The following is a 288,358-nucleotide window of genomic DNA, read 5'->3' on the forward strand; positions in this document are numbered from 1 at the left end:
TCTTTATAACAAAAACAAAAGTCTAGTTACTCAAATTTATAAGGAGCTAAATCAATTGTATAAAAAATCATGCCATTCTCCAATTGATAAATGGGCAAAGGACATGAATAATCAATTTTCAGATAAAGAAATCAAAACTATTAATAAGTACCTGAAAAAGTGTTCAAAATTTCTTATAATCAGAGATGCAAATCAAAACAACTCTGAGGTATCACCTCACACCTAGCAGATTGGCTGACATGACAGCAAAGGAAAGCAATGAATGCTGGAGGGGATGTGGCAAAGTTGGGACATTAATTCATTGCTGGTGGAGTTGTGAATTGATCCAACCATTCTGGAGGGCAATTTGGAACTATGTCCAAAGGGTGATAAAAGACTGTCTACCCTTTGATCCAGCCACAGCACTGCTGGGTTTGTACCCCAAAGAGATAATAAGAAAAAAGACTTTTACAAGAATATTCATAGCTGCGCTCTTTGTGGCGGCAAAAAATTGGAAAATGAGGGGATGCCCTTCGATTGGGGAATGGCTGAACAAATTGTGGTATATGTTGGTGATGGAATACTATTGTGTTCAATGGAATAATAAAGTGGAGGGATTCCATGGAGACTGGAACAACCTCCAGGAAGTGATGCAGAGTGAGAGGAGCAGAACCAGGAGAACATTATACACAGAGACTGATACACTGTGGTATAATCGAACGTAATGGACTTCTCCATTAGTGGTAATGCAGTGATCATGAACAACCCGGAGGGATCTATGAGAAAGAACACTATCCACATTCAGAGAAAAAACTGTGGGAGTAGAAACATAGAAGAAAAACAATTGCTTGATCACGTGGGTCGAGGGGATATGGCTGGGGATGGACTCTAAATGATCATCCTAGTGCAAACATCAACAACATGGAAATAGGTTTTGATCAAGGACACATGTAAAACTCAGTGGAATTGTATGTCAGCTACAGGAGGGGGAGGGAAAGGATAGAATTCTTGTAACCAAGGGAAATGTTCTAAATTAAATACAATTTTCAAAAAAAAAGAACATGGGGGAACGAGTCATAATTTAGTTATAGACATGCTGAGAATGACATGGATGCTGAGATATAAATATGGGACATTTATACCTGGAGTTTAGGAATGAGAAATTTGTAAAGGTAGATTTGGGAGGTCTTTCACTTAGAAGGAAGAATGGTATTTAGAGGATAAAAGCCCTGTTCTTAGAGTCCTAAAGGTCTGAATTCAAATCCCACTTCATACACTAACTATATGACAGTGGACAAATCATTTTATCTCTCTGGGCTTCAGTTTCTTCAGTGTTAAAATGAGAGTATTGGACTTGATGGCCTCTGATGTTCAGTCCAATTCTAAATCTCAGTACGTGATCCTATGGAGTGCCAACCCTGAGAAGGAATGGTTTGGGCTCCAATATCCCCAGCAGATTTCATAGCACTTTGGGGTTCTAAAGAGTCTGAATGAATAGAAAGAAACTATTCATTTGGTGTACTCCCTAATAACCCTACAACACCATGGTTCTGGTATAAGGATTTGGCCAAAGTGACCTGGGGAGTCTATAATAGAGGTTCATCATATTGTGTGTGTCAAAAGACTCCTTCGGTAGGCTGGGTAGAAGATGGATCCCTCCTTAGAGTAATGATTTGAAGTTATTGAAAGAAATGTTAATTTTCAGTTAGAAGTTATTAAAAATTAAAATGTATCTTTTTCCCATAAAAGTTCAGATACTCACAAAAAAATCTCTCCTGTCGCTCCATGGGGTTCTCTGGATCCCAGGGCAATAACCTCTTTTCTATAAACTTCACAAATGATTAGAAATACACAGCTGGTTCAAAATACCATGTTTCCTGTTAAAAAGAACATAGTTCATCCTCCTTTTTCCATAATTTATCCTTCTTTCTATCCAGTGAACTTTAATCTAAATCATAGGTGATAAGTTCCAAGACACCTCTGAAATAATGACAAATAAAAAGGATGTTTAAGACCAAAGGTCCCAGAAATTTTGTCCCTGAATTATATAGTTAAGCACCCCCATCCTCAAGCATTAACCAGAGTGGGGAGGGTATATATCTCCCTCACTGTGGCCTTGATGTACCATTTTTATAAGCTTTTTCTGTGAGGAGCTTTTGCTTGCTTTGCTATTAAATCAAAGAATTGCTGAGATGACAACCCATCATTTTCTGATCGATAACCCTCATGTTTTCTTGTTATTTTCTTGAAATTGAAAATGTCTGTCAAATGTCCTTTCCATGGACTTGCTTGCTCTGCTTTCTGGAAACAATTAAGGTTAAAAAGTAAGCATTTACTCTTCAAATTCTCATTTCCATCTTTTTCAATTTAAAGATCAGCATATGTTATTCTTTGGCTAACTAATTCTTCTCTCTCTTCTCATCCTCACATGCATTTTCTCTAGGGGTTTCTCTGTGCTCTGAGAAACTAAATGCAGGGCTTTCAAGAATGTCCATCCTTTGAGTCTCTTAGCACGCAGAAATGTCTTGTTCCTCAGGCTCAGCTTTCCATCAAGGAAATAACACGAATGTGTGCATGTGCGTTTATTTCTAAAATTACCTGGAAATTCTTGAAAATGTGTGAGTATCTGTGTGTTTTTTGCTTTCTGAAGATCAAAGGTCTCTAATTTTCTCTGATTTGGGAGCTGCCCAATAACTCTACTTCAACCCATTTGCTCCTAGACTCTGACTACCCTCAGTCCCTCTGTCTTAGGCATCTTTTCACATGGCTCGTCTCTAGACTGAAAGCGATCAAGGGCCTGATCTCATGCCTTGTTCACAAAGGAATATTTGGAACTGCTGGAAACTGTTAGGGAACAGTTGAAAATTTTAGAGAAACTCTTAACATTTCAACTACTCTGAATGAAGACTTTCTATTTTGCATCTAACAGTGACATTTTATATTTACTACCTTTTTTTTCTTTTACAAACAATGGTACCAGAAGCAATGTAGTTGGTGCCCCCCATCCCACCCCTGCCTTTATTGCTAGAATTTCAGGGGGGATTGTCATCCTATGTTTTATTTTTTTCCAAGGAAATTTGGGTAGAATAAAAGAATCATAGATTTAGACCTGTAAGAGACCTCACTGATCAATCTCTTCTTTTACAGATAAGAAACGTGAAACCTAAGAACATTAGACGACTTTCCCAAGGTCATATAGGGGCAGTTATTATCAAAGACAGGCTTTGAACCCCAGGTCTCCCTAAAGAGATGATGTTCTTTCCACTAAGTGAGCCTCAGAGAGATTAGTATTGGTTCTTCAAACCCTCTCTCTTCCTTTGATGAAATTACTTGCAGACAATTTTTCCTTGTTTATCCTGTATCCTATCTAACTCTAGAGTTTTTACTTTTCATCAGTGTCCCAAAGTGACCCACTTTTAAATAGAGTTTTTTTTTTACCAATCCTAACATTATCCAGAAATACTCCACACTGCTTCCTCTATTTCCTTCTCTATATCAAAGGTTCAAACAAATGCAGGGCTGTACAGGGTGTGGGGGTTGGGGGTGAGAGAATCTATAAATGACTGAGGATAACAAGCATGACAGAAAAAGCTATTGGTGTAGCATGGAAGCACAAATTGAATCAATACCGGAGTTCAGCTTGTGCAATAGGATACAGAGGAGAGATACAAAGGATGTAATTTTCCCCATCCAAGGACCAGGAAGCTGAAAGGCAGCTGCAAGAATTCCCCAGCTATACAGCATCACTATCATTTCACCATCTTCTAGCCATTGGACCCTGCAGGGATTCGAACATCCTTTGGACACTTTTCTCTGCTTCCCAGAAGCTTGTAACTGCAATCCAAAGAGCAGTCAAGAGAATTAGTGAAGCCTAAAGCCAGGGATCATCTCTGAATTTCCATTTCTCCTGAGCCTTTACTGAAAGATTTTCCTCACTCAAGCTGCCACTATAGATGTGTCTACTTTCATTAAACATCTGCAAAGTCAGAGTAACAATACATGGGGAACATTCCCAAAGGAGGATGTTCCCAACTTGGGAAGCCACTAAGCATAATAAAGGAAAGAGAATGACTATTTCCTCTATGTTTTATTATACTGACACTGAAGATCTGAGTATGGTTTATCGTGAAAGAAAAGATAGAGATGACGATAAACCCAGAATGATAGATATTATCCAGTCCAGAGGACTCTAGGATTGTAGGAAATCTGGATTAATCCTTGGTCCATTACTTGTCCAAATAATGATGAAAAGATTGGGTCAATTTCTGGACCATTATGAGTTTTCAGAGTCTTACAATGAAAATACAATGGCTCCATGGATCGCATAATAAAATTGCCCTGACTGGTTGTGCTTTCTTCATTCTCCAAGATGAGATATTTACTTCTATATTCAAATTTAGCCAGTTTCTTGAATTTTTATGGGAGAGACATCAGATAGATACATTAATTAAAAAACATGACTATTAAGTGCCTACTGCATACAGGGCTCTGTACAAGAACCCCTTAAGGGATCTCTGATATAGTAAATAAAAAGGATATGCCTTTATGTATCCTATTTCATTTCAAATGAGTTGACTCTCATTAGGATCAGAGACATAGGTCAAGAAGATACGTTAAATATTATCTAGCCCAACTTCCTCATTTTTCAAAGAGGGGATAGACCTAGAGAGGCTGGGTAATATACTTAACACACAAATGAATCTGCCTATGCCATTCCCCAGCTCAATAAAATCCAGCTTCTATAGCATCAAATACAAACTTAAAGCTCTTCACAACCTGGTTCCAGCTTACCTTTCCAGTCATATGGTCCAGAAAATATGTTCTTCTTGCCATTCCTCCAACAGGCCATTCCATTCCTTGACCGTACACATTTTGCATGAAATGCTCCCCCATGCATGCCTAAAATGCACCCCTTCAATCCATTGAATCTCTAATTTTCTTCAAATCTCAGCTTAAGTCCTACCATCTAATTCTGTGTATATTTTCTATGTGATAGGTATATTGTCGTTCCTGATAGAAAGTAAATTCCTTGAGAATGGCTGTTTTATTTTCTTTGTATCTTCAGCTTCTAGCATAGATCCAAAATAGGTATTTAATAAGTGTTTATTTATTGATTAATGACCAAGGGCAAATAAGTAGTGGCGGCATACAGGTTCTTATATTTATAGAAGCAATCCAAGCAATAACCTAATCCTAGCACTATTTCTGAATTTCTTTGTGGTCTGCCTTTATTTTTCACCAGAAACATCAGTCCAATTTTTAGGGGAGAATTTTGATTTAAAATAAAATGGTTAGAAAGAACTTTGAGACATCACTGAACCATCGATGAGAGTCTAAACTTTTTCCCAAAAACGATAAGAAAAGGAAATTTCACCAGCTCTTCTAGGAACTCATCAGAGTCTAACAACTGGACAAATAATCCTCAGAAAACCGAGAATCAGCTTGAGCTTCTGGTGACAGCGCATCATTTGTAAGTGCAAAGTTGAAAGTCTAAATCAGCCCTTTTTCAGTTAAAAAATTCCATGACCCCTCCCTGTGCCCACAGAATGGTCTCCATGTGGCAAAGATCCAACTAGAACTTTTCCCATGACTAAATGATACAAATAAATGAGCAGAGGCTGCCTCCACTATTTTATATATGCCACGACCCAAATAATATAACCTACTTGTTGGAGGACACATATGGAAGCCCATTTCCAGACTATTTTTACACCTTGGACAAAAGTTTAAACTAAGAAAATGTGGGCTGACTATAATTGTAATTGTTTTATGATTAGAGGCTATGTGCAATTTGGTTTAATGCCAATGAATGACCACTAGAGGGTGATCTTGACTTGCTCTCTTGCACCCAGTTTTATAATTTCTATCCAATTTTTAAAATATTTCATCTTATTGACAATTACCTATGGAGGCCAATGAGCAGGAAATCGTGTGTGTGTTTACACACACATGCATTTATTTGTATGTATACGTATATTATATTTTATTTATATATAAATAGCTGCTTCAGAGGCCATTGGGCCCTTCTGGAACCTGTTGCAACAACCTTCTAAGTCCAATGAAAGAGAAAGTAGAATTCACCCACTGAGTGGCTGCCCACTACTAAGTGCCCTACTAGAAGAAATGCAGGACTCAAAAACCTTGAATATTTTGAATGGACAGAATATTAACCTATTATGATTTTCAGCCTCTAAATAAATTTGAAACAACGTGGTCCCAAAACTAAGCTCTTAGTTTTTTATAGCCTTCTTTTTTAATTTTTATATTTCATCTTTTTATGTATTTATATTTATGTATATGTTATGTATTTTAATATATTTTACATACAAATTTTATATTATATATTATATATATTTAACTATTTATTTATCTATTTATATTTATTATCTATTTTATATTTATATTTTTATTTTTAAAGCCTTCTTTTTTAAAAACCTTTCCTTCCATTTTAGAATCAATAAGGCAGAAGAGAGGTAAGGGCTAGGTAATGGGGATGAAGTTACTTGTCCAGGGTCACACAGCTAGGAAGAGTCTGAGGCCGGATATGAACTTAGGACCAACTATCTCTAAACCTGGCTCTCAATCCACTGAGACACCCAGCTACCCCTCTATAGCCTTCTTAAAACTACAGATACTTTTCTGAATTGTCCCAGAAACCAGAGAACCTACTGTGGAAAGTGGAAAAAACAGCAGTTGGAATGTTGTAGTGAAGATATTGACAATAATGACAGTTGGTGGGGGGGGAAAGGAGAGTGACAGTTGCTCTCGAGTGGTGACTCTCTTTCCTGGCCCTTGGACTAGAAGGAGCACTCTCTCCCTGTCTCTGGATAGAAGTACCTCTATTCTTGGATTTTTCACAACTATGTGCTCTACCTGTGATAATGTCAACAAACAAAAGGATTTAAGGGGAGCAGTTTTAACTTAAGGTCGGTCTTTAGGGCCATCAGCCTGAAGAGACAGGCCCAACCAGCTCTGAAAGTCAGAACCTATTCTTCCTCTTGCTGTCTACTGCTAAGACTTTGAGCTTAAGAAAGTTAGCATGGATTAGCATACACAGGAACAAAAGAAACCCTCCACCAGACTGTCAAGGCCTGGCCTCAGCTCAAAAGCTGAGAGAAACTCAAACCCAATCTGGGGAAAAGTATAGGGAACCCTTCTTCCCTCTAACCTGATATCTCCCCAATATAAACTTGTTATTAAATTCATCTTTATTTAAGTAACCCACAGTCAGATAAGAGGAGAACTATCATTTCAGGGGGACATAGAGGGAGCAGAACCCAAGGACAGCCATGCAACCATAAATGATCCTTATTGGACCCCTGCTGGGCAACCTTGGTTGGGGGAAGGCTTGTCCCTCAGGAGGGTCTGTGCTTTCCTGCCCTGGGGTATCTTCAACATCAATCAATAGAGAAGATATCCCCTCAGGCTATCATAATTGGCCCCTTTTCTCCAGAACCCCATTTTTCAAAGACAGCCTCTCAGCAGGGGGTATCTCTCTCCCTTTACCTCACCAGCATCCATATTCCCTCTATCCCTTCAACTCCTCCATTCCCTGTTACAAACCCTTCCTTATCCCCTGTACCTCTTCAATCCTCTACACTTCCTTTAATAATTACACCACAAAACTCCATTGGGGAAAAAGAGATCCCAGTGATAGACTCTGGAGATTGTGCACTAAGCCTCCTAGGGAGAGACTTCATGAACCTACTCCAGACATTGGAGGGGACAGAAAAACCGGTTTCTATGCAATGAAATCACACCCCCCCTTTCCCCCCAACAAGCAAGGAGCCAAGTAGATCAGTCATGGATGGGCTCACCAAAAGTGTAACAGAGGAGAAGAGGTGAGCTATCTGACACTAATTATTCTTTTTTTAAAGTATTATTATTGAACTTTCAATGCTAAGTCAAATTAAAATTTATTTCTTAAATGTGTTTTCTAGTAGTACAGGTGAACAAAAATCAACATTAGTCACATTTGTGACATTCTCGCCACTTATATCTTGTGCATCACAGCCTGGTCAAATTGTCCTTCTTGCTATTCCTTGATCTCTAATCTTTTTTTTTTAAGTTTTGGAAAATTTTATTTAATTAATTAATTTAAAATATTTTCCCATGGTTACAAGATTCTTGTTCTTTCCCTATCCTTCCCCCCCCCCCAGCTCTCCCATAGCTGATGCATGATTCCACTGAGTTTTACATGTCATTGATCAAGAACTATTTCCATATTATTGATATTTGCACTAGCATGATCATTTAGAGTCTACATCCCCAGTCATATCCCCATCAATCCATGTGATCAAGGAGTTGTTTTTCTTGTGTTTCTATTCCCACAGTTTTTCTTCTGAATGTGGATGGTATTCTTTCTCATAGGTCTCTCAGAATTGTTCTGGATCATTTCATTGCTGCTAGTAGAGAAGTCCACTACATTCAATTGTGCCACAGTGTATCAGTCTTTGTGTATAAGGTTTCCCGACTTCTGCTCCATTCACTCTGCCTCACTTCCTGGAGGTCATTCAAGTTCCCATGGAATTCCTCCAGTTCGTTATTCCTTTGAGCACAATAGTATTCCATACCACAATTTGTCCAGTCATTCCCCAATTGAAGGGTATCCCCTCATTTTCCAATTTTTTGCCATCACAAAGAGTGCAGATATGACTATTCTTGTACATGTCTTTTTCCTTATGATCTCTTTAGAGTACAAACCCAGCAGTAACACTAATTATTCTTGCCGACCAGGAACCTACATATAAGGAGTACAAGGGTTGTCAGTGTTCTGGGTCAAACAAAATGCCTTGATTTGGTGGGAAACTCCCTGCCATTGAGACACAGCTACTAAGGTGGGTGGCATTCCAACAGATGAATAAAGACATAGACATATACTCCCACAGTCCTGTGACCCTCTGCCCAATACACTCTGGGTTTATATAGATTTAGCTTTCTCCTGTGGTCATCAGCCCAAAGAGGTTATCTTATCCCTTCTCCAGAGAAAATCTCTAAAGCAGAGCCTAAGCATGGATAGAGTGTTCTCCCACAAAGAGATGTATAATCAACGTATAATATGGGTATTAGATATGGGTTACTATTTTTGTTTCTTCCAACATAGAACTGCAAGAATAAACACAAAGGACTCAGAGTTAAGCACAAACAAATACAAAAAATAGAAAACACTTAAATAAACCCGTTGTACTCATCACATTAAAGTTATATTCCCAAAGTGAAAGTCTCCCAGCTCCCCTAACTCAGTAAGTCCCATTGGCTCTCTATTACTTCCAGGATTAAAATTTGTTTGACATCTAAAGCATTTTATGATATGTCTCCCTTCCTGTCTTTCCAATCTTCCTGTTTTAGGCTCCTTTCCATGCTATCTATGATCTCACCTTCCTGGCTAATTTGCTGTTCCTTGTCCATGACACCTCATCACCAGTCTCCATGCCTTTGAACTGACTGTCCTCCATTTCCAGAAAACTCTATTAGAATCATTGGCAAGATTTGGCTCAAATTCCATCTTCTTCAAGAGGTCTTTCCTGGTCCCTCTCCTAATCCCCAACCAAGACTGATAAAGCCTTCCCATCCAAAGTTACTTTCTATCCACTCTGTACTATGATGAGTCTAACTATTTATATGTTGTCTCTTCCACTAGAATGTAAGCTTATTAAGGGCAGGGCCTCTTTTTGCTATTTTTTTAAACTCAGCACAATACCTGGAACATAGTAAGTGGTTAGTAATGTTCATTGATTGATCGATTCTTTCCTTCTCTGAAAGTAAAGGCCTTTTGTGGGATTCTTAAACAGATTACCTCAAATATGTACTGTCCCAGAAAATCACAGCAATTGTCATGGAGGTTTGACAAGGTCCAAATTGGGACCTTTAAACATAGTTTTAGTCTGTTTTTCAGGATGGTTCTGTTGATCCTCTTCTCCAAGAAGCCTACATTTAGGAAATCTCCCTCTGGACAATAAGCACCTCAACTCAGGAACTTTCCAACTCAGTTAGCCATGAAGTGACCCACAAAGATGGAAGCATCCATATTGAAATATTTCTATTCACTGACCTGTGCTCATATAAGGAAAGAAAATAAAGAGAATAAGGCAGTCAAGGTCTCCAGACTCAATCTTCCTTGGTCAAATACAAGTCTCCCACCACTGTGTGCTTCTGCTCCAACTCTCTATTGCTATTTGGGGTGGATGAGTAGAAATCCCTTTCCTTAATTCTTGTTGGAATGTATGGAAGGGGAAAAGATATAAAAAAGGAGAAAGGTTCAGAAGAGTTCCAAAGAGGGCAAAAGTAGATAGAATCATATTTCTTTGCTTTTAAGGATTATAGAAAATGAAAGTTCTAACAAGAATCCATCTTCCTAGAACTCAGTCAACTAGTCATCAGAAGGCAGCATTAGTCACCAGAGAACAATCAAATATTTTCTCTGTCCTCTAAGGAAAAGTGAAAGAAATCATGCTGAACTATATGGGAAATAAATCTAACTTCTATCCTATAAAAATAGGTACATTAGACTAAACACTCTCTTCTAAGGTCATTTCCTCCACTATTATTCCATATTGGGATAATATGAATATATTTGATGTGGATACATCTGAAAATATATTTTAATTGGCATTTTCATCACTCCAAATTTAGTCCTAAGTAGAGATCATCTAGTCCTATTTCTTCATTTTGAAGTAAAGAAATTGGACAAAGAAATATGAAGATACCAAGACTTAAGCCACTTTAGGGAATATTAAAACTCTTTCTTCCATCTTTGAATCAAAACTAGGTATCAGTCCCAAGACAGAAGAATAGTAAGGGCTAGACAATTGGGGTTAAGTGATTTGCTCACAGTCATAGTTAGGAAGTATCTGAGGCCCGATTTGAACCCATGTCCTCCCGTCTCCAGGCCTGGCACTCTAACCATCAAATCCACTAGCTGCTCTTAGAAATAGGGATTTTAGTGGGATTTGAAGATGGGAGACAGAAGAGAGGGAGGGAATTCCAAATATAAGGGAAGGCCAGTGAAAATTTTCAGAAATAGAAAATAGATTGTTTAGTGTGGACAAGAAAGCTGGTGTCACTAGACTATAGAATATATATAGAGAAGGAATGTTTAAAAAAACCCAAAAGGTAGGAAGGGGCACAGATTGGGTAGGAGGGCTTCAAATGCCCAACTGAATTTATTTGATTTTAAGGTGATAAGAAGTCACTCTTGTTGTTTTAAAGTGAGTAAGGAGGAAAGGTTTATATGGTTGGACCTGTGATGTTAGGAAGCTGAATTTGACAGTTGAGAGGAAAGCTGACAAGTGGAGAGAAACTCAAAGCAGAAAGACTATTTAGCTGGCAATTGCAATAGTTTAGGCTTGAAGTAATTGATTAGGGTCTGAATGATTCCTCTAGAATCCTGTCCAATTCAAATTCTGGAATTCTGGAAAAGATAGTATGGCATAATAGAAAATGCTTGGAGTATATAGACCTTGGAATCAGAAATCATAGGCATATAGATTGTGAGCCAAAAGCAACCTTAGAGGCCATCTCATCAAGCTCTCATTTTTCAGATGAGTAAATTGAGTCTCAGGTCAAGAAACTTGCCTAACTCACAGAGGATACAAGTGTTAATTTTTGTTCAGTTGTATCAGATGTGTCTGACTCTTTTGGGATCCCATTTAGAATTTTCTTGGCTAAGATACTGGAGTGGTTTTCCATTTTCTCTTCCAGCCCATTTTACAGATGAGGAGCTAGGGATAAGAGATTTGCCCTGAGTCACCTAGCTAGAAAGTGTCTGAGGACAGATTTGATCTCAGGAAGATGAGTCTTGCTAACTGCAGAGGTGGCCCTTTATACACCGTGCCCCCCAACTACCCTGTAACTATTAAAACCACATTTAAAACCAAATGATACCATGTAGACATCAATTATTACTGTGTTTTCACTGAACTCAGACATTTCAGACTTATTTGCTGAGGCTGAATTCGCCTTGGTTTTAAACTTTGGATTTTAAAGGGCAAGTGGCATTGCCAAGTACTTTTAGAAGCTGTGCATGGCTGTCACCAAGGAAAGGTTAAGCCAACCTTCCCTCATCTTCCTACCACTGAAATTCCAAGAAGTATAGCCTAGCAGATCACATATGGCAGTAGGAGTTACAGTAGGAAAGGCAGTGATGCTGGAGTCACTGGAGTCACAGAAGTATGGGGGCCAAATCTTACCTCTTTTAATATAGAGAAGAAGGCTGGAACTCCCCCACCCCCTTAAATCTTGATAGCAATTTTAAATGTATCACTTCCTCTTTCCTTTTAAAAATATATATGTCTGTATTTGCAGGACATTCCAAAAGAGTTAGTGAAAATTTAAGTTTCATATTATATCTATGTATATATGTATATATATATATTTTTTAAAGCTTTAGTAGCTTAAAACTATAAACTAAGATGTGGGGAAATGGGGATATTAATATGTCATTGGTTGAGCTGTGAACTGATCCAAACATTTTGGAGAGCATTTTGGAATTACCCCTAGAGAGTTATAAAACTATATATATGCTTAGATCCAGCAATGCCAATGCCAGGTCTGTTTCCCAAGAAGATCAGGGGAAAATGGAAAGAACCTCTATTTCTAAAATATTTATAGCAGTTCTCTTTGAGATATCAAAGACCCGGAAATTGAGGGGATGCCCATCCATTGGGGAATGGCTAAACAAATTGTGGAAACAAAGGGATGGAATACTACTATACCATAAGAAACAATGAACAATTATTTTTTAACATGGAAAGAACTATATGGGATAATAAACAGCAAAATGAGTAGAACCAAGAGGATATTATACACAACTACAGATTTATACTTGAAGAATAACTTGTGAATCTCACCTTCAGAGATTCTAACCCCAGCTAAACTGAGACTTGTTAAAAATCAACAGTTTAGGGTTTTTTTTTTTAATGTGAATTTTGAAGATCTTGTGGCAGGCTGGATCACCAGATCATTTTGTTTTTGTTTTACCACTCACCCCGTATGCCCAAAACAATGTTCAATTCACCTCTCTTCAAGGCATCAGAGTCTTTGCTGTTGGTTGTTACTTGGTCAGCTTCACACTCTTTCTAAAGCTTTTGACTTGACCCAAAGGCCACAGGTATGAAGAGAGTCTGCCTCCTTTTCCCTGGGGTGTGCTGGCACACCCATGACACTCTTGCTATGTCTTTAGTTGTTTCAAAAGGAAAACAATTTCACTTTACTTCTGAAATGAAATGGCTCAATCAGCCATGTTCTTTGGCTCTTTTGATGCAATGAGTCCAATTAGAAAACAATGATGTTACGGAAGACATTCTGAGCTTAGAATCAGAAGGCATTGGTTTGAGTTCTAGCAACATGATCACAGGCAGGTCACTTCCTCTCTCTAAACTTCAGTTTCCTTATCATTAATGCTTGTATGACCCATCTAACAGGGAAGGTCGGAACATCCAGCAGGATTAATGCTGGTAAAGCACTTTGTTGCCTTATAGTTTAATATAAACATGAGAGGTTCTCGTTCTTTAAAGTCATCTCATTAAGAATTATTTTAAATAATTAATAACTATTTATTAGGCCCTTCCTACATGCTAATAACTGCTTCATCAATGTCAGTCAGACTCCTTCATTGTCAAGGAGGACCAGTGACATCACAGGATGATGTTTTGATTTGGCATGAATTGGATTTAGGTGAGGCAGAGTTGCACTCTTGCTTCCAGAGTCATCAAAATCCAGTGCAAGACAAAGTCGAGACAACTGGAGAGAAAAAATGACTGAGGGAGACCTCTGATGTTTGGCCAAGCTTTAAGTGCTCCATAGTGTCTGCTTCAGCCACCTTCATGACCGTTAGAACAAAGTGTCCTCATCTGCCCATTCCTTTGGGAGAAATCTTTATATACTCGGGGTAGGTATCCCCCTAGTTCACTGACATGTTCGAAGCCTATTGGTTACCCTCAATCTGGTTTAGTCTGCTTGCTGAGATGGTTTTAGCAATGTGTGGCTGTTACTCATGCTATAGCTTCTTGGAGCCATAGGTAAGAGTTGGGTGGCAAATGGACACCAAAGGTGGGTGAGCAGCCCTGAAAAGGACTCTCAGTAAGCCATCATCAAAGATGTGTTACTCCTTCTTGAATAACCCACATACCCCATTTATCCTATTTACATGATAAATAGGAAATAATTGGCAGAAGGACTGTACTAGAAGTATGGGAGATTGGCAAAGGCTTTTGGGGATTTTATTTGGACTTGAAGCTAACCAAAGAAGTCAAGAGGCAGAGAAGAGCATTGGGAAAAGTGAAAGAAACTGCCAGAAGCAGAAAGATGAAATGGAACACTGTGTTTGTGGATCAACAAGAAGTCAGTGACATTGAATCTGAGAGTACATGATGAGGTGTTAAGAAGATCAGAAATGAGGAGGAAAGGAGATGATATTAGGAAGTGTTTTGAATGCCAAGCAGAGGATTTTATATTTGATCCTAGAAGTGATAGGGAGCAATTAGAGTTTAGGGAAGTCAACTTTTCAGTTGAGTGCAGGATGGACTGGAGTGAAGAGAGACTTGTGGCAGGTAGATTTACCAGGAGCTATTTTAAAAATTCAGTCAGGAAGTAGGATGGTGAAAGTATTAGAGGAGAGAAGGGGATATACTTGAGAGAGTTGTTGCAATTTATCTTTTAAAAACATTTCACATAATTTTTTCTAAATCAATATTATAAAGGCACTAACATATTATAGAATAGTGAGCCACATTTTATCCCTTAGAAAGCAGGAGTCTTTAATAATTAGAGGCGTCCCAAAGTAGAATGGGTCACCATAGGAAGTAATGAAATCTTTATCAATGGAGGTTTTAGGCAGAAGCTTGAAGACCATTGGTCAGGGCAAATTTATATGCAATAAAGGGATGAATCTGAAAACTTCTGAAGTCATTTTCAGGTTTCTCTGACTCTGTAAGGTTAGCTTTGTTTTTCAGAAAGGTAATTAAGTCTCTGTATCCTATTACAATTTAAGGATTATATATAGAAACATGTGTATCCATATTTATACATACATGCATATATTTATATATAAATCACATAACTGAGTAGTGTCTTCTTAAAGACTGTTCACTTTTAAACTAGAGGTAAACTTAGGTAAGCACTGGAAGAAATTCATTAAAGTTTGGGGCAAGAACATTAAACAATTTTAATGCCACCTCTTTTTATTACAGATCCTGGACAAACAAAATATGGCCATTTTCCCTTAGAAAAGTTGTTCTGGGGTGAACAGAACAGAAATGTACGTTGGACATGCCCATAGGACAGGAACAGCAAATTCACTGCTAATCTCCAAGTTTCTAGTTTGCTGCTATCTATGACTGAAGTTATAAATTTTTAAGTATTGTAATGATAGTAAAAAGGAAGATGGATGGGTAGGAGCAGGGATGGAGTAGTTCAAGGGATAGAAGGGCTTGTGTGGTGGAGGAGAGAGAACCACTAGTGCTTAGAGACAGGCTGTCAAATTCTCTTTCCCTCATACTTCAAACCCACAAGAGAGGTACCCTTGAGGTGCTGTTGTGGCAAGGAGGAACAGGGGCTGTCTCAATAAGTAGGCTTCTGGGGGATTATGAAATTCACTTGTGAGGGGGCAGAGTCAAGATGGCAGTATAGAGGCAGCAAAAACTTGTTCTTGGGTAGGATGAGCTAACATAATAAAAATGACAATCCTACCCAAATTAATTTACTTATTTAGTGCTATACCCATTGAACTACCAAAAAACTATTTTTACTGAATTAGGAAAAACCATAACAAAGTTTATCTGGAAGAACAAAAGATCAAGGATAACCAAGGAAATGATGAAAAAAAAAATGCGAAGGAAGGTGGCCTTGCAGTCCCAGATCTCAAACTATACTATAAAGCAGTGTCATCAAAACATTATTGTACCAGCTAAGAGATGGAAAGGAGGACTACTGGAATAGACTTGGGGTAAGTGATCTAAGCAGGACAGTCTATGATAAGCCAAAAGATCCCAGCTTCTGGGACCAAAATCCACTATTTGATAAAATCTTCTAGGAAAATTGGAAGACAGTTTGGGAGAGATTAGGTTTGGATCAACATCTCACACCCTACACCAAGATAAACTAAGAATGAGTGAATGATTTGAATATAAAGATGGAATCAATAAGTAAATTAAGTGAGCACAGAATAATATACATGTCAGACCTTTGGGAAAGAAAGATTTTAATACCAAGCAAGAGTTAGAAAAAAATCACAAAATGTAAAATATATAATTTTGATTATACTAAAATAAAAAAAAATTTTGTACCAACAAAACAAATGCAACCATAATTAGAAGGGAAGCAACAAATTGGGGGGGGGAATCTTCAAAACAAAAACTTCTGACATAGGTCTAATTACTCAAATTTAGAAAGAACCAAACCAATTGTACAAAAAAATCTAGCCATTCTCCAAATGATAAAAAGGCAAGGGACATGAATAGGCAATTTTCAGTTAAAGAAATCAAAACTATTAATAAGCACATGAAAAAGTGTTCTAAATCCCTTATAATCAGAGAGATGCAGATCAAAACAACTCTGAGGTATCACCTCACACCTAGCTAATTGGTTAACATGACAACAAAGGAATGAATGTTGGAGGGGATGTGGCAAAATTGAGACATTAATGCATTGGTGATGGAGTTGTGAATTGATCCAATCATTCTGGAGGGTAATTTGGAACTATGCCCAAAGGGCACTAAAAGACTATCTGTCTTTTGATCCAGCCATAGCACTGCTGGGTTTGTACCCTAAAGAGATAATAAAGAAAAAGACATGTACAAGAATATTCATAGCTGTGCTCTTTGCGGTGGCCAAAAATTGGAAAATGAGGGGATGCCCTTCGATTGGGGAATGGCTGAACAAATTGAGGTATATGTTGGTGATGGAAAACTATTGTGCTCAAAGGAATAATAAAGTGGAGGAATTCCATGGGGACTGGAAGAACCTCCAGGAATTGGTGCAGAGTGAGAGGAGAAGAACCAGATCATTATATACAGAGACTGATACATTGTGGTACAATCAAATGTAATGGACTTCTCCATTAGTGGCCATGCAGTGATCCTGAACAACCTGGAGGGATATATAAGAAAGAACACTATCCACATTCAGAGGAAACACTGTGGAAGTAGAAACACAGAAGAAAAACAACTGCTTGAATACATGGGTCGAAGGGATATGGTTGGGAATGTAGACTCTAAATGAACATCCTAGTGTAAACAACAACATGAAAATAGGTTCTGATCAAGGACACATGTAATACCCAATGGAATTGCATGTCGGCTATGGGAAGGGGCGAGGGGAGGAGAGAAAGGGAAAGAATATGATTCTTGTAACCAAGGAATAATGTTCTAAATTGATTAAATACAATTTCCCAAAAAATGAAGTTCACTTGTCCTCAGGACTTGGCTGGTGCCTGAGTCCTAGAAGCCCTACTTGTCAAGTAGGCTGACTGTCTCCATTGTCTCTTTGTTGTTTAGCCAAGGCTAATGGCCAGCCTAGACCAACACCCTCTCTTTCTCCTAAACTGCTATGATTTGAATCTGACTGCAAGTTTCTTCAGAACAAGGTTGGTTTAAAAGTTCAAGTAACAAAAAGGTGGGGGAGTGGATAGGACTGTGGAAATAAGAAACCCTATAGGTTGTCTCTTCCTTCTCCAGCCAAGTCAAATGGCTCAGGCTTCTGCATCTCTTTTTCTCCTTCCTCTCTAGTCACTTCACTATCCTATTATAATCAGACCATTAGCATCCTTCTTGGGAACGTAAAGGGATGGGATGGGTCTTCCAGGTGACCCCATGAAGTTGAAGGAATCAGCATTTGTTCTTTTGCTTTCTTTAATTGATGATCTAAAGAGGTCATGAATCTTCTGTCTTCAGGACAAGGGCAATGGAGGGCAAGGCTCCATCACCACAGGTTAGGATCTTGAGCTTTGGTCCTAGTTCCTGTCTCTCATGAGTTCACAGGGTAAAATTCCACAATTCCTTTCTGCTGCTCCAACTGCCACTCCTGGCACCAATCTAAAATTGGTTTCTCAGTTTCAGTTTTCCTTTCTACATTACCAAAAATGTTTTAAAATACACTTGGTCTTTATAAAGACTATGTGAATAAAGAGTCACAAATTGAGGGGAAGGGAGGGCATGGAAATAGTAAAGAAATGGCTGAGTTAACTTCTCTTTCAAATTTTTCTCTATATCAATCATCCTTTTGTTGCTGTTAAGTGTTTTCAGTTGCATCTGACCCTTGATGATGGCATTTGGGATTTACTTGGCAAAGCTAGTTTGCCATTTCCTTCTCCAGCTCATTTGATGGATAAGGAAACTGAGGCAAACTGGGTCAAGTGACTTGCCCAGGGTCACCCAGCTAGTAAGTGTCTCAGACCAGATTTGAACTTGGGAAGGTGAATCTTCCTGTATCCAGACCCACAGCATTTTGATAGTTTAAGTTTTAGTAGCCCTTGCTTAAATTTTTTTTAATTGTTTATTTTGTTTCTTGAAGATTGAAATGTACAACCTTCCATACTATGAGTGCTATATAGATGAATTTTTCAAGTCTTTGGATAAAACAGATTTCAAAGGGGTGCAAACTATTGCCAGGATTCACTTTATTTCATATTCAAACACAGGGTATATCTGATGATATCAATTAGACAATTCCAAGCATTTATTAAGTATTTACTATGTGTTAGATACCGTAGTAGAGAAGGGGGATACAAAGATAAAACAAAGCACTCGTTGCCCTTAAGAAACTTACAATCTCTATTAATAACATATTTAGAATAGATTATACATTCAACAGCTTAAATCAATTCCCCAGTGACTCTGAAAACATGCCATCCATTTTATGATAGTAGCTATGTTTCATACACATTTGTATAGTTAAGTGACACATTTTTCATTTTAAAGGCCTCTAAGAAAAGTATCATATATTTACGAGTCTTTTCTTCCTTTCCTGAAACCCCCATGCTCTGTGTTGTTTTTCAGCCTATTCACGACAGTTAATACCTAGCTCGTTCTCTTATTTCTTTTACATTTTCTTTCCTCGCAGGTTCATGATTCCTGTTCAGGTTCAGAGCTTTAAAAAATTTCAAATCTTAATTCATCATTCTTTATGGACAGACACATCATATATTAACAAAAAAATAAAAACAACCCACCAGTGCTCTAAAATTTATTCATCTCAGCAGCTTGCACCTTTAAAGATTTACTCCCAAAGTGGCAGAAAATTAAAAAAAAAAAAAACTCTTCCAAGTTAATTTTAAGTAATTACCCGCTCATCTGTCTGGGAGAGCAAAAGCAAATACTGCTTGAAGGGAAGGGGAGAGATTGATTTCAAGCTCCCCTAGATTCAACAGTCCATGTAAAATCTTGACCCAGCAGCACTCTGCCCCCAACTCCCATCTGTTTATTTCCAATTTAAAATGATTTGCATACCAGGGACCATTATGTCAAATTGGTTTAGGTGACAGTCTGTGGAGTGATTTTGTCAATTAGTCTTCTAAAACTTAGAGCTGATATGTCTTATCCCAATTGTTAAAGAAAAGATGTCTCAAATTCCATCTTAAAATAGCGGTATAATTGTTTTTGATTACCTGCCAAGCGATTTAAATTCTCAAAAAACACGACTACATTCCCAGGAACCTCCATTTGCAAAAATAATCTCTGATTTAAAAAATGGTAAAAATATGCAAAATGAATTAGTCATTTTAGTCTACAATTTTAATGTTTTAGTAACTGAAAGAAGGGCCAGGTAACTTGGCTAAAATTCACATCCCATTGGTGAAGTAGAAAGGAAGCTATTGCCTTTCTGATATATGGAGAAATTCTTGTAGAATGAAGCTCTTTGTAAACATTCAGAAGAGAGACAGTCTGGTAGATGAAGAGCAGTCCAGGGTCAGGAAGACTTGGTTTAAGTAGCACTTATAGTGCCTTTTATATGGTTCTAAGACCATGGGTAAGTCATTTGACCTTTGGGTAAGCCTTTGCCTATATGCTTTAGTTGAGGGATTTTCCTTTTTGGAAATTTGCTAATGAAATTCAAGGCCTCATTTCCTTCCTCTCCTCTTCGATACCCCCCAATAAAAAATGGGCAAAGGAGATGAACCAGAGGCATGTAAAGAGGAATACATTATCAAAAAATGGGTAAAAGGCTTGTTTGTATTGCTTAAAGAAGAGCCCAAATTTAAGAATACCTTGACTTACCAAATTGAATCAATGTGTAATTTGCATGTCATCTATATGAAAAGGTTGCTGTTATGTGTGACATCTTCCACAAATGACCCAGAGTGAGAGTTTGTTCAAAATTAAATTATTTAACTGGCTTGGGAGTTTAGGTTTGATGGGGTGTGGAAATGTGCGAGTATACACACAAATAAACATATACATAGATACACATACATGAATATATTTAATAAAGGACTGCCTCAGCCTGTGTCTGTGTATATGTGAAATAAATAAATAAATGTGTGTTTTAAAATTAATAAATAATAACTAAAGTATCATATTTTAAAAGTTTTATTAATAATAACTAAAGTAAAAAGAACTACCTAAATCCAGCCCACTCATGAAAGAAGAGCACGAGAGAGGAATTACAGCAAACTTAAATACAAATGTGACCACACAACATGGTGGAGAGAGGAGAGAAATTCTGGGATATATTGAAGGACTTCTGGGGGATGAAGTCCAAGGGTTCAAAATACAAATGGATGTTGGCAAGACCACTTTGTAGGATTTATCCTGGCTGGTCTGCTTCACTGATGACCACCAACCCATCATTCAATTTGACCAAGCCATACTGTGACCCTACCACTGGGATGCCACCATTTCCAGTAACAATTCTAGTTAACAGATGAAAACTTAACTCAAAATCACATTCTCTAAAATGGCTTTTTATTGATTGTTTATTATGTGTGAGAACAAGTCTGGGGTTCTAATTTTGGATATATAATCCATATACTAAAGAAAGATATGGCTAAGGAGAAGCCCCAGGATGAGAATTCTGAAAAGAAAATAAGATGAAGTTAATCTTGGTAGTCTATGATTTATTTGGCAACACCCTCTTCCTCCCTTGCCCCCATTAACACTGGCTTCTTCTGTTTTTCCAATTTCTCTCCCTCAGGTTCCAAAAGGCATGATGATACTAGTCCTTTGGGTTGGAGGGCAGAAGAGAAAAAAATAAATGGTTAGTTATAAGAGAGTGGATAGAGAAGAATGATGGGAAACAAATTCAATATTACTTTCCTCTAGGCCTGGCAACCACTTTATAATCAGAATGCTAAACTCTATCATGATGGAGAGTGTGAATTCCAGCCAGTTCCAATTTTACCTGTGATAAGTTTTATTCTGATCAGGCTGCCTACATAGGGCCAAAGTAGTCATTTTAGAAATGGAAAAAGTAGGTTATTCTAGAGAGGATTGGGGTGGGGACTGGGGAGTAACCCATAACAATCAAGCTAATCATTTCTCTGAAATTACCAATTAATTCTGCCCAAGGGGAAAAAAAAGAAATCTAGAGGCTTCACATAGATAACCTAAGTAAATTCACAATAACTTAATGTGATCAAAATTGTCTTTTGAATAAGTTAAAGAGATTGTTGCCTTAACACAATGCTTCATGATGATGAATTGATTATTATTTATGACAAAACAACAACAAAAATCTTATACTGGAGACAAGGCTATTAGAAAGGGATGATGTCCATATCACATACTAACCTCCTGGCAGAGGATCATAAGGCAAAAAGTGTGAATGGTGGTCACCTCTGTGGGTGAAAAATATGCCTCTATTTCAATTTTAGTGCCCTGGATGGGGCAAAGCCCTGTTTGATCCTTGCTAGTTTTGGTGTTTCACAAAATATATTAGAAAGTTTATTGTAGGAATCCAAAGACTGAGTTCAATTCTAGGCTCCACCAATTGCTAGATGTGTGACTTTCAGCAAGTCACATAACCTCTCTAAGTCTCAGTTTCTTCCTCTGAAAAATAGAGAAAGTAATATGTATTTGCACTACCTACCTCAGAGATGTGAGAATCAGATGAGGGAATATATGTAAAGAATGTCATAACCACAAAATACATAAACATAAGCAATTAAAGAAATGATGGGAAGTTCTATAGCAATTGATAATAAGAATATTGACTAAGTTATAACATGTCTAGAAAACACAAATATTTGTAGGTCAAAATAAAACTTTGCTAAATCAAGAAGCAGAGTAAAATAAACCAATAAAATGTTGAACAGTAAAAAAGGGGAAAAAATAGTTAAAAAAATCTTAATATCATCATTGACCCCCAGATTTCAACAATCTGGATGTATAATGATGGGACAATTTGAAAGCTTAAAAAAAAAAGTACTGATAGTTTTTCTCTTCAGGATGACATTTTTTTTTAACTGACCAGAACAACAAATCCTCCATGATTCTTTTTATGCTTGGATACAATCAACGAACTTTAACTCTAATTGGAGATTCGGGCTCAAAGACATCGTCTTCAACAGCTTCTTCAATGGGCTTCATTTTTTCAGAGGCTCTCAGGTATGGGGAGGGTGATCCTGTCAACATTTCAGAAAGAAAATTGATTAATGTAACCTGATATGTTTGTGAAAAAATAATCTCAACCACAAATTGCAACATTTTTTTTCCCAAATTGCATGGAAGTCTAAAGATTGGCAATGGCTAAGCTTGGCATTTTGTTAAAACCCTACTATGTGCTAGGCACTGAGGATACAAAGATGAAACAAAAACTGGCCCCTCCTCTGAAAGGTTAGCAACTCTGCTTTGTTTCAAATGAAACAGAGATATGAGGATGGGAAATTTGCCCTAAGTCTGATTTATCTTTATCTTATGTTAAAAAAAAAAAACTCCAAATGAGGAATAGCTGTGTTCATCTCTCTGGGGGAACACTCTTGAATTGATTCTGCTAAATTTACTTGTATAATATGAGCTTTCTTAAATAACCAGTCTCGCTAGAACAAGGCAGTTTCTGGATTTTCAGGATGTTAATTGAAAATGGAAGCAAAGCATGAACACAAAGAATAGATATGGGAGAGTGGGCTGTCTAAAAGTAGCAATACATATGATTAGGAATAGAAACATGGAATTTCTAATAAACACATAAGCAACTAAGTCACCAGTTTTATATTTTTGTTTTTCCCAATTAGACAAAATAAAGGTAAAAACATTGACTGACATAGAGTATTTAAAGGTCTCTGAATAAATGAATGTATTCTACAGATAATTTTAAGACATATGAATAGGATTATCATAGGATCAATAACTATTAGTGTTCTACCCCTCCATAAAAATGAGGTGAATTCTTTACCTAAAAGTCAAGGAAGTTATCCTCCAAGACTTCTTTGGCCTGGAGTCTAAGAGGCAAGAACTAGGACTATTGGCTGTATAGCCAAGCTTCTTCTGCATTGATTTTGTTTCCTGGTCATTGAAATAAAAGAGTAAACTGACTGGAAATTACTTCTTGAAATGGAGAAGGTAAACTGAGGGGGAACCTGTTTCTTCTTACAATGACTGTTGTTATCTGGCTTTGACTTGAGAGAGCTGCTACAGGAACCTAAGGCTGCTTATATGTAATGGAGGGATGCCACACACACACAGAGATACTGATACACAGGGGACACTGCTCTGGGATTTGCTCTGGGGTTTCTGCCTATTGATCCCTACTGATGGCTGATTCTTCAATCTATTTCCTAACCTCCTTCCTCCCTCACTCCCTCCCTTAACCAACCTCTCCCTTTTGCCTCCCTCACCTCCCAAATCTTCTTGAAGCCTTTGCTTCTTCCCTCCCTCATGAGTGAACTATAAAAATACTCTAGTTGCTTTCTCAGTCAAGGGGTTTATTGGGATAATAGGATGGGAAACTGAGGTAAGAGGGATCCCTAAACTACAGGGATAATTTTAGAAAGGTTTGAGGAAGTAGTCCAGTCACAAACTGTGACTCTGAGACAGTTAGGGAGATGGAGGACAACAGCAGTTGAAAATCTTCTTTCTTCTTCACAAATCAGCCAGGTCTCTCAGCTTAACCCCAGAAAGAAACAAAGTTCAAAGTCTCTAAGTTTTCTCCTGGCCAGCTCAACTCTCTTATAGACCACTAACTCAAAAGCTTCTCCCCTGATCAGCTTCTACTGTTCAGAGCCAGAGAGACAGAGACCCAGTCTCCAAAAGCCAAGTTTCTCTTCTCAGTGTCAACTTCAACTGCTCAGAGCCAGAGAAACCTGAAAAACCAAATCAGCCTCACAAAAGTCTTTCGGTCAGCTTCAAACCTCCAAGGAGAGAAAGTGTGACTTCCAGTCAGAGACCAAGTCCAAAAGCCAAGTTAGCCCCCCAGAGTCCTTTCAGCCAGCTTCAAACCTCCATGGAAAAGAGTGACTTCCAGTCAGAGAAAAAGACCCCTCCCCCCTGTCAGCTTAAATTGTCACCTACCAGGGAGGGACATTCTATTGGAACATTGGTTCTTGCATCTTGCTCCACAAGTCCTGCAAAACCTCTCTCTCTTCATGTCTCTATCACATCATCTAAGATCACAAATAGATGCACCTACCTGAAATCAGTGCCCTTTGTATTTCGCTGATGTCCCAAGACTCTACATTACACAATGCACTTATAACTGAATGTGTTAACATGTGGAAGTGAGTCTCTCCACTCCCTTCTACCCAGTGCTGTATCCTGCAATATTTTTTTAAAGCTATGGCCAAGTCAACCAATGATTAATTCTAAGAGTCGCCTATAAGTGTAATTGGACCTAAAGTACCTCAGACCATCTTGAGTAAGTCCTAGACTACAAAAGCGATAATAATAGATAATAAATATATGCATTTTACATGATATCATAAGTGGACTGTCCAACAATATCAAATTCAATATCTGGATCAATTTCAGCAGACTTTTGAATCTCAGCTATTCATACCACCACCATGTCATGCTTACAACTCAAAAGACCCTAAGCTAAGCTGTCAGTGATGCTGTTAAGTTAAGAGAATCCAGCTAGTCCACAGCCCTGAAGAAAAACTCACTGTAGAGTTGATTTTGGAAAGCAAATGGTTGAAGCTAGTCATCTATTTGCTTTACAGAGAGCAGAAGAAATATAATTCCACTAAAGGCATGAAGAAGAAATGCTATAATGTCTCAAAAAGTATAAAATCGATACCAATACTAGCTAGAAAATAAAGCAGCAATCATAGCAGATGGTGATCTGCCTGAGTTGGCATGGAGCAGTCATGGATGGGATGGTTTCGTCTGAACAAACTCATTGTTAAATGGCCAAATATCTGCAAGCAGCCCTAGAGGTGGCAATGAACCTTGTTGCAACATTACAGGCTATCCACATGGCACCCCTTCATCTTTAAAGTGGCACTCGGGCAACTGAGCAGAAATGTCAGGAACATCTTCAAAGAGCAAAGGACAATTTTGATAGAGGGAAGTTCAGCATTAACACACTTAATAAGCAAATCTCTTAACCTCACTGAAATAGTTTGCCTAGTTATATAAGAGCATCAGTACTGATGGTGGAGAGAGCTTTGGATTTGGAATTGGAGGCCTTGGTTCGAATCCCAGATGTCAATCACTTTCTATATGATAACTTTTTTAAGCCTCAGTTTCCTCATCTATAAACATGACTATAAGACCTCTAGAGTCCTTTCACCATCTAAATTCATCAGTCTATCCAGGACCCTATCCTCAAAAGTCCCTTGACCTGCCAATTCACCACCTTGACATCCAGTCCAACTCTGGCAGAACCACCTAGCAAAGCAACCCCAATGGAGGTACAGCCCTGGCAATTTCCTCTTCTGGGGTTGCAGTTCCTGCCTCCTCAGTAGCCATAAGGTTTGAAGATCTGGTAGAGGGACCAAAGTCTTTGATACTCTCAAACAGGGCAGCATCACAAATAGATACAGTTTTATCAAAAAAAATAACATTTTAGAACACAAAAGTTCTTTTCCTTTTTCTCTGATCACCTTAGGGGGAAAAAAAAAACTAATAGTGGTGTTGCTGGCTCACAAGTTAGACACAGTTTTGGGGCATAACATGTATTAACCAGATTGCTCTCCAAAATGGCTGGGTTAGTTCACAGTTCCACCAATAATGTATTAGTGCTCTCTTCATTGTGAAATTGAGAATTGGAAATTGAGGGGAAGCCCATCAGTTGGGAAATGGCCAAGCAAATTGTGACATATGATTGTGATGGAATCCTGCTGTGCCATAAGAAATTATGAGCAGGTTAATTAAAAAAACATAGAAAGAGTAGGACCTAGAGATGGGAAGTCCTAGGTATATATCTGGCCTCAGACACTTCCTAGCTGTGTGACTTGAACAAGCCACTTACCCCACATTGCCTAGCCCTTACCTCTCTTGGGACCAGGACACAGTATTAATTCTAAGACAGAAGGTAGGGTTTAAAAAAACATAGAAAAAACCACATGAAATAATGATGAATGAAATAAGCAGAACCCAGAAAATATTACATACAATATCCAAAATATTGTTTGAAAAATGATTTGTACATGTCTACCTCTAGAAAAAGAATTGATAGATAGAAACAAGCAAGATATAGTTTTATATTTACATATATGTATATTTGTCAAATGATGCTTTCTCTAATGCAGGGAGAGGAGAGAGAGGGAGATTGTTAGGAATTTTAATATAACACATTAATTAATTAAAAATTAAAAATCATTTGTTTATCTTTACTACACATTAGCCAATTTGAATGTCTTACCATTTGGACCACTTGGCTTTACCATCAACCCTGGTGTTGCACCCTCATCACCCTTAATCATTTTTATCCATGCTGCAGCTATAACTTTTCTGTGTGGTTTACTTCTTGCTTTTAGAGTGTGAGATTTTAGGAAGCAGAGACTATCTCACTTTTTAATTTATATTCTAAGTAATTAACTTAGTAATTTTTACATAGGATGTTAATAATAAATTATTTTTCATTTGTTCATCAATCAAATATTTATTAAATGTTAACTATGCATCTGTCATAAGACTAGGTGCTAGGGATACAAATACAAAATCAAGCCAATCTTTACTCTCCAAGACTTAACATGATTACAGCTGAGTCAAAACAAAAGCTTGTAAACAGAGATTTCAGGACATAAAAGTTAGAAAACTGGGGAGATAAGAAAAGGTTAATAAATGAATTGATAACTGACCCTTTACTTGAAAGGAGCTAGAGTTCCCAAAAGGAGAAGAACATTCCAGGTATGGAGGATAAACTGTGCAAAGTCTCCAAACAAACAGAAAATAATTACAAGAACAATATTTTGGCTGGAACACAGAGAGTATGATATGGAGTAATGAGTAATTAGGTTGTGAAGAGTTTTAAAATCCAGTCAGGCAAAGAAAGATAATAAATGTTGGAGAGGATGTGGCAAAATAGGGACTTTAATACATTGCTGGTTGAGTTGTGAATTGATCCAACCATTCTGAATGGTAATTTGGAACTTTACCCAAAGGTCTTTAAAAGACTGCCTGCCCTTTGATACAGCCATAGCACTGGTGATTTTGTACCACAAGGAGATAATGAGGGGAAAAAAAAAACTTGTACAAAAATATTTATAGCTGTGCTCTTTGTAGTGGCAAAAAATATTGAAAAATGAGGGGGTATCCATCAATTTAGGAATGGCTGAACAAATTGTGGTGTCTGTTGGTGATGGAAGGAATAATGAACTGGAGGAATTCCATGTGAACTGGAATGACCTCCAGGAATTGATGCAGAATGAAAGGACCAGAACCAGGAGAACATTGTATACAGAGACTGATACACTGTGGCACAGTTGAATGTAATGGACTTCTCTACTTGTAGCAATGAAATGATCCAAAACAATTCTGAGGGACTTATGAGAAAGATGCTATCCACATCCAGAGAAAGAACTGTGGGAGTAGAAACACAGAAGAAAAACAACTGCTTGATCACCTGGGTTGATGGGGATATGATTGGGGATGTAGACTCTAAATGATCACCCTAGTGCAACTACTAATAATATGGAAATAGGTCTTGATCAATGACCCAGTAGAATTGCTTGTTGGCTATGGGAGGGGGTTAGGGAAGGGAAAGAACATGAATCTTGTAACCATGGAAAAATTTTCTTGATTAATTAAATACAATTTAACAAATAAAAAAATTTAAAAGCCAATCAGAAGAGGTTGTATTTTGTCTCAGAGACAACAGGGAGCCACTGAAGCCTCTAGAATAGAGTAGAGAAATGGTCAGACTTGTGTCCAAGGTCATAACACAGTAAATGTCAGGGTAGTGCTGAGTACTGCAAGTTTCCTGATTCACAGTGTAACATGTGGCCACTGTCTTCATATCTCGAGAAATTGCTTCTTGTTAGTGATGGAAAGTCTCAGGGATCCTTCGAAAACATTCAGAAAACACTTGAAGTAGCAAGTGACTCAGTAGCAGCTAAAGAGCTGGAGCAGTCAGGTGACTCAGTGGCTAGAAAGCCAGTTCTGGAATCAGTAGGTCTTGGGTTCAACTCTGGTCTCAGGCACTTCTTAGTGATGTGACCCTGGGCAAGTCACTTAACCCATTTGCCTAGCCCTTGTCCTTTTGTCTTAGAGTTGATACAAAGAAAGAAAGAGTTGGGGTCTTTATTTTTAAATATGGAGAGTTGGGTTGCCTGTGGAGGAGCAACAGGCCTAGAGCCATCAGGGTCTATGTTCAAATCTAGCTTTAGACACTTCCTAGCTATGTGACCTTGAGCAAGTCACTTAATCTGCATCAGTTTCTTCATCTGTAAAATGAGGTTCTTAAATAAAAGCACTTATTTTCTAGGGTTCATATGAGATAATAATAAAAGTACTTAGAATAGTTCCTGGTATAAAATAAACATTATACAAATACTAACTATTGGTTGTTAGTTTTTATTATTTATTTGGACAACCAGAGAAATTATTTGATGGCAACATGGGCTGGTTTGAGAGCTCTTCATTCCACTGCTTATCCAGACTCAGGGTGACTGACAATACCACTCCAGTTCCTAAATATTTCTGATGTGAGAATCCCAGAATGGTCTTCAGTGCAAGGACTGATATATACAAAAGGTGAAATGGGAACTGAGACCTATTTCTCTGGTTGTGGCAGTCACTGCAGGAAGTCTTCAAATACTGGGAGAATCATTTATGGTCAGATTTTCTAATTTGATAAGGGAACAGACTTCTTCCTGGGAAAGATTTAGGTTTCATAATAAAATAAGAATGAATATTTCCTGCACTAAGTAAATCAAAAACTCCATTTGGATTGGAGTAAAAATGAGTGAATTGAATACTCCAAGGAAATGATCTTACATAACCCCAAGTTCGGTGGTGATAAATACTTTTCGAACCCTTTGCCTTGTTTTCCCACTAACTTTTATAACTCATTAGGAGTTTTCCCAGAAGGTACAAACTAATTTTGTTGGAAGGAAGAGCTGGTGGTACAGTAGAGCTTTTTATTGTTTAGATACTCATTCCCTTGGTCCCTTGGCTGGTGAAAATTTGACTCCAATGAACTTGAGCATCTCATTAGTAAACATCTTAACAGCTCACTTATCCAAACCCTTTATCTAACATGTGGGTTCTTACACTCTCAAACTTTTACCAAAAGATGTAAACACTTCCCTACTCTCTTAAACAAAATATACTGAACATAATTGAAGTTTTTCCTCTTGGCTCAAAATCATTATTCTGAAGGCCAGCTTCTGTCCTATCCCATAGAGTCCTAGATGCTCTTGAGGATTGTTAAAGAGGGAAGAACTACCTGTCTCTACACTAAATGGCCCCAGGAGAGTATTATTTGGGGTCAGGATCAGATTTGTGCTTTTTCTTTCTCTACCTTTGGTGTCCAACGGAAATTCTTTCTTGCCAACCAGAAACAGCTATTTCTCTGATGGTCAGTAGCTCTCACTGATGTTCCTTCTAGTCATCTATGGGAGTAGCTAGATGGTACAGTAGAGTGCTGATCTTGGAATCAGGAAGACCTGAGTTCAAATCCAGCCTCTGATATTTACTAGCTATGTGATCCCGGGCAAGTCACTTAATCCTATTTGCTTCAGCTTTCTCATCTCTAAAATGAGTTGGAAAATGAAATGATAAACTACTGCCAAGAAAACCCCAGATAGGGTCATGAATAGTCAGACACAAAGGAAAATACCTGAATTATAGTATTCTATGGGCTGGAAAGCCACCTGGCTTGGGGGAATAATATGTGAGGATAGAGTAAATAGGTTCTAGGTGAGGGGCTAGAAAGACTCACATATGGGGTTCAGTGAAAGGGCTTTACTAGACAGACTTTGACAATGTTTTGGTCTTATTTTCTTCTGGTTTTGAGCTTTGTCCCAAGACACTGAAATTGATAAAGTTTCACCTTCAACTAAATAGAGCATTATTCTATAAAGTTGGTCAGGGAAATTTTCCCCTCAAGCAATATACTTAAACAATATAAGAGATTCTGTAAACCACAGAATGAAATGCCTTGAGACTTTTCTATCCTGAAAACTTTGGTGACATTTTCTAAATTCTTTTGAAAATATTATTATTTTGATTATGCTCAGCCATCTGGCCAACCCATTCAGTAAGTAATTAAAAACCTCACAGACTTTTGGAATCTTATTTATGCTTATATGGGTTCTTAGATGTCATTATTTAAACTAATCAAGGAAGGGGAAACTTTAGCAACTTCTCTAGAAAACAAAATATTTCTTTTCTAAATTTGCACTTTTATCTTACTGACTTGTTTCCTCATTAATTGAAGGGGTTTGAGCTATTACCTTTGACTCATTAATACTCATATGGAAATGGTCTTAGATTCTTTGTTATAGAAAAGAATGTTTCTGCAAATAGCTAATATGTTGTGTCAATTTTGCAGAATGCAGGTGCAATGGGTGGAAGAGATGAGGGAAGAAATAGAACGGTAGTTGTCCTATAAATATTAAGATCAGAAGCCAGAAGTCACACTATAAAGCCTCCATTTAAGGTAACTACTAAAAAATTCTGCTCTTTCAAAAAGGGCTATTTCCAGAGTTGATGGAGAGGAATAATTGGATAGAGGTCTTAACTCCTTGGTCTGGCTACTTGAAACTATTGGAAACACTGAATTTTACATGTAATATCCTCTTGAGCTGAATTTTCTGAAAATTCAGGTGGTCCACATTTGCTGAAAACTGGCAATTTGGCAAATGATTTGCAAGGGGAACTGCAAAAGAAAATGGGAAACAAGCTAGAGTTGGAGAAAAGGAGACTTCCCTGGAGACACTTCTCTTTTATGCCCCATCGGTATGTCTGTTGAAAGTCACTCCTGCATCACAGGGTACTGGAGAGGTGTTTATTTAAAAAATAAGAAAGAATATAATGATCCTGGATGTGTGTGTGTGTGTGTGTGTGTGTGTGTGTGTGTATCTGTGTGTGTGTGAGCATGTGTGTAATAATTGTTTGGGGACACCAAAATTTTAGTGGACTATACTTTGTATTCAGCGTATGCTGGATCCAGCTCCCAACCGCTTTGAATTGTTACATTTTAGCTGTGATCACATCAGAAATCAGCAATGTTTGGCATTTAGAGGGTCCAGAGGATAGAGACAGGCCAGTAGATGGGATGTGCTGGGTTTAAATCTGGCCTCACACACTTCCTAGTAGGGGACTGTAGGCAAGTCACTTAAGCCCAACTAGTTCTTACTGTTCTTCTGCCTTGGAACTGATAATATCAATTCTAAGACAGAAAGTAAAGGCTTAAAAAATTAGCAATGCTACAAATCAGGGTTTGATTTATTGTTGTGGTCATTGTGTAGTTTAAGAAAGATGGAGGAAATGTGAATAATGTAGATTAAACCAAAAAAGTATTCTACCTTCCTGCCTCCCACCCCAACTTGGTTGTTAAACATTTACCAGCCCAGAACTATTTGCATTACAACAAGAATACTGAAATTCATTCATTCAAGAAATATTTATTGACTATCAACTAGTTAGAGATCATTTATACATTCATTCACTAGACTGTTACTGTTTTTTGTTTTTACTTTATATGGGGATGCAACCTAGAAAAATGTTAGAGGTTCTTGATATTTGACGTTATATGACGTCTAATAATGGTCCTTTCTCCCATTAATTCAATTTATTCAAGTCAATCAGAAAATATTTACTAAGTACCTTGTATGTGCAAAATATTGCACTAGAAGATTGGGATATAAAGAGAAAAAATGCTTTAAGAAATAATGCAGCTCCCAACTACACAAAAATGCACATGCCTTTCCTCCTCTTTCCTTCTTATTTACTTATATTATGAACAAGGAATTTTTTTCTTGAAGCTTTTTATCCAAAAGAAATAAACTCTCATTGGCTCTGTTGCTAGCAGCCCAGGAGAGTCCTTTTTGAGTGATCTGTGTGACCGTGAGCAAGTTACCTCATTTCTCCAAACCTCACTCCTTCTTACTTGTAAAACAAAGGGTGGGGTAGGATATTCAGTTATTTTTCAGTCATGTCTGACTCTTTATGACCTAATTTGGGGTTTTCTTGGCAAAGATGCTGGAGTGGTTTGCCATTTTCTTCTCCAACTCATTTTACAGATGAGGAAACTGAGACAACAGGATTAAGTGACTTGCCTAGGGTCATAAAATATGAATAGGAATAAGTTAATGACAGCAGAGGGTCACCAAGGCAAATGGCCTAACACCAAACTATCTTGGACTGGATGATAGTGGTTGCCACCTCTAGCTTGGGAATATTGTACTACCAGGCTATTACTGTCTACAAGCATTGGTTAATGGGCAAATTTCTTATTCTCCAACAGAAAAATCAGGTCCATTTAAATTCTAAACTACATGCCTAATATAGCTATGAAAATTCATTAAGAAAGGGATTCCGTAATCCAGATAGCTCTAGGTAGTAAAACAAATAATAAATTTGACGTCAAAGTGTTTAGTTTGAAATCTGAGCTCTGTTATTACTGTGTTACCTCAGTTAATTTAGCCTTTCTAAGACTCAGTTTCCTCATTTGTAAAGTGAAGAGAGGTTATATAAAATGATGTATAAAGTCTCTTCTAGGTCTAAATCTGTGATCCTATGATGCCCACTCTCCTCTTTCTTCATTCTTCCTTCTATGAGTCTAACTAAGGACCAAGTTTCAATTTCCTACACCTATCAAAAATTGTCCACGAGAAAGGAGAAGCTGAAATGATTCATGCTAATGTACAAATGACTGAGGAGACTTCACAGTTACTACACTGGAGGGTGTTTCTATGACAACAGGGATGCAAGAAACATTAAGTCTAAGTATAGAATTTCAGGCACCAAAAATAAGTGAGGCAGGTATTCTTTTAAATATTACCACTAGTAAATGGTTTGGGGGCCTTGACTCTGCAAAACACTGAGAAGGAAGGACAACTTCCTCATTGTACCATGACATATGTAGACTAAAGCCTATTTGGTCTCTGTATGAAGCCATCGCTGTCTGATACTCTGAAATAGTGTCATGGTACTTAGAACAGGAAGCGAGATGGAGATGATGTCATCTAATCTCATTTTACAAGTGAGGAAATTGAGGCAAACAGCAGTGATATGATTTGCCCGAGGCAAAACAAGTGGCACTCAAACTTAGCTCCCTTGATTTTTCTGATCTAGACACAAAGCTATTCTGAGAGTCAATTCAATTCAACAAACATTTATGAAACCCTTCTTTTGCAAGGTCAGGAGTGAGATGCTGAGGGTTCTAAAGAAATGCAATGGTTCTTATTTTTGAGAAGCTTACATTCCACTGGAAGAATTGCTAACCACACAGCTGTTGTTCTGGGACTGCAGAGGTAACACTCACATAGTGTGCTTGCTTTGTGGTGACAACATGAAAGAAATAAGCCATGTTTCTATTAAACTAATTGCATTTTCATCTTCTGGAAATTAGAATGCTACAAAGTTGTTGCCAACTCATTGAATGCAACATTTCAAAGAAAGAGTATTCGAAGAAACAAGGTAAGCTTCAAATACTGAATTTTAGGAGCCAATATCTACTTAGAACTATAACTCTTGCTTCTATTAGAAGAGAAGTTTCAGGCAGGCAGGTGGGTAGCACAGAAGATAGTGCTAGGACAGGAGTCAAGAAGATCTGAATTCAATCTGATCTCAGGCAATTACTAGCTATGTGATCCTGGGCAAATCACTTTGTCCTTTTTGCCTCAATTTTCTCATCTGTAAAATAAGGTGAAAAAGGAAATAGCAAGCAAATCCCTCTAGTACCTTTGACAATAAAACCCCAAAGTGAAGTCCTGAAGAGTCAGGCACAATTAAACAATAATAAGGAGATTTTTGGAATGGAGAGAAGTTTTAGGAATTTTATGTCAATAGCTGCAGCAATCAAAGATAGTGCCTAGAAAAGGCTTTAAAAATTACTTCTGACTTTGTGCCAAGGCTTTCAGCCTGATAGTAAACCACCCTTTGGAAACACTTTAAATATTTTATCACTGCAGAATCTGTTATTCATTTCCTCAGAGGCTAAAAACGTTCTGACTTGTATGAAAGATATTGTGGTGTTATGAAAAGAACACAGAGGAATGAAAAGAGCAAAGGACTCAGCCTCAGTTTTCCCTTTGCAAAAGGAACTACTTAATCTCTAAACCCCTTTTAGCTCTAGTCCTAATCCTTTCCTATTCTAATTTTCCATGCAAATTTTTTTAAAACCTTCAAATTAATACTTTAAATTATGTTCCGTGAAACCCAAATTAGACCAAACAGCTAATTATTCAAGGGTGATTAAAAGGCTATCGAGTTCTTTTTAAATTATTTTAAGCTGAAGTATTTAGAAGCCATTTAAAAAAATCCTTATCTTCTGTCTTAGAGTTGATACTAAGTATAAACTCTAAGGAAGAAGTGTGGCAAGGGCTAGGCAATTGGAGTTAACTGACTTGCCCAGGGTCACATAGTTAGGAAGTGTCGGGGGCAGCATTTGAACCCAGGACTCCCCATTTCCAGGCCTGGCTTTCTATTCACTGAGCCACCTAGCTATCCCAAGTGACTATTTTTGACAGAAACAATTTTGTACTCTATGAACAAGGAATAGCTACTATACACATGGTGTTCTAGGAGATGAATATTTATCATTTGATAAGATTGATAAAACATCATCCATGTCTTCAAGGAAACTACTATCAGATGGATTATAATGCAGTAAACAATCTGGATAATTTGAGTTTAAAATTCTGCTTTCTTTTTGTGGAAACATATAGAGCTAAGGTTTTTTTTTAAATTATGAAATATTAAGATATAATTTTGTGAACTCCAAGTTTTTCAAAAATAATATTTCATTTTTCTTCTATGCCATGTAAAATAATTTTTAGAATTCTTTTTTAAAGTGTTGAGTTCCAAATTCTCTCCTTCTGACCCTCCCCTTTCTCCCTGCTCTCTCCATCCCTGAGATGACATGAAATCTGATACAGATTTTACATGTGTAATCAAGTAATATTAAGATATAATATTAAGATAATGTTCTAATTAAAAGCCCTTTGTTTCACTTGCATAGGAACCCTTGTTATTCAAAGTGCCAAAGATAAAACATGATAGTTTAAGATCCTTTGTTTTGTCTTGACCCAAGCTTTATTTAGTTTAGTTTTTTGTTTATATTTAACAGAGAAATCACATTCAAGGAAAGATCTAGTAAACTCAAAAGCTTTTATCTTGTTTGTGGTCGCCAAACTAGAAGTGAAGCTACCTTTAACTCAAGGAAGAGAAATGTCTCTTGAATATATTTTTGACTAAGTTGAATTGGGAATCTTTGGAGTGAGGAGTTTTACAGGGAGTAATATCCTTTTGTTAACTAAAGTAGAGTTAGCTTTGTCCTAAATTAAATCAAAGGAGGTGAGCTTTTTTGTTCTACCATGACCTGACGTTGGTTTTTCCAAGGTAGCTAGATCTTCTACCTCCAAGGAGGTAGAAACATGAACATTTCTATCGTTTTTTTGAAAACTAAACTTTCAAAATGAAGTATACCTTGGGCTTAAGGTTTCTGTGGAATCTAACTGGGGTCCTAAAGACTATAAAATTGTAAGACTCTAGCCTGAGGCAGAGAGACTTCCAACAAGAACTAAGAAACTGGTCTTTGGTATTCTGTCTTGGCATAACACAACTTAACATGTAATTACTAAATTTGTTTCTGATGAATTTGAGCCAGAGTTCTGAGGCTTTATCGACATTTTCAATAGGAAAGATTAGTTTAGCTTTAATTTCCAACCTATCAATGTCTGTGCACTTGAGACCTAATGGTGAGTAGATAAGGACAATAAAAAAAAAACAAATGAATCAAGCAAAAAACAATAATTCTTCAATACTTCAAGGATCTGCAATTTCATTGGTGAAGAAATTCCCTTCACCAAGACAAATTAGAATCCACGAACCCACCTCCACCAAATCACAAATTTAGGTAGTCTTTAGGAGTTGTCTTTAAAAAAAAATCCCACCTCACCAACCACGTTCCCTCAACCCATCCTTGATGCATACACCTAAATAATGGACCTTTAAAAATAAACTGGAGTTGTCAAGCCCATGTCTATAGTCTTTCCAGTCTGGAAAGAACCTACCAAGCATTGGACAGTGCTGGCATAGTTTCTAATCACTCAAGGTCACATCCTCACTGCAAGGAAGCATCAGAATAAAACTTTATGGAAAGCATACAAAGTCTCCATCAAACATTAGAAAACAATAACTCAAAATGACAGTAGAAAAAAGTGAACATTGTCTTTAAATAGGAAGGATTATTCTTCTCAAGAAGCACATTTCTAAACCTTGAAGCTGTGGGTGCCGTGGGTAATCCTTGAACAGGTGATTATAGATCTCTTTGCCATTAAGAGAACCTAGATAAATGGGAGCTGAGCACAATTATGTAACTATGTGCATTTCCAACATATAGTGCCTGGAGACTAAATTGATTCTCTTTACCATCTGTGACAGTCAAGAGTCAGTCACTGTGCCTGTCATTGAAAATTTAATATACTCTGATGTCCTCTGACAAGTTTAACTCTAAGACAAATAATGCCAGCCCTGCTAGTATTGCCCCCAAGGTTTACAAGCCTACTCCTCTAAGGAGATTCTAGTTAGGACTAAAACCCTTTCTTATATGCCAAACTAATTTCAAAAAATCCTGTTTTAGATCTATCCACTATTTCAAACCACTTCTAAAACAGAGTTTCTAGGGACTCTTATATGACATCTTTATCTCAAAGTTAGAGTGAGAAAAGAGTAGGATAAATGCCCTTGAAATATAAGATGGTGAGAAGGAATGGCAGAAAAGAATCAGCAGGTGGTGCAGTTGATAGAGCACTGGGCCTGGAGTGAGCTCAAATCCTGCTTGAGACACTTACTGGCCATATGACTGCGCAAGTCACTTAATGTTTTCCTTAGTTTCCTCATCTGTAAAATGGGGATAATAGTAGCACCTTACAAAATTGTTGTGAAGATCAAATGAGATAATTTTAAAGCACTGGAACACAATAAAAGTTATATAAATATTAGTGATTTTTATTATTATAATAGCACCTACTTGCATAGTTGTGAGGTTGAAATGAAATGGTATTTGTAAAATAATAATAAGAAAAGCCCTTAGCCCAGTGTTAGAAACATATTAGACACTATATAAATAATGCTTATTCTATCCCCTCCCTACTATTTTTAAAAATGATAACTTACAATTGGAAAACATAATATTTCAAGCCAGCAATTTCTTTACAACATTTGATTTGAGCCCTCCAACAAATATATGAAATGGGTGCTCTGCCATTTATACATGATAAACTGAGATTCAACAGTATGAAGTTACTTTCTTGGGCTTACATAATTAGAAAGTATCTAAGATATAATCTGAACACACATATGTTATTATTGTTCATTTGTTTCAGTCATGTCTGACTTTTCATGTCCTCAGTTGGTGTTTCCTTGGCAAAGATACTGGAGTGGTTTGCCATTTTGTTCTCTAGCACATTTTACAGATGAGGAAACTGAAGCAAACAGGGTTAAGTGACTTGCCCAGGGTCACATAGCTAGTGAGTGACTGAGAACAGATTTGAACTCAGAAAGATGCATCTTCCTGATTCCAGACCCAGAGTTCTATTAATTGTGCTACCAAACTGTCCCAACAGTCTTGGGGACCTCATTTGTTCTTAATTATCTGTGGGTGTATAGGAGAGGACATTCTAAAGTTGGCTGCTGAAAAGTCAATCCAATGTATAATTAACACCACATCATTTAACTTTAATTAAACCAAGTCCCAATCTGAAAAAAAGCAAGTGTACATCAGAGACCCTAGTTTGTCCTTATGAATGTACCTCATCAGAAGTTGAGACTATTTTTGAAAAATGCTCCCAAAACCACATGGAAGGGAAGGCAAGGGAAGGCAAAATAAGGGAAGGAAAGAGAAGGAAAGGGAAGGGAAGGCAAGGGAAGGCAAGGGAAAGCAAGACAAGGGAAGGGAAGGGAAGAGAAGGGAAGGGAAGGGAAGGGAAGGGAAGGCTAGTAGAAGGAAGGGAAGGCTAGTAGAAGGGAAGGGAAATTTTAAAAAACCCTACTATGGTACAAGGCTGGCTCATCAACATTGAAAAATATCACATCAAAGAGATTATTCTTCCCCACCAAGAAGTATGAACGATTTTGCTATAGTGTTTTCATGTTCAGAAACTACCTTCAACACTTTTAGAGTTTCCTTATATTTCTTATTCTTCTGAAATTTGCAGAACCAAACTCACACCGAGTGTATTCAAAGAAGAACCAATTTATGAACCCAGGAACCACTACAGAACTCAAGGCCTGAAGTTTGTAAAAGATCCTAACCCTTGTTTCAACAAAACTTAATCTCATATTTGCTCAGTCCCCCCAAAGATTCTATATGTTGTTGTTGATCCATGCTATATGTTGTGGAGTTTCCAGGGGCCAACACAATTGAGAAAGTAGGACTATTCTGGGGCTTTTTGACAGTCTCTCGATAGACCTTGAAACCGTTAAGATTTCTTTAGGAAGACTCTGGAATTTGGGGGGAGAATAGGCTCAAAAGGGAAGCATGAGACATCTGTCTAGTAACTTTCTCATAATAAAAAAGGATCCTGTGCTATCCAGGCAGTACCATGGACAGGCCTATCCACAGTTGACTGTATATAACTTGGGAACTATTGAACTTCCTAGGAGTTGCTGAAGCTATACTGCAAGTACTGGGAAATCAACCACTGTGGGTGGTCTATACTATAAGAGAAGCCAATAATCTGCATTTTGCACAATGGGGAAAACTGAAATTAGGCCGGCCGTCTTTGGAGGACATGCCCACACTGATTTTTTTGTGTTCCATTTCCAAGGAAAATACTTAAATTATGTACTGTTTGAACTTAACATAAATTCTAGCTTTTATTTCATTTGAAAACCCATCTTGGCCAATATCAGTCCCACTCTTTGACTGGAAGCACATGCATACTATGAGAGGACACCAGAGGGCTGATGGCTTCTTGGCTTTGGGAAGAGTCTGGTCCATTACCATATGACTCCTGGTGTCAGGAAGACTGGGCTCTGATATGGACTGAAGTCATATCGATCCAACCAGAGAATCCCTGAAGGAGTGACCCATTCTTTTATAAGAGAGAAGTCTAAGGGAGCAGAAGATCTTCTTTTGGGGTTTTTAGCTCTTGGGCTCTTGCTGGCGTGGCCATTTTTGGCTAGAAAGCCTGGAAAATTCAAGACTAATTAGATGAGGCCAAGTGATCATGCAATTTTCTCTTTCTTTCTCTAACTTTTACTAATAAATAATTATAAATTAATATAAAATCTCCAGAGAAATTTAACCATAACAGTACAATTTAGAATGGCATAATCTTTTTTTAACCTTTGCCTTTGACAGAAGAGCAACAAATGTTAGGCAATGGGGGTTAACTGACTTGTCCAGGGTCACCCAGCTAGGAGGCATCTGAGGGCACATTTTAACCCAGGTCTTCCTGACCCTAGGCCTGGCTTTCTGTCCTCTGTGCTACTACCTAGCTGCTCCACATAATGCTTCATTAGGCACAAATATTCATCTGTGATGAATTTCACAAAGGAGAAGATACAAAAGGTTAGTGCCCAAGGATTGAAGAGCTTTCTCTATTTATCTTCCCTTCCCTTACACTCAAATTAATCTTCAAATAAGCTCCCATAAGCCATCCTTGGTAAACTCTTTGAATTTCTGGTTATGAAAAAATGTACCTGATGCTACAGATCTCTGCACTATGCTGAGTAATCTTTCCTCCTAGTGCATTCCAATCCTTTCCTGATGTCTAATTAATCTGGAGTTCATTAACAGAAAGGATTTCTGCTTTTTTAGCATGTAAAAATGTCTGGTGTTTACCTGGCTTTAGTAATAATAAATGATAATGAAATAAATTCCCCTTTTGCTATGTTTTCAAGAATCCCTTAAAGAAGTAAAGAATATTTTCTATTTAGTTTTTCTAATGAATTGCAATTTTTAATATCCTATGCATTATTTTTCATAGTAAAAAGCAAAATAAAAACTTGAAATAGCAATAAAGGTTTGTTTTAGAGTTTCAAGACTAAGGAAGTTCTACGTGGTCCATAACTTTCACATAAATTTAGATCTACTTCCAAGTGATTTTGCTTCAATTTTATGAACCTATTTATTTGACAATTTATTCCTGATTCACAGGTCTATCATGAAGCATCTGTTTTATTAACTTTTTAGTGTTGTTTATACCTTGATTTATAACATTTGGTAATACAACAAACTATTTTAAGATATTCTATATTGACAGGGTGGCTCAGTGGATAGAGAACCTTGCCTGGAGAGAGAAGGCTCTGGGTTCTGACTTCAGACACTTCCTAGCTGTGTTGACTCTGGCAAGTCACTTAACCCCACTTGCTTAGTTCTTACCACTCTTCTGCCTTAGAACCGATACTTAGTATTGATTCTAAGATGGAAAGTAAAGGTTGAAAAAACTTCTACATTGACAGCTCCTAACCAGGGAATAGCCTATATTCCCAAAGTTCCTTTTAAAAGGAGTACAGGATATTGACCTCAAACCCATTTTGAATAGCATTTAGGAAGTCAGGCTTGACTGTATTTGAGAAACGTCACAACATATTCAACCCCAAGCTGCTTGCTATCAGAAAAAGCCAACTTTTATTGATATTTTCCCACTGATGCTATAAGACTGCAATTCATAGACTATCACAGCCTTAGCAGTATCAATATTCTAAGTGATCCAAAGGCCAACAGAAGGGTGAATAGTGGGCATAAGGGAGCAGCAATATATTGTCATTCATGACTTAAATTTAAGAAGTGGAACAAAGGGCATCATTAAGGAAATTCAGGAGACCTAGTACACTGAAAAGAGAATTGGTTCTGGAATCAGAGGACCCTAATTTAAATCCTAGTTCTTACTACCAGATCTTTCTTGGCTCCAGATTGCTCTTCTGTAAAAAAGATGATATTGTACTAGATGCATTTAGATACTCTAAGATCTCTCCCAACTTTAAGTATAATACTAGAAAAGAGGAGGCAGTCATGCAGCTGGAGAGGAAGTGATAGCAGGTGGATGGTCCAAATATTACACTGGTATCTCTGAAATATTAAAATAGCTGGAAGGCCACTCCATAGGGCCTCTCTATTTTTCCATCTGTAGAATAGGGAGAATAATACCTATTATTACCTATTGCATATAGCAACTATAAGGATCAAATGAGACTTTGTATGTAAAGCATTTTGCAAACTTAAAGAGCAATATTAATAGTCAGTTATTATTATTGATTAGATCAAATATGAAAGATTTATGGAAACTCTCATACAGATTGGGAAAGTAGGGATAAGTTCAGTTTTTTCCTACTATGTGTAAAGTGTGGAGGATTTGGGTGGCCATCTGTATTCCTGGAGGAAATATTCACATGAATGATCACCAGTCAATTGACCTACTATCTATTTAGTACACTTAATATTCTTAAGACAAGATCCAACCAACAGATTTTAATCAATCAGTAAGCATGTATTAAGGACTTACGATGTGCCAAATAGAGGGCTAAACCCTTTGATCATGAAGGCAAAAATAGTCCCCGCCTTCAAAGAGTTTATAATCTAATGGAGGAAAGCATGTGTAAGTAGATACATACAATTTTGCATATATATGTATATATGCACACATATATATGGTGTGTGTATATGTACACACAGTATAGTAGGAAGGTAGCCCTGGAGGGAAAAATCCTAGGAGCTGAAAAGATTAGGAAAAGCAACTTAGTTTAACAATGTTTCTATGGCAAAACATGATCAGAGTACCTGGAACACATCTTTTACAACTGAAATAGAACCAAGGGCTTCACTTTCCCTCACCTTCCCACCTACAAGGTCTCCTCAGTGTCAGGGGAATGTAGCATTAATGCCATCTGCCATTGTAAATAGACCTAACCAGTGCTCCATCGCCCACCATGCCTCTTTTGCTGTTCCCACAGACCCTGTGGGTTCCCCTGGCTACTGGCTACTGGCTACTTCTGACAGAAATATATCTTTTCTCCCTTGGCCCTACCCTGGAATGGAATGCAGCCCTCCTGAGGGTTTCTACATTTTTACTACTAGTAGCAAAAGGGAACCAGGCAGAGGGTCAAAAGATTCCCTCTCAAGTCCACTGTGATTTCTCTCACAAAATCACACGGAGGTGTTATTGTCAAGTCTTCATCCAGAAAGGACTGAAATAAAGCTTATCTATATTTCAAAGGAAAAGCAGGCTGGCCTCTCTTCCCATGTCCTCACTAGAGCTGGGGATTGGGCAAGCACTTTAGGTGGAAGGCAAGATAGGGTCTAGTAGGAAGGAGGAGAAGGAATCAAGGATGATATAGGCATCATGGGCAGATATTTTAAAAGCAGGCCTGGGAACAATAATAATCATAGTTATCAGGTATACAGTCCTTTAAGGTTTGCAATTTCTTAACACATATTGCCTCGTTTGATCCTTACAACTATTGTAAGTGCTATTATTATCTTCATTTTACAGATGAGGAAGCTGGGATTAATGGAGGTAAAGTGACTTGCCCAGAATCACACAACTAATTAGTGAGTGTCTGAGTAGAATTTGAAACACAGGTCTTTTTGACTTCAAATCCATGGCTTTAATCCATACTACATGCCTCAAAAAGTCAATGGGATGGGGCAGGGGAAGACAAGCAGTCAAAAGGTTTGCTTTCTCTTAATCCAATGCAAACATTTCCCCAAATGACAAAAGTAGAACACAACCTGTCATCCCACACTTCCTTCTGGAAGTGAAAAGCAGAATTGTGGGAACTGAGAGGTGGTCCTAGGCAGTTGGTGAAGGGGGAGAGGGAGAGAAAGGACAACCTCCAAGTGGTAGCACGGTGGGTGAGAGGGTTCCTGTGGCTACCAAATACTCAGGCATATTGATATGAGGAAGAACATGGTTTAAGGGATACCTTTAATGCTGAGAGCAGTTTCCAACATCCTACTCTCCATATCGGAAACCATCTACTTCTAGTTGGCAAGGCTCTGTGAAGCTAGAAATGATGCGAAAATTCTTGAAATAGGTTATTGATTTAGGTGGATCATTTCACTTTGAAATTGCTTCTGGTTTGCTGGAAATGCCTGTGTTAAAATTAGATGTGTGATTACTGCACTTCGTCCTGGGGAAAATAGACATACCCTGAACTTTAAAGACATCTGTTGGAATCGTCAAGGCAGACTAATTTGGTCAGTAAATCACAAAATCATAGACTTAGAGTTGGAATGGAGTCAGCTAGCCCAAACCTTTCATTTTAAAGATTGAGAATCAGGAGGCTCAGAGAGGCTGAAGTGATTTGCCCATTGTCACAAAGGTAATAAATAAAAAGGTCAAGATTTGTACACAAATCATCCAGCTCTCAAACCAGTACTCTTTCCACAGTCCCAAAGAGAAGGCACAAGGTTTTTTAAAGTTACAAGAGAATCATATGCCCCTTCATCAGTAAAAATATTTGAACACAACCCAGGTCAAATCCTGCCCTCTGAGAAAATTGTACAAAGTCTGATGTATCATGGTTAGCCTGTACCTGAGTCAGCTCTGACCCTACGGCATTGGTGCTATAAAAGATTCTACTTTATCTTTCATAAAATAAATTAATTTGCTTGACTGGGGACCGTTTATTAAGAACAGTGACTTTTTCCTCCTGCACCCCTCAAATGACTCATGGCACTAAACCTCATCAATGACAGTAAGCTGGGTTTGGAAGACATTTTCCCAATACTCCCTTAAGAGCATTTAAACTATGCAAATGCCTCTGGCCTGTTGGGTTTATTGTCAGCAGGCTAGAGTAGTTCTTTTCTGTTTCTCTGGAAAACTGGGTAGGCCCTGTCAGTGGCAGTGTTCATTCATGAAACCAGGGCTGATAAGAAGGGAAATGAAGTATTAACTTGAAGGAAATTATCCTTAGAAATATCCTTTAGAATGAAAAGGAAAGTGATAGTGTTTTTCTTTTTGGTCTCTTTGTAGGTAAGTGTACTAAATTCATAACAGCAGAAAGACCAGACATACCCAGGACGTTATGCTTGCCTTTTCTGACAGGGAGGGTATCTGATCAGAGATAAACAAACAGCTTCTACAGGTACACACAGACCACGTGAATGAATAACTGATGCATGGCCCCTCTGACAGAAATAAAGGAAATACTTGATGGTTGAGGACCCTGTCTAGGTAACAATAAACAATAGCTATGAATCTTGAAGAGGGAGCAGGATATTTCTCTTGCCTCTTAGGAAGTGATTTTTTAAATTTCTGTTCTATAGGGTCCTGAAGAAAGATAATAAAGCCTTAAAAACCGAAGAACAAACATGTTTTCCTAATAGAGTCTTTAAAAGTTTAAGCCCAATTGAGTATCGAAGAGTATGCATCAAGATAAAAACAATCTACCTGAAGTTATTTAGTCCAGATCAACTAAAATGGAGATGGAGGCTTTCAAGAGAGACAGAAAATAATCTCTAGGTTGCCATGACAACACCACTGCTGTTCACTACTTGTCTGGGATGAGATTGCCTGGGCAATCTCTTTTCTTTCTGATCACTAGAATGGTAAGAGTTGAATATCTCCAATCTCTAGTGGCCAAGACTAAGAATAATGTGGCGGTTGCGGGGTGGGGTGGGGGGCTGACATAGAATGATAATGATAGTAACATCAAGTTTAATAACACTAACATTTCTATAGTGCATCCACAAGCAGAGGACAAACTGAGGGAGGAAAAACACCCAGGAAAGGCAACTGCTTGACTACAGAGGTTGAGGGGACATGATCGAGGAGAGATGCTAAATGAGCACCCTAATGCAAATACCAGCAACAAGGAAATGGGTTCAGAGCAAGGACACATGTGTTATGTGGCTAGGGAAGGGGTGGCGGGGGGAGGGGTATGAAAATGACCAAATAAAAATAATGTTTAAAAACAGACAAACAAAAAAACCCAGACCTGGTACTCCATCTACTGTGCCATCCAACTGCTTCATGTCAACAAGAATATTTCTGTAGACATCAAAATTTATACAGCAGCACTTTTTGTTGTAGCAAGGAATTGGAAATAAAGTTGTGTTTGTTAATTGGGAAAAAAAAAACATTTCTATAGTGCTTTTAAGGTTTACAAAATGCTTTTTATTCTTTTAATTTTCATTTTTTTCTTTCTGAGCTTAGCCAACATGTCACTAAGTTGATATTTCCGTTTATAAAGCAAAGTTGTAACTCAGTATTATGGAAGCTTGATTTTTAAAAATGTATAACAAATTGAACATTTTACTTTCAAAAGCTGTCCTGTGTGTCTGTTTTCCTCTGAATTTCCTTATGTTCTATTTTGTGCATTTAAAGAATTTACAAAATACTTTGTATCTATCACTTGATCCTCATCTCCTACCTGTGAGATAGGTACTATTATTATTCTCATTGTACAGATGAGGAAACTGAGACTAAAACAGGTTACGTGATTTGCTCAAGGTAACACTGCTAATATGTGTCTTGGGTAGGATTTGAATTCTGCTCTTTCTGACTCCAAACGTAGTCTCTATTTGGGGTTCAGCTGCAAATACCACAAAGCTCCAGTATATTTTAAATAATTCATTCTAGACCTTTTTCCAAATCTTCCAGAAATCCTCTACCTTTCTCTCCTCGTTTCTAGCAACTAACTACTCAACAAGAACTCATGTATCTATAGTTTTTTTATTTCTTTTTTTAAACCCTTACTTTCTGTCTTAGTATTGGTTCTAAGACAGAAGAGTAGTAAGGAGTTAGGCAATTGGGGTTAAGTGACTTGTCCAGGGTCACACAACTAGGAAGTATCTCATATCAGCTCTGAACCCAGGTCCTCTCAACTCTAGGTCTGGTGCTCTACCTAGCTGCTCCTTTATATTAGTTCTGTACTTCTCTTAAGCACAACTTCATGAGGTAACTACACAGTTAACAGGTGTAAGTAAGTGCAGGGCTGGAATCCATGTCTCCTGATTTCAAGAGCAGCATTCTTTTCATTTTTATACTATGGCTACTTTCTAATTGTATGGCTCCTTATTTAAAAAAAATACGGTAAAAGAAATGTGAAATTGAATTCAGTTCAATACATACTAAACACCTACCTGTATGTGTAAGGTGCTGAGAAATACAGAGACAAAATGAAACAGTCCTTGTCCTGAAAGTGTTTGCATTTTAGTGAAGAAATCCATCATGTACTTGTTGTTCAGTCATTTTCAGTCATGTTTGACTTTTTGTGAGCCCTTTTGTGGTTTTCCTGGAAAAGATATTAGAGCAGTTTGCTGCTTCTACCTCTAGTTTATTTTACAGATGAGGAAACTGAGGCTAGTGGTATTAAGTAACTTGCCCAGTCAGTCATATAGTTAGTAAGTATCTGAGGCTGGATATAAACTCAGATCCTCCTGAGTCTACAGCCTGCTTTCTATCCATGGTACCTACTAGCTACCTTCTATTATGTACACAGACAAGTAAATAAAAGGTAATTGGAAGAGGGGGAGAAATAACTAACCACTAAAAGTAACAGATTAGTCTTCCAGAAGGAAGTGGCACCTAAACTGAGCCTTAAGAGAAGATGAACATTTTGCTAGGAAGAGACATCATCCCAGGACTTGTCTGTTATAAGGCATGCATTTAGAAGGTAGAATGCTGAGTTCAGGGAGGAGTGGATAGTCCAATTTGGTGGAATATTGGACAGGTATGAGGGGAATAATGTGAAATAAAGTTGAAAAGGTATATTGGGTTGCAGATTTTTCAGTATTTGTTAAGGAATGGAATCCCTAAAGTTTTTTTTGAAGTGGAGAGTGACGTAGACATAGATGTTCCTTAAAAAGACAAGAAAGAGTGGGCAGTTGGGTGACTCAGTGGATTGAGAGTAAGGCCTAGAGATGGGAGGTCCTAGGTTCAAATCTGACCTCAGACACTTCCCAGCTGTGTGACCCTGGGCAAGTCACTTAACCCCCATTGCCTAGCCCTTACCACTCTTCTGCCTTGGAACCAATTCACAGTATTGATTCCAAGAGGGAAGGCAAGGGTTAAAAAAAAACAAGAAAGAGACAAGAAAGATTTGGAAGTAGGTTGTAAAAATATAAAGATGGGCAAAATTTTCAACAATGAATTAATAGCTAACATTAGCCTAAAGAGCTAGCTAATATTCAGTGTGAATAAGCAACTCTTTCAGGTATCAGCAATGGAATTTACCAAGTTCATTAGGGAAGAAACAGTGAAAAGAATGCTGGATATAGACTGGATCTTGGCTCAAATCCTGTATCTGTAGCTTACTACCAGTGAATCCTCTGGCAAGTTATTTCTGAGCTTCTCTTTCTACATACATAAAATTATAGAGTTGGACTAGATGACTGTTTAGATCCCTTATAAGTCTAGATCCATAATTAGGCTCAGGACAGAGCCTTGGGGGAATGCACTTACATTGCAATATAAATTGCAGGAGCTGCATGATGTAACAAAGAATGCTGAAGTTTTAAATAGGTGGGGGAATCAGGAAATGGTAGTTTCGCCAAGGAAAGATAGAATAGCCAAGAGTAAGGGGAGGTGGTGTCAAAAACTCCAAAGAAGTCAAGGAGGATGAAGCCTGAGGAAAAGGTTATTATTTTTAACTGCTAAGAGATTAAAGGTAACCCTTTGATGGAGCAATTTCAGCCCAATGATAGGGTCAGAATCCAGATTTCAAGGGATTGAGAAGTGAAGAGGTGGTACTCCAGACAATTCTTTCCAGGTCAAGTGAAGGTTTTTTAAGGATGAGAGAAACTTGCACATATTTGTACATAATAGAAAGAACTAGTGGAAAGAATAAGATTCAAGAAGGAGGGAGAGTAGAAATAGTAATAATTAATAGAATTAAAATTAATAGAAAGAACAGAAATAGTTAATAGAAATGTTGCTGGAGGAGAAAGGAGATGAGATCAAGGATAAAAATAGTGGGCTAGCCTTGGCAAAGAGAAGAACCATCTCTTCCTCAGTGAGTGGAGCAAAGAGAATGACAGAGATGCAGAGGATTTGGAAATATGGAGTAGGGAAGAGAGGAAACTCTTGAGAAATGGTCTTGATTTTCTCAGTAAAGTGGGAAAGGAAGTAATTTCCTAACAGAGTTTAGGACCACTGCTGTGGAAAGACTGATAAATCAATCAGAAAAATCCCACAAGATTACTGTGTGGCACTAAGGGTCTAGTTGATATTGAGCAAAATGAATTTGTGGTGTAATCAGCTAGCACGGTAGGAACTTCCACCAATAGAATTCAGCAGCATGAGAATAGGCCCATGCTTCAAAAATTGAAGTGTTTAGTAGTTTTACAATACTGTAAAACTTGTAAAAATACAGGGCCAGGGACTGCAAATTGAGAAAAATGAGTCCAACATAGAGGTGGCAGATTAAAAGAACAGGGAAGAATGGAGGCACTAGAGACGACAGACAGTGCAGATAAGAATCTCTTTCATAGGAATGAGGCAGAGGGAGAGAGAGAAGGACAGAAGAGCATACTTGGAAGGGAATTTCAAAATTCCATATCATCGAAGTGTTACTGTTATGGATAGTGGAGGGGTCTATGGTGTGGCCATCTCTATGAGAAACTAAGATGGCTGTTGACCTTCATACTCAAAGAAGACCAGAAGGACATCACTATGTTGGGCTCAATGGACAGCATGTCCAGCTATGACTGATCAGACTAACATGAGCTTGCAAGACTCTTACCATAGGTCAGACACAAACAGTCCATAACAATATTTGAGATGGAGGTGTTTCTAAATTTGTGGATCTCACATTTTCCTCTGTGTTACTGCAATTGGACTTTGCTGATAGAGCACAGCACCTTCTTTGATGCGGGCACACCATACTGGATAGTTTTGTGCCAGTGTCTCTTGTGTCACACAACTGATACCAAAGCTAAGGTAGGGTGTGAGATGATGGGGAATTGAAGGAGTTAATCTAACTAGGAGGCTATGAAAGTAAATCCATTCGATGACTTGATCAGTTATTAAACCAGTCCACATACCATAATTTTCCTTAACTAATGCTTTTCTTTTTGTTCTTATAATGTTGAAGCTATCTCTTTTCTTCACTGCCTTCCCTTCCTTTTAATGTCAGGACTTTACTTCAAAGCAAGATGTCAAGCATGTGTCGAACATGGAGTACAACATGGATATACCCAGCTGCAGACAAGGCTTACAATGTTTCCATTCTTTCCTCTTACTGCTACAGTGATCTCATCAACGATTAGATTTCATGTGACAAGTGTAAAGTAGGGAACTCAATAAGAAATACTAACAGCAATTATTCTTCTGGAATAGAACTTGGGAGAGTGGGATGGGAGGGAGTCAACAGTTTCCCCTTAATTTTTCTATGAATCTTTACTCTTTAATCTCCTATGCATGGTTATAAGAAATTTTAATGATATATCTCATATTTTTAAAATAAGTTTTTATAGATGTTTTTAATCACCTAAACTCCCCCTCCATATTCCTTCCTCTCTCAAGAGATTTTTTAAAGAAAAAAAGGCAGAAAAATACCAACCAAGTTGATCAATGCAATGAAAAACTTTGGCAATATATGAAATATTCTACTTCCATGGACCACACTCATCTCATCCTAGTGGAGTGAAGGGAAATGTCTTCTTATATCTCTTTGAGACCAAGCTTCTTTCTTTAAAAATGTGTAACCTTCATTTCTGATCATTTTTGGTGGTTACTTTCTTTTACATTGTTTAGTCTTGGGTGTTACCACCCTGTGAGAAGCTAAAGCAGCCATTGTCCTTTGTATTCAAAGAGGACTGAAATGACATCACTATGTCAGGGTCATTGTATAGTATGTCCAACTATGGTTCATCCAATCAATATTAGCTTGCAGGCTCTACCATAGGTCAGGCACAAAGAGCCCTTATCAATATTTGAGATGGACATGTTTCTAAATTTGTGAATCTCACATTTTCCTCTGTGCTCCTGCAATGTGACTTCGCTGATAGAGCACAACACCTGTTTTGATGCAGGCACACCATGCTGGGTGGTTCTGTGCCAGTGTCTCTCATGTCTCACAAATGGTGCCAAAGCTAAGGTGGCTTGGCTCTACTTCACTTTGCATTGACTACATCTCTCCAAGCTTCTCAGTTGTCATCATATTCCTCATTTCTTGTAATATTCCATTACAATCATTACACAGTTTCCCCCATTACAATGGTTCTTTAAGATATACTATCTTTATTTATAGGAACTTACATTCATAGGGTGTTTTACAACTATTAAGCACTGGACATCCATGTTCTCATTTAGCCAATACAGCCATTCTGTGAGGTAAGTAGGGAAGCTGTTATTATACCCATTTTACAGATAAGGAACTTGAGACTTAGGAAAGTTAAAAATGACTTTGTAACACAGCTAACCAGTAGCAAAGTAAAGCCTCTAACCAAAGTTTCCTGACTCCAAGTACAGTGGCACCCACCTTGACACATGAGTTTAATTCATTCCACGGCCAAGCTCGTAACTCAATTTGCTTGTGCTTCAAATCAAATTTCCCCATTAAAATCCATGTACATGCAATTAATCTGTTCCAGTTTCAAAAAACCACATGAATTTTGGTTTTATATGTTTTTAAATATGAAAAGGTACTTTATAACAAACAACAAATGAATATATTTATAGATAATATGAAAGAATATAAAGAAATAAACTTGCTTATGAAATGTTATTTATCTTCAAGGTCAGGCTAAGATGCTGGCAGAAAAAGTTTTCATTTCATGTGCTATTGCTTAACATAACTTACTCTCTACACACATAATGATACATTTAATTGCAAAATTGACCTTATACATTACTTATGTAGCTTAATTGCTAAACTTAATTGCTATTTCTTTACTTAATTATCATTTTATTCACTAAATTTTGGCTCTTTTGCCATATTTTCCTCAATTTCACTTAGAGGTCATTTCAGCAAAAACTTTTCCATGGAAGTTTGTTTCTTCCTCCCTTTCAGAACAATTGTCATTACACAGGTCCAACACATGCCCTGTTGCACCTTTTTTCTGGGTGTGTCTTTTCAATAACCTGTTGAATTTTTTCCCAAATCCTCAACATTTCCTTAATTTCACTTGTACTGATGATCTCATATACTTCAGGCTCCTCCCCACTAATTTCCTGCAAAACTTCCATATGGTGATGCTATCGTAACTCCTTCAATTCCTCCATCATCAGGACACATGGTTAAAAGTTAAGAAATTTGCCCCCAAAACCTGATAATAAAGACAAAAATAAAGAAGAAAGCAAAAACATTTCAATACAGATACTCTCACAGCCAGACAAACACTGAACTAAATGAGACAGCCTCATGGAACTTGTGAAACCAAACATTCAGCAGGCTATCTAATGGAGGGCGGGTGGAAGCTTGTGATTCAAATCTCTGCTCGTGACGTAAAGCAAAAAATCCCGATTGTGACTGCTCGCACCTCAAATTGCTTTTGACTCAAGGTGCTCATATAGCAAGGTACCAGTGTACAATTTCCTTTCCCCAACAACACCATACTAGCCACTTCCCTATCTCTTTAACATGTTTGTTTAAGGGTAAATATTAATGTTAAATTTATTTGTCTATTTGGCTTAAGAAATTTAGAGGATCTATTCTGTAAGTGCAAGAAAATCACCCAAATGAGTCAAAACAATGGAAAAGTATGTTTGTCTACAATGCACAAAGTAAAGATTTCTTAAATATACTGGTCATTCTGGGAGCTAACATTAAGATAGCCTGGATTTAAGAAGGTTTTCTCTGTTACTAAGGGTTCTTGTGAAGACATAGGAATGATGCAAGATGAAGAAAGCAGAGCCAGGAATAATTAGGAATAACAAAACCAAAATCAAATGATATTAAATTATAATGCCCAAGCTTGGGCCCAAAGAAAGTCTATGAGAAGGAACCACTTCCTCTAATTCCTGCCCCGCCCCCCTCCACTTAAGAGGTAGAAGACTATAGTATGGAGCAGAGCATTTAATAAACATTTTTTTACACTGCCCTTCCTCTGTTTTTGGTCTTGATTATAAGGGACAGATATTTGAGAGGAGGAAAGGGGGTAAATATATTGGGAAATCTAGGTTATATAAAAAGAAGAAAGCAATAACATTTTATTTTTAAGAAATGTAAGTGGAGGGGACAGCTGAGTAGCAAAGTGGATTGAGAGTCAGGCCTAGAGACAGGAGGTTCTGGGTTCAAATCTGACCTCAGACACTTCCCAGCTGTGTGTCCCTGGGCAAGTCACTTAACCCCCATTGCCTAGTCCTTACCGCTCTTCTGCCTTGGAACCAAGACACAGTATTGATTCCAAGAGGGAAGGTAAAGTTAAAAAAAAAAAGAAATGTAAGTGGGAAAAAATGAAGAAAAACTACATTGAGCATTGTGTGATTATTATAACCAAATTTGGTCCAAAGAATCAACTAGACAACAAACATTTACTTTGTGCTAGGCATTATGCTAAGTATATATAATAAAAGACAAAAACAGTCCTTGTCCTCAGGAGTTTACTATTTATAATGAATTTTTCTAATCCAAGGATATGAGAAACCATACCTTTCCTTTCTTCTTTGCAAAGGTTGGAGACTATAAGAATATTCACATTCTGTAAGACTCAGCTGAGGTGCTGGCTAATTTCATTGAACTAGAATACAGAAAGCTTAAGAGACTACCCTGACTTAGTCAATTTACTTAATTGGACTGGCTGATTCTCAAAAAAAGAATAATTTATCATTCATTAAGAGTAAAGTACTAAGCTAGGTACTGAGGATTCAAAACCAGTTAAGAAATTTGCAATCAAATCAGGGGCGCCTTAAAAGTAGTGCATAAAACACATATACAAATAAACATGATAAAATGTATAATTTATGTGTGTCTGTGTGGCCATGTATGGCTATGTGTGTTTGTCTGTGAATGTATGAGAGAGAGAGAGAGAGAGAGAGAGAGAGAGAGAGAGAGAGAGAGAGAGAGAGAAAGTGGTTTAGGAAAATAACGAAAAGATCATTTTAAGCTACCAGGGCCAAGAAATCAAGGGAGAATCCTTGCAGGAGATGGTACCTGATCTCTGTCCTGAAAATAGAGAAGAATCTCAAAAGTGGCAGAGAAGAGGAAAAACAGAATCATCTTTTCATAGCAGTTATCAGTATCTTCATAGTAGCAGATGGGGGGGGGGGAGAGGCAGCAAGAGTATATGGCACAAGACAAAGAGTGATAGAATTTTACTTAAAAGGATAATGTATGGAAATCCTTTCAAGTGAAGGTGGAAATGTAGATTGGAACCATATTAGAGTTGAACCTAATATTTGACCAAAATGGTTTGAATTCTGGTTTGGTTTTTTTTTAAGAGACCCAAAGAAGCTAAATGATTTACCCAAGGTCAGATCTATATATTAGGAAGACTGGTTTGATTATTGGGTGAAAGATGAAGTGGAGAGAGGAGAGATTAGCAGCAAAGATAGCAGGAAACTACTATAATACAACTGAAAAGTGATGAGAAGTTGAATAAGGTCTGTGGAATAAGGGTAGAGGAAAAGGGATAGATGGGAGATTGTGGAGATGAAATTGACAAGATTTGCTGATTGATTGTATGTGAATGAAGGTGTGAGGAAGAGAAAAAAATTAAATTGACTTTGGAGTTTCAAGCCTGGGTAATTGGAAGAATAGTGGTGCCAATCACAGAATTGGGGAAATTGGAAGAAGGGGTTGTTTTGGGGGAATGAGTTTAGATTTTTACTATTCATTTTGAGGTGATGGAGGGGAATATGGGTTGAGATAATCAGTAGGCACAGAAGATTTGGAATGAAGCTCAGGAAAGAGACCAAGGTTGTATATCCATTTTGGGGAATCATCTCACCTACACAGTGGTGATTTTTTGAACCATGGAAATAGATTAGATTAGATCACCAAAGGAGGGAATATAGAGAAAAGAGGAAAGGGTCAAGGAAAGAATATGGGTGGATATTGATGTTTAGAAAAAGGAAGACAAAGAACCAGAAAGAACACAAAGGAGTGGTCTGACAAGTAGCACACACACACGCACACACAGAGAAAGAGAAAAATGCAGACATATAGGCAGATCAAGAAAGCTAAAGTGGGGGAGAAGAAAAGTATTCCAAAAGGAAAGGGAGTACAAAAAGTTAAATGTTGCAGAGATAGAGCAAGATGAGGTTTGAAAGTGGGAAAACACATTGGATATGGCAATTAAGAGGTAATCAGTGACCTTGAAGCAAACAATTCATGTGTAATGGATTGTTTGAAAGCTAGATTGTTAGAGGCTGAGGAATGAATAGGGATGGGGAGGTGTATGTTCTATTAAATCAATTGATCAATAATCCCACTCTACTTATTCCTTATACTTTTTAATACATATTAATGGACTCAAAAAGGTGTGAAAAAGTCTTAGATGTCTATATTTGATCAGTCACAGTAAAGCTTTCAACTAAATTCTTGGATCTGCAAAGGAATAGGTCCCTGTAAAACTTATGTGAAATAAGCTAGTTTGGAGTCATCTGAGCACCTGGTAGCTTAGTGGTCGAAGCATCATGCCAAGCTCTTGCAAGGAAATTGAGGGGGTGATGAGAAATCCTTTATTCACTCCCATACCCTGACATCCTTTTGATTGACACAGGATCTTGTGAGCTTCATGGGGTCTGGAGGATTTGGAACTTCTCAGTAGGACTAGTATCCTATTAGCATCCCCAAACAGCTAATGGCATTGTCTTCATTGGGAACTAAGAAGAGATTGAATGGAATAAGGAAAGGCAGGTTGAAGGCTCCACAAGGAAGCCTGGAGAAAAGATACACTGTGACTAACTGGAACATCTTGAGGACTCCAGCAAAAGGATGTTCAGGAGCTGTAAGTTACTGTCTTGCCACTTGTGTTCTTCTATTTGATCCCACTTTTCCCTAAATTCTATATGTTCTTGTAGGAGACTGAGCCACAGACTTTGGAATGAGGGAAGAAGAGGAAAGGAATATAGTATTCTCATAATTCTTACTGTAGCACCTTAGTAAATGGCCTTTTCTAAAAGCTGATTAAAGTTGACTATCTATTGGGTAGCAACTGATAATCATGGCAAGAAACCCACTGGATGAAGTAAGACATTAGAAAAACACCCTCATGACCTTCAAACTCTTAATCTGACCCCTAGAACTTTGAATGAAAACATTGTACACACCTTCTGGGGGCCCAGTTGGTGAATGAGAACAAGATTTGCATAGTGTGCATTACAAATGAATGGTGAAGGAGTTGGCCCAGTGATTATAGTTTGAGCCTTCTAAGAGGTGAGTCACCTGTCGATGAACTAGTTATATAACTCAGGGAATGCATGCCACGGTTAATAGCCTCTTTCCATTCACATGAAACACTGTCCATAAAAAACCCCATTTAATAAATAGTTCCCAGGATTGCTGATTGAAAGCTTTGTAGGAAACTTGGAAGTCATCTAGTTTGGCCACCTCATTTCATGGATGAGAAAACTTGCCAGAAAAATTGTCCCTTATCATATGGGAAGCACACGAGAGTCAGAATTTAGTTCCAAATTCTTTTACATCAAATTTGGCAGTATTTTCACTTGAACAAGCAGTCTATAAATCAGGGATTTCTTACCTAGTTTCATGGTTTCAATTGTACCCACTATGCAGATGATTGCCAAAACGTTATCTGTACCCCAACTCTTCTGGCGCCCTAATTTCACATTTTCAGCTGCTTGTTCCACACTCCCTGGCAGCACTTCAAACTCAACAAGCCCCAAACAGAATCAATTATTTCTCCCTTTCTTGATTTCTACTTCCCACACCAAAACAAAAGGAGCTGCCTTCTGACTGCTAGTTTTCCTTTGTCAACTAGTCAAGAAGCATTTCTTAAACATCTTCTATGTACCAAGCACTGTATTAAGTACTGGGGATACAAAGACCAGCAACAACAGTACCTTCCATCAAGGAGTGCACAATAGAATTGGGGAGACATATAAATATCTAGGTAGATACAAGACATTTGCAGAGGAGATGTAAGGTAATGTCAGAGGGGTGGGAGCTAGAAGCTCGAGAGACCAGGAACAGTCTTGTACAGAAAAAGGAATTAGAACTGAATTTTGAGGGAAGCCAGGTAAACTAGGAGGTAGAGGTGAAGAAACAGCGCTGCAGCCATGGGAAGTAAGGGAGGAAGGAGCAGCCAAAGGAGGTGACTTGTTGTATGTAAGGAACAACAAGTATGTCAGTGCAGCTTTATCTCAAGATTGTGTGGAGGGACATAAAATGTAAAAGCTGGAAAGGAAAGGAGGAACCATGTTATGGAGCGGTTTAAATAACACAGGAGTTTGTATTTGGTCCTAGAAATAAGAGGAAGCGGCTGAAGCTCCCTGAGCATGGCGAGTGACATGGTCTGATCCATACTTTTGAAAAATCACCTTGGCAGCCAAATGGAGAAAGAATTGGAGTGGTTAAGAGGCCGGAAGCAAAGAGACCAATTAGAAGGCTATTGCAGTAGTTCAGGGAGAGTGATAAGGGCCTGTGAACAGTGGCTCTGTGTGTGTATGAAGAGAAGAGGATGTATATGAAAGTAAAAATGTTAAGATTTGGCTAGAAAGATGATAGTGTCAAGTCACTCAGGCTTGTAACCTCAAAAGAGTGTTTTTCCTTTCTTCTTCATATCCTCACATCCAAATGAATGAATTCTAAATGTTGCTATTCACACAAAATGTGTATTTGGCTTGGTCCAACCAATTTTATTTTTGTATCTTAAAGTTATTTCTTCCTTAAGAAATAGGTTCGCCCCCTTTTTCCAACCAAAAAGGTTACTCTAGAAAAATCCCAAAGAGATGGGTTTTGTTCATCCTACAAACTAAACTCCTAACTCTGTTTGTTTTTTCATTTGTGTGGTTTTCATCTGGGTAGACACAGTTTGGAGTTTCCTTGGCAAAAATACTGGAGGAGTCTGACATTTTCTTCCTCAGATAACTTTATAGATGAGGAAACTGAGAGAAACAGGATCAAATGATTTGCTAGGAAATGGCTGAAGCCAAATTCAAACACAGGAAGATGATGCTTCCTGATATCGGACCCATCACTCCATCCACTAGGCCACCTAACTCTCTTCAGACATCTTCAAATTCTACTGGCATACAGTTTGCCATCTTTAGGTCTGAGATAAACAAATTTGACTATGACATTGGAATATTCATAGGGTCATAGGTTTGGAGAAGGGACGTTTTCTCTTTTGGACACTGTTGAATCCCAGATCATTTAAGTGGCAGGTCACACAGGAACTACAGAACGACAACTCAGAACATTTTGGTTCAAAATCCAAATTTTTTTCTATTATATTACTATGTACTCTTTTTAAAAAAAAGAATGAAGAATTAAGGAGCAGGGAGGCAAAGGGCATAGAGAGATGACATTGAAATCAGGAAGACCTGTGTTCAAATTCTACCTCTGGTACATACTAAGTGAGCAAGTCACTTTATTTCTCAGTTCCTCAGAGAAAATTTTCTAAAACTACAAGCTTCAGAAGCAATTGTTGACCCTAGCTTCATCACTGGGAATTCCTTCCACCAATTAAATCTCAGATGGTTCTTGAAAAATTAAAACAAAACAAAAAACAAATGAAACAACTTCCTCTCCCATAAAACAAGGAAAAATGAAATTATTTTCCTCAAGTCAAAATTTGTTGAAGGCAACTTCATCAAACCACATGTATTTTATGTCTCTATCTATATATCTCAACATATGTGTTATTTAAAAAAAAAACCCTTTACTTTCTCTTGGTAACAACTCTAAGACAGAAGGGCAAGGGTTAGGCAAATAGAATCAAATGACTTGTCCAGGGTCACAAAGTTAGGAAGTGTCTAAGGCCAGATTTGAACCCAGGTCCTGACCACTCAAAGCCTGGCACTCTGTCAATGGTGCCACCTCATTGTCCCCATATATGTTATGTGTATATATCTATATGTTTCCAGTATTAGATCACAAATATAATCAGCTATATAGATAAAATTTAAAATAAAAAACAAAAAGCAGAGGCTATAATAATGAGATTTTCCCAATGAAAAAAAAAGAACCATGTTAAGGCTCCACTGAATTTCTGAGACCTCAGATATAATTATGACTTAAATTCAGTCCAGGAGTGGTTTTGAAAAATCCTCTTAGAAGGAATGAAGCTGCTTACATTTAATATTAATGTACTGATATGCCTCAATTTCTCAGTACTCAAATTCTAGTATCCCTTTTAGCAGGGAAAGAGGCCAAGAAATTTTAAAACAAAGTCAAGGGAATCAGAAAAGTCCTGCACAGACACTCTGCAGAAAGCATATCTTTGTGTTGTTTTGTTTTGAAGAATCTGCTTCAACTCAAACTTGGAACAAAGGACACTCAAATGTGCACAGATTGGGAATCCCAAAGGGCTGCACAGCTGTGACTGACATTCAATGAGACGATGAAAGGAAAATATAAAAGTGTCAAATCCAAGGTAGTTTGAGAAAAGATACTTACCAAGTTATTTGGGGGTGGGGTGGGATGGTCAGACATATAACTATCCACACAAAAAGCATAAACCCTGACTAGACAGCTGGGTAGTGTAGAGCATAGAGTGATGGACTTGGAGTCAGACATTTATTCTGTTGCAGTCATGTCTGACTTCCCATTTGGGGTTTTCTTGGTAAAGATATGGGAGTGGGTTGCTATTTCCTTCTCCAGCTCATATTACAGATGAGGAACCTGAGGCAAACCTGAGGTTGCCCAGGGTCATATAGCTATTAAGTGTCTGAGCCAGATTTGAACTCAGGAAGATGAGTCTTTCTGACTCCAGCTCTGGCACTCTATCCACTGAGCCACCTAGCTGCTCTGGAGTCAGGAGTACCGGAGCCCAAATCCTGCCTCCAATAATTATCAGCTATGTGATCCTAGGCAAATCACGTCATCTCCTCAGTTTCATATTATTTATCTGTAAAATGAGGATGAGGTGAAATATAGTATCTACCTCATAAGGTTTCTGTAAGGATCAAACAAAATGGTATACATGAAGTGCTCCACAAACTTTAGAAAATGACATAAAAGGTAGATATGATAGTAATAATCATCAGGCTTGAGAAAGATAGCAGATAATTTAGCACCTCTGCTATCCCTCTGATTGCTTTTGCTGATAGATGGACCTTCTAGGACAGCTAGGTGGTTCAGTGGCTAGAGAGCCAGGTTTGAAGACTAGAGGTCCTGAGTTCAAGTCTGGCTGCAGACACGTCCTGGTCAAGTCACTTAACCCTGATTGCCTTGCCCTTATTGTTTTTCTGCCCTGGAATCAATACTCAGTATCAATTCTAAGGTAGAAGGTAACGATTTTTTTTTAAAAAAAGAAAGGTCTTCTAACAAATTTTCACCACTACTTGGGCTACTACTTTCAGGATCCACTTCTTTCAAAAGCAGCCATAGGCAAGGCAATATTGACTTCAGTTTAAAGGTCTTCTCCCCCTAGTCAGATCAGGTAGAGCAGTACTAGGGCTTAGGGTCTGAGTCCTTTGACTGCTCTGGAAAGCAGCCAAGAATGCTTCTAGACCAGTTGGATGGACAAAAGACTGTCTTGGAAATTGAACAAGATGAGGAATCTCCTTACCTCTGATTCAATGACTTTGCTTTAAAGTAATGTAAAGTAGGAATGAAGGACTTCTAGATAGATGTTGTTGATGTGGAATAGACTCTAGGTTTTATCATGTCCATAGGAACAATTTCACATATTTCAAAAAAAGCATTCTGTGCTATATTTGTTCGAAAGGTTCAAAAGAAATTGGAACCAAAATCCACCTTAATTTCTCTTATGTGTGTCATTGTTCATGGAAGAAATGGTATTGTGCAGTGAAATGAACCAATGAACTAAGAAGGTTTTCCTTAAAATTTTATTTTATCCTATTAAAATTTCTTACAATAAAAGATCATATGCTGACAAAAATGACATAGAAACAGCTGTGTTTGCTTTTGATACATTTCTGGGGCTAATCTAGAATTGATCAAAGAAAGTATGGAATAATATTATTGAGCAATAGTCTATTAAATGGGGAAACAGTTCATTCATATGTATCTTAACATCTAACTTCGCAACTACCTTTCTAATGGCTTTATGCATTAGATCACATTCAATTCAGTCATATACCTTTGTAAGTTCTACCCATATAGAAAATTTCATTGAACCCCACAAAACATTTTAGCACACAGGTCTACTGAAAAAATTCCATGGACCACCATTTTGTTTTAGGACCATAGACAATATTAAAATGAATGGAAGGCCCATCTTCACACACTTTAGAAATGTTCCAAATTTAATCAAAACCAGTCATTTCTTTTGAAAATTATACGGAATAAATCTAAAGACAACTGCTCGCCATTTTGTATCTAAAGTGAAATAGAAAATACAATTTCTTTTTCTGGTCAGTACAAAGTGCTGCTCATGCTCGAGTAATTCCTTGAAGGTTTATATCAATTATAATGCTTTGGAAATTACATTGTTTGCTGAATGCATTAGTAATCAGAATCTTTAACCTAATTCATCCATAATATATAAATGATGCAAAATTAAATAATACAAAAACTTGGGTTTGAAGAATAGAGTCCTTTGCTCTTTAAAGATAATTGTAGTTTAAAATCCCATCTAAAACATTAATAGAAGTTACTTAGTACATGCAAGTAAAGGAAATCCACAGGCTTTAGTTTATTGAAGGTCTTCAACATGTAGTATTAGCAGCAGAAAATTTGATGGTGGTGGTAGTAGTAGTAGTGTTAGTCCAGAAGACAAGGAATGATAATTTAGCTTTTGATCATCAGCATGTATTTATGTTGTTAGTGTTCATTATTTGCCTTTTAGTTATCTTAGCCACAGATGAGTCTTTCCTGGGTAGATTATTGTCTTGTAGCATCAGCAGCTAGAGAAGTCTGAAAGGTGTCATTCACAAAGGTGTTAATTTCTCCCACTTATCTTCAAAGCCAGCTGTGTACACCTGGCTGCTCACACTGGGAATCAACCAGCCAAGACAAACATTCAGCCATTTTCATTACTATAGCTCTTGATGGAGAGCTAAATCTATACTAGGTTTTACTCTAAGGATGCAAGCAAAATATCAAAATAGCCACCAATTTAGGTGCTAGGAAATGTAGAGATAAATAAATTAGTTTTATTTAAGTGGTTAACAGTTTAAGGCTTTGAATGTAAACTAGCATGCAAAATAAGAATCACAAAAGTTAATTAGCTTTGGTTTTCTTTCTAACTTTTCCTTTATTTATAAATGACGACATTTTCTTGCAAAATTAAGAGATCAAGTACATAACATTCTATGGCTCCTTTACCATCTCTAGATGAAGAATTCATCTTCCTACTTTGGCCATCTCTCTATCCACATTTGTGCATACCAAATGCCCTTACCCATGAGAACCCTTTTTTTTGGAGAAAATTTTAAATCAGTTTTAAATCAAGACCAACAGACATCAACACACTTACGAATAGAGGATGCAGTGGATGTCCCCCGGAGGAAATGTTGTAAGCCGTCTTCACTGTCACTTGTACTAGCCATACTGTTTCTCATTTGCATCACTGAAATCTGTGAGCAAAGACTAGGCTTGCGTTCCAAACTTTTGGCAGTCTATAAAACAAAGATGACATGTATTTTCACGAAATATGCCAATCAAAAATGAGATTCTCTTTTTAAATTTAAATTTTAAACTTTTTAATTTTAATAACAAATTTCCACATGAATTTAATAAATGAGATTCTTGAATAGAGAATCAGATTTTTCCTGCACATATACAATTCCCTTATTATAATTCAACCTCCTTTATAAGAAAAGTCTTTCCCTGTTCAGGTCTCCAAACTATTACTTGCAAAACTTACTACTTCAATGTACTAGAGTATCAAGTTATATAAAAACACCCAATGAAGAATAAGATGTTCTAATGTGGCTATTGTAACACTTTGTATTAAAGTTTAAAGTTGCACTAAGACTTGGGGCAACCCATATCACTGTTATCTTTGCCAACTCAGTTTTAAGGTCCTCAAGAATAGAGAATCACTTTTGTCTTTGAATGATCAGTAACTGGCCCAGGAAGGTGCTTACTAGATATCTGTTGGCTGACTACTAATGTTTAAAAGAAATGCCTTTAGAAGAAAACTATTCACTGTGGGAGATGGATGAACTTGTTGGAAATACTATTTAGCTCTGAAATATAGACTGATTGCATTACTTGATTACAGCTGGCAGTAGTTTTATGGGCATATTCCATATTCAAGACCAAAACAAGAATGCAAGAGTAGACAAGCCAGTTCTCTTAGAACTGTTAAGAGTATTATAGGAAACAAATAATGCCATTTGTAACCAATCTAAAACATGTTCCCAAGAGCAAAAACTGTGTGTATGTGGTCTACAGGGAGTGGGTGTTATTCTCAATATAATTTTGATGTTCCTTACCTTGAGAAATTCTATTTTGAGAAATCTCAAATTTATAAAAGGTTATTATTTACAATACTATGAAGAAACAAAGTCATACTCCTCTTTTATACAAACTGTCTTATTTGTTCAAATTGTGTTTTAAGATGTTTAAAAGGGTGGAGGGAAATGTTAACTGCTTTTACAGCTCAGGATGGCTTGAAGAGGTTCTACAACTGTAGGATTTAGCAAGGGAGTAATTCAGTGATAACCACTACCTAGAAAAGAAGTGTTAGTGACTTGGTTGCTAAGGTAACATTTTTTTCATAATGAAAAGAAATAATCGCAAGCTTAGATACATACTTTATACAGATGCGGATAAGATGAATGTGGACAAAAAAAAGATAATGACAAGCTCCCCTTTGACAGAAGATGGTAGATGGGCCAGGGGTTGTGACTGGAAGCTGTCTGAATTATAATAGTGGAAATCACCAGAACTCCTCCCTCCTGCTCCCAGTGTCCTTTACTTTACAAAAACCCTCTCCCTAAGCTAGGGTCCTAATTTAGAGAGAAATGACAAGTCTTTATAATATTAGCCTATATTTCCAACCTTATAAGTAATGATAAATATCAGCATTACAAGATGCGTCAGTATAGATTTTCTTAAAATATTTTATAGTATGATTCCATTCACAGAGATTCAAAATGTATATGATGTTTATGACTTACTTCAAGAATCTAAAGATCTATGATTTCATTGGTTTGGGTATTTCCCCACCAGAAATGCAGATTGAACCCCTTCTATGGTTTAGTAGATGATTTACTAAATTGCTGAGGTCAAATATATTCACCACTTAATGGCCAACCTTCTGGGGATGAATCTCTTGGAACTGGGCCATACAGGTCCTTGGGCAAAGAATATACAGTTCATCACAGGGTCCAAATCAGAAGCCTTTCCAGCTTAATAAGTCTTTCCAAAATTTATTTTCAGCTAACATGTTCTAAGAACCTGTCGTTATCTTGATACCAATATAGGTAACAATGTAGATATTTAGTAAAACTTTTGGGAACTTATATGGCACAAAATAAAAATGGTATAGTTTTTGTGTTTTTACAAAAGGAAAAAAAAAACCAAACACAAATGACTACAGATTGAACCTTTAAGGTACCTTGGCTCTGAAATATGGTGACTTACCTTATCATTTAATGTGGGATCATTCAAGGAATATAGCTTATTTGTGATATCCTTCCCAATAAGGTATCTAAATATTTCATAAAGGAAAGGTTCTGATTCCAAAAAAAAGGTTAATCTCTCTCTTGACCAGCACAAGAATCTACAAGTATCATCTGCAACAATAGTGACCTGGAAAAGACACAATGTGCGGTAGGGAAAAATGAACAGGTTTGATTATGTGAATTGTGATTATATTACAATGAAGGGATAGGGAAGTGGAATTATTTAACAGGAATAATTATTATAACAATTATTTATTCAATCAGTTCAATTGATTCAAAACAGATCCATTGCACAGAGATCCCAGCTTTGTGTCTAAGATTACAATAAGATGCATTAAGCAGTCCAAAAGCAACAGCTTCCCTAAATAAAAGCGACTTCCCAAAGATTCGCAGAGCACCTTTCACATCTGAGATATCTTGTAAACATAACAAGGAAGAAATACCAGGGGTTAGAAGGGCAATCTTGCAGGATATCTAGGTATAGATCAGAGTTGTTCAATACACTCATCACAAGTGGCCAATTGCCTAGTCAGAGACCTGGGGTGAATTGATATTCCTGGTACAGGAATGATTTATAAGCAACTGCTCCTCACAGCAAAGTTTAAAGAGACAGAAGCAAGTTTCTCTAGGCAGGAAATGGATGAATAAACTAGGTTAGCTTTACAAATTCTTTCATTTCTAACAATGAACTTCTATGCAAATTAAATTGATATCCCAGGGCTGATTGCTAAAGGAAAAGTTTGACTGGTGAGTGGCCCTCTGCTAGGGGCAGGAGTGGGGATAAAGGGGTGAAGAACCAACTCCATTCTTTAGCAATCCAAATAGTACCCACCAAGACCAGACAAAACAGCAAACTGGGAGATGAATTAAAGACCCAGATTTTCTCTTTAAACTTGATTGTAGAAAAAAGAAAACTTAAATACTCTACTTCCAAAATAAAGCATGTCCACAATCATGTAAAATAAAATTCTGGGTCTCCAGAAAAAAATTCAGAGAAGCTACCTTACCCATTATCAATTGCAAACCTCCAACCTCACCTGAAAGACATCACTAGCTCTTCTGTAACAGGGATTGTGGGGATTTTTATGGAAACATAAAAATGAGGCACTTTTTTCTCCTTTTCTGGATACTTGTATGCCTAAATAATTGATTTTTTAAGTTGGAAGATTTAACTGTTTAAAAGGGAGATAATGAGCTCAGCAAAAGATTAATAAAAGGGATGCTGGAGTTCATCTAATTGAGCCCCTCAAATTTATTAAGGCCCATATAGATTCATTTGTCCAAAGTCATAGTAAATGGTAAAGCTGTGATCTGAATGAATAAATTTAACTTCCTACGTGCTAGGCACTATCCTAGGTGCTTGGGATACAAGTAGAGAAAACTATCAAGTTCCTGATCTTAAGGAACTCATATACATGTAGGAGGAGACAATACTTAAAGGAAAGTTTAGGAGCAGGGCAGATGTAAAATCCTAGAAGTCCTAGGATGCAATGTCAGGGGAGCTGACAAGAACCAAGGGTCCTTGGGCTATATCAGTAAGTTACATGAGAGTTCTGTAAACCTCAAATTTCCTTAGACTTATAAATGTTGGAAATTTCACCATTGGGATATTTCATACTTGGAAAATTTCTTACTGATAGTCTATTGGAATGGGAACTCCATTGGCATGGGAGGTTCCTTCTCTTCCCTTCTTAAGATTACTTTAGGACAGAAACCCTTTGCTGAACAATGGAAAGGACTTTGACCTATGCTTAAGCATAGAACAGGAATTTCTTTGAGTCTTGATTGATTTTAGAATTGATACAATGGAGATACTTGGAATAAAATCTCCACCCTATTCAGTCCTAATAGGATTGAGTAAGGGCTGCAGCCTAGATCAAAATTTAATTATTCCAATCTCTACCATACTCAAGTTAACAGGATTTAGAAAGGGCTGTAACAAAGGAGTAAAGATTTAATCATTTGAAAAATATGACCTTCAACAGACATGTGCAAAAGCCAGAAACCTCTGGGCGGTCCTGGGTTAAGTGAGAGCCTCCATTGACAGGGAAATTGATGAAGAGTGATTGGTAGATGTGAGGACTGAGGGGAGGCAACTTGGATGGTGTCCTAAAAGATAGGAGGGTATGGAGAAGAGAGGGAGGTGGAGTTTTTGGTCGGTGTGGTTCCTGGGCTCTGAGGAAGCTTGCTCGGAAGGAAGCTGAAGGTGGGGGCCTCTGAGACTGTTTCTCCATTTTGGACACGTGAGTAATAGGGACTGATCTCCTTTCTTTGCCCCAGCTATCTAAGGGCTTGGGCCTTTTGGCCCAGCCTAAACAGAAGGGGTATTTAAGCCCTATTCCCTTCTCTCTGTATATATATCTCTAATTCCTTTCTTACTCCTATTGAAATTAAACTCCAAAAAAGGCTGACGGCTGACTTGAGTTTTTCATTTAGGAATTACATAGCTGATTCCTTGGCGACCTTAAATTAATATATATATCAGTCTTTTAAAGTGATTCCCTTGTAACAGTTCAAAGAGTCTGCAGGGCACAGAAGCAGGATATCTGGTAAGACACCTTAAGAGATAGTGGTAGGTTAAGACCTGATTTGGTCCTTCATCTCACTGGTAGGAACAGAATTGGTGACTCTCAACATAGCCAAGCCAGGTGAGCAGTCAAGCAGCCCAGGTGGTAAACAATTAAACAGTTTGGGTTTGAGGGGGCTGGGGCACAGGAGAAATTGAACCCAAGTCCCTTACTTGAGTATCAAGAAAAAGGAGTAAGAAATGACCATGGTAAGCTTAAGAACTCTGTACACAGAAAATAATAGCATAAAAAAGCATGTACCCAGGCTGAAGATTCCCTTAAAACTCTTGCAATAGCAAGTGATGGCAGCAAATAATAGTACTTCAGACCTGAACAGGATTTGTAGATTCTCCATAAGCTTTCTTCTATGGCTATGCAATGACATTAGCAATACTCTACTTGTTAATATTGTATACAAGTTTATAGACTAATACCAACACTTCTTTGTACTTTATAGTAATGTTAATTTAAAGATAAGGAAACTGAGGGCTAGTGCAACAAATCAGTAAGTCACAAAGCTGGTTAGTGACAGCCAAATAACCCACTTTTTGACTACTAGCCCTGAACATTTCACAGCACTATTATCATCTATATCTAGAACTTCCACTAAAATCCTATTCTATACTATCCATAGCTAGAGAAAGAACTGTTGGAGCATAAGTGCAGAAGAAAACTTGTGATTTATCACTTGATTATATGCATATATTATTGGGCTTTTGGATTTAAGAGATTACTCTATTACAAAAATGAATAATATAGAAATAGGTTTTGAAAGATAATATATGTATAACCCAGTGGAATTGCTGGCCATTTCTGGGAGGGGGAGGTAAGAGAAAAAGGAGACAATATGAATCATATAAACATGGGAAAATATATTTAAAAATAAAATAAATATAATTCTAAAGTTTCTTCATAGCACGGGGGCAATCTTTGGTTCCTTAGGGCTATCCCAGTATGCAAAATCTCTAAACAAGGTGGAAAATCTTTAGGTTTAGACCTGGTAACAGATTCCGTCTACTCTCGAAGGAATGGAGTAGTCAAAGTATTAAGAAGTTAATTAAGTAGGCTAGCCAATTAGTCAAACACTAATAGCATTGAAAAATGAAACTGTTAATATACTTTAACAAGTAGGAAGAAATTTATTACTGATATGGGAGTCAGCCTTAAGTCAGATGTGATCAGATATCAGACCTTTGATTTATAAATATCAAAATAAAAATGAGATGGTACATAATTAAAAACTTTCCCCATCTAAAATATTTAAATAAGCAGTTGATGCCAACAAACTAGATGGAAAAAAGGATATTAACTCAGATTATAACCATTTAAAAACTCTTACTTTTGTCTTAGTATCACTTTTAATACAGGAGAATGGCAAGGGCTAGGCAATTGGGGTTAAGTGACCTTTCCAAGGTCACACAAGCTAAGAAGTGTTTCAGGTAAGAATTGAACCCAGGTCATCCTGGCTTCAGGCCTGGTGCTCTATTTACTATGCTGCCTAGCTGCTCTGATTATAACCATTTCTTAAAGAATTTTAACTGATGCCCAATAAGTGCCATAACCAGGAGACCAAAAGGGCCACAAAACCATCTGACTCAGGAAACATTTAATCTCCTTGCCAAAACAAGAGAGAGAAAGAGAGCCAACAAGGGCAATGTTGGTTTAGAATACAAACTTGTTTATAAAATCTTATGGGGAAGAATACACATACTCCTCAAGTATTTGCCACTGTTACAGAGGAAGCCCAATTTAGAGCCCATATAGAGTATCAATTATCTAAAAATCATAGATCATAGATCAAGATCTGGAAGAAACTTTAGAGGTCAAGTCCAACCCCCTTATTTTGCAGATGAAGAACCTGAAGGCCAAAGATATTAAATTATTAACCTGGGGTGACAGCTAACAGGTGTCTGAGTAGAAATCTGAATGAAGCAAGGTCTTCTTGAATTCAAATCCAATACTCTGTCCACTACAATTCTAGTTCTCTAGATTCTTCAATTTTCAGAAATAATAATACATCAATCTGAGGATATTGTGAAGTTTCCTTAATACGAAATACAATTATTCAAAAAAGTACAGTATATTTATTGACACAGAAAAAGTAAGTGACCGAAGAATGCTTAATGTCCAGACTACAATATGTAGCTGGAGGGGCAACCCAAAGAACTTGTGTAGATAGCATGCATAGACAAATAGTGAGTTGGACCCAAAAGAGAACAGGAGAATAGCAGCCAGATTACCTTTGGAAAAGTGCATAGTTAATGTTATTAACTCAAAGATTCTCTCTGAAACAGTTTATTAAAAATATCAATCTTGGTCTGGTAGAGAGGCATCAATGTAAGTCACAGAACAGAAGCAGAGAGTTTGAGTTAGAAGAATCTCAGTAGCTATCTAATTATGCTCAGATATGAAATGAATCCATATTATAAACACAATAATAATAATATTAATATAATAATATTACAATACACCAGACAAGTGCTTTTCTAATCTGAATGAAGACTTCTAAAGATGAGGAAACCATCACCACTTGAAGTAGCCCATTCCACTTTGGAACAACTTTAATCATCAGGAAGATTTTCCTCATGTAAAATCTAAATTTTCTTCTCCATCTTCCATCATAACTTTCAGTTCAGCCCTCTAGAACCAAGTGGAATAAATCTAATATTTCCTCTCCAAATGAGCCCTTTAAAACTTGAAGAAAATGATTATGTCCCTTTTGAGTCTTCTCCTTTCTAGGTTAACATCTTCAGTTTCTTCAATGAACGTTTTAATATATGGTCTCAAGACCCTTTGCAACCCAACTGTCTTCCTCAAGAAGCTCTCCTGGTTATCATTGTCTTTCTATACCATTCAGAACTGAAGAAACTACTTCAGATATAAGTCTGACAGGGGCAGAGTGCAGTGGGGCTGTCTCCCATTTTTTTCTGTAAACTGAAGCTTAAATGCTTTGGCCACATATTAAGAAAACAGGGCTTATTGGAAAAGATCCTGATATTGAGAAAGATTAAAGACAAAAGGAAAGGGGGCAGTAAAGGAGAAGAGGGATAGATAGTGCCATGGAAACAATGAACAAGAACTTGGACAGACATCGATTGATAGTGAAGGATAGAAGGGCCCGGCATGTTATGTTCCTTGGGATCAAGGAGAGTCAGACAGTACTGAACAATTGAAAGACAACAACAAATGCTTCTTTTAATCCTTCCCAAGATTTTATTAGTTCTGTTTTGGCTGCCACATTATACTGATGGCTCATATTGTGCTTGTAGTCCACTAATAAAACTTCTTCCAATCTTTTTCAGAACTTTCCAAACACTTTCCCTATATTGCATCTATGAAATTTATTTTTTGTATCTAAGAGTCATATTTTATATTTATTCTAGTTGAATTTCAACTTATTAGATTCAACCCAATGTTTTGGCTTTTCAAAATCCTACTTTTTACATAGTTTATATTTTTATTTTTCAAGTAACAAATTTTAAAAACTAGTCTGTCCTTCTTGACACGCCCTCAACTTGGCAAAAAGAAATTTTAGGTCCCTCAGTTTATAGCTGCATAGGCCAGTAAACAAAATTTTAAATTAGCTGTGTCTGAAAATATATGCCTCTCTTTTAATTTAAGGTCATTATCTCTCTGTTAAAAAGTAAATGGCATACTTCAACTTCATTCTTTGGGTTTCATGGTTTATTGTGTTGATGAGAGTTCTAAAGTCTTTCAAAGTTATTTTTCCTTGTAATGTCATCATTTGTATAAACTGTTCTAGTTCTGCCCACTTCACTCTGCATCCATTTATAAAATCTTCTAGTTTCCATTGAAATTGTGCATTTCATAATTTCTTATGGCATAACAATATTTCATGACAGATTATAATAGACTTAGTCATTTTATAACAGATGTATTGGAAAACTACCAACTGCTACAAATATATTTGTACACATAGATCCATTTCCTCTATCTTCTATTTCTATATATGCCTATATAGCCAGGTATGCACACTTTGGTAACTTTCTGAGCATAATTCAAGATCTAAAAGGAACTTAATTCTATCATTCAATGTATTAGCATTTCAGGTACACATATACAACTTAACACAAAAATACATAACAGAATAAAACAACAAGCATTTATCAAACATCCATTATGAATCAGGTACTGTGCTGTGTTAGGGAAACAGAGAAGTGAAAGGGGTGCTAAAAAGCAATATATAGTAAATATATAGTGCAGTGCTATCGAACTAAAATTGAAATAAGGACCACTAGCCCATACATAAGGATCCCTGCCAACTGCATATTAACTTAGAAAACCACAAATTAACATTATCTCTATCTTATTGTTTTATTTATTTTGTTAAATATTTCCCAATTACATTTTAATTAGGTTTGAGCTACACTTAGGAGTATGGTAGGCTCCGTGTTTGACATATGTTCCAGTGGATTATACAAGGTAAAAGTGTCTCATACTGTGTCATTTTTACTAGTGACTTAGATGCAACATACATGCCACAAAGTGGAAAAGACCAGCTTATATGTTGTTTGAAAGAAGCAGGATCCACAAAGAATTTCACAGATGAAAATACTGAGGAAAATAATCTATTTTAAATAATTGAATAAAGATAAATAAAAAGTCTTAAACATGGGTTCAAAAATGAATGTTACTAGTACAATTTGAAATAAGACCAAGTAGATGGCAGATTGTACCAAAAAATCTAGGGATTTTAGTAGTATGAGTATGTATTAAATAGAGTATGAGTCATCAGTGTTCTCTGACTGCCTCTGCAATTTAAGATCACACTGAGAGGCATAGTTTCCGAGACTTGGGTCCTGTATGGTACTGCTGTTCTCTGCCCTGGTTATACTACAGCTGGAATTTGTGTTAAGTTCTAGGTGCTACCTTGAAAGATCAATAAGGAGGGTGAAAGAACAGAGATCATGCTGTACAGAAAGCAATAAAAGCAAATGGAGCTGTTTAGCCTGGAAAGACAAAGACTTGGGTAGACTAGGGTAGTCAGATTCAAATATCTGAAGGTTGGTCCATGGAAAGAGGCAAAGACACTTTTTGATTGACTCCAGGAAGACACAACTAAGAATGAGGGATAGAGACTGTAAAAAGACACATTTATTCTGCATGTCATGAAGAAATTTCTAAAAACAGAATTATTCAATAGAGGAACAATTCCTTTCATAGAAATAAAATCACAAATTTCAAACCTCTTACCTGTGTGAAAACTACCTCATTGTACAGATTAGTGACTTATTTGCCTTAGAATTATCTATTATTTAAAAAGTAAATTTAATTGAATCTAGTAAGCTTTTTTTTATTAAATCCCTTCTGTATGTCATATTACATATACACATGCACACATATATCCACTTTCTACAGTTTTGTCTAAAAGATTAATCTGGAATAAATTTTATTATTAATTAGAAGACTCAAAGAATAGGAAAAATTGATAAGTTTAGAAACTACACATCTTTTTGGAAAAGTATAAATTATTTTTATCTAAGGGCTTATTTATAAATTTCACAGTATAAAATATTTTTAAAGCCTTCCTCTACTGTCTTGTTATAAGGCTTAAAATTAGCTTGGTATTTTGGTTTTAAGAGAATATAAAACTAGAGTGAAAAGAAGGTTGAAATATATACCTTACTACTGTTGACTAATTAGTAAAAAATGTAGTCTGAATAGGCAAAGTCTTAAGCATAGTATTATCCCTAAGGAAATAGAAATTTATTCCTTTTAAATATATTTGAAATATATTTCATTGTCAAACATTTTCTTTGACATCTTCTATTGCCTACTAATTAATTTATCAAATTCCTTTTCCACAAATTGTATAAAGGTATATTTCAGTTCAATCCTTAATTTATGACAAATTTTGAGTTAAGTGAAATTCAAAATGAGATTTTGCTGCAAAATATGTCTGCAAGTTTAGAGAAGTAAATATTTCTTTCTCTTCTTCGTGAAGTTATTTCGTTATGGGGTTGGTTAGTCACAAGTATAATAACTAAGGCCATCCAGTTCTGTGAGTAATGGTTTATTTCTGCTAACTGAGCAGTTTTATCTAAAAGCAGAGCTGTCTCACCAGTTAGCTGACAACAGACTTTTATAAAACATGAAAGTTTTATAATAGATTCCAGGAAATTTCAAAGCTACAGCAGACTAAATTTTCTTCCAGACAAATTAGTGGGGCTCTCTTCGATATCATATTTGAATTCCTGCTGAGGAAATGTAGCTTATAATGGGGTCAAGTTGGAAGCACAAAGATTTCTTTTGGTTTGGGAATTACAGCAAACCTTCACAACCTTCCTCTCCTGGGCCAATGCCCAGGAGAGAGGCTGCCTGGCAAACAGTGTGTCAACCCTTGACTTTAGATTCTAAATCCATCCCACATCTTTTCCAACATAATGAGACTGTAGCTTATTCAAGCCACTCATGGCCACACATTAACAGTTTCTTTATTCTAAAATTAAAAAATAAAACAGCTCCCTATTTGTTTTTCTGGCTCATAAAAACACATTCTCAAGCTTTTTGCCACTGGAAAAAAAAGGAAATTGGATTTAAGAAACAATTTAAAAAACACTAGCGTGAAAGAGACAGGAAAAGGAAGGAATTTCTCAACATGGTAGAATTGGAAATATAGAACTCTGTTTAGTCATGAAGTGTTGGCTGTCTTCATTCTGTGGAAAATGTACCTAATCTTTTTGGGCATGGTGCCATATACATACACCAAGAACAAGGGAATGTATCCTGAGAAAAAGGTTCATTCATTCTCTTAATACTTACTGAGTTCCCATAGGGTGCCTGGAAGAGTATACTAGGCACTAAAAGATATAAGGTTGGAAACTGGCCCATGACAGATGGAATTATTTTACTGCATAATTTGAAGTTTTGTCTTTGTAAATTAAGATCCCATTTTATGTGCATCCTGGTTAAAACTTAAGAGAGCTCCCACTTCCTACCAGCTTGACAGCCTGTGAAGTCAGCCAGGCCACTTTTACTCTGGATTTGAATTTTTGGCAAATATGGAACAGAAGCAGGCAAGCTGTTATCCATGGAAAAATCCATCCTTCTAGAATTCTCCCTTCCCCACCTCCCTCTGGGCCAATAAAACTTTGGTTTCCTTTCCTTCAGGCCACAGAAGAAGCTGTTGATTTTGCTCAAAAACATCAGTAGGGGGGTAGTTTTTATATAAAGTTTTACAGAAACATCAATTTACATAAAAACCATTTGCCCTGCCCGAAACACCATCCCCCAGAGAGAGTAGAGCTTGCCTGTTGGTGGCTTTAGGAATCAGTTACTTAACAAGTCATACATGCTCCATGGGAAACGGATAGAATGGAAAGTCAAGCTATCAGACTTCTCAGTTACATACAAACACACCCCTTGCAGTATCAAATAGCAGTTGTGGCCATGCTACTGCAAATCTTATCCTCTGTGACAGTCTACAAGACTTGACTTTCCCCTTCTCCTGGCCCTTCTATTTCTTCAATCTCTCTTTTGTCTTTTATGACAACAAAGACAACCTTTGCATTACTTTACTACCTAAAGTTTACATTAGCTGATTTTTATGGTGTTCTGTGGTTCAATTCCTTTTAATTACATCACAACTATTTCACAGATGACAAAACTAAGGTTGAAAGGGGTTGATGGGACTTGGTCAGGGTCGTACCTCCAATAAATCTCTAAAGCAAGATTCAAACTCAGGTTTTCCTGATACAAAGTGCAGCACTCTCTCTAATATACCACCTAACTGTCTTCCAATAATAATGCGCTTTCCTTTTAAGGAACTTTGGGATGGGAAGAATAAGAATTGCTAACTTCATTTTGAGGACAAGGAGAGGTTAAATGACTTTCCCGTGATCACACAACCAATATATGTGTGAGATGAGATCTGAATCTAGAACTCCTGAACTCAGGTCTAGGTTCTCTTAATTTTGTGCTACACTGACCAACAGGTAACAAAACAGAATTAAAATCCAGACATTTAATGATGCTACTTCTCATAAAACACTTATATGATGTTCTCTGGGGGCAAAGGTTACAACTTATGAGTAAAATGGAAAGGAAAAGAACTGTTGTCTGTAGATTTCAATCATTCTTTCATTGGCACAGGTAATAGAGAACTGACTACAAACACAGGCCAGCCATCTGTGGAGTAGCTGGCAAATGAGACATAGATATCCAAGGACTATTTTTATTTTTGAGCATTACCAGCAATAGAATTTTTGAAACAACAAAAAATATAATGTCTCTCATGGGTTTACATAAGCCACTCCTGTTTCTAATAATTCCTAGGCATGGTAAATTGGATAAAGTCCTGTATGGGGAGTCAGGAAGACTGGAATTTGAATCCCAAGTTAGACATTTATTAGCTGTGAATTCAATTACCCTCTCGGAGCCTCAGCTTCAACATCTGTAAAATGGGAACAATAACAGTACTTATTTATTAGGGTTATTTTGAAAATCAGATGAGATTTATGATAACAATATTATAGTAATTTATAATAATAAATAATATTTGTGATAATAATATAATAAACATTTTACAACTCTCAAAGGTCCTTTTCCTATAACTACCAGCAGCACCACCATAGTCATCATCATCATCATCATCATCATCATCATCATCATCATCATGAGCAATAACAATCCATTTGTTCACTGAGAAATAGCCCTCTAGGCACTTTCTACAGAGAAATGCGGAGCAAAGCCTTTGGAAACTCCAAGACCACTATCCTTTGCCAAGCCATTTTACCTTAAGAATCATCTCAGGAACTTCTTTAACCCTTGGTGTCTGGGAAGTAATAGCTTGAGCTATTAGAATAAATTATTTTGAGAAAGTGGAGCAAAGAACAGTTTTAAACATATCAACATGAACTAATTTGCCATCAGGAGGGATAGGAAGTCAGTTAATTAACATTTAGTTAGCATTTGCTCTGTGGCAAGAACTGTGCTAAAAGCTTAAGATACAAAGAAAGAGGAAAGTCTCCATTCTCAAAGAAATCATATTTTAATGGCAGAGACAATATTAAAATAACTATGTACAGTAAGATATGTACAGGATGAACTATGGGTAGTCTTGGAGGGAAAACACTAAGGTGAAACTTTAGCTGACACTGGGCAGTTCCGGAATCCCTACCTTCATTTCCACCCTCAGAAACTCTTTGGTAATATTCTAAAAATGTAAAATGTCATCAATACCCATCATTTAACCTTTTCTTCTCAATATCCCTACCTAAAGAATTTTACCTCTCTGTTCTATTCTACAATTCCATCCATATTCCAAGATCCATATTTTCCATAGGACTTAGTCTGTTCGTTGATTTAGCTATTTCTAAATCCTACACTTTACAACTTTTTGTTGCAATATGATAAAATGGAAACAGTAACCACACTGATGAAATCCCAGATCTTTCAAAGTATAAATGAATCACATTTATCACTTGACCAAGAAGTGAGGGAAAACAGCAGGCAAGAAAAATTTCTTTCACTATCTTCTTAGCATTAAGGAAATTATGATTATTAGTGAAAATCAGGGAACTTTTTTTTTCTTTTCATAAAAAAGAGGAGAGTGTCAGGTAATGAAGGAGTTAGTCCTTCCTGAGGACATGAAAGAAATTAAGCATATTGACTTGTTCACTTATAAATTATTGCCACTATAAAGAAACTAATTTCTTTTCATCTCAAGTGTGTTCATTAAGCATAAGAAAAGTTAATTATTCTCTTCTTTATAAAGATTTTCAAGGTTCCATTAAGTTCTATAGTACCAAGCCAGTTTGCAGTTTTGTCTGTAAATACAAAGCCATCAATTTTAAATAAACTTTGTACACATTTAGTGGAGGTTATTCACCGATTAGTCATAGCTAGTATTACTTATTGCTATATATTTGATTTCTGGGGAATCATAAGATAGCTCTACATATTTCTTCAACCTACATAATTGTTATAAACGACTGAAACATACCTGAAATTTTTCACCTCGGTTCATCTGAGTTGATCGAAATTCGGGGGAATCTATAAAGGCACAGGGGTAAATATTATGCAGAAAATGTCCTCGATAGGAGACCTTCATTCTGAAGATAAAAATATTTGTTTATAACATGAATGTAAGAATTCAGAAATAGATGGTAATGTGAATTTAAGCTAAGGCTGAATATTGAAAATTCTCATTACTTCCTGGGATTTTGAAGTTGTTTTGTTTTGTTTTAGAAAACCGACCACAAATGCAAGACACACTCAATCTCTGGTCAGATATGGAACTAATGAACTTCCTTGACATCACTTCCTGGAGCAAAGGAAGGTAGATTCCATTGTTGACACTGTGATGTCTCAAGTCATAGTTGTTTTGATGCAGTAATTTCAATCCTATCCTATTTCAATCTGACATCACTCTTGGAAGCTGTACTTCTGGGAATCACCAAAGAATAAGACAACCAAATCTGCTTTTCTTTTCCAGAAAACTTAAAACACTGCATCAAATCTTTATGAAGAATCTCTATTTCTTATTCTAACATTACTATTATCATCCCTTGTTACAATAGCAATTCTGACCCTCTAAAAGACAAAATACCATGTGCACAAAGAAACAAGCATCTTATAAACAACTGAGAACTCTATGAATTCATCAAAGTATATAGAAATAAATTCTAACAATCTACATCAGTTATCTCAAATCAAACCTAACTATTGTTGCCAATTATTACTATTTTGCTGCTATCTAAAATAAGGACCTCAAATTTCATAAAGCACCTACTTTCCTTTCAATAAGATACTCAGACGGTCATCCACTGATGTTTTATCTTCTGCAGCATAGGTCTGGCCCTTTTTCAGGGTCTGGATATTGCAAAACTGTCCAGTTAATCTTCTGAATAATTCTGGGGGTACACGTAGTGGTTCAAACATTCGCCGGTATACACCAGTGAGTTCCTTTTCAATCTTTATCTGGAATATACAAAGAATAGGGACTAGCTGAGAAGTCCGATTCAGTAAACATAAAAGATCTATTTCTATAGTCTCTTTCAAAAGGGTAAACATGTTTCTAGTTTATTTCATGGATCTTGCACTTGTCTCAATGTATTGTTGTGGGGATACGCTGTGATAATGTCAATTTCAATGTTAGATTCATTTTTCAAAAACAAGACTAATTGATGTCTTTTATTTTTACAAAGTGCTTTTTGGGTATACAACCTCCTCCTCCTAGCCAATGTCCCAACCCAAAATAAAAATTTCCCCTGTTAAAAGGGAAAAAACATTAAGAAAAAAGCAACTTATATTGTGACCTTGGCTGAATGTTGCTTAGTCTAGGGTAACATTTTCACTGAAATTGAATGGTGTAAATGTATAAGAAGGTTCTATGTTCATTTCTTCTCTTCCTATGGCTTGTGAAAGAACTGAGTTTTTGTCATAATATATTACCTACTGTCAAAATCTAGCAAAGTTACTCTTTCCTAGTTCTATCGATAAAATACTAAAAATTTCCATGATTGGAATATCCCTTTTAATAGTTTGTATGCCTTGAAAAAAAAGTTCACTTTTAAATACAGCATCAGGATTAGATCTTGTCCATGACACAGTCACTATTAGAGAACAAGCAGCAGTTCCAGTAAGCATGGTCCACGGACCATGGGTCATCCTCAAGGTCAAATTATTTTCATAATATTACTAAGACATTATTTGCTTCTTAAATTATTCCTCCCTTTTCTATTTATCCGTATGAGGCAAGATTTTCTTCATACACTTCAATCAAAACAACAAATTACACAGATTTAAAGTGGAAGTAGGTTTGAGAATCTTGTCTCCAGATAGTAAATAAAAAAAATTTCTAATGGATAAAACCAATGCCACTCTTCTCACTATTTTTTAGTGTGGAACATAGAATTATTTTTCATACAAATATTATTTATGTTGACATCTTATGGGTTTATTTTCATTATTTTAAAATTAATAAATGTTTTAAAAATATATAAATTTTAATTTCGAATGTGGTAAATATCAATAGACATAATTCACATAAACAAAGTTCTTTGGAGTGTCCTCCATAATTTTCAAGAATATAAACAGGTCCTGAGACTTAAAAGTTTGAGAATCACTGGCTTAGAGAATTTAGAAATTGAGTGACTTGCTCAGTGTTATCCAGGTAACATATGTCCAAGGCAGCTCTTGGAACCAAGGTCTTTTTTGCTTTGAGGGCAGCTCTTTTCCATTATTACTCACTATTTATCATATATCATTTTTTGTTTTCATTACTTGCGAACATGTCACATTGGACACTGGAGTGTGAACTCCATGAAAGAGCACACAAATACCAAATACAGTTATTAATATTGGTCAATGGAAAACAGCCTGCCCCCCTCCCCCATCACATTTCCAATTTAAACCTGTCTCTTATTTGATTATGCTATTACCTCAGCTACTCTGGAATCAAATGACCTATGAGAACAGTGGGGAATGATGATGTAAGTTATGTGCAATTTTAGGGGCTAACCCAATAACTCTTATGAGCATCTGAGAGATTAGAGGGCCACGCATCTACAAAAGTTCTTGGGGACTAATATTTTGTTTTTCTGAATTTCACTTTAAAAGGAGGCAGAATTAGAAATGCTCACAAAAGCAAATTTATATTTCCAAGATTAAGAACCATACATACAATGATATCATCTAGCTAATGCTTCTGAGTAGTAATGTTATCTCTATTTCATCCTAGAAAGATGAATGTCACCTCAGTGGTTTCCTGAATTTCCAGGCTATGGGAATAAGAAATACTTAGGAGTCCTATGAGAACAGAGTTCTCTGGAAATAACTGAAAACTGGGTAGCTAAGTGGCTCAGTGGATAGAGAACCAGGACTGAAGATGAGAGGTCCTAGGTTCAGACTTGATCTCAGATACTTCCTACTTGTGTGACCTTGGGCAAATCACTTAAACCTAATTACCCAGCCCTTACCACTTTTCAACCTTGGAACTGATACTTAGCATTGCTTCTACAACCAAAGGTAAGAATTTTTAAAAGTAGTAATAATTCAAGACCAATCTGGCCCCAAATTACTAGTTACAGTTTTCATAGGCAAATTATTTAATTTCTCTAAGCCAGTTTTTCATCTTTAGGATAACAGTAACTTGGTAAAATGGAGAAAGTGCCAGCTTCAGAGATGACACACACTAATTATGAGACTCTGAGAAAGTGACTTCATTGGCTTCTCTCTTAAGACCTTAAGTTGCAGACAGCTATCCCTTAGTCCATGGTTAGCCATCCTTCAAGTGCCAGCTCAAGATGTCATCCTCAGGGAATCTTCTCTATGAAGCCAGTCCCCATTTAATTTACCTTTCTCTGCCTAAATTCCTGTTGCTCTATTGTCTGTCACTCACAATTTAGGACTTTGGGGTATGTCATCGTTTTGTGCTATAATTGCAATATTCAAGAGAGTTTCTTGAAGTAGTCTGTGTCTAACACTCTTTTGTGTTGGGCACAGAATAAGCAAGATCAGCTACATCTATGAAGAAATGGTGACTTGTGTGTGTGTGTGTGTATGTGTGTGTGTGTGTTCAGTCATTTTAGTCATGTCTGACACTTTGGAACCCCATTTGGGGGTTTCTTGGCAAGGTCCTGGAGTGGTTTTCCATTTTCTTCTCTAGCTCATTTTACAGATGAGGAAAAGGAAGCAAACAATAACCGTTTGTGACTTGCCCAGGATCACCCATATGCCTTTCCTTTATATTATTTTAAGATAAACAAATTAAGTTGAGTAAAAATTTAGAAACCAAACTAACTCATAATGTAGATGTTAGATACTTTTAGAAAAGCCCTCTATTTAACAGCATGACTAAAATTTAAACATAGGAAAATAATTGAAACACATATTATCTTAAAACTAAAAGTGCTTTTGTGAAATCCAAGATCTCAATAAATTAGACTTAACATTCCTGACTAGTTTTTATAATTTGTTGAGTCTCCAACAACATTCTCCTAAGTAAGAGAAGTATTCAAATATTATCCTGGAAGAATACTATACCTATATTATTTGTCCTTTTTATCCTGGACCATGAACTTTAAATACACTTTTATTTTCTGTACAGTTTTGTTTGTGTATAAGCATGGGGAGGGTCCCAACCTCTAAGTTAATTGGTTTTCAGAAACTCCTTCTTCCAATACACATTGGCAACTATTTTGCAACTTATATTCTTAGAGATTTGTCTGGTTGCCTGAAAAGTTAAGTTTGCTCAACTAATATATGGTAGACGTAGAATATGAACCTAGGTCTTCTTGACTTTAAGGTTGGACCTCTACCCATGTCATGATATTTTCTTATAGTTTCCAAAACTATAAGTTTCAAACTGTAATTTTTTGGAGTTTCCAAAAATATTACTTTTATGTACACAGAAATAGAAACCACTAGGGAAGAGAAATAAAAAAAGAAACATATAGATACACACAAAAATTCCTGTAGTAAACTCACATAAAACCTATACTGATTTTATTATTAATCCATGAGAGGCTCTTTTTCCTCCTTAGAACATAGGAACTACATACCGGTCTCTTTTTGTACAATAGGTACAGAAAATGCAACAAGTTGATAAGCAGGAATGCAGAATTCCAGATCATTATGTCCAGGGCACACCGGTACAGTGTAGCCCAGACAATAAAAAGTGCACATCCTGTCAAATAACAAATAAAAGGTGAATTATTAAATGTTTTAAGTCAAACTTTAGTAAAGTATAAAAGATCTTCTCTAATATGAAATAACACCCAACAGATACATCTAGATCACTTAAACCCTATGGAAAAGTAAGTCATCACTTTCATTTTGTTGTTTTCTTTCTTTTTTTTTTATTGATGAGAAAATGCCCTAGGATCCTTCTGTTTATGGCTGCCACCAATTTTAAATGAAAGGATTTAATGAATAATTAAAACTTTGAACTGATAGAACTAGAAACAGAGGAAGTACCCATCAACTGAAGAATAACTAAACAAATTATGATGTCATAAGAAATGATGAAAGAGATGATTTCAGAGAAATCTGATAAGATTTGTATGAGAGAAGTGAGCAGAACCAGTAGAATAAGATCTATATATAATAACAATAACATTATAAAGCAAACAGCTTTGAAAGAAAAAGATTTAAGGGCTCTGACTACTGCAATGACCAATTATGATGCCAGAGAACCAATGATGAAATATACTGCCTACCTCCTGACAGAGAATAGACTTGGGGTCAAGAATGACATACAATTTTTTAAGGAAATGGTCAATATAGGTATTTATTTAATTGATTACACATATTTTTATAATGGTTCTTTTTCTCTTTCTCAAATAGGGTTAGAATAAGGTAGAAGGAAGAACAATAGATTTTTATTCATTAAAAAATAAAATTTAATTAAAGAAAACTAAATTGTTAAAAGACTAGATTCATATGACAGTCAGAGGCATTCTAATTTCCAATAATAATCAACAAAAAAATTCATTTGAGAATTTCACCTGACATTTATGAATATTAATTGGACTCAATTTGTAGTATTGTATAATATACACATACATGATATATATGTATAATATTTATATATGATATATGCATACATTATATATACGACCTTGGTCAAGTCACAACATCTCAGGGCTGTATTCAACTCTTACAATGCTCTTGTCAATTCTTTCCTAACCTAGAGAGATGTATACCAATAAAATCAGAGGTCCAGGACCTAAAGTCTCTTTCATGTCTACTCAATGACAACAAGCTCAAATGCAGGGTGTTTTTTTTTTCTAATACTTAAAAGTCATTCCATTTAAACTTTCTAAGCCTTAGTTTCCTTTACGTAAAATATAGGGGATAGAACTAGATCAGCTCTAAGAATTCACACCCTAAATTCTATGATTCTGCTTTAAAAAATTCAGAATTATAATAAGGTTAGCTCATTTGATATCAGACAAACAGCAATAAAGGCAAGATCCTCTGTCAAAGAACACAGAATATTAGATCTGGAAGGAATTTTAGAGGATCTCTTAATAACCTCCTCTTCAAGAAGACAAGAAAACTAAATACCAGGAAGGAAACCAGGATGCCAGAGGTAATCACTATCAGAGGTAGCATTTGAATTCAAGTTTTCTGACTCCACATCCAGAGCTTTTTGATCACATCACACCGAAATGAATGTGGTAATTTAAATATGTCAGACAAAATTCCTGATTCTGTTTGATTCCCAGATCCCCAAGTGAAAAAGAGAAGGTTTGGCTTGTATTACAGCTCAGTCCTCCACTTTGCATAACTGACCATAGCTAAGAAGCAACATCTGAAATACTGGAAGCAAGCTATCAGAAAACCACATAATTATAGATAAAGAATATAAAAAAGAGCACATATGCCTTTGTCCAAAGGGATAAGGATTGGGGAGGAAGGAGGTCTTAAGCATCTCAGATGCATCTTTAGGTTGCCCAGAGATAATAAAATCTTTTATTTCATTTTGTGAAAAAGAATCAATAAACTGGTCCATCCAAGAATCATACCATGATAATAAAAGAAAATTATAAAAATATTACTTAGCTTACCTATAGTTAATAACCCTCTAAGAAATATCATATGAAGAGTCAAAGTAGTTGGAATAACCAATGCCGCTGCAAAACAGATATTTGCTACATGGAAAACCAGATGATGTATTTCTCGCCAGTTTTCACAACTGGTGTCATTGGAGGGGACAGGCACAAGGTTTTCAAATTCAGATGTAAGACCTCTTGTTGTTAATTCAATCAATGAACTGGGATCTGTGTGATTCATTGTGAAAATTCCTGTTAAAAAATTAAAAAAAACATTAAATTTTAGTTTTTATTAAACACTATATATATATATATATAGAGAGAGAGAGAGAGAGAGAGAGAGTTTCTTATTTACTTAGCAGCAAAACTATGTGCCTTCATAGAAATAAGTTATGTCTCATTTTACCCAAATTATTATCTTGAAAAGTTTCTTAGAAGTAAATTGTTAAAAATTAAATCATGCTTTTAAAATGTAATCAGAGCTTCAATTAAAAGGAATTCCAATTATAAAGGAATCTTAATATATTCTTTATGTTAAAAGAGATCCTTATAATGAACATAATGCATGCACTTGGAGACATATGATTCCCTCAATTCATTAAGTACCTTGGTGGATCTGGTTAACTAAGGTTTCAAAGGCCTTACAAAGTGTTAGTCAGTGGTGTTCCTGAGTTGCCCTTGCTAATGAGGTTAACCTTCCAGGAATAAATCAGCGGCTACTTAGCTAGGTTGGACCTCAAAAAATAGACATAGAATCTGGCCATCACTGAGACCACACTTAAAGCCCTTCCACCTTGAAAGGACCTACTAGACCTTGTTCATCACTAATGTTGGCATTAAGAACTTAATGTCACCTCCATGCCTCAGTTAGGCACTGGGATAGGACTTTAACTGAGGAAATTACAGGTAACTAAATATGGGATAAATAACAGAAGCTCACCTCTCATTGGAAATATCATCAATTCCAACTGCCTCATTTTTGCTTAAAATGGAATGTCTACCATATCCAAAAATATTAAAAGAAGGAAATAAGCATTTATCACATTCCTATTTTGTTCTGGAAACTACGCTAAGTGCTTTACAAATATCTCATTTGATCTTCACAAATCTGGGAGGAAGGTGCTATTCTCATCCCCATTTTATGATTGGGGAAACTGAGGCAAATAGAAGTGACACGCCTAGGGACACAGAGCTAGTGTCTGAGGCTGGAACTGAATTCAAGATTTTCAAATTTTATATTCAGCGCTATCCTCTGTGCCATATTCTTGCCTAAAACAGGATTTAGATCTACTTTTTGCATGCAAGATCTAAATTCTCTTTTTAATGGGCCTTTGCTTTCAATGGTGTGTGAAAAGTTACTTGTTTCCATGCAAAACACCAACTGGCCTGTAACATTTAATCTTAGAGAACTATCTAGGGCAGCTTTGGCAAATGTTTTTTGAATTTGAGTGCCCAAAGGGCAAATTCAAGCTGTGTGTCCCCCCCACCCTCCCAGGCCCCCACCACATTACCAGAGAGCAGAGGGAGGAAGTGCTTGCTTTGGGGGGCTGGACAGAGGGGAGGGGCATGCAAATATGCCCTTGGGCACTGGGAAGAGGGGGAATGGAGCAGCTCCCCTAGAGCCTGCTAGGTAAGGGTGCCAATACTTTGCCAAAGCTGATCTAGGGCATTAAAAGTTTCAGGGGCTTTTCTGTGGTCTCATGGCTGGTCAGTATGAGGCAGGACTAGAATCTAGGACTTTTTGACTCAGAAGGCAGGACTCTAGCAAGTAGAACACTCTACTTCTCTTATAAACCATAAAATTGAATCCACAAAAAGTTCATAACAGATAATAGAATAGATCCAGGAGTAAGTTGTGAATTTGTTAATTTATTATTAGATCAAAGTAAATTAATCTGCTAGTGGGGTTGGCAGATACTGAGCAGTTGTAAAAGGTAATCAGCAATGTCCACTCATCAGAACATTAGAATTCATTATAAAGAACATTATAAAATTCTTTAGATAAAAAAGGAATAAAGTAAGGAGTCAAATTTTGAATGTTTTCATGATGGTTAAAATCCCTTTATTAAATTCTTTTTGAAAACAGTTTCTTTTTGTAAAGACAATATTCATTTTTTATTAGTTCATGAACCAAAGATAATATAATCTCTTTACTCTCTTTTTCCCTTTCTCTTCTTCTCTCTCTCTCTCTCTCTCTCTCTCTCTCTCTCTCTCTCTCTCTCTCTCTCTCTCACACACACACACACACACACACACACAAGCAAGACTTAATTACTTCTATTATTACTATTAAATCATGCTTTACTTTCCAGGTAGTGATTTACTTATGCTGTACTTTACAAATTCAAAAGTATTTTCTTTTATACTGTGTAGCATTATTCCCTCTTCCCACCCCTTAGGTGGATGCCAACAGGTGAATAATTGGGTATACATAGTCAGACATAGTTAGGGATTGGTTTATTTTACTTAGTGGTTCTTTGTTACAAAAAGTGACTTGACTGGGTAAAGAGGTAGGGGAGTCATTGGAGAATTATAAAAAATAAAAAGAGTATCAAGGAAACAATTATTGAAAAATATCAGTGCCTATGAATAATAATAAAGGCACAACTTGAATATTAGTTTAATAAAAACTTTAAGATGAAGAGATCAAAATAATCTGTATTTAGAAGGCTACTGATATGAAAACTTAGAAATACCTTCTTGGAATCCAAATGTCTAGTTTTGGTATACATGACTATTTGACAGCTCAAACAATAAAAAGAAAAAATGGTTTGTGTGTGTGTATAAAGCTTGTATCTTTACTGATTACCCAAACCAAATAAATTTATCAACCTAACACTGCTTTGTGTTCACTTATCACTTCTGCTACTATTTAAGTACTCCAGTCTTTAAAAAATGTAGTTTGTAGAAAATCTAAGTGTTCAGTGCATGCTTACATAAAACTCAATACCAAGTGGCACCATTTGTTGATTCCTTTATCATTTGTGGAGTATCACTCTTAAATGAAAAAGTTTTATTATGAACTCTCTGAAACTGGTCCATCACAAAAATTACCTGGCTTTACGGGGAAAACCCTAAAATATTAATGTAGCTGCTTCAGAAAAAAATTACTTAAATCAGAAGTTTATAATATCTATTTTTCTTTCGACTTTACCTCTTTCCGTTACTGGAAACTTGCAAAATAAAAAAATTTAAGAAGTAATTAGTACTGGTTAGGAATTCTGAAGAGTCAGAGCTTATAGTCAGAGTTAAAATGGAATTTTGGATAAATTCCACATTTCTTTAAATACTGACAGACTTGCTTTCAGTTTTTGCAAAATTCACATGAAACAATCACAGAATTTTGGAATTAAAAATGCAGTTGTATGGGGCAGATGGGTAGCTCCATGGACAGATAGCCAGACCTAGAGACTGGAGGTTCTGAGTTCAAATATAGCCTCAGGCACTTCTTAGCTATGTGATCCTGATCAAGCCACTTAACTCCATATGGCTAATCATCATCATTCTTCTGCCTTAGAACCAATATTAGATCTAAGACAGAGGGTAAGAGTTTATTTTTTTTAATTCAAGTGCTTTAAAAAACATAGAAAAGTAAACAAAACCAAGATTAACTAAAGATAAAGAGAATATTAAGTTCTGAAAAAATGTCATTGTTTTGCCTCCAGATCATTAATGTGTTTTTTTTTTGGTATTGGAGATATTTGTTTTAGTATAATCTACTCCACAAATGAACTCATTAAGTGATTAAGCCAAAGGAAGTTCGATTATACTTTTATTGTCTCTGTGTGTGTGTGCCTGTGTTTTATCAGGATTGAGACTATGTAAAGAAAATGGAAGTAGAATTTCTTTAATCTATCTCTGTAGAGTAAGTTGGTCACTATTTGGGAATCCCTGAACTACTTAAGACAGGTATTCCTGAGCTTTAGATTACCATGCTATAGTTTGATTATTGTCATTTAAAATTTTTTAAAAAACATTCCTTTCACCATAGTTTGGACAAAACAATTTCTTAACAATAACTAACTACAACAGCTCATATTTTTACAGATCTTTACAAAAAGTGTTTCTTACAATATTATAAGAAAGGATAAGCCTTGTCATCTGAGGGGAGAGGAGGAGGGAAGCAGGGGAAGGGAAGAAGGGTGGAAAAAAATCATGAATCATGGAACAATGAAAAATATTCTAAATTTGAAAAAATTTAAAAAGACAGGATAATCTTGAGAATTATTAAAAGTAATTTGCCAAGGTCACAAATATCTGAGGTAGGATTTAAATACAGTAATCTATCTATTTTTTGCAAGATGGAATTCCTTCTTAATATTAAAGCCAATAAAACTAATTTTACTAATTTACCCCACTAGATGGAGTAGAACCATAGTCGTGTTTGTCCAAAGGATGATATATGGGATATAAAAGAAAATCATGGGTCTAGGAATTATCTTTATTTTAACAGTTAAGCAGAATATTCATCAATCTTGTACAAAATCTGGCTCTTTTGGAAAAGAGAAGTGTGTAATCCAGTACAATCCTGATTTATAATAAGTATAGTTGTAAATTCTGGCATTTCTCCCATCTTTTAGGTAAGTAGAATTATACAAAACAAAAAACTGAACAGGTGGCATCAAAAGATAATTTGACTTGAATCAAAATCTTTGCTTTCTGTCAAATTCCCAATTACAAATTCTTGTGTTTTAAATATAAAAGTTCAAAGAACACAAAATCTGATGTTGCTTTTACAATACCAAATTTCTTTTCTTCAAAGTAAGAAACATGGCAGCATTTGATGGGGGTAGTATGAACATGAATGAAATATGCCTGAACAGCATGGACTTGAAAACTATTTTATGTCAGTCAATTAAACTATTTAAAATTTCCTTTTTAATAAAAGTTTTCATAAAAGTTCTGTGTAAACATAAAAGTAGTTTCTAGTATACCACAATATGCACATTTGGAATGACACATTTACTGGTTGATGGAAAATGCATTTAATTATCTTTCATAAATTATGTAAAATTATACAAATACATTCATAATACCTCCATGCAAATATAAAACTATAATATTAATATATGTATAGATTATACAAAATTATACAGTGGAATAGTTCACATTTTAAAATACTTTATAATATTCCAAGATCTTTCCTTCAGAGAGCTTTGTAAGATAAGCAACACATTTAGTATTCATTCTAATTCATTTTACAAATGAAGAAACTGAGGCACAAAGAGATTAAATGACTTACTCAAGGTGACAGTATAAGTATTAATAATGGCTAACATTTATATAGTGCCAAAAAGTTTACATGGCACTTTTATGTACATTATCTTATTTGAGATGCACAATTTTTTTGGATAAGTAATGCAGGTATTATTGTCCTTGTTTGACAAATAAGGAAATTGAGGTTCTCAGGGGTGAAGTAGATTGTCTGCAGTCACACAGCTGGTGTCAGAAGGAATAGAGTCTAAGCCTTACTGACTGCAAATACAGCAAATCCACTCACTTAGGAAGTCTTGGAGGTCCCTGAGAATATTACAGAAAGTCTGAAAAGTCAAAACTATCTTCAAAATAATACTAGAAGGCTTTAATGCCTCATACAGTAAATATAGATAGATGACAATCTACTTTGGAGGGTCTCCAAAAATTTCAAGAGTGTAAAAGATAAATGTATCCATAAAGATCCAGGACAATTCCAAGAGACTCATGATGCAAAAGGTTATATGCTCCTCCATAGAAGGATCTAATAGAATCTAAATACAGGTTAAAACATACTATTCTTCACTTTATTTCTTCCATGAATTTTTCTCTAGTATAAGTGATATGGGTCTTCTTTCACAACATAACAAATACAGAAATATGTATTGTAGATAACATACATATACAATCTATATTATATTTCCTGACATCTTGGGGGAAAGGAAAGGGCAGGAAGGAAGGAGCACAGTTTGCAAAATATCAGAAGTCGATTGTTAAAAATTGTATTGACATGTAATCTGGAAAAAAATTTAAAAATTTAAAAGTATAAAGGGGTCCTGAGGCCAACAAGTTTGAAAACTGCTATGCTGTGCCATATTGGCTCTCAAGTAAATAGAAAAAAATAAGACTTCACAACCCTAATTTTCTCCTTTTTGCACTGGAACTCCCTAATCCATGAATAACAACTGTAGTGTTGGATATCTTAATATACTGTTATGTAACTGGATATTCTTTTTTTGAGAGTATGGAAGACGAATGAAGCTAAAAGAATAATGATTTGAGTGACTACATGTGAAATATGTATATACAGATACTTATTAAATGCCTATTCCATGCTAGAAATTGAAAATGATTTTTCTTTACATTTATTGGGTTTCCAACCAACCATCAAAACAAAAGACATGATTAAGTATATGGGTCGGGTGGGATGAGGGGAAGAGTTTTTTTTTTTTTTTTGGTCTGATCTACCATTTCATCAGTTTAAGAAAAACCTTGGTATGGAAACTCTCTCCAAGACAGAGATCAGACACTTGAGAACAATTTATAGTCATATTACCAGTAAGCTACAAGTTATTAGACTTAAAGATGTGGAAGTAATGGTAAGTACTAAAATAATAGTGCTACTGTATAACTGTCTTATTAAGCACATATTAAATAAGCTTCTGTTACAAAAGCCATATGCCCTAAGAAAGTCCATGTTCCCAGGTGTCTATAAATATTGAACAGATTTCCTGGTGTATTAAGATGGCAATTTAAAACTAATTAAGGAGAATAGAGTTCCTCCACTCTTAGCCAACCTTTCCTTCTGCTTTAGACAATTTACTGCGTTGTTTAACTGTGAAACATAATTAAAGTAATTGATTATTAAAATGGCAAACTTATGGAATTTTTCAAGAAATTATTCTCACCATCCCCATTCATTTTTGAATCTCTATTGCAATTAATTTCCTGCTTCAGAATCTACTTATATTTTTCAGATTAATATCAGTTATGCCAAATGATATCACTGATGAGAAAAAACCAAACTAAACCTACCCCCAAACTGAGCAAACCCCCAAACTCAAAGAAATATGGAGGTAGAGAGGGGAAGAGATTTAGGTTCTTTTTTTTTTTTTTGCCAAAGTCTGGGATTATTTATTTCTATTTGAAAGTTGGACTAAATCCTTTCCAAGAAGCTGAGTGTCACCTCAAATGGCATTTCATTGTTGAGAATCCCTGTCTATCTATCCAGTTCTTCAAAGTAGGCTCTGTAATTTCTATGCTGTCTCTGCCGAACTTGTTACACTCTACCTTCAAAATTGGGCCCAAGGGTAGCTATTTAGACTGGGGACCTTATCCCAGAGTCAAATCTACACGGGTTCTAGCTTACCTTGTTCTTTCGGGAGGGAAGACTAAAGTGGTGCCTTCTAATAATGTTCCTTTCAATTCTTGAGATTTTGTGATTTCTGGAGGATGAAATTGCTACTGTTTCCTCCTGGACCTGCAGTTTTCCTGGACGATGGAGGGGCGGAAGAAAGAGCAGCCAGATTTGGTAAAGCAGGGGAGCTCTAGGAAAGACTGCAAGGGAACCTGCAGCTAGTTATGTTTGTCCAGAAGGCTTTCCATCTCTTCCTGGGGGACTGGACTAAATCCCCAGGTAAATCCCCTTGCTCCTGGTTCCACCAAAATATCTCAGGACTAAACGGAAATACTTTCAAAAGTAGGGTTTGAAAGAACAATTAGGGACAAGAGACCCAGAATGGCCATCAAGTTGTGCACGATAGCCAAAGGTGGTCGTGTTTAGAGGTACATCCTATTTTACAGAGAAGGAAACTGGAGCCCATTGCTCAACAAAATCCTTCATACTTGTGAGGGGCCAAGCCCAGCGTCGGTCCTGTGACATTTAAACCTGCGGCGATTCTGAGGTTAACCACGAGAGTAAAGGACAGTAGGAAAAGAGACCAGAATTGGGGCAGAACCCAGTCAAGAGCTGTCGACCCCACAGCTGAATGGGGTGGGGGGGGGGTGGTTAGGGGGAAAGGAAAAGAGCAAAACCCTGAGGAAGAGCTACTGCCTGGGGCGCGGGCAAAGTGAACCCTGGGTGGAGAAGGGTAACAGTCCTGCCCTGGAAACACAGAGGGAAAAGTTATTCGGAACACTCGCGCCGCCTACTTTCGCTTCCAACTTTCACCCAGAAGGTGCAAGTTTGCCCTCGAGGCAGGGGGTGGAGGAACATAGGTATAGGAGACTGAAATTGGGGTGCTTCTCTCCCCAGCCCAGCAGCTCTTACCTTTCGTTCCTTGCCGCTGACAATCGAGCTCACGCCGGCCAAAGTTTCTCCCAGAGCAAGGAATTCAGTGCTCCCAGGATCTGGGAAGCAAGGTTCGGCGCTGGCACTGTGACTCTCAAGAGGTCCGCAGGTGCCTGCTCCCAAACACTCTACACTGCTCAGCCCCCTGCTTTCGGCCCCAGCCTCTGCTCCGAGCCCCAGCTAGGACTAAAATAGGCATCGGAGCCGGGAGGAGGTGGTGGCAGTGCCCAGAAGCGGGCTGTCACGGCGCACGCGCCCCCCAGATGCGCCCACAGCTGCAAGTGCCGAGCTGCTTGGCAGGTGGAGACACTGAGTTCTACTGCTTGTTTAGCCACCGCTTACAAGGAAGGGCGATGGGGAGCTGGGGCAGGGGAAGGGAGAAGAGGGGTGCATCAGAGTTATAGAACAGGAGCACAATGGTTCTCTCACGGGCTTTTTTTTTTTTAACCAGAATTCATTTCTTCCCCTGTTTTTATTCTGTTTTCATTTTTATTCAAGAATTGGAGAAATGAAATAGCAAAAAAAGTTATTTGCACTGGGGACTTCTTATGGTAAAAACGGGTAGCCTCCATGACAAAATATGTAGCTTCAAGTTTTGTGGCTTTACTGATTTCGGACTTGCGATTTCTTAAGAGTATCGAATTCCCCCAATAGATCCAGTTTGGCTATTTATCAATGACTTAGAGGTATAAAAGTATTCTCTGGTGATGTTAAGAAAAGTTTAAGACATTTGTTCATGTCCAGATGGTTCTGAGAGAAAATAAATTAAATCCAAGCCATACTCACTCGAAAGCCAACTTTCTGGCCATTACTCCATGCTGTCTCTGCAAGATTAAAGCAAAAAAATATAAACTTGGAATTATGTTTATTTTCTCCCCACACTTGTTTTACTTTGAGCCATCTACCTTCTCTTCACAGGGGTAACACAAGTAAAGCCACAAACCATAATAGGAAATGGAACACAACTTTATTTTCCCTCTAGCTCCAAAGAAACCATTCCCCATTTTTTGCCCAACTCTGCTTAATCTATCATCCCTCCTTCAGAGAGAGAGAACTGCATTCAAATCCCTAGCTTGTATTGTTAGAGAGCTAACCAGTTTACTTGTATAATCATTGCCTTTAGAGAAATAACCTGGTTTAGACTACTTTTGGTCAATTTTCTCAGTCCTCCATCTCTTCCAATATACCTTTAGGATGAGGCTAAAAAGTTAGCATTTAGATCAGAAAGGCATATTAGGATCCTACCCAAATTTAGTGCTGCAGTGGAACTGTGTTGATCATCTAATAAAACCCTCTCATTCCAAAAATGAGGAAACACATTTAACAAGATCAAGTGACTTACAAAAAGTCACAGTGAGTAATCAAAATAGAAGACTTGGAATCAGGTTATTTAACTCCATATCCAGCACTCTTCCCACTATAGTCAGGCCACAAGCCAATAAACATTTATTGAGGGCTTAGTATATGCTTTTTCACTGTGATACGTAGCTTTTCAATTTTTATATTTCCATCTATCTATCTATCTATCTATCTATCTATCTATCTATCTATCCAACAACTGATTGTGTGTCTTTAGATACCAAATCTGGTTGAGTCCAGAGTAGAAGGTCAGATTCAAAACAGGCTCCAGAGCTCCTTTAGTACAGGGTAAGAGCCAAAGATCCTTGCAGCCCAATAATAATAATGGTGCTGAAGACACCAAAGAGACTGACTAGTAATTCATTGTCATTTTTCTTTAGCCCAAGTCACAGCCAGACAATTCTGGAACCACAATTGGAATTAGGCATGCTTAGAGCACAGCATGAATGAGAAATATTTTTTCATATTAATTTTTATCAATGATATTAACATTAATGTTGCATATCATTAATTTCATAACATCAATATCACAAAATTCCATGAGATAGAGGTATTTGTTTTGTGATGACACAAGAAGCTTTGGTGGTTCCAAGTTTCTTCTTGGAACCTCCTCTGTTTGATATTTCTGTTCTTCCTCTTTCTTCTCATTCACCATAATTCATCATCCATCTATATACCTTTATACAGAATGTATCTATTCCTAGAATACATTCTCACCAACACTTCTTAGTATCCCTACTTTAAAACTCAGCTCAATGGCCACCTCCTACATGAAACCTTGTTTGATCCCTCCAGCTGTCAGAACCACCCTCCTCCAAATGATTTTTTATATGTTTTGTTTTTGACTAATTTTTGCTATTGTTTGGTTGTTTCAATCATACCCGACTCTCTGTAACATCATTTGTGGTTTTGTTGGTAAAGGTACTGGAATGGTTTGCCATTTTCTTCTCTCCAGCTCATTTTACAGATGAGGAAACTGGCCCAAAATGGGCTTTGACTTGAACTCAGGAAGATGAGCATCCACTGTGCTACTAGCTGCCTCTTATTTTGGTATAAATACACATTTTGTTTTCCTTGGTAGAATTGGAGTTCCTCAGAATCAGGAATTGTCAAAGTTTTTTTCTTCCTTCCTATACAACACCAAGCACAAAATAAATCCTTGATAAATGTTTGTTGAGTGACTGATTGGTGAACCAACTCTATGTGTGACAATAAAGGCTCAAACCCTCTGGTGGACAAGATCATATATGATATGGAAAAGATCATATTTTTCTAAGACATGAGAGCACACTTTTCAGTCCTTGTTTAGGGTATACAAATACCATAGATTCGAACTATCTGGGACATTGAGAGAGAGTGTGACATAGAGAAGAAAAGAATAAGGGAGTCATTTTACCTTGAATTTTCTGCCTGGACCATTTCCTGGACCTAACCTCACAATCCAATGTAAGAACTGGGGTTGTAATCGATCGCACTGAAAGAAGTGAAAACAGCATTTTCCAAAGAATTTCTACTAATTTTGTTGAGACTTCTGGTGGTGGCAAACAAAGAGAAGATGAATGGAAATTTGAATGTGAGGAAAGGAAGAGAAAATAAATAGAAATATGTTGGCCTTATTAAAGACTGAATCTAACATATATTGGTCCCCAAAATTCATTGGTTGGCAACACAAAAGTCTAGGCTTAAAAATTTTAACTTCCCCTGTTGTTATATAGAACATTTGCTAAAAAAAGAATACATTCAAATATGCTGAGCCAGGAATATGAGAACAATTTTCATAGAGGAAAGTGTGTGTGTGTGTGTGTGTGTGTGTGTGTGTGTGTGTGTGTGTGTGTGTGTGTGTGTGTGTGTAAGCTGGTCTCAAGTCTTCCTCAGACACATATTGGCTGTGTGACCCTGGGTAAGTCAGGTAATTTCTCAGTGCCTCAGGCAACTCTCTAAGACCATCAATTGTAGACAAGTTGCCAGTTTTCATTACAGGAAGGAATTTTCACAGCAGGACCTCCCTTCACTATTGAAATTTTAGATTCAGAGAACCATCTCAGACAGTATTCATGCAGAAGTACAATGACCCTTTTTATTCAAAATTGTGCTGATTTTTGTAAGTAAACTAGTGAAGCACTTGCTCTTCAATTTATCATCTTAGAGAGTTTCTGAGGTTCACTGAAGGGTTAAGTGACTTCTCAGAGTCACAAAACCAGTATGGGTCAGTGGCAAAACTTGAATCCAGTTCTCCATGATTCTTGAGGCCTGATGTCTATATGCTATGCCACCACGAGATCTCTGTCTCACTATCTCTCACTCTTTTTTCTTTATATCTGCCTTTATCTCTTTCATTCTCTAGCTCTTGCATGTATTTTATAGGTTTTATTTGACAAGCCCATAAAAGGCTCTCCATCACAGGCTGCTAAGGCAGGAAGACCTTGCTTGGTTCAAATCCTGTGTCAGACTGTCACCTTAAGTCTTAAATAAGGATGTTGAACCCATGCACCATAAGATTTCTTCCTGCTCCAACTCTACAGTGCTATCATTCCAAAAGCTCAATACTCACTGGGGGCACCTAGGTGGTGCAGTGGATAGAAAGCTCTGGGTCTGGAGTCAGGAAAACTCATCTTCATGAGTTCAAATCTGACCTCAGACACTTACTACTGTGTAATTGTAGGCAAATCACTTAACTTTTTGCCTCGGTTCCTCATCTGTAAAATAAGCTGGAGAAGGAAATGGCAAACTCCTCCTGTATCTTTGCCAAAAATATTCTAAATGTGGTGATGAAGAATCAGACACAATGGAAAGGACTGAACAATGAAAGGCTTATGGTATTTCTAGTCTCTGGAACCAAATCTTGGGACAATCTTTTTGATGGGAAGATGATGTACCTTAAGAGGGACCAATTTGAAATTGCAGTCAGATCCTCATGTCAAAGATGGATAACACCAAATGTTATAAGCTTCTCATGTTATTAAAAGAAAAATGCATTTTGACTACTGATGCTAACAGATCCAAGGCACGAATTCTAGACATGTGATCATATGTTTGTTCCCCCTCAATGCATTAGATTACTCATGCCAGTCATGGAAAGGTCAGACTGACAAGATTTCCTAGCACTGGTTGAAAACTAATGTGAAACAAAAGACAGTTTTCAAAGAAGTGAAGAAATGGAAAAGGTTGGGGTTGAGGGGAGGGATGCAACAGTGACTTGTTAGAGGTTTGTCTATCTCCTCTGCAGAAACCAGTAGCTGGTACAACTCAGAGTGACATAAGCAGCTATTTCTATCATCACCTTTTCAGAACCTTATTCCTGCACCAACTGAACAAAAGAAAATTGATGAGACTTTATATTTGAGAAAAGAGTGTACTTTTGCAGTGATTGAACAAGAATAAAATCATACACGCCTTCACTGCCTTGAGTAATTCCCTATAAGTTTGAATCAACATGACATTTCATCAGATTGCTAGCTTTAAATGTATAGGGATGGTGCCTTCCCAAGAATTCAATTTTTTATAACTCGTTTTATTCATCCATACAGTGTTAGGCAATCACATGCTGCTAACTGCCAAACCAGGGTCTTTCTGCTTAGCTCTTCCTTTTCTGTATTTATGAATCTCTGGAAGCTGCACTAATTTTGAGTGTGTATGTGTGTGTGTGTGTGTGTAATCAACTTGAAAGTTGCCTTTATCAAATCCTAGTTTAGTTTGGACTTTGTTTTTTGTTTAAAATTGACTATATAAAAAAAATGAAGGATGTAGACTTAGGAGGACCAGATCTTAAACTGTACTATAAAGCAGTGGTCATTAAAACAATATGGTACTGGCTTAGAGAGAGAAGGGAGGATCAATGGGATAGACTTGGAGTAAATTACCTCAGCAAGATAGTTTTCGATAAACACAAAGATTCCAGATTTTGGGACAAGAATCCACTATTTGACAAAAACTGCTGGGAAAAATTGAAAAACATTATGGGGGAGATTAGATTTAGATCAACATCTCACACTCAGTACCAACATTAATTCAGAATAGTTACATGACTTAAATATAAAGAGGGAAATTATAAGTAAATTAGGTGAATATAGAATAGCATACTTGTCAGATATATGGGAAGGGAGAGAATTTAAGTGCAAGCAAGAGATAGAGGACATCACAAAATGTAAAATGAATAATTTTGATTACATTATATTAAAAAGGTTTTGTACAAATAAAACCAATGCAAGCAAAATTAGAAGGGAAGCAACAAATTGGGGGAAAATTATAACAAAAGCCTCTGGCAGAGGTCTAACTTCTCAAATTTATAAGGAGCTAAGTCAATTGTACAAAAGATCAAGCCATTCCCCAATTGACAAATAGTCGATGGACATGAATAGGTAGTTTCCAGATAAAGAAATCAAAACTATCAATAAGCACATGAAAAAGTGTTCTAAAATCTCTTATAATTAGAGAAATGTAAATCAAAACAACTCTGAGGTAACCACAGCATGCCTAGAAGATTGGCCAATATGAGAGCAAAGTAAAATAATTAATGTTGGAGGGGTTGTGGCAAAATTGGGACACTAATGCATTGCTGGTTGAGTTGTGAATTGATCCAACCATTCTGGAAGGCAATTTGAAACTATGCCCAAAGGGCATCAAAAGACTGCCTGCCCTTCAATCTAGCAGTACCACTACTAGGATTGTAACTGAAAGAGATAGTGATGAAAAATGTTTGCACAAAAATATTCATAGCTGGGCTCTTTTGGTGGCAAAAAAATGGAAAATGAGGAGCTGTCCCTTGATTGGGGAATGACTGAACAAATTGTGGTATATGATGGTGATGGGATAGTGTTGTGCTTTAAGAAATGATGAACTAGAAGATTTCTATATGAACTGGAAGAACCTCCATGAACTGATGCAGAGTGAAATGAGCAGAACCAAGAGAACATTATACACAGAAAGTGAAACATTGTGGAATAATACAATCTAATGGACTTTACTAATACAAGACAATATCAAGGGACTTATAAGAAAGAATGCTATCCACATTCAGAGAAAGAACTATTGGAGTAGAAACACAGAAGAAAAGTAAATCACTTATTTGTTTATATGAATATATGATTTGGGGTTTTGTTTTTAAAATATTGTTCTATTGCAAAAATGAATAATATGGAAATAGGTATAAGTGTATAATTGTATAACCCATTGGAAGTGCTTATTGGATCTGGGAGGAGGGAGGGAAGAAGAGAGGAAAAGAAACTGAGATATGTAAACATGGAAAATATTTTTTAAATTTAAAATGAAAAAAAAACTATCTAGCTAGAGGCCCTGAAAATAATTAAATTAATTTCTTCATAAAAATGCAGATGACTAAATCTTTGCTTGACTCTTATTTACTAGACTCACAAGTAGTAATCTGAAGAGGCAACTTCTACTAGATTATATCAGAAGGATAAGTTTTTATATAACTGCTTCCTGTCAAACCATGTGCCCTCCCCAAAGTTAAACACCAAATATGCTAAAGCCACGTTAAGGTCTGAGGAAAATCTGATTCTATATTTAACATTTAATAATTGATTTTAAGTTATTTAATTGATAAATTCTCTTTGATAATGATGAATGGCTTGAATTAATGAAACACAACCTCCAAAGAAATAGAGTTGAGGATCATCCAAAGAACAACAGAGAAGAAGTATGTGAGTAGGTTTCAGCTTGTAAACAAGGAATTATGTAGAGGAAGTGATTCAAATAATTGTAATTAAAGAAACTTATGGCCATGCTTTTGTGGTGGCAAAAAAAAAATGGAAAATGAGTAGGTATCCCTCAGTTGGGGGATGACTGAACAAATTGTGGTATATGATGGTGATGGAATACTATTGTGCTATTAGGAATGATGAACTGCTTAATTTCTATGTAAATTGGAAGACCTCCATGAACTGATGAAGAGCAAAATGAGCAGAACCAGGAGAACATTGTACACAGCAATGCAATGATCCAAGACAATGCTGAGGGACTTATAAAAAAGAATACTATCCACATCTGGAGAAAGAACTGTGGAATTAGAAATCCAGAAGAAAACATATGAGCTATTACTTATTTATATGGGTATATGAGATTTTGGTTTTAAAAGATTACTCTATTACAAATATGAATAATATGGAAAAAATAAAGTTGAAAACTCAAAAAAGAGAGAAACTTATGAATAGAAGAAAAACATCCATCTTTTTCATCACATTGGGAAAATAAGAGATGACTGAATGGACAATCCATGAACTCCATTGAGACTCAATATAAAAAGAAGAGGGAGACCTCCAGTATATTGAATGAAGTTCCATCATGGCGAATATTGAGAGGACATGGATGAGGGCCATTTAGACTGAGCCTTCATGAAAGGGATGCTCTCTTCATTGTTGCATGGAAGGTTCACATATTTGAAACCACAGATCCATTGATATGTTGCTGTTATCACATAGATGAATATTTCCCCAAAAGACTAGATGTAAAGAAGCAATGGCACAGGAACAATTCAGATAAAGATGATGCTGAATCCCAATAGGACAATATTTCAGATACGTTTTGCTTCTCCCCTTCTCTCATAGTATCTAAAATTACTTCATCTAGTGTATACATTGATTATTTATTGATTTGGAATGGGTTCCAAACTTCAACATTTACTGATTATCTCAAGAAACAATTCAAATAGCCTATGCAACTAAGAAACACCATCCAGAGACTTTGGTCAGTTCTACTTTAAAAAAAATTAATTTCTTGTCTTAAGTGTTCTAAATAAGTTAGATACTATATACATGGGATCCTATTGTTTGACTTGACCCAAATGGATTGGCAAATTAAAAAATTTTAATGAATGCACATATTTCAGTGGCTAAAGATTTCCCTGGAGCAGCTAGAAAATGAATATTGTCTCCAGAAGTGGACGCAAAAAAATATGCAATCGTCTAGATTCCTGAAAAAAAATTAGTGTTAGCAGGGTTGAACTACAGTAATTCATTAAGTTGGGGTTGGCAGCAAGTACTTGCAAATAACTTCAATGTCAGAAACTATGGGCTTGATATTCTTCCTACCTGTTCTTTCTCATATATCTTTTTTCTTTGTTTCTGTTTGCTTTTTTTAAGTGAAAAGCAAGGGAAAGAATGAGAAACAGATGATGAAATGTTTTGTGAGTTGCTTGATATAAAAAGTAGGCAGAGAAACAAAGATACAAAGATTTGTAGCATTTAATGTTGTTAATAACTTCTTGATAATTTTATTTCTTTTCATGTCTTTTATGACACTGATCCTCCTACCTGTCTGATAGGCCCTTTCTTTGACTGTTTTCTCTTCTATTGGGCATCTTCCAAGTCTCTATTATTAGCTACCTTCTTTTTTATGCAGATGAAAAGCAGTGTGCTATGGTTCCTTGAAAGATGGCATCAGAGTTGTAATGACCTGGGGTCATGTTTCTTCTCTGCTGCAAATGAATGTTGTGACTCTGGGTAAGTCACTCAACTTCTCGTATCTTCAGGTATCAGATACAGAGAAGCGTAACCACAAAAATGTGGTTTGCCAAGACTGTGAATTGCCAAAACTGTAAATGCCAAAGTATAAAGGTTTTGGCCAAACTGTAAAGATAATTTTAGTGTTTTGACTTAAAATCTAAAATAAGTGGTCACCATGGGAAATTCCTAAATATGAAAATACCCAAGTCAGCTGGGATTTATGGATATTTTAATTAATATAAATGAAGGAATTAAGGGAAGGAGAGAGAGAGAGAGAGAGAGAGAGAGAGAGAGAGAGAGAGAGAGAGAGAGAGAGAGAGAATAGTAGAAAGGGCCTGTGCCAAATGGCCAAGGCCTGAGCCTAAGGGAGAGTGAGTCAATCTTTATCACTCACCACAAGATCATCTCAAGCAAGCTCCAGTCCTCCACTGAACTCCTGAACTCCCCAACTGAGTTCAATCCTTCTCCTTTTAAAGAAACTTTCTCTTATGTCACCTCCCCTAAATTTTCACATCTACCAAACACAGTAGACACTTTTTTCCAGGACTGCCCATTCTTAGTTCTCATCTTCTTTTGTTCTCACCTTCTCTGGTTAGATAAAATATACTGAGTATTTCATACCTCTTTTGTTAAGCTTGCCTTTTGTAAGTTGCTTGACCTTTTAGTGATTAATTTAACCTTTATAGTATAGCAGTTAAAAATTAGTTTCTCTGCTAGAAGTATTATATTTTTAGAGGTTTATTAAAGATTAAAAATATAAAGAAAATACAAAATAAGAAAGCACGTGCCTAGGCCCAGAGAGCCCATTCACAATCATTCATTCTACATTCTGCCTGGTAGAGCCACCTGTGCTCAGATGGGAAGCCAAGAGAGAGAAGTGTGCTTGGAAGTGCAAGCAAGAAGAGAGAGAGAGAAGAAGGCGGAGTCCATTTTAAAATCCCCTCTCTCCTCGTGGCCCAGGTGATGACCTCACCTGAGATTATGGGGAACTCTGGGAGCTACCAAGGACTCCTGGGAATTGAAGTCCGGGGTTCAAATCTCCATTTTTATAATAGGAACTTAGCACCTTTTTGTATTAGATCTAAAAATAGACCTAGCTTAAGGTTCTAGCTTTACTATAAATATGAGTTAGGGACTTTCATTGTTCCATCAGGAGTTTACAACTTTATCTTCCCCTAAGGCACTGTCTGAGCAGGGTGGAGTAATTTTAAAGTTCTCAATACATTCCTGACCAAGTACCTCCATTGTTAAAAATGGGGAATAACTTAATCACATCTTCTGAAGTAGAGTCTGAAGAGTTTTAAGATTCACAGAAGGTGCATTTTTAAAAGGAGTTTCCTCAGTAGGGAATTCCTAGGTCAGTGAAATCACAGGTCCAGTTCATATCCCTAATGCAGATGACACCCAAACTCACATTAGTCTCCTATACCTCTCTCCAGTCCTATATTTCCAATTACCTGCTCAACACTACTACATTCTACCTTGATGTGATAAAATTTCAATCTCAACCTCAAAACTACACTCATTTTCTATCTCTAAAACTTGGTCTCCTTCCTAACTTTTCTGCTTTTTGGATGACATCTGAATAAACTTTGTTACCCAGGCTCAAAACCCCAGAGTCTTCTTTGATTCTTTTTCCTCACTTTCCCCTCTACTAAACAATTACCAAAGTCTATTGATTTGCCTCCAGAAATATCTTGTAATGTATACCCTTTACATCCCCTTTTATCATTCTATCTTTTTATATATACTTTTTATATATATATACTCTTACCTAGATGGTTATTATTCTTGTTTAGTCATGTCAGTCATGTCCAACTCTTTGAGATCCCATCTGGGGTGTTCTTTACAAAGACACTGGAGTGGGTTGCCAATTCCCTTCTCCAGCTCATTTTACAGATAAAGAAACTAAGGCCAACGGAGTAAAGTGAGTTGGCAAGAGTCGCAGAGCTAATAAGTGTTCGAGGCTAGATTTAAACTCAGGAGCATGTCTTCCAAACTCCAGGCCCAATGCTCTATTCACTGTGCCACATAGCTGCCACTTAGACTACCACAGCCTTCTACCTAATCTCTCCAGTCTTCATTCTATTCATCATATATAGTCAATCCTTGGTACTTGATGGTTTCAGAACTTATTACATTTGATATTTGATGCATTTTGACAAGAAAAAAATGTCAGTTTTTGACCTTTGCTTGACTCTAGATGCTTCTTGGCATCAAGATCTTGGTGACGTGTATGTGTGCTTCAGCCAAAAAGAAGGATGCTGTGTTAGTTCAGAAACATAAAGAATAGCTCACCACTGAGGAGCTTCAGGAACTTCAAAGGGAGCAGCAACAGTGAGTGGCAGGAATTTCCTTCAGGTGAAGAGGAAGCAAAGAAGGATGTTCCCACTTCATTAATCAAGGAAATGTGTGTAAAATGGAAGGAAGTGGATAATTTTGTTGAAAAACATCACTCTGGTAAAACGTTAACAAGCAGAATTGTTTAATGTGTTAAATGACCAGACCATTTCCCATTTTAGAGGAATTTTGAAACACAGACATTTGTGCCTCATGACTAGTTCACTCTAAATTTGTAGCCACTTTTCCTACTGACACTTGTGTGTACTTGTGGGAAAACATGCCACAGCTTCAAAAGAGATAATATTTTGCAGCTAATTGTCTTATTAAGCCATCTTAGGAAATCCATGAGCTTTGAGCATGTTTATTGATTGTACACACCTATGAGGATTTGTGAACTAGAGTTTTAGGAGTGTGTTTCTACCAACTATTCTTGAACCTGGGAATAGTTACCCCCACTGGGGGACCCAACCTGGAAAATTATGAGTGCCACATTGGGGAGATATTCAGATAGGATGCTATGTATGGTTATAGATCATTTCCCTGACTAGGTTGTTAGCTCCTTGAGGGTGTGGGATGTGTCATTTTTCATGTTTGTGCTCCCAGTTCCTAGTCTACTTGGACAGAGGAAATACTTGATAAATACTCTAATTTGTTTTAATCTTTCAGAAAATGATTTCAAAATAGTGAAAAGGAAATCACAAGAAGTGATTAGATTCAGGGGAACTGATTTAAAGATGGAAAGAGTCAGATATGAAGAGAGGAACAGGTACTGAGAACAGAAGAGAGGGTTGGGAGGTTGGGGTAAATATATATGTGCACGGTCCACATAATCTGTAAATGAATATCTAAGAAAAGGTTCTTTGGCTTCCCAAGGAACCTTTAGACAGGGCCAAATGAGCCATCCAGAGTAGCTCTAGTCAAGAATGGACCACCTTCACTTAACTTATCCTAGTCTGAACTTGCAATCCTGTGAAGGGACTGCTTTCTCAGAATATATCTAAACTCTGCTTTGGGAAGGTTCTTCAAAATGGCTGGAATTAATTAGAAGGTAACTGTACAATTCTGCATCTCTCTGGGCCCTTTCAGTGCCTGCTAGGAGAAAATGAAAATGACAATAATTTATTCTTAGGTAGAAAGATTTTTCAAGTCCTTGACATCAAATTTCATCTCTCTATCTTTATTTATTTATTTGTTGACAAACATTTGTGACATACCTATTATGTGCTAGGCACCATGCTAGGATCTGGAACACATAAATAATAGTTTCTGCCTTCAAGAAGTTTACAATTTATTTTTTCATTATTGTACTTTTTTCTGAAACATGGAGTCTCATTGATTTTTCTGTACAGCTGGAGAAAGAATGGCGTTTCTGGGAGGTGAAGGTGAAAATCATCTCTATATACCACTCTTTAAATGTGCTTTAACTCATTTAAACCACAAGGGTTTGAAAGATACTTTGAGCCTTATGGAAGGAGAGACAGAAAATTAATTTGTTGTAACTTGCAAGAAAGAATAATTAAACTGGAAAATTGTGGTTGATTAATATGAGGTAGGTGGGAGTCTGGAACTTTGAGTCTCCTACATCAGGAAACAACCTCTACAATGCAGATCAATCACTTTTCTGCAATTTATAGTGTAAGACAATTGCCTAAGGAAAGGAAAAGAGAAGCTATTTATCCATAGCTATTGTATATGAGGCAGGTGTTGAGTTCAGGTCTTCCTAGTCTAAATCCCTATTCTCTGTCCCAGTATAACCATATTGTGCCTCGATCGATGGGTATCTTTTAAATAAAATTACTTAAATAATGATGTGGATAAAATTACTATTAAAACAGATAAATATGTCCTTTTTCCTATAACCAGTGAAAGATGTCTTTCCTCTATGAAGGGAAATGTTTTGTATTTGGAGGCAAATGTAATCTAATAATATTCAGAAAAGTAATTGGCATGAGACTGAAAAACAAAAACAGCCAATAGTATATTAAAAAGATGGAATAATAACAAAAATTCAGGATAATAAATCAGCCAAGGAGCATTAATTGATACACTCAATTAGTTCCCAAGAGGAAAGAAATTATTTAAATGCAAATTATCATTATTACCACTACTTATATTGTTGTTATAAATTCATAAAAATAAGACATTTCACTAGCTTAATACATATATAAAGATGACTGAAATATTTATAAGGCAAAATCTTGTTTCAAAATATTCTATTGCCAATGATGTATTCACTGAGCATAAAATGAAAGATAACTGGCTAACAAGATCTCTTAAACATCTCTTTAGTTCAAGAAAATTTATTTCATACTTTCTCTGCTTGTTTACTTGTATAGGTCAGAGTTGTGACTGATCTAGAAATCTGCTGTAAGCCCTGCTTAACCTTTATATCCTGGTGGCAATTAAGTTTGCCCAGACTAATAGTCTCCAGATTGAAAAGTCTGAGAAATTGGATGGGGAATTCTTGGGGAAAAGAAGGTTCTTTTCCTGTTTGTATTTATAAAGTCCTCTGCTACATTTCTAAGAAGACCACACAAAGGAAAAATAGTTAATATGGTGATCACAGAGACTGTCATCCACCATCACTGGGGAAATAGGGTTGTGGCATCCAGAGAAACCAGGCATCTTAAAGAGCCATTTAAATTTATTATTTGTGACAAGAATGGAAACATCTGGGATAAAATATGCCCTGATAGTAGATGATTTGTGCTTCTATGCCATGCTCAGAGCTATAGAAATAGGGTATAGAAATAATCACAGCTACTTTAAAACATTACTTACTGCTCAGTTGTTTGGAAGACATTTTTAAATCAACTATACAGCATTCAAAATATTTGAAGACAAGAAACATATATCACAAGCCCATAGCATGGTTTGTTAAAGTATCAGAGTATGACAATCTCATTCAGGAAATTTTTCTTGGGTTTTTCCCTGAATCTGTTTCATAACTAAATGAAATACTCAATTCCAAGGAAATTGAGGTGTCAAAAATTGAGAGAAAATATGTGACTCATCTAAGATAGTCAATGACAATGGAAAACTATGATGAAATCACTGAGGATGTCTTATTAAGAAATAAACTGCAATGCCAGGGAAACTAGTAGTCCTGGCAACTTAGTTAGAGATAGACAGGGATAGGATCATATATTCCAATTGTTAGACATATATATATATATATATATATATATATATATATACATAATGTATGTGTATGATAAACACTTTGCTAGTCCTATAATTTAATTGTTCCTGGAATGGAAATTTTTTTCTACTGACTTAAGTCATTAATTTTTGGTTATAGGGCATTGCCCAGGGCTCTGAGAGGTTAAGCAACTTGATTATAATCAGCTGATTACCCAGCCAGTCTATGTCAGAGACAGGAATTCTGGATTTCCTGAAGTCATGGTAGGCTCTCTCCATCCATTGTACTACACTGCCATTCATCATAATGGCAATGATAATAATTGAGGAAGTTAAGTATCTTGAAAATAATGTAGATCCAATTATAGGTTCTTTAAAAAGGCAGTTCATCTTTAAAATGTTAACTTTATTTATTTACTTTTAAAGTCTAATTGATGTCTTTTACTTTTTTACATCATGGTCATTATTTTATCTTCTACCATCACTATCATCCTCCCTCTCCCTCTCCATCTTGGCCCTTACCTGGTGCTAGAGGAAACAGGCAAGCAAAAAAAAAAAAAAAAAGACAGACAGACAAAACAAATATGCCTGATAGCGTATGTGACATTCTGTTTTCATAATATTCCATCTCTCTAAAAAAATGATATAGGTTTCATCTGATCTAAGATATTTCATTAGTCTTCATTAGTCTAGTAATTAGTCTTATTTCAGTTGTGATATATTGTTATTTTCCTCTGAATTATTTTAATAATTGTGTCTATGTGTTTATCTCCTGGTTCTGTGTATTTCACTCTCCATCATTTTGTAATAATTTTCTCATGTTGTTTTTTTCATGAATTCCTTACATTTACTTTTCTACTAGAGTAATAGTATTCCATTATATTCATATACCAAAATTAATTGACTAGTTTCCCAATCCATAGGCAACCATTTGCCCCAAGTCTTTTGCTATCCCATAAAGTGTTGCTTAAGAATTTTGTGTTCTACATAGAACTTCTTTTTCTTTCTTTAATCTTCTTGGAGTACATATCCAGTAATTCTACTGGATAAGAGTACAACTAGTCACTTTGCTTTTTATAATGCTTTATTGATGCTTTTTAAAAAGATCCTGACATTTTCTACTAATATTACCTTCCACAGAAGGCTCACATTATTTTAAAAAAATGTAATCAAACAAATTACCTTGATTATGACTTTTCTTTGTACCTGGAGTCAACTAACTCTCTTTTGTGAGCAGGGAGATATGTCTCATCATCAGATCTCTGGAATTAAAGTGGGCCAGTGCTTTGATCTGAGCTATGGTATAATTGAGTGTTGTTTTGCATTTGTCATTTATAAAATGACATCAAAATTATCATAATATTCTAAATGTATCACGTTTTTTACTATTCCCAATTGATGAACAGCTCCTTTATTTCTAGTTTTTATCATACCATAAAAAGTATGTTTAAAAATTGTTTGGTATACACAGACCTTTTCCTCTATCTTTACCTTTCTTGTGATATATAACCAGTAGTGGTCCAAAGGGCAGCTAGGAGGCACAGTGGATGGAGTGCCTGGCCTGGAGTCAGGATAATTCATCTTCCTGAATTTAAATCTGAATACGTACTAGCTGTGTGACTCTAGGCAAGTCACTTCACTGCATTTGTCTCCATTACCTCATCTAGGAGATGAGCTGGAGAAGGAAACAGCAAATCATTCTAGTATCTCTTGCAAGAAAACCCCAACTGGGGTCACGAAGAGCTGGACATGTCTGAAACAACAATGAATTTGTCAAAAGGCTTAGTTAGCTTTCTAGCATGGAACAGTGGAAAGAGAACTGTCTTTGCAGGAAGAGGAATTGGATTCAAATATTGCCTCTGATGCTTACTATCTGCGTTAGCTTGAGAAAGTCATTTAATCTTCCTGGGTCTCAGTTTTTCTAATTTACCAAATTAGGGAGTTGGACTAGATGGTGTTTTAAGATCCTTTCTCATTCTGTATCTATGATTCTATCTATCCCACCTTTTTTTCCCCAGAATTGTTGGCTAATTCATAGCTCCACCAATAATATATTAGAATAAAGCAGTTCATTTTTCTAAGAACAACAGTTTAGAGGATTAAAGCCAGAACCTTGTTCCACAAGTGATTTATTCTTAGAGCCATAGGAACTCATGAAGTCCATCAACTCACATGGGGAACAGTGCCACTAGAAAGGGTACCCAAATGAGTGAAATAAAAGATTTTTGAAGTAAAATTACAGGTTGCATGAATTTACTAAGATTATAAAAATCACTTTAACTGCTTAATGATAGAGTATATCAACTGTTAAAAATCCATCCTCATATAGAGGAGTCCTGGTTGAGTTGAAGAGATAATTTATTAAAAGGGAAAGTAATTCAACATGCATATTGGAGCTTTCAAAATATGGAATATGATGGAGCTCAGAGTCCAAGAGGATAAGGACAATTCAAACTTCCAAACCACAAAGGAGTGGTTTAGGGAGGAGTTGGGGATAGAGAGTGAGTAATCTCTTTTAGGAACAAGTGAAATGCAGAATCAGAATATTTCTGGATATTTGGAAGTAAGAGCAGACCACAAAGCTGGTTAAAGCAACTTGGGCTGCTTCAGGTAGGGTTTGCGATGGACAGCTCAGCAAGATCAGCCAGAAAAAACCATCAAGGCATCTAGGAGTGAGCAAGACTTTAGCAAAGACATCTGGGTAATTAATAAGACTTCTGACCTCAGACACTTCTTAGCTATGTGACCCTGGGCAAGTCATTTTAACCCCAATTGCCTATCCCTTACTGCTCTTTTGCCTTGGAACTGATGCCAAATATTGGTTGCAGGACAGAAGATAAGGGTTTCATATATATTTTAACCATCACACCATTGCCTTTAGATATCTAAGTCCAAATTCTTCATGCTATGGATGAGGAAATTGTGATCTAGAAGGACAAAGTTGATTGATCATCCACCCATCAACAATTATTTAATTGCTTATTATTTTTTATATGTTTACATGTACCAGGCACTATCTTAGGTGCTGAGCTTATAAAGAAAAAAATGAAACACTCCCTTCCCTCAAGGTGTGTACATTCTGATGGAGAAACCAAGATGTACAATGTACCTATAGAAGTAAATAGATTTAGTCCCCTTTGGGAACTCTAAGATGTGAAATGGAGCAATGGGAGATATGTGTGGTTATCTGTAGACAGATCTCCTTCCTAATGCTAAGAAGATCCCAGGAGATTCTCAAGCTAGCTTTTTCTTAAAAGACTGTAAAATCATTAAGACTTAATTGGGCTGAGAGCTAAAGCTTAAACCAATGACATAATTTTCTATAAACTTAGTTTAAAAGTTAGTCCTCCGGGAAGCCCAAGGTTCTTCCCTTGGGCTTGACACATGTTTCAGTATGGCCCTGCAGAACCTGGGAATCTGTGCTCAACTGAATCTCTGCTGTTTGCTTGCTGATAATTCTTTCCATAATGTGGTAAAATGAACTTGCTTTTGTTAGCTGCTAGATGGTCTACAACTTTATCCCATGTGGAACCTGACCCATCAGATCAGCCTGAGTCAGGCCTGAGCTGCAGCCCCCAAAGGCATGACTCCAGGCCCTCCAGCAAATAGAAAATCTCCTTTGACCTTAGAGAGCACTAGCAAGACTATGGGCCCATTCTGCCTATCTTCACCCAACTCTAAAGTATTTTTTGGCTAAGTTCCAAAGATAGACTACTTATAAAAAATATGCAAAGTAAATTCAAAGCAAATTCTATAATGAGAATCAAGAAAGTTCTCATTGAACTTTCAATTTCAATTTCAATTGAATTTCAGTTATTCTTGGAATACCATTTGAGCTGAGCTTTGAAGGAAGCTGGAGGTTCTGCAAACTGGAGATCAGAAGGGCATTCAAAGAAACAGATGAGAGATGTTTGTCCTTTGGGCTAAAAAGGGATCAATGATATCACAATGTTGAGGTTAAGGTATAGCACGTTTCACTGTGGCCAATCAATTCAATACAAGTGTGGAAGGCTTCACCATAGGTCTGACACAAATGGTCCATTTGAACTTTGGGGCTAGAGATGTCTCTAGATTTGGGCAATTCATTTTCTGCTTTGCTCCTAGAGCATGGCTCCTTCTTTGATGTGGACATGCCTTATTGCTTCTCCTGTCTCATAATTGATAACTGAAGTTGTTCATAGAGACCTTGGGAGTATCTTTGTACTGCTTCTTCTGTCCGCCATGTAAGCTTTTGCCTTGTTAAGTTCTTGGTAAAATCGTCTTTTAAGTAAATGCACATTTGGCATTCTGGCTATCTGGCCAGTCCATTGAAGTTTTGTGAGAGAGGATAATCAAATAAGTCAGTTTTGCTGGAAAATAGGGGATGATGATGAGAAATTTCTGATAAGTCTGGAAAGATAATCTAAGTATGATTGCCAACGTCTTTCAATGCCCAACAGAGGCATTTCTATTTCATCTTAAGGATGATAGGGGACTATTGAAGATTTTCAAGCTGAGAAATGACATTTAGAACTATGCTTTGGGAATACCATTTTGGCAGTAGTATGGGAGGTTGGTTGTATTGGAGAGAATCTTGAAGAATTGAGAAAGTTTGAACTAGGACAGTTGCTGAAGAAACAAAAAGAAAACACATGCAAGAAATGATATGAAGGGAGAATTTGACACGTTTTGTTAATTAGATACAGCAAGGAGGGCAAAACTGAGGGATAGTGAAGAATTGAGGATAATCCTGGGGTTACAAACCTGGATTACTTTAAAGAATGCCGGTATCCTGAACAGATAATGGGAAATGTGGAAGAGGAATGGGTTCTGGGGAAAAGATAATGAACTCTATTTTGGACCGTAGAAGAAGAAATGTCTGTGGAATATCCAATTGGAAATATGTAATTGGCAACTAGTGATGTATATTGGAACTCAATGTATAACAGATACACACATATAATACATTTATACATAAGTGTACATACAGACATATATGCATATATATACATATATAAACTTATACTTATATATGTTCCTATATATATATATATACTTATATATATTCCTGTATATACTTATATGTATATACATGAATCATCAGCATAGAGATAATTGAATTCATGGGAATTAATGGGATTACAGAGAAAGGGCAAAGATAAAGAGATCAAAGATAGAGCAAAGTCCCAGACACCAGAGCCTCCTATGTGTACATGAATCATTGATTGATATAGTGAGAACTAGAATCCAGGGCTACTGACTATCAATGGTCTTTCCAATGTACCCTTCTAAACACAATACTACTTATTTCACTATGATGACCTAAACATGCCCATATTTTCCCTTGTTTCCTTTCATTATTGCCCCCCACATTCTTATTCTTCCCTGTTTCCTGCCCCCTCATCATTTTTGCTTCCTTCTTAAATTTAAAAGTTCATTGTGTGGTACTAATGTAAGCCTTTGGGAGGAAGGATATAGTAGAAACCTGATATTTGCTGTAAATCAATATAAAAATGAATACATGAGGATGACTTTTGCATAGACCAGTAAAGAACCGCTCCCCCCCCCAAAAAAAAAACCAACAAAAAGCTTTTTAAAAAGGCTGGAGAATATTTTAAGGCAGGATTAAAGGCATTCCAGAAAATATGTGTAACTTGATATAAGTAACTAAGGGAAAACAAATACATGAAAAAAATGAACCAGTACACATTTTCAGAGTAAAAAGAAAAAGTGACAGGAATTGTTTTCAGAGGACACAAAGATTCATACAGTGCTTCCACTCAACCTTTAGAAGCTCTTCCAAGCTCAAGAAAATAAATTTAGAACATGAAAGATAATAATTTTCCATTTTTAAGAACTGATAAAATTCACTTCAATACTTTCATCAGAGAAAAAATATGATCTGAAAAAGCTTCTTCAGAAATATTAAATTTATAGTAGGCAGTATAGTTGATATTGTAGCAGGCCTAGGATTTTATTTCTTTAAAAAAATCTTTTCTTTTGGCACATTGCATGTCTCAGATCAATATGGAGGCAAAAATAAGAATACCATGCTGGTTCAGATAAAGAGATAGAAAACAGATAGAAGGAAATTTTCTAGAGATTTACCTTCTAAAGAAAGAAAAAGGAGAAACTGGCTTTCTTGGAAAAGTAAGTGCTTATCCATGGGCTAAGCCATCATCTCTTAGATGAACCCATTTATATCCAACAATAATACCCTGTTTCCAAAGCCTGCCCTAAAGGCACACAAACTAATTTAGTAGAAATGTAGTTTTTCAACTAACAAAGGACCCAAAGGACAAGAGGTGCAGTCTAAATTGCATCCGGGTCTCTGAGAGATCTCCTTTTTACAAAGTTTCATTGTATATACAGTACCCTCCCCATCCTCAAATTTTGAGAATAAACAGCACCTTAAGGGGCAGTGAACTAATTCACCCACCATGCAGAGCCTTCTCAGGGGATATTAAATTTAATGGGTTCAGATGAAGACTTCTCTTAGGAAGCTCCCAGAGAGCTCATTGTGCTTGAAAATGGAATTGGAAAGATCCAAACCTTGAAAAGCTTATGTAAACTGACTGTATCAAAGCAGCTCATCATTGGCCTCTTCTTTTAAAAATTTATAGCAATTTTTGTGAAGTATTGACTCTGAATTGCTGTGAAATGTAAACCAATTTTCAGTTCCAGCCAATTTCTAGGTCTTCACTAATCATAAAGACTCATGTTTTAATACTATTCCTGAAACTAGTGTTAATGGATCTGAGCTGAAATGCCTCTACTATTGTGTTTGAATTTTCCTTCCATTCTCTGTGGATAAATTCCCATTATAGGTTTATGATAAGGTTTTACTCTCCTCTACTCACTCCATGATCCTTCTTGTTGTTTGATGTTTGTCACATGAAACAAGGTAGCTAGGTCTTTTGTTGAACTTGTTTAATTGTGTCTGACCCCGTTTAGGATTTTCTTGGCAGAGCTACTGGAGCGGTTTGCCATTTCCTTCTCCAGTTCATTTTATAGATGAGGAAATGGAGGCAAACAAGATTAAATGACTTGCCTAGGGTCACACAGCTAGTAATTGTCTGAGGTCAGATTTTAACTTATAAAAATGACTTGACTCCAGGACCGACATTTTATCCACTAGCTGCACCACTATGCACCACTAGCTGACTGCTATGAAGAAGGTGCTATGGAGTCTGAGAGAACATATGGAAGTAGGGAAGAGCCACACAGCTAATAAGTGGGTGAGGGAGGATTCAGACTTAGGACTTCCTGAATGCAAGCCTAGAGCTCAATCTGCTACATCAAGCTGCTTCCTATATGCTGGTTTTAGCATATTTATACATGGGAGTAAACTGAAATGGGCAAAATTTCTTTTTGGGCCATCCCTAATCCCTTTCTAGGCATTCCTCCACATCCTTTTCATTTCCTATTCTCTTCTCATCTTTCCATCTACCCTTTACTTAATACACTCATAGCTTATCTTTGTGGGATCTTGCTTTCAAATAGCCATCATGGTTAAGAAGCAATTTAAAATATTCCTTGCTAAGAAATTTCCTACTAAGTTATGTGGGAGCTCTTAGGGAGCCTTGGCATTTTCATACAAATGAATTTATAATAGTAGAACTTAGGGCACAGGTTACAAATGGTGGAGGGAGATGTTTTTTTGAGGCAGAGAACAAAAGAAGCAAACTATAAATATCCAGAAGTTTCTCATAAGGACATACACACACAAACACAGACACACCATTCCCCACCTTTGATAAATGGCTACATCAGAAATCATTCTACCCATCCCAATGGTTAATATTACTTTATGATAAAGTAGAAGAGGGCTCCATGGCTTAGTCCAAAGAGGCATTCAAAGATATAGCCACTGATTGCACAGATGAAGCTGCTGAGATGTAGAGTCAGAGGACATCGTGTTGAATCCTGGTCTTGCTGCTTTTTTCCTGTGTTATTCCAAGTAAGTTATTCTCCCACTCTTGGATTCAGTTTTCATATCCATAATACAAGATTAGATTCAACGACCACTGAGGTTCCTTTATAGGGAAATATTGGAACCAGTTCTGAGGTTTATGAGAGCTAGATTATTAAATTTTTCTGTGATAATTTGCATCTTGGAAATCATCAAACCCTCCAATTAAGGACTTGTTTTTATCATCTTGTAGACTTTTTTAGATTTGAAAAATCAGTAATGTATATTGAACTTGAAAGTGTGTTGTGAGTATATTTTCCCCTTTTTTCAGAGAGCCATTTGTAAAACACCAGCACATCCCTGGCCATTTTTAAATTAGATTTCTGACTCTAAGAAATGGGAAGACTATTTTGTGACTCAGATCTGTCTTAGAGTAGCAAAACTCAACTTATAGGCAACTTTTAGGGGGAAAAAATGTGTCGAAGGGCTTATGCCTTTTGTCTCTTTCTGACAAAGCTGATTGAAAGAACTCTCTTAAAACAGATGTCTATGTTCCTCTTGGTACTGTATAACATTTATTATATGTTTGGTGCCACTGGAGTTCCTGCTACCTCAATATAATATTAACAACAGAAAGAAGTGCTATGTAATTTCTTCTAGTTAAATGAATGTTAGCAATGTCATTGACAGCATCATTTTTATGTGTTCTATGATCTATTTGCATGTAATATATTTTTCTGCACATTACATGTAAAGGTTAAATACATAAACAATATATACTTGTCAAAGTTTAAAAAGGCATTTTATATTTTCTAGAATTTATTTTATTTGAAAAGTAATATCAGTTAGAATTACATTGAAAATATGCTACCTCTACCCACTACAAAGCATTAATTTGTTTCTATCAATAAAAGATCAAAGCAAAGTTTTCAAATAGCAACTGTGAAAGCCACAGTTGATGTAACACTTGCTTTGCAGATAGGCGGGAAGGAGAGAGAGAGAGAGAGACAAGACAGACAAAGAGAGAGAGACAGAGAGACAGAGAGAGAGAGAGACAGAGAGAGGGAGACAGAGACAGAGAGAGACCGAGAGAGAAAGAGAGAGAGAAAGACAGAGAAATAGACAGAGACACACAAACACACACACACACACAGAGACAGAGAGAGAGAGAGAGACAGAGAGATAGAGATGCTGACCAGTACTGCTACTATAAAGAAGTCACTGGGCCAAGGCATGAATAAATTTGATAAATGATCTGAGCATATAAAATTTTGATTTTCTAGTTCTGATGCAAGGGCACCAAATACACACCATAATTATTGATCTTCCGCTACCAAAAGTATAAGAATAAGACACACAAGATAAATCAATTCCAACTTAACTGTGCAAAAGTAGTTGAGATGCACAAAAAGTAGGCTAGCTGCAAAAAAAAATGACGCAATGCAAGAAAATAGATGTTCTTTAACAGAGGCATTGACCCTGTGACTTACCAGTGTGACTTATAAAAATATTGGTGAACTCAACATTTGCCATTTCATTTTCCTATTTAATTCTGGAAATGATAAAGGGAGAATTTTTATACTTAAAAACATCATCAGTTGGCAATGGTTAGCTCATTATCTTCTGGTATTTTTCCGAAAATGTTCTATCAGGGGTGATCTGGTTATTTCAGGGGTGGCAGCTTGATAGAAGTTAGGTAACCGGATGTCATAGCGATGGCCTTTCCCCATATTCACCCTGTCATTCAAAGCATAAAGTTTATCAGCAATATCACTGCCAATTAAAACAGAAAACAGGCGGGAGATGAAACGATGCTGAGCAAAGAGCAAATACAGTTTCTTTCGCCTCCAAGCCACATACCGACAATCTGTCTCTGCTGTGAGGGTTACCTGAAAAACATAAGAACAAGAACAAACAGATTAAGGGAACTAAATATAAACATAAGCAGCCTCTCTCTTTGTAGATAGCATTTTAATTGGTTTTGTTGACTTCAATAAAGAAAATCATGCCACAATTTTATTTCTTCTATTTTTCATTTAATTCCCTTTTAAATTTCAGAATAGAATTTAGTAACTTACAACATATTCCAAAGGTGGTTGCAGAGAATGCGCCAACATTTATTTACTTCAATTCAGTTATGAATTGCTAACATTCAAAATGAACATATCTACTGAGAATTTAATAAGATGTCCCATGTTTTGGAAGCTCTGGCTCTTGTATGATTTTAAAACCACAGATCCCAACCCCTGGGCTGCAAAATTATTACAGAGGTCCTAGGAATTCACATGGGAATTCATAAATAAGAAAACATACCTTCCTTACAGAGAATGCGTAATGCCTTAATACATTTTCAAATATATGTAGATGCTAGAATAATCAATATAATATAAATTCATTAAAGGCAGAACTGATCCATTATATATTTCTTGCATTATATATATATTCCAACCAGTGGATGTAAATATATAACAGTATAACTATCAGATGAGATAGGGAGCAATTTGTGATATTTAGAATTAATGGGTTCTTGTTAAATTGTGGTATGTTATGAAAATGAATACTATAGTGTCATTAATATTGGAAATAATGAGAAATATAAATATAAAAAGACCTTTATGATTATAGCCCATACTAACATCAGTTATGTAAGAAGAGTGAATGGATAGAGTTCTGATGGAGAATTAGAGGAAATAAGTGAAAAGATCTGATGCTATTTATTGCATTAAAATTTTTTAAAAATTCATAAATGATTACATAGCAAGTTTAATAGGTTTTACTGATGCTCATTTCTGTTAAAAAACAAACAAACAAACAAAACATCCCAAGCCTATACTTTTTGGGTTCCTATATTTGGTATACAAAATACAGTAGCTTGGTTATACAAGAAGGTATGTTTCAATATGAAATCATAGGAATAAATATAAAACCTACTGATGGAACCTACTAAGACATTAACTTTCAAAATAACTAAATGCAACAGAGCCAAATAGATGTTGTTATAATTTTTCAAGATGCCAAGAGAATGGCACTTCCTAGAGAATACAAAATAGCCTCCCTTCTAGAAATAAACGGGCCTTTAAATTTTTGTTTATTTCTAAATTGTCCCACTAATGAATCTCAAAGTCAGATGATTGTCTTCCAGAGGCTTTAAAAGTACAGTCTGAATTAAACACAGTGTGATGATCCAGAAAAACGTTTTTAATCTGCCAGTTTTGTCCTATTATACACAATTGTATGTTATGTATGGGTGAAGTCAGTTTTTTGTGTGTTCATATAATATAAGCTTGAGCTAAATATAATTAGGAAAGCAAATTTCTCTTTTTTAAGGACATTATACAGAAAGTATAACAGAAATGAAAATAAATGATTTTTGTATTATTTTTCTTTTAAATTTTCTTTTTGTCCATAATCCAGAGAATTGGGAACTTAATATGCAGTTCATCTATGCTTTACCTGAAAAATGCCCTCCTCTGTGGGTCTGAGTGAATCCCATTCAGGAGAATCCAGGAATTGAAGAGGAAAAATGTAATGCAGAAATTCTCCATCCACCGTCACTCTGATCCTATACCAAAGAACAATGTCCATGATTTGTACAAATATAAGAATGAGGTATTCTAGTTCTAGAGGACTTCAGATCTTCCTCCCATTTCCTTACCACCCCAAGACTCTCATTCCATCTACACAAAGGGAGGGTACAATGCATACATTGACATCAATCAGAAATCTTTTCTTAAGTGCCTATAATACCAGGCATTGTGGCCAAAGGCTGACACAAATAACTCTTCATTCAAACAGTCTTCCTATTAATGGTCATGTTCCAAATTTCATGTACAAATTGGTTTCTGGAATAAGCAACACATTTTCCCACCAAAATTCAATGATAATTTATAATTAAGTTCCCAGCTCAACACACAAAGTATTAAATGGGCCTCAAATTCAGAGGAAGGTAAGAATTATGTGGCACAATATTTCTAGATGGAGAAAAATATTCTCCGAATCACCTTGGGAGGTCAGGAACACGTCTTCAGCATAAGCAGTAAAAGGCTGAGCCACATCTGGCATGGGGCAGCCAGGGCTCTGCCTCAAATGCTGGCATCCTGGATGAAACAATTCTTTCCCTCTAGAGTGGAACATGACCTTCCCACCCTCCACCCCCAGATCCACATACCTGCTGGGGCAATTACGGCATTGGATAGCTAACTACTGATTCTTCACACCTGGTAGGTTAAGAGGGGAATGTAGAAGAAACGAAGTCTGAGGTGGTGGGGGCAAATAAATGTTTCTGTTATAGGAGTGATCAGGGAAACCACAAATACTTCTAACTTGATAGAGACAAAGATTTGAAAAATAATTTTACATTATTCTATTTAGACCTTACAACAACCCCATAAAGTACTACAGACTTTGTCAGGCTCCTTTCTAGATGAGGAAACTGAGTCTGAGCAAAGTTCTAAGGCTTGCCTACAATTACATTGCTAGCAAATGCCAGGATCTGGTTTTGAACTCTCCTGACCCTAATATTCAGCACAATTTCCATTATACCACACTGTTTCCACAAGAAATAGGGAATTTCAGTTTCAGGAGGTATTGAGGACAAAGGAACTTTTCTTGTGACCTGCAGAGACTATCTGTGTCAGGTTTGCATTTCTTTCATATATCATCAATGAGTTGTTGTTGAGATGTTTTAGTCACACCTGACTCTCCATGACCCCATTTGGGGTTTTCTTGGCAAAGATACTGGAGTGATTTGCCATTTCTTTCTCCAGATCATTTTACAGATGAGGAAACAGGCAAACAAGGTGTAGAAATTTGTTCAGTCACCTAGATAGTAAGTGTCTGAGACCAGAATTGAACTCAGGAAGAGGAGTCTTCCCGACTCAAGGACCAACACTTCATCTGCTATGCCACTTGGCTACCATCAATAAGTGTGTAGGCATTAAGTGCAAACTAGTCTTAGAGGAGTAGCCCTCTCTCACTAACATTCCAAGACAAGTGATCCCCATCTGGACAAATTATAATGACAGCAGAGAACAAAAAACCAAAAGGGTTTCCAAACAGAGGGAAACTCAAATCCTGTGCATGATGGTCAAAAAATTGAAAGGTGGAAAAATGTAGAATCAGTGATAATTTATGAATATAAGAGATATGGATTTCCCAAAGAAGATGGATCTGAACATCCTGAAGAAGCACTCTCATGCTCTATGGAGGAATAAGGAAGTTTCACAGATACCACTAATAATGGGGGTGTCTGTTATTGACTTCAGGAAAGAATTGTGGCTGTTAATTATATGAAAAGAGGTATAAAAGCATTTTTCTATGTTGACCTGATATTGTCCATTAGGACTTGGGCTATTTTTCTGGCCATACACTCTGAATGTCATGGAGAGCCCCTTGAGAATGGCCAAATCTAAGAGTTGTTACCCACTACTGATGATCCATGTAGGAACAAATGATACTCCAGAAAGAATCTGGGCAGGAAACTGAAGAAGCCAGAGGCACAAGTGGTACTTCCATCAATTCTGCCAAATGAAAGTAAGAACTTAAGATGATGAAGTAGGATGTAGGAATATGTGATTGGTTTTAAAAATAGCAATAGTGGGATAGGTAGGTATCTCAATGGCTAGAGAGTCAGGCCTGGAAAAAAGGATGTCTTGGGTTCAAAAGTGGCCTCTCAGACATGTCCTAGATGTGAGGCCTTGGACAAGTCACTTAACCCCAATATCCTAGCCCTTCATTTCTCTTCTGCCTTGGAATCAATACTTAGTAACAATTTTAAGACAGAAGATAAAGGTTTAAAAAATAAAACAAAGTCACATAAGAGAACAGGATTTGATTTTCTAGACTATAATACAAAAGGATACTGAAATAACTTGTAGATGTGATCTGGTCACTATCTCAATTTTCCTTCCTTTCCTTTCTTTGCCTTGCCAAGACTTAGTGTCCCTGTCTTTCACCATTTGGAGGTATAAGGGCTGCTAGCTGGCATGGTCCCACTCTGATCAGTACAGGAACTCTAACCTGATGTTTCTGACAAGGACCAGTTTTCTCCTCCTTAAGCAGCCTTGTCAGTTCCTATTCAATGAGACTCTCCATTTTCATGCCAAATTTAACATGGACACCAGATTAACATTACCATTGCAGCTCAGAACCCCTGAACTCAAGAGATCCACTAACTTGTCTCCTTAGTCATTGGGATTACAGAGTACTATCCAATACACTTCAAATGTCAAAAAAGAGAAGGAGGTGAATATTTCAGATCCAAAGGCTTGATATTGATTCCTAGTAAAATCTAGAATGTAAAAGGATACTGTTCAAAGCTTTAATAAGATCACATAAAAGGAGATAAATTATTACAGGACAGTAGTGGTTCATATAAAACCAAATCTTTTCAGACCAAACTCATTCCTTTTAAGATAGGGTTCCTAAACTTAGTAATTCAGAAAACTATTAGAGGTATTGTTGTTAATTCAGTTGTTACAATTATGTCTAACTCTTGGTGACCCCATTAGGAGTTTCTTGGCAAAGATACTGGAGTGATTTGCCATTTCCCTCTATAGCTCATTTTAGAAATGAGAAAACTGAGGCCAAGAGGTTAAGTAACTTGTCCTCACAAATAGTAAGAGTCTGAGGTCAGATTTGAACTCAGGTCTTCTTAACTCCAGACCCAGCACTCTATTCACTGTACCATCTAGCTTCCCCACTATTATAGATAATACATGAATTGCAGAAGGGCACCTAATAGAATCTTTTATGGTATCCTGGGTACAAGATAAAGAAATGTAAACCATTTGATGCCATTGACCATCCTCCTGTTTGGGTTTTTCTGACTCCATCATCCCTTGGTTCTTCCCCTACCTATGGTTACTGCTACCTTCTCATTCTCCTTTTTTGGATCATTGACAATATCCTGTTGTCTAATTGTGGAGACACTCCAAGAGCCTGAGACTGCATTGCCTCCTCACCTCAATTTCTATGGCCTGAGTGCACAGGCACCCCAAGAATCAGTGCTAAAGATGGAAGTAGAAGTTGAGGTTAAAAATTGGGCAACATGGACCCTGGAATGAAGAGAGGAACAAGAGCTACAGAAACCACTGGAAAAGCTCTATCAGAGAAAAGAAAGCAGAATCCATTGAGCTTATAAAAATCAGGGTCCCAGGGGGCAGCTGGGTAGCTCAGTGGATTGAGAGCTAGCCCTAGAGACGGGAGGTCCTAGGTTCAAATCTGGCCTCAGACACTTCCCAGCTGTGTGACCCTGGGCAAGTCACTTGACCCCCATTGCCTAGCCCTTACCACTCTTCTGCCTTGGAGCCAATACACAGTATTGACTCCAAGACTGAAGATAAGGGTTTAAAAAAAAATCAGGGTCCTGACTATAACACTCTCTACACTTCAGGTTATTTTATGAAATTATAAGTATAAAATCAAGTCTCAGTTTTAAGCATGTTAAGAGGACTCACACATGCTATAAATCACTTTATAAACAATCCTTTCTGTACAACTAAGTAATCTTATATTTCCTCCCACTTCAACCCTTCCTTCCTTCTATCTGTATTCTATCTGCATTATTCATATGAGTTTAGTATTTATAGAGCACTTTAAGATTTGTAAAGAGCTTTATGGATATTATCTCTTTTGACTCTCACAATAACCCTGGGAGGTTGATGCTATTATTATCTCCATTTTACAGATAAGGAAACTGAGGCAGAGAGTGGCTTTAATGATTGGTCCAGGGTCACAGAGCTGGCAAGTGTCTGAGGTTGAATTTAAAAGTGCATGTGCCACTACTCATAATCTTAATTTTCTAAAAAAGGAGAAGGAGATGAACATTTCAGAGCCAAGAGATTGGTATTGATTCCTAGGAAAACTCTAGAATGAATAAAGATACTGTTGTGATCTTTAAAAAGGCAAGAAACTGTCCAAATGGAAATTAAATCATTCCAGGCCAACAGGAATTCAACTAAGTAAATACAAACTTTGCCTGACTCAACTCAATCCTTTTTTCTGAGGGGTTCCTTTTTTGGCAATGTTATTTAGTCAATTTATTATGTCTGACTCTTTGTGACACTTTTGGGGTTTTCTTGGCAAAGATACTGCCATTTCCTACTCCAGTTCATTAAAAAAAAAAAACAACAACCAAAACTCTTATCTTCTATCTTAGAATCAATACTAAGCATTGGAATTAAGGCAGAAGAATGGTAAGGGCTGGGCAATTGGGGTTAAGTGACTGGCCCAGGGTGTCTGAGGCCAGATTTTTAACTCCGGAAGATGAGTTTTCCTGACTCCAGGTCTGGCACTATATGCACTGCATTACCTAGTTATAAGGGGTCCTTGGGTAGGTAAATCAGAAGAGTATTTCTAGCTCCAGATCTAGTGCTCAATCCGTTGCCCCATCTAGTTGCCACTCTGATAGTCACAACCCAGGAATCCTTTTTGACTCTTACCTTAACCTCATCTATCCTATCCAATCAGTTTCTAAGTCTTGTGAATTCTACCACCAAAATAGTTTTCACCTTCATCCCCTTCTTTGCACTCAAAATACAACTCGAGTTTAGGTCCCCGTCATCTCTGACCTTTACTATTAAAATAGCATCCTAACATCTATCTTTCTGATGTGTCTGTATTTAGCCTCTTCTCCCTTCCAGTTCATCTTTCACAGACTATTTCTATACCATGGATCTGTGGATCTTGCCTCCAGAGTCTCTCTTGGTTTTCCCTTGCTCTAACGTGAAAGAAAAACTTCTAGTCTAACACTGCAAGCTCTTCACAATCTTGCTCCAAACTTTCTTCACTGGCCAGTTATACATTCATCCCCCTTATACACTAAACTTAAAGATTGCCTGATTTCTTGTCTTTATTCTCCCCTTGGCTAGAAATGTCTTAGAATGGCAATAAACAAAACATGCTGGTAAACTGACCCAGTTTTATCTGAATTGCCACTTCAAATGGTTTTCTGAAAAGAAATGTTCAGTTTGGACCATTACCTGCTTCAGCCACATAATTCTTTGTCCCACATATCCTCACTGATATCTCTTGTACCCAAGATATCTCTATCATGGAACCCCCTGTTACTCCAAAATTAATGTGAAAGAAATGCCTCTGTAGCCACGGGTATGGGATGATTCATTCAACCATTATGGCAAAAATATGGAAGGTCTGATGGTAGTAAAGAGTAAGTCTTCTCTTGCTCAATTCTACTTGGGACCACTAAACACTAAGATGGGAAATAAATTAACATGGAGGGAACACATCCCGACACAGACACAAACACATAACACGAAGAGATGGATACAGACCTTCCTGACACAAGTAAAGAGAGTTTATCGATTGGTGTTTTGCCCTGCATGGCATAACAATGCTCCTTTTCCAATGAGACCACTTGGCAACACAAAGCAATCTTCCTGAAAACGGGCAATGTGATTCCCAGGGGCTGGAACAGAGAACTGTAGAGCTCCTGGAATTCTTTGTCAAAGGTGACACTGCGGACTTGGTACGCCACGTGGACGAACTGCATAAAGCAGATGACGAATAGGACAAAGTTCCAGGAGAATATATCAGCCGCGCAGACATCTACCCAGGCCCAGACTGAAGAACAGAGGAAGCCTAATCCAAGCAAGCTGAATACGTAGAGGAGCCCGAAGAATCCGCTCCCTCCCATGAAGCCAACTATGAATAAGATACTAGCGAGATGATAAATGGACCCTTCTGCTTCTTGCTTCCAGGCCGTGCAGAGTGGATGCTCGCCTAGCAAGTTCCACCAGATGCTCGCATTTTCTCCCATGGCTGGCTGGGATGGGCTCTGTTTTTTGATCGCTGTTAAGCAGAGAAATGAGTCTCTTGGGGTGCCATCTTCAGATCTAACTGGTTACGAGGCCAGGAACATCTTGTATTTGGGACTCACATGGAGACCTTCAGTCTTTATGGCAGTGAAAGCATTCAGGAAACCATCCTAATTTCTGTAGTTTTAGTTGACCTCCCATTTTGGATTCAGTCCTTACATGGCACGGTATGATCTGCCCTGCCCAAGGGGGGAAAAATGTCCATTTAATTGAGATGAAAAAATTGAGAGATATGTTAAAAGAATCATTAGAATAAATTTAAAAAGTAAACAATAGTTGCAAGTAGTTGCAAATATCTACTTATTGATGAATAGGATGCCTAAAACAAAATGTCTGGGGGTTACTCAGGTAACAAGTCTTTTAAAGACTTAACTACTGTACAGATAGAGGAACATGGTTTAAATCTGGACTTTGCCACTTCCTACATGTGTGACTTTGGTGAATTAATATCTCCTCCCTGGGTCCTATCTCCTCAGGAGGGAATTAGACTAGATCGATCAAGCATTTATTAGATACCTACTATATCCCAGTCATTATCCAGGACCTAGAGTGGAAATAGAACTTATTTCCGACTGTGGGAGACAACATATACACTTAAATATGTGGACAACATGGAACATAAATACAAAATAATTTAGGGGAGTAAGGAACTAGCAGCTAGGATGATCAGGAAAAGCTTCATATAGGAAGTGGGGTTAGAGATGAGCTTTGAAAGGAGCTAAGAAATTCTCAAAGGTAGAGGTCATGAATTGATTTATTTCAGCCTGTGCAAAAGGGGTAATGGTGGAAGATGGAATAGCATGTGTGAAAAAAAGTGTACAGTTTAACTAGAACATGAGTCTGAAGGAGTATAATATGTGATAAACCTGGCAAGGCAGATGGTAGCCAGGATGTGAAGGTCTTTAAATTTAAAATGGAAATTTGTATATGATCTCAGAGGTAATAGAGAGCCGCTGAAGTTTATTGAGCAAGAGAGTAATATGGTTAGACCCTTGCTTGAAGAATGACACTTTGGCAGCTACCTGGATTATAGAAGGGAAAAACTAGTTAGCAAGGATACTACTCATGAGAGTACTATAAAAGTTCACGGGAGAGATGATGAGGTTCTGAGCCTCAATGAAGGTAAGGGCTATGTTGGTAGAGAGAAAGGGACAGATGTGAGAACTGTTTATAGAGGTTGACTGGACAAGACTTACTTAGTAGCTGACTGGATATGCAGAGAAAGGCAGACTGGGAAATCCAGGAAGTCTCCAAAGTTGTGAACCTGGGTTACTGGAAGGATGATCATGCCCTTGACAGAAATAGAGAAATTCAGAAAAGGGGTAGGTTTAGAAGGAAATGGCGACCTCTACCAGCTCTATATGATCCCATCACTCTGGGATATACGCAAGAAATTTATATAGCTTTTTGTTTTGCTAATAACAGGTGGTAGTATAAAAATTTGTCTTTTAAAAATATTCACATATTTATTCATCTCTCAAGAAACTGGAGTGGTACACATACACTGAAATAATAGATAAGGCAAAAAGAAATGTATAATTCTGAAAACAATGAAAATATAACCATATTAACAGACCCATATAACAAGGTCATGAGATAATTTTTCTATAAGATATTTTAAGGTTTTTTTTAATAAATCACTGGGAGCCATTGTGCTACCCACCTGACCAGAGGACGAGTCTTGGAGTTAGGAAGACCTGACTTCGAGTCCTGCCTCTGATATTTGCTAGTTGTGCCACCTTGCAAGCAAGGAAATTTAAACTCAGTCCTCCCAGGTGACCCTCTACTGGGGACAGACCAGCTCCTGGATTGCAGTAAGCTCTCTCACTGTCTTCCAGCCCCTCCCCATGAAGAAATCAATAGACACAAAAAGAATTTGAACAAGAGCCAAACTTCAATAAGTCCTAGAAAAATAACCCCATCTTAGCTTAATGTATTAGAGGTTATTTCAGGTTAAAAGCTAAGTTCATATAGCTAAACAAATGCTATGAATACTCCTGGCTACACGCACTGTATACTGATTTACCAGATGGTCAAAAATGTTACTACCAACACTGCTCTGTTCCACATACATTCTCTTCCCTTTAGGCCATATGGTAAAAGAACTCTTATTCGATGTGAGTCACACAGAATGCATTCCCAATGCTGTAGGTGCTGAAGGATCCACAGCAATTATCAGAGGTACTCAGATGCTCTGGATGATGGTGTCCACTACAAAGATGAGCTTGTTTTTCTTCCTCTGATAACAAACCAAATCAGTGAACTCTGGGGCTATTTTTAGTCAATTTATTTTTAAAACAGTCTATTAGCAGAGCTCCTGTGGATGAACTATCAGGTATCATGGCCTTGTTCCATGGAAAAACTATATAGAGAAATGGAATGACTTAGCCAGAGGGAAAGGGGCTCATCACTGCCACAAAGGGGAATGAGAGCCCCTTTCCCTAACTCCTCTGCTACTAATTCTTTCCTGAGGGGTAGGGATCATTTCTGAAATAGGTCCAAATGGACTCCATAGTCATTCATAATAAAGGTCTGATAGTCAAGCTACGAAGGGAACTAACACAACTATCTAAGAGTCATTCCCCAAAGGATAGATGGTCCATTGGCCTTGTCCATAGGGACACACACTTCTCTAATGAAGAATTGCAAACTCTTCACCACCATTTGAAGGGCTGCACCAGTCAATGATAATGATGAAAATTAAAGTAAATCTGAAGATAGAAATAGCCCCCATAGTCCATATGGGGAGATAAGATTGGTGCTTCTTCTCTTGAGCACTTGGGTGACCTTGGACAAATCACTTAATATCTCAGGATCTCAATTTCATCATCTGTAAAATAAGGTGGTTGTACTAGGCCAGGGCTTCTTAACATTTTTGTGTGTGACATAGACCCCTTTGTTAGTCTGGTGAAGTCTACATTTCACTTAGATATTAGTGAAAATAAAAATGTAACTTTTTTCCTATTTAAATTCATCGATTTCCTTAAATCTCTGAATAGAACTCTTGGGTGTAAACCCCTAGAGATGAACTCTGAAGATCCATTGAGTACTAATGATCCTATAAAACAGTGTTGATGGAGCTGTGAATTGGTCCACTCATCCTGGAAAACAATTTGAAATTATATGGGGGAAAAGTGGCTAAAATATCTATACTCATTGACTCAGAGATTCCACTGTTGAGCTTATACCTCAGAGAAATCACAGATTAAAAGCAAAGTCCCACGTATGCCAAAATAATAATAGCAGTACTTTCTGTAGAGCAAAGAATGAGAAACATGGAACAGGCCTAATGAATTGTAATGCATGAAAATAACAGAATATTTTTGTGCCATGAAGAATAATGAAGATGAGGAACTCAGAAATATGGGAAGATACATGAACTAACAGAATAAAGTGAAAAAATATGATACATAATAAAAACATTTAAAATGGAATATTATATTATTATGATAACCAAGTTTGATCACAGAGAAGAAATGAGAAAGTACATTTCCTCTTTGTTGAAGAAGGGGAAGGCTATGGATGTGAAATGTCATATATGTGTGTGTTCAGATATGGTTGAAATGGGACAGCAAGGTGGCTCAGTGGATAGAGCACTGGGCTTGGAATCAGCAAGACTCATCTTTATGAGTTCAAATGTGGCCTCAGACATTTACTAGCTATGTGACTCTAGGCAAATCACTTAATTCTATTTGCCTCAATTTCCTTATCTATAAAATGAGCTGGGGAAGGAAATAGCAAATTGTTCCAGTATCTTTGCCAAGAAACCCCCAAAATGGGTCATGAAGAGTCAGACGTGACTGAAACAACTGAATAACAACATAGTCCATATGTTGGGTTTTCAAAGCAGGTATTTTTGTTTTATTTTTAATCTTTCCTACCAGAGAAGTCTTGGATATTAAAGAATTAAGGAAGGATTGTAGAGTAAAAATCATGAAGACCTCAGTGATTAGTTCACTGTCTTGCAGCTACTATGAGGTGGAAAAATGAGGAATCTTTTGTATTAGGAAACTGGACCCATCTTAAATTTAGAGTGATCAACCGTTAGATCTGGAAGGACTGTTAGAAATCACATCTAGACTGATCATCTCTTACACGTGTACCCCTTCTCTTTCCTCACATAACCAATTCCCTACTTCAGTTCCTCATCATCTCATACCTTGAGAAAACTTCTCAAAGTACAGTTTGGGGACCCCTATGAGTCCCTGAGACTCTTTCAATAGTCCCAGAGACCCTTTTAGGTACTTCATGAGGTTAGAACTACTTTAATAATTCTAAGATGCTTTCATTTCTACTATGATAAAATATAGGTGAGGGGAACTGCAATAATTCTCAGGAGCACAAAGGAGTTTGGGAGCAGCTAGGCAGTGCATTGGACAGATTGCCAAACCTAGAGTCAGGAAGACTCATCTTTCTGAGTTCAAATCTGACCTCAGGAACTTATTAGATTTATGACCTTGGGCAAATCACTAAATCCTGTTTGACTCAACTTCCTCATCAGTAAAATGAGCTGAAGAAGAAAATGGCAAGCCATTTCAGGGTCTTTGCCAAGAAAACCTCAAATGGGATCAGGAAAAGTTGGTCATGGTCTCCCTCCCTGAAGGACCTCTCCACTTGAATCCATCCTCCATAAAGCTGCAAAAGTGATTTTCCTAAACTCCAGGTCTCACCTACATTTTTTGTAGGTATGTTATATACCACCCATACATATCCCTATTCTTATTAAAGTCAGTGGCTCCTTATTACCTTTAGAATCAAATATAAACTCCACTGGTTAGCATTTAAAGATCTTTATAACTGTGTCCAAGGCTATTTTTCTTTCTTTTTTTTTAAACCCCTATCTTCTATCTTAGTATTAATTCTAAGACAGAAGAGCAGCAAGGGCCAGGCAAGGGGAGCTAAGTGACTGACCAAGATCACACAGCTAGGAAATATTTGAGGTCAAATTTGAACCCAAGTCCTTCTGACTCTTGCCTTTCTTTCTTATCTTATTACATATCACATACCTGTCCATGAACACTGTGGTCCTACCAAACTACTTTTTTAAAAATTCTTCAGTTTTAATACTCAATTTCCTCTGTGCCATCTTTAATATTAGCCTAAGTCTAGAATATTATTCTTCCTCCTCTTTGCTTCTTAGAATTCCTGGTTTTCTTTAAGACTCAACATAAGAACTAAGCTCTGTATTAGACTCTTCTTAGTTCCTCGGCTGCTAGCACCATCCATGTAACCAAGAATATTTTATGTCTGCTTGGTAGAAGTCCCATATGCATTTGTGTGTGTGTGTGTGTGTGTGTGTGTGTGTGTGTGTGTACATGCATGGCATCTCCATGAAGTATAAGCCACTGTGGCATCAGGAACTGTTTCATTTTTGTCTTTGCATTTCCAGGCATGGAGTCTGGCTCATAGACATTTGATAAAGGTTTATAGATTGATTAATTTCACAGAAGAGGAAAATGAAACCTATAAAGCTGAAATAATATACCCAATGTCACAGAAAACGTAAAAGCAGTCAAAATGGCATTTGAACTGAAGACTTCTGATTGTGAATCCTGTATTCTTTACCCTATACCCACAAACTCATGGCACAGGTGCCAAAGATGACATTCAGAGACTTCTCTGTGGGCACAGGAGCTGTTGCCTGCTAGAGTTTGTTACTTGAAATGAAGATGGACTTGAGCGGAGCTTCTCCCTTCTCCTCTCCATCCCCCCTGAGCAGAGGGCTCAGGCCACTCCCCTACCCCTCTCCACTGGCCTCTCATCATCTGCCAGTCTGCCTAGAAGCCCAGTGGAAACACTTATTCCCTCCCCTGGCTGGAACCTCTGGGCCACTCTCACCTTTTCTCCCCTGTCTGGGGTAAAGTGTGTGGGGGGGGCAGGGGCCCAGGACACTTGGTTTTTGGAGGGGGCATGGCACCCAGTCTCTGCAGGGGGAAGGGCACAGCATGCAGTGTCTAAAAGGTTCATTATCCCTGACCTATATCAACCTCTTGCCAGGTCAGAGAGATAGGCATCATAATGGGGGGGGGGGGGGATGATTCTCATTGCAAGGATCTAGAAAGATAATGGTATTGGAAGAGGATCCAATCTGACACCAAGTGCTGTGGTCTTTATTAACATGTCCCTTAAAATGATTCCATCTTTCCCAATACTGCTGGCATTATCTGAGTTGAGGTCCTTGTTGCTAGAATATGACAAGAGTCTTTTGCATTTCCCCAGCATCCAGCATCTTTTGCATCCAGGGCATCCTATACTCCTTCTAATGCTTAGGTCTAAACACATTCCACTTTTCAAAAACTGATAAATGGTCCCTAGTGCTTCCTGAATAAAAGCCAGAATTCCTCTGGCTGCCATTTAAAGATCTTCATAATTAAGCATAAATTACTCTGTGCTCCTGCATATTCATTGTCCCTAAACTGACCCTTTCATTTTCTGGTATTTGGGTGCTTTGCCTGCTTCATTCACTTTGCCAAGAATACACTTCCCTTCTCTTCTCCCTTTTCTCTCCAGTTGTATTTTATCCAAACTTATAGGTCCACTTCATCCAGGGTATCTTCTTATGGCAATTGTTCCAGCTTCCCTGCAATGAACTGTTTGGCATTTTAATTGTATCTCAAGGGTATTCATACTCTCCTTTGTATTATAGTTCTTTATCATTCAAATCTAATTCTCTACCCCATTTCCCAATGAAATTGCAACCTCTTTGGGTATAGGGGCCATCTTATTTTAAAAAATCTTTTTGTCTTATACAGAGAGACTTAATATATAATGAACATATAATAATGATAATTTAGTGAATTGATGAGAATCATTCAACTCCACTGAAAGTCACTAACTTTCTCTTTGTCTCAGTTTCCTCATCTCTAAAATGGGAATAATAATACATGCCTGGTGTGTAGGTTTTTTCTGAGGGAAGGATCCAATGAAATAATATATGTAAAATATTTTTCAAACCCTACAGTACTACAAAAATGTTAGCTATTATTACTGTTACTCAATAAATTAGACAAACATATTTAGCACTACTTGTACTATTTCAGGCATCTAGATACAAAGCTAGATCAGAAATAGCCTTTGTGAGACATAAAAAAATTGGGGATGCACTTGTTTGTACAAAAATATTCATAGCTGCTCTCTTTGTGGTAGCAAAAAATTGGAAATTGAGGAGATGTCCCTCAATTGGGAAATGACTGAACAAATTGTGGTACATAATGGTGATGGAATACTATTGGGCTATAAGAAAGGATGAAACGTTTGATTTCTATAAGAACTGTAAGGACCTAAAAAACTGATGTGGAGTGAAATAAGTAGAACCAGGAGAACATTATACACAGTAACTGAAACACTGTGCGACACTCAAATGTAATAAACTTTGCTACTAACAACAATACAATAATCCAGGAAAATTTTGAGGAATTTATGAAAAGAATGCTATCCACCTCTGGAGAAAGAACTGTAGGAGTAGGGATGCAGATGAAAACATATGATTTATCACTTGTTTATTTGGGTATATGATTTGGGATTCTTATTTTATAAGATTATTCACTTACAAAAAGGACAACATGGAAAAAGGCTTTGAGAGATAATACATGCAAAACCAATGGAATTGCCTGTCAGCTACAGGAGAGGGGAGGGAAGATGGGAGAGAAACAACAGGAATCATATATCCTTGGAAAACTTAGATGTAGAATAAAATAAAGGGGAAAAAAGGAAAAAAGAAATAGTCTTTGCACTAATGGCATTCCCCAACTAGCCTCCACAATCTTTCTGGGTTGAATATGGCTTGGTTTTAGGACATTAGAGTCCTGACAAGACTTTTCTGAAGTCAGCTCTTTAGTTAAATGCATGCTGTTTGACTTTCAACAAATATTTATTAAAATATCTACTATGTATAAGACACTGTGTTAGGAAATGGGGATATACACATTAAAATGGCAGTCAGTTAAGGGGTGTGTTTTCTAGTCTTACAAAGCTACAATATGTTGGCTGTCCCAGATTAATATGAAGATTTCCTAAACTGAGTTTACGAGATGTAGCCTCTGCCTTCCATCACAGGAGTTGGTATCAACAACTGATTTATGTGGTGCACTAATTTGCCTTATCATAATCTGGCCATCTGAAGCACATAACCTGAAAAAAAAATGGTTCTAGAGATGTAAGTAGAAAAGCAACAACGGAGGCATGGGTATAGTACTGGTCTTTTGTCAGCAAGTTAGCAAACATACTATCATACTCAAATACTACTGTGTTGAAGGGCATTATGTTACTTGTTAATTTTTTTCCTTTCATTTTGTCTTAATAATAATGAAGGTGATGATAACCTACAATTGTATAGTGCTTTCTGTGTTTGAAAATCTCTTGCTTCACAATAGCCCTCCAAGATAAATAATGTGAATTTTAGTAGTTTTATTTTCCAGATGGGAAAATTGAGAGTTAGAGAAAATCAGGAGCTTTTCCAAATATTCCTGGAAGGTGACGTCTACATTTGGACAACAATAAGAACTGTCAGTCATTAGCTCTGAATATCAATCCATCCATCCATCTAAGACACTTCAATGAAGTAGATGGAATAATAAAATATATTTTAACAACATTGTATAGACTGTTTATGTGCTCCAGATACATTTATTTAAAATATTTTTACAGATCAATTTTATTAATGAACATTGATGCAAAATCTTAAATAAAATAATAACAAAGATATGGATGGATATATATATATATATCTTGACCCTATACAGTTCAGAGTAAAGTACAAAGAACAAGGACATTCTTGGCAAAGTTTTTGTTTTTATAAACTACCTGACTTGCTAAACAAACTTTTAGTAAGACAGTTGTATCCTTTTTGTATTAAAAATTATTTTAAAATATTTTCCATGTTTACATGATTCATTTTCCTCCCCTCCCCCACATGAGCGGACAATAATTCCATTGGGCTGTACAAATGTTGTCATTTGGTATCTATTTTCATATTATTCGTTTTTGCTATAGAGTGATTTTTTTAAACCTAGACCCCAAAGCACATATCCATATATACATGTTATAAGTGATGCCATATGTTTTTCTTTTGCATTTCTACTCCCACAGTTCTTTCTCTCTATGTGGATGGCATTCTTTCACATAAGTCCTTCAGGAGTGTACTAGCTTGTTGCATTGCTACTAGTAGCAAAATGCATTTCATTGTTATACTTAGAGTGTACATTGTTCTCTTGGTTCTGTTAATTTCACTCTATGAACTTTAAATTTAAATTAAATGAAATTTAATTTAAATTTTAAATTATCTTTACAACTCTACATCAGTTCATTGAAATTCTCCCAGTTCATATAGAAATCCTCAAGATCATCATTCCTTACAGCACAATGAATTCCATCACCATCAGATACCACAGTTTGTTCAGCCATTCCCCAATCAAGGGACAACCATTCATTTTCCAATTTTTTGCCACCACAAAGAGTGTGGTTATGAATACTTTTGTACAAATATTTTTCCTTATTATCTCTTTGGGGTACAAACCTAGGGTATGCATTCTTTTAAAGCCCTTTATGCATAATTCCATATTGCCTTCTAGAATGGCTGAATTAATTCCCAACTCTACCAGCAATGTACAGATAAATTTATAAAAGTAAAAGAAACTGTTTCATGGATGTCAACTGACTCAATACACCTTGATCCTTTTAGGAAGTTTGACTGATCAAACAATTTTACTCACATCTATTAAGCACCCACTATTAGGTGCTGGAGATACAAAAAATAAAAACAAAACTCTGCCTTTGAGAAACTTACATTCTATTGAGGAGAGTATGTGCAAGTAAAAATTATATTTTATTTAAAATATATAAAGCTATATTTTTATAAAAAATATACACAAAAGAAATATTAAGGAGTTAAAGGGGGCACTAAAAGATAGAGGGAAAATCAGGAAAGTGATCATGTTGAAGGAGAACTTTGAAGAAAGCTAGCAATTCTAGGAGGCAAAAGTATTGAAGGAGTGCATTGCACGTTTGGGGAATGGCCTTCACAAAGGCTCAGAAACAGGCAAGACTACCATATTGTAAATTTAGAGCTAGAAGAGACCTTAGAGAATATTGAGTCCAACTCCCTCATTTTACAGATAAGGAAATTGAAGCTCAGGGAGGCTAAGCAACTTCCTAACAATCACATAGCTTTCTGTGTAGAAGTAGATGAAGTAGGAGAGGCAAGATTTAAAACCTGGACCTCTAGCTCCAAATCCAAGGTTCCTTCTACTATATTGTAATACCTTTTTTTTTTTTTTAATAAGGAGTGAAGAGTAAACAGAAGTCAAATCTGGCTGACACAGACTGTGATGAAGAAAAACAACTCTAAACCAGGAATAAGAATCAATTCTATTCATTGATAGACTCAGTAGATCTAAGGTTTTGTCAATGTGGTTACTCCTTCCTATAATACGAGTTACAGCTATTCCTTCTCATTGACAGTTCTAGTCTATGTTCTATGCACCATCCTACATCCTCTCACCATGTTTCTCTTTGTAACTCTGGGTCACCCATACTTTTGATTTTTTGAAGATATTGTCATATTCCATGAATCAAAGAAACAGAATATTGGTGTTAAAAAGACATGTTTCTGTACTGGGGACTAGCTTGGGATAATTGCAAGCAACATACAATTTCCCAAATACAACTGAGTCATCCTCTAGCACCTCCTCTTCAGTTCTAGTTCAACTCATTATTTGTCTGTATTCATTTGCAGTGCCTGCCCAAAACATAAATAAAACTGGACTAACTCAATGGGTTGTTTATTCAATGATATGTCATAGTTGGATAATAGACATTCTTCATCTATTTTATTTTCCCCATGTAGATCCTTAGGCCAATCGCTCTTCTAGCAGTCACAGATTTAATTAGAAGAGGTCTTGTGATAATTGAAGCAATTGGTACAATGACAGCTGCAAATCTAGAGGATCTGTGACACAATGAATAGAGCCTTGGACCTGGAGTCAGGAAGATCTGAATTCAAATCTAGACTTAGACAATTCATTAATTATGTGAGTATAATTGTGTGAGTATAATAATTATATAACAATATGTAAAATGGGGATAACAGTGTTATCAAGATCATATCTGTAAAGTGCTTTCTAAAACCTAAGTACCATGTAAATGTTAGCAATTATCTGGACTCTGGATAAAGCATCCTTGTTTTCAAGGGCAAAAGCATATCTTCCTGTTTTCCACCTTGCTTGCTAGTAATATTAGGATCAAGGTTCTTTCTATCTTGTTATATTTATCAATGAAACCTTTGTAATCATAACATAGGTATGGGAAACACCTTGTTAGAGGTCAATCTTTAAGATTCTTTTGCTTTCCTACATTGGATACTTTTCAGAAATAGATTTTATTAATTTTTTTGTTTTTAAGTCATTTAGATATTCCCCTATAACCATTTCCTTCTCCCAGAGGACCACCCCTAAGAACAAAGACTATTTTTTAAAATTAAGAAGAGAAAAAACTAGCAAAATTGGCCAACAGGCTGAAAAAAACCCATATCAAACTAAAATCAATGTTCTATCCTCCCTTGGGAAATACTCTGTCTAGAAAGAGAGAAAGCAGGGACTGGGAAGAGAGGGGAGTAGGAAAAGGGAAAGGTTGGTCTTCTAATATCTCTACTTTAGGGCTAACCTAGTTAAAAATATAATTAAACTACAAATATCTTATTTTCCCTATTCCTGTCAATCATTTGTTTGACTGCTATAAAATACTATGTGAAAGTCTGTTGCACCCTACCCATATTGTCATCAAGGATACTCCTGATATATGTGTAGATCATTCTCATGAATGAATGAATGAATGTAGTGTACTTCACACTGTGGTAATCCCTCAGGATACAAACAGAATAATTCTGACTCTCAAGGAATTTATACTCAATTATTGGCACATAATACTTTTAGGAAGGATGTTTCTATCATTAAGAAGGTTGATAGAAAGGTCCACTGGTTTTTGTGGTATGGTGGCATAGTAGATGATAATGTATCTCTTTTAGTGTCATTTCCATTGATAAGACCCCCTCTGTTGAACCATTTTGCATGCTAAAAGTTTGTTAGCATTCCTTTTTTGTCTTCAGGATCTGTGACTCCTGAGGAGGTGGGGGCTACAGCATCTGCAAGGTCAGTTGCCATGTATCATATCAATAAGAATTGCTTCCCTGGATGATGATTTAAGGGGTTAGGCTAAAAGTAGGTCGATTTGTTGAGAAGCACGCCTACAAAAAATTATTTTAATTTATATATTTTGCATAAAGATTTTATAGAGATAAAAATAGTAATGTAGTCCAATAGTCATTGAAATGTTTGTTTCATCATTAGTGGTAATAACACTAAATTATTTTTGCAATCACTTTTCATCCTTATCTTTTATTGTTAGTGATTATTTTTATTACTATTTAGTGGTTTTTATTATTTATTTACCTTATTATTAGTGATTTTATAAAATTACTTTTATCTTTTTACCTATATTCTCTTTTATGTTTATCTTTTTTTACCTAAAAAGATAAAGTACCTTAAAAAAAGTAATATCCTCCAACGCTTCCAAAATTGTCACATCTCTTACGAATCCCTTTAAAATTTTCATCTCAACTTCATATTTAAAATGCCATTTCTATTTCCAAGTACCAAGTATTGAGATATGACAGTCCAAATATGGTCGTTCCAGTCTACTTCCATTAATATATAAACATTGCCAGATCTCTTCCCTATGAGGGAGTTAATTTATTGTCCTTCAATTTCATCTCTAAACATTCTTGAGAAGATCTAGTTTGGTTGGGTCTTATGCCAAGCTTAATGCAAACTCATTTTCTCCTTTCATGGGTCTTTGCTATTTTGTGAGGAAATATTGCTCATAAACTTTCACAATCTTCTTCTAAGTTTTTCAAATAAGTGCTTAATCTAAACTAATGCTTCCCTTGGCCACAAAGTCTCTTTGTTTGACATAAAAATGATGTTTTCAGTGGTTGAAATTGATTTTGGGTTTCTTTGGTCTTCTTTTTGTGGCTATTACTTAATGTTATTGAAACTTCCATAGGAAATGGTCATGATTGGAGGCAATATCCTTTTTCTCTAGCCATTTCAACATCAATAGTTCATTATAGGAGGGGCAGCTAGCTAGCAAAGAAAATAAAGTGCTAGAACTAGAGTCAGAAAGACCTCAATTCCAGTCTAATCCCCAACAATTATGAGCTGGGTTAAGGGTAAATTATTTAACTTCTTTTTGCCTCAGTTTCTTTAGTTGTAAAATGAAAATAATAATAGCACCTACCTCGCAAGGTTGTATGAGCACCAAATGAGATAATATGTAGGTGACATATAAATATTTATTTCATCACTTCCTTCCTTCTCAAAGTAAATTTATGTGGAAAAGACTTCATATTTTCAGGTAGAAAGATATATTCAGATGTGAACTATTTGCCTTTCTAGTAATGATATATTCAGAACATAAATACCACACACTAATTATAATTATTATATTAGTATACTATATTAAATGACCAATATAGCAATACAGAGAAACATGAGGAAACTAATATAAACTGACGGAAAAGGGAATAAAGAGTTAGGGAAAAATATACACATGACTATAATAATATAAATAGAAAGAGCAATAGTAAAAAAATAATGAAAACTTAGTGCTATGAAATTATAAGGATTGGCTCCAAAGAAGAGATATGAGAAGGCACTTACCTCTCTTTTATAGATATCATATTTCTTAGATATATTGTTTAATTTTGCTGAACTTCCATATTTTAAATTCTTTGGTGTAAATGATGGCCTTTCTGAGAGAGGGAGGAGGAAGAAAGCTAGACTGAGAAATGCAGGTAATGTTAAAGTAAAAGATATAAATAAAAATTACCTTTAAAAAAATAAATAAATGTCTTGTACTTTACTGGATTTATATTGGGCCTTTGTTATCTTTTTACAACCCATAATTCTCAAGTTAAAGTATTGATTTAGTTGGAATCAATGACTCTAGACAGTGTGTATCATTGAGCTAGTTTTTGGTTGCTAGGTGATTGAGAAGAACATAATTATACCAATATTTTACTCATTAAATTAGTATCAGCTTCAGAATAAACTCCAGATGTCAAATGGCCACTTCCCTAAATTGGTTTCCTTCTCTTTTCCTGAACTGTAGTTAAATTGGGCCTTATAAGGCCTCTCTACTTCTAGTCCCTTCTATTCTACTTACTTGCATTGTGACCATGGGCAAGTCAATTAATCTTTCTGAATCTCAGTTTCCTAGTTTTTAAATTATGGATAATAATAATTTTCCTTCCTGCTTAATAGGGTTGTTCTGAAGATCAAATCTGATACTATCCATATGGTAACATTAGAGAACTGTGGTTGAATATACTCAAACTCAAAGAAAACATGAGGCCATGTGGTAAGAGAAATGAAAATTAAAACAACTGTAAAGTTTTATATTACAACCTGGAAATTGGCAAAGATGAAAAAAATATAAATATTCAGTGTTAGAGGGGATGTTGGAAAAAAGGCACATTATAAAATTGCTGCTGAAACTGCAAATATATTCAACCTTCATGAAATTAAATGTGGAATTATGTAAGAAAAATTTTCTGAAGTAGTTGTTCTACTACTGGAAAAAGAAAAGAAAGATGAGAGGGATGAAAAAGGGAGGGGCAAAGGAGAAAGGAAGGAAGGAAGGAAGGAAGGAAGGAAGGAAGGAAGGAAGGAAGGAAGGAAGGAAGGAAGGCAGGAAGGAAGGAAGGAAGGAAGGAAGGAGGGAGGGAGGGAGGGAGTTGTTTCTGTAGCAGAAGGAGCCACAGGGAGTTCCAATACTTTGTCACAACAAAAAGAGCTGCTTTAAATATTTTGGCTTCTTTTGCTTTTTCCTTCTTCTCTTTGGGAAACAGACCCACCAGCTGGGTCTAAGGATACATATAGTTTTATCACTCTTTGAGTATAATTCCAAATTGCTCTCCAAAATGGTTGGATTAGTTCACAGCTCCACCAACAATGTATTAATGTCCCCATTTTTCCACATACCCTCCAACATTTGCTATTTTGTTATTTTAAACAGTCTGATGGGCGTGAAATTATATCTCAGAGTTGTTTTGGGTTACATTTCTATAATCAGTAGTCATTTAAAGCAATTTTTCATATTCCTATATATGTCTTTGGTTTTTTCATCTGAAAATTGTCTGTTAATATCTTTTGCTCATTTATCAATGTTGTTATCTCTTGTTGACTCATAAATATCTCTCATCCATAAATCTATTAGATATTATGTTCCCTGTTCTTCTAATTTACTTAAATCTCCTTTTTATGTCTTGATCATACATCCATTTTGATCTTTTCTTAGTGAAATGGTTTAAGTACTGGTCTGCACTTAGTTTCTGCCAAACTAGTCTCCAGTTGTCCCAGTAATTTTTACCAAAAAGTGATTTCTTATCCCCCAAACCTGGATCTGAGCTTTTGTCAAACACAAGATTACTACAATCTTTTACAACCATTTGTTGTATGTCTGTCCTGTTTCACTGATCTACCTTTCTATTTCTTAGCCAATACCAGATAGTTTTTATAATTACTGCATTATAATACAATCCAGCACTTCTAGACCTCCTTCCTTTGTTTTTTCATTAATTTTTATGTAATCTTTTGTTTTTCCAAATGAATTTTGTTATTATTTTTCTAACTCAATAAATTATTTTTTGTAATTCAATTGGGATGGCATTAAATAAGTAATTAGGTTAGGGATTGTTATTTTAAGTACATCTGCCCATCCATGAACAATGAATATTTCTCCAATTATTTAGATCTAACTTTATGTAAAAAGTATTTTATAACTTTGTTCATGTAATTCCTGGATTTGTTTTGGAAGGTATATTCACAGATGTTTTATTCTATCTGTGGTCATTGTAAATGGAGTATCTCTTTCTATCTCTTCCTGCAGGAATTTGTCAGTAATATATAAATATAGTAATGATTTCTGTGAGTTTACTTTATACCCTATTGTTTTGCTAAAATTATTGATAGTTTCAACTAACATTTTGCCTAATGGTACAAGGGAAAGTTTATTAGGTAAGGGATGGGTGATGTCATGTAATATTTTTAGAAGAGAATTTGATGTTAAAGCAAAAGACATTAATAGCATTTTAGAAATAGTTATTGATCACTAATGGGTGTCAATGAAGTGGGTCTTCTATATGTAATATTTATTTCAAGAGCATCTTCTTATATAGGTACTAAGAGCCAAAGGGAATATTGTGCAAAAAGTAATATTTAAACTGCATTTGTAAAGACTGTTCATCGTGATGGCTTAGGAAAAGCTGAAGATAGTGGGGGATGGGGAGGTCTGGTCATGGTCAGAGAGAAACAAGAAAAGAAAGAGAAAAAGAGGATTGATAGGTTTTCCTTCTTGGTGGAATAATTTTAATCTTTCGGGTGTGAATGAAAAAATTATTTTGAAAAAAATTTACTTATCCTGAATGAACTAAAATGGTATGGAACTATGCTCCCAGAAGCAAAGAGAAGCCATGTGCTAGAGGTAGCTAGATGGCATAATAGATTGGTCCTAGAGGCATAAAGACCTGAGTTCCAATCCAGCCTCAGACACTAGCTGTGTGATCCCAGGCAAGTCACTTAACCCTGTTTGCCTCAGTTTCATTAACTGTAAAATGGGGATAATAATGGCATATACCTCCCAGAGCTGTTGTAAGGATCAAATGAGATAATATTTCCTAATCACTTAGCACAGTGCCTAGTACACAGTAAATGCTTAATAAGTGCTTGTTTCCTTCCTTCGTGCTATAATATTGGAAGTTTGAAGTGACCCTCTTTGTGTTCATTCTCGGAGCTAAAATATTGTAAATAATTATCTGTCATGTAACTGGCTTCACCATTAATAAATTATAAATTTAATAATTTTAATATTTGTTCATTTTTTTATTTCAAAGCATCTAATGTAGAGAGAAATATAAGTAACTTCTATTGGGAAAGGAGGTTACTTTAGTTTGTTAATATGTGATCAACTGGTAGGGGCTTTGAATTCAGTTGATTGAGAAATTCTAAAACTTTATCAATTAGTAAGAAAAGATCCAAACATACTCCTGAATTGTCCTAGAGATCTGAATGATTAAATAAGACTAATGGGTTAATTAATTGAATTAAATTTTTATTATTATTTTTTATTTTTTTTATTTATTTTTATTTATTTTTTTTATTTTATTTTATTTTTTTATTTTTTTATTTTATTTATTTTATTTTTATTAACTTAATTCATTTAATTACTTATTGATTTAATATTTAATATTTGTATTTGTATTATATGTTATATTTATATATTTAATATATTATTAATAATTAACTGAATTATTTATTAAATTAAATTGAATTTAAATAATATCCTGAGGGAATACATCATAACCTTGTTAAATATAGAACCTAGAAAAGAAAATCTGTATTACCAGGGGACTTGCAATGTACAGAATACAGAAATATAAGTGAAGAATAAGGATCTTTCCTTCTTTTAAGATCCCTACCTCTCTCTTCCCTTTCAATAGCTGGAAGTGCCAGTGGAAATATGATCCAACATTATCAATTTACAAATGGATGAACTGAAGCCCAGAATGGAGATGACTCACAGAAGTTCACACATCTAATAAGATACAGGGCTAGAATTTGCATCAATGTCTTCTGACCCCAAATCTGTTAACTTTTGACATTCACTCTGCCTTTTACCTTCCATTTAACCAAAGAAAATAGATTCTGTTTGTGGTATTTTGTCATATTTTCTGGTTTCTGTTTATATTTGCAAAGGACCTGAGGTGCATGAAATATCACCACAGCAAATAAACATATTAAAATATGTTTGTGTCTAGTTCATCTTTCACTATGAAAGAATTTAATCTTACACTGGGTTCCTACAGAAGGGAACACTATGCTATTTATGCATTGGATATTATAAAATCATCAATAGCACCAATTTTTGGTTTACTTCATCTTTCCTTGAGAAAGATTTTTATCCTATAATGAGATCATATGGAATGGAACAGACATCATCTTATTTATTCATTGTGACTTATAAAATCATCAATAGCTATAAAGCATGTTAGGAACCATGGGGAGGAATTGCCTTTATGTGTCAAATGGAAAAAAAATTGTAGACATGGTTCTAAAGTAGGAAAGGAATAGAAAAGTCATTTAGTTCATCCTTCCCTCCTTTTACGGATGAGGAAACTGAGGCCTAAAAAGTTTAAATGTCCAAAGTCCCACAAGTTATAAAGTGGCATAAGACTGAACTCAGGTCCTGTGACTCCAAGCTCAGGACTTTCTCTATTGTACCACACTACCTCCAATTATAATAAAAATAAATAATAACTTTCATAGCAATTTAGTATTTTAAAGAACTGAAATAATTTATAATCCAGGCATTTAGAAATGATCCCATGTATCACCTTTCTGTGGGCTTTATCTCCAGTTTAAGAACAGGTTTACAAAGTATTTTACTGAGATTATTTCATTTGAAACCCACAACAATTCTATAAAGCTGATTGTAAAGTTAGTATAATCTCCATTTTACCAGATGATGAAATAAGTCTCAGAGACTAAGTGATGGTTATAATGCTGGTAAGCCTCAAGGTTGGTGTTTGAACCCACATCTTCTGACTCCAACTGTATTGAATGAATACTAAACAGTCCTGTAAGGTTATATTCACCCCTCTTTTAAATTCCTGTCAAAAATAGCACCAAGAGGGATGATGGAGAGAGGGACCCTTGGAATAGTTGTCTTTCTAAACAAAACCTATACGTTCTTTTCTTGTATACTTTTTTGCCTCCACCTATGCTCCTCTCACCTCTCAGCCCCTTGTAATATGACTTTCCAAACTACTCTCTTTAAAATTATTGATGATCTCTTAATTGCCGAAGTCTTTTCTTAGTCCTTATCATTTTCAAGCTCTTTGATGTATTTGAAAATATTGACTACCTCCTAATCCGGGATACTCTCTGCTCTATGAGTTTTCATGACCTTCTTCTCTCTTCACTCTTTTTCTACTTGTCTGACTCCTCCTCCTTTGTTTCCTTTGCTGACTTATTAATATTATGTTTCTCCTAACTGGGGATGTTCTTCCGTATTTAGTTGTTGGCTCTCTTTTCTTATTCCTCTCCACGGTCTCTTGATGACCTCATCAGCTTTCATGAGTTTAATTTTCATCTTTATGAGAATGATGCACAGATACATTTCTATGAGTTTGAGTGTGCCCTTCTCCAAGATTTCTCTTATGCTGGGGAAGAGTACCAGAAGACTCTCTTCTCTCATTTTGAGTGGATATCAAAGGTTATCTTTCACTAAACATTTCCTAGAAGAGGCTCTGGGATCTTGGGAGTATTGCCAATGAAGCCAAAGGTTCAGAAATTTCTACCAACATAGAAAAGTTTCAATTAAAACATGACTTAATGGATCCTGAATTCAAGTCCAGAATCTGTTGCTTACTAGTTATGTGACTTAACCTTTGCAAACCTCGATTCCTTCATTTGAAAAATGGAGGTTAAGGTATTTGTATTACCTTCCTCACAGGCATCTTGCTTTATAAACCTCAAAATGCTAGGGAAATGTGAATATGAGAGTGTCCTGGTGATACCACACAACTGTTATCCAAACACCAGTTTAGATAAACCAGGAGAAAATTATCACCAGAAATCAGGCCAAATTTTTAGCCACAGAAACTCATGAAGACCATTTTGAAATGAGAATGTTCGGAATGTGTCACTAGAAGGAATCAATATGCCAATTAAGTGAGAGATTTTTTTCAAAATACTGAAATAAACTGTATACTTACAAACACAAAAATATACATATTTGATATGTACACACCTTGCAGCAGTTTTGAGGAGGGAGCAACATAAAATTGAACAATGAAAATGTGTTCAATACCAAAAAAGGCCAGGATGTCCTAAGAGACTAAAAAACAATGTTAACAAAGCACATCCTCACAATAACACAGCAAGATAAAATGTAGCAGTATCATTATCTTTACTTTGCAGATAAGGAAACTGAAGCTCAGTGGGATTAATATATTTTTTCTCAACATAGTCTGAAGGCTAGAAAGTGTGAAACAGTAGAAGTTAATTGGATATATGGTCAGGGTTTAAATTCTGACTTTGCCCCCTACTACCTATGTAACCCTGGATAAATTATCCCACTTTTCTGGGCATTTGTCCTTTATAGAGCTGCAATAATTGAGGCTGTGAAGATTAAAATTAATTCTCCCCTGATTATGAAGATTAAAATTTTAACCCCTGCCTATTTTTTAGATTTAATCACCAAAAGTGAAAACATCCCACTTAATCATTAAGTGGGAGGTCTGTGACCCACGTGTGCAATAGTGGGTGACAAATCAGAATTAAACTAACTGCCCCTGGGCAGTCTTAAAGCAAAACTTCAATTGTGATCAGTAGACATAAAATTAGGGGAAGACACAGGAAGTGATGCAAAAGAAGCATCTTTAAAAGGAGCTGTCACTTCCTGTGATACAGAGTTCTTTCTTCTTTGAAAGTGGAGACTAGAGACAATTCTTCATTCTTTGGAGTGGAGGCTAGACCCGAGATCCTGTTCCTAGTGAGGTGGTTCTAAAATCTCTTCCTTTGAACTAACATATAGTGAGTGAAAAGCTGACTCTTAACTGCTGGATGTTCTTAAAAAAAAAAACTAACCTCAGGAGAGACTTACCTCTTGAGAGAGATTTCCCCAGGTCCTTGGTTTTTCTGAGGCCTACATACTAACTCTCCCTGCCCAGGTTGTTGGGAGTAAATTACTTAGTGCTTTGACTACATATCTTACCTTATCCTCTCTGATTTTTTTATGTCTTTCTTTCTACATTTTGTAAATAAATTGTAAATAAATCTCTTTGGAATAAATTAAATTACTGGTGATCACATTCTTAAATAATCTAGTCCAACCCTTTTAAAGTTAACCCCCTTCCCCCCTTAAGAGACATATCATCATAAGCAATAGCTGAAGGATGTCACAGTTTTTCTCTGATCCTATGATCATTTGAGTTTAGAGATCACTTGAATATAAGAGATTTTTAGATGTCCACTGATTCTACCCTTTAAAAAATAATTAATTTGTTTGTTACATTAAAATTTTCAGATATCTCCTTCCCTCCATCCCCTCCTCTCTCTAGAGAAGGCATCATTTGACAAAAAAAACTGTAAACTATGTCTTCAGCATTTCTATCTATCAGTACTTTCTCTGGAAGTGTGCATTCACATGTTATTCTTCAAATGTTAATTCTGTAGCTTTATATAATGTTCTTTTGGTCCTATTCATTTTATTTTACATAATTTCATGTAGATTTTTTCCATTTTTAAAAAATTAACCTACTCATTAGTTTTTATAACTCAGTAACATTCCATCACAATCATATACTACAATTTGTTCAGCCATTCCCCCACTCCCCTTTCTTATAGATGGCACTAATTTGCTTGGTGAAGAAGAGAGATTTCGTATTCTTTGATTTCCAGGCACTTCATTTTTGGCATTCTTCCTGCATTCTGGTGTAGTGAATTAGGGTACAAGACTTAGATTTAGATGATTTAAGTGCAAGTACCAGTTCTGACAATAATAATACTAATAATGAATTATTAAAATTTATATAGCTCTTTGACATTTCCCAAAGCACTTTACATATATTGTCTCATTTAATTCTATGTAATATGTGTTTTGATTATCCCTATTTTTAAGGGGAGAAAACTAGGAATGGGAGATAGGTTGAGTGGCTTGCCCAAATCCACATAACTAATAAGCTATTTAAACTCATTTCACCTTGATTCCAAGAACGCCACTCCATCTTTCATATCAGAAGTACCAGACTTGACACCTACACCTTTCCAGCAAAACCCTCTATGGCAAACCAGCCATTTTTAATTAAAGTTTTCTTTTCCAGATTACATGTAGATAGAATTTTAAATAATAATTTTCTGACATTTTGTGATTCATGTTCTCTCCCTCCCTTTCCCCCAAATGGCAGACAATATAATATAGGTTGTTTCATGTGCTATCATGCAATATATATTTCCATGTTCATCATTTTGTGAAAGAAGACATATGCTACTTATAAGAACCAGTTTCAAATGTAATTAGGTAATACTTAACAACAAAAAATACAATATTTAACAACAAAAAAATACAATACAACATAGATAATCTTAATTTGTGATTTTCTAAGACAATTTCCTTGCAGGGATCTATGTGTATTTAAACTTGATACCATTGCAGGACACTATTTAAGGCCTTAGTAAAAAACTCTAAGTCTTAATTTAATTGTATGTTAAAATGTCAATAATAAAGCCTATTAGAGCTATCTTATAAGGATGCCAGGAAGAACAAACACACTTGGTAGGTCAGAAACATGAACTATTAGAATAATTTAGTCCAGTTCTTTTTTTCTTTTTTTTTTTTTACAGATGAGTGAACAAATGCCAAGAGAGAGGAACTTTGTGGCTCAAAGACACAAAGTCAATAAATGGCATAGCTGGGACTCAAATCCAGGTTTTCTGATTCTCAATCTAGTACTTTCCTCTCTAAAACAGAGATATTTTCATGAATAAATATGCTAATAACCAGGAACAGGACAGACTCGGACATCATGATCAAAAGTGCCATAAGTCTATGATTTTTTTTAAAATTATATATTATTTTCCCCCAATTACATGTAAAAACAAATTTGACATTCATTTTTAAAGTTTTGAGGTCCAAATTCTCTCCCTCATTTCCCTCTTCCCATATGTCTCCCCCCTTTCCACTCCATTGCATTCAGACTCCATCAGTTCTTTCTCAGAGGGTAGATGGGATTTTTCATCATGAGTTTCTGGGATTGTCTTGGATCCTTGCATTGCTAAGAATAATCAGGTCAGTCACAGTTTTGTCAAAAAAAAAAGTACTGCTGACAATGTGTACAGAGTTCTTCTGGTTCTGTTCACTTCACTTTGCACCAGTTCATGTAACTCTTCAGATTTTTCTGAATATTTTGCTTGTCATTTCTTATAACACAATAGTATTCTGTAACTACTGTATACCACAATCTATTTAACCATTCCTCATTTAATGGACAAATCTCAATTTCCAATTCTTTGTTACTACAAAAAAGAGCCAAAATAACTCAGACTACATCTGAGGCACATCATCATGAGCAACATCTGAAGGATGTCACTGCTTGTCTCTGAGCCTCAGTTTCCTCTTGTGTAAAATGAGGGAAGATGGATTAGATAGATAGATGATCATTGTAGTTCCTTTCACTTCTATATTTATAATCCTTTAAGATAATGTTTTCCAGAGAATTCTTTTGCAGGAAATTTACATTGAAATATTGAATTTGGAGTAAGAGTTGGTTCAACTTCTACTCCTGATTCAAATCTTAGCCCTGCTATATTCTACCTGTGTATGACTGAGCAACTCACTTAATTGTTGAAGACCTCAGTTTTCTCATCTGCAAAATAATAAATTGGATTATGTGCCTTTTTAAGGTCCCATCCATGTATAAATCTAATAATAGTTAGCATTGATATAGTACTATGAGGTTTGCAAAATGTTTTATGAATATTCTGTCATTTTATCCTCATGACAATCCTAGATGCTATTATTGTTCTCATTTTTAGATGAAGAAGTTGTCAGACATAGATTAAGTACCTTGCTTAGGATCATTCAACTAGTAAGTATTTCAAGCAGGATTTGAATTTGCATCTTTCTAATACCAAATCCCAGGCTATATACTGTATAGCATCTAGCTAACCTAGGATTCTACAAATTTAATACCTGGCTCACAGTCTTTCTCTCCATCTCAACCTTTTCCATCATAAGTAGGGACACCAATTTCACTGTTCCTTGATCACCTCTCAGTTCATCTTCCTACTAAATTCTTTGATCTGTGATAAGTTTGTTTATTGATTAGGAACTATTTTTGATTGATAAGCATAATTATTTGGCTGTAATTATAATCGACTGATCTAATTTTATAGTAAGAGACAGTCCCAGCTATTAAAATATTCAATAGCTGAGTTGACTTCAATGTTTAGGATTAATGACCAACTAATCATTGAAATATAAGAAGATAATCATTTGGGTATAAGAATGTATGAGAGTGTAACTGTTTTCCTCCACCCTACCTTTCTCTCCTTTTGAAATCTATTGACAAGAAACTCAAAGAGATCAACCACAACCATTAGAACCCTGAAGAAACAAGGTTGCAGATTTTCTTTTGAGTTTTCCCTTAGTTTCCTTTTGCTCTGTTCCTGTGGTGTTTCTTGATGTAACCATTAGCTCTGCTTCTTTTTATTTCCTATAAAAAACATGTTAATATTGATGCTCAAGGTCTCAGAACAAACTGGGTTGGCTTGTATGATCCTGCACACCTCATTTTAAAGTCAACACACTTAGGAGATTTGTTCCCAATCTTTTTCTTTACATCTATGAATAGAAATGAGCCAGAACTCTGAAATTCTTTTCTTTCACTATACATCCTAGCTGTCCACCTCTCCCTTAGCCTCATTTCTCCTGTCTATTTTTCATCATGACCATGACAGCTAAAACCTCAGCTTTTTTCTCAGTCCAGCATCCTTGCTCTGCCCACACTTTCTTCCCTTCAGTCTTGATTTTATGACTGACCAGTTAGACCATGCACTATTAAATGCCCTTGAATGGCTTGCCCCCTTGTCCTACAGTTACATATTCCTCTCCAAACTCTAGCCCTAAACTAACCCCACCATCCATATGTTCTGCTCCTACTTAAAATTAATCAACAAGAATTTATTGAGTAATTAACTATGTCCTAGGGACTGTGCTAAACATTGGTTTCCAAAAAGCAGCAAAAATCATGTTTATAGTCTACAGAAGCTTGCATTCTAATTGGAGAAACAACATACATAAATCTGTACATACAAAATAATTTGCAGAATAGATAGAAGGTAATTTTAGAGGGTATAAATCGAGCAGCCATATAAACATGCTATTTAAATACACAAGAGATTTATTTCATCTAATCTCAACTGCATTCTCATTACTATATGGCTATCCTTTTATTCCCCTGCTTTAGATAGCAGCTATTTTAAGTCTCTTATCCCACTAACTTTTTACCCTTTCAAAGTCAAACTGCTAGAAAAATACACCGACACACCATTGATTTTGATTCTGGACCTTCCCTTACTTCTCAAACTCTTGTATTCTGGCTTCTTTCCTCATCACTCTCTGTAAGGTCTCAATTTCTGAATTTTGTGTCCTTCTTTGTCCTCATTCTACTTCATGTCTCTAACCCATAACACCGTTGACTTCCCCTCCTCTTTGATATTCTCTGATCCCTTGGCTTCGTTAACACTGCTCTCCTTTGGTTCACTTCTTACTCTAGAAGGGTTATTGTGGGGATCAAATATGGAATTGTACAAAGTGCTTTGCAAACCTTTAAATGCTATATAACAGTTATTATTATTACTATTAGAAGCTAGGTGGCACAGTGAATAGACATTGGGCTGAGAGCGAGGAAGATCTGAGTTCCAACACTTCCTCAATCATTTACTAACTATGCAAGCTTGGGCAAGTTACTTAACCTCTTCCACGGTTATGAAAATTAAATGAGATAATAATTATAAAGTGCTTAATATGGTGCTTGGCACATAGTAAGTACTATTTAAATGTTAGGTAATATTATTAATCATATTATTTTAATCACTATCTAACTATTCTTTAATATCCTTTACTGAATAATTTTCTTTTTCCTGCTCATCAAGTGTGTGTATGTATCCTTGAGAAATCATCAGTAGCTCCTTATTGCTTCAAGGATACATAGGCTGGTATTTGTGTTGTTGTTCAGTAGTTCAGTTGAATTTGACTCTTAGTGACCCCGTGGACCACAGCACAACAGACCTTCTATCTTCCACTCTCTCCCTAGGTCTGTCCAAGCTCATATTTGTTGCTTCCATGATACTATATAGTCATCCCATCCTCTGCAATCTCCTTCTCCTTTTGCATTTAATTTTCCCCAACATCAGGGTCTTTTCCAATGAGTTCTGTCTTCTTGTTATGTGGTCAAAGTATTTAATCGCCTTCAGTATGTAACATTCCAATGAATGGTCTGAACTAATTTAAGTATTGACTGATTTGATCTCCTTGCTGTCCGAAGGATGGCTTTCCATAGTCTGGCTCCTGTCTCTCTTTTCAGACTTATTGTATCTTTCTGCCCTCAAATGCACCATATTATGCCAAACTGGTATACTAGCTATTCCCTTAACTTGACATTCCAGAGCTTCCAATTTTTATAAATACTAGGTAGGTGTTTTAAGAGAACAAACAGGGAGCTTTTGGATTCTGGAAGCCCTCAGTTTACCCACCCTTTAAACAACAAGAATGCATTGTGATTAATAAAATTATAACTGCTTCATTCTTTTTGAAATAAATCCATTATTATAAATCTGAAAAATTACCACAATCCTCTCTCCAAGTCTAAGGTGTATGAACAAAAATGCAATTCTTTATTTGAATGTGTTTACTTATTATTCACAGATTAATAAAATTCAATTTCACAATCCCTGACTTGCATTCTAATATAATACTTCCCTTTCTCAGACAAAAGTCTACATTTGTGCTATTCTTCATCTTTATAAAAAAAAGGTTAAGGCACATTTAATTTGTTAAATTAAATTCAAAATTTAGGCAAAGTAAAAAGGACCAAGAATTCTTCAGATTTCAGACTGGATAAGTTTTATCCTGTTCCTGTGCTTACTCAGAAGGCAAACATATAGCCTTCTGTCCTCATCAACAAGTCACATCTGTTAGCTCTATGAATGAGTTATTTGCACAACTTTATCTATCCTCTGTGTCTTTTACACTAGCAATGGTTTCTGTGATATAAATTCTCAGCATGTAAGGGCACAACTAGGAATAATTAGACCAAAATCAGCAACAGGTTTGTCAAATAACAATGAAATTAAAGTTTTCACAAAACACCTCAGTGACTTCCTCACTTTCAAGCATTTTCATCTACATTTCCTGAAAAGAAGTGGGGGAGAAGACAACTCAGTGGCTGAGTGGATTGAGTGCTGGACCTAGAGACAGGAGGTCTTGGGTTAAAATCTTGTCTCAGACGCTTCTCTGTGTGACCCTGGGCAAATCACTTAACCCCCATTGCCAACCTCTTACCATTCTTCTGCCTTGAAAACAATATACAGTATTGATTTTAAGACAGAGAGTAAAATTTTAAAAAGGGGGAGGGGGGAGATGAATGAGGGGAAATCTTACTGTGTTTTTTTGCAAAGGTAATTAAAAACATAATGCATAAAACATGCGGCTTGCTTCTTACTGTGTATGCCAATGACTCTCACAGCAATAAAATCTAAACTCTGAAGCTTTCCTCTACTTCTTAAAGGACCATTCTAAGAAATTTAGCAAAGGCTGCTCTAAAATTTAATACCACTTCATCCTCACATGTTGTGTCCCTATTGCCCTGCCCACATATAAGAACTATTTCATAAAGAGGTCTTGTCTTCATCTTAGGTCTTCTGAGGCCTCATTTTTGACCAAGTAGCACTAACAAGACTTGCCAATCTTATTAGTCAGTTCTGTGGCAAGTCTGGAATCCAGTTTCTGGTGACACAGTTTTAAATTTAACAACATAGAATGTCACCATTTAGAAGTTTAGTTTGTTCTATGATTCAGATATTACAAGAGATTTGTATAATTAGAGAAACCCAACTGCTTCCCAAATGTCTGAGGGCTTAAATGCACATGATTTTAGAGAACAGGTAATGAATTATATTAAACTAGATTTGGAAAACACTGTTCTGAAGTTACTCTAATATTGTAAAAAGCTAGAAATGGAAAGAATGAATCCTGTGATCATTCGATCAAGAAACTGAAACCCACAGAGGTGATCAGTCTTGTTTATGTTCACATCAGAGCATTCCTGTTTAGTTCTTTATTATAAAAAAGAACAATTCCTACTTCTGATGCTATAATTTTATGCAAATGTCCTTGAAAAGAAAAATATGAATAAGTAAATATAATTTATGCTTACCCTATAATTTTAAAATACTTAAAATATGATGGTTAACATAAAAAAATGACTAAATGTGACTGCTTAGTAGAAAGGTTTTGAATTTGTTTGGGGCATTAATGAGTTCCTCTTTGCTGAAAACAATTCTTACATTTTGTATAGTACTAATTTTCTATTTGCATTCCAGTCAATACAGAAACCAAGAATAACCTGAAGTAGATGGAACCTTAGAGGTCATCTAGTTCAGCCCCCTTTTATTTTACAAATAAGAAAAGAAAGCCAGAGAAGAGAAATGACTTATCCATGATCCCACCAAGGATTACTCTCTTGAATATTAGAGATTATTTGACCTGTTTAAGAGAAAGGAAAGGATGAGAGAGAGAAAGAAGGAGGAGAAGGAGGAGAAGGAGAAGGAGAAGAAGAAGGAGAAGAAGGAAAAGAAGAAGGAAAAGAAGAAGGAAAAGAAGAAGGAGAAGAAGAAGGAGAAGAAGAAGGAGAAGAAGAAGGAGAAGAAGAAGGAAAAGAAGAAGGAAAAGAAGAAGGAAAAGAAGAAGGAAAAGAAGAAGGAGAAGAAGGAGAAGAAGGAGAAGAAGGAGAAGAAGGAGAAGAAGAAGAAGAAGAAGAAGAAGAAGAAGAAGAAGAAGAAGAAGAAGAAGAAGAAGAAGAAGAAGAAGAAGAAGAAGAAGAAGAAGAAGAAGAAGAAGAAGAAGAAGAAGAAGAAGAAGAAGAAGAAGAAGAAGAAGAAGAGAAAAATGAAAGGGATGGAGGAGGGAGGTCAAAAGGAAAGTCCTGATAGAGGGACAGCAATCTCTTTCTTAAAATTCCTTCCAAGCCTGCCTTTTTATTTCAAACTCCTTACATAGAACATGAATGGGAAACGAAGAATCACGGTTTTTTCTATTCTTTTCTTTTACAACCAGAGTTGTCCTTAGGACCAGTGAGACAGGATGGAGATACAGCTAGATGTGGCAGTTCTCCCAAATCGGTGTGCAACTAAAGACAGGAACCAATCCTGTTACCTCTAGGGTCCAGTACAGGAGGAGACAGTAGCTAAAAACATTGACGCCTATGAGAATCTAAGAAGGCTCCTTTCTTTCTAGTAGATTTCCTTCCCAACTCTCTTAAGGGGGCCCTGAGGACACGGAATAGGCAGGACTGACAGGCAAAAAGAAATGAGGATCAAGGCAATAGAGAAAGTAATGATGGAGGTCTGGAGTATGAAAAAGGGCAAAACGGGGCAAAACGTGAGATGGGGCTAAATGGGTGAGAATTTGGAGAGCAGCCTAGGAAAATGACAGAACCAGTAACCGACCTGGGACCAGAGACGGGGCATAAGAGTAGCTGCCGACCAGAGAGGAAGAGGCGGGGAGATGGTTGGAGAGCTCCGGGAAAGTTGCTCCAAAACCGGGGTGCCTCCAACTTTCGCTTCCATTTTTAGCCCCGCCAGGTGCCAGGCTGTAAACCGACACCAGACAGGGGGTGGTTGCGGAGCCAGCAGCTCCTCCGGACTCTTTCTTACCTTTTTCTTTCTCTCGGCACAAGCTCCAGGGTTGCATGACAAAAGTTTCAGTTCCGAGCCGGACTCTGGCTAGGAGGCTAAGAGTCTGGGACGCTGGAACTGACCAGGCTGCTTCGGCTACCCCTTCTTATTCGGGGTGGGTGCCAGCAACCCCGGTCGGGGGGGGGGGTCAGTTCTGGGCCCCTGCGCTCAGCCCCCAGCTCCAGGCGGGCCCCGCGCCCGGCGGCGGCAGCTAGGACTAAAATAAGAAGGGCAGCCGGGAGGAGGCGGCGGTGCCTGGGCACCGGCTGCCACGGCGCACGCGCCCCCCAGATGCGGCTGCAGCTGTAGCTGCAGCGGCGCTTGGCAGGCGGAGACACTGAGAGCAGCTGCGGCAGGGTGGGAGCAGCTGGAACCACATCTGGGAAGAACTCGCGGGACTAGAGCCAAGAAAGCAGTGAGGAATACCCGCCTCCGTAACTGCAGGCTCTTGGGAGAAGAGCGAGACGACTGTTTGAAAACTTTGATAAACTCTAGTTACTCCTTATAAATACAGTAAGGCTCAAATACTTTGTATCCAAGTCTAATAACACTTCATGCTATGAAATATACACCATACATGTTGAAATTCACGTTTTAATCTTCCCCACTTGGCAAACAAGTTTGATTTCAAAGGGAAGCTTTAGCAGTGGTGCTCAGTTTCTCAATTCATAGGATTATGGAGTTAGAGCTAAAAAGGAACAAAACTCGTTATTCAAAGCTCAAATTTTACCCATTAGGGAAATGATGGGGATGTAACTTATCCAAGGTCAAACATGTATTAGTAACACCGTTCCTAATCCTTTGTCTTTCTAGTATGTTGGAATGTTTTTGGTTCAAAGGATCTGGGCCAAGCCTCAAAAGAAGTAGGAAAATCTTGAAAGGGACTCATAAGTTTGGAGTTGGAAGTGATCATAGTCCATGTCTTACCTTTTACAGATAAGTTGAGACCCAGAAATGACAAATGACTTGCCCTACTGGTAGTAAGTCCTCTATGTTTCAAAGCAATAGGATCCATCACCTTTTTTATGACACATGATCTACAAATACCTCTTTGTTTTTAAGATTTTACACACACTGTTACTATCAGTAAATAGTTCTTCCATTACACATAAATAAAAAATTTGAAAGGGCAATATATTAAAATTTTATTTTTTTACTTTTATGCAAAACACTCTTCTATATTGGTAATGGTTGGAAGAACACTCTCATACAAAACCCAAAATAAAATTGTAAATATACTGATGGGAAAGAGTATGCTTTGATCCACTTTCTTCTAACTCCAATAATTCTCTCTCTGGAGGTAGAAAGCATTCCCTGTCATAAGTACAGAGGGCAATATTTACCAAAAATGAGGTGTCAGATATGAAAATACTTTGCAAGTTGTGACTACTACAATTATATTTCATAAAACATAGATCTAGAATTGGAAGTCTTTGGGACCTTGAAGATGATCTTGTCCGACTTCTTAATTTTTACAAAACAAGGGAATCATGATAAAAAAAAAGCCATCCACAGCCAAAGAAGGAACTGTTGGAATCTGCAGATCAAAGCCTGCCGTCCACTAAATTTCCTCCATGAGTTTTTTTTTTTATTGTATATATGGTATGTGTTTTCAGTCAAGACAAGGAGCATATAGAAATACATATTGCATGAAGACTTTGGAATAACTTATATCACACTATTTACTGCCTGGGAGAGTGGGAGCAGAGAGAAGAGAATCTAAGTAAAAAACAAACCAATAAACAATTGTCAAAATGTATTTCTATATGTAATTGAGAAAACAAAATTCAATAAAAATTTTTTGCAAATGAAAAAACTGAATCATAAAGGTTAAGTTCAAGATCACAGGGGCAACAACAACCAGGATTTGAACTAAGGTTCCCTAACCCTAAAGTCAGTGCTCTTTCCATAATACTGCAAAGATTTCCTCATTGTCAGTATCTTCTATAATTTGGTTAAATCTTGTTCTTTTTTTCCTTAGGAAAGCAATCCCAATTATGATACAAGATGATATCCCTTGTTCAGAGATTGATTTTTGCAATATATATCTATAACTCACCATCAACAACAATAAAATCTAAGCCTTTCTCTGCTCTTTGAGAGGGTAATCTCAGAAATTTTGCAAAAGATGTTTTCAGATTTAATATCGCTTCATCACAGGCTACGTTCTTATTGCCAAAGTGATAATAACAATAACAATAAAACAGTTGGAATTTCTACAGCCTTTTAAGGTTTGCAAAGTGCTTTCTATACATTATCTCATTTGTTCCTCACATTCATGAGATGTACCGTTTCATAAAGGAATCTTGCCCTCATCTTTAATCTTCTGAGGCCTCTTTTTTGTTCAAGAAGTCTAATAAGATGTCAGCCTTATTAGTCAGTTCCGTGGCACAACATCTAGATTCTAGATTCTGGTAACATGTTTTTAATTTAACCAGATGGAATGTCATTACTGAGAAGCTTAGTTTGCTAGTTGATCATAAACTCTATGTCTTATAACTGTCCTCGGTGCTATGCACACAGCAGGTGCACTCAGTGGCTGCTTGCTGCTTGCTATGCCCTCAACATTTGCAGCTGTACCCACCACAGGGCAAGTGTTTATTGTTCTTTACTGCTCACTATTCCCCTTTAGAAATTCCTGTCTCCTAATCTGAAATATTTAATTTTATTTTCACATGCACGTGTGGGTTCACAGTTTTATACTATAATTTATTACTATCTACTCTTTCTCAAGGCTTATCTTTTTATGAAGTCATAGGAGGGAAAATGTTTGCAAAACTGTGACTGCTACAATTGCATCTCATGAATCTCATAAAGCCCTCATAGGCTATCTCATATCTTCTCAGAATTGCAAAGTGCTTTGTTAACATTAAAGTACAATGTAGGGGCAACTAGGTGGCTCGGTGGATAGACAGCTGGGAATGGAGATGGGAGGTCTTGGGCTCAAATATGACATCAGACACCTCTTAACTGTGTGATCCTGAGCAAGTCACTTAAGCCAAATTGCCTTGCTCTTATCACTCTTCTGCCTTGGAACCAATATTCAGGATTGATTCTAAGATAGAAGGTAAGTTTTTTTTTTTAAAGAACTACATAAATATCAGGTTTTTATTATTATCACTAAAAGGAAAAGGAAAAGCAGCAGAATAGTGGCACAAAGTAGGTCTTTAATAATGCTTATTGATTGATAGTGGGCTGGAACAAAAGTCAACCAGCATTTCTTAAACACTTATTAGCCACTGGACATGGAACTAAGGCTTGGAAATACAAATGCCAGTCAAGAGTCCTAAAAGGCCTGCATTCAAGTTCTGCCTCTAAGATGTATTGACTGGGTAACTCATTTGACTTCTCAGTGCTCTAGGCAACATTTTGAGATCATAAATTGTCCATCTGAATTGGTAGAAAGTTTCCTTATCACAGATTCAATCCCTTAGAAAGTACCTGCTCTAAACGTTTTTACCAGTCTTGCCCCCAATTTTCAACACCACATTCCACTTACTTTCAGTCAGAATAAGATCAATCTGTTAACCCCTGTGGAAGAAGGGTCCAGGAGATAAACAGATCCATCCATGGGTTATTGCTTTTTATTCCCATCCCCCATTTTCTCCCCCAAACTCCAGTCTCTCAGATTTTAGAGCGAGACCTAGTATCATTACTGCTTTTGTCACCTCTACCACTCCTCCCTCTCCTAACTAAATTATTCCTTTATGATTCCTACTACACTAGAAAGGGCAATTCACAGTTTTTCTAGACTGGGGCATGTAATTAGGAATCCATATGGATGTAGGCATGAATTTTTTATTGATAGCAACAGCAAAATATAGCCTACAAGCTGCTAAAAGAATTACTTTCTTAACAGTAATATAGATGTTCCTAAACCTCTAACTTATTCAGATTTTTTAATATAAAACTGCCCAGTTACAGGTCTAGTGACAATCATTGATTAGCATTTGATAGAATTCAGTATTTTGAATATTCAAACACAAAATACTCAAATTAAAAATCAACATCTTTCTTTCAAAACCTTCTCCTCTTCCCAACCTCCCCATTATTATCAAGACTACCATTATCCTCTCAGTCACTCAGATTCAGAACTCTGGTATTATCCTCAACTTCTCTCTCTTACTTAAGTCACATATTCCATCTATTGTCAAATCTTGCCATATCTTTTATATGTATTTGCTTTTCTCTCCAGTCACCTAGCCACCATTCTATTCCATCTATTCCAAGCCCTGCAACAGTCTTCTGATTTGTCACCTTGCATTGTCTCTGTCCTTTCCAATCCACTCTCCACTCAGCTACTAAGGTGATATCCCCAAAACATGTCTGCCCACATCACCTCCACCACTCAATAAATTTCACTGGTTTGCTTTTAGGATCAACTATAATGTTCCCTGCCTTTCCAACCTTTTTGCCCTACTCTCCTCCACAATTTCTACAGTACAGCCATAGTAGATTGTTTTGCTGTTCCTTAAACACAACACTTCATCTTTCCTCTCTTCATCACTTCATGACTTCCACCTCTTGGTTAACTTCAAGACTCAGCTCAAATCTCCTGTTCTGTAGAAGATGGTTTCTGATTTCTCCAGCTGCTAGGAGTACTGCCTTTCCCTTTCAAATTAGCTTCAATTTCTATACATACATACATACATATAAATGTCTTTCCACAGCTTTTAATTTTCATTTTTGTCTTGCCCATTAGGGTATGAACTCTTTGAGGGCAGAAACTGTTTGTTTTATTTTTTTAACTTTCTTTATATTTACTGAAATTAGCACAATCCTTGTTACTTATCAGGCATTTAATGGATGTTTACTTTTCTAACTGAATTAACTACCAAGAAAGAATAAGGGGCCAAGGATTGGGGCTAGAGAAGACCCCAAACTATAGTAAAAGAAATGAAATGGGAGGAGCCTAGAATGCACTGATTACCTTTTAAACTTTAGATCACATTTATTTATGACTGTATCCTTCCCCCTATACCTTTCTTTGTAGCAACTTAAAAAAAAAATTTTAGACAAACTAATACATAATCAATCAAGAAATATATCATGCAGCAATTTCTACAATATTACTTATACTTAGGTTCTGATCACCTCAATGAAGGGAAGGATTTAATCTTGTGCCAAGCTATTGTAACATTCATTAAAAAAAATTTAATTTCCGAATTCTCTCCCTCCAGCCTGTCCTCTACTCAATGAAATGGCAAGCAATTTGATATGAACTATACATGGGAAGTCACACAAAATGCAGTGCCATATGAGCCATGTTGTGAAAAAAAGCAAGAAAAATCCAGTTAAAAAAGTATGCTTCAATTTGTACCTATAAAGAGGGAACTTACGAACTTTGGGTGCCAAGATAATTTTTATATATTTGTTAGGTGTACAATATAGTAATATATAAAAAACAAATAAATACAAAATAAATACAAGTCATTTTAAGGATTTAGAACATTTGCAGTTGAGATATTTTAAAGAGACTAAATGCAGGAGGCAACATGTGAACCAAGTCTTGAAGGAAATAAGGTTTTCAATGGGGCAGAAGTAAGGAGGAATGTATTCTAGGTATGAGAGACAGCCAGGACAAAGGTAAAGAGATGGAATACTCTTTTTGAGAAACAGCAAGATGACCAATTAGGCTGGAGTCTAGAGTGCAGGGAGGGAAGCAATGTATAATGAGGCTAGAAAGGTAAGTTGGGCTAGATTACAAAGGGATTTACTTAAAAGCCAGACAGAGTTTATACATTCATGCTAATGGCAGTAGGGGGCCACTGGAGTTTATTGAGTAAGCAACACTTAAGGAAAATAATTTTACATGGATGATGGATTGAAATGTGGAAAGCCAGTAGTCCAATTAGAAGTCCATATGAGCAAAACAATGATCCAAGATAGTTCTGAAGACTTATCACAAAAAAAGCTCTCCGTCTCCAGAGAAAGAATTATAGGGGTCAGAATGCAGATGAAAGCATATACTTTTTCAATTGTTTATTTGGGTTTACATTTTGGGGTTGTTTTTGGTTTTGCAAGATTACTCACTGACAAAAATGAACAATATGGAAATACTTTTTCCTAACTGGTACCAGGAGGGGGGAACGGAAGGGAAGGAGAGAGATACTTCTAATGATATTACCTAGGAAAACTTGTGCAAAAATTTGTTATTCCATGTAATTGATAAAAAAAATTGAAAAAAGTTCACATGAGATGTCATGAGGACATTATCGCACAGAGGTGCCTACGTGAGTATCAATAAGGAATTGAATAGAAAAGGTGTTGCAGAGGCTGAAATTGCCAAGATTTGGCAACTATTTGTGTTTGTTAGATAAAGTATAATGGAAAAATTATGAATGTGGGAGACTGGAAGAAGGGTAGTTTCCTGGATGTTTAGAAAAGAAGGAGAGAGGGGGGAGGAGGGGGTAGAGACAGATGATTGAGAAAGATTTTTGCTAATTTTAAGGATAGTAGTAGGTACAGAAAATGACATCAGAAGCTAGATTACCAAGGAATAAGAAGCAAGTTAGAATTAGAGGAGAAGAATTAGAATCCATCCATATGGATTGATAGCTTTTTCTTGGAATTTGCTTGAAAGAGATATAGAATGAAGGCTTTAGGAGTACGATGAGTGAAAGATGAAGTGACTGAAGAAACAAAGGTTTGAACTTTTGAGCAGTTTGGTTTATTAAGCAATACTTGTCAATTGTCTAATAAATTGGAACCAGGCTCCTTCCTCAGTTTATGGCTGAACCTCAAATAAAGGGGGAGACAGACTTTTATGTAGTAAAAACAATTAACTAAATAAGACCAATCAAATAAAAGGAAACAATAAACAGTAGGTAATCTGATTTCTAATTGGAGGAAAGATTAGGGATTTTCCAGTGAGGAGGGGGTGAGTTATTCCATGTAATTCCCTGAATTAAGAAAAAGAGGTCTCCCACAATGTCTATAAATAATCAAAGCTACACAGAACAATAACTGATTGATCAGTTTTCAGACAAGATACATGAGTTGCTTAAGATATATAATTATTAGAAAACTCCTTGCATAAGTCTTAGGATATGACTGTGTTTCGGGTCAACATAACCTTCATCCTTAGTTAAGGGTCTTTAAACAGCAGGTACGGGTGATCCAGTCTCTCAGTTGCACAGGGCTAGTTTCAAACAATACAATAAGATTTTCCTCCAATTCCCACAACCAAACAAAGTTTTTCTCACAAGACAGAAATTGGCCTAGACCCATAATTTACTAGAAATGGAGCTAAACGAACTCCAGAATTGAGTCACAAGATAGATTCAATGTAGTTCATTCAATTCCCACAATTAACCACTTGCTGCTCCAGTTCCCTCAATTTCCAAAGGCTCTTTTAAGTATCGAAAGATTTGGATATGTTTGAAGAACGTAGGGAAGAAAAATAGAAAGGGGCAAGTTAAAGATTAGATAAAAGGGGAATGATTAAAGGGGCAATCTTCTCAGGAAGCAGGGAGGGAATGATATGAAGGGTATAGCAGAAAGATTGGCAAGTCCATTTCATTATCAGATACTGGTGGAAAAGAGGAGAGAGTTGGGGATGATGTTAGAGGATTTAAAATGAATAAAACAGATAGAATAGAGACCTCCCTGGAAAAGGTCTCCATTTTCTCAGTAAAAGAAGTAAAAAAGACATACTCTGAGGGTGTAGAGGGAGCCAGAGGTGTGGGAAGTTTGAAAAGAGAAGGCTTGAAAAGTCTAGGTGGTAAGTGGGATAGGGAATCAATTAGGAAATAATAAAAGGAGTTTTGTAATTATTAATATGTTATATATAATTACATATATATAATAAGGACTAGTTATTACCTTTCTACAGTAAAATCCCAGTTTAGATTAGATAATATAACTTTGTAGTAGTATCAGTTCATTTGGGACTTTTCAAGATCTAGAGAGAAGCACATGGGTAGGATTGGAAGAGAAGATAATGGCCATACCTTAGTGTTTGGTTTTGGGCAGGAATTAGCAGCAATAGGACAAGAGAGCAAAGAATTCAAGAGTAGAAAATTGTGTAGAGTTAAACTACTTAAATTAGCTTAGGAAATGAAGAAATTTACTCCAGAGAATGGCTAATGGCCTAAAAGAAACAAAGAGTTAGAAGAATTGGAGGTCACAGGGATGATCAAAAAGATAGGTTTCAGAGGGTTAAAACATGGGCAGAAATGGAGTAATAGGAAGCTATGGCCAGACAAAATAATTTCTGGGCTTTTGATTATGCAAGAGGATCATTTATGATGGTAAAATCTTGGTAAGATCTCTGCGTGGTACAGTGGAGGAGTACATCATAGGATTTGAGGAAATTAGGAAAGTAGGTTAGGGGGGTTTGAGAGAACATTAATAGGTATGTTGAAGTCTTCTAGTATGAATTAGTAGTTGGGGATGAGGGGAAAATAATAAACAAAGTCCTGAACTCCTGGAGAAAAGAAGGAAGATGACTACGGGTCAGGAGATAATAGCTACTCAGATCTGGATTTAGTAATACATTCAATAGATTGAACTTCAAAAGACTAAAGAAATGACCAAGTGATGGTACAAAAAGGAGAGGCCAGAAGTAACAGGGGATATTCTGATTCTCCATCCAAGCCCAGAGTGACAGGTCTGTAACACAGGGTGTAAGGCAGTACTTCCAACCTTGCTGTAGCTGAGCCTCTATCTAGGTCACTTCCAGGAAAAATGTGTGCTCAAAGAGGAAAGGACTTGGTGTTTTGGTATGATGTAGCAAATTCTAGGTGATCCCTCTGACAGCCCCGACAGGGACAAGGTTCTAGCACTGCATCATTTTAAAAGGAATGATAACTTCCTTCCTGACTCTGGAAAGTGTGACAAGTAGCTCTCTCACCCAGTGGTATGACATCTTCAAGTATATGGCAGTCAAGCTGGGTGGTCTTAGTTTAGACACTGGGTCTCTGGATGCCTTTTTTGCTTTCTGCTTCTTTTCTGAACATAACAACTGAATAGTAATGCTGAGGAATGTGTGTCCAGTCTTAGAGGCAACCTTGTTAAAAGTTGGAGCTCCTGGGTCCCTTAGTCTGTATTAACTGATAATGGGTAGTATCCAATTCAAAGAGAATGATGAGCCCAAAAGATATGGGCTTGGGAGAACTGTTTAGATAATGCAGAACTAAGGTGAAATACAAAATCCCTATTTAGTAGTCTCAAAAATAACCTCAATTTCTAAGATTTAAGGCTCAACCTCCCTAGAGACTATAGCAAACTACTGCTGCTTATTTTTCTGCTAGTGAATAGGTGCATCATGTGTGCTTACCAATTTCATTTATGAGGAAGAAATAAATAGTATCTTATACCTGATTTATACTGTACATTGAGTATATTTCCATTTTTCAGAGACCCCAGAAATGAGCTAATATATCATTTTAAAGAATTCAACTGGTTTCTGGAGTCAGGTAGACAAGAATTCAAATTTGGATTTAGATGATTAATAGCTGTGTGATCCTCATTAAGACAATAAACTTCTGTCTGCCTCAGTTTCCTTAGCTATAAAATAAAAGTGATAATAGCATCCAACTTGCAAGATTGTTGTGAGGATTAAATGAAATAATATTTGTAAAGTGCTTAGCACAGTGTCTGGGTCACAATAATGTCCTTAATAAATGTTTGCTTGCTTCCTTTCTCTCTTTAGGGGCTAGGCTTCTCCAGGACTGAAGAAAGGCAGAAAATACTTGGGTACAGAGGAGAGAAGTCCCTTAAAAGAGAGGGAAAAGGCAATTGCTCTTGCCAGCCTGGCTTAGCAATGGTTGTTTCTTATTCAGATTGCAAGAGAAAAAGTTCAGCTAGTGCTTGAGGTGAGGACCAGAGATTCAGTGCCACCTGGAGAAAGCCAGGTATCTGTGAGCACTAGAAGCTGGAAGATGAAGAAGAGACCCCAAATGAAGGGAGATTCATTCATTGAGGAATGGAATTACAGAGGACATAAAATGTAAGGGGCAGATAGAGTTGTGTAATAATTTTTTAAACCCTTACCTTCATTGTGTATTGGTTCCAAGGCAGAGGAGCTGGAAGCAATGGGAGTTAAGTGACTTGCCCAGGGTCACAAAGCTAGGAAATGTCTGAAGTCAGATTTGAATGTAGGATCTTCCATCTCTAGGCCTGGCTCTCAATCCCCTGAGTCACCCAGTTGTCTCCCCCACCTATAATCTTTTTTAAAGGGGATAGAGTTAAAATGGATAGAAGTGAAAAATGTAAGGTTGGGGTGGAGAGAGGGAATAACATGATTAATGCCTTTTTATTAAAGACATTAAGAGACTAACAAGTTGTTGGCATTTCCTAGCCATAGAAGTGGGTAGAAATCGTAGCAAGGGGTAGGAAAATCTGGCCAAAGATTGGAAACCTCATAGAAGAGCTGCAAACAGGAGAGAGAGAGAGAGCGAGAGAGCGAGAGAGCGAGAGAGCGAGAGAGAGAGAGAGAGAGAGAGAGAGAGAGAGAGAGAGAGAGAGAGAGAGAGAGAGAATTCTAATCAGGTCACAGAGATAGGCAGACAGGTTTGAAGGTTGGCCAGATGAGGAAGCTTCAAGACAATATAAAGCAGAAAAGAAAATTAGAATAAATTAGACCAAGTTAGAACTTTACAACAATTAAAGTAAATCAAAAAACGTGTAGGCTGCCTCATAATGTAGTGAGTTATTTGTCTCTGATTTGGTTCATGCTGAGCATGGATGACAACTTGTCAAGAATATTATAACAGATAGTCATCCTTTGACCAAGTTGTTGGACTGTTGCCAATCATGCCTTTACTAACTCCATCCTTGGATTACTTCCATCACCTGCCTCCTTCACTCCTATGCACATGCTGCTGAATAGAGCTGGAGGAAAACACACCCTAATGCTGACCAGGACTACAGCAAACTCGTTTTAGCTAACCTCAAGTGTTCCCAAAAGTCATCAGGCATTCCTTCTCCCCTCCCCTCAGAGATTCCCTAGGCTACTCCCCACAGCAGCTGTTCCAAATATTTGTCTCTCTCCTCAAGCCTTCTATGCCACCCTCCTGCCCTCTCAGCTGGGCATGTTGTTGCAGACATCATTGACAAAATCCGAGGCCATTCTCAGAAATTCTTCTTCCCTCATGCTCAGCTCACATCCCCATCTTCTCTTTCAAATGACTAAGTAGCTCTTCTTGCCACAGCCAGCCCGTTTACATACAATCTTGACTCTATCCACTCCCATCTCCAAGCACATTGATCATCCCCTTTATCAGCCCCATTCTCTCTCTTCTTTAATCTCTTTCTAGCTATTGGAGCTTCTACTGCAGGGGTGTTTTCTGATCCCCTCTATCCCACCTCCACCCACAGCTGCTGAGATCCTCCCCTCTGACATGACCTTCCACATACTCTGCATGTGGTTCGGTTGTTTTTCAGCACTGTCTGACTCTTCATGACCCAATTTGGAATTTTCTTGGCAAAGATGCTGGAGTGGTTTGTTATTTCCCTCTACAGCTCATTTTACAGATGAGGAAACAGGGTTAAGTCACTTATCCACAGTCACCCAGCTAGTGTTTAGGTTCAGGAAGATAGGTCTTCTTGACCCCAGACCCCAGAACTTTAATTACTGAACAACTTAGCTGCTACTCTGCACAACTGCTACTCTGCCATCTACTCTATCTATTTTGTATATACTTTGTAATTTTCATGTTGGTCTCCCTTATCAGGCTGGGTACTTCTGGAGAGCAGCTTCTGTGCTTTTGTCTCTTTTTATATCCAGCATTTAACCAAGTGTCTAGAATATAGTAAGCCCTCAATAAATGCATCTTTACTTCCCAACTGACTGGTATCTAAATTTTCATTAATATAATTAATTAATTAAAATATAATTAAGCTCTAAGATTTCCATTAAATCAAGAGAGAATTCCAAGGAGGCTTTTTACTCACCATGAATACCAAAATCAAACAAGGTAACATTTATAAAGCTCTTAGGACAGTATTTGGCACATAATAGGCATTTAATAAATGTTTATTCTCTCTCTCTCTTTCTCTCTCTCTCTCTCTCTCTCTCTCTGTCTCTCTCTCTCTCTCTCTCTCTCCTTCTTGCTCTTGCTTTTGCTCTTGCTCTTTCCTGAAAAAACAAACATATTTTCATCTTGCATTCCTGGAATTTTAGGTCTCCTGTAGTTAGGTTTTCCTCTAATCCTCTAGTCCTTAAAAGATTTGGGTCTGTTAGTTCAAATTCTGGTTCCCCCACTGGGAAAGGCTGAATCTTCTTCCATCCTGACACGAAGATCATACCCTTTAGAAGGATCTTAGGTTCAGCTGGAGGGTTCCTATTAATCTGTCAGCAATTGATGATAATTTGTTAGGGTGTTTCAAATTTGATTCAACAAATATTAAAAGGAAAAGATCCCTGACCTCAAGGAATTTCTTCTAGGGATGGGAAGGGGATTCTTGTGCAAATCTGGATAATTTCTGGGTTTCTCTGATTCTGTATTTCTTCTCCTCCTCTCAGAATCTTTATCTATCTTGGCTCGCACTCTCCCTTGAGTATGTGCTGGAGTTGTGGCAATACAGATGTTGATACTGAATTCTCCTGGAATAATGTCCAATCTGGATCAAACCAGTCTTGAAGTACTGATGTTCTGAAAACATGTCCTTTTCATTTCATCACATCTACTAGGTGGCCCAGTGATTGAGAACCAGAATCAGGAAGACTCATCTTCATAAGTTCAAATCTGGACACAAATAACTGCTAGCTGGGTGACCCTAGATAAATCACTTAATCTCATTTGCCTTAGTTTTGTCTTCAGTAAAGTAAGTTGGAGAAGACAATGGCAAACCACGTAGTGTCTTTGCCAAGATAAACCCAAATGAGGTAAAATGAGTGAGTTGTGACTGAAAAATAACCAAACCACCTCTGCCCATCTATGGTTGTCCAGGAAGGTGGTACAATGGATAAAGGGTTGGACTTGGAGTCAGGAAGACCACTGTTCAAATCCTGCCTTCAATACTTTTTTTGTTTGTTTGTCATCTGTAAGCTGGTTACAATAATAGTCCCTACCTTGCAGGATTGTTGTGAAGGCTAACTGAAATAATATATATATAGAGTGCTTTGTAAAGTATAAAGATCAGAAATTATGAAATATCATTACCTATCAATCTATAGAATCTACTAAAGTCACTTATTTTCAGGAGGCCCCAGTTTTGTTGTAGTAGAAGGAATGTATCATATATTGGAAAGAGAATGGAACTTACTTGAAGATGTCAGTCAAGTCCTAGCTCTGTCATTTATTAGCCATTTGGACATGGTCAAGCCATTTTACGTCTCTGAGTCTCAGTTTTTTCATCTGTATGATTGACTCCTGGGTTCATTGTGAGGAAAAATTTGGGGGGAGAAAAAAGAACTTTTGAACTGTGAGCCATTGATCACAGAGTTAAAGGGGCTCTAACTCAAATTGCTTCTTAGGAATGCAGGATTTATTTGTACTTTTACCACCATTCTGAGGTTTATCTGGGAAGCTGATAGCCTTGTGATGGTTTCCTCAGTGCAAACCTTGCCTTTTTTGATGGGTGGTGGTGATGCTGGTGATAGTTGGGACAGTAAAATGGATAAAGTAAAGAATAAAGAAAGGGGTGGTTCTAGCAGTTTTTTCTTTCCTTCAGAGAGGTAGATTTTTTAGCTTCTTCTTAATTGATCTTTCAATCCATCAACCATCTGGGCACCAAAGATTAAGAAGGAAATAAATAAGCAGGAGAGTAGTCAGAGGCAAGCAACCAGGATGGTGAAGGGCTTTAAGTTCATGTCATTAGAGAATTAGTTGAAAGAACCTGGGGTTTGAGCTTGAAGTGGGGAGGGTAGGAGATGGAGACATAAGAGATATCTTCAAATATTTCAAGGACTGCTGCATAGAAGAAGGATTAGATTAGTTCTGTCTGGTGCTACTCTAGAGAGAAAAACCAGGAACAATATATGGAAAAGCTTTCTAACTAAAGATGCCTCAAAATGGAATGGGCTGCTTCTAGAGGTGGTATATACTCTCCCCCTCCTTTAAGATCTTCGGGCAAAGCAGAAGGTAGGTTATACTGGGGATTCCTTCCATGTATAGGTTGGATTAGATGGCCATTAATGGTCCTTCTAACCTTGAAATTCTGTGATTAAATGCCAACTATCTGACTTGGGATAAATAGGGGAAAATGAAACAATCCCTACCTGCAAAGAACTAGATCCAGGTTAGTGATTTTCTTATCCATACTTCTAGGTAAAGGCAAAATTCTTGGGAACTGGAAGCACTGGGTTTCAAATACAGAGGTTCACACTGGCCACTTTTGCCTCATTCCTTGGCTTAACATCTATTAGTCTATCTGAGGCTTATACTAAAATATATTCAAAGTTCCTGCCAAATAGAAAAAGCAGAGCTGAATAACTTTCTTCAACATTTTCCACCCCATTAAGTTTCACTTTTTTTCAAACCAAGATAGATAGGTAGATAGACTTCAGAGGGACTTATGACCCTGAATGGGAATAAATTACATTTTTTATTTAATTCTAATTGGTTTTCTTTGTAATCTTGTATATTTTATTTTATGAATTTTTAAAATTTTATTTTTTTAACCCCTTACCTGTCATCTTGCAATTAATACTATGGATTGGTCCTAAGGCAAAAGAGGCATAAGGGCTAGGCAATGGGAATTAAGTGACTTTCCCAGAGTCACACAGCTAGAAAGTGTCTGAGTCCAGATTTGAACCTAGGACCTCCCATCTCTAGGTCTGGTACTCAATCCACTGAGCCACCCAGCTGCCCCCTATTTTATGAACTTAGAAGCATTTTTCTGAGAAAGAATCTAGAGCCTTCATCAGACAGTCAAAAGATCCAAAGTAACAATAAGAAACAATAAAATAACAGCTAGCATTTATATTTACTACTAGTTTGCACCTACTATGTGCCAGGCACTCTGCCTAGTGCTTTATAAATATTATCTCACTTGATCTTCAAAACAAACCTTTGAAGTAGGTGTAATTATTACCCTCATTTTACATTTGATGAAACTGAGGTAGAAAGAAGTTAAGCGACTTGCCTAAAGAAATACATGCTATAATAAAGATTAAGAATTTTGTTATATGTAAACCCTATGCTTTTGCTCATTTGTTTGGGTTGTTTTAATATGTGGAACATATTAGTGATAGGCATGTATATTTTCCCATCTTTTAAGTAGTAGATGGAGCAGAAACACAAAGAAAAGAGAGACAAAAGTGCTACACTGAAGTACCTCACACACTAGAAGGCCATATATTAGGGTCCATCATAAAATTATAAGACCATATTAAAACTCAGGAGTCTTAAGAAGTTTTTTTGACTTTGGGGTAAACATGGTGGCAGATTAGATGCGACTCACTTCCCTTCCTCAGACCCAACAATATAGACAACCCCAAAAGACCACCAAAAAACCATCCTCATAAGAACGGAGGGACTCTACAGTAGGGTGCAGCACTGAAGGTACGTGGGATTTGGGCATTTCCACACTATAAGGGAACAAAAAAGATCCCACCCAACTTGAGCTGACCGACCCTCCCCCACCACACCTATGGAGCCAGAGTTAAAGTCAGTGTGCACTAGAACCAACGAGTGAGGGAGGGGCACACCAGGAGTGAGCAACAGGCAGCCCCAGGTCTTGGGAGCTGGCTAAGACCTCTAAGGACTTACCCCCTGAGAGCAGTAACACCTGAAACCCTGGCAGGCAGGCAAAGGGAGTTCAGAACTCGGGTGCTCAGAACCAGCATGCCATAATCAAAGAGTGTGTAAAGGGCACCCCTGAAGTGAGCAAGGGGCACCTGTAGACCTTGGGAGTTGACTAAGACAACCAAGGACTTACCCCTGAGAGCAGTAACACCCAAAACACCGGCAGGCAGGGGAGGGCAGACGTAGGCTCCCCCAGGAAGATAGCCCAGCTGTGGAGAATTGAGAGCTTGCCCGAGGCAAAAAGCCTTGATCATTAGATACATACACAGAGATCCAGCCCTCCTCACTCAGATTTCTGACTGGAAAGGGAAGGAAAAAACATAGAGATAGCAAACAGTGCCCAGGAACAACTTCCCAACACCAAGAAAAGCAAGAAGAAGGGGTTGACTTTGGATAGTTTTTATGGAGGAAAAATACAGACTACAGAGGAAATAGCAGAAGAAGAAATCCAAATAAATGCTCCAAAACCTTCCAAAAGAAATGCTCTTGAAGAATTTAAATTGGAGGTTATCAAAAATATGGAAGCCTCCTGGCAGGAAAAATGAGAAATAATGCAAAGAGAATATAACAATCTGAGGGACAAGAATTCCCAATTGGAGAAACAGCTCAAAGCCTCAAAAAGCAGGATAGACCAAACTGAAAAGGAAACCCAGTCTTTAAAGACCAGAATTAGGCAACTGGAAGACAATGATCTTGAAAAACAGCAAGAATTAATAAAGCAAAGTCAAAAGACTAAGAAATTAGAAGAAAACATAAAATATCTCACTGACAAGATGACAGATCAGAAAAACAGAGGAAAGAGAGACAATCTGAGAATCATTGGTCTATCTAAAAGAATTCATAGAACACCCTCTACACTAAATCCCCAAAAGACAACTCCCAGGAATGTAATTGCCAAATTCCAAAGCTTTCAAGCTAAGGAAAAAATCCTACAAGAAGCCCAAAAGAGACAATTCAGATACCAAGGAGTACCAATCAAGATCATACAAGACCTGGCAGCTTCCACATTGAATGACTGCAAAGCCTGGAACACAATATTCAGAAAGGCAAGAGAACTGAGTCTTCAACCAAAAATCACTTATCTATCAAAACTGACTATATACTTCCAGGGGAAAGATGGGCATTCAACAAAATAGAAGATTTCCAAGTATTTGTAAAGAAAAGACCAGAACTCAGTGGAAAGTTTGATAACTAAACACAAAGAGCAAGAGAAACATGAAAAGGTAAATAGGAAAGAAAGGGAAAAGGAGAAAAATGTTTTTTTCTTTTATTCAAACTCTCTTCTATAAGGACTATATTTAGATCAAATTATATATATTAATATGTGGGGAAATGTTATGTGTAACTCTCAAAAATTGTATGCATTATTACATCAATTAGAAGAATCACTCATAGGGAAAGATTGGGGCATTAATATGATATGGAGAAAGGGGGAGAAAAAGAATGAAAAAGGGAGGGGGGAAATCTATGATGGTAGTAAGTTATACTTGAAGAAATAGAAATAAATTAAATAGAATAATCTTTGTCACACAAAGATACACATGGGAAGGGGAGGGGAAGAATTCTCTTATAAGAAGGAGAGGAAGAGAGTACTACTTGGTATTGCTTAAACCTTACTCTCAGTGAAATCAACTCTGAGAGAGAAGAGCATCTAGATCCATTGGGATGTTGAATTCTATCTTATTCAACAGGGTAAGGAGGAAGGGAAAATTAAGGGGGGCTATGGAGAGGGAGTAAAAAAAAGGGAGGGAAGGAGAGGGGTGAGGGAAATTAACAGGCCCTAAAAAAAATAAAACAAGAAGGAAACAAAAAGGGGGGGCTAGAAGGGAAGCATATCAAGGGAGGGGACTAGGGGGACTGATTTAAAGTAAACCACTGATTTAAAAGGTTATAGCAAAAGAAGAAAGGTCAGAATTAGGGGAGGAGATAAAATGCCAGGGAATTCACAAGTGACAGTCATAACTTTGAACATGAATGGGATAAACTCACCCATAAAATGTAGACGAATAACAGAGTGGATTAGAATCCAAAACTCTACCATATATTGTCTTTAAGAAACATACATGAGGCAGGTAGATACTCACAAAGTCAGAATTAAAGATTGGAGTAAGACCTATTGGGCCTCAACTGATAGAAAGAAGGCAGGAGTTGGAATCATAATATCTGACAAAACCAAAGCAAAAATAGACCTGATTAAAAGGGATAGGGAATGTAAATACATCCTGATAAAAGGGAGTAGAGACAATGAGGAAATATCACTAATCAACATGTATGCACCAAATGGTATAGTACCCAAATTTCTAATGGAGAAAGTAGGAGAATTGAAGGAGGAAATAGATAGTAAAAGTATATTAGTGGGAGACCTGAACCAACCACTATCAAATTTAGATAAAGCAAATAAAAAAATAAATAATAAAGAGGTAAAAGATGTGAATGAAATCTTAGAAAAATTAGAGTTAATAGATATATGGAGAAAAATAAATAGGGACAAAAAGGAATACACCTTCTTTTCAGCACCACATGGCACATTCACAAAAATTGACCATACACTAGGTCATAAAAACATGGAATACAAATGCAGAAAAGCAGAAATAATAAATGCAACCTTTTCAGATCATAAAGCAATAAAAATAATGATCAGTTAGGGTACATGGAGTGCCAAATTAAAAATCAATTGGAAATTAAATAATATTATGCTCCAAAATCATTTAGTTAGAGAACAAATCATAGAAACAATTAATAATTTCATTGAAGAAAATTACAATGGTGAGATATCCTTTCAAACCTTATGGGATACAGCTAAGGCAGTACTCAGAGGAAAATTCATATCCTTGAGTGCATATATTAATAAATTAGGGAGGGCAGAGATCAATGAATTGGACATGCAAATCAAAAAACTTGAAAGCAAACAAATTAAAAACCCCCAGAAGAAAACCAAATTAGAGATCCTAAAAATTAAGGGAGAAATTAATAAAATCGAAAGTGATAGAACTATTTAACTAACAAATAATAATAGAAGCTGGTACTTTGAAAAAACAAACAAAATAGACAAAGTACTGGTCAATCTAATTAAAATAAGGAAAGAGGAAAAACAAATTAACAATATTATAGATGAAAAGGGGGACCTTACCTCCAGTGAAGAGGAAATTAAGGCAATCATTAAATACAACTTTGCCCAAATTATATGGCAATAAATATGCCAATCTAGGCAATATGGACGAATATTTACAAAAATATAAATTTCCTAGACTACCAGAAGAAGAAATAGAATTCTTAAATAATCCCATATCAGAAAAAGAAATCCAATAGGCCATCAAAGAACTCCCTAAGAAAGAATCCCCAGCACCTGATGGATTCACAAGTAAATTCTATCAAACATTCAAAGAACAGCTAATCCCAACATTATACAAACTATTTGACATAATAAGCAAAGAGGGAGTTCTACCACATTCCTTTTATGACACAAATATGGCACTGATTCCAAAGCCAGGCAGGCCAAAAATGGAGAAAGAAAACTACAGACCAATCTCCCTAATGAACATAGATGCAAAAATCTTAAACTGGATACTAGCAAAAAGACTCCAGCAAGTGATCAGGAGGGTCATTCACTATGACCAAGTAGGATTTATACCAGGAATGCAAGGATGGTTCAATATTAGGAAAACCATCCACATAATTGACCATATCAACAAGCAAACCAACAGAAATCACACGATTATTTCAATAGACGCAGAAAAAGCCGTTGATAAAATACAACACTCATGCTGATTGAAAACACTATAACACACAGGAATAGAAAGGCCTTTCCTACAAATAATAAAAAGTATCTATCTAAAACCATCAGCAAACATCATCTGCAATGGGGATAAACTAGAAGTCTTTCCAATAAGATCAAGAGTGAAACAAGGATGCCTATTATCACCTCTATTATTTAACATTGTACTAGAAACACTAGCTGTAGCAATTAGAGAAGAAAGAGAAATTGAAGGTATTAAAATAGGCAATGAGGAGACCAAGCTGTCACTCTTTGCAGATGATATGATGGTCTACTAAAAGAATTCTAGAGAATCAACCAAAAAGCTAGTGGAAATAATCAACAACTTTAGCAAAGTAGCAGGATACAAAATAAACCCACATAAGTTATCAGCATTTCTATTTATCTCCAACTCATCTCAGCAGCAAGAATTAGAAAGAGAAATTCCATTCAAAATCACCTTAGACAATATAAAAAAAATTTAGGAATCTATCTGCCGAGACAAACACTGGAACTATATGAACATAATTTCAAAACACTCTACACACAACTAAAACTAGACTTGAACAATTGGAAAAATATTAACTGCTCATGGGTAGGATGAGCTAATATAATAAAAATGACCATCCTACCCAAACTTATCTATTTAGTGCCATATCCATTGGACTCCCAAAAAACTTTTTTTACTAAATTAGAAAAAAAAACATAACAAAGTTAATTTGGAAGAACAGAGGATCAAGGATATCCAGGGAAATAATGAAAAAAATACAAAGGTAGGTGGCCTTGCAATCCCATATCTCAAACTATATTATGAAGCAGTGGTCATCAAAATAATTTGGTACTGGCTAAGAGACAGAAAGGAGGATCAGTGGAATAGACTGGGGGAAAGCGACCTCAGCAAGTCAGTCTATGACAAGCCCAAAGATCCCAGCTTTTGGGACCAACATCCACTATTTGATAAAAACTGCTGGGAAAATTGGAAGACAGTGTGGGAGAGATTAGGTTTGGATCAACACCTCACACCATACACCAAGATAAATTCAGAATGGGTGAATGACTTGAACATAAAGAAGGAAACAATAAGTAAATTAGGTGAACACAGAATAGTATACATGTCAGACCTTTGGGAAGGGAAAGATTTTAAAACCAAGCAAGACTTAGAAAGAGTCACAAAATGTAAAATAAATAATTTTGACTACATCAAATTAAAAAGTTTTTGTACAAACAAAACCAATGTAACTAAAATCAGAAGGGAAGCAATAAATTGAGAAACAATCTTCATAACAAAAACCTCTGATAAAGGTTTAATTACTCAAATTTACAAAGAGTTAAATCAATTGTACAAAAAAATCAAGCCATTCCCCAATTAATAAATGGGCAAGGGACATGAATAGGCAATTTTCAGTTAAAGAAATCAAAACTATTAATAAGCACATGAAAAAGTGCTCTACATCTCTTATAATCAGAGAAATGCAAATCAAAACAACTCTGAGGTATCACCTCACACCTAGCAGATTGGCTTACATGACAGTAAAGGAAAGTAATGAATGCTGGAGCGGATGTGGCAAAATTGGGACACCAATACACTGCTGGTGGAGTTGTGAATTAATCCAACCATTCTGGAGGGCAATTTGGAACTGTGCCCAAAGGGTGCTAAAAGACTGTCTGCCCTTTGATCCAGCCATAGCACTGCTGGGCTTGTACCCCCAAAGAGATAATAAGGAAAAAGACTTGTACAAGAATATTCATAGCTGTGCTCTTTGTGGTGGCCAAAAATTGGAAAATGAGGGGATGCCCTTCAATTGGGGAATAGCTGAGCAAATTGTGGTATATGTTGGTGATGGAATACTATTGTGCTAAAAGGAATAATAAAGTGGATGAATTCCATGGAGACTGGAATAACCTCCAGGAAGTGATGCAGAGCGAAAGGAGCAGAATCAGGAGAACATTGTACACCGAGACTGATACACTATGGTACAATCGAAGGTAATGGACTTCTCCATTAGTATCAATGCAATGTCCCTGAACCATCTGCAGGGATCTAGGAGAAAAACACACTATCCACAAACAGAGGACAAACTGTGGAAGTAAAAACACCAAGGAAAGGCAACTGCTTGACTACAGGAGTTGAGGGGATATGATTGAGGAAAGACTCTAAATGAACACCCTAATGCAAATACCAACAACATGCAAATGGTTCTGATCAAGGACATATGTGATACCCAGTGGAATCGAGTATTGGCTATGGGAAGGGTGGTGGGAGAGGGGGTGGGGAGGAAAAGAAAATGATCTGTTTTTTCAATAAATAATGTTTGAAAATTACCAAATAAAATAATGTTTAAAAGGAAAAAAAAGTTTTTTTCTTTTTTTAAATACATAAATTATCACTAAATTAGAGGAAGAATAATTTGTATTCAAAGAATTACTGGAAAAATACTGAAAAAAAAAGAGTTCTGGAAAAAAATAAGTAGAACAAATGAACCTCAGGGAGAGGGAAAAAAGTTTTTTGAATGCCATACTCTGATACCAGTTTTTTTTTTATTATCCAATATTAAACTGTATTGCAAATATATTGGTAAAAAATATAAAATGTTAGAGGTTACATTTCAAATTTTACATAAGGAAGAAAGAAGAGAGAGAGAGAGAGAGAGAGAGAGAGAGAGAGAGAGAGAGAGAGAGAGAGAGAGAGAGAGGGGAAGGAAGGAAGGAAGGAAGGAAGGAAGGAAGGAAGGAAGGAAGGAAGGAAGGAAGGAAGGAAGGAAGGAAGGAAGGAAGGAAGGAAGGAAGGAAATAATTGTTAGAGCATCTCTAAAGAGTATAACTAAAATCGAAATGTTAGGTGACATTGAGTCATATCAGTTACCTAAGAAGTCTAACTATACCTAAGTCTCCTAAAAAAACAAACATGCCTTTTCTAGTCAATAACTTTTTAAAAAGCATTTTTCAGACAAGGTTTGGCCTCTGGCAGTGTTGACTTTTGCTTATATTTTAAAAAGATTTAACATTAGTCATAACATTTTGGCTAAGATAAAGATCAGATGGCTAGCTAATCTTAATATTAACCAGAGTTTGAATTTTAGCTTTCATGTGTTTGTAGCATTTAGGTGTGTGTGGGAGGAAGAGAGGAAAAAGGGCGGGATGTGACAAAAAGCCCCAGGCAGAAAGGATCAGTATCTTTCTCATTGGAGCTTCCATCTTTTTACCCTGGCTTTGGGAATTTAACTTAGGGAGCAGATACTGCAACTGTCAACTGTAAAAAAAGATAGAGATTCCCTTGTAAGGAGAAAACATCAATAATTTTTCCTGTAGGGGTAATCATATTTTTTTCTTTGCCGTGGTGAGTGCAGTTGATAGAGCATGGGATCTAGAGTCAAGAAGTCCCAAGTTCAAATGCAGCCTCTGAGACATAAATTGTGTGACTCTGGGGCAATTACCTTTTAATCTCTTCCTGGTTTCAGTTTTCTCAACTGTAAAATGGGTATAATAATAATAGTACCTGCCTCCCAGGGTTATTTTCAGGAGAGGTAGATAATATTTATATAGCTCCTTGCAAACCTTAAGGTACTATATAAATGCTAACTTTATCATCATCATCTCAAAATTATTATTACCTTGGTTCCAAAGGTACAATTCTAGAGTTTCTGATGTTTTGTGTACTGCTTGAGGAAAAAGCCAGTATTGTGCCAGTCCCAAGAGACCTGAAGCCTCTTTGAATTTTTTTTACGTTAGTATGTGAGGACAATGTCTGCTGGGAATTGGACTTGTAAGGATTCAGTTCATTTTGAGGGCGTCCTAGATTGACCAGAATGTCTCAGCACCATTTCTAGTACAAATCTTTCTCCTTTCCTTTTCCTCTCTCCAGTTGCTTCTGGTACCCCTAGAGTTTCTAGAGCCAATATCTTCTTACAGTCACAGAAACATAGATCTACAGAGCTAGAAGAGATCTTACAAATCACTGGGGCCAGTTATCTTATATCACCAATGAGGACAAGAGACGGAAAATTACTTGGTATGTACAAAATCAGGCTTTGAAAGACTTAAAAGCTGTTAGGAACATCAGAGGTCATCATATTCAACCTCATTATTTTATAGAAAATAAGTGGAAGTCAGGCAGGATTTGAATCCAAGAGTTCTGACACCAAATCCAACACCTATTCTTTCCATAAGATCACACTGCCTCAAAAGCTTACCTTGGATTTGAGAGCATTTGGCTTGTTTCGCATGTCCCTCCTTTAATGATAACTTCAGGTTCCTTGTGACCTTGAGCAGTCCCATAAACTAAAAATGCTCCAAAGCTAACCCTAGTTTGATGTGTCTGGTGTGTTGCTGGCTATGGAGAATGGCTTAGTTCACTTTTTGCAAGGCTGATTTATAAGACACAGACAATTTATAACCTTGGAGCCTGCTGTAGGAAGCAATGGATTGTAGAGCTAGAGATCTAGGCTACATTCCAAGTCTATCATGGTCAGTCGCTGTCCCTTAGGAAGTCTCCTTCTCTGTTTATTGACCTTTTGAGGTCTCTTACCTCATCCTTAAATGTTGGAATAGTTATTCTAGTTAGCTTGCCTTCTCTCACAAGAGCATTCTGAGGGTTAATGAGGTGGTATCTGTAGGACTCCTTTTTGTTTCTGGCAAATAATGCCTTATTTTTACCACTATGCATCTGTATTTTGTACTAGTTCATTTGGAATGAGCCACCAGAGACTACATGGCTATTTCCCAGTGCCCAAGTGGAAATGCAACTAAACCATTGGCAAAGATGCTATTTATGCAGCAACCCCTTCTTAGTAACCCTTTAGCATATTTAACTGCTTGTGAAAAAATAGTTAATAGCTTGATTTAGAGAGAGTGCTTGAACACATATCTCCTTTGAGCCTCACAACAACTCTGTGAGGTACTGTTTTTATTAAACTTATGTAAAAGAGAGGATTCTTTCTTATAAAACTAATGGATGGTTTGTCTCACTGGATGAGGTGTTATACCAGTGGGGAGTTGAGAGGACCAAGTAATCAGGAACAGAGGCCAGGGCAAAATCTATTGAGAGAGGGCAAATGGCAGGGCCTCTCTTCCTGGGGTGAACAGGAGCAGGGGTTTGAGGTAAACTCTGAGAGAGAGGGAAAGATGATTCCTTTCTTTCACCTTCTCTAGAGATATCAAGCAGACAATATCCTTTGAGTGCCTTTTGGAGCAATGGCTGAGGAGATGAGGTGACAGTCTCCCCTGTCAGCAGCTCCAGGGGAAGGTTTCTTTACTGCCTTTCCTTATCTGGCCTGACCACAGAAGAAGGACTGACCTCAAGCTTTGTGGCCTGCCTCCAGTTACCTAAACACCCTTCTTGTTATTGAATTAGGTCAACAAAAGATCTGACTATTAACTAAAGGTTTTATTAAAAGCATCAGGTAAATGGGTTGAGGGGAAGTGGGTAGAGGTAGTCCTGACAAGGTTATCCCCACAGTAGTTGGTTCAAGGAGCCAATGTCAGTGCCCACAAATGTTACTGCCCCTTTCCCAACTAACTGCCCCTTCTATCTAAATGCTAAGCATATCTTATAGGGCTATTCTTGAAACAGTTCAGGGTGGCAAGGAGGAATCAGGAGGGCTGGCCAACATCTCCCTCAGGGTCTGTGAGCTTTGAAGCAGGTGAAGGAAACAGTAGAAGGACTTCTGGAGAATAAACAACTTCAGGAGTAAAGGCAGGAATAAGGGTCTTCACTCATGCCTTTGGGGGTCCCTTCAGCCACTCAGAAACTGGACCTTTCAGCTCTCAGTTCTGAGGCAGAAGACCCAGGGGCTGTTCAGAATGCCCCCAGCCCACCGTTCTTGTCCCATAAGCCCTTACTCTTCCAACTCCCTTTCCAGTCCTGTCAATCAACCGTGGAATCCCCAAAACCCTCTTTTACTCCATCCTAACACTTACTTTACATATGAATACATAAAAGCTAAGGAATGTGAAGTGACTAGACCAGAGTCACACAGCTATTAAGTATTTGAGGCAGTATCAAAACTGAGGTCTTTCTGACTGATTCCAGTCTTCTTTCCATTATACCTATCATTTCCTTAAAGAGGTAGGGATGTTCCTCTAGTCCAGTGATGGCGAACCTTTTAGATATCAACTACCAAAATTAGAACCCTTATGCCACATGTGAGTCATCCTGCCTTAGCTCAGACTGAGGTGGGGAGAAGCACTCCCATTGAACAGCTAAGCAGAAGGTAAGTGATGAGAGAAATGTCCTTAGCTATAAGTGGGGAGGGAGAGGGGAGCAGCCCTCTCTGGCAAGCATGCCATAGGTTTGCCAACATGGCTCTAGTCCATCCCTACTCTTAAAACAAACCAAACCCCAAATCCCTCTTTATGTGACTGAGACTGGTTCATTTTTTCCAAACACATTATTCAATTTCTTCACATTTGTTTTCAACTCAATTCACAAAATATTTCTTACTAGTCTACTTTGGGCAAGGTAGAGAGGCAACATGATATAGTGGAAAGAGGGATGGTTTTGGATTCAGGACAACCAGAGTTTAAATCCCAACTCTGATATACACTGGCTGTATGATCCTAGACAAGTCACTTAAAGTCATTGTCTAAATCACTACATCTCCTATATTCCTTCAATAAAAACTGCTTGGAATGTAGGAGACACTCAATAAATGTTTATTGATTGACTGAATGATTTAACCTCTTAGTGTTCCCTGGCAACTCTTAATTGGAGGAGTTAACAATTTGCATTAACAGGAGGGATTTTTCTCATCAGGAGTTACCTACACAGATGAAATAATAGGCTTAGATCAAAATGAAAAGCAAGAAAGATGAGAGAATAAGTGTAACATATATATTGTTGAACTTGGTGTCAAGAAGTCCAGACCTACCTGGGTGACCACGATCAATTTAAGACTGTGAGTTATAGATGGGCTTTTATATGCTTTAGTGAAGGGTATTCCTACCTCAGGAAGTCCTCCATACAAGTCATTAATTAAGTGACACATGTTCCTGGTGCCATGCTTTGTGCTGAAGTTGTGAAACCTCAAAATCACCAAAGGTCTGATCCATCTTGGTCAGTGCGTAAACCAAGACTAATCTATCAGTCTATGATCATAGATCTTAAATCAGTCTTGCTACAGGATCACAGATTTATATGTAGAAGGGACTTTAGGAGTCATTTATTCTAATTCTGTCACTTTACAAACAAAGAACCTGATTCTAAGAGACACAAAATGATAGTTGGTCAGTTGTTTCAGTCATGTCCAACTCTTCATGACTCCATTTGAGAATTTCATGGCAAAGATACTGGAGTGTTTGCCATTTTCTTCTCTACAAATGATACTGTAAGTAAATGGTAGAGCTGAGATTTGAACCAAGGTCCTCTGAATCCAACTCCAGCCATGGCACTTGTTTGGTGGTTGCAGGTTGTGGTGATCCAGTTCTAAACTCTCAGTCTAATGTAGCCCACCACTTCTGCAACTACCAACATTATTAAAAAAAAACACCTTGAATTTACACAGTGCCTTGCTCAAGGGCACTGAAAATGATCTGCAGACACCTTAGTCCAACTCAATGTTACTAACACATAAAACAACATAAGCACAATGTTTGAGCTGAGAAGTCTGGTCAGTTCATTGGGGAAACATAAACCCTAGTTAGGGCTTGCCTCCAGATTATGAGACCAAGATGAAAAAATATGGATTGCGGCTAAGCTGTCTCTGCTTCCCCATTTTCATCAAAGGGCTGGCATCCATGTGATCTCAAGTGGTCACTTTATATCTCCTGATTTCAGGTTCCCCATTCTAAAATGTGTAATTAGAAATCTTGTACCCTTGAACTCCATTTCCCAGCACCCCACTCTCCTGTCATTATGTACTGACAAAGGGAAAAGGATTCTGGGAGAAGAAGTCCAAGGGTTCAAGATTTCTAATTACACAAAAATGAGAGCATTTACAGATACATGAGACTCAATGACCTCTCCCCATCTCTAAAACTGTGATTATATGATGCTTTGGTTAGATCATCTCTAAGGCCCCCTTCTTCCTGTTAATCTTGAGGATAATCTATGATTCTTTCTTTTCTATCAATGAAATAAAAATAAATATTATATAACAATTGATGGTTAGCAAAATGTTTTACATACATTATTTCATTTAATCCTTGCAACAGATTTATGAAATGTGTGCTACAAGTGTTAATCATTAACAGAGGGGAAAACTCAGATTTAGAAAAACTAAGTGACTTTCCCAGGGCCACACAATAAGTCAATAGCAGAGGTAAGATCTGAAGTCAGGCTTTTCCTGACTTGAGTCCAGAATGATTTCCACTATACCAAATTGCTTTAGGACAGCTAGTGGCTCAGTAGATAGAATGTCCAGCACAGACTCATCTTCCTAAGTGCAAATCTGGCATCAGACACTTACTAGCCTTGTGATTATAGGCAAGTCACCTAACCTTGGTTGCCTTAGTTTTCTCATCTGTAAAACGAGCAGGAGAAGGAGAAGGCAAACCACTCCAGTGTCTTTGCCAAGAAAACCCCAAATGGAGGTCACAAAAAGTCAAATATACCTGAAAAACAACTGAACAACAACAATAAAAATTGATTAAGAAAAGCAAGATGTCTCTGAAATCTATTTAAAGAGACTAGAATGTAACCAGTGTAAAAGAAGATGGGATCTAAGTGTTACATGCTGAAAATAATGTTATAATGGAAGACTCAGGACAAAAGTCTGAATGGAGTCTAAAAAAGGGGAGAGCCAAAGAGAAAAGCATTGTTAGGTTACCTTCAGCCCTAATCCAGAGGGAAGTTAATCCAGTCAACCCTGACCAGTTGACATGAGGATGTCTTCTTGGCAGGTATATACCTAGAATGGAAATTGATGACTCTGCCAGTCATCCAATTCTTTTCATTGTGGCCCTACCCATAACATTTACCTGGACATTTATGGCCTCCATGTCTATGTCCTTGCAGTCTCCCATTGCCTGTAATGCTCTCCCTCTTCACCTTGCCTCTCAGAACCCCTCTCTCTTTCAAGGCTCAATTCAAATACCCTCTCCTTCAAGATGTCTTCCCTGATACTTCTTGCTCCCCAAAGACTGTATGTTTCAGGGCATATATTTTGTAATTACTTCTCTCTCTCTTTCTCCCTTTCTATGTCTCTCTGTCTCTCTATCTCTCTGTCTGTCTTTCTCTTTGTCTCTGTTTCTGTTTCTGTGTGTGTGTGTGTGTGTGCAGCTTCTCCTTAGCAGACTGCACTCTTCTTGAGAACAGAAACTATTACATGTTTATCATTTTATCCTCAGTCCCTGATAAATAGTAGGTCCTTAATAAATGCTAGCTGAATTAAATTGCATTCTGGTCTTAATACGGTGTCTCATATATTTTCCTATTAAAAATAACCAATAGTAACATTACCAAACACTTGTTTTTCAAGCATAAATTAACAAATTATCTTTCTGCTTTATTAGGCAGGCTTCTATGACTTTGGCAAGTGTGAATCAGCCTCTGTGAGTCTGATTACCCTAGATGAACTAACAAAATCCAATTCTTGAATAGGTAAAGCTGAGGACCTGAACGTGGACCAATTGTGACTCCAACCAGGTGCAGTCACAGCATGAGACCTTGCCCAAGCACGCAGGTATCTGGCTTCATTCATCTTCTTTATTAAACTTGATGTCTGTGTCTGTGTGTGTGTGTGTGTGTGTGTGTGTGTGTGTGTGTGTGTGTTTAGAGGGGAAGTTGCAGGGGAGAAGGTGGTTTGATTGTGATTTTGTTGCTTTTAGAAACTCTGTGTGGAAGCTCCCTCTGGTGATGTAGACAAATGGCCAATATGTAATTTAGCGTCTTAAACAGTGGACTGCAAGTATTGAAAAACTAAGTGACTTACTCATGGTCACATAGATAGTATAAATTAAAGGCAGTGCTTGAACCTAGTTTTTCTTGATTCCAAGGATGATGCCATAGGGCAACAAATGACTCAGTTTCTGATCACTTAAATTTTACTCTCCCCCTTAAAGAATGAAAAAAGAAGTTGATACTTTTTGCTTTTATATTTTTTTAATTTTAAAATATATTCCTCCCCATCCCACTCATAGAACTATCCTTTAGAACAGTGATGGCAAACCTATGGCACAGATGCCAAAGATGGCACAGAGAGTGCTCTCTGTGGACATGGGGACACCCTGCCCCCAGAGTTTATTACTAGAAAGGCAGAGGGACTCTGATAGAGTTCCTCCCCTCCCCCTCTCCACCATGTCTGAGGACATTTTTTCATATCCCCACCCCTCTACCCAGCAGCCAATGGGAGTGCACAGGGATTAAGGTGGGTGGCTCACAGGCAGCAGAGCTGGAGGAGAGCAGAGCTCTCAGGGGACTCCCTTCCCTCTCTTTACATGCCCTGAGGACATTGGTCAATTCACCTGCCCCTCCACCCAGCAGCCTAATGGGAATGCTTCCTACCTCCCCTGTGTGGAGAAAAGGAGTGTGGGGCACACCCAGCACTCAAAGGACAGGGCAGGCATGGCACTAGGTCTAGGGGTGGGGCCCAACAATCCATCTGTAAAAGGTTTGCCATCACTGCCTTATAACAAGGGGAAAAAAATTCATTAGAACTAACCAAAAAGAAAATCTGACATTATATGCAATTTCCACTCCTGTTCTTCTGATACCCCCTAATATAGCCCTCCCTTTTTCCCTATCCAAAGGACTATCCCTTATAACCCGAAAAGAAAAAAGAAAGTTAGAGAAAAGCAGTTTAATAAAATTATTAAATAAACCCAAAAGGCCTTTGAAAAATATGAGAGGTACCTCTACTAGCTTTTCTTTGAGGTCAAATTTGGTTCATATAATTACACAATTTTCTGCTGTCCTTCCTGTTCTTTCTATTTACATTGCTTCAGTCAATGTGTATGTTGTTTTCTTGGTCAGCTTCCTTCATTCTTCATCAATCTGTATGACTTCCCATGCCTTCATGTATTTTTCCTATTTGTTGTTTCTTATGGTTCCTTATACTTATTCCATTACATTCCTATACCATGATTTCTTTAGCTATTCCACAAACGATGACTCTTCCATACATAAGAGAGTAGAAAATAATACCAAGAAACTCTGAAAGGCTTCTTTCAGCATTTCACCTTTTCTTTCTCCTCTTCTCCTTTTTCAAAACATAGTTAAGATTGGTGGAAAAGAAACAATTCTAGCTTTCCTTCTGTTCCTCAGCACTCTTCCCTCATTTGAAATCTGGACTAGTAGAAAAACTGTGTGTGTGTGTGTGTGTGTGTGTATCTGTGTCTGTGTGTCTGTGTGTATATGTGTGGAGGTGATGGTGAGATAGAATTTAGAAAAATAAACTCTTCCATACTTAGTTAGCAACCTGTGTCACCACCAGAAATGTACCTCCTTAGTATGCCTTAGTCAAGTCATAAAGCATTCATAAGCCTCCCTGTACTGCAGCAATCCCAGATGCATAAGACCCATTTTGATCTGTTAATGATACATGAATCAGAAATGTGTGAATGATGTAGAAAATTAGCAATCAGAGCTAACCCTCAGGGATAATGCCCTCTGAAATCAGAAAATGAGTTTTAACTATTTCCTCCCATCATTTATATAATTCTTATCTGCACTAACTCCCCAAATTTATTATACCTATTTCATAGTTAGGTACACTGAGGCACCAAGAGGGTGAATAAAGAAATGGCCACATGGCATTCAACAAGTAAATATTAAAGATCAGATTACACCATCCAACCCCCAAATCTTCTTTTATGCCTCTGATTTTACTGAGTATCTATGAACTAGTTTCATTATATCATCACGTCTACCAAGATGCGTATTATCCTCTGAGCAATACTGTTTATGCCAATTGTTATCAAACTTTGCCCTCCACTTTCAGCCCTCTGAGTGGAAGGCTAGACAAGCGATAGCCTAGAGACTGTTCTAGAACTCTGTGATACAAACAAGGAGCTGAGGAAAACCAGTTGGCATAGTTTATGTTTGGGCAGAAGGCTGGCGCTGCCTCCTTTGACTCCTCGTTCCAAGTTATCTCACCGCGGCAGGGGTAGTAGCAAGGCTTCTTTGGCGGCTTTTCTTCTCATTTGGATGAAGGATTGAATTTTGCAGAAATCTTCCCCAGATTGCTGTTTTGTTTCTGGCAAGCAGATGCTACTAATTCATCAGCAGAATGAGCAAGCCGTTCTTGCAAGGCAGCCAGTGCTCCTTTGATGGAACAGAAAGCAATTGCAAGCTGTTCATGGGGAAAGTCAGAGGAAAGATCATGTTAGCCCGCTGGGTGTATTTGGCCTTCAAATTAAGCTGCCCGCTGACAAGTGCAGGCTTTTGAATAGATATGTAGAGCAAGTGGAGATACTATTACAAGATAGCCAGCCGTTCCAGGTCACTCCCATACACATTATGTACTTATCAAGGACTTTTTCTAGATGCACACATTTGTACACGCACACATATACACTCACAAAGGCAAAACTCACAGCTGCTTCCTTTAAGCCCCTCATCGAGAGTGTCTCACAAGGTTGATCTGCTGACAGCCATAGAGTTTGCTTTTTGAATTATTAGACCCTATTCAGGAGAGGAGGGCATCAAATAGATCATGAAAAATATCAACAAAGGGACAGAGAACTAAGGAGTGAAGTATATTTCCTTTTGCACAGTTTCCTTGTATCATTTCTGTGTTTGGTATGGGCTCCTCTTAGAAGCTGACTCACAAGCTATATATATATATATATATATATATATATATATATATATATATATATATATACACAGCCAGTCAGAAGCCCTTCAGCAGGACTTTTAGCATCCCCTTTAGAAAATAAGTTTACCAAGAAGTGTTCTAGGTTGGACTTGACTCAGCCAGATAGTTTAGATTCGATAGTATTTAGGTTAGAGAAACAAAATGAGATGATTTGTGAGATGTTTGATAATTAACAAAAGGAGATTTATTTAGCTATAACAGGCAAAGGATATTCAACACGAATTGATAATGAAGACACTTCAAGCTGGGTAAAGTTCCCCTGCCTATGTTACCCATCATGATCTGCCAAATAAGACCTCCAGAGTACCCTCTCAGTTCCTCTTGATTGCCTTATACTCAAGAGAGAAGAATGCTTGCCCTTTAATACAGGAATACCACTACTGAGTTTGTGCTCCAAAGAGATATTAATGAAAAATGTTTGTACAAAAATATTCATAGTTGCACTATTTTGGGTAGCAAAAAATTGGAAAATGAGGGGATGCCCTCCAATTGGGGAATGGTTGATGGTGATGGAATACTATTATGCTGTAAGAAATGATGGTGAAAGGAGGATTTCTATATGAACTGCAAAGATCTCCATGAGCTGATGCAGAGTGAAATGAGCAGAACCAGAACAACATTGTACACAGAAAGTGAAACACTGTGGAACAATTAAATGTAATCAGCTTTGCTACTAATAGCAATGCAATGATCCACCATAACCCTGAGGGGCTTATAAGAGAAGAGAGAGTTATGCCAACTTGACCTTTAGTTCCATGAACCAACCAGGACTCCAGAATGTCTCAATAGCTTTTAAGGGAAAACTAATCTAACTTTCATAGCAAAAGGGAATCTGAAATAAAAATCCTACACACACACACAAAAATATGAGAATAAGGCATTGCATCCATTTTCTCCTCTCAGGAAACTCCATAACATAGGAGAGAAAAGAACTCCCTGATGGATGGCATATGCCTTTGAAAAAGTTAATCAAAATATGAAACCCATCAGGAAGTCTAATTCTGCCTGGTGTAAGCAAGAAACTATGTTCTCTTGCTAAGGATAGTAGTCAGTCACTGTCTGGGATAAAGCTGCATTTTGGAACAAGACTGTATACTCTCAGAAGTAGCTTTGATGCTTCCAAACTACTAGGGTAGCATTTTGTAATGCTGGTGGATGAGTACTGGCTAAATGGATGCCCAAGGTCTGGGAAGTTTGCCCAGTTTGGCTTTAGTATGACAAGAGTTCTGGGATCACACTCAATTCTACAGATGAATGCCTGAGACACAGCTAGAATACTTACCCAAGGGAGAAGACAAGTTGTGTTATCAAAATCTAGGACTGCTTTCTATCCAGTTCTGGGTTTGAAACTTAAACCCATTTAGCCTTAGGGAAGGTGTAATAAAAAGCATGAAAATAAAAATGAAAGGGGAGCATGGTGAAATTAAGTTTTGTAGGAGGTCAGAATGCATAAACTGCTTCTCAGTAGTAAGTCTCCATACTGAATCATTTTAATCATTGGACTTCACTGGGATTTATTCCAAAACTACTTTTGTTCCTTGAACTTCACAAAGAAATCAATATGAAATGATGAACTAGCATGTTAAATACAAAAGAATATTTCAGCTGAAATTATTCCAAACTCCTTCTATGCCTAATAATCCTTTATTTTATTTTGTCTTGACTGGAAGTATGTGAAGGACTGGTAAAAAGAAAACAAGGAAGAGAAGCAAAAATGATTGCCTATTCAGATTTGCCTTACCCTGTCAAGAATAAAGGGAGGAGACAAATTTAGGTTTGCAAAATTTCCACTTAGTGTTTGCATTTTTCTCAAGTATTTCCTTAAAATGGGTGGGAACTCAGAGATAAATCATGTATTTTCTCATTCCCATTTGCCAACAAATGACCTCACTCTCGACTCAGTGAAGAAAGAAACTCTTCCCCCATGTCTTTTCTGGACTACTTGAGGCATTAGTGCTTATGCCTCAAATATTTCTTGAATATTGCCACAGCTATATTAACAACTCAGTAGGGAAAATTATCAGAGAGCTTTTAGTATGACGAAAATCAGTGCTCATAGGCAATCCATGGAACCATGGAGGGGGAGGAGAACTATAGAAATCACACAGAGCAATGGCCTTTTATATTACTATTTTATTGGCAAGGAAACTAGAACTCATGAAGATGAATTGACTTGGGTCACACAGCTAATGATTTGGAGGTGCTTGACATGAAATGAAGTCTCCCTATTCCCAGATCAGTGTTCTTCCATAGCCAAAACCATCTGGGTCTTTTATCTAGTGTGACAAAATTTAAAGTGTTAATTGGTTTTACTCTCTTTCAGCCATGGTAGAGGTCAGTAGTTGTTGCTAATGGTGGTGAGGAATATGGGCTCATTCTCTGAAATGATTTTTGCTCATAATAATGACTTTGGAGACTGGGCTTGAAGTACCCCCACAGGATTGCTGTATTCCACCACACAAAGCAAATCAAAGAGATAATTTCTTTTCTTTCCAGGGAAAAAAATGGACCTAGCCAATATGGCAAAGAAGAACTCTGGGTAGGTATTTTTCCTATAATACCCCATTCCTTGGTGAAATGATCCCAAAGGTCTTGCAGAGTACAATCTACCATTTAAATGACTTTAAGGCCATCACTTGAGTGCATAGTCTCATGAACACCAGGAGCCTAGCATGGGCAATATGGAAGAAAAAAGGAGAAAAAAAACTAAATTAAAATGGTAATAAAAAAATGTAATGGTACCCAAAAAGAATAATCAAATGTGAACAAAACTGACCAGAACCCCTAGGCTTTACCTCCCTACTTCATGAAACTCAAATCCCTTTCTCACTAAAATCTGCTCCATGTGGTACATGAAACCAAACTTTTGAGCTCATAAGAGATATCTTGATACTAATGATGATCAGGAGCAACACCAAGAATATTAGATCTGTATCAAAGATGATTATATCTCTGGCATTGTCAGCAATTCTTCATCACAAGTGAGAGTCACCTGTGATGTCTTTGTAGCTCACTTTGGATCTCTTGATATAAGGTTGTGACAAGGGGCAAGAAGGGCACCACAAACATTAGGACAACAGCAATAGATGATGCTACATCTGGCCAAGCCAATTCTTCTTATGTCAGGGTTATTTGTGATAAAGTGGTTGAGGAGCCATTAATCTCTTAAAAGCAGCCTGTGCCTAGTGCCAGTATTGATATTAAAACTTGCCCTGTACCACCACCCTTTCATTATTCCAACTCAAGCCCCATTATGAGAATAGCAAATACTAAGTAAGCCCTTTTGAGTCTTCTGCTGAGACATTTCCCCATTCTTTCACAGAGATTTAATAAGGACTCTCACTTACGTTTCTCAGGAATACCAAAAGATTACCTCAGGATTATTACCAAGTCTTCTGGGGACCCTCTTTCTCTGAGATAAATACAAATTAATCATAGCTATGTAGTGAATTTCCCTTGCCCCATAATGCTAGAATGCAAGGATCTCTCCAAGATACCACCACTTGATCCCACAAGACTTTTCTGTGAATAAATCTTCTAAACCATCCAAGAAAAAAGGATATCTACAAATTGGGAAGAATATAATTTGTTTCTCCAGAGTATATGGAATCCTCTAAGGGGACAGAGACCTCATAGCCCTAGTACTTTTGTTCCAGGAAAAGAATAAAAAGAGGCTGGAGAGGGTCAGCTGAAACTATGCTCCAAACCATATTGTCCTTGTTGGATATCTTAGGATTGCTTTATTTAAGAGACTGATGGACAAGAGAAATCTCCTTTTCCCTGGAATGATAGTGATTCACTACCAATATGGCTTCAGACATCTAACTTTGGCATTCATTTGCATGGTGATGATTCTTCCCTAATATCAGACAAAATGGCCAATTCACTGGTCACTATCAGGTAAAGGGTCTCGTGAGTTAGACGGGCACTCTGATTGGCATAAAGAATCCATTGGGTAAAAGTTTCTGCTTCATCCTTAGTTAGAGAGATTAACTGGCACTGAGCCCAGCACAATATAATATCACAGACTATATGCCCAGATTGGTAATGGTCACTGATAGCCAATAGCTAGTTATAATGAACCATAAATTCAAATCATTTTAAGTACTTACTATGTATCAGGCATTGGATTAAATCTTACCAACGTAGATAGAAGCCAAAAAAATGACGTCTCTATCTTCAAGGAGTTTACATTCTAATAGCAAAAGACAACTCATAAGAGGAAGCTGAACGGGAATATGGGGAAAGACCACAGAGAAGGTTCCTGCTGCTGGGCCACATTAGAGAAAGAATACTGGAGGGGAAGGATCTGGGCCCAGAGAATAATGAAGGAGTGAATATGTCTAGTGTGGGTATTTTTCTTAAAATGGAAACTCTGGGAAGAACTGACCAAGGGGAGGAAAGAGATGAAGAGGAAGAGAGATCTCCTGATTAGGAAGGCTGTGGGATCATGGTGGAAAGAGGATGAGTAGAACCCAGAGAAGGCATTTTGATGACTAATCTTTGGTCCAGAGAACAGATGATAGTAAAGAGGTGGTGGAGGTAGAGAGAAGAAGGGATTATGACTTTGAAATATTGAATTTGCTGTTAGATGATTTTAGCTGGTTTTGCAGTTATTTCTGCTACTTTACAAGAGAAAGTTCAATAGTGGGGCAATATATTAAGAAAGAACTGTCCAAAAAAAAAAAAACAGCAAAAGGCCTCAACAACACTTTAAAAAACTCTGTTTGAAATGATTTATTAGTAAAGGCAATATATAAACACTTCCTCCAGAGATGTATTAGAATGTCCAAATTGCTTAGGAAGACAGATCAAGTTTTTATTAGCAATGCTGAATTGTCTTTTTATGTACAAGAATGAATTCTTGACATGTGTAGTGATAAATTCAGGGAATTGTAGGTTTTAAATTTTAGTCTCAATCACAATATATCATTTTTAAAAGAATCATTGGAAATATTTTAAGTGAAAATTTTAACAATATTTTTCCATTCCCACTGATATTACAACCATATTTACCAATGATAATCACAAAATACACAATGAATTATGCAACATTAAATACTTTAAAATCATAAGGATGCATTAGTAAATATAAAATACCAATTTAAAAAATTTTAAAAACACAGAACTAACTCCTATGTGAAGAACTTCAGTTTTTTCTTTTTAAAAATGATTTCTAAGATTTACAAAAATGCAGAGTTGGAAGGACCAGAAGTCATTTAGTCTAACCTTTCTCAAGAATCCCCTTTACAAATTAGAAGAGTAGCCTTTGATTGAAGATATCTAGAGAGTGGGAACCCATTAATTCTTGCAAAGCTTTACTCAACTTTTGGATAGTTCTCATTTTTTGGAAGTTTTTCCTTACCTCAAATCTAGATTTGCCTTTTTGCAATTTTTATCCATTGTGCCTAGTCTTGTCCATTGGGCCCAAGTGGATGGAAGAAGTTTAAGTTTTCCCATCTCAGCCTTTAAAAACACCTACTCGGGAAAGTCAGCATCTTCCCTGAAATTTCTAGTCTTTGAGAATTGTCTGGGGGCACTGAGGGCAACACAGCCAGAATGGGTTACAGGTAGGACTATAAAACCCAGGTCTTCTTAACTCAAAAGCTAGCAAACTGTTTCCCCATACTCTCCCTAAACACAATCTCTGACAGCTCTAAAACTAATAAAACCTACTATGTGACATTTATAAACTACTTCAGACTTTATATTAATTCTCCTTAAATTTATTATATTAGATTTGGCAGATCATGCCAGCTCATTTGAGATTTTTTTATGTTCCAATTCCATCAATCCAATTTATTAACTATTTCTCTCAATTTCATGTCATCCACAAATTTGATGTCATATGATACATGCTTTCATTAAAATAATTCATTAAGATATTGAACAGAAAAGAGTCAAGGATAGAGCTCTATGGAACTGTAAAATCTAAAATTATATCTCAAATAATAAAAATATTATATATTATGAGGTGTATTAAGGATCATTAGAAATCAAGGAATAAAGAGGATACAAAATAAAAACCACACGCCCACAGTTGGTTAACCATTTTCAGCCATCCCCACTCACCACCATCACTGCTGATTGTTGCCCCAAAAAGAGGACATGGGAGGAGTTATTGCCAGTTAAATACCAATAATGTGATCCCACCAACATGGAAATGCAGGAGAGATTATAGGAAATTTTGGGAAAAACTAAGGACTTCTGGGGAATTAAGTCAAAGGTTCAAAATCTCCATTTATGTATTCCCTCTGAGAGCCGAGGAAAACTAATCTCTTTGATGGGTCTTGTAAACATACCAGCTTTTAAATTATAATATTTTGAGGCTAAGAGGAAAAGAGAACAAAACCAATACTTGCTAGGCGCATTGACAAAAAGCCAGTTAGGGGGCAGCCCCTCCAGCATAAGAGTATACATACAAAACAAATGCATTCAACCCCACTTAGTTCAAATCATCACATGCCAAAGTCCACTCTGGATCTCTTGGTGCAGCTTGTGGTCTGTGGAGGCATCTTCATGGTGTCTTCTCCAAAAAGTTCATTTTCTGGATTCAGAGAGGTAGCATGTTTCTTAACCTAAAATTACTCTCAAAAAGAATTTAAACATTGCAATTTAGAAGATTTATACATTCCCTCCTGAAGAGGCTGTTGAAAAACACAGGGATCACTTAGGAATGCATGGCTGAGTTATAATGTGTACAAATCAATTGGCAAGAGAAGTCAAAAATATAAAAAATCCAAATAAAAGAGAAAAAACAATTTGTGGATGAAATATAGAATATCAAAGTCTTATGTGTAAAAGATTCTAAGTAAAAGAAAAATAAATCCATAACAGGTCCTTGAATCAGGGCCCAACTAAAGTGATTTCTATCCCACAAGTCTGTAGGACAAAATGTAGTAATATTTCATTTACCCATTTGCAGCCAAGACTACAAGAAGTTGCCATACTGTAAGAGAGAAAAAAAGTACTGATAGGGAAGTGTCATTCCCTGGTCTGATTTTACCTTCACTCTGAGAGATAGGGAGCATAGAAAGTATTTTTCACAAGGGGTGTGGTTCAAGGAGTCCTGCATTGAACACATGTTAAATAACCACAACCTTGAGTCTCACACATGATCAAGTCCTTGAGTTCTTTGTGCAGAATGTCATCAATTCATGTAGGATTAGTTTGGTCTTTTTGACCTTGTACTCTTTGGCACTAAACAAGTAGCTTTGTGCTTCATTAGCACTGTTCAATGGTTCTTTTTGTATTTCCTTCTCCTGGAATCAGACAGAATCATCAAGCAAAATCCCCTCCAATTTTTTAAAATAATCAATGGCCTAATTTTGTTTTCTAAAGCTTTTGGGTATGCATTGACATTATAGCAAATATATTTTAAACTTATGTTACTGTAAAAATCAAAAAAGTTAAAGAAAATCTCAATACTGGTGACATGCTACAAATACAAAAAGGAGAGAAAAAATAAAAAAACTGAAATATCCTATCGCACATGCAAGCAAAAACAATTATAAAATAGTTTTAAAAATAAAAATATATAGCTTATAATCAGTGACACACTGTGTCAGCCATGTGCGAGTACAAAATTATTTTCAGAATAAAACAGTAATACAGTAGATAATGTACATTCAAAGAAGTACCAAAGTCCCCAAAATTCACAATAGCCCAGTTAATCACAATAGCAAGCAAACCCATTATCACATTTTACATGAGTCTGCTGTATGACATTTAAAGAAAATGGATACTTGTCACAAGTTTTTAAGGTGTAGCAATGTTTCAACCTTGGCTGAGATATTTTTTTTTAATTCTATTACTGCCATAATTACAAAAATGTGGCAGGAGTCTAGAAAAAAACCAAACCTCTGTACTGTTGCTGTTGAGTCTAAAAATGTCACCAAGAATCTAGAGATCATTCTGGTGAAAGAGTAAAGTGAGCTGAGGAGTTACAAATGAGAGATGCCCCTCTTTTGGGAGCCATCCAGGGGAACATGCCCTGGGATCAACTTCCCAGCTCCTTTGGTATGAGACTATAATGTCCCATTGTAATCAAAAAGAGAGAGGAGAAGAAGAAAAAAAGAGTGGAGACCTCCCTTCTCAAAGTGGGGTTCAGGGGAGACAGCTGATGTAAAGGAGAAAAGGTGTGGGGATGATAAAGGGAACAGAATCTAGGACAGGACAGCTGATGTTTAGGGTTGACTCAGAGAGAGGAGAGGGGGTATGAAGATTTTCCCCTTCTGCCTTCCCTCTTAGCTATGGCTGCTCTCCAAAATTTGTTCCTGTCTCTCTTGTCCCCCCTCCACTACTAGAGACCAAAGAGTTTCTTTCTAGGAAGATGTCTCTACCCTTGATCTATTCACTCACACTTGATTCACCACTTGGGAAAAAAAAACTACTTTAATTACAATTAACTCAATCAGGGTAATGCATAGGAATAACTGGCAGGGAAAGAATTAGACAAGAAAGTGGGTACAAAAGGGGTCCCTGTCTCTATCTAAAACCCTTTTCCCTCCCTCCTCGAGTTTGGGGGTAATTCAGGCTTTGGCACCCTGAACCTCCTGAGAGATAGTCAGGAGGCTGACCCTGGCACCTTGGCCACAGTTCAGACACAGGACAACAAGACCTGAGGTAAAGTCTGACAGAGATTCAGAATGCCTTTCTCAGGTTTCTCTTCAGTGAATCTCTTCAATGGTGAAATGTTGGGGGGAAGGATTTCCAGTCACAAGCAGGAAAATGTGGGTAACCCTCAGGAGAAAGTCTTTTTCAACCCTCTCCCTTTGGTTTCTCCCAACTGAGAGCCCAACTCCTCTACCAGCCATAATCTTCTGCTCCTCAAGATTCCAATCTCCTGGGGCCCTTCCCCTGTTGAGGTAAGAGATCCATACACTTTTCTTATGTTCCAGCCTCTGTCACACCATCAGGAGGTGGGGATTATAATTGTATTTCACTTCAGCTACAAAAATTGACCTTACCTCTTCTTAGAGGCAGGAAAAATGATCAGAGTTGTTGGGAAAAATCTTAATTTCATGTTTGAAGACTCCTTAAAATCAATTTGAGATATTTAGCTCATTAAATTTTCCAAAGGTTATTATACAAGTGTAACCAGTTTTGATGAAGTCCATCCATTCTCTATGTGACAATTTACAAAGACAAAATAGAAAAAAAAAGCTGTTTTTTATATGGGCTTATTCAATAATATTTGTTCAGCATAGTCATAGGGGAAAAGCAACAGAATATAACAGTAGTTAAAACCCAGTACATTAAAATGATTCAGTGTAACAGAATAGTATTGAATACATTAATATATGAACTTAAAACCACAAAATTAAATTTTGAGCAATTAGCAAAATACAATAAAATAGAGCCTTTTATAAAACATTGGAGTCTGAAAAGTCTTAAAATTTTCACCTCCAGTTCCTTTTTTTATCCCTTGAGATTCCTTTTGTCAGTACTTTGGGATCTCTCATAGCAAGGGAGAATGTGGGTTTTAGGAATCTCAAATTGGGCAGGCCCAAATGGCAAAGCGTTGTAGGGAGATAAATTTTCCCCCTGAATCTCAGGCAAGAGAAGTAAAAGGATCAGTGCACTCATGAATGGTAGAAACTGTTTGAAATAGACAATGCACTGCTGTTTCATAGAGTACACCATGCTTGTAATCAACTTCCTGTTTGGAAAAGTTTCTTCCTTCTCCATATCCCCCCTCCCTGAGTTCTCCTGCCAATTTGAGGCTAATTGAAGGCTAAGGAAAAAACACCCCAGTTTTTTACCATCTGCCCTAACTCTTAGCTTCTCAGTGGCAACAATCAGCAACAGCAGTAGGGGTTGGGGCCAATTTTAGGAGCAGATCCAGAGATCAGGAGGAGGATTTCTGGAGGCTGGGGGATGGGGCCAAGGTCAAGTGAGCAATCTGGGTCAAGAAGGTCATGAGTGGATGGCTGGAGGCAGGAGAGGGCAGTAGTAACAGGAACAGGAACAAGAGTAGAAGCAAGTCGCTGGAATTTAGCAACAGGAGTGAGTGGAATCAGAAGAGGTTTTTAAGGCTGGGTGGGGTGGGTGAAAAACCTTGACAGGAGAAACGTGGCTTTAAAAAAAAAGTTATCTAGGCTATCTTTAAAAAAATTGAGAGTTTTTTCTCTCATCCCTTTTGGTTGCCAACTGTAAAATCTAAACTTGTATCTCAAATAATAAAAAATATTATATTTTTATGAGGTTTATTAAGGATCATTAGAAATCAAGGAATAAAGAGGTTATAAAATAAAGATCACATACCCGTGGTTGGTTAGCCATTTTCAGTCATCCCCACTCACCATCATTACTTCTGATTGTTGCCCAAAAAAGAGAATGTGGGAGGAATTACCGCCAGTTAAATACCAATAATGTGATCCCACCAATGTGGAGACACAGGAGAGATTATAGGGGATTTCTGGAAATACTAAAGACTTCTGGGGAATTAAGTCAAAGGTTCAAAATCTCCATTTATATAGGACTCTACTGATGATTGCCCTCCAGGTCTATGGCCTATAGGCCAAATTTGTCCTGCTGCCTATTTTTGCATGGCCTGTGACCTAGGAATATTATTTATAATTTTGACTAAAAATATTTTTACATTTTTTGTATTTAAAAATATGAAAACCTTTTAAAGCTCACAGATCATACAAAAATAGGCAGTGGGCCAGATTTGACCCAAGGGCTGTAGTATGTCAGTCTTTGCTTGAGGTTGATATTGATTAATTATTTATTCTAGGTCCAGATATAAATTGACCTAACCACTGAATGGCTTCTGGATCAACAGAGTAGGAGGCTTCCAATTCCCTGCCATTCAAAATTTTTAGTAGATTCCACTTCTCTTCTTTATCCTTTCCCTAAGTTGTTATTTTTTATGTAGATAAGCAGAGTTCACAATGCAAGGTATACTGAAACTATGGTACTATAATGGAGAAATTGTTTGATTTCTCAAAGAAAGTGATCCAGCTTTGCTGACCAGAATTTGTTGGTATATCCTAGTGTTCTTTCCATGGACAGTTTTAGCTTTCTTTTTAATTTATGACCTTATTTTAAACATAGATTATTTGCTTTACCATTGTTTGTCATGATTCCTGCATTTTTCATTTTAACCTCATTTTCTGCATCAGAGGTTTCCATTTTGAGATAGATATAAATCATGCTGTCCCAAACTGTTTGTTGTATATTAATCATCCAGTATTCTTCAATGGACTGCTCATATGGTTGCCCACTTTTACATCTGCTCACTTGCTTTTCAAATACAAGATGTTGAGTCTACTTCCATTTCCTTTTGTATTAAAAATAAATCTTATGTAAACAATGAGTCCTTCCCCATAAACCTGGAAAATGCTGATCAACCATTTGCACAAGTGGGCATCATTTCTTTCCTCAGTTTCCCTGGACTGAACCCCATAGACACACTGTGACCTATAGAAGTGTGACAGTGCATCCTTGGCAGGACAAACAGTTCACAGGTTTCTGAAGGGCAGGTCTTGCTCAACTTCATTTTCAAGGTAACCCAGAAATAAATCTAAGGGTTTATTTTCGGTGTCAAAGTGTAGAGAGATATTAATGGAACTGACACTTAAGAACTTTCATCTTCCTAAGGTGGGGTCCTGCGAGAAGCAGCTTGTGAGGAACATAAATCCTCTTTTGTTCCATAATCACTACTTGACCACAAATGCAGTATCATGGCATCACGACTGTTGCCTCCCATCTGGACCAAATTACACCAAGACAGACAACATCCTCCATATTGGGCACACTGTTCTCAAACCATGATTCAGTTATTGTAACGATTAAAATTTAGGAATATGGGGAGACTGAGGCAGGTAGAAATTTTCTCTCTGCAAGGAGTATTATTTTTTTAGAGGTTTATTAAAGGTTAAAGATTAAAGAAAATACAGAATAAGAAAAAACACGTGCCTAGGCCAGAGGCCTAGGCCAGATAACCTCACATCCCAGAAGAGATGCATCTGCTCCAAAACAGAAGTCCAAAAGAGACACCCAAAAACCTTTGCCACCAGCTTAAATCCTTCCTCTATCTTGGCCCACCTCAGAATTCTCGTGAGATTACAAAGCATTTTGGGGAAGTGGAGCAAAGGCTTGTGGGGATTGTAGTACTGTATTCGAGTCTATTTTTTACATTCCCTCGTATGATCGTTTGGAAAAAAATTAATTTTTTCCAAAGGATCATGAAAACATAATCAATTTAAAGATTACAATAATTTGATGATAAGAGAAAAAAACAAACAAACCCAATAATTGCTGAACGCATTGACAAAAAGCCAGTTAGGGGGCAGTCCCCTTTGGCATGAAAGTACAGATACAAATAAATGTTCAATCAACCACACCCAAAGTTCAATTTTGTGCAACTTGTGGTCTAGAGGCTTCTTCATGGTGGAGCCTGAGGTTGGCATGAGAAGCCTTACCTAGAGAGATCTTGGGTGAGTGAAAAAACCAACTGACTGATTTATCTCTTAGGACTGAGGTCTAGGCCTTATTGGCTTGAGGCCCTTCATTCTTATTCCTTTCTTACTTTCTCTCTTTTTCTATTGATTAATCAGCGTATTATAAATTAAATTTCTCTATAAAACCCAGTTGGCTTGGGCATATTCATAAATTGGGAATATATTCCCTGGCAATCATCTTATATTTATATAAAACCAAGACACAGTAGAAAACATATTTCAGTGGTCATAATTGTTATATATTTCCCTTGCTCCCAAACATTTTAATTATCACATTTTATGGCTCCCACTCTCTTATCTACAACTATTTAACACTCAAAACTATTTTAAATCTAACATTATCAACAAATTAACTAGACCCTTCCTGCAGATGAAGGCATGACTTCTTCCATCAGAATATGGGCTGTCGTATTGACAATGTAAGTGGCATTGCATTGTCTGTTGTATGAGATACGTATATTGTTGTTTTTTTTTTCTGAAAGGCCAGATGAATGACCTGTGCTTCCGCTCCCACATAACCACTTAAAGACTGTCCTTTGGACTATAGCAATAGCTGTTCTTTCAGAACCTGGTCCTATTTGTTGATGCCACATTAGATATTTTTTTTAAAAAATGACACTAGGATTATAGATTTAATCTAGAAGGAACCTTATGGTGGTCATTGAGTATAACACCCTTATTTTAGAATTAAGGGAATTGAGACTCATAGAGGTTAAGTGACGGGTCACATAGCTAATATGTGTTAGGGGCAGGATTCAAACTCAGTTCTTCCTGACCCAAAGTCCAGGACTCCATAAATTATGCTACTTAGTGCCCTCAATATAAATAATAGTAATTATAATAATAAATAACATTTGAAATAGCACTTTAAGTTTGCAAGGGGTTTTATATTTATAGTTTTTTTTTTTAAATCGGAAACTATGATTTCATCAATCTTGGGAGTTCTCAATGAGTAAATCCTTCTCTGAATGAAAATTGGAAACTCTTCAGCCATAGTCTTGAATTACCCAGGTCAGCAAAAAGTTATTAGCCATATGACTCATATATATCAGAAGTAGGACTTGAACCCATGTATCCATGACTCCAGTTACTGACTATCCACTAAAACAGGCTGCCTCTTATTCACATATGTTATGGTTGGTTCTTCTTAGGTGCTATTTTCACATTTTGGGTAAATTCTGGAAGTGTAGGCAGTGGAGTTTGAGTAGTATAATGCTCACAGGTAAATGATTTCCTCCAATGTACTCCAAGTGAGTACCAAAGAATATGGCACACACTAACATAAAGTCAGGGATTTTTATTGTAAACTTTTTACGAAAAGCGAAATTATACAACTTCTTACTATTAAATTTTTAGGGCCATTTCAATTGAATCCAAAAGGCATTAAGTACTTACTTTATGCAAAGTATAAAGTTTATATATATAAACTTTATATATATGCTATATATATATATATATATATATATATATATATCATCGGGTCCTAAAATATAAGCTGTGCTCATTTATCAGAATGGGGGTAGAGATAGCAGAGAAATGGTGGGAGTTGCCTCCATCCACATGAAAGTAAGGGATAGAATAGGTAAATGGGAGAATCATAGTACTAAAAATCTATCTGAGAAATCCAAGAAATCTTGCTGACTCCAGGCCAGGAACTCTCTATACTACTAGCTGCCTAATAAATGAATGAGTCAAGCAAAATATATATATTTTTAATTAATTTTTTTTGAAAATTTGATTTAATTAGTCAATTTAGAATATTTTTCCTTGGTTACAAGAGTCATGTTCTTTCCCTACCCTTCCCCACACCCATCCCAAAGCCAATGCGCAATTCCACTGGGTTTTATATGTGTCCTTGATCAAAACCTAGTTCCATATTTTGTTGTTTGCACTAGGGTGATCATTTATAGTCTATATTACCAATCATATTCCCATTGACCCATGTGATCAAGAAGTTGTTTTTCTTCTGTGTTTCTACAACCACAGTTTTTCCTCTGAATGTGGATAGTGTTCCTTCTCATAAATCCCTCCAAATTGTTCTGGATCATTGCATTGCTACTACGAGAGAAGTCCATTACACTTGATTGTGCCACAGTGTATCAGTCTCTGTGTACAATGTTTTGGTTCTACTCCTCTCACTCTGCATCAATTCCTGTAGGTCATTCAAGTTCACATGGAATCCCTCCAGTTCATTATTTCTTTGGGCACAATAGTATTCCATCACCAACATATAACACAATTTGTTCAGCCATTCCCCAATTGGAGGGCATCCTCTCATCCAATTTTTTGCTACCACAAAGAGTGCAGCTATGAATATTCTTGTAAAAGTCTTTTTCCTTATTATACTTTGGGTATAAATCCAGCAGTGCTGTGGCTGGATCAAAGGGCAGACAGTTTATTTAGTGCCCTTTGGGTATAGTTCCAAATTTTCTTCCAGAATGGTTGGATCAATTCACAATTCCACCAGAAATGAAAGCATTGATGTCCCAACTTTGCCACATCCCCTTCAGCATTCATTATTTTCCTTTGCTGTCATGTTAGCCAATCTGCTAGGTGTGAGGTGATACCTCAGAGTTGTTTTGATTTGTATTTCTCTGATTATAAGAGATTTAGAACACTTTTTCATGTGCTCATTAATAGTTTTGATTTATCTGAAAACAGACTATTCATGTCCTTTGCCCATCAATTGGGAATGGCTTGATTTTTTTCTACAATTGATTTAGCTCTTAATAATTTGAGTAAGTAGACCTTTTATCAGATGTTTTTGTTATTAAGATTTTTTCCAAGTTTGTTGCTTCCTTTCTCATTTTGGTTTCATAGGTTTTGTTTGTACAAAACCCTTTTAATTTAATATAATCAAAATTATTGATTTTATATTTTGTAATTTTTTCTACCTCTTACTTAGTCTTAAAATCTTTCCATTCCCAAAGATCTGACAAGTATACTATTCTGTGTTCACCTAATTTACTTATAGTTTCCTTCTTTATATTCAAGTCATTCATCCATTCTGAATTTATCTTAGTGTAGGGTGTGAGATGTTGATCCAAACCCAATCTCTCCCATACTGCCTTCCAATTTTCCCAGCAGTTTTTGTCAAATACTGCATTTAAGTCCCAAAACCTAGGATCTTTGGGTTTATTATAGACTGTCTTGCTGGGGTCACTTACCCCAACTCTATTCTACTGATCCACATTTCTATCTCTTAGCCAGTACCATATTGTTTTGATGACCACTGCTTTATAGTATAGTTTGAGATCTGGTACTGCTAGGCCACCTTCCTTCACATTTTTTTTCATTATTTCCCTGGATATCCTTGATCTTTTGTTCTTCCAAATGAACTTTGTTATGGTTTTTTTTCTAATTCAGTAAAAAAAATGTTTCTTGTTAGTTTAATGGGTATGGTACTAAATAAGTAAATTAATTTGGATAGGATTGTCATTTTTATTATGTTAGCTCATCCTACCCATGAGCAATTAATGTTTTGTCCATTATTTAGATCTAGTTTTAATTGTGTGGAAACTGTTTTGTATCTGTGTTCATATAGTTCCTGTATTTGTCTTGGCAGATAGATTCCTAAGTATTTTATGTTGTCTAGGGTGATTTTAAATGGAATTTCTCTTCCTAATTCTTTCTGCTGAGATGTGTTGGAAATATATAGAAATGCTGATGACTTATGTGGGTTTATTTTGTATCCTGCAACTTTGCTAAAGTTGTTGATTGTTTCCACTAGTTTTTGATTCTCTAGGATTCTTTAAGTAAACTATCATGTCATCTTCAAAGAGAGATAGCTTGGTCTCCTCATTGCCTATTTTAATATCTTCAATTTCTTTTTCTTCTCTAATTGCTACAGCTAGTGTTTCTAGTACAATGTTAAATAATAGAGGTGATAATGGGCATCTTTGTTTCACCCCTGATCTTATTGGGAAGGCTTCTAGTTTATCCTCATTGCAGATGAAGTATATTGATGGTTTTAGATATATACTGTTTATTGTTTTTAGGAAAGGCCCTTCTATTCCTATACTTTCTAGTGTTTTCAATAGGAATGGGTGTTGTATTTTGTCAAAGGTTTTTCTGCATCTATTGAGATAATCATGTGATTTTTGTTGTTTTACTTGTTGATATGGTCAATTATGTGGATGGTTTTCCTAATATTGAACCATCCTTGCATTCCTGTTATAAATTCCACCTGATCATAATCTCATGATCACTTGCTGGAATCTTTTTGCTAGTATCCTATTTAAGATTTTTGCATGTATGTTCATTAAGGAGATTGGTCTATAGTTTTCTTTCTCTGTTTTTGACCTGCCTGGATTTGGAATCAGTACTATATTTGTGTCATATAAAGGAATTTGGCAGGGGGCAGCTGGGTAGCTCAGTGGATTGAGAGCCAGGCCTAGAGATGGGAGGTCCTAGGTTCAAATCTGACCTCAGACACTTCCCAGCTGTGTGACCCTGTGTGACCTTAACCCCCATTGCCTAGCCCTTACCACTCTTCTGCCTTGGAGCCAATACACAGTATTGATTCCAAGATGGAAGGTAAAAAAAGGAATTTGGTAGAACTCCTTTTTTGCTTATTCTGTCAAATAGTTTGTATAATATTGGGATTAGTTGTTCTTTGAATGTTTGATAGGATTCACTTGTGAATCCATCTGGTCATGGGGATTTTTTCTTAGGGAATTCTTTGATGGCTTATTCAATTTCTTTTTCTGATATGGGGTTGTTTAGGTATTTTATTTCTTTTTCTGTTAATCTAGGCAATTTATATTTTTGTAAATATTCATTCATATCACTTACATTGCCATATTTGTTGCCATATAATTGGGCAAAATAGTTTTTAATGATTCCCTTAATTTCGTCTTCATTAGAGGTGAGGTCTCCCTTTTCATCTTTGATACTATTAATTTGGTTCTCTTTTTTCCTTTTTTTTATTAGATTGACCAGTACTTTGTCTTTTTTATTTGGTTTTTTTTCAACATACCAGCTTCTAGTCTTATTTATTAATTCAATAGTTCTTTCACTTTCAATTCAATTAATTTCTCCTTTAATTTTTAGGATCTCTAATTTAATTTTCATCTGGGGATATTTGATTTGTTTGTTTTCAAGTTTTTTATTTGCATGTCCAATTCATTGACCTCTGCCCTCCCTAATTTGTTAATATATGAACTCAAGGATATAAATTTCTCCTTGAGTACTGCTTTGGCTGCATTCCATAGGTTTTGAAAAGATGTCTCATCATTGTCATTTTCTTCAATGAAATTATTGTTTCTATGATTTGTTCTTTAACTCATTTTGTAAAATAATATTATTTAATTTCCAATTAATTTTTATTTAGCTCTCCATGTACACTTATTAATTATTATTTTCTTTGCATTATGACCTGAAAAGTTTGCATTTATTATTTCTTCTTTTTTTTACTTGTTTGCCATGTTTTTATGCCCTAGTACATGGTCAATCTTTGTGAATGTACTATGTGCTGCTGAAAAGGTGTATTACTTCTTGTCCCTATTGATTTTTCTTCACATAACTATTAACTCTAATTTTTCCAAGATTTCATTCACATATCTTACCTCTTTCTTATTTAAATTTTGGTTTAATTTATCTAGATTTGATAGAGGAAGGTTCAGGGCTCCCACTAGTATAGTTTTACTTTCTATTTCCTCCTCCAACTCCACTAGTTTCTCCTTTAGAAATCTGGATGCTATACCATTTGGTATATACTTGTTGAGTACTGATATTTCCTCATTGTCTATACTCCTTTTTTTCAGGATGTAATTACCTTCCTTATCTCTTTTAATCAAATCTATTTTTAATTTGCCTTTGCTATATATCATGATTGCAAGTCCTGCCTTCTTTTTCTCAGTTGAGGATTTTGCTCAAATCTTTAATCCTTACTCTGTGAGTGTACTATCTGCCTCATGTGTGTTCTTGTAGATAACATAAAGACAAGGGAGGGAGGAAATGCTCCATTGGGTTGCTGGAGGGGAGAAGTACTCTCTGGTACATGTGTTGTAGGTGTACTAACCTGGGTATAAGTTATAGTTTGAGACCTGTTAAGTATACTTACCCTTCCTTCCTAGTTTCCTCCTAATATCCCTTAAGATTCTTGGCTTTTTGCACCCAAATATTAATTTTGTAATAATTTTGTCTATCAAATAACATCTTGATAATTTGGTTTATACAACATAATCTTTAAATTAATTTAAGTAGTATCTTTTTTTTAGTTATGTTGATGCAGCACAACCATGAACAATAAATATAAAATTAAACATCATCTTTTATTTATGAAATGAATTTTTTATAATTGCATTTATATAATTTCTCAGAGTGCCTGAGTAGGCTGATTCCCAGATACTCTATATATTTTATAGTTACTTTTAATGGAAATTTTTTTTGTTATTTTCTCCCACTGAGTTTTGTTAGTAATACACAGAAAGGCTGTTGATTTGGTGTGAGTGTATTTGATATTCTATTACTTTACTAAAGTTCTTAATTGTTTTCATTTTTTATGGAATCTATTAGATTCTCTAACTAAATGATCATATTATCTGCAGTGGGAGATAGTTTTTCCTCATTTCTGCTTGTGATTTTTTTTATTTGTTGCTTTTGCTAGATTTTGTAGAATTACTGTTTACTGTTATATTGACAATTTCAAATATGGGGTTTTCCTGTTATACTTAATAGTTGTCTGTTTCTTTTGGTTATTTTCTGCTTATGAATGGTTCATTAATAATAACAATAGCAACAACAAAAATAATAAGAACTTACTATATATGGAGGGCTGTGGTAGGCTCTAGGAGAAATGTAAAATTTATTTAATTTAAGATTCATTTCCTCATGAAGTTTATTTATTAATAATAATTATATATGTATAGATGCACATATGTGTGTATATATGTACATATACACTGATAATTATAAGATTAATGCATGGTACCCATACTGGTGAATTGCAAAACAAAATACTACTTAGAGATCTGAGAAAGAAGGTTTTTATAGTTAAGGTCCTCACAGAAAACTCCCTGGAAGGTGGGGTCTTCAAGTTGAATTTTAAAGGAAGAATACATTTAAAAATTGAAGAGGAAGGTATTAAGAGCACAGGGAAGGATTAGAACCCAGGAACAATTGTTGGAAATTGTAATCAGTCAGACTTTGCTCTGATGTCAGGTAAAATTTACTAACATTTAGAACTATCAAAAAGTGAGAGGAATTGCCTTGGTAATTTCACCCTCTTTGAAGGTTTTCAAATGGGTACTGGCTGACCACTTGTCAAGTAGGATATGGTGGGAATTTCCTTTCATGTATGAGTTTGATTAGATGGTCACTCTAAAATGAGGTCCCTCTCAGTTCTAAATTCTCTGAGTCAGTACAGAGTTGGGACTTTGCATTATTACCTGGCACACATTGACTCATATGCCCATGTCACTCAGTAAAATTGCCTTCAGCAGAGACTCCTTCTCTCTCCTTGTTCTCTCACTCTTTTCCTTGTTGCCCCTGAATCAATCTTTCAAAACTCTATCACCCTTTTGACATTCTATCAGTTACCATTTCCTCACTTTTGTTAAAATCTCTAAGCAGTTGATGCCTGCACACAAAAAAATGCTAAATCTCTTTTCAGTCTCTCAAGACCACCCTCTCAAGACCACCATTGCTATTCTGGTCTAACCATTCACTTAACCAACACAGGTGCTGAGACTATTGTGTTTCAACCAGAGAATTTCAGGAAGTTGCATGGCAGCTTCCATAATCTACCTAGGCATTGTAAACCTTAAAATTTCTTAGACTTATGAATGTTGGAAATTTTCCCATTGGGAAATTTCATACTTGAAAAAATTTCCTACTGATAATAAGAACTCTATTGGAATGTGAAACTCTTTGGCATGGGAGGATCCTTCTCCTCCCTACTTAAGACTACTTTAGGTCAGAAACCTTTTGCTAAACAATGGAAAGGGCTTTGACCTATACTTAAGCATAGAACAGGAAGTTCTTTGAGTCATGATTGATTTTAGAATTGATACAATAGAGATACTTGGAATGACAGAACCAGGTCTTGGAACTTACAATTTCCACCCTTCTCAGAGTAACAGGATTTAGGAAGGGCTGCAGCAAAGGATCAAGATTTAATTATTTGAGAATATGACCTTCAACAGACATGTGCAAAGGGGGGCAGACCTCTGGGCAGTCCTGGGTTAAGCTAGAGCCACCATTGGCACAGGGGAGACATGGACAGTGATTGGTATATGTGAGAACTGAGGGGAGGGGACTTAGATTGTTGACTTAAAGATAGCAGGGTCTGAGGAGAGAGGAGGAGAGTTTTTTGCTCTGAGAGGTTTTGCTCTGAAGGAGTCTGGAGGTGGAGGCCCCTGAGACTGTTTCTCCATTTTGGTCACCTGAGTGATAGGGACTGATCTCTTTTCTTTGCCTCAGCTATCTAAGGGCTTGGGCCTTTGGCCCAGCCTAAGGAGAGGGGGTATTTAAGTCCTATTCCCTTCTCTCCCCTTTCTCTCTCTCTCTCTTTCTCTCTCTCTCTCTCTCTTTCTCTCTCTCTCTCTCTCTCTCTCTAATAACTTTCTTCCTCCTGTTTGTAATTAAAAACTCCAAAAGGTTGACTGCTGACTTGAGTTTTCATTTAGGAATTACATAGCTGAATTCCTTGGCGACCTTAAATTAATATATATCAGTCTTTTAAAGTGATTTCGCTATCACAGCATCCATATATATAGCTTCAGGAATAGAGCTCATCCTCCAGTTAATGTGGTAGCATCTTTAGTCTCAGACAACACATAAAGAAATTCTACAAAACTGTATAAATACATGAGAGACACAAAGTGGTAAAGATTACTTTTAGTTGGAGGGAGAAGGGAACTAAATGGACCTAAAAGGATGGGTTGGATTTCCATAGGCCTTTTTCTGGATGGAGGCAAGAAGGTATTCTAAACATATTGGATGCCATGAAGAATTTCATAGAGGAAGGAAAGAGAAGGATGATTTTGTGAAATAGTGAGTAGTCTAGTTTAGCAAGAATAGAGAGTGTGAAAGGGAATGTTAAGAAATAAAGCTAGCAAAATAGACTAGAGCCATATGGCTAGCTTAAAGATAATATAAAAATGCATAGAGTTGGAAACTGTAGCATCTTGTATGAAGAACAGCAAGGAAGTTAGTGTCACTGGATAGCTGGATTCATGTTGGGCATAACATGTAAGAAGGCTGAAAAGTTCAGAATGAGCTAGATTATAAAGGTCTTCAAAAGCTCAGCAGAAGATTTTATATTTCCAGTAGGTGTTTAATAAATGCTTATTGACCACGCTACTGGCCACTTGAAATGCTCCTATGGCTTTGCTTCTAGCTTCATCAGAAATTTTTACCTACCAGGATTGCTTTAATTTTGAGTCACTGATGATGAGATATCTTTCCTGTGTTTGATATTATTTATCTTTCTAATTTAATAAATAAAATTAGGAGCTTTATTTATTTCTTGATTCAAATATACTTTATTTTCCAATTTACATGTAATAATAATTAACAACATACATTTTTCAGAAGGGTGGATCAATGGAATAGATTTGGGATAAGTGATCTCAGCAAGGTAGTGTATGATAAACCCCAAAAGTCTAGCTTTTGGGACAAGAACCCCTTATTTGACAAAAACTGCTGGGAAAATCAGAAAATAGTATGGGAAAAATTAGGTTTAGATCAACATCTCACACTCTGTACCAAGATAAATTCAGAATGGGTAAATTACTTAAATATAAAGAGGGAAATTATAAGCAAATTAGGTGAGCACAGAATAGTATACCTGTCATATCTATGGGAAAGGAAAGACTTTAAAACCAAATAAGAGATAGAGAATATAACAAAATATAAAATGAATAATTTTGATTATATTAAATTAAAAAGCTTTTGTACAAACAAAACCAATGCCATGAACATTAGAAGAGAAGCAACAAATTGCAAACAAATCTTTATAACAAAAACCTCTGGCAAAGTTCTAATTTCTCAAATCTACAAGGAGCTAAGTCAATTGTACAAAAAATCAAGTCATTCTTCAATTGATAAATGGTCAAGGGACATGAATAGGTAATTTTCAGATAAAGAAATCAAAATTATCAATAAACACATGAAAAAGTGTTCTAAATCTCTCATTTTTAGAGAAATGCAAATCAAAACAACTCTGAGTTACCACCTCACCCTTAGCAGATTGGCCAATATGACAGTAAAGATAAATATTGGAAAGATTGTGGCAAAATTGGTACATTAATACATGTCTGGTGGAGTTGTGAATTGGTACATCTATTCTGGAAGGCAACTGGGAACTATCCCAAAGGGCACTGAAAGACTGCCTACCCTTTGATGCAGTCATACCACTACTGGTTTTGTACCCCAAAGAGATAATAAGGAAAAATATGTGTGCAAAAATATTTATAGCCTCACTCTTTGTGGTGGTAAAAAATTGGAAAATGAGCTGGGTGTCCATCAGTTGGGAAATGGCTGAGCAAATTGTGGTATCTGATGGTGATGGAATACTATTGTACTACAAGGAATGATGAACTGGAGGAATTCCATGTGAACTGGAATAACCTCTAGAAATTGATGCAGAGCAAAAAGTAGGAGAAACCAGGAGAACATTGTACATAGAGACTGATACACTGTGGTACAATCGAATATAATGGACTTCTCTACTAGCAGCAATGCAATGACCTAGGACAATCCAGAGAAACTTATGAGAAACACTATCCACATCCAGAGAAAAAACTGTAGGAACAGAAAAGCAGAAGAAAAATATATGATTGATCACATGTTCCAATGGGTATATGATTGGGGATGCTGACTTTAAATGACCACTGCATTGCAAATATTAATAATATGAAAATAGATTATGAACAATGACATATGCATAACCTAGTGGAATTACTTGTCAGCTCTTGGATGGGAGAGGATAGAGGGGAGGGAAACAATATGAATCATGTAACCATGGAAAATATTCTTTGCAATCTTTTTTTTTTAATTTTTATTTAATTAGTCCATTTAGAACATTATTCCTTGGTTACAAGAATCCTATTCTTTCCCTTCCTTCCCTCCTCCACTTCCCATAGCCAACATGCAATTCCAATGGGTTTTACATGTGTTCTTGATCAGAACCTATTTCCATGTTGTTTCCATGATGCACTAGGATGTTCATTTAGAGACTACATTCCCAGCCATGTCCCCTCGACCCATGTAATCAAGTAATTGTTTTTCTTCTGTGATCCTCCTTTCTGTATCTTAGTCAGTACTATGTTGTTTTGATGACCACTGCTTTATAGTATAGTTTGAGATCTGGTACTCCAAGTCCACCTTTCTTCACATTTTTTTCATTATTTCCCTGGATATCCTTGATGTTTTGTTCTTCCAAATGAACTTTGTTATGTTTTTTTCTAATTCAGTAAAAAAAAAAAGTTTTTTGGTAGATTGTCTTTTTAATTTTATGTAATCAAAATTATTGATTTTACATTTTGTGATTTTTTTTTCTAGCTCTTGCTTGGTTTTAAAGTCTTTCCTTTCCCAAAGATCTAACATGTATACTATTCTGTGTTTACCTAATTTACTTATAGTTTCCTTCTTTATATTCAGGTCGTTCACCCATTCTGAGTTTATCTTGGTGTAGGGTGTGAGATGTTGATCCAAACCTAATCTCTCCCATACTGTCTTCCAATTTTCCCAGCAGTTTTTTATCAAATAGTGGGTTTTGGACCCCAAAATCTGGGATCTTTGGGCTTATCATATACTGTCTTGCTGAGGTCATTTACCCCAAGTCTGTTCCACTGATCCTCCTTTCTGTCTCTTAGCCAGGACCAAATTGTTTTGATGACCACTGCTTTATAGTATAATTTGAGATCTGGGACCTCTTTCCTTTGCATTTTTTTCATGATTTCCTTGGATATCCTTGATCTTTTGTTCTTCCAAATGAACTTTGTTATGGGTTTTTCTAATTCATTACAAAAGTTTTTTGGTAGTTTAATGGGTATGGCACTAAATAAGTAAATTAATTTGGATAGAATTGTCATTTTTATTATGTTAGCTAATCCTATCCATGAGCAATTAAAGTTTTTCCAATTGTTTAGATCTAGTTTTAATTGTGTGAAGAGTGTTTTATAGTAGTGTTCATATAGTTCCTGTGTTTGCCTTGGCAGATAAATTCCTAAGTATTTTATATTGTCTAGGGTGGTTTTAAATGTAATTTCTCTTCCTAATTCTTGCTGCTGAGATGGGTTGGAGATATAAAGAAATGCTGATGACTTATGCCTATTTATTTTGTATCCTGCAACTTTGCTAAAGTTATTGATTATTTCAATTAGCTTTTTGGTTGATTCTCTAGGACTCTTTAAGTAGACCATCATATCATCTGCAAAGAGACAGCTTGGTCTCCTCATTGCCTAATTTAATACCTCCAATTTCTTTTTCTTCTCTAATTGCTATAGCTAGTGTTTCTAGTACAATGTTAAATAATAGAGGTGATAATGGGCATCCTTGTTTCACTCCTGATCTTATTGGGAAGGCTTCTAGTTTATCCCCATTGCAGATGATATTTGTTGATGGTTTTAGATATATACTGTTTATTATTTTTAGGAAAGGCCCTTCTATTCCTATCCTGTCTAGTGTTTTCAATAGGAATGGGTGTTGTATTTTGTCAAAGGCTTTTTTTGCATCTATTGAGATAATCATGTGATTTTTGTTGGTTTGCTTATTGATATGGTCAATTATGTGGATGGTTTTCGTAATATTGAACCATCCTTGCATTACTGGTATGAATCCTATGTGGTCATAGTGAATAACCCTTGTGATGACTTGCTGGAGTATTTTTGCTAGTATCCTATTTAAGAATTTTGCATCTATATTCATTAAGGAGATTGGTCTATCATTTTCTTTCTCTGTTTTTGACCTACCTGGCTTTGGGATCATTACCATATTTGTGTCATAAAAGGAATTTGGTAGAATTCCCTCTTTGCGTATTATGTCACATAGTTTGTATAGTATTGGGATTAGCTGTTCTTTGAATGTTTGATAGAATTCACTTGCGAATACTTCAGGCCCTGGGGATTTTTTTTCTTAAGGAGTTCTTTGATGGCTTGTTCAATTTCTTTTTCTGATGTGGGATTGTTTAGGTAATTTATTTCTTCTTCCATTAGTCTAGGCAATTTATATTTTTGTAAATATTCATCCATATCACCTAGATTGCCATATTTTCTGCCATACAATTGGGCATAATAGTTTTTAATGGTTGCCTTAATTTTGTCTTCATTAGAGGTGAGGTCTCCCTTTTCATCTTGAATACTGTCAATTTGGTTTTCTTCTTTCCTTTTTTTAATTAGACTGACTAGTATGTTGTCTATTTTATTTGTTTTTTCAAAATACCAGCTTCTAGTCTTATTTGTTAATTCAATAGTTCTTTCACTTTCAATTTTATTAATTTCTCCTTTGATTTTTAGGATCTCTAATCTAGTTTTCATCTGAGAATTTTTTTTTATAAAAACCCTTACCTGGATCTTGGAGTCAATACTGTATATTGGCTCTAAGGAAGAAGAGTGGTAAGGGCTAGGCAATGGGGGTCAAGTGACTTGCCCAGGGTTACACAACTGGGAAGTGTCTGAGGTCAGATTTGAACCTAGGACCTCCTGTCTCTAGGCCTAGCTCTCAACACACTGAGCTACCCAGCTGCCCCCCATCTGAGAATTTTTAATTTGTTCACTTTCTAGTTTTTTTAATTTGCATGCCCGTTTCATTGACCTCTGCCCTCCCTAATTTGTTAATATATGAACTCAAGGATATCAATTTCCTCCTGATTACTGCTTTGGCTGCATCCCATAGCTTTTGAAAGAATGTCTCATCATTGTCATTTTCTTCAATTAAATTATTAATTGTTTCTATGATTTGTTCTTTAACTGGTTTTCGAGAATCGTATTGTTTAATTTCCAATTAATTTTTGATTTACCTCTTCATGTACCCTTACTAATTATCATTTTCATTGAATTGTGATCTGAGAAGATTGCATTTATTATTTTCACTTGTTTACAATGTTTTTATGTCCTAGTACATGGTTAATCTTCGTGAATGTACCATGTGCTGCTAAAAAGAACATGTATTCCTTTTTGTCCCTATTTATTTTTCTCCACATATCTACTAACTATAATTTTTCTAAGATTTAATTCACTTCTCTTACCTCTTCCTTATTTATTTTTTGGTTTGATTTATCTAGTTTGGATAGAGGAAGATTCAGGTCCCCCACTAGTATGGTTTTTATATCTATTTCATCCTTGAACTCCACTAGTTTCTCTTTTAGAAATTTGGATGGCATTTGGTGCATACATATTGAGTACTGATATTTCCTCATTGTCTATACTACCTTTAATCAGAATGTAATTACCTTCCCTATATATTTTAACTAGATTTATTTTTACTTTGGCTTTGTCAGATATCATGATTGCAACTCCTGCCTGCTATGCTGTTTTTCTAAAGGAAAATATATGTTGAATCATAGAATAGCAGAGTGACTATATGAAGACTGATTAGTGGGGAGTCTCATGGTTCATAGGAGGTTTGAAAATTAGGGTTATTGTAGGTGAAAAAGATGTAGTAGATAGATGATGGGCTGTAGTCATACACTAGTGCCTTTGCCAAATAAACCCCCCCAAAAGTCATGAAGAATCAGATGTTAGTGAAAATGACTAAAATAAAAACAATAAAGCACTTACTATGTGCCAGTATTTGTACTCAGTATTTTAAAAAAAAGTTTATATCATTTATTCACGGGAAGTGACAACCTCTTCCTGAAGTTTAAAAATAGAGAAAAAGTGGTGATCCAGAGTAAGCAATATTATGTGGAAATAAGAAAAGCTCATTTGATCTTAGGTTGAATTAAGAGAGCATTTTAGTCATTTTTCAATCATGCTCAACTCTCCATAGCCCTTTTGGGGTTTTCTCGGTAAAGATACTAAAGTGGTTTGTCATTTTCTTCTCTAGCCATCTTACACATGAGGAAACTGAGGCAAACAGAATTAGTTGACTTGCCCAGGGTTGCACAGCTAGTAAACATCTGAGGCTGGATTTGAATTTAGGTCTTCCTGATTAGAGGTCCATTGCTCTATGTACTGAACCACCTAGCTGCCCCAGAGTGACACTATATTATATATTATATATTATATATATATATATATACATATATATTATAGGAATAGAAAGATAATAATCCCTCTATACTATATATATATATATATACATATATATATATATATATATATATATATATACTCTATACTCTACCTCTGGTGTTCAGTTCTGGATGGCATGGTTTAAGCAGGAAACTAATAAGCTAGAGAATGTGTAGAGGAAGTTAACAAATGAGAATCCTTATGTATATACATATTCTGCCTGGTGAGTTGAACTTAAGAGTGATCAGCTTGACTTTCTTCTACAGCAGTGATAGGCAGTTATAAGTAGTTATAGGGTAGCTAGTTAAGCAATTTCTCTACCTCTTTCCTATATTTCAATCCTTTACTATATTCATTTTAGTATATTCCTTTAATTTCTCTATTTTAATTAAACAAAATTCTTCATTGTTAAAAGATGCTAGAAGTTTTCTTTTCTCTGGCTTAAAGGGATAATATTAATTTACAACTCTACTATATTCTCATTAAAACTTAATTCTTGAAAGCTGCTCTCTTATTTTGTCAAAACCCCTATTTTAAATAAAAAATAAATAAAACTGCTTACAGATGACACTTGGCAGGCATTATATACAGTCAGGGTTCCAACTATACTGTAGGTAGACCTCACTGAAGGTACTGAGGTACCTTCCAGTACTCAAATTCTGTGACCCTGTGATTCTGTGATGTAAGATAGAATGTGATGGGGTAAAAGCAAAAGGCTCTTCCACCTGAAAGGTTCAGAGAAGGCCTAATGGAGGAGAAGGTAATTAAGACAGACCAGGGGAAGATTTACAAAAGGCAAAGATGAGCAGTCAATTAACTAGGGACAAGGGATTACCAGTACAAATGTGTGGAGCAAAAAGAATGCAAGGTGAAATTAGGAAACAAATAATCCAGTTTGGATAGAACATGACCAGTTAGGGGAAAGGATGAGATTGCCAAGGGAGAAAATGTAGAGAATTTCGGGGGGGGGGTATCCACCATTAGGCTTAGGCTAAGGCAGATGGGAGCCAGAGAGGAAAAGCCTGACAAGAATTATATTAATAGTCCTTTGGGGTGTTTTGGTTTATAACCACATGTATCTGAAATCATTATATATTTATATGAAAATAATTTACAGCTCTAAAATGGAATGGCATATTACAAAAAGATTTCCATAAAAACAGGCATGGAGACCAAAGGCTAAGTAATGTAAATCTTTGTGGGAAATTGTTGATGAAAGTAAAGATTTCACCTTGGGAATTATGGGATTTTATCAGGCTCTGGAAACTACTATTTTAAAAAATGTACATTGTTTCATATCCATGCTATTTCTATTGTTTTCTGCATAGCACTTTCACAGCTATATACATAAGACAGTAAATTAAAGGAACCCTTTACTTCGCTGCATTAGAATATTTCCCAAGGAGCTGAATGACTCCACATGGGTAGACATCCACATTAGTCCATCTCTGTGGGTTATGTGCTCTGACACTTTGCTAAAGGGCATGCACATTGCTCTCTTACAAAGGGAGTCATGCTACAACTTGACTTGATTTAGCAGTCCCTTATTGGTTCCTTTGGCTAGTCCAATAGTAAGTGCAAGTTATACATTTGTCTCCATTATACCCATTTAAACTTGGCTGCCAGTTTCCTATTCTCTAGATCCCTTTGATCAAAATCTCAAACCCAGTTCTCTGATTTCTCTTTTCATTGCATTCCTTATTTCTATATCTTCTTGGCACCAGTTGCTGATTCATTTTAGACTCTGGCTTACTTTCCCATTCTTCCTTGCCTTCTTATTCTACTCCTTTTCAGGATGGCAATCATCATATGCGTTGGCCTCTCAGAAGGCTCTACGTTTTTCTTAATATCTCTGTAGAATCCTACTGTGTTTATTGTTTGGTGATAGTGAAATAGCATTTGATTTGGAAAGGAAAAATATTGTCTTACAGTATTCCTTCTAACAAAGTGTCTACCATTAGTGCATCAAAATTATTAAAGATTCTTTGAAAGATAGAACCAAAGAAATAATCCTGTTTAATGACCCTCCTATTATATACATCAAACAAGATATAAAATATGAAGATATATGGTCTACAAAGATGTTGGCTACTGAGATAGAGAAGTTCTAGCACAGTTTAGGTCAAAAATGATTCCCTGTGGATGGTACTCCAAATATCTCTGTTTGAGGATGATGTTGTATCCATTGCATCAAGGTATGAAACAATGCAATATCATTCTAGAAGAGACACCTCATGAAAAATCAAGAGATTCTGGATATTTTTTCATTTGATCATAGATAGTCTGAGTTTCTTCCCTTCAGAACTGGGAATGCCTACATCCTTAGCACATTTATCAACTGTGAAATGGCTGTTATCTATGACTCTACTCTGTAGGAATGAAACATCCAAGAGGACCATTATATCTTGAAAGACATGCTCTGCATGGCACTAGACACATAGTTGGGCTACTTCAGTATTTATCCTATAACAGCTAGTTTTAAAGTAATGAACAGTAACATTCTCCAACAACAAATGTCTGCTGGTGATCAGCACCTTTGCAAGAGATTCATTTTTGCATAGTTTCACATAAGTTCAGGGACAGGAAAAACTCTTCCTCCTATTAATGGGAAATAATCATTCTTCTCTGTTACCAATTACTTTCTCTCAAATACTTTTGACAAAACTCTGTCAGTTCTGGAAAAAAAAATCTTCACCCTTTCAACATAACTTCCTCTGATAGAAGGGTTGTTTTTATTATTTGTCAAGAACATATTTTCTGAAGTAAAAGTTGGGACACATGATTTCACAAAAAAAATATTCCTTTTGTGAAGCCTTATTAAACATAAACTTTCCCCTTTAACCTTGAGACTAGAAAATCCAAGATGTATGTTAGTTCTACCAATGGGTAGGTTGTATCCTCCCTGTCATTTTAATGCCAGGGGTCATAAGAGTGATAAAAAGACTTGGGAAGAATTTCAATGATGCTCTACCAATCTAATATCATGTCTGACTTTGAAAAGGATGACACTATTGTGCGAGGAGCAGGGAATTAACCTCTCTGACATTTTCATATTGACCAAGGTAATTTTACTTCATAATCTCTTTCTTCTGACCTGATTTGTTCATAATAACTTGCATTTGTATATCACTTTCATAAGAACACAAATTATGAAGAAGAAAGGACTTTAGAGAACATCTTGTCCAAAGTCTTCATTTTACCAGGTGAGGCCCAGAAAGCCAGTGTCTCAATAATGATCACATAGTTAAGTAAAAATTGGACTTGAACTCAGTTCTCAGGTTCCCAGTATTTTCCATTCAATCTCCCACTTGATACTGCTAAGAGTACTTTTGCCTGTGTTACATAAGTTTCCAATTGCAGTTTTAGGACCATTATTATTATGTTCTTCCCCTCCCACCCATCCCCTCTGATTTCCACTCCCTTCTGTGATAGGGAAGATAAAAGGAAGGGTTCAGGCTAGTTATAAATATAAGTTACTACACTTCCCACACTACCATACTCTCCTCACCTCTCTACACTCTCTCTCTCTCTCTCTCTCTCACACACACACACACACACACACACCCCTCAGAAAGTCACAAGTAGTATAAGTTCAACATTTATTTCCAAGGTGTAAAAATACCCATGGATCCCTTTGACAATCTCAACTTCATTCCTTTAATTCATGTTAACAGGTTCTTATTACCAAAATAAACATTGCTGGAAACAGTCTCCTAAAGAATAACGAGAGACAGTGTGCTTTTTCTTTGGTGTCTTTGATTAATTATGTGCTTTTTTCTCCTTTATGGACTATAAATTCACATATAAATGAGCATTTAGACAGACAGACAATGGAACCCTTTTAAGGGTTCTTAGTTCTATTGTGACTTGATTTGAACACTCCATTCAGCTTTTCCTAAGAGTTTTTAAAAGCTGAAAGGGGCTCATACAGGAGACTAGATGACATACTGAATAAAGTCCTGTGATTGCTCAGCATTATACTTCCATGTTACGACTACCAAGTCATAAAAACAAACACAATCTAAAACAGTATTACAAACTGTGGAGCACATCCTCTGGGGTTAGGAAGGGTTCTAAGACCAAGGCTGGGATAAAAGCAAAGGCCAGGAGTATTTAATATTTTCAGGGACAACTGCTGCATACATACATTAATTTTGTATGTATGTATGAAAACAAAGAGATGACCAATGTGAATTTGTGCCATTTGTCAATAAAAGCAACACAGATATTGCACACTACAGTATGTGCAAACAAGGTCAAATTTGAGTCCTTGCTTGTTGATTCTCATTGAGAATACAATCGTCACTGCTATGAGAATCAAGATAGGGTCAAGACTCTTGGTTAATGGTTGGAAAAGAATTAAGATGGACAAAATCATCAATGACAACAAGATTTACAAAATCTCATGAAAAAAGTTCACATCATATCAACATTACCATTATTATGGTTATTGTTTTTATAAGTAATAAATATGGACATTGTAAAGAATTTTAATAATCTATAAATATAAATATTTTCTGATGTGTTTAAATATATTTTTACTTTATAAATTTTATATAAAATTTTATAAATTTTACTAAATAAATTTATAAAACCTTATATTTACTGTTCCTCAAATGCAGCATTCCCTCTCCCATCTATGCTTTTGCCTGGACTGTTCCTCAAGACTGAATGCTCTCCTTCCTTACCTCTTTTCCTAGATTCCTTTAAAATTCAATTGAAATACTACCTTCTATAGCAGAACTTTCCTAAATCCTCTAGCAACCAGGGCCCTGAGCTTGACTGAAATTCCTGATAAAATTCTAGAATGCTATTACTAATGTTAGTGAACATATGGAAAAGGAACGCACTAACTTGTCTTCATTAGGAATAAGTCATGGAGGCAGCTAGGTGGCTCAGTGGACTGAGTCAGCCCAAAGATGGGAGGTCCTGGGTTCAAATTTGACCTTAGACCCTTCCTGGCTGTGTGACCCTCGAAAGTCACTTAAATCTCCAGTGCCTAGCCCTTACCACTCTTCTGCCTTGGAACCAACACATAGTATTGATTTCAAGACAGAGGATAAGGTTTTAAAATAAACAAACAAACATAAAAATAATGTCATGCCAGGGGACTGCTACATGGCTCCATAGATAAAATGGTAGATCTGGAGTGGAGAAGAGCTGAGTTCAAATGTAGCCTCAGATGCTTTCTAGCTGTGTGCCCCTGGGGCAAGTCACTTAACCCCAACTGCCTAACCTTTAAAAAAATTAAATTTAATTAATTAATGTCTAGCCTTTACTGCTCTTCTGTCTTGGAACCAATACTTAGCATCTATTCTCAAACAGAAGGGAAGGATTTTTTTTTTTAAAAAAGAGTCATATCAGACTAACATTAATTCCTTTTATAACATGGTAACTAGAAGGGTAAATAACAGAAATGGTCTAGAAAACATATCCTTAGATTTCAGTAAAACATTTTACAGAATCACTTCTACTACCCTTCTGGACAAGATGAAGATGTGTGAGCCATGTGATAGTAGAGGTAGGTTGATTTGAAGTGGAATGAATGAATGGGCCAGAAGAATAGTCTTTAATGGAGAGGCATCAATCAATCAGGTGTAGAGAGGCAGCTCTGGAGTATCCCAAGGGATCTATTCTGTACATTTCTTTTCTATAGTATATGACTTAGAAGATGGAATAGAAGGTATGTTTATCAAATTTTCAAAAAACAATTAAATTTAAATAAACAAATATTTACTAAGTGCTCAATAAGTGAAAGGTACCATGTCAGCCACTAGAGAAGACGGATGAAAGTACAAGTCCTTGCCTTTAATGAGCTTAAGAACTATGTATGGGAGAATAACGTGTTTAAAAAAAGAATAATAACTTAATACATGGTAAGTCAGAAGTGAGGGAACATTAAAAACTGGAATGATCAAGTAAAGCTTCATGGAAGAAGTGGTACCTGGGCTGTCTTGAAGAAAGACAAGAATTCTAAGAATCAAAGAGGAGAAGGGATAGTATTCTAGGCATTGATGGTAGTTTGTGTTACTTCCTGGAAGTGGGAGATACAGTGTTAAATTCAGTGTAACAGCTGGTAGTTTAGTTTAGCTTGAAAGTAGAGTTCATGAAAGGAAGTAGGATAACAAAAAACTGTAAAGGTAGGGGGGGGCCCAGATTTAGGATATTCTTAAATGTCGGGTTGAGGAGTTTGTATTTTGTCCTATGAGTAAGAGGGATATGGGAGAGATGGCTAATGTATGACAAAGTTAGGATAAAAAAAAAGAACTTTAAAGAGTAGAACAATGGACCAAGTCTAATTAAATTACTTCTATACTGTAATTCAAAAGCATAAACTCCACAAGCACAAGATGGTAAAGGCATGGCTAGACAATAGTTCTTATGGGGTTTTGTGGACTTCAAAATCAATGTCTCAACAGAGTGAAAAGTAGCCAAAAAAATCCCAATTTACAAAATGCATTGAGAGCTATAATATAAAGGGAAGGTGAGAGTTCCATTGTACTCAATTCTTAATAGACCACATCTTCAGTTTTGTATTTTGGAAAAAAAACATAGAAAAGTTATGAGTTTATCTAACAATTATTTATGTAAGACATGAGAGTTTGCTTAGGGCCCTTTAAATAGTATATTATTTGATCTGGTCAACAATCCTATGAGGTGTCTTATCATTACCCCCATTTTACAGCCGAGAAAACTAAGACTACAAGATGAAGTGGCTCACCTTGGACAAAACAGATATTAAATCTCTGAGGTGGGATTTGAACATTGGTCTTCCTGACTCTAAGCCTAACATTGACTGTTAGCTAACACCTGCTCGCTAACAACTAGCTAACACCTGCACTATATTCATGGATCTTTGAAGGACCTGAGATTGTTCAGCCTAGAAAAATGAAAAGGAAAGGGGGAGGTAATAGCAATATGTGAAGGGCTGTCCTATGGAAGAGAGATTAGATTAGATTAGTTCCACTTAGAGGACATAATTAAGAGCAATGGATGGAAGTTGGAGAGAGGTAGGTTTGGGTTTATCATGAGAAAAAACTTCCTTAACAGACATTACCAAGGTGAGAAAGGATTACAATTCCAGGATTTCTGGGTGCAGAACATAAATGTGGAAGGACTCTATTTCCCAAAAGTGTAATAACACAATAGTTGATTAGAATGTAAAGAGTTCTAGCAGACTATATCAAGAATGTTCTTCTTTGCAAGGTTTGTAACCACAATGAATGAGAAACAAGTCAGAGAAGCCTAGAGCAGGTAGATGCTGAGTTACAGATCTATGATGATGAAGACAAGCTAAGTGGGGAGCTATAGATTGACACTGACATCTGAGAGTAAGATGTCACTAGTAGAATCAATTTTGGGGCAAGGTTAATAAAACTGGCTGTCTTTATGGAAGGCTCCAACCCCTTCCCTTTCATTACACAGAAAGACTCTGCAGTATCAGTTATTACAAGCTTGGAGGAACTCAAAAACCAATCAACTCTGGGAAAAAGAGGCAGGGAAGGTAAAAGAAGAGGCAAGCAATTCTTTAACCACTAGAATCGTGAGCTGAAATTGTCCTGTGTCCTGTGTGACAAAATATTGATTTGTCTTAAACGTTTCTTTGTTTCAGTGCTATTCCCTTTCATAGGTCTATTAACAGTATGTAATTGAAGAACTAGATCTGTTATTTCCAGATGTCCCCAGGTTTCTAGAGAGTCAAAGAAGCAAATTACCACTGGAAATCCCAATGATTTAAACACACATCCATGAGGATCCACAGGCTCTCTAAAAATTAAGTGAGTGAGCTGCCTGGAAAGGTAATTGGTTTCCCTTCCCTGGAACTCCTCAAGCAGAAGCTGGATGACTAACCACAACATTACAGAGGAATCATTCTTGGAATCATGAGAGTCTTTGGTTTAAATCCTAATGCTAACATTTACTAGTTGTATGGCCATGGGTAAATGATTTAATCTCTTTGAATCTCAGGTTCCTTGACTGTAGAAATAAGGATAATAATATCTCTTTGCATACTCTCTACCCTCCATCTTTTAGTTCCCCATAAGAATCTAGTTTTCATCAAGGCTCAAATCAAGTGGCACCTAATTCATAAGATCTTCCCTGATTCCCACAGCTTCAGGTGTCTCCCCAATGCCTGAAAGTGATCTTATATTTACTTTGTGTATATCTGCATAGATTTGAAGTGTACATGTTTTTTCCTCTAGTAAAATGTTAGTTTCTTGAGGGCAGAGATTGTTTTCATTTTTGTCTTTTGTTTCTCTAGAGCCCACCCTAGTGTTTGGCACTTAGCAGGCATTTAATAGATACTTGTTGATGAATTGATTGATGGTATCTACTCCATAGAAGGCTGTTGTGTGGATCAGATGTGGTGTAAGTACTATGTAAATTTTAGTTATTTCTATTTTTAATATTATGAATTGTACTAGATGCCCCATGATGTACCTTCCTACCCTTAGACCCTATGACCTTGTGAAGTTCACTGTATAGCAGAAGTCATCACGCTGTGTTTAGAAATTAAGCAAGTGCTTCCACTCAATCTTCAGAAAATGTAAATGAGAAAGAGAAAAGAATTATGTTTCTATTATGACGAAATAGTTTTTTCCTGTGATAAGATGGGAAGGGATAGCAGGAATAAACTGAGAAACTGTTCGGTTGAGTGAGTACGAATTATGAGGTGTTGAAGATTCTGCACATAAGGTAAATGGGAGAGATTTTGCTCAAGACTGCTAGTGTTTCTTTCTGATAGTGTAGCCCTGACAGATAAGGTTTCATATGCAAAGTGAGTTGTCAAAGTTGAAGGGGATCTTAAATCATGTCAGCTTTTGAGGTTTATTTTTAGGGAAAAGAAATAATGGCTTTCACAAGGACAAATGTGTGACTCAGTAGAGCAAAGTGCAATCTTGAAGCTTTCCTCAGACACAACATTCCTCATGTGTATATCAAAATAACACTCTGAGAGATGGACTAGAGAAAGCTTTGTTCAGTCAGCTGCTGAGCATTGATTAGCATCAAAAGAAATCTGAGACACTCAAGGTTAGAAGGTTTTATGAAAATAATTTCAAAAAGACTCAAATACAAGATAGCGGAGGCAGTTACATGGCTTGATAGAGAGTTGGGGCTGAAGATAGGAAGACCTGAATTCAAATCCATCCTCATATACTGTGTGACCATGGACAAGTCATTTAGCCTCTGTTTGCCTTAATCCATTGGAGAAAGGCAGGATGTGTGCTTTAGCCACCAAGTCCTGGCAATAGCCACATTCCTAAGGATACTTACTGACCCTCTTTCAGCCTCAAGTCCAGAAAGCCCAACAAGAGAGAGGGTTGTTGTTGTTGTTTTTTTTTTGACACATTAGAGAATTTAAGAAAGTGAGATAGAAGGTGGAGATACTCCCTTTTAAAGGTACACTGAGTGGACTTCTGGCTTAGTGACCATTCCTTTATGCCAGCCTTGGCACAGTCTCCCCCCCCCCTTCATCTAGCCAGCACCAAGGAAAAGGGATTTTCTATGTGATCCCAAAGTAAGAGCTCCTTCAGAGTTGATCGTATGTTTTCCCAGAAGGGGCCAGAGTGATTCAGTGTATGTTCCATAGTCTGGTCCCCTTCAGACTCTTTCTATACATGTTCCAGAGAATATAATACTAAGATTCTGGGAGTTTCATTCCCAAATAGACAACCAGGAGCTAACTAGCTATGTGACTTTAGGCAGGTCACAGAACATAATCAAGTCTCAATTTTCTTATCTGTTAAATGGGGATGGTCCTAATTGTAGTACCTACCTCATAGAGTTGTTGTGAAGAAAGTTCCCCATAGACTGTAAAGTGTTAAATGATGATGATGATAATCACTGTTAACATTTATATTGGAACTTAAAGAGCATTTTATAAATATTATCTCATTTTATCTTTTTAAAAAATCTTGGGAAGTGGTTGCTATTATTATTCTACATTTTTTCATTGAGGAAACAGGGAGAAATATTAGGTGACATTCCCAGAATTGCTAAGCTGGTAGGTGTCTGAGTCTGAATTTGAACTCATCTTCTTATTCTACATCCCAATGCCTCTCAGTATAGGAATCAGGTGCCCTCTGAAGAAAATCTTAGGAAAAATAGACTCAAACTATACACATGATATATTCAAAGATTTCATAAAGTAAAGTCAGTATAGAACTAGGATGAGGCAAAGGAGGATTATCTTTCAGAGTCTCTGAGATCAGACCTAATTCCATAGAAGAAGAGTACTTTGAGGGCTGTGAGTTAAGGTTTGCAAAGATTGAAGATATAAAATGGTCCTCTAGTTATGTCCAGTCTACTTCCACAGTGATTATGGTGGGTGAGTTCCTGAACCCAGTTCTAGCACACTTTCCATTGTCTTCTTCTGGACTGTGTTAAAATTTTAAATACTGGTGTGGAAAAGAAACAAGACTGACAGTTGGTGGGGTAAGGGCCAACTGGAAGTGGCAGTTAGGTCTTGTGACTAACACTTCCTTCCTGAGGGGCTTTTCTTCCTTCCTGGTATTGGAGGAGGGAGGAGCTCATTCAGCCCAGTCTGGTGTGGTGTGCCTCTTCTTGGTTCAGCCCGAAGATTCAGGTTCAATCGCTTCTGAAGGTTAGAACTGTCCTTGTTTGCTTTCTGTCTACTGCTAAGATTCTGAATTAGACAAAGCAAGGACAGATATAGAGTAGACGGGAGTGGGAGAAACCTTCGACCAGCTGGTGGGGCCTGGCCTCAGCTCCAAAAGCTGAGGAAAAAACTCCAATCCCAACTGGTTATTAAACTTTATATTATTTGAATTCGCAGTCAGATAAGTGGGCTATCTTTTCTGTGCATAGAGGGAGCTGAACATCAGTTCAGTCATTCAGTGACAAACAGTCCTTATTGGACCCCTGCTGCTTCCTCTTGGCAGGGGGACATCTCTCTCTTTTGCCTCATATTCCCCTCTCCCCTCAACTCCTCCATACCCTGCTACAGACCTCCCATTATCCCCCATTTTTCCAATCCCCCCAGTTTTTTCCCAATAAATATTACACTGGAGAGATTGCTTGCTGTGGAAGAGTATGCCCCATGCTTAGAGTTAGGAAATCTCCTTCCTGACTCATGACACCTTCTATGCTTTCTTCAAGCCCCTTAAATTTCCTCCAACCTCATTTTCTTCTTCCACAAAAATAAGGTGGTTGTACTAAATGGCCTGTGAGGTCCCTTCCAACTCTATCCAGGGTGTCCCAAAAGTCTGAGTACATTTTAAATCTTTTTAATAACAGAAAACTGCTTAAGATTTTTAGGACCCTCTGTATTTATGATCCTACGATCCTAAGGCATAGATTGAAATCTTTCCTCTGACAACTCATTAGGCAAGTCATTAAACCTCTACGTACCTAAGTTTTCTCAAATATTAAATGGATGCTCTGAAACCTATAGATCATATGTCACAGAGGTCTTGGAAGGCTGAATAATATTTTGTTTTCAAATTTTGTAAATTTCATAATGATACATTAATGTGTGTAGTAATTGCTGCCAGATTTCATGTTCATTATACACTGCTAATTTATGTGGGGACAATTGATACAGACCTGGAAAAAACTCTAATTCAGTGTTAGTGATTCTGAAATCTTGGATAAGAAATTGATGACCTTAGAGGAACAGAGGATGATTTCATCACTATTACCATTTAAAGGCAAGACCTTCAGATGGGAAAAGCAGGTTTAGGAAGAAAGCACATGGTTAAGAAGTGTTATCTGGAGGCAGGATTTGTATTTCAGGACCACAATTTAAGATTTAGGAATATTGGGCTTGGAGATTTTCAAAAATGAACAATAAACCTTTAAAGTGAAAGGGCCTATCTATATCTATTGAGCCAGATGCCAGAGAGTAGCAGATATAGCATATCAGGACTAGTAATCAAATGGCAATATTCAAGAATAAAAGCAACTACAATGTCTTTGGCAAGTCATGTAATCTCTTAGGCCTTGGTTTTCTGTCTGTTTTCATGAGCATCAAATGAGATAATATAAATGTATTTTGCAAACCCCTAAGCACTGTCTAAATGGGATTACATCATTAGTATTAATAAGGAGAATGTAAGAAAGCAATTAATTTTCCTTGGCATGCTCAAATCCCCAAGCTCAGGTGAACAGCATCCTAGTGTATATATTTGTGGCATGTATTCTACTTCTAGTATGTAAGCTTCTTGAGGAGAGATTTGTTACCTTTTTGTTGTTGTCTCCTCAGCACCTGTAACAGTGCCTTGAACTTTGTGGATGCTTAATAATTGTTGAATTGAAAATAATTGCTGAGCTAGTGTTGATGATCCTTAAAATTTTATGGAGCTATTATTTGACCCAACCATTCTGAAAGGAAGTGAGAATATTGTGACAAGGAAATCACTTTAAAAGATTGGTATATATTAATTTAAGGTCACCAAGGAATTCAGCTATGAAATTCCTAAATGAAAACTCATGTCAGCAGTCAACCTTTTATGGAGTTTAATTACAAACAGGATGAAGAAAGGTATTAGAGATAGAGAGAGAGAAGGAGAGAGAAAGGGTAGAGAAGGGAACAGGGCTTAAATACCCCTTCTGTTTAGGCTGGGCCAAAAGGCCCAAGCCCTTAGATAGCTGAGGCAAAGAAAGGAGATCAGTCCCTATTACTCACGTGACTAAAATGGAGAAACAGTCTCAGGGGCCTCCACCTCCAGCTTCCTTCAGAGCAAGCTTCTCAGAGCACCACCTCTCAGAGCCAAAACCTCTCCAACCAACCCCCTCTAGTCCTCAGACCCCGCTATCTTTAAGGACACCATCCAAGTTCCCTACCCTCAGTTCTCACATCTACCAATCACTGTCCATGTCTTCCCTGTGCCAATGGTGGCTCTAGCTTAACCCAGGACAGCCCAGAGGTCTGTGGCTTTGCACATGTCTGTTGAAGGTCATATTCTCAAATAATTAAACTTGATCCTTTGCTACAGCCCTTCCTAAATCCTGTTACCCTGAGTAGGGTGGAGATTGGAATAATTAAATTTTGATCTATGCTGCAGCCCTTTCCATTGTTCAGCAAAAGGTTTCTGTCCTAAAGTAATCTTAAGAAGGAAGGAGGAGGAACCTCCCTTGCCAATGGGGTTCACATTCCAATGGTGAAATTTCCAACATTCACAAGTCTAAGAAATTTTAAGGTTTACAATATAGATACAGACACTCAATAAATGCTTGTTGGCTTTTTCATTCTGTTTTGTTTGTAATAGCTAAGAACTGGAAACAACATGAATGCCTATTGATTGGGGAACAGTCTACCAAACTGTGGCTGGCCAGGAATGTAATGGAAAATTACTCTGCTGAAGGAAATGATGAATACTCAGAAGTTGAAAAGAGGGAAATTTAGGCATAATGTGAGGAGAATACGTCCTAAAAACTGGACCTGTCCAAAAGTGAAGTGTACTGCCTCAGATGATATTGAATTCCCACTCATCTGAGGTTTTCAAGCAAAGGATGGCTAACCATTTATCTGGTGGAATTCTTATTAAGGAAAGGATTGGACTAGATGATTTCTGAATTCCATGCCAATTCTGAGATCCTGTGAATATTTTTTATGATATCCTTGTGAATAAGATGAGATGCAGGTGGCATCATTGTACATTTAACTCCATTTGGAACTGTCTGAATGACCAGAAGCAAAGAGTCATCATTAATGGATCTATTTCAAGCTGGAGAAGGCTTCTAGTGAGTGTCCCAGGAATCTATGCCTAGACTACTGCTGTTCAACATTTTGATCAATGAGCTAGATACAGGCACTGTATATTTATCACATTTGTAAGCTGCAAGATCATGGAAGAAACAGCAATAGAAATTCTATTGTTGGACAATAGACCAAGGTGTCATTAGATTCCTAGTCATCAAACAGCTTGGATGTCCACTTGGAAGAATGTTGTCAAGGGTGTTCTTCTGTACAGGCTTAACCACTAGGATTATAAAGCACAGATTAGATTGTATCATCTCTCAGGTCCCTCCTAATGTTATAATTCTGTGATTCCTGTCAATCTCAAAGAAGACAAGAGAAACTATCCATTCTTTTTAAAATGAAGACAATAGGGAATCACTAGATGATGATTTGCTTCCAGTCCACCATGAAAGCAATTTTACTGTGTAAGTTCCCAGAGATTGTCATCGGCCATATGGGAATGAATAATGCCTCCAAAAAAGGCTTTCATTTCTTATGTTAGAAATCCCCAGTTGTGGAGTCAGGGGCCCAACACAATTTACTACCATCTAGTTCATTATCTTGGTTAATCTGTAAGTCAATGAAACAGCATTCAAAGGTCTTTTAATATATATTATTTTAATTTATTATTATTCTTTTGGGTTATGTGTGTCATCATTTCCCTGATTAACACAAATAATGACACAAATATTGAGAGGGAGTATAGTGCAGTGGAAAGAATGTTGAACATGGAAGTCAGAGAGAAGGAATTTTGAATTTGGCCTCTGACATTTAATAACTATGTGACCATAGACAAATCATTTCATCACTCTGCATCTAAATTTTTCAGGATAATAATATCTGTAAGATTATTTTGTAAGGGTTCTTATGAGGATCTGTCAAGACTCTATATGTATCATACATATATGAAATATATGCATGTTATATGTGCATCTATGTATATATGCATGTGTGTATATGTGTAAGATATTATAAATCTGAAAAGCCTGCTCTAAACATTAGTTATCACTGCATTACATCATCTTTACATATTTATGTAATGAATTATATTCCACAGATTATATATAGGAATGAACTTAAAAATTCACATTTTTATATAAAATTTTAAAATCACATTTTGAAACTAAGCTTTACCTCTTTAGGTCATAGTACACAGGAACTTTAAGTATAACATTCATAGTTTAAAGACCATGAAAATTAATGGGTCCATAAAACAACTGCCAATATCTTTTTACTTATCATTAATAACAAGGGCATTCATCAGATACGTGATTCTAGATGCTTTCAAGACTACTAAGCTCAAGATGTCAGTAATTCAGGCTTTGAATAGTATGCCATATGGTAAAGTGCTCTTTAGGAACTTTTCCCAGTCTTTACTACCCTCATTATAATAGAACTCTATGAATTCCTGTAACTGTCGTGTCTGAAATATCTCTTTGCTCTTGATACATCTAAGAGCATAAATAGTAATGACCTACAACCATAATGACATACCGTGCAAAACTGGTCTACCTTTTCTCTCCTATATGGTATTGTTCATTCATTAACATAGGGACAATTAGTTATTCATTTCTGAAAAGGGAAATCCATAGAAGCTTTGATTCTGACATGAGTTTTCAGGATGAACATACACTTGGGTATGTATGGAAGCCCACATTATATTTCCTATCACATTTTGTAAATGTGTATGCATACAAATGCATATGTATTTATATGCATGGTTATGCATATGCATATGTAGTTACAAGCTTCTCCCCAAAAAGCAAAGAACCATCTTTTCAATAAATATTTGCTATATGACAGTTAGACATGGAACATCATAGTCTGACACAGAAATTACAAATCTATATAAGCATATAGATGTATATATATATGTATAGCATTACATGTGTGATATATAGAGACAGACAGATAGATAGATGGATGGATGGATGGGTGGATGGATGGATGGATGGGTGGAAGGAAGGAAGGATGGATGGATGGATAGAAAGATAAGTAAGTAGTTATGTGGGTAGCTAAAGAGGTGTACATTATATACCAAGAGGTTTTCAGAACTCCTTTTTTTGGAGATCCAATTTTGGTTAAGTTTTATTGTATCCTTTCACATTTTAAACATAAGAGGAATGAATGCAACAATACTGAGTTTTCAAGAATATGTAAAAATTTGACTTAAAAAAAGAAAAATATGATAGAATCATATTTTCCATCATATTCTATGATTATAATATTGGATTCATTACAACTTGGAGACAAAGACCAAGTAGAGAGAAGAAAGTAGAAAGATAGTAATAACTTCTTGATCAAAGCATAAATACTTAATTAGTACTTAAATAATAGAGCAAAATTTTCTGATTAGAATCATTGGGAGAGATACTTCCAAGATTGGAACTGTCCTTAAAAGTCCAGAATATCTTCCTAAAATCATTCTCATTGGCTCATCTTCCCTGTATCCACAGTTCATTCTGGGAAATCTCAGAGCAAAAGTAATAATAATAATAATAGCTAATATTTACATAGCATTTTCTATGTGCCAGGCACTGCACTAAGAACTTTAAAATTATTGTCTCATTTGACCCTCACAATAATCTAAGGAGATAGGAGTTATTATTATCTCTCTATTAAGGAAACTGAGGCAGACCAAGGTGAAATGACTTGCTCAGGGTCACACAGCTAGCAAGTACCTGAGACCAGATTTGAACTCAGATCTTCTAGGCTCCACACCCAGCACTCTTTGACTCTACACATGTGAGTAAGATCATCCCTGTTCCAACCTTCAAGATAGCAATAAAAAACATTTAAAAGATAAAATATTTCATTCCCACCCCAAAATGTAGAAAATATTTGAAAGATTCACAATAGAACCTTAATAACTAATATAATTCTTCTCACTTTCCTGGGAGTCTTATCTTGTCCCTAGACACTAAAAGGTCCTTCAGATCTATAGTGCTACCCTTTTATTTGGACTCAAATTAGAAGAAAAACAAATTCACTCAAGATGCAATAGCCCTACATTTTGATGAAAGCCATACTTACTCTTGAGTCACAATAACACGTTAGCAAAATGATATTCCTCTAAGGGCTTGGACTGCTTCCATAAGAGAAGCAAACGGGGCTACTAGATAAGCAATCCTATTAACATCAGGTCTCCACTGTCCTAATAATTCATGGTGATAGTGAAGAGCAATTTTGAACTTTTGTTCAAAGGATTCTAAAACTGCGTATACCCTTTGATCCATCAATAGCATTACTAGGTCAGTTTCTCAAAGAGATCAAAAAAGGAAAAGGGACCTATTTGTACAAAAATATTTATTGCCAAAAAATAAAAAATAAATATTTATTGCTGTTCTTTTGGTGTAGAAAAGAATTGGGAATTATGAAATTGTCCATCAATTAGGGAATGTCAGAATAAGTTGTAGTAGATGATAGTTATGGAATACTGTTGTGCTATAAGAAATAGCAAGCAATATGATTTCAGAAAAAGCTGGAGATGAACTGATGCAAAGTGAAGTAAGCAGAACCAGAAGAACCTTGGCCACAATGACAGCAATATTTCCTGATGAACAACTGCAAATGACCTAGTTATTTTCAGCAATACAATGACCTAAGACAATCTGAGGGACTCCTGATGAAAAATGCCATCTGCTCTCTTAGAAAGAACTAAAGTCTGAATTCGGACTGAAACATACATTTCATTTTCTTTTTTTTTTATTTGAGAACTCTTCCACAAAATGACAAATATGGAAAAATGCTTTACATTACTGCACATATAAAATCTATATCATATTTCTTACTGTCTCATGGAAGGGGAAGGGAAGGGAGAATTTATGGAGACAGGCTCAGAAGAAGAGAGGGAATTTTGAACTCAAAACTTCAAAAAAATGATTGTTAAAAATTGTTTTTAAAACAGGGGTAAAATGAAATATTATTTTAAAAAAGATAATAGAGGTACAGTCTCCATGCCACCTGCTGATTGAGTCCGACTAAGGTTCTCTTCCATACAGTCCCTATGAATCTGTCAAGCAATAACAATCAAGTAAAAGGACAGAGGCAGGGCTAGAGATCTGGGCTGTCAATTAGGGTGTGCCCCCCAATGCAAGCCTGAGTCACCTGTGTGATGATGGGATTATAAGACTGCAAAGCCATAGGTTTGCATGACTAGAGTACTAAATGTTCTTCTGCCTCAAGTACTCATGTTCCTTCTTGATACCTGACTCAGGATCTCCTCACAACAACTTTGTGAAATAGGTGCTTTCATTATTCCCACTGCACAGATGAAAAATGGAAACTTGGGGTGACTTACCCAGGGGCACACATTTGTGACTGAGCTGGGATTCAAACCCAGGTCTTTTCTGATGCCAACCCCAGTGTTCTTTCCATTATAAAATTCTCCTTGCCAAGAGCGGAGGTCCAAGAGATCAGCACTCTAGTTCTAGTTCTGCTACCAACCATCCCTGTGACGATGGGTCTTTGGTTCTCTAGGGCTTTGTTTATAATAAGTGAAAAGGTTGGACTAGATTATCTCTAAGGTCCTCTCTAGAGCTAAAAATCTATGATTCTACTCATTAGGGTTCCTCTTTACCCTCGGTAACCATCGCCAATGTATCAATAAAATAATGGTAATAGTATGGTCATCACCAGTCCATTCATCGATCAAGCACTGATTAAGGGTCGGCTTCATGCCAGGTGCTATGCTAGGGGTGGAGGCCACAAGGACAAAAATTAAATGTATGCTGTCCTTAAGAGCTTCCATTTTATTGGATGAGATACATGAAAATACATATGTAAAAATTGTACAAAGTCAATGCCAAGTAAAATGTTGGTGGGTGGAGTGCATTAGCAGCTGATGAGATCAGCATCATTAGCCCTACACCATTCCTACTCATATCATCTGGTGTACCTCATATAAGCATCTGCCTGGTGGAACAAATATATTCATTCTCCCAAACCCTGAAAGCCTCAGAACAAAGATAATGAGGAAAAGCAGAGCTGATTATATTTCTCGTTTATCTTGTTTTCATTTATTTGTTTTGAGGAATATTACCATTTTCTTTTCTTTAGCTTAAAGTTAACATTTAAAATGCATATCTTTGCAAGAGTGGATAGAGAGGGGGCAGCTGGGTAGCTCAGTGGATTGAGAGCCAGACCTAGAGACAGGAGGTCCTGGGTTAAACCTGGCCTCAGACACTTCCCAGCTGTGTGACCCTGGGCAAGTCACTTGACCTCCATTGCCTAGCCATTACCACTCTTCTGCCTTGGAGCCAATACACAGTATTGACTCCAAGATGGAAGGTAAGGGTTTAAAAAAAAAAAAGAGTGGATAACATACTGAAAGTGTGAGCCTGAGCAAGTAATTTAAACTTTAACTGCCCCAAACAACTCTCCAAATTGCTAAATAGTTGTTCATCTACATTGCTAGACTTTATCTACTGGGAGTTCCTTACAACAATGAAATTATAGTTTGGACTTTTAAAAAATAGGGTTGCTTAGTGGGTTTTGAGGTTTTCTTTCCTTTATTAGTAAGGAGATTATATTTTTGGGGGGGGGTCAGTTACCATGTCATATATTCTAAGTGCCCAAAAGAACCATTCCTAATAACCAGTTGGTAAAGGGAAATTAAATGGACAAATCAGTATAACAGAAATAAATGAATGGAAGGCACCCAAATAGAATTATTGGGATAGTGAGTTTGCAAATGGAAAATTAATAATAAAATCAACCTGAAATTCCTGAGACATCTCAGATGGCATAATTAAGGCTAGCTGGTTTCGCACTACCTTTTAACAAGCCCAATTAATTTTAAATCACCCTTTCCTTTCTTCTAGGCTTGACAAAGCCATTATTTTGCTTCAAGGGCCATTTCTGTCCTTGCCTCCAGTTTCGTCTGGTTGCTGTCCAAGTGGTTTTTTGGAGCCAACCTCAAAATTCATTCCCTGGAATTGATTTGTGGGCTCAAAGTTACTGATAAATTTTACTGGCCTGGTTAGAGACCTAGTCTCTCTTTAGCATAAAATCCAAATCCCAGACTCAGATAATCAAAAATGTTCTTCATTTTAAATTATCTTCCTTTTTTTCTAAGTATGACCAGCAATGACCAAAATCACCAGAGCTCTGAATGTACAAGTTGCTAGTTACTCATGTACATAACTCTATAGAAGTACCTGATTGTCCAAGAAAAGGCTTGTCTAAGATCCATAAATTAGCATGTGTAAAATTTATCTTCCCATAGGGCATTTCTGCCTACCAAGGTATGCTCCCAAGGTCTCTGTAATAACAGGAAATTGATATATGTTTATACATTCATACATACATATATATTGACATTTAATCCTATACAGTTTGTCACTGTTCCCTCTAAGTGTACTTCTTCTAGCTACTCTGATGATAATAACAATTTTTAAGAAATAACAGGAAATTAAGACATGCTTCAAATTCTGATAGAAAAACTTCTCAACATAATATCCAATAAATATTATATGGTTAAATGTTGACTTAGATCAGGAGTTCTTCTGGCTCTAAATATCAAAATTAGATTTCCTCATAACTGAAGTTCACATTTCTGCCCAATAAGATAGAAATTTTAAATTTCCTGTTGGTTTCTTATCATTAAGCACTGGAAAATTAAGTTTTAAGAACATAAATGGTTTAGTGTGGAGTATAATCTTATGAAATTCAGAGTGACAGCTTTTTATTGGTGACCATAAAAATGTCCTAATATAGTTTTCTTGGGAGAGCAAAGCAAATGATCAAATTCCTTGCCCCAACCCAACTTCATCAGCAAGGCTGTGAATTTTATTGAGTGTTCACTGTGGTCTGAACACTATGTTCAAATTCGTTGGGATTATGAAAGAAACAAGAGATATGGACTTTGTCCTCAAGCTGTTTATAATCTAAATAGGAAAGGATCAACAAATCAACAATGTCCATAAGCAAATAAAGTATGTTAACATATATATCAATACTTAATCTGATATATAGTAAATGCTTAATAAATATTTGTTGGAAGAGAAGCAGATATCTGGGGGAATGGGGATCTTTGCAATAAACTTCTCTGATAAAGATCTCATTTCTAAGACATGGCGTGAACTGACTCAAATTTATAAGAGCCACTCCTTAAATGATTAATCAGTCAATCAATAATGCCTACCATATAGTTAAGGAATATGAAATAGAAGTTTTCAGAGGAAGAAATCTAAGCTATCAGTAGCAAATGAAAAAACTATTCTAAGCAATTGAAAACATCTTCAAGATTCCATGTCAGATCCATCAGATTGACAAAGTTGACAGACAAGGAAAGTGATAGATACTTTCAAGGCTAGAGGGTAATAGATAAATTAATGCACTATTGGTGGAGCCATGAACAGATCCTGCCATTCTGGAAAACAATTTGGAACTATGCTCAAGAAACAATGAATACTCTAATTACTTATCTATGAATAAGTGATTTAACCAGTCAACACCCCAGGTAATTCTCTACGGTATAATTCCAAACCATTCTGCATCAGAAGGAAGGATTTCCCAAACTGGGGTTTCCCATACCAATGCACTCATAGTGCAAACAATAAATCACAAGTAGAAAGAATCATAGCTCAGACCATAGCTAATATAGAGGCTAATTTGTCATTAAATGAAAAGCTTAGAGCATGATAGGATTTATAATCTGAAGAAACCATCATGTTCATGTATTCCAACCACAGGGGACACCACACATTTTTCAGCTGAAAAAGAAATTGAGGTACAAAGAGATAGAGCCTCTTTTACAAATCCAGTGCCTTTCCATGCTCCTCTGTCTGCTCTTGAGCTTTCTTTTAAAATATATGTAGAAAGCTCTGTGGAACTTCGACAAGGCTCCAGACGGAGGATGATATCTTAGGGCTGAATTTAGTAATAGGTCTTGTATTCCTCCACCTTAGAATCCTAGATAACAACAAGCTCCTTCCTGCCCTATTAAGGGAAAGCCATTGTATCAGAATTGAGACATTCTTTCATGCTGGCAATTTTGTCACGACCTGAATGAAAATCTTTTTGAAAAGCAAAGGGGCATCCTTGTTAGAAATGAAGAGTACAAGGGACAAAAAGTATTACAAGACATACATTATGCATTGAAAAGAAAGCGTGGGAGAGATTCGGATTAAGAACATTGGCAAATCTATTTAGGAACCTTGAAGGAAATTTACGGAAATGGAAAGTTTAGTCAGCAATTCATATGAGGATTAAGCAACTCTTTAAAAAACCTGGTTTATCAATAGATTCTTGACTCACCTTCAATTGTCTGGGAACCTGATCACTCTGAGTAATATGATTATTCATCAAATTACATTAGCTGGATATACAAGTTGAAAATAAAAGTTATCTCTGTGTTATAGTTAATTTAATTATCCTCTTTACTCTGGGACCTTGGGCGAATTTCTTTGTCTTCTTTGGAAGTTGTTTTCCTCTTCTATAAAATGAAGGAAATGTAGATAGCATTTATTATTACCTGCCAATATTCATAGATTTTGAGCTAGAAGAGACCTTAGAGAATATTGAGTCCAACTCCCTCATTTTACAAGTAAGGATACTGAGACCCAGAGAGTTTCAATGACTTTCCTAAGGTCACAGAGTAAAATTAAAGAGTGAAAAATATAACCATGCAAGATTTCAGAGATTTATTGCATTTCCCCTCATGTACCTACTCACGTTCAAGTCACATTCTTTTCAAGTAAGAATGACAAGTGAAGGAAGTTTAATAATAAAGGGATTCTTGTCCAAAGACATGTTACCCAACTTTCATCTGAAATGACCATAAATACCCTAGTTAACCAATTCCAACATATTTGCACACTGTGTGGTACAGTGATGATATTAACCAATTTAAAATGAGAACCAAATACATTTTACTTTGTTTTATTTAAAAGACCTCTGTGAAATGGAGTAGGAAAATGAATTATTGAGCTTTGGGGAAACATCTCTTTGGGAAGGATATCTAGGACAGGAATGTATCCCCCCAAAAGGCAAGAAGTAGAAAGAATCAGAGGCATAATAATAATTAGGAATTTTTGCATCCGGGGCAAGCATCACAAATAGTCCCCTCAGAAAATGGGCATAAAAGGCAGCCTTATGGAGGGGAAGGAGAAAAGAAAAACTTTTCTCCCTCCCTGAACCTGGGACAGCAAGAGATTACTTCTGAGGAGAACATCCACTTGTAGGAATTGGGCCAACAAATTTTCTTCTTTTTAAAATGTTTTTTAATTTTAAAATTAAAAATAATGTAAACACTTACCTTCCATTATAGAATTAATACTGTATATTGGTTCCAAGGCAGAAGAGTGGTAAGGGCTAGGCAATGGGAGTATAAGTGACTTGCCCAGGGTCACACAGCTAGGAAGTATCTGGGGTCAGATTTGAATGTAGGACCTCCCATCTCTAGGTCTCGCTCTGAATCCAAGGAGCCACAAAAGAAGCCATCTGTCCCCTAAACAAATTATTCTTGATGCCCAATTGCTAAAGTCAGCTATTTGATCATGTTTGGCATCTAAGAAGATGGGTTACTGGTGGTACCCAACTCCTTCATTTTATAGAGGAGGAAAACTGACCTTCCAAAGAAGGCAAAGGAACTTGCTCAAGATCCCAGAGGAAAGTTTATTTGACTCATTGACACTGAGGCTGAGATGAAATGGAGTCAAACAAAGCCTCAATTTCCCAGACTCATAAGACTATTAGAATTGGAAGGGACTCTGGAGATCACCTTAACCAAAGATGAAACAGAAGCTCGAACCCTGGTCTTCTGACTTCCACTCCAGGTCTCTATTAGGTAGATTCTTGACATGCAGAAGAAGGAAGGAAGGAAGGAAGGAAGCAAGGAAGCAAGGAAGCAAGGAAGCAAGGAAGCAAGGAAGCAAGGAAGCAAGGAAGGAAAAGAGGGAGGGAGGAATAGCTTTTGTGACCCTCCTTTATATATGCTAAATGCTTCTAGTTTCCTTCAATTGGTCTCTATATGATCTCTATTCCTTCACAATATCGGTTGCCCTTCTCTTTGAATTATGTAGTTTATCAATCCTTATTAAAATGTGGTTTCCAAAGTTTAAATTCATATGTTATATGTGATCTGATTTATTAGATTGTGTTCTAAATCCAACTTTTCAATTATGTTCCATGAATTTGCTTGTGTACAGACACTGAAAGGTTTTCACTGTGAAAAGGAAAGCATGCAATAATCACTTGTAAAGTATGCCTCTGACTTCCCACCATTTTTCAAGCCACCTACAGAGAGCATGAAATAATAATGACAATTAGCATCCTTCCCTTCATCCCTCTGCCCCTCTCTTCCTTCCTTCTAGGATGATTGTGAGGCTCCAACACACATAGATCCTTGGCAAACTCTAAAGTACTATAAAAATGGCAGTTAATTATTATTAATAATAATAATATTAAAATTTGTCTTGGTGACTCATGAGGTAGCCAGAATCCTCTTGTTTCTCATTTACCATTTAATCCTCACTAACTATTGTGAAGAGAAAGCCCTGCTCCCAACTTCGTCCCACATACCTTCAGGGGAGAAGCATTGCTGCTGGTGGGGCTGGGTGAATTGTGCTTTAGTTTTCACATCTGAAAAAAAAAAGCAAAGGAGATATTACTAATAAATGAGTCCATCACAGTTGGAAACGGAAAATGCAGTGTAAGTGCTAAAGAACAATCATAATACATTAAAAATAAAGAACTTGTCTTTATGTGGACTAAGTAGACAAGCTTGAGAACATAAAATGAAAAATTTATTGTTAATGAGCTGACCATATTTGCCTTTCTGTTTGTGTTTATCTGATTGAAAAGAAAGGGGCCCAGCTTATCCACTGAAGGAAATTTTCATTTCCGGAGATTCAATGCAACATTTGAACAAATGAAATAGAATTAACTGCAAATGGAATGATATAATCTGTTTTCACTGAAGGGCTGAAAGGGCAAAGAATAATAAAAAAGAGGCTTCTGAGTAGATTCCTCAATAATGTTTTTCCTGGATGAATATGAAGGAAAAGATACTCAGTTCATTTTGTGAGACAGGCTATACCTCAGGGTATTTACTGTCCCCTCAATGCACAGGCATGAGGTCCATTACCAATAAGAGCTGTTACACACCTGTACCTAGGAAAACAACATGCTTTCAAGTCATATTTCCAACTTGATTTGGCATTTTTAGACCATCTTTCATCCAAATTGCAAAATTTGATAGGCAGAGACTGAAGCATCTCTTTGGAATCAAATAAGATGGTCCCTTTGTGCCATCAAGCCACACAATGCCTTCCAATTACGGCAACCCAATTTTCTTATTTGTGAATTTCAGAGAAAGCCAAATTCATCTTTTAGGATAGAGCCTGGGAGTCAGATCATTTCACAGAGATGCTCCAAACCACATTTGAATCTTAGGCCCCAAGCAAAGAGGTGAGTTAGTTGTATCTTTTTGGAAGAGATCTTGGTGGAAAGAAATGACCCAATTTTATTTTTCAAACAAAAGTCCTTTGGTTGTAAGAGAAAAAAAGGTAATTCTATAGTTTAAAAGAAAGGGGGATGGTGGTGGCAATGGTAATATAATATAGAAGTAATTACCAAAGATCACAGTTGAGAGGTGTAAATAGCTGTAAATCACACATGCAAAAGCTCTTTTTAATGGAAGAATATGTTGGCTACATTCGGCCTAATCTTTTATGCTGTGATAGATAGCAGAAGCAAACTGCTAATTATAAAAGGCTAGAACAAAATTCATTTGTTATTGAACTCTTAAGTATCTTAAATCTTTTTTTCCACTTTGGCAGCAGAGTGACTTCCTGAGGTTCACTGGATTTGCTTTCCTTCCACATAGTTGCCATTTTCTCCTGGGTTGCCAACAGCTTTTTAGATCATGTAGATAAGGTTCTTTTCTAATTCCATCCTCCCTGGATGATTTTAAGGGATCTGATTTCAGCTTCCAGGCAAAAGTCAATAGAGGCCAAGTGGAGTGAAAATACAAGGCGACAAAGGGCTGGGATGCCATGCTTTCTCATTCACATGGTGTAGTGTCTAGGAGAGAGGCGATGGCATCAAAAACATAGTTCTATACTGAAAACACTGTATCAGGAAAAAAAACTAATAAAAATAAATAAAATAAATTTCTTTCAATTTTTTTCTTAGAATTACTTTATTACTGAGATAGGTCATCCCCTGCCCCACCATACACTTAGAAAATTACCCTTGGTGGAAGAGCAGGGGATCCAAGGGATGGGAAAGGGACCAGAGAGAGGCTGAAGACTGAGTGACATGGACAATCTTGGGCAAGGGCTCCCCTCCATGAGAGGGGCCTGTCTCCCCACAAGGTCAGACTAAGGGTTATAGGAAAGGATCACAAAGGTGACAAAGGTGTTCTCCATAGGAGCTAGACAGACAACAGTCAGCTTGAAGAAGAGCACTCTCCTCAGATACTTCTTCTCAAAATTGGCTTGGACTGAGTTGGCTATGTTTTGGGTCTACAGCATACTTATATTCCAAGTGGTCATGAAGTTGAGACCTTCCTTCATGATGTGCTCCTAGGAATAGGGCAGGTTGATCCTGGAGCCCTGCATGGCCACAGATCATTGAGCCAATAACACTTTTTTGCTCTTGTAACACTTTCAGACTACATATTTCCCAACAACAGAATAATTGAATCAGAATATTATTATTTGTGTTATTTCTTTGGTATTCTGACAGATTAGTCCATGGGAAAATTCTAGACATTTATAATTTGTGACTTATTTTATTTTGTTATTTTTTGTATTAAGTTTTATTTTATTTTTTTCTAGTTATTTGTAAAAACAGTTTTCCAATGTTTTTTGAAGAATAATGAGTCTCGATTTCTCTACCTCCCTCACTCCCTCCCATCTGATCCTCCAATCCCCTTGATATGGTAAGCAATCTCATATAGATTTTACATGTGCAATCATGTAAAACATTTTTCAATATTAATCCTTTTGTGGAAGGAAATTCAAATAGAAAAAAAATTTAAGTCTCTCATTTATTTTTAATCTCTCCCTCCTGACAGCTTTCCCATTGCATACAAACATTCCCATGTCTTCCCTGTGTGACTTATTTTATAAGTTTATATGTTGAGAGCATTTTCAAATTAATAATAATTTATATCTTATTCTGAAAAGTTCTGATTCATAGACTTTGAATATTTATCCATTGTGGACTAAGATTTATTGTTATTTTTTTTAAGATTTTGTATCCATTATTTTAATTTTTATTCTCATTTTGTAGTATTCTTGTTGTATAAAAAATGTATATCTCAACATAGCTACATATATTGATCTTGCCTCAAATAATCCTATTCATTGACTCAAAATACTGGCCTTTGATTCAGGGCACATTTATTAAAAGAACTTTGCAATTTCCCAAAGTCTACTCAGGTTATTTTCCTCCTATTTAATTCTGAGTTGAATTCAATGTGAATTTGCAATATCTGCACAAAATATTTGGACTTATGGAGGGTGTATATAAGTTGTCTGTACAACTACAATGGTTTTTCCAATGTACACAGATCAAATTCTTTTAGAGTTTTCAATAACTTAATTTATGTGTTCTTTCAACATTTCAGGGTCTAATGTAATCATCAAATTTTTATCATTATCCATTTTGAAGATTTTATATTTGATATATAGCAAAGGTTCTTAATCTATCTCTTTTCCCTTTTTGGCATGAATCCCTTTGGCAGTCTGCTGAAGCCTGATAAACCCTTCTCAATAATGTTTTAAATGTATGAAATAAAAAACAGAGGATTACAAAAGGAAGAAAATTGTGTTGAAACACAAAGATAAAAATTTTTTTTTCCAAAAAACAGGTTCACAAATCCCCGGTTAAGAAACCTTCATTCAGTGATGATGATCCTTTTAGAGACCAAGTTCTCAAACTGCAACCCTTATACAGCATTTAAGCCCCACCCCCCAACCTTACTGCAGACAAGGGAGGGAGGAAATATTCCCATTGGGCTGCTGGGCAGAGGGGTGGGTGATGTGAGAAATGTCCTGAGACACATGGAGAGGGGGAAGGGAACAACAGTCTCTTCTGGCATGCCTTCCATAGGTTTACCAACATGGCCTTAATCTATAGGAAATTCCCCTTTGACCTAAACTTTCCTATGACATTACCAAGCACTTTTTCCAAGTAGACAGTTCCCTCTTTTATCCCTCTATTAACATGTAAATAAAGGGTCATCAAGTACTATTATACCTATTATTATTTTATTTTAATATTCTATTTATTTTGTTAAACATTTCCCAGTTAGTAAGGATGATCAATAGTGAAAGTCTTAGTCACTCTGATCAATACAATGATCCATAATAACACCAAAGGACCCATAATGAATGGATGTCATTTAATTCCAGAAGGAGAAGAGAACTGAGTGCAGACTAAATCATACACTTTTCATTTTCTCTCTTTCGTGCTTTTTTTTTTCTTTTGCAACATGACCAGTTTTGAAAGATGTCTCATAAGGTTTCACCTTTATAACTAATATCATATTGCCTGTCTTCTCAATGGGGGGGGGGGGAAGGAGGGAGAGAATTTGGCACTCAAAATTTCAAAAAATAATTAAAGATAAAAATAAGTTTCCAATTACATTTAAAATTTTTATCATTTCTTTATTTTTAAATTTAGAGTTTCAAATTCTTGTCTTTTCACCCTTGCTCACCAAGAGGGAAAGAAATCATTGAATCAAATATATCTGTGAAATCATGCAAAATGTATCTCCACATTAACCATGTTGGGAAAAAAAAGATAAAAAAGTAATGCAAGAAAGCAGCATTTTAATTTGCACTCAGAGTTTATCAATTCCCTCTCTGGAGGTGGAGTATCTTTCATTATAGTTCCTTAGAATTATCTTGCATCACCGGTCAAGATGGCAGCTTAGAGAGAGCTAACGTTCAGATCTCCGGAAACCCATTCCTTAGCGATCTCAAACTGTATGCTCCTAGGACACCGAAATTCAAAAAAAACAACAGGATAGATCCTGGGAACCCTCCTCCTGGACCTGGATCAAAAGGTATAGCCCCCCAAAAGCCAGAACCTGAGATCACTTGGATCTAAGGGGTAGGCAGAAGGAAGGTCCCAGGATCCATCACCCCCAAACCAGAGTGCTGAGTCCGAGGCAGCAGCAGGAACCTAAGAGCCAGCAAAAGGACCCCACAGCCGGCTATTTTGAAGGCTGCACCCTGAAAACAACCTGAGCCAGTCGCAGGGGCACCCAGACAGCAGGGAAACAGAGAGAGACAGAGGGGAGCATGTAGCCCCCTGGCTGGATCCTACCGTCCGAGTCTCAGGGAAGGTCCCTGCCTTAAGACACACTCAATCCAACCCAGAGGAAGTTAATACTATCAGGAGCCCTCAGAACTCCAGGAAGCCACGGCCCCTCCCTCCTCAGAGTGAAGGGTCTTCTAAAACAACAGTAACCCTCAGGGCCGGCTATTCATAAGGCCACATCCTGAAAACAACCTGAGCCAGTCGCGGGGGCACCCAGACAGCAAGGAGACAGAGAGAGACAGAGGGGAACCTGTAGCCTCCTGGCTGGATCCTTTTGTCCAAGTCTCAGGGAAGGTCCCTGCTTTAAGACACACTCAATCCAACCCAGGTGAAGTTAATCCTATCAGGAGCCCTCAGAGCTCCAGGAAGCCTTGGCCCCTCCCCCCTCAGAGTACAGGCCTCTCTAGCCCACAAAGGCTCTGAGATACCTCGGGGACAGTACAAAGCCAGGCTCAGAGCGTGGCAGTAAGGCAACGAAGAAGCATCGGGAGGGAACTGAGAGCAGTAACACCAGCGAACAGACAATTCGCCTGAGGCTAAAGCCTCTGAACACCAGACAGAGATAAGAAAAGCTAGTCCTCCCCACTCAGATATAGATGGCAAACAGCACAGAAAAGCCTCAACACTCCAAGAAAAACAAGAAGAAGGGGGTGACTTTGGACACATTTTATGGAGCAAAAATACAAAATACAGAGGAGATAGAAGAGGAAACACAAGCAAATGCTCCAAAACCTTCCAAAGGAAATGGAAACTCTCCACAAACCCATGAAGAATTTGAATAGGAAATGATCAAAAAGATGGAAGCTTCTGGGAGGAAAAGTGGGAAATAATGCAAAAGAAATTCACACATCTATAAAACCAGTTTGACCAAACTGAAAAGGAAAACCAGGCTTTAAAGGTCAGAATCAGACAATTGGAAGACAACAAGCATGTAAAAGAGCAAGAATTAATAAAGCAAAGCCAAAAGACCAAGAAATTAGAAGAGAACATAAAATATCTCACCAACAAGGTCATAGACTTGGAAAATAGAGGGAGAAGAGACAATTTAAGAATAATTGGACTACCTGAAAAGCCAGAAATAAACCGCAAACTCGACATTGTAATACAAGAGATAATCAAAGAAAATTGCCCAGAGATTCTAGAACAAGGGGGCAATACAGCCACTGAAAGAGCTCACAGAACACCCTCTACACTAAATCCCCAAAAGACAACTCACAGGAATGTAATTGCCAAATTCCAAAGCTTTCAAGCAAAAGAAAAAATCTTACAAGAAGCCAGAAAAAGACAATTTAGATATAAAGGAATGCCAATCAGGGTCACACAAGACCTTGCAAGTTCCATTCTGAATGACCGTAAGGCATGGAACATGATTTTCAGAAAGGCAAGAGAGCTGGGCCTTCCACCAAGAATCAGCTACCCAGCAAAACTGGCTATATACTTCCAAGGGAAAGTATGGGCATTAAACAAAATAGAAGATGTCCAAGTTTTTGCAAAGAAAAGACCAGAGCTCTGTGGAAAGTTTGATATCAAAAAACAAAGAGCATGGAATACCTGAAAAGGTAAATATGAAGGAAAGGGAAAAGGAGAAAAATGTTATCTTTTTCTTTTATTCAAACTCTCTTCTATAAGGACTATATTTATATCAATCTATGTATATTAATATGTGGGGAAAATGTAATGTGTAATTGGAGGAAAAGAAAGACCAAATAGAATAATCTTTCTCACACAAAGATTCACACGGGAAGGGGAGGGGAAGAAAACTCCTATAAGAAGGACAGGAAGAGAGTTTTTACTTAAACCTTACTCTCAGGAAAACTCTAAGAGGGAAGAACATCCAGATCCATTGGGATCTTGAATTCTATCTTACCCAACAAGGGTAGGGAGAAGGGAAAACCAAGGAGGGGAGGGGGGAGGGAACAAAGAAAAGGGAGGGAAGAAGAGGGGGTGGGGGAGGGAACAAAAAGAGAGGGGCTAGAAAGGGAAATATATCAAGGGAGGGGACAAGAGGGACTGATTTAAAATAAATCACTGGATTAAAAAGTTAGAGCTGAAGAAGAAAGGTTAGAATTAGGGAAGGCTATCAAAATGCCAGGGAGTCCACAAGTGACAATCATAACTTTGAACGTGAATGGGAAGAACTCACCCATAAAACGTAGATGAATAGCAGAATGGATTAGAATCCAAAACCCTACCATATATTGTCTTCAAGAAACACACATGAGGTGGGTAGACACCCAAAAGGTCAGAATTAAAGGATGGAGTAAGACCTTCTGGGCCTCAACTGACAGAAAGAAGGCAGGAGTTGCAATCATGATATCTGATAAAGCCAAAGCAAAAATAGACCTGATTAAAAGGGATAGGGAAGGTAATTACATTCTGTTAAAAGGGACTTTAGATAATGAGGAAATATCACTAATCAACATATATGCACCAAATAATATAGCATCCAAATTTCTAATGGAGAAACTAGGAGAATTGAAGGAAGAAATAGACAGTAAAACCATATTAGTGGGAGACTTGAACCAACTATTATCAAATTTAGATAAATCAAATAAAAAAATAAATAAGAAAGAGGTAAAAGAAGTGAATGAAATCTTAGAAAATTAGAATTAATAGACATATGGAGAAAAATAAATAGCCATACCCATTGAACTACCAAAAACGTTTTTACGGAATTAGAAAAAACATAACAAAGTTCATTTGGAAGAACAAAAGGTCAACAATATCCAGGGAAATCATGAAAAAATGCAAAGGAAGAAGGTCTTGCAGTCCCAGATCATAAACTATACTATAAAACAGTGGTCATCAAAATAATTTGGTCCTGACTAAGAGACAGAAAGGAGAATCAGTGGAACAGACTTGGGGTAAGTGACCTCAGCAAGAAAGTCTATGACAAGCCCCCAAACCCCAGATTTAGGTACCAAAACCCACTATTTGATCAAAAAAATTGCTGGGAAAATTGAAAGACAGTATGGGAGAGATTAGGTTTGGATTAACATCTCACACCCTACACCAAGATAAACTCAGAATGGGTGAATGATTTGAATATAAAGAAGGAAACTATAAGCAAATTAGGTGAACACAGAATAGTATATATGTCAGATCTTTGGGAAAGGAAAGACTTTAAAACCAAGCAAGAGCTAGAAAAAATCACAAAATGTAAAATCAGTAATTTTGATTACATCTAATTAAAAAGATTTTGTACAAACAAAACAATTGCAACCAAAATTAGAAGTGAAGCAACAAATTGGGAAACAATCTTCATAACAAAAACCTCTGAAAAAAGGTCTAATTACTCAAATTTATAAAGAACTAAATCAATTGTACAAAAAGTCAAGCCATTCTCCAATTGATAAATGGGCAAGGGACATAAATAGGCAATTTTCAGTTAAATAAATCAAAACTATTCATAAGCACATGAAAAAGTGTTCTAAATCTTTTCTATTCTGAGAGATGCAAATCAAAACAACTCTGAGGTATCACCTCACAACTAGCAGATTGGCTAACATGACAGCAAAGGAAATTAACGAATGCTGAAGAGGATGTGGCAAAGTCATGACATTAATGCTTTGCTGGTAGAGTTGTGAATTAATCCAACCATTCTGGAGGGCAATTTGGAACTATGCCCAAAGGGCACTAAAAGACTATCTGCCCTTTAATCCAGCCATAGCACTGCTGGGTTTGTTCCCTAAAGAGATATTAAGGAAAACGACATGTACAAGAATATTCATAGCTGCACTGTTTATGGTGGCAAAAAATTGGAAAATGAGGGAATGCCCTTCAATTGGGGAATGGTTGAATAAATTGTGGTATATATTGGTTATGGAATACTATTGTGCTCAAAGGAATAATAAAGTGGAGGAATTCCATGGAGACTGGAAGAACCTCCAGGAATTGATGCAGAGCAAAAGGAGCAGAACCAGGAGAACATTGTACACAGAGACTAATACAATATGGTACAATCAGATGTAATGGACTTCTCCATTAGTGGCAATGCAGTGATCCTGAACAACTTGGAGGAATCTAGGAGAAAAAACATTATCCACATTCAGAGGAATGGCCGTGAGAGTAGAAACACAAAGAAAAACAACTACTTGAATACATGAGTTGAGGGGGATATGGTTGGGGATGTAGACTCTAAATGAACATCCTAGTGCAAACATCAACAACATGGAAATAAGTTCTGATCAAGGACACATGTAATATCCAATGAAATTGTATGTCGACTGTGGGAATGGTGGGGAGGAGGAGAGGGAGGGAAATAATGTGATTCTTATAACCAAGGAATAATGTTCTAAATTGACTAAATAAATTAATTTTAAAAAATAAAATGCTTTGAATTGGTTTAAAAAAACTCTTTTCTTCAGTAAATTATTGTGCTTCTATCATTTGGTCTCTCTCATTTCTTTCTCCAATTTTTACTCTTTCACCCATCTCTCTCTTTAACTCTTCCAGGAATTCATATTGGGCTTGTGTCTAATTTGCATATTTTTTTCATTTTTGGCTCTGCTTGTAGCTGATATTGAGCCATGGAACTCTACACTATAGTGGTAGTCTCTCAGTAACCGAGGATGATGATTGTCTTTGTGCGTTTTCATCTATGGTGTATAGATGAGTGTGCACAAAGACACTTGTGCATGAATGAGATTTAAGTGGAAAAGTCGATGCACAGAGACAGACTATAGTCTCCAAATAACTGAAATTGAAAGTTGTCCAAAAGGGAATGGAAGAGACCATGAGAAAGTTACAACACATCACAAAACAAAGAGAAGGGGTGTAAAGGATGTCATCAAAGAAATGTGTGGCAAAAGATATTAAGAAAGAGTAAGGGATAATTAATGGATAACTCATGTGGTCCACTGGCATCAGTAGAAAGAGAAAATGAGGAGGACCTAAAATATTGGAGAGCCTCTGTGGTATATTTATAGAAGATATGGGTAAGAGTCATATTGAGAGAAAGGCACATATGGAATGTGAACGCTGGAAGTAATATTCAGATAAACTGAGATTCTAAATCCATTGGAATATTGAGGAATTAGAGTATTGAAATTGAATTCAAAAAAGTTATCTTTCTTCTACAATTAAGATAAATATTTTTTTCAAATGTAATTTTTTCAATGTTTCAAGCTCTCATCTATCTGGAATTCAGTGGGACTTGGAGCATAAGATATTAAACTATATCTTTTCCCCAACAAATTTCCAACCAATTTCCCAAGTTCATTTAAAAAAGAATTTGTCTTTTTTTCTTTTCAATGGTTCCATAGGTTTTTGAAAGCATTGTTTTGGCTTACCTTTAGTTATACTAGTTGAGCATGAAGACACATACATAAGTCCAAAGATTCACTGAATTTAGGAGGCTAAGATAATTCTTTGTCTAGGTTAAGGTATTCCAACATGAAGTATGCCTTGAGGAGGTATGAAAAGCTTATCAAGGGGCATGGTAACATGTAGTAAATAAATATATAATCTTATTGAATAAATCTCTTATTTTTATATGCATATACTTGGGGCACTCTAAAATTTATTTCCTTTCATATTAAATAAAGGATAGAGGAAGGTTTACTAAAAAGTTAAGACTTATGGGGACTGAGAAGGGTTGGTAATCATTGGTCAAACCTGACACTGATAGTCACTTGGAACTAAATTAAGAACTGTGCCTTGCCTCTTGCTACCCATTTAAAAAAATATTTTTGCTTCAGAAAATGTTTCACAGCTCTACTCTTTATAGATCCCATGGCTTTAGATGATAAGAGCCTGGGGTCACCGATCTTGACCTGAAAGAGACCTCAGAAACCTTCTCTACCTATGAGTGGCTTACACAAGGGCACACATGGTATTTGATGGCTTTTATAGCTAGTACCTACTCTTGTACCACAATTCTTTCTTGAATTTTACAAATGTTTCTTAGCTGTGGAAGAGTGTGATAGCAGAAAGAGGAGTATACTTGGAGACACAAGTCTTGAGTTGGAATCCTAGTTTTACTACTTAATACTCCTATGACTGCTGGCAAGTCATATTCTCATTGGCCTCCATTTTATTATTTTTTCTATAAAATGAGCAGTGGACTAGATGATGTCTGAGCTTCCTCAAGCTCTAACTCGAAGATTATATGATACTTGCACTTTGGCCTCATTCATACCAGGGAGCTGATTTAATGAGCAACTTGTACCCTGCTTAGGGGATGCTTTTGACTGGAACTGGGCCTGGACCAGGAAAATCACCTGAGGAAATAGTTCAAAAAATAGGTATAAGAATTGGGGAATGGTTGAACAAATTGTGGTATCTGATGGTGATGGAATACTATTTTGCTAAAAGGAATAATAAAGTGGAAGAATTCCGTGTGATCTGGAACAACCTCCAGGAAGTGATGCAGAGTGAGAGGAGCAGAACCAGGAGAACATTGTACACAGAGACTGATACACTATGGTACAATCGAATGTAACAGACTTCTCTAGTAGTAGCAATCTAAGACATTTCTGAAGGACTTATGAGAAAGAACACTATCCACATTCAGAGGAAGAACTGTGGGAGTAGAAACAACTGCTTGATCACATGGGTCAATGGGGATATGATTGCAGCTGTAGACTAAACGATCACCCTAGTGTAAATATCAATAATATGGAAATAGGACTTGATCAATGACATATGTAAAACCCAGTGGAATTGTGCCTTGGCTGTGGGAGGGGAGAGAAAGAACATGAATCATATAACCATGGAAAAATATTCTAAATTAATTAAATAAATAAATTTTAAAGTAAAAAAAATTGCTACAAGAATCATGCTGGATGAGGAGTTATGGAAGGATAGCAGTCCCTTTGGTAGGAGGAATTACATCAACGAGAGCATGGCCCCACTGTAGTACAAAACTACAGTTTAGCTATAAAAAATAAATCATTTTAAAAAAAAGAACAAAAAATTAAAAATCCTCAAAGAAAAAAAAAGTCAAAGCCCTAAACTAAATTAATTGGGTTTGTTTATTAGACTTAAAGACTAAGCATGGCAAAATGGATCAAGAATCAAGAAGACCTGGGATCAAGGTCCATCTTTGACTCTTACTGGCTTGTATGACCTCAGACAAGTCACTTAACCTCCTCCTGTTCTCCTCAGCTCTCAGACTTAGTTACAGAGCTTTTGTGCCAAAGTACATTGGTAGGGGGAGTTCCCTTGGAGAGAGTTTCATAGATGGATGAAATCAGATCCTATCTGAAATTTATTAGACTCAAAGTACAGATGTACTCTTAAATCTTTTCTGTACACTGGAAGAATAAAGTCCTCAAATACCCATTTATCCTGATGGCACCAAAATAAAAGAGAAATCCTTTTTTCATGAACTATGATTGTTCTGTTAGTCCAAGGTACCTCATATTTCAAATAAATCACTGAAAAGCTGGATGGGAGCTCTATTTCTGAGCACAATCACTAGGATTATGGATGACTTCCCTTTCCTGACACCATGGCATAGTGTAGTGATAAATGCCAGGCTTACTTTTCATTCTTTCTCAAAGTTTACTCCTAATTCTTCATGTTATCTCCTAAGAGTACACTTAGGGTTCCCCTTCCCTCCCGTCTCTGTGCCCTCTGCAAACACTCTGCCTCTCTTCCCCAGCCACCTCCTCCCAGCCCGGCGTCCCCCATCCCACAGGCGTTTTCAGTGCCCTGCACAGGCAGGCTTTGCTGTAGCACCATTCAAAAGACCGAAGGACTCTGAAAGTGTGGAGAGCAGCAGGCGGCCATAACCTGACCCTGGCTTTGTCGCCCAACAGTGCAAATTGTGCCTGGCTCATTAAATAATTCAGTGATTTATCCACCATTTAATACAAATGCAGGCAATCTTTTCAGAACTTCTAGTGAGCATACGTTACAAATGAAGAATGACTTTCCTTGCTTCATCAAATATTTAGGCCATTTCCTGGCTTGATGTAGCTGCCTATCATCTTGACAGCAAATAGAGTGCTGTGGCATGGTCGACATTTTCTTTCTTCCTGGTAAAGGGGCTGCAGAAAGACTCCTGTCATTTCCCTACTGAGAGCCTTTTGCAAAGGTGACAAGAGAGGGGCAGGGGGTGGGGGTGGGGGTGGAGGGGAGGCGGGGAAGGAAGGCTTCAGGAAGCAATTCCCAGAAAAGTTAGAGGTGTTTTTCAAGGAGTGTGTTACATCCTCATAGTCTTGGGAGGTCCTTCATGGGGAGGGGGGAGGAAGGGGGGGACAAGCAGCCATTTATTCAGCCTTTGAAATGTTTTCCTATTTAATCTATAGACTTGAGAAAATCACCAGCTGTGCTGAAGAGTTTGAGAAAAGCAAAATATAAACTTGTACTAATATTGATATAGAGATGAACTCAATAACTCTATAAAAATCAAATTATGTTTCATGGGATCTCAGAGACCATCTGTTCCCACCCATTTATGACCAGGAATGCCCTATGCAACATCCTTAATAAGTGGTCGGCCAGCATTTATTTAAGGAATTCTAGTGATCAGTGATGCTAGTAATCTAGTAATTAAGATAAACCTAGTGATTAAACTAATAACAAAATTAGAAGCCGATTTTGTGGGGGAAAGGGACAAATTAGTTTTTTTTGATTTAAAAAAGGAAAAAAGAAAACATCAAACATGAAAAGAGTAAATTGACCTCCAATTAAGATAAACTTAAAGCAAGTATTCAGAGCAGTTTTGCCCAATTATGAAAATAAAATTGATGATCTAACTAAAATAAATGAATATTTATAAAACTATAAATTGCTTTGATTAACCGAAGAGGATGTAGAATATGTTTTAAAATCCATCTAAGAAAAGAAATGGGACAAGCCATCAATGAATATATTCTATGAAAAATCTCCAGGGTTTGATAAATTTACAAGCAAATTCTATCAATATTTGAGGGAAAATGAATTCTAATATTAAATAAACTATTTCAAAATATAAATATTGGATTCTTACTAAATCCCTTCCATGTCACAAATATGGTGTGGATATCTAAACCAAGGAGAGCAAAAATAGAGAAAGAAAACTATGGGTCAATTTTCCTAATGAATGTTGAGGTTAAAATCTTAATCAAAACCCCAAAATCCCAGCTTTTGGGTCAAAAATCCACTATTTGAAAAAACTACTGGGAAAATTGAAAAACAGTATGGGAGAGATTAGGTTAGATCAACATCTCACACTCCACACCAAGATAAGCTCAGAATGGGTGAATGACTTGAATATAAAGAAGGAAACTATAAGTAAATTAGATGAACACAGAATAGTATACTTGTCAGTTCTTTAGGAAAGGAAAAATTTTAAGGCCAAGCAAGAGCTAGGAAAAATCACACAATGTAAAATCAGAAATTTTGATTGCATTCAATTAAAAAGGTTTTGTACAAACAAAACAATTGCAATCAAAATTAGAAGGGAAGCAACAAATTGGGAAAAAATTCCATAACAAAAACCTCTGACAAGGGTCTAATTAATCCAACTTATAAAGAGCTAAATCAATTGTACAAAAATTCAAGCCATTCTCCAATTGATAAATGGGCAAGGGATATGAATAGGCAATTTTCAGATAAAGAAATCAAAATTATTAATAAGCACATGAAAAAGTATCCTAAATCTCTTATAATCAGAGAAATGAAAATCAAAACAACTATGAGGTATCACTTCACACTTAGCAGATTGGCTAAAAAGACAGCAAAGGAAAGTAATAAATATTGGAGGGGATGTGGCAAAATTGGGACATTAATGCACTGCTGGTGGAGTTGTGAATTCATCCAACCATTTTGGAAGACAATTTAGAACTATGCCCAAAGGGCACTAAAAGACTGTCTGCCTTTTGATCCAGTCATAACACTACTGGGTTTGTACTCCAAAGAGATCATAAGGAAAAAGACTTGTACAAGAATATTCATAGCTGCACTCTTTGTGGTAGCAAAAAATTGGAAAATGAGGGAATGCCCTTCAATTGGGGAATGGCTGAACAAATTGTTGTATAAGTTGGTGTTGGAATACTATTGTGCCCAAAGGAATAATGAACTGGAAGAATTCCATGTGAACTTGAACGACCTCTAGGAATTGATGCAGAGTGAAAGTAGGAGAACATTGTACATAGAGACTGATACACTATGGTACAATCGAGTATAATGGACTTCTGTATTAGCAGCAATGCAATGACCCAGGACAATTTGGAGGGACTTATGAGAAAGAAGCTATCCTCATTCAGAGGAAGAACTGAGGGAGTAGAAACATAGAAGAAAAACAACTGCTTGATCACATGGGTCAATGAGGAAATGATTGAGGATATAAACTCTAAATGATCACCTAGTGCAAATATCAATAATATGGAAATAGGTCTTGATCAATGGCACATATAAAACCCAGGGGAATTGCACATTGGCTATGGGATGGGGTTGGGGGTAAGTAGGGAAAGAACATGATTCTTGTAACTAAGGGAAAATATTTTAAATTAACTAATTAAATAAAATTTTCAAAAAAAAATCTTAAAAAACAATCAAGGAGACCACAGCAAAGATCCTACACTATGACCAAGTGGGATTTATAACAGGAATGTAGGCCTAGTTCAATATAAAGAAAACTATCAGCATAATTGATTATGTCAATAACAAATCAAAGAAAAATCATGTAGTTATCTCAATATATGCAGAAAAAACTTCTAACAAAATACAATAGTCATTCTAATTAAAAACACCAGAAAGCATAAAAATAAATATAGCTTTTCTTAAAATGATAAGTAGTATCTATCTAAAACTAAGAGCAAACATTTTCTGTACATTGAGAATAATCTAGAAACCTTCTAAATAAGATAAGGGTGAAGCAAAGATGTGATAACCATTTTATTCAATTCAAATTATTCATTTGTAGTAGAAATGTTAGTTACAACAATGAGATAAGAAAAAGAAATAGAAGAAATAAGAATAGGCAATGAAGAAACAAAACTATCATTCTCTGAAGATGATATTATGGCATGCTTGGAGAACCCTAGAAATCAACTAAAAACTAGTTGAAATAATTAATGTTAGCAAAGTTGCAGGATATAAAATAAACCCACAAATCATCAGCATTTTTAGATATTACCATCAAAAAAATCCAGCAAAAAAAGGATAGAAAGAGAAATTCAATTTAAAATAGCTATAAGCAGTAGAAAATACTTGGGAGTATTATGCTATAAAAAAATGATGAAGGGGGATGGTTTAAGAAAAACCTGGAAAGATATACATACATACATACATACATGTATATATATATATATATATATATATATATAAACTGATGCAAGTGAAGTGAGCAGAACCAGAACAGCATACACAGTAACAGAAATATTGTAATGGTAATCAACTGTGAAAGGCTGAGCTAGTCTGATCAATAGAATAATCCATGACGATTCTCAAAAGACTCATGATGACAAAAGCTATCTCCAGAGAGAAAATTAATGAATTCTGAGTGTGGACTGAAAAACATTTTTTCACTTTATTGGTAGCTCATCAGCTCCCATAGATGTAATTACCCACTTCTATGCTGATGATCCTCAAATCTACCTTTCCTTTTTCAAGCTCTCTACTAACCTCCAATCTCAAATCTCCAAACACCTTTCAGACATCTCAAACTAGATGTCTGGTAGACATCTTAAACACCAAAACAGAATTAATGTCCAAATGTCCAAAACAGAATTAATTATCCTTCTCTCTAAACCCACCCTTCTACCTCTTACCTTCCCTAATACTTACTATAGAGGGCAATATCAACCTACCAGTCCTCTGGGTCACAATACAGTACTTGACATCTCTCTATCTCTCACGCTCTATATCTTATCTGCTCCCAAGGTCTATCAGTCTCACTTTTTCAATAACTCTTGAATATGCCTCCTTCTCTCCTCTGAAACAGCTACCACGTTAGTGAAAGTCCTCACTATATCACACTTGAATTTTTGCAATGGGTCTGTCTGTTGGATCTGCCTACCTCAAATCTCTCCATATTTCAATTTATTTTCCAGTCATTAAAGTGATTTATATTTTTGTTAATATTCATCCATTTCACTTAGATTGTTATTGATTGACTCATGACTGGGCAAAATAATTCCTTATAGTTGCTTTAATTTACTTCTTACTTTACTTTTTGCTTACAGAAAACTTAAGAGGTATTTTCCAAGGAGCATGTTACATTCCCATAGTCTTGATCATATCACCCTCTGCCAACATACACACACTCATTAAACTCTGGTGACTTCCTTTTGCTTCCAGAAGCAAATATGAAATTCTCTTTTTGGCATTCATAATCTAGCTCCCTCCTATCTTTTTAGTCTTATTGCACTTTCCTTCCCAAAATATACTCTTCCATCTAGTGACATTTGCCTCCTGGCTTTCCATGAACAAGACAGACCATCTCTTGGCACTGGGCATATTCCCTAATTCATCATGCCTTGAACACTATGCCTCCTCTACCTCAACTATCCTGGGCTGCTTTTAAATCCCAACTAAAATCTTACCTTCTACAGGAAGCCTTCTTCAACTCCTCTTAATTCCAGGGATTTATCTCTTTTAATTATTTCCTTTTTATCCTACATATGTAGCTTGATTTGTATATATTTGTTTGTATGTCGCTTCCTCCATTAGATTATAAGCTCCTTGAAAATGGGGATTGTCTTTGTATCCCCGGCATTTAACACAGTACCTGTCACATAATATGAACTTAAAATGTGTTTATTGATTGATCTAGCTATTGGTTAAGACTGTTGAGACCTTTTTGAATCCTGGCTGTCTTCCAATATGTTGGTTATAGCTCCTACCCTGGTGCTCTCTACAAATCTTACAAATATGGCTTCCTTAGCTTCATCTGAGTCATTAATAAAATATTGAAGAGAATAGGCAAAAGAGCACAATTCTGAGTCAGTTTACTAAGGAGCTCCCCCTCCCCAAGTCAACATTAAACTAGAAATAAATATTCTTTGTACCCAGTCATTCAAACAGTTTGAATCCAACTCAAATTGTTCCACATTTTCCTACATTTCCAGTTCATGGATATCATTGAAGACTTTGCCAAATGCTTTGTCATCATCAAGATACTTATGACCACTTATGTCTGAAGCAGTTTTCTGTTTCAGCCTATAGCTTATTCCCCACCCCACTGTATTTTCTGGTTCTTAAGGTACCAGAGAAGATGGAACTATGGAGACTAGGGGCAAAGTAAAGGGAGGGGGAGACTATTAAAGGAAGATAGAGATCATTCTGGTCACACTTTCTGATAGGACTTTTAAAATGAACAGATACAATTGGGCATACTGAAGTTATGAAGGGAGCATGTCTCAGTCTCACTGGGGCCAAGCTATTGAAATATTGAACAGTGTGCTAAAGTACTGAACCAAACAGAACATTTGCCTGGTGCCTGGCCATGATTTGAGTGCGGTCTGAGTAGCAGCAAGATTGTGTGAGGGAATGATGGCGAGCCAGAAATGCTGCCTCCTCTTTGACCTTTGAAACCAAGGATGCTGAATAGCACTCCTCTACAAATAGCCTTTGGGTGCATCTGTTCCCCATGATGGAAGTAAAGAGCAGGACACAGAAAATAGGGTGAGGAGAGTTTGAAATTCAGACTTTGCCAGTCATTTTGAAGTAGGGTTACATTTTACTTATTTCACAATAGTAACTGCATCTGGCCATTTAACTGAGTGGATTAAGTGTGTAGAGTCTGTTTTGAGACAGGAATACATGAGGGATCCAAGTGAGTTGGGGGCATGAGTCAAAACAGGAGTTATTTTTGGAAATTATTCCCTTTAATCAAGAGCACAAAGGAATGTTAAGACAGCTGAAAGTTCTTTGTGCATGCAGAGTTTTAAGCTAGCTAGTGTTGTCTAAGTTCTAAGCACCACTTGGTGGCTTGCACAGTGATAGCTCCTTTAGGAGCAGTTCCAAGCCACACATTCAGTATAAGCATCATTGTTCATTGGGAGCCATGCAGGAGCCAAAGTTTCTCAAGTGCAATGCCAGTAGGGCATATGCCAGGACAAGAGTTGCATCTGTCTATAGAATTCCCCTGATAAACAAGTCTAGTTGCTTTGTCAAAAAAAAAAAAAGAGAGATAATATTTGTAGAGCTCTTTGCAAAATTTAAATTGTTAGGTAATGCTTTTGTTGTTATTTTTAAGAAGTATTATTACATAATTATGTATTTTAATGTATATGTTATATTCTAATGATCATATATAACATTATATTATTTTAATGTAATATTCATAATATTATATAATGTCCACAACATTATGTAATTATTTCTTCTTATTATTATTTCTCCAAATTCTTTGAGGTCACCAATAATAATTCAACAATAGTCACTTCCACCAGTTTAGGATGCAATTCAATTAGCCCTAGAGATTTGAACTGAGTATAGTTAGATTTTTCTCTTTACTTCCTCATTTATCTCTTATTTCAACTTACTGATAAATTAAAAAAAAAAACTTTTCAAACTAAAAATCTATCTCCTTGGAAGAGAAAATAGAAGCAAAATAAAAACTGAGGACTTTAGCATTCTTGATATTGTCCATTATCATCACCTTAACTTTACTGAGCAATGGTCTTAGTTTTTCTTTGCTCTTCCAGGTCCAAGTGAGTAAACGTTTTTCATTTTTTTTTTAAAGACAGGTTGTTTTCACCTTGACTTCCAATTCCACAATCCCCTAGTTCTTTCCTAGGCCATTCCCCCTGCACTGGCTACATTTTCCTTCCTTTTCCAACTTGATTCATGTTGTACCAGTTCAGCTTTACATTCTTGCCACATTAGCCTATTGCTGATCTTGCCCTGTCCAATCTCAGTCTTGGATTACTACCACCATCTACTGTCTTTGCTCCTGTGCACATTCTGCTGATCCAAGCTGGAGAAAATCATGAAACTGCTTTGATTTGAGGCCACTATACACATTTGTTTCATAATTTCAACTGGGCACCAATCAATTGTTTAAATTCTTTAATTGATTCACTATCGCACTCACCACAAGGTTTTTTGCAAATCTTTGCATCCTTCCTCATACTTTCTGGGACTCCTCTTTTACCCATCCTTTTAGCTGAGAACTTGGCCTCATATTTCATTGAAAAATTTGAGACTATTTCCCAAGAGCTTTCTTATCCCTTATTCCCCATCTCACTCGGATGACTTCTACCACTATGTCTTTATTCACTTCTGTCATCGGCCCCTTTTAAAAAATAATTTTTATCTCAATTACCAAAAAAACATTTAACGTTCATTTAAAAAAATTCAGCCAAATTATCTTCTTCCCTCCATCCCTCTCCTTCCACCTTCCACAAGACAGAAAGCAATCTAATATAGATTTTACAAAAGCAACAATGTAAAAATATCTTTCTTAAATTAGTCATTTTGTGGAAGAAAACTCTAATAAAAAATGAAGTGAAATTTAGGGTGCTTCAGTCTGCTTTCAGTCTCCATTAGTTCTTTCCCTAAAGGGGAGGGCATAATTTACCATGAGTCCTTGAGGATTGTCTAGGATCACTGTGTTGCTAAGAATAGTGAAGTCATTCACAGTTGTTCTTCATATAATATTGCAGTTTCTGTATACAATGTTCTCCTGGTTCTGCTCAGTTCACTCTGCATCAGTTCATGCAGATGTTTCTAGGTTTGACTGAAATCATCCTTGTCATTATTTATTATAGCACAATACTATTCCATTGCAGTCATATACTGCAATTTGTTCAGTCATTTCTCAATTGTTGGACATCCCCCTCAATTTCCAATTCTTTGCCACCATAAAGAGTTGCTATAAATATTTTTGTACAAATAGGTCTTTTTCCTCCTTGCTGTAGCTTGTATTATAATTTTTTTTCAATTCTAGAAACTAAACTGATGACTAAAGAAAACAGAACAATTAAGGGCTTTGAATGTGTCTTTAATGACTTCAAACTTTTAGAGTAAAGGCAAAATATTGGTGGTGAATATGTCCTACAACATGGTGAGGAATTAAGTGGTGATCATGGTGGGGTCATGAATGCTGTTCCTGTAAATTTTTGATTGGAGTCATAAATATAATTCTGTGGTTTGAGTCATCTGAGGAAATGCATGACTTTTGCATTTGTTCTAAATGCTTATATCAATGCTGGAAGGTAGGAAGATACAAAATGCTACTTAGTTTATAAATAAAGAGTAGGTGTTTTCTAATATCTATTGTTGCTCAACTGCTAAAGAAGAAATGTTCAGCAAACCCTCATCCCCACAATCAAAGCTGCCTTTTTCAGAAGCCATATGCAATAGTTGATTGTACATTTTAGAGGAAGGTTAATGATAAGTATGAGGTGGTACTTCAGAGTGGTCTTACTTTGCATTTCTCCAATTAGTTGTTATTTAGAGCATTTTTTCATATGACAAAGTTTTGATGACTTCATCTAAAAACCACATGTTCATGTTCTTTGACCTCTTGTCAGTTGGGGAATGACTCATATTTTTATAAGCTTAATTCAGTTTTATACATACATATGTAATACACATATATACATATATTTACAAATATATATTTATGTGAAATGTGGCCTTTATCAGAGAAACTTCCTGTATGATTCTACCTCCTCTGACTCCAAGTTTTCTGCTTTCCTTCTAATCTTGACTGCATTGGTTTTGTTTGTGCAAACTCTTTTTAATTTGATGTAATCAAAATTATCAATTTTATATCCTGTAAGTCTCTTCATCACTTGTCTGGTCACAAATCCTCCCCTTATCTGCTCACCTAATTTGCTTATGGTATTATCCTTTATATCTAAATCATGTACTCATTTTAAATTTATTGGTATTTAGTGTAAGATGCTAATCTTACAAACTCTTGGTCTGCCAAACTGCTTTCCATTTTTCCTTTGTGTTTTTGTCAAATGGTGACTTCTTGTCCCAAAAGCTTGGATCTTTGGATTTCTCAAATGTTAGACTATTATGGTTATTTTCTACTATGTATTTTATAATGTTCCTGTTCTATTCCATTGATCTGCCACTCTATTTCTTAGCCAATACCAGATTTTTTTTATGATTAGTGATTATATACATTTTGAAATCTAGTACCAGTAAGCACCTTTCTTTCACTTCCCCCCCCCCCACAGATTTCCTTAATATTCTTGACCTTTTAGTTCTCCAGGATGAATTTTGTTATTTTTTTTAGCTCTATAAAATAACTCCTTGGTAGTTTTGTGGTATGGTACTGAATAAAATAAATTAATTTAGGTAAATTGTCATTTTTATTATATTGTCTCAGCCTATCCATGAACAATTAATTAATATTTTCCCAATTGTTTTATATCTGTTTATGTTTTATGAAAAGTATTTTATAACTACATTCATAAAATTTTTGGGTTTATCTTGACAGCTAGCCTCACAAGTATTTCATATTGCCTACAGTTATTTTAAGTGGAATTTCTTTTTCTAGCTCTTCCTGCTGGTCTTTGTTGATAATATATATAATATATATTTATTTATATTTATATATATACATATGGGTTTGTTTTATATTCTGCAACTTTGCTAAAGTTGTAAATTGGTTCAACTAGTTTTTTAGTTGAGACTCTAGGATTCTCTAAGTTAATTGTCATTTTATCTACAAGGAATGATAATTTTGTTTCCTTATTACCTAATCTAATCCTTCAATTTCTTTTCCTTCTTTTGGTGCTCATCTCACTGGGAAAGTTTCTAACTTAGCCCCTTTAAAAAGAATGGTTGCTGATTGTTATAGATATTCTTAACCATTTTAAGAAAAGCTCCACTTATTCCTATGCTTTCTAATGTTTCTAATAGGAATAAGTTTTGTATTTTGTCAAAATATTTTTCTGCATGTTTCAATAATCATGATTTCTATTGATTTTGTTATTGATATGGTCACTTGTACTGATAGTTTTCCTGATACAGAGCCAACCCTGGTTTCCTGGTTTAAATCACACCTGGTCCTATTATATGATCTTTGTGAGATATGGCTATAATATCCTACATACTATTTTATTTAAAAATTTTTGTGTTAGTATTCATTAGGGAAATTGGTCTACAGTTTCCTTTCTTTCTTTTTTTTCTCTCCTTGTTTGAGTATCAGCACTATATTTTTGTCCTAACAGAAATTTGGTGGGATACCTTTATCTATTCTTCCAAATAATTTACATAATATTGGAATTAATTGTTCTTAAAACATTTGTTAGAATTCACTTGTGAATCTATCAGAATCTGGGAATAATTTTTAGGGGGTTCATTGATGGCTTGTTCAATTTCTTTTTATTAGACAGTTATTTAAGTACTCTATCTCCACTTTTATTGGTCTTGACAATCTATATTTTTTTGTTAATATTCATCTATTTCAATTAGATTGTTATTTATTGGCATATGGTTGGGCAAAATAATTCCTTATAGTTGCTTTAATTTATTCTTCATTGATGGTCAATTCACCTTTTATATTTTTTGATGATGGTAGTTTGGTTTTTTTTTTCAGTCAAATTAACCAATGATTTATCTATTTGACTATTTGTTATAAAACCAGCTTCTAGTTTTATTTATTAATTCAATGGATTTCCTTACTTTTTTATTTGAAGATCTTTAATTTGTTCTTTTTCTAGTTGTTGTTTTTAGTTGAATGCCAAATTTATTGATCTACTCTTATGTACTGGTGTAAGCATTTAGAAATATAAAGTTGCCCTTAAGTACTGCTTTGAGTGCATCTCATAAGTTTTGCTACGTTATTTCATTGTTGTCATTCTCTTTAATAAAAGTATTCATTGTTTCTGAGATTTGTTTTTTAACCTAGTTATTTAAATTATTTAGTTTCAATTAATTTTAACTCATGTTTCCATGGTTCTTTATTGAATATAATTTTGTTGCATTATAATGCAAAAAGGATACATTTAATATTTCTGCTTTTCTGCATTTGGTTGCAAAGGTATCATGTGCCACTGAGAAAAAGGTATATTCCTTTCTTTTCCAATTCAATTTTCTCCAGATGTCTATTATATTTAACTTTTCTAAAATTCTATTCATTTCTACAAGTTCTCTTGTTCATTTTTTGAATTACATTATTCTAGGTCTAAGAAGATGTCCCCTACAGTATAGTTTTATAATTTCCTCCCTCAATTCATTTAACATTTCCTTTAAGAATATGGATGCTATCCAATTTAGTGTATTAGATACATTGGTGACTTGGGTACTTTTGAGGGCAAAAAGCCCTCAAGGTTAACCATATTTCTCTAGGGCCATTCAACTTAGTCATTTGCAGCATCTATCCTTTGCAAAGAGATTCCCAAACACATACCATTGCTCATTCATTCATTCTAAGAATTCTAATTGTTAACTGCTGCCACTTCTGGCAAGACTTGTCAGATATCTACACCTACATTTCTAGGAGCAGCTGGCTCACTGCCTTGGGTGTCAAGAGATTCTTTCATTCTGGTTAACTTTTCTCATTTCATAACTCTTTTAAGATGTTCTTATTAATGATAGTAATGATGCTACTACCTTACATTTACCTTACATTTAAATGGTATTTTCTTAACTTTTCCAATATACTGTTACATCTAACTAATTTATATATGTATATATATATATGCATATATATGAAATGAAATACATAGTTCTAATTCTTCTCCTGTTGAAGTCAATACAATTTCCATTAATATATATCAATTTATAAAAAGTACTAAGTTAACAAATATTTATTAAATATCAACTATGTGCCAGGCATTGTGCTATGCATTTTTATAAACATTCTCTCACTTTATCATAACAATGCTGAGAGGTAGGTGCTGTTATGATCCACATTTTACAAAAGAAGAAACTGAGGCAGACAGTGATTAAGTGACTTGTTCAGGGTCACACAATTACTAAATGTCTGAGGCTGGATTTGAACTTAGATCTTTTTGAACCCAGGCCCAGCTCTCTATACATTACTTTGGATAAGGGATTTGTCTCCTGGGCTATAAGTTTCATTGACTTTACCCACTTTACCCAACATAGAAACTATAAAGTATGAACATCATTATCAATGTCTGCCATTTTTTAATTATTCTTTCACATGGCAGTCCACAAGACAACTTTGTTCTCAGAACCTAGATCTGACTCTTATGGCCTCTAAAATATTACTTGTTGTTTAGTTGTACCCAACTCTTTATTACCCTGTAGGAGATTTTGTTGGCAAAGATACTGGAGTGGTTTGCCATCTCCTTTTTTCAGTTAATTAAGTCAAAAAGAGGTTAAGTGATTTGTCCAGTCACATAAATAGTAAATGTATAAGACCAGATTTGAACTGATGCCTTCCTAACTCAAGGCCTAGCACTCTATCCAGTGAGCCAGATAGCTGTCTCTAAAATATTATAGAACTTTCCTATTCTACAGATGAAGAAATTGAGGTTCAAAGCAGTTAAATGGCTTGCCAAAGTGAAATCATAGCTATAAAGCACTTAGCACAGTGCCTGACACATAATATGCTCTTAATATATTTTCTCTTCCTCCATCCCCATCTCCTATATCAGGATTTTAAGAATCACTAAGAGCTGGTATTGGAACCCAAGTTTCTTGATAATTACTCCAGTGCAATTCCACAGTCATCATGTGGCCTCTAACTTTTTTTTTTCCATTTAAGTCTTTGGCCTTTATGTTCCATTCTGTCAATTTTACCATAAATCTATTTTTAGATTCCTCCTAGAAGGAAGTATAGTACTATGCAAAGAGTGCTGAATTGAGAGTCAAAGGACCTGAATTCAAATAAACAGTTTTCCACTTGCTTTTTTTGTGATCTTGGACAGGTCACTTACCAATTCTGGGGGAGTCAGTTTCCTAATCTTTCAAATGAGGGGTTTGGACTCAATACTCTTTAAGGTTCTTCCCCATTCTAAATCTGCATTTTTGTGAATTTCTAGATTTTTTTTTTCCTTCAGTGGATTCACTTCTTTCCTGTTAGTCTTTCAAACCAGGTAGAATGCAGTAAAGAATGCCCAGTTACTGTCTTCTTCCACAAAGAGGATACATACACAAATTAAGCTGTAATATAATTCTACATTGGCCACATTGCACTCTCCTTCCTTTAGAGGCAACTTTTGAAGTAGTCTTCTGATTAGTTTTGCCCCTTTTTTTTCAAACACAAGGCCATACAAAAAGATCATTTCTGTAGGACTGCACACCTTGTTGGGGTTTTTTGCCATACATTAGTGATATACAAAAAAAAAAGGGCAAAACAAAAAAAAAATTAGCACAAGGGATTACTTGCCACATTTTCTACTGATGACATTGAAACTCTCTCCTAAGTTCACCTTTTCCTTCTTTTATTTATTTGGATAGAATTGCTCATTGAATTTGCTAGAACTTAAGATCACCAAACAACCTATTTTTGCTTGTTTATGGATGTTACTGTACCTTATGTTCTCTGCTATTCTTACAGCAATATTCTTGCAAAAATCTCATAATTACTGTGTATTGTTAATAGCCTCCTGGTTCTAATATATTTCCTTTTATCTTCTAAAAAATATCATTAGTAGCCATCTCTGTTTCATTATGCTAGTTGTAGAGAATCATGGTACAAAAACACTTTCATTAGGGCAAATGATGTACTAAAAAGATTTAAGACCTTCTTCTCCCTATTAACATTTCCTATTTCCTGCCTTTAATTAACTCTATTTTTTTTCAACCTACTACTCCAACCAAACTGAACTATTCACATTTATAACTCATTGCCTGGCATCATGCAATTCCTTGTGCTTCAATTGTCCAGTTTGATGGCTACTATTTACACTAAAATACTACCATCAGAGAATTACAAATCAAAACAACTGTCAGATTGGTTAAAATGATAAAAGGGGGAAATAACAAATGTTTGAGGGGATATAGAAAAATAAAAACACTAATACATTATTGGTGGAACTGTAAACGGATCCAACCATTTTGGAGAGCAGTTTGGAATTATAGTAGTAATAGTAGTCTCTCGGTAACCAAGGATGATGATTGTCTTTGTGCGTTTTTGTGCACAAAGACACTTGTGCATGAAGATTTAAGTGGAAAAGTCGATGCACAGAGACAGTTCCACTCTCTCGGCATTGGAAGCTTGGGTCCATTGGCACGAAAAGTCATTACACCTGGAGACTTCCTCAGCTGCAATGGATGGCCGTGTTGTCTTTTGTGCTCCGACACGCCCTGAGCACTCCACAGTGCTTTGCTGTATCACCATCTCAGCCATTGAACCTTCTTGTTGGTTCCTTCCACCTGTTCTGCCGAAACAGTCTTCACATGCTGGGTGAGCAAAGCCCCAGTTCACCAGGGGTCTACGACCCGATGGCTCCCCTCACAAGTCGAAGCTGTTGCCCTGGGTGTGGCCACTGCTGCATGCTAGCAGCTACTGGGAGCCACAAGTGAGAGCTGGGTATCAGGTGAGGGTCAGAGGCTGGAGAGCTGCCCTAGAAGAGCATGACAAGCCCTCCATACCAAAGATATTACTCCTCCCTGAGCACCCCATACTGAAATTATACTGAAAGTGTTATAAGACTGTATACCTTTTGATCCAGTAATACTACTATTAGGTTTTTTTTTTCCCTAAGATGATCATAGAAAAAGGGAAAGAACCTATATGTTGTTAAACATATATGTCATTTTTGTGGTGGCAAAAAACTAGAAAGTGAAATGATCAATGAGGGAATGGATGAACAGAACAAGTTGTAGTAGATGATTGTAATGAAATGCTATTGTGTCATAAGAAAAGACAAAAATGATCACAAAAATTCCTGGGAAGACATATAAAGTGGTGCAAAGTAAAACCAGGAGAACATTGTACACAGTGTAGTAAGCAAAGGAAAAGGCAGTGATTCTGCAAAATGAACTGCATTTGATTGATAGGGACATGTGACAGACAATATTATGACAATTAACTAAGTGACTTACTGTTATCAATAAGGCAAGGATCCAGGACAACTATAAGGGACTCATGATGAAAAAGGGCATTCACCACCAGAGAGTGAACCAACAGATGGAATCTGAATACAGATTGAAATACACTATTCTTCCTTTATTTCCTCTATGAATTTTTTTAGTGTAAGCAATTATGTGTCTGGTTTCATGACATGACAAACAGGGAAATGTGTTACATGATAATATATGGATTACCTATATCATGTTGCTTGCCTTCCTGGGGAGAGTGTAGAGATTGGAGGGAGGGAGGGAAATGAGATATCGATTTTTGGACATAGCTAATGCGAGAATGTTTCTCTTGGATAAGCTTTTTATAATTTATTACATATTTATAACGAACTGTATGCATCACATTATTGTTATGTTACATATTATAATGTTATATATCAGAAAAATACTAAGATCTCTGCTTCAGCTGGAATCTCTTTTTTATCAACTCAAAATGTCACTAAGGATTTTGCATTCTCTTTATATGCTTATTATAATCTCTTTTGTTTTGTAGTTAATTTTGTGTCATAATCTCCTATCGGATAAGGTCCACAAAGAGCAATGACTGTGTTATTCATCATTTTATCTTGCTTACCACAGCCATCACAGGGCAATACACTTCAATGATACATTTGTATTATTAAATTGAACTGAATCTAAGAAATTCACATCAAATGGGATAAATATAAAAGCTTAAATTGCTCTGGGACTTCAAAAAAGTCCATTCACCAATACAGACTACAACCCATCCACATCTTCTCATCTGGTGTAATTCTTAACTTCGTCTTTCCATAATTCCTCCATATAATTTGCCGCCCCACCCCCACCCCCACCCCCACCAAACCTTGAAGGGACCTTCTCTAATTTTTCTAAGTATTTTGTGGATGCCGATATAGTGCTCTGGCTTTTCATGTTTCCTTTCCTCTGGTCACATGATTAGGCCCACCTTCTTCGTTTCCAGACATGCCCTTTCTTGATGACACCTTTCAAAGCGCCTCTCAAGTGCAAAGCATTGTGGGTAACAGAATTCCACCTATGCACACCTATTGGGAATCTTTTCCATCTATGCTTCTGTAATTTGAAATTTTGATTCCTTGTGGATTGTGCTAATCCACGATTCACAGATATAATGCCACTGAGAGAAGATTGATATTTTTAAGATAGACTCTTAGGTCAATGAGCAGCTTGGGAAATTGGAAGGTTCTGTCCCATTTCTAAGTGTAGACCTTACCAGTTCCTTTCTCCCATTACATTATTGAGGTCATACTATAGGCAATATACATTTTTCATCCATTTTAGTTTTTTTTTTCAATGTGAATGACTAGTCTGTTCCCTTCTGAAAATAGAAGAGACTTGAACATAAATTTTAAAAACTCATTATACACCCAAGTAGGGGATGAGGGAAACTTGGCTTAACCACAGTTCTCAAAAGTCTGAGGGGCTTTTGGAGCTTGTCAATCCTACATATATATTAGTAGTTTGATGAGGCTATACAATTAATATAATCTTAGGCTACATTAATAATAATAATAATAGCCAGCATTTATATAGTGCAATGGCATTATAGTAGTTCTATACAATGTTTGCAGAGCACTTTAAAAATATTGTTTCATTTGAGTCTGACAACAATGGCAGGTAATTGCTTTTATTTTCTCCACTTTACAGATAAGAAACTAAGCCAAAAATGTCAAGTGATTTGACCAAGGTCATACAGCTAGTATCTGATTCTGGATTTGAACTCAGGTCTCCCTAAACTCCAGGTCCAGTGCTCTAGTCATTGCATCACCTAGCTGCTCTTCTATAATAAAAGTTATAAAGACATGTCTATTCTTTTTGTGCTGCTTCTTTCTTGATCGTATATGAATGAGTAACCTGAGATGGGAGTCCCCTGGTGTGGTAACTTTAGGACATCCAGTGTTCCACCAGAACAGCCATCAGATGGCCAAGGATCCCTGACAACTGAAATCCCAGAATCCATCAGCAGCAGTAGGTCTGGTAAAGAACCAATTCTGAGGAGAGACTTGCCTTACCTAGCTGAGCAAGGGAGTGACTTGCAAAAAGGAGTGAGGAAGTCAAGTGGCTGGACTGTGTTCTCAAAGCTTGTTAGTGATAGTCAGGATTGTTGTCTTTACTCCCATTTCACGGAGATCTTTTCACTGGACTATTCTCAAGGGGAGTCTACAAATATACTTCTCATGCTTCTGTCATCTGGAATGTAATCTGGAAAGATGTAATGGAAATTAAGAAGCTTTTACCTTGTCTTAGTAGATGTCAACAAGAAGCCATAATATTGCTTGTGTGCCTCTTTTTGGATTGCCAGAAATTTCCACGTAAAAGAGATCATTATTTTAAAGTAATAATTCAAAAAATAATAAAGCAATAACCACAAAATGTTAGACTTAAAAAAAAACACATCAGCACAGAACCCTTGCCACTGTTAGAGATCATTTCCCTTCACACCAGCAATTATCACCCAAATGCCATTTATTATCATTACTTATGTAGAACTAATCAGCAGATGTGCCCTGAGTTAGGGCTAAGTAGCTAAAAAAAGGCCAGGAACAACAACCAGCCATCCCCAAAAGGCTCAATTCACCAGGCACCCTGTGACAGGGTCTCACAGGTAATTTTAAAGGTGCTGAAGGGCTGTTAGCATGTCCAGGCTGAGCTGGAGAACAGTCAGAGGCTAAGACATGGCATGCAAGTTTCTGTAGCAAGCTGGTGTCCAGGGAAAGGAATTCTGACTCAGTACCATTGCTACAAGTATCCATGACTTGAACACAACATCTGATGAGGCAAAATAAAGCCTTTCTCTGAGTATTTTTTAAATTCCAGTTCCCCAAACTCTCTCCAGTCCTAATCTTCCTCTATAATCCCTCTCCCTAGCACAGTGAAAAGAGTGAAGGAAAAGAAAGGTCAGGGGTGGGTGGGGTACTATGAAAGCAATTTTCACCATTCAGAAATGGCTTTCTAGATGCTTCCCCCCCCCCCAAAGGAACTGAAAACCTAGAATGAGGGAAACCCTAGGAAGATCACAGTGATGATCTTTGCTCAGTCCTGCCTCCCCAAACTGCTCTGGGTCAGATCTTGATCTAAGATTACTTATCTTGGGTCCAATTTTGAGTCCTTCCAAAAATCAATTTATTTTTGGTTAAGTAAGCTCCCATCCAAAATTAACTCCTGGAAAATCTCAGATTAATATTTTTGCTCTATGGCCACCATTTACAGTTAGAGAGGGATAGGATTTCTTTTTTATTACATGTTTGCAGTTAAAGCTCCCATCAGTAAAGTCTATTCTTAGAGCCAAGGTTTCTTCATTCATGTCTATGAATAATTGTATTTCAATACAATTGGTTTCCTCTTTGTGGAAAGGAAAACTGAAGCAAGTTTTGGACCTTCTGCCACTCAGGTGGAACAAACAACAGTTAGAATGTTAGGATATATTGACAAGAATGACAGTTGGTGGGGGGAAGGGAACTTGGAGGGACAGTTGGTCTCATGACTCTCTTCCTGGCCCTCAGACGGGAAGGAGCCTCTCTCCCTGTCTCGGGATAGAAGTACTTCTATTCCTGATTTCCCCAACTGTGTGCTCTACCTGGATTCCTGTGATCATGTCATTGAACAAAAGGATTTAAAGGGAATGGTTTGAACTGTAAGGCTGGTCTTTAGGGCATCAGCCTAAAGAGAGAGACCCAATCAGCGCTGAAGATCAGAACCTTTTCTTCCTCTTGCTGCCTCCTGCTAAGACTTTGAACTTAAGAAAACTAGCATAGCTTAGCTTAGACAGGAATAAAAGAAACCCTCCACCAGCCTGTGAGGCCTGGCCTTAGCTCAAGAGCTGAGAGGGACTCAAACCAAATCTAGGGAAATCCCAATTCCCTCTTCCCTGATACCTCCCCAATCCAAACTTGTTATTAAAATTCATATTTATTTAAATAACCACAGTCAGATAAGAGGACTATCATTTCAGGGGGACAGAAAGGGAGCTGAACCTCAGGAAAGCCATTCAACCCTAAACGGTCTTTATTGGACCCCTGCTTGGCAACCTTGGTCCCAAGAAAGGCTTGCCCTTGAGGAGGGTCTGTGCTTACCTGCTGTGGGGTATCTTCAATATAAATCAATACAGAAGTTGTCCCCTCAGGCTATCATAGGTGGCCCATTTCTCAGGAACCCCAATTTTTCAAAGATAACCTCTCAGCAGGGGGTATCTCCTTTTACCTCACTGGCAGTCATATTCCCTCTCTCCCTTCAACCCTTTAATTTCCCCATTACAAAGCCTTCCTTATCCCCTGTACCTTCTTCAGTCCTCTACAATCCCTTTAACTATTACATTTCAAATTTTATGTATTTTATACATTGAAAAACATTATTCTGAGAAAGGGTTCTTAGGCTTCATCAGATTCCCAAAGACGACCATGATACAAAAGAATACCTGTTCTATTGGGATTTGCTTTAAAAAATCTCAAACCGAAGACTTCCCCAAAATTAAACTCATCAAATTGATTGGGGGGGGCACTCTTCACAACCAGCCCCCTTTGAATGCTAGATTTGGAAGAGACCCTAGAAATTATATGCTCCAACCTCCTCACTTTGCCAAAAAGGACAGCAAGGCCTAAGCTCTACCATTTCTCTAAGATCAAAGGTAAAAAAAAACCAAAAAAAACAACCTTTTATTTTTGCCATTTTTGAGGCAACTTCTTTTTGTAATTTTTCTCCGCTCATTTGTCTTCTCATCTGTTCCATTCTAACTCAGTCATTTATCACCACATAATACCTCCAATTAACAACTGACACAAAGCTGACAAATTTCCATCTGAAAGTGAAACTTCATGCTAGGATTACAGTTGGGCCCTATCAAACACTAACATTTTGTTTTGTTTAACTTCGAACTGAAATATTTCATTAGCTCCTTTATAATTGAGACACATAATTGATTTATCTACCAGCGCCGCTGGCTTTGCTTCTAATCAGCATTAGTTCAGCTATATGACTTCCCATGGGACAGCCCTCTGTTTTCCCCTAGAAATTCTTCCTCTTAAGAGTTTCTGACATAATACTTTGCAATGAATTATGCATCAGGCCTCCATAGTTACTGTCAGTCTTCTATATTTACTAGACCTGTTTTGCACCCACCAAACTATATCTTGACTATAACAGGTTCAGAGAGCTGACCATTAAGTGTGTAGAAGTCATGTCAGACTTGTTAGTGTGCTCTCACCTTGATCAAATTAATTTAAATCTGGAGTCACTGATAGTATAATCTCAGGACCCTGTGATAAAATAGAGTGTTATTCTGAGAGGAGGAGCTAATGAAAAACACTTCAGAGAATCTGAAGTTTTTCCTATGTGACATTAGTTCCCATGGAAGAGATTAAATTACATCATAACATCAAAGAATTTAAAGCTAGAAGGGGTCTTTGAAGTCATCTAGTTCAACCCAATAATTTTTACACATGACGAAACATAGACCTGGAGACATTAAGTGGTTTTACTAGGGTCACATATCTTGTCAGTGGCAAATCAGGACTCAAATCTAGACCTCCTGCTTCTAAAGCCAATGTTATTTTCTATTGTACCAGGAGAAAAAGGAAGTGTTGGGGGTGTGAGGAGGGGAGGAGAGGATATGGATATAAAGTAACAGACAGATAGATACAAAGAGAGAGACAGAGGTACACACATAGAGAGAGATAGACAGATACAGAAAGAGGAGCATGCAGAAAAAGAGAGAGGAGAGAGGAAAAGAAAAGAGAAAGAAGGGAGTGAGGTAATGGGAGAGAAAGAGAGCAAGAACATGCAGCATCTGTAAAGGAAACCCGATAATTGATGATGGCCTCAGAACAGCATGGGGTAGCCAGAAAAAGAGTGTATTGATGAACCAAAAGCAAATTAACAAAAAAAAGGCTTGAAAATAGGGAGTATCTGGTAATGAAATTGATTCTGGAAGATGAATAAGGATTAGTTAATCAAAAGGAATTAGTTAAAGAAGTGCTGGGAGACATCCAGATAATTCAGTTCAATTCCATTTAATAGATCCTTCTTAGGTTTCTATTATGTGGAAGGTACTCCATGTTAGCTACTAGGGATTCAAGTATAAAAAAAGACACAAAAGGGAGAATTTGGCTGGTTTTGAAAAGACATTTTTGACCTATGAATCGGCATTACTTTCTAGCATTTTTAAGTTGTGAGAGGCATGAGGCCGGGACCAAGATACATAAGTAATAAGATACTTAGAAACAAGTTAAGTCCTTACATGTAAATTGTATGCAATTCTCATAAATGAATGTAATTTAATTTAATACAGTTGGTATTATTTGTATGTAACCAAACTACATTTTTGTGCTTATTTTCTATATACATCCTATTCTGTTGCTATTAGAATTTTTCTTTGTTAGTTCTCTAGGATCTAGAAGAAGCTTTGGTATTGATATTTCCTTGATACAATATATGGATTAGACCTTATTAAACACATATACAGATAGTTTGTATACTTTCAACTTTGTGGTTGTATTGTGTTGAATTTATCTTTGGAACCTATTATTTCTTTTGGTAAAATGTAAACTCTTTGAGAGCAGAGACTGTTCTTGTTCATCCTTTGTGTTTGTTATTTTTTTTTTGTTATTTTGTTGTTTTAAAAAATTCTTACCTTCTTAGAATTAATTCTAAGTATCATTTCCAAGACAGAAGAGCCTTAGAAGAGCTAGGTAACTGGGGTTAAGTGACTTAACCAGGTTCATAATAGCCAGGGAGTGTCTGAGGACAAATTTGAACCCAGGACCTCCCATCTCCAGGCCTGGGTCTCTATCCACAGAGCCTGCATCCTTTGTTTTTGAAGAAGACCAATGACATCATGAATTTGGGTTCAGGTTACTAAGGTCTGCTTTTTAGGACCCAGCATCCTGCCTAGTGTTTAATAAATACTTGGTAAATTGAATATGTCCCAATTATTTAGTTCTCTTTAGCACTTTCCTGATTATTAGAGGTGGCTAGGCATGGACAGAGGACTAGACCAAGAGGAATGAAGTCCTGAAGTTCAGTCCAGTCTAGGATCTCACTAGTCATGTAACCCTGGGCAAGTCACTTCACAACTCCCTTCATTTAAGGTTCCTCATTTGCAAAATGAGGATAATAAGAGCACCTACCTCCCAGAATTGTTGTGAAGACCAAAGAAGATAATCAAAAAATGTTTTGCAAATCTTAGTGTTCTAAAAATGCTAGTTGTTTTTATTAATCTCAGATATGAGGATACTATGTTCCTCCCCTTTACCTTGTCCACACTCTCCCTTCTCCACATTTCTTTTCTAAGTTTTTATTCTCTATCTACCTCACTCCGCAAGACTTTATTAAGCACCAGCTACATATGAAGTATGGTACTATTTTCTGGGGATACAAAGGCAAAAAAACAGTAATCCCTGTTCTCAAAGGAATGCATAATCTGATGATGGAGGCAATATAAAACAATTATGTTTAATCAAGATATAGATAGGATATATACTTTTTAGTTGGATTTAATTAAATTGATAAGAAATCTATAAAATCTTTTTTTGGTAAATTCATCATATTTACTATTCTGATCCAGACTAGCCACAAAAGTTATATATACCTCCATTTACTTATCTTCCTTAACTTCTATAAAAATGGCTTTGTAGTTATAGTTATAAACTATACAAGTCCTTAGTAAGTTAATTCCCAGATATTTAGTGTATTTTGTTTCCTTAAATAGGTTTTCTTTTCCTCCTCCTGGGTTTTGTTATTAATATACAGGAAAGCCAATGATCCTTGTGGATTTATTATTTATTGTGACATCTGCTACTTCATTGAAGCTATTCAATGAAATATTCAGCAATATATCGTATCATATAGTCTGTTTCATTGCTTAGATTAATTTTTTACATTGATTCTTTGGGAATTTCTAAGTAGACTAACATACACTGTCTGTAAATAGAGATAATTTTGCCACCTCTTTGTCAGCCTTTAATATATTTTCCTTGCTTATTGCTCTAGTGTGGGAAGCTATCAAGCCCATGCTGTCTGACATGGTCACACATGAGTTCCAGAGTTGCAAAGTGACTTTCGGGAAAAATAAGGCACCCACAGAATCCCCCTCTGTATGACTTCTCTCTATAATGGAATTGTTATGATTATTGTTCTTTTCCCAATACAAGAGAAATAATATGAGAGCAAATACTTCTAGGGTTAACACATATATATCCTACTTTAATCCCCCAAAATTATTACCCTAAAAGATTACATTCACAGAATTAAAACCTAAAGATCATTGCTCATTACCCTCCTCCTTTCCCTCTCTCTACAGAGTTATATTCACTTCCATTACAAGCCAGGCAAGCCAAGAACATCAATCACCTTCAAGACGCACTCTACTGCAGACAGAAACCAGGCAACGTTGCCAGGTGCTTTAAAGTAACACAAGAAAAATAGAACTTGTAAACTGAGGAAAACCCCAAATATGGTCTGTCTCAAATTACCTTCAAACCCTGTACTTAGATATGAAATGTTTTGTTATCCATCTCCTAAGTAATTGTGATTGATTGTGAAAGCTGACCAAAAGTAACTAACCTCCAGATGACCCTGTTTATGTCATTCATCTATTTCTGTTATAGTAACAATGTTTTGTTGACTATCTCCTTAGGCTTCGCTTCTGTTATTAAGTTCTATGGAAACATGTATGTAGAAAATTGATTGTGTTTCAGAAAAGCATGTACTCATTGAACCTATAAAATAACCAACCTCATGCCATGGCAGAACACTATGTGATGCCTACATGTGTGGGGCTGAGCATGTAGTGTTTCTCACTCCATTATTCTACTGAAATCATCACACCTAGACAGAGAGGATTCTGGACCCTCAGAGAGACCACTCTAAACTCTAGCTAGCATCTGAAGCACTGTCAAATAACTGCACAGAAAGTAGGAATCCTTGCTCAACCTTTGGTCTCACTGGGAAAACTTAACAATATTTCTCATAACCACTAAAGCAAGTCATAGTTTTAGCTATATGCTTTTGATCATTTTAAGGTCTTTTTATACCTTTGCTTTGTAATTTTTTACATAAGTGAGTGCTATATTTTTTCAAAGAATTTTTGGTCTATTAATATAATTAATTTTATTATGATGATTAAATTTACTTAATGTTGAAGTGTTCTTGCACTCCCTATTGTTTTGGGTCTGGGCTGGTAATCTGAAAGCAGAGATGTGACCAGTCTCTTGTGGTTATTTCCCAGGTTTTCTGATTTATAATGTGAAAGAATGTCCCAATGTTTAACTCTAGGATACATCCCAATGAACTTTATTCAATAACATCATACAATCTGGAGAACATAGATAGAAGAGAACCCAAGACCATCTTTTCTAAAGCTATAGTTTTATAGATGAGGAATGCACAGGCCTAGAGAGGCTGAATGATTTGTCCAAAGTTACACAGGGCATTCAAATCCTGGTCCTGTGACTCCAGAGCCAATGTTCGTTCCCCTATATCATGCTGCCTATTTAAAGGCACAGGAATGCTGAAATTTGATGGCTCCTGATAGGTGCTAGTTCTGTTTTTTGCAAGAGACACCCTCTATCTAGGTCAACAGGGCATGGGAACCTGCCAAGTAAAGGATTTCCTGAAGACATTGAGTGAATGTCAATGGAGTATATGAACAGAAAGCAAAATTGAATCATAAATGAATTCTAAAGGAAAAAGCACATCCTTCAGAAAGATTTACAAGTGAATTCTAGCAGACATTTAAGAACAAGTAATTTCTGCATTTCATAAACTATTTGCAAAAGAATGAAGGCATTTTACCAAGCTTCTTCTATGAAATAAAGAGAGTCTTCATCTTCAAACTAGGGAGAGATAAAATAATGAAAGCAAAAAACCACTCTCAGTAATGAATATTTATGCAAACTATGGTAGAATATTAGTGAAGATAAAAGGAAGTTTCCATAAGATAGAAACAGAGCAGGTTTTATTCTATACTCATATATAATATATATATGTAATAAGTATATATGTGTACCCTCTATGTATCAAAGTTTTCACTGATCACCCGCAGCAATCCCTGTGGAGGTGTGAGATGCAGAATATTAGTGTGCCCAGCAATATGAAATCAATTCATCAAGTGCTCTTGGGGACAAATATAGCAATGCCACATCTCCTTGGTCTGTCAAATCAACTCATGACATTATTAGTTACCTCATCTTGGGTTCAAAGGCAATCAGAGTCTATTTTCTAGTATTTCTTCATATGTCACTAAAAATACAAAAAACAAACAAACTTAATTCGTTACTTAATTAGCTCTGCAGCTTTACCCTGATTTATAAACATTGGAGACCTTCATAAGATTAGAATTTTTTAAAAATCAATTTTATTTGCCAAATAATTTATTAACAATAGTAGTGAAATATGTATATACATATATACATATAAAATTTACGTACACACATATATTAACTATACGGTGGCTGTGGGAAAAGCTCAGAACCACTCACAAACAGCAAAAATTAGCAAAACATTAATTCAGTTCCTCTCAGGCTGACAGATAAAGGCTTTCATTAGATGCTTTTTTCACAGAGTGGCTTCACTAAAATAAGAGTTAAGCTCGGTTCTTTCAAATGTCTCTTCATTCTCTCCAAGATGACACTTGGCTCTTATCATCTCACACATTTTCGCCATGACAGTTACCATTCTGAGTCTCATGGAGAAAGAAGTGCTTTTACTCTTCTCTGAGATTTCATACTGAATATCTCAAAGACAATGGTTAACTCACCCTGACTCTAATAAACAATGACAGGTAAATTGTCATACCACAAGATTTTATTCCCACTCCCTTAAGAATATAGCAAAAGAAAGCAAAGCTTCTGTGAGAAGGACTGCTTGAGTTTACAGAATGATGGCTTGCAGGGTCTCTTTAGGTTAAAAAAAGAACTGGAGAAACTGATTTTATCTTGTGTCCAAATGCAACAAAATCCAGAATTTCAAGCATATTTGACATTTAGTGATCTCATTATAAGACTTATTGCAAAAATATCACAACATAAATAATCATTGCTTAAGCACTAGTATCTTTTGCAGGTAGTAAGGAGGTTCAGAAGCTCCATGAAGAACTTGAAAAGACAATTCAAATTGACAAACATTTATGTTACACCAACTTTGTGCCAGGCACTGTGCTAAGGTCCGGCATACTTAGACAAAAAATAAATAGTTCCTGATTTCAAGGAACTTAAAATCCAGTTTGTAGAAGCAATATTAAGTAGGTAGACATAAACTAAACACAAACTTATTATAAAATAGCTTTAGCAGAGGGAGAACAAACACCCGGGGTGGGGGGGCGGATCAGCAAATGCTTCTAGCAAAGGGTAGCCCTTGACCTGAGCCTCAGGATTCCAAGCAGAAGAGGTTAAGAGAAAGGTTTTCTCAGGCATGGGGAATAGCCTGTATAAAACCATCAAGATGAGATGGGATTTGGGATGAGAAATAGAAACTATACTGCTTTGTCTGGACTGAAGCATTTACGTGAAGGCATAATGTGAAATCATTCCATAAGAATATGGTGTAGACTGAAAAGCTTTAAATGGCAAATATGAGTTTGTATTTTACCCAATGGACAAAAGAAAGCCACTGAAGCTTTTTGAGAAGGGGAGTGACATGGGCAGACTTCTCAACTTAACCAACATAATATTCTGTGACATTAATTTAGAGGCAAGAAAGAATGTAGTTTGAAATAAAACATAAACATAAATATATGGGTGTATTTGAAGATACAATATTAACTTTATAGAAGTCCCAGGCCAATATATCTATTAGGTCTATTATTTCCATTTAGATGAATAATTTCTCTCTTGCTAATCTTTGTATTTGTCTGAGACTGAAAGATACCAATTTATATTGATTCTATCCAACTATAGTTTTCTCAAAAGAAATATTTAGAAACCTTCAATTTCATTAAAACATTTCATGTCATTATGTACACCTTTAATTTTGGTCATATATTTCAGTATGCAAGCTTCCTTTCCCTCACTATAGTCATATTTTCTCCTTGACTTGGAAGTTTTCTAGCTAGTAACATTTGTGGATTAATTAAACTAGATTCTAATTGGTGTATGTCCTATGAATTGTGCCCATCTTCCATTTTTTTTCTTCTCATTCTAATACTTCTGAGCAGATTTTAGATTTCCTGAAATATATTACACAGGCCTTTTGTTTTATGATGATTTTCTGGGGGACTAACATTACTTAGATGCTGTCTTTAAGATCTGCATTTCAGGCCAATTATCTTGGAAGTAGCTGATAACAAAGAGGAGTGCTGCTGGGCTTAGATTCGGTAAGAAATAGGTTCAAGTCCAACCACTGACACATACTAGCTCTGTGACTGACTAAATCACTTAATCTCAGTTCACCTTAATTTCCTCAACTGTAAAATGAAGATAATCATTGCATCTATCCTACAGGGTTGTTGTGAGTATTAAAGGAGATGATATTTGTAAAAAAGCAGTTAGCAAAATGTCTGGAACACAGCAGGCACTATAGAAATGCTCATTCCCTCTCATATTCCTCTGCATCGATCATTTTCTTCTTATTTTGCTGTTTTCAGACTTTAAAACTTTTTTTTTGGTATCATTACACTTTGAGTTCTGCCTTCATTATCTTTTTCATATTATCTGCTGCTTTGTTAAAATTTTACTTCTTCTATTCTATTTTTTAATAAGAGATCTAATTTCACTGTTGTCTTATTGGGCTTTCAATCACTTGAAGGTTTGCACAGAGGTCCTAATCTCTTTTCTAAGGTTTTATTTATAGTTATTGCATACTTGTTCTCTTTGTTTTTGTGTCTTGGACTCTTGGCAGTTTGATGAAACCTAGAAACACCTAAGAATCCTTTAAAAAATTAATTTAGAGAATGTGAAATTTCATTTAGATACCCTGAAAATAAGTGTCATTTTTCCCACATCCAAATCCAAATCTATACATAGAGATCTATACACAAGATAGTTGAAAAATTCTTGATCTAGGGGCAAGTAGGTAGCTCAGTGGATAGAGTCAGGTCTGAGATGGGATGTCCTGGATTAAAATCCAGCCTCAGACACTTCCTATCTGTGTGACCTTGGTCAAGTCACTTGACCCCAATTGCCTATCCCTTCGAAGTAGTCAAATATCTAGGATTGGTTCTGGGAAACCTAGTTGGGAAACAATGCCAGAGCAAAGAGAGAAATGAATAAGCAAGTCCTTCATAGTGATGGGTCTTCTCTCTGCCCTATAGACCCAAAGTCTGGGGCTGGAAGATGAGGAAAGTGGGAGAAGGCAAGGGAAGAACGGCATAGGAGTCACCTCCTGCCTGACTCCCAGATATCTCAAAGATCACAGATTCAATTGAGTTTGTAAAGATTTTGCATATAAGACAAGTGTTTAGTTGCTTGTGCAAACATTTCTTCAAATATAGCTAAAATTATTGTTTTTTTGTTATTTATTTAACATTATAATAACAAATAAATAAATAATTATTTATTTATTGTTATTTAGCACAGACATGCCATGCCAATATGGTGTCCCCTTAAGTAATCCCCAGCTTTGCTGATGATTCTCCTTCAGGCTGCTCCATCCAGTGATCTTAAATGAGTTTATACTTCTTCCACAGAGGAGAAACTAGGAGTTCTTTCCTTCTTGTCTGATCTACAAAGCCTCTTCTGTCCCTTCCACGTGTCAATCTCCGAGCCCGCGAAGAGGACTCAAGGACTTCGGGCTCTGCAGAATAGCACTAGAGTGCATGGATTCAAGGGAGTTATTTTGAGAGCACAATGCCAGTAAACTTGAATTGTGATGGGCCTGGGATACTCTGCAGAAAATGAAGAGGGATGTTTCTGCCCAGCGATGCAAAGTCCTGCTTACAGAATATTGCTCAAAATAGCCTTGGCTTCTTGTCCTGGCCTCAACAAGCTACCGGGTCCTCTTGGACATTATGACTCTCTCAGCCTCTGCTTTGGGCTCTAGTTTGCCTAGAGATACTGGTTTCATACCTGCATTGCAATCTGACTTTTCCATCCTATGTCCGTTCCTCTGAGCTGTATTTCCTTATCTGCTTTACGCGTTTTTCAGGAAAGGCGTTGACTGACATCTTTTCTTCATCTCTCCCAGAAGCCCCACTCTCCCCTAATAACCTTGCAATCAAAGGACTTATTTATAGGGACACTTCAGGCTATTTGGGGAGGGATGCATGATAGGGCCACTTCCAAAGCATTTAATAGCTCAAACTTCTCTGGCCTTCAAGCTCTGAAAACGGACTGTCACAGATAAGGATAACAACTGGATCCAAGACAAGCTCCCTTCGTCGAAGTCTAACATTTCCAGATTATAAATTGTTTATTTGTGAACTGATGTCATTTAGTAATAATCATCATGAGGTCAGACTCAGCAAGCGCAAGTTTTGTTTTTTTCCAAGAAGTTTGTGAATAAATAAGTTTCTGCATAAATAACTCTGAAAACCCCAAAAGGAAAACCTTACACAAACCTCACCAATGAGCAACAAATAACACTTCTTGAAACCGTGAGTTCTGAGAACCACCTAAGATAGCCAACACTTGGAAACGATAACCGTTTCCTAAAAATTTGGAATGCAAAAACACTCTGTTCCATTCATTTGTACACTTTCAAAACAGTTTCCTTTGGCTTTAGGCTAAAGGAGGGAAAGGGATGAAGCAGAAAAATGATAGATGTGGAATCAGGGGACCTGGTTTCAAATTCTGCCTTTTAGTTACTGGCCATGGGACCCTAAGGAAATCACTTTATCCATTCTCTAGGCCTCTTTGTCCCTTTCTCTAAAATGAGGGAGTGGGATTAGATGTTCACTTAAGTCTCTCCTATCCCTAAGTCTATGATTGGATTATCAAGCAATTATTAAGCACCTATTGTATGCCAAGCACTTAGGCACTGGGAATACTGTTCAGATACAAGAATAAAATATATATGACCTGACGAGAGGAATTTCAGTAGTTTTAATGGGGATTTTCACATTTAGGCTTAGTAAATTCTCTTGGTCTCGTCAGATTTTAGTGTTGCCAAAGTTTTCATGATCCCAACTTTGAAAATTTCTAGCATCCTATTAGTTCCATTCACTCAAGTTCTTTACCACTAATTTGGGTAAAAAAAACCAAAAACCCCAAAACTACTCAGTAAACTTGTTTACAATTGTTCTAGTCAGTAGAAACAGTATTCATTGAGGACTTACCATGTACCTCTTATTTGGGGAGACAGATAAGAGTTATCTTTGTCCTGAAGAAATTTCCAATTTATTTGGGGAAGCGAGGCACACATTTGAAATCAGAAAACACTAAGAACAAAACCATATGATTGAGTTCAAGAAGCAAGCAGTAACATGGCTAAGTGAATAGAGCACCAGTCCAAGAGATGGAAGGTCCTGAATTCAAATCTAGGCTCAGATACTTCCTAGTTGTGTAATCCTGGACAAGTCACTTAACCCCCATTGCCTAGCCCTTGCTCTTCTGCTTTGGAACCAATATACAGTATTGATGCTTAAGATGTAAGATAAAGGTTTAAAAAAAAAGTTCAAGAAGAGATCAGCATGATCTGGAGGGAGGTTCTGATTAAGAAATTGATTCCTAATCTGGGTCCTGAACAATGGGTAAAATAGAGCATTTCTGAAATGTTTTGATACTAATTTTCTCTGGTATCTCATTCCACATCATCAACTGGCGCTTGAACATTTCCAATTAATTGTCCTGTTGGTGACTCCAATTGAACCTGTCCCAAACAGACCTTGTCACTTCCCCCTTTCCATGTAGCAGCCTTCCATTCCTCTATTTCTGTGAAGGGTACCACCATCCTATCAGTGCTTCAGGTCACTTTCCAATCATCACTCTCCTTTCTCCCATATACCAGTTCAGTGTCCTTTCGATTAGAATTCCCTTCCTCTATGCTCATAGAGAGCCTTTATTCAGGCTCTCATCAACTTTATCTTGTATTGTTGAACTAGAATTCTGGAATTCTCTCCTTCCTAATGTCCTCCCCCTAAGGTTAGCTCCCATTTTTTCTGTCTCCATCTTCGCTGTACATAGGCATTCGCGTGGTGTTCTCCCCATTAGACTAGGAGCTCCTTGAGAACAGGGACTGCTGTTTGCCCTTTTGTGTTTCTCTACGGCTTATCACAACATCTGGCAGCCTGAGGGTGCTGGTGAAAACTATGCTCTAGGATGCTTACGGCATAAAATACATTTAGGGAAAGTAAAGTTTATTGACCAATCTAGCCACCCGTAAGCTAGGTAAAAAAAGACTAAATGGTGTTTTAAAACCGAATTCATAGTCACATAGAAAGTACATTAAAATAAACCATTAAGACAGCATTGCCAACAATAGGTATCATTACCTGCCCTGTCCCCCAAGCTTCCTGAGTAATAATAGCAAGAAAGGCTATTTATATAGCATTTATATATTTGTCATACATTTATATTGTCTGTAAAATATATTACTGATTAATAATATAGTAATTTAAGGGGCAGCTGGGTGGCTTAGTGGATTGAATGCCAGGCCTAGAGAAGGGAGATCCTGGATTCAAATCTGGCCTCAGACACTTCCCAGCTGTGTGACTTTGAGCAAATCCCTTAACCCCCATTGCCTAGCCCTTACCACGCTTTTGCCTTAGAATCAATACTGTATAGTGGTACCAAGACAGAAGGTAAAAGTTTAATATATATATACACACAAGGAAACTGAGGCACATAGGTTAGATGACTTCTCCAGGGTTATAAAGTATTAAAGTTTCAATTGGAACCCAGATCTTCCTAACTAAACCCAGCACCATCTGGTTGCCCCTTCTGGAATTTGCTAGGCTAGAAACTTGCCTTTCATATGCAACTCCATTGATTGGCTCCTCCTTGACTATAAAATGAGGATAATAATAGCATCTACCTTTCAGGGTTGTTGTGAGGATCAAATGAGGTAATATTTATATAGTGCTTAGCACAGTGTCTGGTCCACACTGTATAAATGCTAGCTGTTCTTATCATTATAGTCACAAAATGAAAAGGAGATGTGGTTTGAGCAGTGACTGTCAGTGGGAAAACAACTAAGCTCTAGAGACCCTACTAGTGGCTTAAGACTGTATTGCAAGTGTCAAATATGATTATTGAAAAAAAATGAATACTTGTACTGCAGAGTAAACTAACTGGGGAGGGAGGGAGGGAAGGAGAGAAGGGAGGAAAGGAGGAAGAGAGGTAAGAAGGAAAGGAAGAAGAGAGGAAGTAAGGAAGTAAGGAGGGAAGGAGGGAAGGAAGGAGGGAAGGAAGGAAGGAAGAAAGGAAGGAAGGAAGGAAGGAAGGAAGGAAGGAAGGAAGGAAGGAAGGAAGGAAGGAAGAAAGGAGGGAAGGAGGGAAGGAGGGAAGGAAGGAGGGAAGGAGGGAAGGAGGGAAGGAAGGAGGGAAGGAAGGAAGGAAGGAAGGAAGGAAGGAGGGAAGGAGGGAAGGAAGGAGGGAAGGAAGGAAGGAAGGAAGGAAGGAAGGAAGGAAGGAAGGAAGGAAGGAATGGAGGGAGCCATCCCAGAATTCAAAAATTAAAAAACAGGGTAGAGATTAAGTTAAAGATACCACTCAGTTTACAATTCACTACATCATCCAAGTGCCGTTTTTTTTAAAGAGAAAAACAAATGGGGCTGTTTCCATAATAACTTCCAAATACTTTTCACTTTTAGAAATCAATTTTGCTTTTATTGACATTTTAAATGTAATTACACATTTCTCCCCTGGCCTTTAAGCTCTCAGGAGAAACACAGGTACAATTCAGATGTCTGTACACAGTCAAATAAATCAGTTGGTCAAAAAAGAGAAGGCCTTTTGGCTCAATTGTGCAAATGCATTTTATTGGCTTTTTCCTAGCATGCTGTTTAGGAGTGATGCAAATTGGTTGTTGGAAAGTATTGCTATTTCTATGGCCATATGGTACAATGTCAGTTTCAGAAAGGATAGTGAAGACATCTTGGATTTAGAGGGGGCAATAGTGAACCACAATTTAATTACATGCCAGAATTGTTCTGCATCACCAGGCCTTAAAAAATATTATGCTACAAGTCCATTGAGCAGAAACAAACCATGTTGCTATCCTTTTACAATGTGTGGCATTGATCCTTAGTGGAAAATACCTATTCAGTTTGAGGTGTGCATAAGAGGACTACAAGACTGTGAGAAAAATATAGGTTCTACCTGGATAAGTGGAAGGAATTGGAGTAATTAGTTTTATTTTATAGAAGCAGAATTTTATGTCCTTTTACAGTATTTTATATATGGGAAATTGTACAGAGGCTGTATCTTCTTTACCTTGAATGAGAAGGAAAAAGGAAACATAGTAAGATAATTAAGTTAGATCTAAAAAGGTGTTTTTAAAAGAAGTTACCTGCTTGGAAAGTTTAAGGAATAGTCTATTTGGGTCCCATGATATAGGAATCAATGGATCATAACCATTTGGAGTGGGAAAGGCTTAGTATTTCCAGAAATCTTTTTGTTAACTTAAGGAAAGTAATTAAAGTTTGGATTTTAGGAAGCAGTCAACATTTCCCAGTTTCTATCTATTTTAATAGGAGGCATTTAAGTAAGAGAGAGCCTATTAGGAGAGGTAGGTACAGATCAGTGGAACAGTGAAATACTAAAAAAAAAAAAAAGCAGCTCAAATTCAAATAACTTAAATCAAATCACATATAAGCTGTTAATCCAAAGACTAGAAAACATTTAGGATATTCTGAAAATGAATTTGTTGCAAAACTGGGCAAGGCTTATATTTTGAGAAAAATAATCTAATGCACACTGAGTAGAATTTTAGTGTCCCCTCCCATTAATAATTTGTAAAGAACAAGAAATAAAGTCTCCCAATATTAAATAACATTTATTACGGTCGTAAAGAAATTCTGTTGTATTATCACAGTTCTTTTGTTTACTTACATGTGACTTGGATACGGTTATGGGAGCAAATAACATTAAGAGGTTTATAGGAAGCTTGACTACCACTTTAAAACTCTGGAGATCTAAGTATTCACAACAGCATTTGCTGCAAGTTAGCTATTTGTTCAAACATGCTTTTTTTTTCTTTTTAAACGTATGTCTGAATATGGCAGAAAAAGCCACTCCCAGGGAATGATAAAAAGGAGAAGCCTAAAAAAGGTAAAATCCCCACAGCCGTTTGGGTCACTGAAGCATGAACTGTGGTCTGAAGTGTAGAACAGTGTTCTCCAAATGTAAGTACTATGCCCACTGGTTTCTCTGTGTAAATGGTGGTTAAAAGCCCTTGAGGTGGATTCGGGGGACACAAGAGGAGCCGAGCATTCCATTTACTCAATCCAATCGATATTTAAGCACCGGGCTATGAACGCAAACATATCGGAGACTTCTTCGATAACCTTAGCCGTGGGCTTTCCTGCTCCGTGGCCTGCCTTGGTATCAACGTGAATGAGCAGGGGGTTGGTTTGCTTTCTGCTTCGGCCTATAATGTACTGCAGGGTGGCAATGAACTTCAGGGAGTGAAGGGGCACCACGCGGTCGTCATGATCGGCAGTGAGAAGTAACATGGACGGATACTGGACTCCATCCCCGTCAGGTAACCTGATGTTATGTAATGGAGAGTACCTGAAAAACAAAAATAGTTTTACGTGATGGGTAGTGAGGTTAATAAAGACATATAAAGTATTTCCATTTTTTAAAAAAAGACAGAGAGAAGCTGGGTGGCTCAGTGGATGGAGAGCCAGGCCTAGAGATGGGAGCTCCTGGGTTCAAATCTGGTCTCAGACACGTCCCAGCTGTGTGACCCTGGGCAAGTCACTTGACCCCCATTGCCTAGCCCTTACCACTCTGCTGCCTTGGAGACAATACACAGTATTGACTCCAAGATGGAAGGTGAGGGTTTAAAAAAAAAAAAGATAATCATAGCAAAGCAGGATTATTTTTGTCATTTTACCTCTTAACCTATTCAGAACACAGAGAAGACCTTGACCTAAGCTAGGCTTTATCTGGACTGAAAACTACTGTTAATTGAAACTACTAGTAATATCAGTCACTGAGTAACCATTTGAAAGGATTTTTATTGTCTAGTAGGATAAAACAGGATCATGGATGTAGAGCTGGGAGTCACCTAATGAGGACTATGATGATGGGAAGCATTTATATAGTGCTTGTAGGTTTGGAAAGCATTGTATAAACAGGATTCCATTTGATCCTCACAACAACCCTGAGAGGCAGGTGCTTTTCTTAACCCCATTTCTCATATGAAGAAACAGGAGCTGAGACAAGGTAAGTGACTTGCCCAGGGTCATAAAGCTAGTTATGTGCCAGAGGCTGGATATGAACTCAGAACTTTCTGTATCCGGGCCCAGCATTCTACCCATAGCACCCCTGGCTGCCCTTCTAGTCCCAACTTCCTCTCCTAACAGAGAAGGAATCAGGTCCAGAGGTGAACATGACTTGCCCATGAGCAAGGGCTCAATTTCAACACTGGGAAACTGTAGAGCCTGAACTCTGAAGCACTTATTTGTTCTACAGTCTGGCTTTTTTTCTTTATCTTTTTCTCAACTGTTTGAAATATAATGAAAAGGAAGACATTGATCACAACTTTTTTTGGCCGCTGATTCAGCAGACAAGGAAGGTAATTCTCTGCTGTGTTAAAGGACATACGTACTATAAGCAGCTGTAACCTGTGGTCCTTTAAAGAATACAGCTGGGCACCCACATTCTAGCATACCTCTCTAGCATTTATGACACTTTTACAGGATAAAGGCCTCTTTTGCTGTTTCTTAAATAAAACTCCATCTCCTGATTGTGCATTTTCACTGGTTGTTGCCCCCTTCTTGTTGCTATCTCCCTCCTTATCTCTGCCTTCTGGCTTCCTTCAAGACGCAATTAATAACCCACCTTTTGTAGGAAGCCTTCCCCAGGGCCTTCTTAGTGTTTGTCTTCCTTCTGAAATCATATTCGGGTTATCTTGCCTATGTCATGTTTGTACAGTTGTAGTCTCCCCCATTGGATTGTGGACTCCATGGGGGAAGGGGTTATTCTGCTTAGCACTCTGCACAGAGCCTGGCATATAAAAGGAGCTTCATAAATGCCTGTTGACTTGGCTTGCCAGGAGGTGATATATTTTGACCTTCTATGTCCTTTTGGATATAAGAGAATTTAGGTTCAGGAAGATTTCATGAACAATAGAAAACAAAAAAAATACTATTAAATTCAACAAAATTTTTCTCTCTTAGAATTTCATTTTTAACAACTGATGTTTATTACATGTTTTATAGTCTTGAAAAGTGTTTTATGTGTTATCTTATTTAATTCTTATAACTACCCAATAAGGTAGTCAGTGAAGCTGAGGAAACTGAGGCTTAGAGGAATTGCACAGCCATATACAACTGAGCAGCAGGGCTGGGACTTCAGCCTAGGTCTTCTGACTAAATCAATGAGCTGTTCACCAAGCTGCTTCCCTTAGAACACACTTTCAGGGTACTATGAAGCAAGAAATATGAACATCTAGTGATGTTTTCTTTTTAATAATTAGTTTTAAGAAATAAGGAAATTTATTCAAAATTTCATATGTCTAGGGCATCAGATTAGTCTGTTGGCTTGTGTATAAAAAAAACAATTAACTTCTAATCAGTTGGTTTAGTTGATATAGTCTTGCCATCATTTCATTTATTTCAAAACATTTAGTTGGAAGTACTACATACCAACAGAGATTCTAAGGAACTAAAAAAAATAATGGTTTAGAGAGTTAAAAACTGATTTTGTAGATTTTCAGTTCTAAGACTCAAGTTGAAGAAAACATTCCTAACTTATTTACAAATAACATCAGACAGTCCCTACCTCTTCATAACTACTGGCTTTAAACAAAATGCTTAACACTTTAGGATTTCTGATTAAAAGTGGTTTGGAAATATTTTGTTCTAAGAGTGATTTAAACTCTTCTGAAAAATCACTTCTATAGAGCTCTTAGGGAAGACAGGCTGGATCAGAAGGCTATTTGTAAAAGTTGTTGTGACACTAACTATTGCTAAGGGAACAACAGAATTTAAATTTCAATTCACACAAGAGCCAGAGGAAATGGCAAGGTTGTCGCCATAATTAGTTCTCACAGTCAATCAAGGTAAATAGACTGCCTGTGACTGAATCAGAGAAAAGCTGCTGGTATTTAACTACAAAATACAGAGATAGTCTTTTGCTGCCAAAGTTGACCTTAAACCTTGTAGATAACCATTCCCAGAATGTTAGAAGAAAAAGTACTGTAATTAAGCTTGGCGATAAATGACACTCCAGGAGAAGTAGCCTGGTTAGTGGATGAGGATCAGCCAAAGAGTCAAGAAGGCTTGGGTTACACTGTTATTTTTGACAGTGTGGTCATGGCCAAGTCATGTAACCTTTCAGCACCCTAAGCAACTTCTGATGCCTAAGCTGCAGACAAGTGTTTTTAGAGGGAGAAAAACCAATTAAAAAAATTCAGTAGGAAATGTAGTATTATACCTTATTTCTTTAAACTTTGCTCTGAGTTCATTTTTCTCCTAGGACATTTTATTTCATTTTTTTAATTGTTGCTATTCTGAACTTGACAAAGACTAAAACATTTCAATTTGTAAAGGACAGAAAAAGATGTTTTTATATGAAATTGTAATTATCTATTACACTTGGTTTAAATACACATTTGATGTGTATTAGTTGTTTTATTGCCCCATGAACTCCATCCTGTTCTTTTTTGAGCATGTAAAAAACCCCACCAATGACCTTTGTTTTTCTTTCTCTTTTTTGTATCATTACCCTTAAACAAATACACAACTTTTTTGCGTAACAAATAATCATAGGCTTCAAAATGAATGCAGATATTGACAAAATATAGAACAAATGTCTCATCATGCACTTTTGTGGCTGTCAAAAAGAGAGCAAAATGGTTCATGATCAATCCTCTGGACTTCTAGGTGACCACTGTATGAAAGTAATCAGAGTTCTTCAGTCTTTAAAGTACGTTTTTTCTTTACAATATTGTAGTGATTATATCAGTACACTATTCCAGGAATCTTCTCTGAATTTTGCTCATTTCATTCTGCATAAGTTCATACACGTCTTTTTAGGCTTCTCTAAATTTATCACTTTTACCATATCTTCTATCAACACTCCATTATATTCATAGACTATAATTTATTTCCTAATGATAGATACTCCTTTAGTTTGTGACAAAATGTTGTTATGAATATTTTTGTAAATATCAGCACTTTCTTTTTTTTCTCCTGAATTCTTTGATTAGTATGTTATTTTTTTATTTTTATTTTTACTACAGCCCTTATCCTACACTTCAATTGTCATTTCCCTTTTTTTTGGTCATCATTGCCAATCTGGGTGTAAAGTGGAACCTCGGATTTGGTTGGTTGGTTGTTTTTTCCCAGAAGTGTTTTAATTTGCATTTCTCTTATTATTACCATATTGGAAAGTTGTTTCTTTTTTTTTTTTAATATGGTTGTTGATAGCTTGGATTTCTTTCCTTGAATTCCTGTAAAACCATTTATTTATTCAGAATAACTCTTTCTATTCTATCTTTGAATCAGTTCCCTATATATCTTTGATATCAGACCTTTATCAGTCAGTCATCAA

General features: G+C 36.6%; 2 protein-coding genes across 5 annotated transcripts in view; both read right to left on the bottom strand.

Moving 5' to 3' along the window:
- Positions 1-18,575: 18,575 nt before the first annotated feature.
- BVES (blood vessel epicardial substance) lies at positions 18,576-153,300 on the bottom strand. 4 transcript variants are annotated; one of them, XM_056818627.1, is made up of 12 exons: positions 153,014-153,300; positions 124,661-124,755; positions 122,922-123,643; positions 117,082-117,190; positions 115,343-115,517; positions 83,187-83,423; positions 81,177-81,301; positions 77,405-77,592; positions 76,616-76,724; positions 64,044-64,211; positions 61,927-62,068; positions 18,576-22,534 (listed from the first exon to the last, which is right to left on the bottom strand). In XM_056818627.1, exons 3-12 carry the CDS (start codon positions 123,404-123,406, stop codon positions 22,425-22,427), a joined length of 1,848 nt encoding a protein of 615 aa, XP_056674605.1. In that variant the 5' UTR covers positions 123,407-123,643; positions 124,661-124,755; positions 153,014-153,300; the 3' UTR covers positions 18,576-22,424. The 4 variants fall into 4 exon arrangements, with proteins under 4 accessions (XP_056674605.1, XP_016286698.1, XP_007484441.1 ...); XM_016431212.2 differs by lacking the exons at positions 115,343-115,517; positions 117,082-117,190; positions 122,922-123,643; positions 124,661-124,755; positions 153,014-153,300 and adding exons at positions 90,514-90,701; positions 91,414-91,738; XM_007484379.2 differs by lacking the exons at positions 115,343-115,517; positions 117,082-117,190; positions 122,922-123,643; positions 124,661-124,755; positions 153,014-153,300 and adding exons at positions 90,514-90,635; positions 91,414-91,665.
- Positions 153,301-282,438: 129,138 nt separating this feature from the next.
- Positions 282,439-288,358, bottom strand: part of PREP (prolyl endopeptidase) — a 163,749-nt gene continuing 157,829 nt past the window's right edge. The window contains exon 15 of the mRNA XM_001368042.5: positions 282,439-284,365. Within this exon, the coding sequence (XP_001368079.1) occupies positions 284,071-284,365 (295 nt within the window). The 3' untranslated portion in view covers positions 282,439-284,070. The remainder of the gene's footprint in view (positions 284,366-288,358) is intronic.

This window comes from Monodelphis domestica, chromosome 2, assembly GCF_027887165.1.
Source record: "Monodelphis domestica isolate mMonDom1 chromosome 2, mMonDom1.pri, whole genome shotgun sequence".
NCBI classification, from domain to species: domain Eukaryota; kingdom Metazoa; phylum Chordata; class Mammalia; order Didelphimorphia; family Didelphidae; genus Monodelphis; species Monodelphis domestica.

Coding starts and splice junctions, on each gene's coding strand:
- BVES (XM_056818627.1), bottom strand. CDS start 123,406: ATGGGAGAAAATGCGAGCATCTGGTGGAACTTGCTAGGCGAGCATCCA. Junction 83,424..115,342: donor GAATATGGGGAAAGGCCATC/GCTATGACATCC, acceptor ATTTTTTAACAG/GAATTTTCACAATGAATCAC. Junction 64,212..76,615: donor ACCGAGGTGAAAAATTTCAG/GTATGTTTCAGT, acceptor TGTCTTTTCCAG/GTCACTATTGTTGCAGATGA.